At 42.0% G+C, this 276,083-nt stretch overlaps 6 protein-coding genes and 6 non-coding genes across 14 annotated transcripts in view; 5 read left to right on the forward strand and 7 right to left on the reverse strand.

The window, feature by feature from the left end:
- Positions 1-18,026, forward strand: part of LOC133018470 (partitioning defective 3 homolog) — a 237,599-nt gene extending 219,573 nt beyond the window's left edge. Inside the window, exons 24-26 of the mRNA XM_061084838.1 lie at positions 2,522-2,648; positions 9,582-9,775; positions 17,229-18,026. Of these exons, the coding sequence (XP_060940821.1) occupies positions 2,522-2,648; positions 9,582-9,775; positions 17,229-17,625 (718 nt within the window). The 3' untranslated portion in view covers positions 17,626-18,026. The remainder of the gene's footprint in view (positions 1-2,521; positions 2,649-9,581; positions 9,776-17,228) is intronic.
- Positions 18,027-58,611: 40,585 nt separating this feature from the next.
- trnay-gua (transfer RNA tyrosine (anticodon GUA)) lies at positions 58,612-58,699 on the reverse strand. The gene is given in 2 exon segments: positions 58,612-58,647; positions 58,663-58,699. It is a non-coding gene; the product is annotated as a tRNA-Tyr (tRNA).
- A 184-nt stretch (positions 58,700-58,883) lies between these two features.
- Positions 58,884-58,971, reverse strand: trnay-gua (transfer RNA tyrosine (anticodon GUA)). The gene is given in 2 exon segments: positions 58,884-58,919; positions 58,935-58,971. It is a non-coding gene; the product is annotated as a tRNA-Tyr (tRNA).
- Positions 58,972-59,199: 228 nt separating this feature from the next.
- On the reverse strand, positions 59,200-59,287 carry trnay-gua (transfer RNA tyrosine (anticodon GUA)). Its single transcript is given in 2 exon segments — positions 59,200-59,235; positions 59,251-59,287. It is a non-coding gene; the product is annotated as a tRNA-Tyr (tRNA).
- A 240-nt stretch (positions 59,288-59,527) lies between these two features.
- Positions 59,528-59,615, reverse strand: trnay-gua (transfer RNA tyrosine (anticodon GUA)). Its single transcript is given in 2 exon segments — positions 59,528-59,563; positions 59,579-59,615. It is a non-coding gene; the product is annotated as a tRNA-Tyr (tRNA).
- Positions 59,616-60,035: 420 nt separating this feature from the next.
- On the reverse strand, positions 60,036-60,123 carry trnas-gga (transfer RNA serine (anticodon GGA)). Its single transcript is given in 2 exon segments — positions 60,036-60,071; positions 60,087-60,123. It is a non-coding gene; the product is annotated as a tRNA-Ser (tRNA).
- Positions 60,124-60,412: 289 nt separating this feature from the next.
- On the reverse strand, positions 60,413-60,500 carry trnay-gua (transfer RNA tyrosine (anticodon GUA)). Its single transcript is given in 2 exon segments — positions 60,413-60,448; positions 60,464-60,500. It is a non-coding gene; the product is annotated as a tRNA-Tyr (tRNA).
- Positions 60,501-120,266: 59,766 nt separating this feature from the next.
- LOC133017617 (neuropilin-1a-like) lies at positions 120,267-190,752 on the forward strand. Its single transcript, XM_061083737.1, has 18 exons — positions 120,267-120,782; positions 121,652-121,826; positions 142,636-142,817; positions 148,482-148,709; positions 152,360-152,530; positions 156,553-156,719; positions 168,619-168,774; positions 169,893-170,037; positions 172,564-172,739; positions 173,311-173,466; positions 177,508-177,652; positions 181,032-181,214; positions 181,486-181,530; positions 184,261-184,398; positions 185,331-185,626; positions 186,114-186,210; positions 186,314-186,358; positions 187,009-190,752. The coding sequence occupies exons 1-18, from the start codon at positions 120,683-120,685 to the stop codon at positions 187,281-187,283; spliced, it is 2,880 nt and encodes a 959-aa protein (XP_060939720.1). The 5' UTR covers positions 120,267-120,682; the 3' UTR covers positions 187,284-190,752.
- A 3,404-nt stretch (positions 190,753-194,156) lies between these two features.
- Positions 194,157-214,874, forward strand: LOC133017650 (integrin beta-1-like). The gene is made up of 16 exons (XM_061083792.1): positions 194,157-194,465; positions 204,052-204,118; positions 204,817-204,902; positions 206,240-206,459; positions 206,546-206,716; positions 206,795-207,033; positions 207,148-207,303; positions 207,477-207,572; positions 207,677-207,766; positions 207,885-208,025; positions 208,626-208,828; positions 209,104-209,342; positions 210,436-210,658; positions 210,812-211,044; positions 211,150-211,316; positions 213,561-214,874. Exons 2-16 carry the CDS (start codon positions 204,052-204,054, stop codon positions 213,624-213,626), a joined length of 2,397 nt encoding a protein of 798 aa, XP_060939775.1. The 5' UTR covers positions 194,157-194,465; the 3' UTR covers positions 213,627-214,874.
- A 1,235-nt stretch (positions 214,875-216,109) lies between these two features.
- Positions 216,110-241,508, forward strand: LOC133018383 (enhancer of polycomb homolog 1-like). 2 transcript variants are annotated; one of them, XM_061084741.1, is made up of 15 exons: positions 216,110-216,161; positions 217,994-218,083; positions 227,388-227,547; positions 231,174-231,319; positions 231,482-231,688; positions 232,563-232,711; positions 232,855-233,002; positions 233,136-233,300; positions 233,507-233,596; positions 234,683-234,831; positions 235,078-235,529; positions 238,202-238,323; positions 238,415-238,553; positions 239,720-240,092; positions 241,069-241,508. In XM_061084741.1, exons 3-15 carry the CDS (start codon positions 227,448-227,450, stop codon positions 241,139-241,141), a joined length of 2,313 nt encoding a protein of 770 aa, XP_060940724.1. In that variant the 5' UTR covers positions 216,110-216,161; positions 217,994-218,083; positions 227,388-227,447; the 3' UTR covers positions 241,142-241,508. The 2 variants fall into 2 exon arrangements, with proteins under 2 accessions (XP_060940724.1, XP_060940723.1); XM_061084740.1 differs by lacking the exons at positions 216,110-216,161; positions 217,994-218,083 and adding an exon at positions 219,525-220,030.
- Positions 241,509-247,107: 5,599 nt separating this feature from the next.
- On the reverse strand, positions 247,108-261,305 carry LOC133018454 (arylsulfatase I-like). The gene is made up of 11 exons (XM_061084822.1): positions 261,170-261,305; positions 258,901-259,105; positions 258,538-258,677; positions 258,285-258,434; positions 252,318-252,392; positions 252,058-252,232; positions 250,121-250,357; positions 249,294-249,440; positions 248,474-248,621; positions 247,767-248,332; positions 247,108-247,559 (listed from the first exon to the last, which is right to left on the reverse strand). The coding sequence occupies exons 2-11, from the start codon at positions 259,087-259,089 to the stop codon at positions 247,137-247,139; spliced, it is 2,250 nt and encodes a 749-aa protein (XP_060940805.1). The 5' UTR covers positions 259,090-259,105; positions 261,170-261,305; the 3' UTR covers positions 247,108-247,136.
- Positions 261,306-264,359: 3,054 nt separating this feature from the next.
- Positions 264,360-274,261, forward strand: LOC133017835 (ABC transporter F family member 4-like). Of its 2 annotated transcripts, none has more exons than XM_061084049.1 (15): positions 264,360-264,551; positions 265,559-265,614; positions 266,352-266,518; positions 266,650-266,741; positions 267,714-267,848; positions 268,453-268,551; positions 268,751-268,841; positions 270,383-270,447; positions 270,568-270,613; positions 270,958-271,596; positions 271,690-271,834; positions 272,080-272,399; positions 272,568-272,629; positions 272,793-272,837; positions 273,266-274,261. In XM_061084049.1, the coding sequence occupies exons 1-14, from the start codon at positions 264,456-264,458 to the stop codon at positions 272,829-272,831; spliced, it is 2,052 nt and encodes a 683-aa protein (XP_060940032.1). In that variant the 5' UTR covers positions 264,360-264,455; the 3' UTR covers positions 272,832-272,837; positions 273,266-274,261. The 2 variants fall into 2 exon arrangements, with proteins under 2 accessions (XP_060940032.1, XP_060940033.1); XM_061084050.1 differs by having other exon boundaries at positions 270,961-271,596.
- The last annotated feature ends 1,822 nt before the right edge of the window (positions 274,262-276,083 follow it).

Consider the following 276,083-nt stretch of genomic DNA (forward strand, 5'->3'; position numbering starts at 1 on the left):
AGTCTAGATGAACAGATGAACAATCCTCAATCAGCATGCTAATATATTTTCCCAGTAATATCATGGAAACTTACCTGACTAGTCCTTCACTCTACAGCAGGCCTCAATAGCCCTGCTGTAGAGTGAAGGATGCTGGGAGTTATCTGTGCATGTGATGGAAGAATGACCAGTGGAGGGTTGAAACTCAACGTGCAGTGTGTGCTGCATTCCATACATCTTTAAAATAGAGTTTTGAATCATGTTTTTATTGCTCAGCATTTAATTTGCGTATTTTTTTTTTTTTTTTCAAAATTCCCGAGCTTAACTTCCCATGGAAAGTTTCCGGAAAGTTTCCGGAAATTTACCGGAAACTTTCCACCCCTTTGCAACCCTAGTAACAGGCATACGTCCAAACTATGGTTCAGTTTGATCCAGACACTTTTCCATTCAGTATTTTGGTTGAGACTAAACAGAAAGAATCTGAAGGTCCTGACCAAACAAGGCAGCTGCAGCGTTTCAGATCCTCGTATCTTCTTCTTCCTCTAACCTTCACACACATGAGCCTCCAGGTTCAGTCCGGCTTCGAGGCCTTGACCCACAGCCTGAGGGTCACACATGTTCCACACATCGGGTCAGCTGGGATCTGAGGAGGCCAAGTGGCTGTGTTACATTTCACGGAGATTATCAGAATCACATGTGACAGGTTCCTGGTCTTTAATGAGGGCTGAGCGGCTCTGGCTTTTCCATTGTGTGTGTGTCTGTGTGTGTGTGTGTGTGTGTGTGTCTGGAGTCAGGAGCTGCTGGTGCTGCTGTGTTTTAAGGTTAAAACATCATGACCTCACTGTCTGGCTGTTTAGTGACGGATGAAATTAATTCAGGCAGTTATTGTTGTACATTTGCCTTTGATCGTCATCCTATGATCTCATGGAAATTAATTGTTTTCAGTCTATGTTTACTGTTATAACCCAGCAGATTGGAATTATCTGTTGTTTTAATCGTAACACTCCACAAATGTAATTAGGAATTATCTGCTGACCGTAAAGTTTTCTTGTCGGCTTGAAAAAACAGAACTCAAGGGATTTATCAGGCAGGAAACAGTTGCAGGTTTGACCTTTTTACATTTTAGAGATTAGAAAGTCCACAGGAATTTGCTGGCAAAGGGAGAAAGTTGAAAAGTCGAGCTCGGAGTCAACTTATAATAATAATTAACAACAACCCACCTTCCCATCTAAACCTGAGTATTTCTTTTGGGCCCAGACAACAGCAGAAACTTCTGTACGCTGCGTAAGAAATATGCAAGTCAAATAAAACTCATTCAAACGAATACATCTATAATAAAGCCAGATGGTTGACAGCTATAAACAAAACATGTTTATGTATTTTCTGTTGTTAAAACTTTCTCTCTGAAATCCAAGTCACTTCCATTCCCATGTTGTATTAAACTTCAATAAAGCTTCAGTAAACAATAAATATTATTGCTCGCGCTGTCAGGCTTCATAACGTTTTTACCGTCCACGCAGTCAGACATCTTAGTTTCTATCTATCTATCTAGTTAGTATCTGCTGAACTCTGATTTTTCTTGTCGGCTTGAAAAAACAGAACTCAGGCAGGAAACAGTTGCAGGTTTGACCTTTTTACGTTTAGAGATTAAAGCCAAATGGTTGACAGCTATGAAAAAGATTTGATGTATTTTGTGTGGTTAAAACTTTCTCTCTGAAAACCGAGTCTGTTCGATTCCCATGTTGTGTTAAGTGTTAAGTTTCAAAAAAGCTTCAGCAAACAATAAATATTATATATGACTTTGGAGTCAGAAACAGTCAGAGATGATATTTACATTCATTACTTGCGCTGTCAAGCTTCAGCGTAGTCACACTCTGGTCCATAACGTTTTTACTGTCCACGCAGTCAGAGATCGTAGTTTCAGTCGTGGCTTTAAGTAACAACTTGTCTGTTACGTGTGGAAAGTTCCATTTGTGTGTTTCCTCCTCAGATTGACCTGATTCTGTGGGAAACTCTGTGAATCCTCTTTTCACAACAGGAACAATAATCAATAATCAGGAAGGACAAAGATTAACTGAAGTTAAAATTGTAAAACAGGAGCCGATACAAGGCTGAAATGTGGAAAATTTAATTCTTGAGTTTTATTCTTTCTAAACCGATGTAGTAAGAAAACTAATACCAGTCACACAATTTAGTTTAGGTGCTGCTGCTGCTCACCGTTCACCGCTCGTCTTTGTTCATTGTCGTGAATAATACATCAGAGGCAGATTAGTTTGATTCATTCTGCTGCTGGCTGCGCTGTGAGCCCCCCCCCCCCCCCACCCCCCCGCTCTTCCCTCACTTCTCACTCCTTCACCTTCTCTCTGGGTTGAACGTATTTGATCGATTCCTGGACAAAGCTCTTTTGGTCTTTAAAGAACTTGGTCCTTCGGGCCATATCCGCCTGCGCTGATGAAACCAGGTCACTTGTTCACAATGGACCACTCACCATCATCTCTCTCTCCCCCCCTCCCTCCCTCCCTCCTCCCTTTTGTCTCCACAGTAGCCGGTTAGCCCCCAGCAACCACGACCGGATACAGCGGCTGCGTCAGGAGTTCCAGGAGGCGCAGGGCGGCCCGGAGGACCCGGAGGAGGACCGGAGGAGGACCTACAGCTTCGAGCAGCAGTGGGTGAGTGTCTGACCCGAGCGGATCCGAGGAGACCAGGGGACGAGTAGAACTCTTAAAGTCCCGAGACCGAGACCACCTGGTCCCCCTTCAGACTTGACTTCCACCACTAGCCCCAGGACGAGCTGGAGTCCGGTGCTAACCGTCACTAACCACACTACATGAACAAGACTGGTGATAACATCACCCTGCTACCGCTAACACCCCCCCTCACCCCCCCCCCCCATCCACCTGCATGCAGGGGTCTCTGCACGTCCTGATCCGACCGTCACTAACCCCACCCGCCTGTCACCACCCACTGTACTCATCCATCACCCCCCTTCATGTGTGTGTCCTCTCATCCTCATGGACACGCCCCCACCGGCTCATGGACTCTTGTCTCGTCTCATTTTTAAATCCTGTGTTGTTTTTTTCACGGTGCCTTTTTTCTTTTTTTAAAACAGTTTAAATGTCTGAATATTTACATTTTTACAAAAGTTTATTTCAATCAGAGCCTCAGTGGATGAGATCAGCGGTATTTTACATCCTGAGGGAGGGGGGGATTAATAAGCGAACAAAATCTGAACGCCTTCAACGTTTTTTTTAAGGTGATGAAATCGCTTGTGATCTTTTTAGTATTTATTTGAGTCCCGGCTTCACTGCAGCGCATCACAAGTGTTCTTGGTTTTTCATCTTTTTGAAATCACATGAAACCTGTAGAAATGTTTAAAATCATGAATTTGAAGTTTTTACACCTTTTTCCTTATTGATACCATCTGTGTATAATGTGTATTATTTTATTGTGTCACTCACACTTAAGGATGAATCACCAGCATATCGTTGTGTCTGCTTTGAGACTACACACGTTTTATTTGTTGATTTCACACATGTTCTATCACAAGGTTTTTTATAACACAAACATATCATGACACACAACATATTATTCAGCTTTGTTGAGACGCAGCGTGAATGTGTGTTGTTGCACATGAGACATTCAGGTGTGTTATAAATCACATTCTTAATATCGAGTCGAGTGAATCCTCCATGCTCTCTGCACGAGGTTGTTCTACACACACACACACACACTTTGTGTTTTTGTATATTTCTGTATGAACTCTTTTTACTGCTGGTGTCTGCACCGTGTGTTTCCCGCTGTAGCTCTTCGGGAGAATCAGCTCCTGTGATAAAGTGAGAGCGAGCGAACAGAATCCTCTTGTGCTCTCGGCCTTTCTTCTTCTTTTTTTTTTCTAGTTGATGAACTCAATAAAAAAAATGTATAGATTTGTTTTGAATCTGATTTGGCAGCGTTCACCAGAGTGGTGGTGTTTTTAATGGGATCCTCGACCGGGTGCTCACGCTCACATTCCTTCAGCATTGTCGAGCTGAAGCGGGCGAGTGTGGGAAAGAAGAAGGTCACGTCCCCCCCGGTCCCCCTTTGTCTCCGAACAACCGAGCGTGGTCTCGGTTCAGGAGCTCGACAAACCTGCAGCTTTCTGTTTGTTTACATCAACTGTAGCATGTTTGCTATTGTTGACAGTTTCATTTTCCCATGAAATCTCACTATTAGATAATAAACTCTTAACATTCTCTGGCTTCCTCGTGGGAGCTGGTGAACTATTTTTTTTTACGTGATGAATAGAAACGCTCAAATATTTACTAGATCCTTTTATTTTAGGAGTCAGGATCCAGGAAATATTCAAATTAAATAGGAAAACTCAAACGTTATGAGGTAAAACATTTTCCTAACCATGTTTTTAAGTTGATCTTTTTTTCCTGGTTCTTTCAAGAACATTTTAAAGCTTTATTCACTTGTCAATGATCAATTCATGTGTGTTAGTAGGTTTGTTAGTATGGTGTCAACATTCTGCTGTGGACTTATTACGCTTGTGTGGACTGAGATAAAGAAAACTCTTAATTTATAAAACTAAATCATATTTAATAGATGAAGCCTCAGTCTGAAGAACCCTCTTGTTAAACCTGATGTACTTTATCAGAGAGCTGCTCACACCTGTAATGGGAGGACACCAGTCGCCCGTATGGAAAACAGGAGGATGTGTCTCTGAAATTAAATTACCTCCTCTTTGCATATATTACATTTCGTTGCTTCCTCTGAGTGATGTGCTGCAGAACCTCAAGGAGCCGGTGTCCTTTCTCTTAATTCACCTACAACGTCCAGCCTCTGCCAGGAAGAGCTCAGATTCTTATGTTGCTATTTACAAGGCAGGAAAACGCTTGTGATAATCAAATAGAGTTTAACATGTTCGTCCCAGTTGCTTCACCTGGAGCTCGGTCAATATCTGAATGTTTGTGCGCCGGGCTGATATGTAGTTTGTCTCTCAGTTGGTGGAATGTCCTTCTCAGCTTCCATAGATGCAAACCGTTCTTCACCAGTTTCCTTCTGTCGGGGCTGAACACGGTCAGAGACGTGACCGACTTGCTGCTGCATTATGCAAATGTGTTTTCTGTGGTACTTTGCAAACACAAAAAAACCTCTATGACACTCTGGAGGAAAGAAAAACTAAAATAGCTTCATGTGTCTGCTTTAAAAAACACAATAATGAGTTGCAGGCCTCATCCATTCATCCTCTCCTGCTCCTGCTCCTGTTGGTGTCGCACCAATTAGACCAGTGTCTCTGATCGGCCCACATGGAAACACTCACCATGTGGTTGAGCACATTCGGGAATCGGACCCTCGGCCCCCAGCTCACCTCCTCATCTCACACCTGCGTTGGAACCAGAGTTGAATCTGTCACAAGTTGATTCCGTCCCACAATTTGCGTCCCTCTGTGATTCATTTGTCCAATTACCCGGCTCCGGCTCGGACTGTTTTCTTTCAGCCGTCCCCTGTTTAGCGGCGTGTGTAAAGTCAATATCTCCTCTTAGCCATGGGAGCCTGCTCGTTCTCTTTTACCAGAGTTTGGGGAGCAGAGGAGGATTGTGGGTAACGCGGTCTAATTCCATCAGGATGAGTGATGCTCGCTCGCCCCGGCCGCTCCGCTCCGCGCCGAGCTTTATTGCTCTCATTTATACCACTGAGGGAAAAGAGGAGTTCACTCAATTGATGTTGGGCCATAATATTGCCTCTTGTATTTTACTGCAACATTTTAATGCTGCTATTATCTGGATTCCTTCAGGAGGTTTCCCACCGGCGCCGGGTTCAGGCCGACGAGCCGAGATTCCCGGGAAAACTCTCCGGTGAAAGATATTGGGGCTGTAATTTACCCGCGGGCAATTATTAAATCAGATATGGAATAAGCGATGCGTGGGCGCTCCAAACCCGGCCCTACCCCTCCCGCCTCTGTCGGTGTTCTACCAGCCCGTCCTCGTTGTCGGCCGAGCTGCCAGGCATCGCCAATCAATCCCAGAGATGATTGCCTCGGCTTCATCTGGTTTAAAGGGGAGTTTCCTCTTCAGCGCTCTTAATCGTTTTATGGCCTGACGTCCACAGTTCTCTCTCTCTCTCTCCCACCAGTCTCCCAGTACGCTGCACGGCCATAAACGTAATTAGTTTGGCTTTGTGTTACAACTGATCCGCGCACGGTTATTGCACCCACACCGCTAATGAACATCGGGGGGGCGGCGGAGGTAGCTGCGGTGGGAGTGTGGGCTCGATCTTTGAGGTGGTTCTCCGCTGCTGGGAAACATCTGAACTGTCTGTGTGTGAACATCTATCATCTCTGGGTTTGTAACGACCAGATTCTAAAGAGCAGCAAAGAGACAAAACATTTAAAGGGGACATATTATGAAAATTCCACTTTTGTAGTGCATCTACACGTTAGTTTGGGTCTCTAGCATGTCTACTGTCCCAAAAACTCTGGGAAAAAAAACAACTCCCGCGATTTGTTGTGGTTCCTCTCTGTCAGAAACGAAACGCTAGATGGCGTCGAATGGGATTACGAGCAGAATTGATGTCATAGGCTCGCTACACGGCCCAGCTCCACTTGCCTGGTTAGCCGGCCGGTGGAGCTGGTCAGCTCGCGGGCCTGTTTTAAATGATCCTTGTGGTATTTTGACCAAAATATGTTTCAGACATTTCATTAAGACCCCAATGAACCATATCAACTGTGGTAAAATGGACATTAAATGTCACCTTTAAAAGAATCAGATATTCGCCCCTACCCCATCCCTGAATTAACCAATCGTCTGGTTCCTGCACCTTTGTGGTAGCAGCCTTTGAAACCTTCACTTTAGGCAAAGTCACCAAACCTTTTATCCACTGGTTACACTGGGCCTGCAGGTCTTTATTCCCCAGTGACCAGTGAAGGAGCAGGTGTGGCTTCATCCTCTACATTGGAACCTGGTGGTGTTTCCAAGATGGCTGCCAATGGGGAGACTCTCCTGTAAGGACTTTGAGGAGGTGAACTGTTTTTTGGAATATTTTATTTTTCCAAATATTGTCACTTTGCAAAAAAACATGCAGAGCATACAGAACACTCTACATCAAACACTACAGAAAATTGCATACCAAAATTTAAAAAAATACACACATAGATGAAATATAAATAAATAGTAAAAAGTAAATAATTCCCACCACCCAAAGAGGACAAAAAAGAAAAAAGTTGGTGCATAGGATGACACATCACAGAGAAATACTGCAATGACACAGTACATAATGTAATTCAGAGCTCCAAATAGTTACAGTCCTATGGTACCGTTGGTGGTGTATCCATGAATTCCAAATAAGGCTGCCAGATTTTCAAAAATAACTTATATATCTTTCTGAGACGATATGTAATCTTTTCAAGAGGAAAACAACTGTTCATTTCCACAGACCATCGGTCTATGAGAGTCGGGGAATCAGACTTCCAAGTCATTGCTATACATTTCCCGGCCACACGTAAAGCAATTTCTGCAAATTTAATTTGGAGCTTCGTTAGATGAGGTGAACTGTTGAGATGACTGAGGTTTGGGTGAAGGAGTGAAGAGATGTTTGTCAAATTGTTAAACAACATCTCAACGAGGGATTAACGTCCACGTCAGTGACCGGGAGACGGAGCTGATTCATGTGTTCTGGTTTTTGAAATGGAGTTTTAAACTAAAACTATCTCTGTCCACACTAACACACCTGAAAACAATATCACATGACTGTATCTACACTGGGCTTGTGAACAGGAAGCAGCAGAAACAGGAAGTGAACGTTGGGATGGTCACTGGTCATCGTCGTCTCCTTCATTAACTTCCACTAACATCATCACGTCTCATCACTGTAACCCTGCTCTGAGTCTCCAGCATGCCCCCCCCCCCCCCCCCTCACCTGTCTGTGTGTGACTCACCTTCACTCTGACCTGAGAGGAGACGAGCTCAGGCTGCGTCCGCCCCCCCGACTGACGGCTGGTGAGTGTTTGTGGTTTGGACACTGGGGGGGGGGGACTGGGAGGTATCAGGTGACTTCTGTCGGTTTGTATTGGGTCAACTGTCTAAAAAACTGAGGGATCAAGTTTTATTTTCTGTCTTTTTATATGTGATGCTTCTACTTTATCAGTTGTCAAAAATTATATTTAGTCATTTTCCAGGTGGTCAAATCTGTGATGTCACTGGCTTCACTATTTCCTAAGCTAAAATATTCTCTAAAATTTAACATTTACATGATTTAAAGTTTTTTTGAAAATAGTTTTTGCAAAATATATTTCTAATTAGAGTATTGGAGCTTGATTTAACTTGACATTTAAATGCTGCTTTTTAACAACTTGTTTGTAGGTTTATCTATCACCTGTTACTGAATTAGACAAACACACATATTTTTTATGGCCCAGCAACCATAAATGTACAGGATTTTTTTTTTAAATCACCATAACTAGCTGCTGGGAATAAGAAAAATGCTTTTATTTACAATCTAATCTGTATATTTAATCATCAGTGTGTTTTATTAATGTCAGAGTTTGTTTGATGGAATGTGGCTTTCGAATAATAATTATTATAAATGTTACACAGCGCAGGATATATATATTACATATTGAATGTTCTGGAGGATTTATTACACATGAGCGATGGAGTGATTGGTTTAATTCACATGAGATTACACATGTGGGAGCGCTGGCACCTGTAGCTCCTCCCATCAGGCGTTTGTCCTGCGGTAGCGCTTCAGGCACTTCGTGGTTATGAATGTTTAACAGGAACACGGAAGAGTCATCATCAGTATTTATTTAACTATTATTTTATTTATTTAACACATCCTCTGCAGGAGAGAACCACAGAGTAACAGTCTCCAGGACGGTTCCTTGTGCCGGAGATACGGCTTTTAAAGGGGCGCCTTCCTTCACCCATGTGACCTAAAAATACACATTTTCCCTCTTGCCTGCGGTGACATGTAACCACGGCGACAGTTCAGAGCCGTGGTCGATCTCTGCCGCCGCTCCAGTACAATGGAGATGAATGGACTTCTTGTTTGTGGCGCCGTGCACGGTTCATACTGTGGAATCTCCTCCCGGCTCTTTGATGATAATATATTTACACGGCGTTTTCTCAACAGAACAGATTTATGCACTTAACGATTAAAGGAGACTTATGATGCTTGTTAAAAACGTTCGTTTGTGAATGTAAAAAAAAAATTACCAAAGTCGTAAAAAGGGAGATAACACTGAAGCTCCTGAAACACATGTCAGATGTTTAATTAGTTTTATAAGAACGAGCTGCGTTCAGACACATCACAAGAAAACGTTTATTCAAACATATTGATATTAAAGACTCTAAACAAAGATGGACGCCTTCCAGATGTGAAGCCAGAGCATCTGGATCGCCTCCTCCATGTTAGCAGACGGGACTTTGACCAAATTATAAAGTCAAAGAACACATTAAACACAGTCCCTTGTGGATTATTATCAAATTAGACGACAGACAAACACGTAAATTAATATGTCGGGTGATTCCCTTATTGATTGTGTCTGTGCTGATGATGATGATGATGATGCTCACACTGGGAGCGTGAAAATAACCCCGACGCCATCTCGCTGCTTCCAGTCGAACACCAGCGGCAGCAGCAACGGCCCGGGGGGGCACAGCACCCAGCCGGGGGGGTACAGCACCCAGTCGGGGGGGTACAGCAGCCAGCCGGGGCGCCACTCGGTGTCGGTCGAGGTTCAGATGCAGCGGCAGAGGCAGGAGGAGAGAGACTCGTTCGCCCAGGCACAGCGGCAGTACAGCTCCCTTCCAAGGTAAGAGGGAACGAGTGTGTGTCTGTGTGTGTGTGTGTGTCTGTGTGTGTGTGTGAGAGTGTGTGTGTACACGCTCGTTTACTCCTGTCTGATTATGTCAGATTCATTGTTATGGCCTTGTGACAGTAATGATGGCAGATTGTAAATGTGCAACATCTAAGTAAGAAAAAGGGGCAGAGGTGTGTGTGTCAGTTCCAGACCACAAACACCACACACACACAACACACACACACACACACACACACACACAGACACACACAGCCTCAGAGTGGACGGATCATGTTACCCACTCCCACAGATGTGACATGATTGCTTTCCTCTCTCTTAATGTAATTCCCTTTGATCTGCATGATATGACTGCCTGTTGTTCCAGGAAGCGCTGGGACATGTGTGTGTGTGTCTGTGTGTGTGTGTGTGTGTCTGTGTGTGTGTGTGTGTGTGGTTGAGGGTAATGGGTGACATTTCTCTCCTGATAAGTAAGCATTAGATTTTCGACACTTGTGGGAGAGTTGGTTACACAAAGTTCACATCTGACCTTTTAGAGAGAACATTTCAAAAGAGAAACAACATTTATTTAGAAAATCAATAGAAAGACAAAGATACAAGTTGTGTAGTTGTGAAGTAAACGGTCTCGTATAAGTGGTAAATGATTTTATTTAGAGCTTCTCTGGTGTTATTGACCTTTCACAGCCCGTTCACACAGAAGGTCGGCACAATTTGGAGTTTAGTATCTTGTCTGAGGAGCCGGGGATCGAACCACCGACCTTTTACTTAGAGGACAACTTTCTTTATTTCCCAAAGAAAAGCTTTATCATTTATTGTATTTCAGATTAAGATCTCATTACTTCACTTGTAAAACAATATTTAATATTAATTTCTCACTTTGCAGAGTCTATAAGCAACATACAAACTAAAATAATATGTTGTTTTAGCACATGTGTTGGTTTATGCAATAAAGGAAATTAAAGTGTTTAGTAATGCAGAGTATTTATCAACCATAACATTTTTATTATAACCATGTTTTACTTTATTATCCTTCTATCTATCAAACAGCCTGAATACCTCACAGGAGGGATTTTAAACAAATACATTTATAAATAATATGCATTAGCTTGCCATGTTTATGATTATACATTAAATTAATATGTTTATCTTTCTATGAGTCAACAAACTGATACAGACACTTTAGTATCTTGTCTAAGGAGCCGGGATCGAACCTTTTACTTAGTGGACAACTTTCTCTATTCCCAAAGAAAAGCATGCTTTATCATTTATTGTATTTCAGATTAAGATCTCATTAAGTCACTTGTAAAACAATATTTAATATTAACTTCTCACTGTGCAGAGTGAATAAGCAACATACAAACTAAAATAATATGTTTTTTAGCACATTATGTGTAGGTTTATGCATAAAGGCATTTAAAGTTGTATTAATGCAGAGTATTTATCAACTATTACATCTTTATTATAACCATCTTTTACTTTATTATCCTTCTATCTATCAAACAGCAGCTTCCCCCTGGACACCTCACAGGAGGGATTTAAACATAAATAATATGCATTAGCTTGTAATGTTTATTATTATACATTAAATTAATATGTTTATCTGTCTGTGAGTCAACAAACTGATACAGACACTTTAGTATCTTGTCTAAGGAGCTGAGGATCGAACCACCGACCTTTTACTTAGTGCACAACTTTCTCTATTTCCCAAAGAAAAGCATGCTTTATCATTTATTGTATTTCAGATTAAGATCTCATTTCTTCACTTGTAAAACAATATTTAATATTAACTTCTCTGTCTAGAGTGTATAAGCAACATACAAATTAAAATAATAAAGTTTTTTAGCACACCATGTATAGGTTTATGCAATAAAGGAAATTAAAGTGTTTAGTAATGCAGAGTATTTATCAACTATAACATCTTTATAATAACCCTGTTTTACTTTATTATCCTTCTATCTATCAAAAAGCAGCTTCCCTCTGGATACCTCACAGGAGAGATTTTAAACAAATACATTCATAAATAATATAGATTAGCTTGCCATGTTTATTATTATACATTAAATGAATAATTTTATCTGTCTCTGAGTCAACAAACTGATACAGACACTTTAGTATCTTGTCTAAGGAGCCGGGGATCGAACCACCGATCTTTAACTTAGTGGACAACTTTCTCTATTTCCCAAAGAAAAGCATGCTTTATCATTTATTGTATTTCAGATTAAGATCTCATTACTTCACTTGTAAAACAATATTTAATATTAACTTCTTTGTCTAGAGTATATAAGCAACATACAAACTAAAATAATATGTTGTTTAGCACACCATGTGTAGGTTTATGCAATAAAGGAAATTAAAGTTTTATTAATGCAGAGTATTTATCAACTATTACATCTTTATAATAACCATCTTTTACTTTATTATCCTTCTATCTATCAAACAGCAGCTTCCCTCTGGACACCTCACAGGAGGGATTTAAACATAAATTATATGCATTAGCTTACAATGTTTATTATGATACATTAAATGAATATGTTTATCTGTCAACACACAGATTCAGACACTTTTACAGGAGTAATTCTTTATCCTTGATTTATTAAGTCATTAATTTAACCTCAAGACGTTTTAATTACTTCTTCAAATCCTCTCTGAGTCCGAACCCGTCTGACCCGTCTGTGCACATCATCAGCTCCCACTCTCCAGACGTACACAGCATTAAATACATTACGCTCTATTACTTCCCCGTCGCACTCTAATCCACCGTTACCGACATAAATCCCTTCCTTGATAAATATTGCAGGCGGCTCTGCTGAAAGATTAATGAAGCTCCGTCTCGCTCCGGCGGTCGGACGCTACTTCCTGTGGCCACGCCGCTGCTCCTCTCCACTCAGTCCATTAAGAGCCCGTTCTGTTTGGATAAACCCGGCTGCAGCGTCTTGAGAACACGAAGTATTGTTTGACTTAGAGGGAAGCATCGCGTGAGGTCAGAGTTCTGGATGGGACTCGTCTGGTTCCTATGTGGTTCAGGGAGGTTGAAATTCCCGGGATTGTGAAATCTGACCTGATTAATGACAGAAGAATTCCTTGAGAAACAGCTTTTATTTGAGATAAAGGTCGGTTTCATTTATCTAAACAAGAAGCAGCGAGTGGAAATCAAACCTCTGCTGTTTGTGACGGAGGACGAAACCTTGTGGTCATCGCGGAGCGGCTCCTTTGATCTCCGGGCCAAAGTGACGCCATCATAGGAGAGACTCACTGGTGTGTGTCTGTACTGGTGTGTGTCTGTACTGGTGTGTGTCTGCACTGGTGTCTGTCTGCACTGGTGTGTGTCTGCACTGGTGTCTGTCTGCACTGGTGTGTGTCTGCACTGGTGTGTGTCTGCACTGGTGTGTGTCTGTACTGGTGTGTGTCTACACTGGTGTGTGTGTACGCACTGGTGTCTGTCTGCACTGGTGTGTTACTGCACTGGTGTGTGTCTGCACTGGTGTCTGTGTGTACTGGTGTGTGTCTGCACTGGTGTGTTACTGCACTGGTGTGTGTCTGCACTGGTGTCTGTCTGTACTGGTGTGTGTCTGCACTGGTGTGTTACTGCACTGGTGTGTGTCTGCACTGGTGTCTGTCTGTACTGGTGTGTGTCTGTACTGGTGTGTTACTGCACTGGTGTGTGTCTGCACTGGTGTCTGTCTGCACTGGTGTCTGTCTGCACTGGTGTGTTACTGCACTGGTGTGTGTCTGCACTGGTGTCTGTCTGTACTGGTGTGTGTCTGCACTGGTGTGTTACTGCACTGGTGTGTGTCTGCACTGGTGTGTGTCTGCACTGGTGTGTGTATGCACTGGTGTGTGTCTTTACTGGTGTCTGTCTGCACTGGTGTGTGTATGCACTGGTGTGTGTCTTTACTGGTGTCTGTCTGCACTGGTGTGTGTCTGCACTGGTGTGTCTACACTGGTGTGTGTCTGTACTGGTGTGTTACTGTACTGGTGTGTGTCTACACTGGTGTGTTACTGCACTGGTGTGTCTGTCTGCACTGGTGTGTGTCACAACCATAGATATATATATATAAGACTAGATGTCTCGGCCAACTGAGTCGAACGTCCGCACATGGCGCCCATGACACTACATACTTATGAATAATAATGTTATTTTCTAAAATATAGAATAATGTATGCAGTGTCATAACTACATCTCTGACGTTTATTACAAACCAAATCGTTTAAAAATCGGTTGAAAATTGAGCAAGTTATGGTTATTTAAAAAGTACGTACCGCTACATCACAATGTTATCGTGGGCGAGCCGCCTGTAGCAAGATGGCCGCCATGTGCGGACGTTTGACTCCGTTGGCCTTTAACGCGGACGAGACATCTAGTCTTTATATATATATATCTATGGTCACAACCTCCGTGTCGATCTACACATCCCTTTTTCCCTTCAATCTTTTTCTGTCACCTTCCCCCCCCCCCCTTCTTTCTTCTTCTATCAGCTGTCACACTTCACCATGTGAATGTGCACAGAATACAGACGAGTACACATGCTTCTGTATTTACACACATGTACATGCATTCCCCCCCCCCTCAGATTGACACGGGCGATCTGGTTTGCATTTCTCAGCGGGGGGGGGGGGGGGGGGGCAGAGCAGCTTTGGCCTCTTTGTCAACATATGAAATGAAATCAGACGCCGGCGACGCCTGTCTCGGAAAATTGGAATCACTCGACCGTGCGGCAGGATGAACCGAGGCTGTGTTCTCTCTCTCTCTCTCTCTCTCTCTCTCTCTCTCTCTCTCTCTCTCTGTCTCTATCTCGCCCATCGAGCAGCGTATCCATAGCTTTCCCATCTCGGCTGAATGAAAACAAAAGGTCTTTCTATTGTCATTAGAGATTCTTTCTCTTTCTCTCTCTCTCTCTCCGACTCGAAGCCAAACACGGGAATAATACCGGCTCTTCACAGCTGGCTGATAAACCTGCTGATTATGCATGGCTCCCAGTCAGAAGCCCGGTGACGGTTCCTCCGGTGTCATCCTCCTCTTCTTCTTCTTCTCCGTCTCCTCTCTCGCTTTCTGCCTCAGGATAAACGGGTGGAGCTGCCGGGCTCGGGACACTCATGCATATCATATGGACTCACACACACACACACACACACACTCACACTCACACAAAGGCAGGGCTGCCACAAAGAGGCCAACCAAGCAGAAATGAGAGGTGATGTCACACATCTGGACGCCCCCCCCCCCCCCTCTCTTCACCTCCCTGTCTCTCTGGTAAAGGGCAGGACGGACCCACAGAAGCATGACAGCCGACCGGGCCGTTAAGACACTTGTGTCAGATTTCAGATCCATCGAGGACATCTCTTTCTCTCTCTCTCTCTCTCTCTCTCTCTCTCTCTCTCTCTCTGGGTGTGTTTTTGTTTTTTTTTTTATCCGACAGCGATGGGTTCTGCTATCACTTCCTGTCAGATCCACTGGTCGTTGCTGCCTGTCTCCCATTGGGCCTAATGGGCTGGAAGGGGACTTTGACATGGTTAGATCTCCGCTGGATGTTGTTACTCCGGCCTGGTGCGTAGCCAGGGGCAGTTTGCGAGCGTGTAATGGTTTTCCCTCACGATGTGTCCGTTACCATGCCAACGTCGCCATAACACTTTTTACTGGCTGAAGAAATCCACTCGTTGTCTCGAGAGGTAACGAGTTTTCAAGAGAACTCTTTGTTGCCGGTGATGTTTTTCTTCAGCCGACGAGGTCACAGTTTGTGTGTCTGAGAAATGAAGAATGAGAGAGAATGTGTTTCCACGAGCTCGAAGAATCAGAGAAACTAGAAATCTGAGTCATAATTCAGTCTTTAGGGAGGAATAGAAGAATATAACTCATCCTTCATCAGCTACTTGTTGGTCTGAGTTAACATGACATGATTTTGTAAATGCAAATTGGTGTTCGATCGCAGTTTGTGAACTCTTCAAAGACGTGAGTCAATGAGGTTTACCAGCATCTCGTCTCTTCCACTAGGTTTCTAAAAAAGGCTAAATATCAGGAAGAATAAATATCAACTGTGCATTTATGTTTACATTCAAAGCAGCCTTACAAGTAACTACACATGTTTCTCTCTGTGTCTGGAGAGGTAACGAGTTTTCAAGAGAACTCTTTGTTGCCGGTGATGTTTTTCTTCAGCCGACAAGGTCACAGTTTGTGTGTCTGAGAAATGAAGAATGAGAGAGAATGTGTTTCCACGAGCTCGAAGAATCAGAGAAACTAGAAGTCTGACTCATATTCCAGTCTTTAGGGTGAAATTAAATAATAACTCAACCTTAATCAGCTGCATGTTGGTCTGAGTTCACATGTCTTGATATTATAAATGCAAATTGGTGTTCGATCGCCACTCGCTGTGTGAGAACTCTTCAAAGACCTGAGTCAATGGGGTTTGCCGGCCTCCCCTCTCTTCCACTAGGTTTCTAAAAGACAAAATATCAGGAAGAACCAGACTTTCTTGTTTGTCTGGTCATGATTCACCTGTGTATCGATTTTAGCGAAGATCGGTCGATGTGAACACGTTCCGGGGGTCTCAGGGGGGGGAACCGTTGAGCCATTTTGCGACGCCCATTAAAAATTCCTCCAGAATACGTCAATTTTCACCACTTTCTGCAAATTTTGGTAAGAATTTGAGCATGGTAAAGCCCTCAAAAAGCCAATTCATTTGCCTGAATAATAATAACAATCCTTACAATTTCAATAGGGCCTCACCTGTCAGTGCTCAGGTCCTAATAAATATCAAATGTGCATTTATGTTCATATTCCAAGCAGCCTAACAAGTAACTACACACGTTTCTCTCTGTGTCTGGAGAGGTAACGAGTTTTTAAGAGAACTCTTTTTTGCCGGTGATGTTTTCTTCAGCCGACATTAGCAATCTTTAGGGTGAAATGAAATAATATAACTCAACCTTAATCAGCTGCATGTTGGTCTGAGTTTACACAACATGATTTTGTAAATGCAAATTTGTGTTCGATCGCAGTGTGTGAACTCTTCAAAGACGTGATTCAATGGGGTTTGCCAGCATATCCTCTCTTCCACTAGGTTTCTAAAAGACAAAATATCAGGAAGAACTAGACTTTCTTGTTTGTCTGGTCATGATTCACCTGTGTATCGATTTTAGCGAAGATCGGTCAATGTGAACACGTTCTGGGGGTCTCGGGGGGGGAACCGTTGAGCCATTTTGCGACGCCCATTAAAAATTCCTCCAGAATACGTCAATTTTCACCACTTTCTGCAAATTTTGGTAAGAATTTGAGCATGGTAAAGCCCTCAAAAAGCCAATTCATTTGCCTGAATAATAATAATAATCCTTACAATTTCAATAGGACCTCACCTGTCAGTGCTCGGGTCCTAATGAATGTCAAATGTGCATTTATGTTTACATTCCAAGCAGCCTTTACAAGTAACTACACACTTTCTATTTCTCCTTGTTCCAGGCAGCCCAGGAAGAACCCCAGCCTCATCTCCCAGGACTCGTGGGACAAGGCCTACCCCCCCGGAGAGGGCTTCCAGTCGGCCAAGGACAACCCCCGGTACTCCAGCTACCAGGGCTCCAGGAACGGCTACCCGAGCGGCGTGGGCGTGAACGCCAGAGTCCTCCTGGAGGCGCAGGAGCTGCTGAGGCAGGAGCAGCGGCGCCGGGAGCAGGAGGCCAAAGGGAAACTGATGCTGGAGACCACCGGGACCGGGAACTACGACCGGTACTCCACCGCTCGCCTGAAGGACCCGGCGTCGCCCAAAGGTCCCTACCGCCACGACGTGCCACCTTCACCCTCACAGCTGGCGAGGCTGAACAGATTGGGGTCGGAGAAAGGACGGCTTTTTTATTCATGAGGACTCTCGTTGGACTAATGGACTAAAGAGCCGGGCGGAGAACTTTCGGACTCAGGAGCTGAAGAGGATCACGAAGAAGAAGAACCTGGAGACGTGGACGCTTCGAATCCTGAGAAAGGACAAACTCCAGGTCTCAGCTCGGCGATGATCTCAGAGGTAAACGTCTGTGAAGCGAGCGCCGTCTGTGGGCGTGTGTGTTCGATCCCTTGCTGTGCCGATGACCTTATAACCAGTAGCCACGCCCCCCCGACAGACTGGAGACACGCCCAGTGCCTTCTCTGCGTTCACAGACACACGATGCTCGTCCAGGACTCGATCTGGAGCCGTCACGTTCTGACAATCAAACGGGCGAGTGAGAGGTGGTTCCTCTCAGGTACATGTGTCCCCCTCCAGTGCAGGTTTCATGCTTTTTACATGTGGACGACTCTTCACCCCCCCCGCCACCCCCCAACGTTTGTTCTCTAACGTTAAAACTCGGTCTCTGCCGGTTTCTCCGTTCCAGCGTTTTCTCACATGAGTCCTCCTCCCAGGGGAGCAGAGGAAACAAGGCTCAGTGTGTGAAAGAAGCAGGCCACAGTGTGGGTGTGTTATTAATAAAAACTCACCAACCCCCCCAACCCCCGCCCCCCCAGCTCCTCTTCCTCATAAATGATTCATATCATGTGTTATCTCCGTGAGGGGCAGAGAGAGAAGCCAGCTCTGGTCGTCTGCCCGGCCTCCCTGCTCTGCTCTGGGCTCGACACGCTGGCCTGTCTGGAGCTCTGGCATCCGTCCTCCTCTTCCTCCTCCTCCTCCTCCTCCTCCTCTTCCTCATCCTCTTTGTCGTCCTCCTCCTCTTTCTCATCGTTCATTACACTCCTTTCTCCTAACACTCTTCTCCCACCTAGTCTCTTCTCACCCTTCCCCTGTACTCTTCCTCCTTCTACCCAGTACCACCACCACCCTCCTCCTCCTTCTCCTCCTCCTCCTCCTCCTCCTCCTCCTCCTCCTCCTCCTCCTCCTCCTCCTCCTCCTCCTCCTCCTCTTCCTCTTCCTCTTCCTCTTCCTCTTCCTCCTCCTCGGTCACATCATTCATTACACTCCTTTCCTCTACCGCTCTTCTCCCACCTTCTTCTCTTCTCACCGCTTCCCTTCCCCTGTACTCTTCCTCCTTCTATCCACTACCACCACCACCCTCCTCCTCCTCCTCCTCCTCCTCCTCCTCCTCTTCCTCTTCCTCTTCATCCTCCTCCTCCTCCTCCTCCTCCTCGTTCATTACTCTCCTTCTACTGCTCTTCTCCCACCTTCTTCTCTTCTCACCGCTTCCCTTCCCCTGTACTCTTCCTCCTTCTATCCAGTTCCACCACCACCCTCCTCCTCCTCCTCCTCCTCTTCCTCCTCCTCTTCCTCCTCCTCCTCCTTCTCCTGGTTCATTACACTCCTTTCTCCTAACGCTCTTCTCCCACCTAGTCTCTTCTCACTGCTTCCCTTCCCCTGTACTCTTCCTCCTTCTACCCAGTACCACCACCACCCTCCTCCTCCTCCTCCTCCTCCTCCTCCTCCTCCTCCTCTTCCTCGTCTCCAGAGTCAGACTCTGCACTGAATTTTTCATCAGCAGCCACCTGCTGCCTGCCGGAGCCAGAGAGCTCGCTGCCACCAGAGGAAACGACTGAGGCCTCGGCTTCTGACACGAAGAGAGGAACAAAAAGCATTAGAGAAAGAAAGGAGGCAGAATAAAGATGGGTCGAGAGACAGTGTTTCCTTCCCAGTGTGAGATTAGTGGGAGCTTTTCTCCTGGTTTTTAACAAAAGGCAAAATTGTCCTCAGGATTTAATTGCTTTCGATTGCTGTAATTGCTTTCTCTATATTTCTCCCTTCTCTACCTTTTCAAGCGTTTAGCCGACACTCTTCTCCACAGCGGTTTGAAAAGAGGCCTCAGCAGGTAGAGGCGCTCTCTGCCCGGTGATGGAGGAACCGAGCGCTGCTTTCTACAGTCGGCTGAAGCAAAATTCAATAAAGCAGAATTTCTGGCTCGCACATCTCGTAGCTCATGCAGATGGTTGTGGTTTTTATTCGTCCGGGTTTTGAGATGCGATCTCTGGAGTTTACTGATGTTCCTCCTGATACAGTGGAGGCGGATGGAGTTTTGTTTTTCTTTGCCCACAGCTAAGAAAAGTCACACACAGAAATATTGAATACTGAAACATTTGAAAACCAGTTGCGTCACAGCAGTGTAACTAGACAATCTCAATTTTGAAGGCTCCAACTAAAGAGTCCTTCCATCGCTGAGGAACCGATCCCACAGCTTCATGATTACCACAGAGCAGACTCAGGATCTGGATCTAGGATATCTTGGCATTATTTTTGTACGTTTCAAAGACAATGACCTCATAAACTATTAAAAAGCATCAACTTCTATCTCAAAGCCATTTCACCAACAGAGGAAACTCGTATAGAAGCAGAAGATATAATGCAACTGATGAGCTCTAATTATTGTGGAGACAAACAATCTCAAAACCTGAACAAATAAAAACCTGAATTGTCTGCGTGACCGAACGTCACCGGTGGGAAGATGAAGATGGAAGTCTTAAGAATCGTGTTATAATAATAATAATAATAATAATAAAGGTGGCTGAAGTCGGTGGGAACTGAAGTCGGACAAAAAGGGAAATGCAAAGAAATAAAATGAATAAATATGTGTCCGTCATCAAGCTTGTGGAAAACAAACAGGCGGAGGATAATTGCCTTTCACTCCTACACACTCGCCCATTTGTAGAGTGATGCTGCATGAGATGCATTATCTTGGTGCTGGTTAATGAAGATCCACACAGGGGTGGGGGGGTGTATGATGAATGAAAATGTGTAAGATGAAGAAGAAATGACTCTAAATGGATTATTTCAGTGTTTCAACCTGTTCTGTTCACAAGGCTCCTCTGCTTGAAGCTAATTAAAAAACCTCCTGTCTGCGTAATGGATGTACGTGGATGTGACAACACAAACACACACTGGGCACAGTTTGTGTGTTTGTGTGTTCACGCTACGATGGGCTGACGAACCAAACACAATCCGACCTGTGCAGCTGACGCACAAAACAAACGTATCAGGGCCGAGATTTGAAAGAAAGAGAAGAGGAATTGTGTTTGTTTTTCTTTTGCGTTTCAAGAATAAAGTGGAAATGTCGCAAATAAATTTAAACTCCACTGGTTCATCAAATCTCGTCGGAGGATGAAAACACGAAAACATCTCCATCGCCCCCTGGTGGCTGATTCAAGTATAGTTCATAAACCTCCTGCCTCCTCCATGTTAGCATCTCGGACCTGGACCAAACAAAACAAATATTTAAATTACGCACAAAAGAATGTTTTTTATCACGATGTTCATTCAAATGTTCATGTTTCCGATAAGTTTGGATTTGATAATTTATTTGGTCATATAAAAAAGTTACATTTTTACATGTTTCTCGACATTTTGACTTTATTCCCGAAATGCAAAATGCAAAATAAAATCCTCTCCTCATTTTTTGCTCATGCCCGACCACGCCCCCATGTTTTTGTTGAAAGTGTTGAGCCGAGCGGCCGACACTTCCTGCTGTGAACACTTGTGCGTCTCAAAGTGCAGACTCACACATTTTGAAGGATGTTCTTGACACACAAATATCATGTCTTTTTGTTTTTCCTTGCTGATCATGTGACCCAGTTATGGGGTCGAACAGCAACAAGTGCCTGAGATCATATTTTACACAAAGAGGGACACGATGTGATTTGTCTAGTGACACTACAGCACACAAACAACAGTGTGTGTGTTTTTTAACTGTTTTAATATCATATACAAATGTGTCATGTTGGGGGGGGGGACTCCTTCCTTTTTTTTAAATTGTATTTTATTCACCAGAGCCAACACGTACAAGCTGTTGTCAGTGTATTTGTATCCTGTTTGAAATTGCCTTTCGACCATGCTGTGTTTTAAAGTATAAAAAAAGAAATGGAAGCTGATGTGCAATTGTTCATGTTGTGTTGGGTTTTTTTGCCAGAAAACTTTTACATGATATATTAAGAAATGTACACAGCCACTTTTCCTGTACATATCAAATTTAGAATAAAACCGGAAGGCTGTTCCATCCTGTTTACAACCCCCCTCTCCTGTCTCCAGCTTTTCTTTTCCTCTTGGAACCGCGATCAGACGAGTCTTCGATTAGTCAGGAAGTCGTTCTACTGTCGGACGTCAGATCTGTCACGTCTTGTTCTAGATCTAGAATCTGACACTAAAGACACAACTCTCTATGTGAAATGTCATTAATTCCTTTGGGGGAAACGTCAAAGCAGCTGATGCACAGAGAAAAGAAACCAGGGAGGTGAAGTGGAAGTAACATTTGGCTTCTGTGTAAACGATCTGCTGAGCGCTGGGATGTAATCTCCCTGCACACCTCCGTGCTTCCTGTTATTAAGTCCGGACTCGCTCCCATTGTTCCACACTGGGGACCTGTTGAGCTACTGTTTGTGTTCCGAGGGTCAAAGGGCACATCCTAACCAAATACCAGTAAAGGCTACTTGAGCCAGTGGGCTGGATGTGCTGGGAGGAGCGGAGAGAGGAGGTGGAAGTAGCAGAGGAATCCCTTCACCTCCTACTCGGCAGTCTGTTCTTTTTATCACCGACTCCACGGTGTGAGAATCAGAGAGAGAAGAACATGCAGGGAACTGTCATCTCGCCAGATTGAGACCTGAGGATGGTTTTGAATTATAGGACGTCTTTATTACTCCTAATTTGAGCTTTAATTCAAACAATGGAGGAAAACTTCATCGTCAAACTTTAACGTTTTCTTCAAATTCAAAACATTAACTCTAGAAGCTTCTTGAGCCAGTGGGCTGGATGTGCTGGGAGGAACGGAGAGAGGAGGTGGAAGCAGAGGAATCCCTTCACCTCCTCCTCCTCGGCTTTCATCCTTCACCCAAGTCTGTTCTTTTTATCACCGACTCCACGGTGTGAGATTCAGAGAGAGAAGAACATTCAGGGAACTGTCATCTCGCCAGATTCAAATGGTTTTGTATTTATATAGCGCTTTTTCTAGTCTTGATGACCACTCAAAGCGCGAAAAATGTATCCAAAACGTCAATATTATTATTTTTCAAGACATTTTTGAAGAGATCTTGAGTTTGTGATTCAGAACTGAGGAGCTTATTTACTCTTTGAGGTTTTTAATTATCTTAATTATTCCTAATTTGAGCATTAATTTAAACAATGGAGGAAAATTTCATCATCAAACTTTAAAGTTTTCTTCAAATTCAAAACATTAACTCTAGAAGCTTCTTGAGCCAGTGGGCTGGATGTGCTGGGAGAAACGGAGAGAGGAGGTGGAAGCAGAGGAATCCCTTCACCTCCTCCTCCTCGGCTTTCATCCTTCACTGCAGTCTGTTCTTTTTATCACCGACTCCACGGTGTGAGAATCAGAGAGAGAAGAACATTCAGGGAACTGTCATCTCGCCAGATTCAAATGGTTTTGTATTTATATAGCGCTTTTCTAGTCTTGATGACCACTCAAAGCGCGAAAATGTATCCAAAACAAAACCATCATCTGTCAATTTTATTATTTCAGGACATTTTTGAACAGATCTTGAGTTTGTGATTCAGACCTGAGGAGCTTATTTACTCTTTGAGGTTTTTAATTATCTTAATTATTCCTAATTTGAGCATTAATTCAAACAATGGAGGAAAACTTCATCGTCAAACTTTAACGTTTTGTTCAAATTCAAAACATTAACTCTAGAAGCTTCTTGAGCCAGTGGGCTGGATGTGCTGGGAGGAACGGAGAGAGGAGGTGGAAAGAGAAGTGGAATCAGAGGAATCCCTTCACCTCCTCCTCGGCTTTCATCCTTCACCCAAGTCTGTTCTTTTTATCACCGACTCCACGGTGTGAGATTCAGAGAGAGAAGAACATTCAGGGAACTGTCATCTCGCCAGATTCAGATCTTAGGATGATTTTGAATTATAGGACGTCTTTATTACTTCTAATTTGAGCTTTAATTCAAACAATGGAGGAAAACTTCATCGTCAAACTTTGACGTTTTCTTCAAATTCAAAACATTAACTCTAGAAGGTTCTTGAGCCAGTGGGCTGGATGTGCTGGGAGGAACGGAGAGAGGAGGTGGAAGCAGAGGAATCCCTTCACCTCCTCCACGGCAGTCTGTTCTTTTTTATCACCGACTCCACGGTGTGAGAATCAGAGAGAGAAGAACATTCAGGGAACTGTCATCTCGCCAGATTCAAATGGTTTTGTATTTATATAGCACTTTTCTAGTCTTGATGACCACTCAAAGCGCGAAAAATATATCCAAAACAAAACCATCATCTGTCAATTTTATTATTTCAGGACATTTTTGAACAGATCTTGAGTTTGTGATTCAGACCTGAGGAGCTTATTTACTCTTTGAGGTTTTTAATTATCTTAATTATTCCTAATTTGAGCATTAATTCAAACAATGGAGGAAAAGTTCATCGTCAAACTTTAACGTTTTGTTCAAATTCAAAACATTAACTCTAGAAGCAGCAGGAAGTGTGTCAGTTACAATTCGTTGCTTTGTTCTGAGAATGGAGGACGCTCACAATCAAAGACGTCCTGAGGCGAACAATCAGGACATCTGGGGAACATGTGTGGAAGTGTTTTACATTTAAATATCTGTTAGTTAGCTTTACACAAAAAGTACTACTCGGCTTAGCCCGAAACTTGGTTGAAAGACGTAACGTCGGCCAAGAGCGAACTCCTCACATATCGCCCGGGGGCCATTTAATTTGTTTTCACTTTCTTTAAAATTCAGCGAAATCGTTTTTTTTTGACGTTTTCACCAATTTCCCAGCGAGTCCTTCATTGATTTTGATGGAAATAAGTTTATTTATGAGAATGTGAAGCAGCTTCAATTAAATTTAATTGGACTGTTTGGACTTGGTGGAGGTTCATGTTCTACTGACTGACTCGTTTTGTAGGTGGATTTTCAAAGATCCACAGTATTGGGACTCAAAAATCCATTTTCATTTGGTGATTGAGTTCTTTAAATCAACTTTTACATCAACAGTTGAATTACAATCATTAGATTTGTGTCCAAATTCCACGAGATTCCCGTTTACTGTGTAGTGTTGTGAAACCTCTGAGGCCATGGATCAAAAGATTTATGTATTTGTTCCTGCAGCGTGTTATCAACGGCCAGATTTCCTTCTCTTGTTCGGTTTAATGAACCATGAAATAATCAGCGCGTAACATGTTTTTTGGCAAAATCTCCAGAATGAGAACAGAGAAAGTTCCATTAATTACGGAGCCGTTTCTCTTGGAGCTGTTTCTGTGAACAACCTCAGTCCCGTTCTGTTTCACTGGAGTCATTAATATTCCAGTGTTGCTGAGAGGCTGCAGGATTATAAAGAGAACTTCTGATCTGTGCCCGATAGCAACCGACCAACAGGTGATTCCTTTCTACATCTGTCTGGGTCGCTTCTCTGCCAGAAGCTCCATTTAATCACGTCTTTATTAAAGGTAAACACAGGATCACACTTAAGATCCCTGGCCAGGTTTTTATAATATCTGTGGAAAATTATAGATAATCCCCAGGAGTGTGGGTGCTGCTTTTGGCTGCATTAAAAAACACATGTGTGTACAGTCCAAGGTGTCACAGTCAGATTCTAATAGGAGCTGAAACTGAAAATTTGCATTTAAATGACACATAAGTAATTAAAGTTCATTATTATATTTAACCTCTTATTCTGTTTTTTATGTTAAAATACTAATTGAATTTCTGAATGTAATTGCCGCCTCTCAAATTTCGTCACACAATTCATTTGCTTCCTTTATTCGATAGTTTGATTGCTTTCATTTGGAAGATAGAGCTAAAGTCCCGCCCACAGAGCGGCAGCGGGAGCCGTGATTGGCCGGATGTTCCACCGCTGAGGTCGGACCAATCAGAATCAAATTATAATCTCTTGCTATTGTCTCTTTTGTCTAGATTTCTTTTTTAATGCATTAATTAATGCAAATGTAATTAATGTTGTAGCCGTTTGGTAATTAACAGTTTTTTAAATTTCATCAGGCCCTGTACACACACACACACACACACACCGACACACACACACGTCACGTACACAGTCAAACTACAGGATTTGTTGTCGGAACAAAGCATCACTGAAGCCAATGAGGAAGTGGCTGTGAAACCTGTATTCTCACGAATCACCTGCAGGGGGCGACTCTAACCGTTGCAAAAAGATTTCTACAGAAGTCTACCAAAAAATAGTGTCAGCGATTGACAGCTAGTATCGTCCAATGGCTGCAGGTCGCAGGTGACTTCAACTGGACATGTACCAGCCAATCAGACCACGTTAAAATAATCACCCAAGCGCTAACCAATGAAATTCCATTAACGTGAAAGAAGAGGCAGAAGCAGCTGGAAGTTATTTTCAATTTACTTTTCTTAATCGTTATGTATAATGACAATGTTTCCCTGAATTTTTAACGTTAGGCGTCAGGTAGGCTCCACCCCCTGCTCCTCCATATATGGTCACTTCTGGTTTCCAAACAACCGGATGGCCCTGGACACAACGTCAAACTGGAAGTTTCCCAACAGCAGCTCACAAACCAGTAGATTAAAGGCCGCATGCACTTCATTTACTTCTCTTCATCGTTAGTGAAAATGTTTTCCTGAGCGTCAGTCAGGCTCCACCCCCTGCTCCTCCATATATGGTAGCTGCTGGGTTCAAAACAACCAGATGGCGCTGAACTGGAAGCTTCCCAGTAGCAGCTCACAAACCAGTGGATGAAAGGCCGCATGCAGCCAGTCCACTTCCCCTCCTCTGTGTGTGTTTCCTTTCTCCTTCTCCTCTGAGCAACATGTTCATGTGCTTCACATCAGGCCCCGGAGCAATGTCACGGATCATTTCCACCGCGGCCTCTCTGTCAACAGACCGACCAGCGGCTGCTAAACCTTTTACTCCAGAGCCGCCGCCACTGCCGTGTGAGCACCGAGTCGCTGCTAACGAAGCCCATTGTTTAGTTTAATGCCACGCTAACCTCCAGCTCTCTGGGAGGTCGGATAAGGTCCTGTTCAGAGGTGACACCTGTTCCTGCCCCCCCGCCCTGGCCGCCTTCGAGGATCGAGAGTTCACCGATGACAGCATCCCTCTGGAATCCTGGGAGGAAGCTGGAGAAGCTGCAGAAGACACGGGATCGTAAATCAATCGAGAGACAAAAGGAAACGAGCTGAGGAAGTTCTGCAGATTTAACCTCCTGCACAGTTGTCACACATCTGGAGAAACTCTGGACCTCCTGGAAAATAACTGGAGAAGTTCTGAAAGCAAACGCCGCTGCCTCCAGATTTCAAAACGAACGTGCACCAGTTTTCAGATCCATCGTTCACAAGGAACTGAGAACAATAAGGAATTTAAAGCTGGAACATGTGATGCAACACTGAAACACTGTCGAAAAAAAAAAAAATTATCTTTAACACTGACATCAAGGTAGAATATATGTCTGACTATTGCATATCTGCAATTACATTAAGAAAAAATAAATAACATAGAAAGAGACAAACATAAGGAAAACACCCCCCCAGTATGCTTACTGTAGCATGCTTACACCAGAAAGGGGAATGCTTTTCATTCATTGGCTAAACAGAAAGTGGGTTGTACCAATAGGAGTGCTTTGATATTTCACATTTCGATGCAAATGTGACAAAAAGCAAGGATGAAAAAAAAGCGTGAGGAAATTATTAAAGTATCGAACCAATAACAAAACTGCATTCACAAAATTCTTATAAGAACTTTCAGTACCAGACAGGCGACATCTGTCTTTTGATTTAACACATTTTTTAAATGTCACATTTTCATTTTTAGATTTTCTGTTGACATTAATCCATAGCTGTCGTTAATAAATATTTTCATCTGTTTTATTTGAACCAGGTCAAAGGTCAATGAACGCCTGTCATAAATTTGTCTTTACTGAACTTTTCAGTATTTACTGATTCAATATTTTTTTCTGCCAATCAAACATCATACAGCGCTTCAAAACTTCATGAAAAACCTTTTCACTTAGTTTCCACAATTATTTTTCAGTGCAGGGATAAGACATTGATATACAGTATATCCTGAGCTGTGCAGTCCCTGGTTAGGATTTGGTGTTCTCACCGCAGGTTCGATTCCCAGTCAGGGAACTTATTCTTACTGGCTCATCTTCTTCATGGAGCCTTGAACTGAAGCTCTCCTCCCCCCCCCCCTAACACTTATAAACTGTGGCTCAGGAGGTAAAGTGGGTCGTCCACTAACCAATCTGCTAATTACTCTACTTTTGCTTCTGAGCTTTTTCCCTCCTGAGATTCCCGGCACATATGTATAATTTAATAAAAGTCTTTTGCACTTATTTGACGTTTTTATTTTGTTTCACAGCTGTTTTTCCAACTCAGACCTGAAATTAGCCTCTTGTGGAGAATATCATGCAACAGATTATTTCTCACGGGCATCTGTTGTTGGGCAGGTCATTGGAAAGAAGCTCTGTATTTTGGAGACGGAGCAGGATATGTGACGTTAAAGTAGCATCACAAAAAAACAACAACAAAATCATCAATAAAATACATATTAAAGTCATTTAGGTGCGAAACTCAAAAGAATACATTTGTCTCAACACAGAAAAACTGAATTAGACCCAAAAGAAACATCAGAACTCTGATAAACTCAGATCTTCTCTCCTGAACTTGTCGCTTCACGGGAAAAACAACTTCCAGGATCCTCAAATCCTCCGAGCATTGACTCCGATAGGATTCTGTCCAACTTCCCTCCAGCAAATGCTCCATGAAACGACTCCAACACGCCCTGCTCTCCTCCGCTTAGCCCCACTTAGCCATGAACCCCCCACCCCCCCTTCCTGGATTTCATGCCTCCTGACGTCGGACACTGAGCCGTCTGAAGCTGGCAGGTTCCCAAGCCTCCGAGAGGATGAGCAGCTTGTCTTCGGGCTCTCCTGCAGGAACTCTGATCCGAAAAGGAATGAGACGTAAAAACGTGAGTCACATAAATGTTCTGCCTCTCCGTCGGAGGAAGGACTAACCCGGCAGCGGCGTGGGATTTCTCTAACCCGACAGGAAACCACTGAGGTTTACCAGCGATCAGCTGCAGCTCAGAAGACGCTTTGAAAGTCGTCCTGAAAAACATGAATTTTCTTACAGCTTTAAATCTGGTGGGAACCAAACATATGCTGAGAAAAAATATTAGAGACAATTCTCAATGAAAAGGAGCAGAATAAGCATATTTAAATGACCTTGTGAGGCTGCATTGACCTTGTATTGTATTCATGTAAAAATGAAAAAGTGATGCCACCTCCAGCAAAAAAGGATTACAAACTATATTGCTTTCACATGTTGACATATGTTCCATGTTTATTATATTGCTTTTGGTTTCTCTGATGATACAGAATTAGTCTCAGATTAATACAAAAAAATACAACGAGTGAAAAGGAGCAGAGAAGGGATGAAAAATGATCAGAATAACTGACTCGGACATTTCGTGTAAATGTGTCTTATTTTATCTAGGCTTTTGATTTGATTAATTGGAATTTTATTTTATTTATTTGTATTTGTTTTTGTATTTGTTTTATTTACTTTATTATTTATTTACTTCCATGTATTCTTATATTTTTATTTTTATATATGTATATATGTATTTTTATATATGTATTTTTTTTTTATTATTTTATTTAATCTTATTTAAGTTATTTAATTTCTGCCTCTTTTTCTTTACCCTGAATGTTTGATTGTTGGTTGGGGGTGTTCATAACCGTTTGTATGTTTATAAATGTTTGAATGTATGTTTCTTACATGTATAACTGAATTTAATATATTGTTAAAAAAAAAATTAAAAATAAAATGTGTTATTACAGAGACACTGAAATGGAAAAAGTTTGTGGTTTGTAATCTCACCTTGTCCAGATGTTCTCAGGAACATTGTGTTGATGTTGGACTGGAAACCAGCTGACTGCCCCCCCCTCCTAATTTTTCACCGTCCAGTAACAAATGTTAAATAAAGGAAACGACCTCGGGTGGGGGGGCGGGGGTTCACGCCAGAGTTTTATGAGACGGAGACAAGTTTACAGTGATCGCTGGAACCAGATGTTCAGCGATCACAGGACACAGAGACAGGTGGACAGAGGGGGAGGGACCAGCACCTGGAGGGAGGCGCCGCTGAGGGGGGGGGAGAACATCTGGAGAAAGTAACGATCGTGGACCAGAAGTTTGTGTGTTTGTGTGTTTGTGTGAGATTCACAACTTCAGTGTTGCTGTTGGATAAATGAAGTGCTTTAAGGACAGAGACATGGTCATGGATGTTTTTACACGTTGGACTCGAGTTTTCTGTTTTGTATTTTCCTCTTCTTTTAAATACTTCTACCTTCTGATCTTCGGAATCATTTACATTAACACACACAAGTTCAAATTATCTAAACTAAGCTTTAACGCAAATGTTGACTTCAACTTTATGGTATATTTATTCCAAAGAGTGGCTCCTAAACGGTGGAACCAGCTCCCCATCGACATCCGGACATCAGAAAGTTTACACATCTTCCGCCGCAAACTAAAAACATAACTCTTCCGACTATACCTTGAATAAAAAATTAAAAAAAAATTAATAACAATTTTTGAAAAACTAACAATTTAGTAGCACTTAAATGTCACTTACTTATAGCATTTTGTAATTCTGCTTTATTTTTGAAGACATTGTACTTTCTTGATTCTTGTTGTTCTTGGTTTGTTCCCTCGGGGTTGATGCACTTATTGTAAGTCGCTTTGGATAAAAGCGTCAGCTAAATGAAATGTAATGTAATGTAAAGTAATGTAATGTAATGTAATGTAATGTAATGTAATGTAATGTAATGTAATAATGAGTGTGAGAATAATTTAAAAGAATGTCTGAATATATTCAAACTTCTCAAACATCTGTGTGGATTTGCACGGATCTACTTCCTGTCTTCCTCCCACCTGCTGATTTGAAGATGCTGATAGCGGAGGACGACGTGATGACTCATCACTTCTTCTCTGTCCGTCCCCGTCTTTCTCTCCAGGTGAGACACAGCCCGCTGGGGGGGGGGACGTCTTCATCCCGTCAAGTGTAACATCAACGAGTGTCAGTGCGACACTCCTCCTCTTCCAGGTTCACGTTTCTTCTCCTTCGTGGATCAACCCCTAAGCAGCGTGTGATGAATCCCCAGGTGTCATCCTCTCTCTCTTTATCCCATCAGTCATCGGACGCCCGCCGGACGTTCATCACCTCTCTCGTCTCGCCGTGACCTCACAGACGGGTCGCTCCTGGTCAAAGAGCCACAGAGAAACCACACCGCCGGCTGGACGACGCCCCCTGCTTCCTTTGTGTTACTGACAATGAGATGTGTAGATGTTGAGTTGTGTGATGGAGCCAGAGCAGGGATGAAGATTAATGACAGCGCCCGCCCCGTGTCTCCTGGTTAATAATGCTGATTCATCACTGTCGCCGCACGCCGTCGGCCCTGCGCCGCACAAACACACGTACACAACTGAGCGAGTTCCACACACATGCACACAAACACACCTCATAACCACACGGAGAGATTACTTCTCCCACTTCATAACAGTGTGTGTTCAGTCACCTGACACGTGGAGGCCTGTGTGAAGATTTGCATACGAATGCACAGAACAAGCGAAACCGTGAAACCGCAGGAACACGTGGAACTCGTGTAAACATGTTTCTTTTTCCTTTTATACCATTTGAAAGCGAAGGTGCTCGACCAGATGCTTCACCGAGGAGATGAAAGACGGCTCGAAATGAAGAGAAACAACCGAACCAGGGAGAAATAAGGGACCTCTGGCCTCTACTGCTGTGAGAATGAAAGCCATTTTGTCTTCAGCGTGTGTGTGTGTGTGTGTGTGTGTGTGTGTGTGTCTGTGTGTGTGTGTGTGTGTGTGTGTGTGTGTGTGTGTGTGTGTGTGTGTGTGTGTGTGTGTCTCTTTCTCGCTCGGCTTCCACTTTTCTCGCGCAGGCATTTCTCATCGTAATGGAAAATAAAGACTGGCGAGTGGCTGAGATATAGCTGCTGCAAATGAAAAAACATGGAGTCGGTGACCTGAGGCCAACGTCCGTCCGTCCGTCTGTCTCGGCATCAAACCCCCGAACGAGTCCGGGTCCCACCCCCCCGACGTCCACCTGATTCAGAACATACTATAGTTATAAAGCTGTTTGGAAAAAGGTGTTGAATAGTAGAATCGTTTCATTCCAGGTGTAAGACGAATCCAGTCGGGCCTCGGTGTCTAACAGCATCTTCTCCTCCTCATCTCTTTCAATTCTCAACCGTTTCTCTCGTTTTATCTCCCGAGCGAAGTCGCTTTCATCAGTTTACCCAAAGTTTGTTTTTTTTGCATGCAGCCGAGAGATAGGAGCCGAATAAAAAATGACTGCTTCGCCGCTGAGATTTCAATCAATGTGGCTCAGTGCAGGTTGTTGTGAAAACGTTGTGCCGTGGATTTGACAGCCTGATCAATTCCAAGTGTCGCCGGCGAATCTGCAAAACTGATCACAGCTGGAGAGACGATACCTCGGAGCTTCGGAGCTTTAATGTTGTTTTGCAAGTAAGTTCTTAACAGTCAAGGGCGATAAAAACCACTCGGCTGTTTCCTGATAAGACTCATCTGGAGGAGGCGGCTTCCTATAAAGAAATCCACACAAATATCCACATTTCATCAGCTTGTCCTCGTCTCTGCAGCCTCCGGTGTTTTGACAGATTGCCCTCCAAACCCCCCTCCCCCCCCCAAAAAGAAGCTAGCTCGCCCACCGCTGCGCCGCCATTGTCCAGATTTGGCCGCGGCTCCCGGCGTGTAATGGCGGAGCGGGTTAGTCTGTGCTCAGCCCACACACATCCGGCTTATCTCGGACTGCAGAGACCCGAAAACAAAAAGGTTAAATGAGGGATTTGGCGCGATAGCCCGGCCGCGGCAAACCATTCACCCGCTAGGACAGACTCCATTTCCAGATGTTTTTTATTTCCTTATTTCAGTCTCACAGGGTTTAGCTCCAGCGCCGGTGTCCTCATGTGGCTCCAGAGACCGTGATGCACAAGTCGGGTTTGGAGCCTGAAGCACAAGTGTTGGGTTTTAAGGCTTTTGTTTCTCAATGAGGTTTGAAACGGTCAGATTTGAATATGCAGCTTCTGACTCTCTGCTGTGAACAATGGACAGGAAATGGCAATCCATATATATCAATAAAGAAAGTGATATATATGGATTGCCATTTCCTGTCCAATTTCTCAATTAACATGAGAATGAGTTGATTAGATAATGTTAAACTTAAATATATACATTAAACACCATTTATTGAATCAAATCACTCAAGTTATTTGATTTATTCACACCCTTTACATTGAACTTGTGCCATAAATTTACCTGGATATTCAAAATGTCATTGAAATACATGAAGTCAATAATAATGAGTCATACACTTCTAGGAAATTGCTGGGCGACTGCAAGGCTGTTGTACATCTGCGTTTGGGTTTCTAATCTTTAATTGGTTCAAGATCTTTCACATTTTCTTTAAAATAATCTTTAATCTCATAAAGTTATATATTATCACTTTTTTTCTCATTTAATTATGACTTTATTACCTCAATATCTTCTCTATATCTCAGATTAATTTCTTTAACGTGACCTTTACCCTACGTTATACTAACGCAATAATTTGAATTATGCATATTTTACGTTAGGAAATGGCAATGCTACTCTGTGAAGTGATATGGATTCAAATAACATGAGAATGATTTGATTAGATAACGTTAAACTTAAATATATACATTAAACACCATTTATTGAATCAAATCACTCAAGTTATTTGATTTATTCACACCCTTTACATTGAACTTGTGCAATAAATGTACCTGGATATTCAAAATGTCATTGAAATACATAAAGTCAATTATAATTAGTCTAAACGTGACCTTTACCCTCCGTTATACTAACGCACTAATTTGAATTATGCATATTTTACGTTAGGAAATGGCAATGCTACTTTCTGAAGAGATCTATATAGATTTAAACAACATGAGAATGATTTGATTAGATAATGTTAAACTTAAATATATACATTAAACACCATTTATTGAATCAAATCACTCAAGTTATTTGATTTATTCACACCCTTTACATTGAACTTGTGCCATAAATTTACCTGGATATTCAAAATGTCATTGAAATACATAAAGTCAATAATAATGAGTCATACACTTCTAGGAAATTGCTGGGCGACTGCAAGGCCGTTGTACATCTGCGATCTTTCACATTTTCTTTAAAATAATCTTTAATCTCATAATATGATATATTATGACTTAATTTCTCATTTAATTATGACTGTATAACCTTAATATCTTCTCTATATCTCAGATCAGAACGTGACCTTTACCCTCTGTCATACTCACGCACTAATTTGAATTATGCATATTTTACGTTAGGAAATGGCAATGCTACTCTCTGAAGTGATCTATATGGATTCAAATAACATGAGAATGAGTTGATTAGATAACGTTAAACTTAAATATATACATTAAACACCATTTATAGAATCAAATCACTCAAGTTATTTGATTTATTCACACCTTTTACATTAAACTTGTGTAATAAATTTACCTGGATATTCAAAATGTCATTGAAATACATAAAGTAAATTATAATTAGTCTAAACGTGACCTTTACCCTCCGTTATACTAACGCACTAATTTGAATTATGCATATTTTACGTTAGGAAATGGCAATGCTACTTTCTGAAGTGAATATATAGATTCAAACAACATGAGAATGATTTGATTAGATAACGTTAAACTTAAATATATACATTAAACACCATTTATTGAATCAAATCACTCAAGTTATTTTATTTATTCACACCCTTTACATTGAACTTGTGCAATAAATTCACCTGGATATTCAAAATGTCATTGAAATACATAAAGTCAATAATAATGAGTCATAGACTTCTAGGAAATTGCTGGGCGACTGCAAGGCTGTTGTACATCTGCGTTTGGGTTTCTAATCTTTAATTGGTTCAAGATCTTTCACATTTTCTTTAAAATAATCTTTAATCTCATAATATGATATATTATGACTTAATTTCTCATTTAATTATGACTTTATAACCTTAATATCTTCTCTATATCTCAGATTAATTTCTGTAACGTGACCTTTACTCTCCGTTATACTAACCCACTAACTTGAATTATGCATATTTTACGTTAGGAAATGGCAATGCTACTCTCTGAAGTGATCTATATAGATTCAAATAACATGAGAATGAGTTGATTAGATCGTTAAACTTAAATATATACATTTAACAAAATGTATTGAATCAAATCACTCAAGTTATTTGATTTATTCACACCCTTTACATTGAACTTATGTAATAACGTTACATGGATATTCCATATGTCATTGAAATACATAAAGTCAATAACAATGAGTCTATTCTGAAATTGGAAAAAGGAAATTGCTGGAGGACTGAAGGCTGTTGTACATCTGCGTACGAGTCAAAGGGGTTTCTAATTTTCTAATTGGTTCAAGATTTTCTAAAAAATCATCTTTAATCTCATGAAGTTATATATTATCAGTTTTTTTCTCATTTAATTGTGACTTTATAACCTTAATATCTTCTCTATATCTCAGATTAATTTCTTTACATGTACATTAAACAACCTATTGAATCAAATCACTAACGTTTTTGATTTATTCACACCAACACTTCATTGATGTAGCCCTTTACATTGAACTTATGTAATAAAGTTACATGGATATTCCATACGTCATTGAAATACATAAAGTCAATAACAATGAGACTATTCTGAAAGAACCACACAGACTTCCAGGAAATTGCAGGTCGACTGAGTCAAAGGGTTTCTAATATTCTAATCCTAAGAAATCATCTTTAATCTCATAAAGTTATATATTGTGACTTAATTTATCATTTAATTATGACTTTATAACCTTAACATCTTCTCTATATCTCAGTAACATGACCTTTACCCTCCGTTATAAATGCACTAATTTGAATTATGCATATTTTTCGTTAGGAAATGGCAATGCTACTCTCTGAAGTGATATATATAGATTCAAATAACATGAGAATGAGTTGATTAGATCGTTAAACTTAAATATATACATGAACAACTTATTGAATCAAATCACTCACGTTTTTGATTTATTCACACTAACACTTCACTGATGTGGCCCTTTACATTGAACTTATGTAATAAAGTTAGGATATTCCATATGTCATTGAAATACATAAAGTCAATTACAATGAGTCTATTCTGAAAGAACCACACAGACTTCTAGGAAATTGCAGGTCGACTGAGTCAAAGGGTTTATAATATTCTAATCCTAAGAAATCATCTTTAATCTCATAAAGTTATATATTGTGACTTAATTTATCATGTTATTATGGCTTTATAACCTTAATATCTTCTCTATATCTCAGATTAATTTCTTTAACGTGACCTTTACCCTCCGTCATACTCACGCACTAATTTGAATTATGCATATTTTACGTTACATCGTGTTATAGCCGATCAAACACGGTCTCTCCGGCCAGCTGCAGAGACAAAGAGCCAAATGAAACTAACTCCTTCTGCTGCGGCTTTTTAAATTATGTATTTATCATGAAATGTTATATACGGAGATTCAATATATGTGGCAGCGATTATAAAGGAACCCAGTAGTCCTGGTCGGTTTCAGGCCTGAAACTAATCTGTGACACATTTTTACAGCGAGACAAAAATGCTCGCACCGGAACTCGAACCCCCGGGGTTTCAGAGTCTTTTCTATCCAATCAGCACATTATTACATATGCTGAACATCCCTGTTATCACTCCCATCTCATGGAAACTGTAATTACCATCGAGGCTGGAGCTGGAAACCCGCTGCCTACATTTGCATATATGTTAATCGTTGTATAGATTCTTTATTTTATTTTGTGTGTGCATGCGGTGGTAATAGATTTTTCAGTTCAGCCTTTAACCCTCATGTTAACGAAGGAGTGTAACAGATGGGCGTCGGGTCCGTCCCCCCCGACCCGATGTCTGCGCTGTCAGCTGAAGCAATTAGGCTTCATGTGGGCGGAGCCGGTGGAGAAACGGATAATTACACCGTCGGCGTTCGGCTCGGCCAATCGCTGGACAACGAAATTAGTCATCCGGTTCAGTAAAGCTGTCTTGAGGAAATGATTGTGTGTCTGTGTGTGTGTGTGTGTGTGTGTGTGTGTGTGTGTGTGTGTGTGTGTGTGTGTGTCAGCAAGGCTTCATGTTTGGAATCTGAAAGCTTGTTTTGTTATCTCTTGTTTTCATCTCACTTTTGAATTTCATTTCCCAGCACGAGTCTCATAATTCACGACTGTGGGAAACAGTGTTTTTAACTACACACTGTGTTGTGGTCGTCTCTCTCTCTCTCTCTCTCTCTCTCTCTCTCTCTCTCTCTCTCTCTCTCTCTCTCTCTCTCTCTCTCCGTGCTCGTTCTAATAAACAAAGCTGCCAAACACCAAGTCTTTCATATTCTCCCTTTTATGATATTATCATCTCAACCTCTCTGAAACAAGAGAAGGCGAAGGGAAACCACTGCCTCGAATGACGAGTTGTTTATTTTACATTTCTGATTAATGTGGGTGAGATAATATCTCGTGTGATATCATGTTGTGTCTCCTCCGCTGTGATGTCACGTAGTGTTTGCTCTGAACACCGTGATATGTGGAGGGTAAGATGTCTCACACGAACACGTTTATGGAAAACAGGAATGCAAAAACTGTTTCACACATGTGAGAAACATTTATTTTGAAAGTGCAGAAAAGACTGAAACACTGGATTTCACCAAAATGGATAAAGAATGGATTCTGTTAAAAATCTAACAAGTCTGAAAATGAATTGATGTCTCCACACCTTCACAAAGACAGTAGGTGGTTGTGTTATATGTTTAATAAGGTAAAAGAAAGAGCTCCTCTGAATCGGTGAAGACAGAACCTGCAGACGTGTGTGATGGAGCTCTGGAAACCACGCAGCTTGTGACTCCATGTTTCCCTCTGACCTTTCTGTGAGCTCTGGTTAATGACGTGGAGCTCCCGACCTGCTGCGAGCGGATCTCCCTCAACACGTGGATGTTTAGCGATGCTTTGACATTTAACCTTTGCTCACATCTGCTGTGGTCGGCCGGCTGCCAGATCGGATATCATTGATTTTGGTGTCACGTCCACGCTGAGCACGTTAGCTCCTCCTGCTCGTTCAGACGTCCTCCTGAAAAAGATCGGGTTCCCCAGGTTCTCCTGACGTGTGAAGTGGCTCCGGAACTTTAAGCCTTTTATCTTCCTCTGTTCACGGGATAAATAAATAAATAAATCAATCTATCAAATCAATTAATCAGCTCGGCCGTTACACATCTTCATCCCTCTGCTTCTATTTGTTTGTAAAGCAGATTACACAAAATCAACTGTCCTCAAATAACCTTTTTTCCCTTTCATTAATATCACGAGTTAGAGTTTTTCAAGGAAGAAAATGAATGGATCCTGAGGATAATAATCAGGCATATTAAAAGGACTAATATCTATGAGTGGGTGTAATTTGGTGAAGCTTGATTGAATTTAAAGGGAACTGTTGTGTTTCATGTGGGCTGAAAGGAAATGGAACCCAGAGAAAAACCCACACAGGGAGAAATTCACAAGCTGGATTTGAACCTTCTTGCTGTGACCACCATTAGGGTTGCAAAATTCCGGGAATATTCAAAGTTGGAAACTTTCCATGGGAATTAACGGGAATTAACGGGAATAAACTGGAAGTGTTGTGGGTAATTTATACTAACTATATTTACCTTGTCATATACAGACATAAATATAAACATTTTGTTTTGTCATGGGCTGATTTGAGCCCTGAGGAAACTTTGGGCACTTGACTATATGCTTCTGCATCGTTGTGTCATTCTTAACATAGGTCTTTGCACAGTATTTGCAAATGTACACAGCCTTTCCTTCTACATTGGATGAGGTGAAATGTCTCCACACATGAGAGAGTGCACGTGGCATTGTTCTGTAGAATAAGATGAGAAAAAATTTGTAAAAAAACACTAATGCAATGCCAGAGATATTAATAGTTAGCCAAACAATTGGAATAGTCTGTAAAAATATTTTACAATTGATGGATAAATGAATGGAAATAGGCTAGATGAACAGATGAACAATCCTCAATCAGCATGCTAATATGTTTTCTCCAGTAATATCATGGAAACTTACCTGACTAGTCCTTCACTCTACAGCAGGCCTCAATAGCCCTGCTGTAGAGTGAAGCATGCTGGGAGTTATCTGTGCATGTGATGGAAGAATGCACAGTGCCCCTTTGCAACCCTAACCACCATCCATCTTGCTATGTTCAGTTCCAATTAATTTCTCAAATGATAACAGGTCCTTCTTGGGTTGTCTGCCACCTGTCCCCAAAGTTCTGGAGGAATCTGTTTCATATTTTTTTAGTAGAGCTGCTGAGAATCTGTTTTTTGAAAACACAACCTCCCAGTTGGAGGTAATTAGCCACAGAGCACCTGCAGGTAGAGTTCTGAGAAAAGGTCCCTGATGAGTGATGGAAGTTCAAAGATTGGGACTTGAGCTCAGAGCCGCCGGTGTCCCTCTGCAGACGTGAGAGGAATAAATCACACAGTTCTGCTTCCAAAGCTTTTTTTCTCATCTTGAGTTTGTCTGGAATGAGTAAAATCCTTTTTGTCAACATTCAAATCCGTTATATCTACAGGCTGCACCAGCGGCTCGGGCAGTGAAACAAAGGAAACCCGGAAACTGTAGCATTTAAATGTTGGTTTCTGCCCAAAGCATCAGATCAGGAAAATACCTCCTGAATATGCAAACCTCTGCTCGGTCAGAGGGAAAAATCTAATTTACTCTCTGACTGTTTCCCTCAGGTTTTGCATTAAACAAAACAGAATCATGCCAGAGGGGCGGAAATCTAAAATGGTTTAAGCTGTTAGTCGTTTCCAAAGGTCTCATGGAGAATGAATCCAAATAATATCATATCCGTAACATGTAGATTTGTTGCTGTTTGGAATCATGCATTTGTACAAAATAACCCAATTAACATTTGACCAGACTGGAAGCAGATAAATGAAATGTGCATTACTTACATACATATGCAGAAATGTGTTTTTTATTGTTGTTCATCTTCTGTAGCAACTCGTGTTCTCTTCTGCTCACGTCCTCACAGTCACATCCACGTTATCATGTTTGAAACTGGGCTGTTTGTCGTGCATCAGATGATTTTGTCCATTTACACGCTGTCAAAATAAAAGCAAGTCCACAAAGGCTGGTTATGGATATAATGGAGATGGATGTGTCCGCCTCGGTTGTTTGGAGCTGCAGCAATTTTCTGATTCCATCGTGCAAAAGACTTTCAGCGTCTGTGTGTCGGGTTGTTTTCTTCAATATTAAAAATGTTAAGATGCAAAAGTAGCATTTTTAATAAACCATATGATTAGGTATCAGATAATCGGCTTCTATAGAGTTGGTGCAGATCTAGTTACAGTCGGTAAGACCAGAAATGTTGATGATACAACCAGGGTTGCAAAGGGGCGGAAAGTTTCCGGTAAATTTCCGGAAACTTTCCGGAAACTTTCCATGGGAAGTTTAGCTCGAGAATTTTGGGAATTTTGAAAAAAAAAAAAACGCAAATTAAACACTGAGCAATAAAAAGATCATTCAAAACTCTATTTTAAAGATGTATGGAACGTTGAGTTTCAACCCTCCACTGTGCATTCTTCCATCACATGCACAGATAACTCCCAGCATGCTTCACTCTACAGCAGGGCTATTGAGGCCTGCTGTAGAGTGAAGGACTAGTCAGGTAAGTTTCCATGATATTACTGGGGAAAACATATTAGCATGCTGATTGAGGATTGTTCATCTGTTCATCTAGCCTACTTCCATTCATTTATCCATCAATTGTAAAATATTTTGACAGACGATTCTAATTGTTTGGCTAACTATTTATATCTCTGGCATTGCATTAGTGTTTTTTTACAAACTTTTTTCTCATCTTATTCTACAGAACAATGCCACGTGCACTCTCTCATGTGTGGAGACATTTCACCCCATCCAATGTAGAAGGAAAGGCTGTGTACATCTGCAAATACTGTGCAAAGACCTATGTTAAGAATGACACAACGATGCAGAAGCATATAGTCAAGTGCCCAAAGTTTCCTCAGGGCTCAAATCAGCCTATGACAAAACAAAATGTTTATATTTATGTCTGTATATGACAAGGTAAATACAGTTAGTATAAATTACCCACAACATTTACAGTTTATTCCCGTTAATTCCCGTTAATTCCCGTATATTCCCGTTTATTCCCGTTTATTCCCGTTAATTCCCGTATATTCCCGTTAATTCCCGTTAATTCCCATGGAAAGTTTCCAACTTTGAATATTCCCGGAATTTTGCAACCCTAGATACAACCTTGCATTTACACTTTTTGTGAATTAGCCTCTTGACAAACTGAGAATTCCAACAACTCACAACTACCACGAAACGGAGATGGAGAGATAAAGAAGTCTTGTTCTCTTCTCACAGCGCCGGCCCCTGGTGATTGCAGATGGCCTCCGTGGATCCATCACCTCTGTGTTCTCCATCTTCTCCTCTGCCCTCTCTTCTTTCTATTAAATGCTTCAGTGGGAGTTACAAGCCACTCAATCACTTCCCTTCCCCTTTGATCGAAGCCGATGGAGGGAAGAGAAAGTCTCATTGTGCCGGGACTCGCGGGTGAAGAGGCGGGACCCCCGGGGGCTCGCACTGATATTACATCATGTTTATGTAGGAGGAGGGGGGGGGGGGGCCCAGGTTCATCCTCGGCCATGTGTGTGCCAGCGTCCTGCAGGAGGACTTTGATCTTGGCTACCTATCCCCCCCCCCTGCTGCTTCCCCGGGGGTCAGACACAAGTGAAGGCCATAACTTCTCTCAGATTAAAGCTGCTAAACTTTCGCCAGGGGTCAAAGACGCTGCCGGCCGACCTCCGACCTTTGACCTTTTGAAAATAAAGAGTAGAACCCGGCGTTAACTGGTGTTGAGCAGCGACGGCTCTGGGTGATGTTAGCACATCCAGTCAGTTCTGTTTTTATCTCTCTCTCCGTCTCTCCGTCTCTCTCTGACCGTTTCTCGCTGTCAAGGTGATGTTGCCGGGCAACAGCCAAAAGGAAATGGGATTCGGCGAAGCAAGGTCAAGACTGAATGCCTTAAAAATCTTTCACTCGCTCTCACACTCTCACACAGACTCACACAGACACACACACAGACTCACAAGCACACAACTCTGACCGTGAACCTCGAGGTAGATGCTGCAAATCCCCTGAAATCCTCCTTGACTTCCTCCGGCCACTTGTTGGAAAAAGGAAAAGGCCGGGGGTTGGAGGAGTGGGATGTGAAGAGGAAGCCGACTTAATGCGCCGGGAGACCGTCTCGCTTTTCACCGGCCCGGCTGCCGACCTTCACCGAAGAAGAGTCACAGGGACGATGGCTCCCTAACCAGCTGTGCTTCCATGGCGATGGAACAGAAACACAGGATCTCTTCCATGAATCACGGAGAAGTTCAGAGAATCTCAAGTCCAGACTTAAAGATCTAATGGATCTCAGGATGAGGAAGAGGAGCAAGAAGAAGACTCCAACAAAGACGTCAACTTGGAAAGACGAGGGAGGGTGGAGATGATCTGTCAACAAAAACATGTGGAATAATCACAGCATTTGATTTTTCAGGCCTTGTCTCCTCTCTATATTGATTGAGATATTTGTAATATTTATTTAATCTCAGTTTCTGGTCCATCTCGAGTTGGAAACGTTACACACACGCCCACTCACTTGTCTTCGTACATGATGGAAACTCTTCAAGCGTCCGGAGCAACTGACTCTGACTTTATTTGTTCTCACACTCAGACCCTCCAGGGAAACTTCTGGACAATGTCTGGACTTCACTGAAGGTCAGAAAACAGCTTTAGAGACAAATCTGAGACAAACATTGTTAGTCTAGAAGTAATTAATCATCTAATGAAATCTGGCAACCTGTTGTGAGATCCCTTCAGTGTTTACACTGTTGTCTAATACATTCTCCTCCTAGTTTATTCTAACTTCTCCTCTTCTCCTGCAGCTTCCTGTTTCTTTGACTCATTTTCTGTCCTTTTACTGAATAAACTCAACATAAAACACGTTCCAGTAACAAATGGATCCAGAGGAAATCGTCAGCAGCATCTGCTCCGGTCGTCGTTAACTCTTCTTCCTCATCAGGCGCCGCTGAATCGTCTCACTTCCTCAGTTTCTTCTTCTTCTTCTTCTTCTTCATCCTGTGAACTTTTCCCGTCTGGATTTGAACGATTAGCAAAGACGTTGAAAAACAAAAAAACGCCATCAATTTTAAATTCTATTAAAATGCTCCAAAACATAATTTTTCCTCGTGTCATACTCGCAGCCAACCGGGCAGCAGCTAATTTAAAACCTGTATTGATGGATCCTGTGCCGGTGCATGCGACACCATTTCCTTTAAGGGCTTCTCAGTTCTCAGATATTAAAAGCAACTACATTTACTTCTTTGAACGAGTAAAACTCTGGGTTACTAATGTCAGCTTTGATGATCCTGACAAATCACACCTGAGGTCGCAGCTCTGATTCAAAGCAGCTCGTCCTTTTGCCCTAAAAATTTACTTTTACTCCACTTTCTCCAGTTTCCTCATTAATCATCCAGAGCGAGTTGTGGCCGGTGAAGCAGATCTGCAGCTCAGGTTTATGCAAAGAAAACAAAAAGAATGCAGAGCTGCAGAGGAGAAGAGTCTGGGACGTTTCAGCCTTCACTCGCTGACACTCGATGCTGTGGGGATTTTTTTAGTTTTGTTTTTGTGGTGCAGGTATTTAATTTGTGTGGCAGGTATGAAGAGAGCAGGAGGGGAGCAGGAGGGAGCAGGAGGGAGCAGGAGGAAGCAGGAGGGAGCAGGAGGAAGCAGGAGGGAGCAGGAGGGAGCAGGAGGGAGCAGGAGGGAGCAGGAGGGAGCAGGAGGGAGCAGGAGGGGGCAGGAGGGGGCAGGAGGGAGCAGGAGGGAGCAGGAGGGAGCAGGAGGAAGCAGGAGGGAGCAGGAGGAAGCAGGAGGGAGCAGGAGGGAGCAGGAGGGAGCAGGAGGGAGCAGGAGGGAGCAGGAGGGGGCAGGAGGGGGCAGGAGGGAGCAGGAGGGAGCAGGAGGAGCAGGAGGGAGCAGGAGGAGGCAGGAGGGAACAGGAGGGAGCAGGAGGAACAGGAGGGAGCAGGAGGGAGCAGGAGGGGGCAGGAGGGAACAGGAGGGAGCAGGAGGGAGCAGGAGGGAGCAGGAGGAGCAGGAGGGAGCAGGAGGGAACAGGAGGGAGCAGGAGGGAGCAGGAGGGAGGAGGAGGGAGCAGGAGGGAGCAGGAGGGAGCAGGAGGGAACAGGAGGAGGCAGGAGGGAGCAGGAGGAGCAGGAGGGAGCAGGAGGGGAACAGGAGGGAGCAGGAGGGAGCAGGAGGGAGCAGGAGGGGAGCAGGAGGGGAGCAGGAGGGAGCAGGAGGGAGCAGGAGGGAGCAGGAGGGAGCAGGAGGGGAGCAGGAGGGAGCAGGAGGGAGCAGGAGGCCTCATGGGCATCAGGCAGGAGGGTAAACAAGCTTCAAAGCTCCAGCAGAAGCCTCAGACTTGACCCCTGACAACTCATTAGTTCCACGCCAGGCAGCATCTGGAGGAATCATGACTGTGTCACTGTGAGCTCCACACACAACCACAGGGATCTGCAACCAGGGCGTTCTGTGAAATGGATAGAAAACCATAATCATACTTCTTTAATCCGGGAGGTGATTCTTCTGGACAGAGAAATGTGTTGAATTCCCTTTCTATCTGCAGGATCTCACTCGGGTGAATGAGGTCACAGGGACTTTCCCCTTCTCCTGCAAAACGACAACACAGCGTTTCTGCAAGGTTCATATTTTAAATGAGATTTTTTTTTTTTGTCCCGCGCCGCGATACATTCCAGCTCCCATGGATCAGATAAACCTGATTGTACAGTGTATCCCAGGCACTTGCATGGAAATCCATCCGCTCGTTCTCTTATCATCTCAGGAAATCATTGATTTATTACAGGCGGAGGATACTGTACTCGTCGAAGAGCCGCAGCCCGGCGTGTTATCGGTCCTGATCGTGTAATGACAGAATCCGGTGATGAGAAGCTCACACGGCGTCGCGGCGTCTCCGCCTCCCGTCCGCCGACGGATCCTCTGGTCCTCCCGTGATGGATAACTGCAGGGCAGATGTTTCAGGAAGTAGCCCATTGATAACGCTCCCGATTGGAGAGCATCACCTCCCCCCCCGGTGCCCCACCAGCCCATCCATCACTGGCTGAACTGGGAGGCAGCCCTCGGGTGTCAGGGACCAAGTGGTGATGGAGGAGGTGCTGATGAGACGCTCTGATTTGATTTGAGGGCTGCGTGGCGTCCTGAGCTCCTGTGGTAAGAGGGGGGGTGCACATTCAGGATGTAATGAGACGCACATGTAGCAGTTGTGTGTTGTTGTTCTGTATTATGAACAGGGTGGAATAAATAAAGGAAATTGCAACACAGATCGAAATGCAGTGTCACGGTTTGTTGAAGGAGAGATGGAGCCAGGATGCAGAGGAATAAACAGAAAGAGTATTTAATACAACAAGAGTCTTTTAACCAGAGGTGTAAAAAGTACTGAAATATTGTACTCAAGTAAAAGTACCTTTACTTTGATGAAATTTTACTTAAGTACAAGTAAAAGTTCCCATCTAAAAATCTACTCAAGTAAAAGTAAAAAGCAGTTCATTTAAAATGTACTTCAAGTAAAAGTTACTTAGTTACTTCCAACAACTTGATGGGGGCCGCTCCTATACAGTGCAAAAATGGACAAGGGGTCATATATCCAATCCATAAACAGTTATTTTTAATTAAAGGAGAGCTTTACAAATACGCACCATTTAAGAACTTTTGGGAGGACATGTCAAGTTCAGTTCATTTCATAGTTTTAAGGTGGAAAATGAGAATGAAAGGCTTAACTTATTTTTTGGAGAAAACTTTATCCATCCATATGTATCAATCATGTTTTTTTTTTTAATTGTATTATTGCTAATTTTGCGTGTTTATTTATTAATACTCTGCACACAAAATGCACAACAAATCAAAGTTTTGATACATTTATTTTGCCTTGAACTATGTTTTTTTTTTTACTCAGTAACGGATGTAATTTCCAATGTAGCGAAGTACAATACTTCAGTCAAAATCTACTTAAGTAAAATTACCCATTTCAAAAACTACTCAAAAAATTACAAAGTACACAAAAAAACTACTCAATTACAGTAACTTGAGTAAATGTAATTCGTTACTTTACACCTCTGCTTTTAACAAGACAAAAACTAAACATAAACACTAACGGGGAACACTGGAGGGAACAAGAACACGAGGAGCAGAATCCAAAGGGCAACACGAAGGCTTCTAAAGAGACACAGGGAATGGAAGGGGGGGTAATTAGCCACAGGTGCAACACATGAGGATTGGGAAAGACAGGAAGTGAAACACCCGAGAAGCTGGAACAACACACAAGGAAAGCGAGACTACAAAATAAAACAGGAAACAGAAAACACAAAGAGACTGCAATTAACAAACTAAAATTAACAGAACATCACACGTAGACTTTTATTTTGAAATATGCAGATTCCGCTTTTGTGTTCATTTTGTGTCTTAACTACTGTTGAAGTCTTGTTAGTAGTGATTCTTCGTCTGTTGCACGATGGGATGTGCTGGACATGGATGAAGAAAGTCAAGCAAGGACCCAAGCTTCTCTGGACCTTTAGGTTTGGAGAAGGTTGAGCATATCTCTTGGGTTTGTAGAGTTGCATCAATAACAACATCAGCAGCTCTTTGAACAAATAAGGAACATCTCACCAAACCCTTTGAGGAAACTAAAAAGCACAACAGAGTCTTTCCAGGTCGCCAGCGTTGTCGTTCCAGACGGAAATAAGCAGATTACCACTTCCGCTGTTGTGTTTATTTTGTGTCTTAACTTCTGTTGAAGTCTTGCAAGCTTCTCTGGACCTTTCATTGGCACAAACACAGTTAAGAAGGAGATGGTTGAGCATCTTTATCTGCTGCAATATGTTAAAACAAAGCTTTTATAGAGATGTATCGATAATAACAGCATCAACCATGTGACTCATTGGTCCAACAGCAGCTTAAAGCTCGGGTTGGTAATCCTGGAAAAACTAGCATGAGCAGGCTACACTTTGGAAATGTGCAACCGATCACCAAACCACATGAACGTGCTTTGCCTGACAACCGCTGGAAGACGCCTTTTCTCCGACTTGCTCGCTAACTTCTAGCTCTCGTGGTATCGTCTCTCTGGCTGAAGTCTCCGTCCTGGTTGATCGGTCGATGACGAATGAAACCAGGCCCACCGACAACTTTATTTACTGATGCTCTTTCAGAAAATAAGGAACATCTCACCAAACCCTTTGAGGAAACTAAAAACCACAACAGACTCTCTCCAGGTCGCAGACGTTGTCGTTCCAATCGGACAAAGAGATCCGTCCCTCGTGTTCCTCTGCTGCTGTTTCCTCTGAGGCTGTCGGGGGGGTGCAGAAAGCATTCAGCTCTGAAGGATTTTGAGAAACAGTGCAATCGTTCCTGAATTTAAATAGGTTCAGGCCCCGGCGTGCAGATGGCGGCGTCCACAGGCAGATACGGCGTTCAGCGGTTCAGAGCCGACTCTCCTCTCCCTCTAATCACACCCTCTCTCTTTCTCATTGCTGTCTTTTTTTTTTACAGCCTCTTTATCATTCGTGCACCTTGCACACAAACACGCTTTCAAAAGCACACGGTGTTTTACTCTTTTTCATTCTCTTCCTGTCTCTCTCTCTCTCTCTCTCTCTCTCCGTCTAACATCCCCCTTTTCTCCCCTCTCTCATCTCTTTCTATTTCCCAGTACCGAGGAACGAGATAAAGACATGTTTTTTCTTTCACCACCAATCAAGTCGGGACAATTACACAAACCAGCAAAGACTTCCTCTCTCTTTGTGTCTCCCTAACGTGCCGTCTTTTATTCCTCCCTTCATCCTCCTCCTCCTCCTCCTCCTCCTCCTCCTCCTCCTCCTCCTCCTCCTCCTCCTCCTCCTCCTCCTCTTCCTCCTCCTCCTCTGTATTTCCAAACACGAAGAAATTAAATGAAGAAATCACTTTTGGTGGCAGGTGCAATGGCACAAAGTGGTGAGAACACACCTTGAACTCTTTCATTCCCCAAACACACACACACACACACACACACACACACACACACACACACACACACACACACACACACACACACACACACACCTGTGTACACTCCCTCAAACATTTATTTCCTTTGCTTCTCTCCAGTTGCACCAACTCAAACTGTGCAGATAAGACTTTGCTTCGCAGACTTTCACGTTTGGCTGAACACACTCTGACACAATGAGGGAGCGGTGTTGCCTCCGCGCCACCGAGTGATAGATTAACACCAAAGCACCAGATTAAAACAAATGGGGACCGGCGACGGCTTCCAGACATCTCACATCTCATCTGATGTAACAGTCCCGGGGAAGATGAAATGTGCTGCGAAGGGGCAATTCCACCATGTCATGCATGCTAAGTTGTGTTACTCTCTGTCACCGTGATGGTCTCAGAACTTCAGACGCTGCCGGGAAGAGGCAGAAACCGGCTTCATGCATTCAACTCTGCAGGAGGATTTCACAAGTTTAATACAGCGCCACAAAACTGAAGGCTTAAACATCGAATTTTAATTTAAATCTGTAGTGGAAGAGTGTTTCTAAGGGCTTCTGTTTTTCACTGATTCTAAATATATATACATAAATATATATGTCGAGAGGCGGTGGACTAGTGGCAGAAACTTGGACTATGGGCAGAAAAGGTCTCTGGTTCAACTCCACGGAGAAACAACAAAAAGACGAACCTGTATTGATCTGTCCAAAATCCAAGAGGATTCTCCCTACCCTGTCTAGTGCCCCTGAGCAAGGCACCTTACTCCCCTATCTCACCAGGTGCCGTACATGGCTGCTCACTGCTCTGTGTGTCCTGCACCAGATGGGTTAAAAGCAGAGGTTAAATTTCCCTCCTTGCATGAGTGTGCTTGTGCATGTCTGTGCATGTGTTTGGGACAAATAAATGTATCTTAATCTAATCTTAAATATATTGGACATTTCACTGGGTGAAAGTGTGAAATCTGTCTGTGGTCATCGGCACTGATTTGTTACGACCAGTAGATGCAGAGATGAAATGTGCATTACTTGCATACATATGCAGAAATATGTGTTTTATTGTTGTACATGCATGAAGTCTTCTGTAGGAACTCATGTTCACTTCTGCTCACATCCTCACAGTCACATTCACGTTATCATGTTCCTTACCGGACTTGGATCATTGAGGATGTCATATATTAGTAGCACTTTTCTATTTAAGCTTCATTAGCTCGTAGCCTATGTGGCACAATGTTAGCGGCTCAGGAAACTCACACAACAATACGACACATCGTAAATCATCTCTTGTGATGCCATTCAGCCAATTAACCAATTAAACAATTGACAGTGTTTGGTGAAAATGAATGAACAAAACCAAGAAACTTGATTCCAACTTTTTTTATTTTTAAGATGCAGTTTAAACAAACAAACTAAAGACTACCGGACCATTGAGGATCATATCATCATATCATATATCAGCAGCACGTTTCTATTTAAGCTTCTTTAGCTCGTAGCCTGTGTGGCACAATGCTAGCAGCTCAGGAAACTCACAGAACAATACCACACATTGTAAATCATCTCTTGTGACGCCATTCAGCCAATTAACCAATTAACATGTTGACACCGTTTGGTGAAAATGAATCAACAAAACCAAGAAACTTGATTCCCACTTTTTTATTTTTAAGATGCACAGTTTTTATACTGTTTATAATCCATCCAGTTCATCATGCAAAACTGACGATAAATATTATTGCATTATACATTAGATTTGACTTGACAACACCCAGAGGTTGATACTTTATTGTTTGGCGACAGATCATAATGCTTGGGAAACGTTATGAAAACAATAATTAAGTCCATGTTTGTGTATATATTCTGTTAGTTTTTATGCCATTTTAGTTTTGTGTCATAGATTTATATAATTTTCAATTGATTTGCTTCTAAACAGCAGGAAGAATATATAAGATCATTTTTTCAACTTTTAATAACTGAGTGAAACGTGGAGTTAATCCCAGTGTCCAGTCATAAAGTGAAAAAAATGTAAATCTATAAATGTAAATGACCTTTGCTTGAGGAAAGTTTCTCTGTCCTGGACTTCCTGAATCCTCCACTCGCCAAAATAAAACTTAGACAGAAACACAAAGTTGCTGCTGATGGATTAGTTGCTCAGGCTCGTGCAGGAAGGGACGATTTATTATTTCAAACTTTTGCTTGAGTCATTCGTGTGGCGGTATTGATGGTGGGCTCGTGCACGTGTTTGCATCCTGCCTGGCGTGAAGAGAAGACACTTAATCCAAACAAGTTAATTAGCGAGGAGATAGCATCGGCTCGAAGGAGGCTGATGAAATAAACACTGTCCCAAAAGAAGAGATTTAGCAATTAAGCTATTGGAGCGCAGAGTCGTTTATGTTCCATTGTGCTGTCGTCTCTTTAAGTGTGGCACAGTGATGAATACGGCTCCTGTCTTGTATAACTTTGTGTGTCTGTGTGTGTTGAGTAATAACAACCCTCCCTGCTGTTTGTTTACCAGCCTTTGTGTACTGAAGGACAGTATGGCTGTCGTCTGTCTTACAGCAACAACACTGACAACTATTCTACACTTCCTGTGCATGAGATCATGTGTTTGTATTAAACAGCGAGAGTTGTGAGGATCTTATTGAGTTCATTGTCGCGTTGTTGTGAAATGTGTGTGTTTGACTTATTGAAAGTGTATAAGTGTGTTTATACAATACTGTATATTTACCTCTGCACACATTTGTGTCCTCTTACATGCAAGAGTGTGGAATTCCTGTGCTTTCACTGTATATATACAATACATCCGTTCCTTTGCAAACTTAAGTTCAAGTTCAAGTGTCCTCCATTCTCTCACACACACACACACACAGACACACAACCGGCTCTCTGCTGCGGTGTGGTCCTATTGTTGCTGATGAATGGCGAGCAGCGGCCTCGACAGCGACCACGACACTCGGCGACGCCCCCTCGACTCTATCGGCTCGGTCCTCACATCAATCTGTTTGTGCAGCAGCAGCCAGAGGAGTCATTAACCTGCAGCTCCTCTGGGCTCCTGGAGGTTCTCACTGCTCCGGTGTGTGTGACGTCCTCGTGTTCGGCACCTGTCGCTGTGAAGGAGGAGCCTGATTGTTCATCAGCACCTGAAACCGTCTTTTCTATAAGCGTGGGAGATGCATTTTTATATATATACACATCTTATCTGCGTTTATTTGCTCTGTAAAGTTCCTGTCGTACAGAGAGGGAAGCTCATATCAGACCATGTCTATCAACCAATTGATCAGGCTCTATTGAGACTGTTGTTTCCATATTGAGGCTTGAACTTTTCTCTTAAATGCCCTTTTTATCCTTTTATTCTTTTAAGATTAAGGCTTATTAGACGATGAATCAGATTCAAATCTGTTGTTAAAATACGAAGCTACAACCACTTAGTAAACTTTGTGTTTTTTGTCTTGGTGACTGTACGAACTTTACCCTTTATATTCTTTCCAGTCACTTTTGGTGCAAACAACCAAGTGACCTTTAGCACAAACATGTTTAAACATTGAATTTTAATCCATAAAGCTCGTTGTGTGGCATTAATGGAATGAAAAGTACAATACAAACACAAAGTCTGAATCTGATGTGGCTGAACACCTGAATGATACCAAGAGCCGTGGGTTACTCAAATAACTTATTTAAAGAAAAATAACTTGAGCTTAGGGAAACATGGTTTTGGTTAAATAAGGAAAAACATGTCTTATACTTCAAGATGTTTTTGATACTTAACCAAGAACCCTATGGGAGGGACAAACCTCTTTAGATACAGTCTGTGGGACAAACGCAGGACATGTGTTGATAGTGAATGTCTCACAAACACATTCACGGTACTGTTAATATATTTAAATCCATATCTTCAATTCAAACATTGTTAATTTCAAAATAATTCAGTCCAGCATATCAAATTCGTTGTGCTTCAGTGTTGTGGAAACCGGTGTTTCAGTGGCTGTGTGTGTGAGTCCAGTATCTGTCTCTGTCTCATTCACTGACGTCTCACTTTGTTTTATCTCGAGCATTAAACCCGACTGTGTCTTTTATTTCACAGCCAAAGCACATTAATAAACATTCAAATTAAAAAAGAAGAAAATCACTTTGTAGCTCGACGATTAGAATCATCCATTATGTCACCGTGTGTTTGTTGTTGTTGCCTTTATAAAGAACATGCTGCCTGTACACGTGTGTGTGTGTGTGTGTGTGTGTGTGTTTGTGTGTGTGTAGTTAGTGCGTCTCCGTCCAGCCGCTCGTTCCGTGTACGCGTGTGAATTCAGGTGAACGTAAACCTCGGAGACAGATGCTCCTGCACGAGTCATCTCTCATGTCCTCCTCCTGAACAATGGCCCATTGTGGCACCTCGGCAGACTGACAGATCCAATATAGCCGCGGCAATAGAAAGCAGATTAAGTCGCTGCATCATTGCTTACGGCTCCGTTTTAGATGCCATTAATTGCCTTGATCATTGGCAGCCATTCTCTGGCTCCGAGTAAAGAGGTTTAAGAAAAATGAAGGCGGGGACGGATATCGCCATTTCAGAAGAGGAGGCAGCGGTGTGTGTGTGTGTGTGTGTGTGTGTGTGTGTGTGTGTGTGTGTGTGTGTGTGTGTGTGTGTGTGTGTGTGTGTGGAACATGGAGGCCGAGCACAGACGTTATAAAAGCTTCATAACCAGCAGCGCATCAAGATGGCAGCCAGAGATTTCATCATGACACATTTATAATAATAATAAACCTGCTCCTTGTCTTTAGCTCCAGACCCAACAACCTCAATGAAATCTTTATTTGTATTAAAAGTCCTGATACACACACACAAACACACACACACAGACACACAAAGAGTCTCTTAAACTGACCCTATCTACTGGCCTCTATTCACTTTGAGTAACAGGACGTAAAAAGGTTCAGACATTGATTCACTTTCAAACTAGAAACAGGAACCAGGAAACCCAGATTCTACATATCCCCACATGCAGGATCTGTTTATAGAGATTACACACTGATAATAAAATCTTTGTTTGTATTAAAAGTCCTGATACACACACACACACACAGACACACACACTATCTCTAAAACTGACCCTATCTACCGGCCAGACAGGGATTCACTTTCAAACTAGAAACAGGAACCAGGAAACCCAGATTCTACATATCCACATGCAGAATCTGTTTATAGAGATTACACACTGATAATAAAATATTTTACTGCTGGAACTGTGGAATATTTCTGTCTGGCTGAGTCACCTTTTCTCAACACTACGTACTTTGTGACGAGCGAGAAGTGGAGCTGAGTGAATCGCGGCCAGAGAGAGGGAATAATCAGAGAAGATAGAAGCTCCGAGCTGATGTCTGTGGTTCAGAGACTTCTTTAAGATTACAGCAGAACAGCCTCCGGCCTTTTCTCACGCTCATCTTCTTCTCTGTTTCTGAACATCTCCCACGAGCCTCAGCAGCAAGACGATTCCACTGCATGAATATTTCTCTGCAAACTTTTCTTTCTTTTCCTTTCAAGAGTAAATTGGAAGCCTCGGCCATCAGCACTCAGCAGCACTTTGTGATGAATGGCTCTACTCTGGGAGGAGCTCGGTGGAGTAAATAACCTCAGCAGCAGAGACGAAGGCCTGAAACCAGCAGCAACAACTGAACTGAAGCAGCTGGAGGGAGACAAGACATGTTTCTTAATATTTATTATTGCAGGGACGGAGGGACAGAGGAGTATTCATGCAACGCCCTGCAGCCGTGGGTTAACGGCTGAAAGGCAACTGAAGAATTTAAACTCTAAAAAGTGCCAGAAAAGTTTCACTTCTCCCTCCGCTGGCGTCCAAGGAGCTGGTTTTTATTCCATTCCTCCTCGTACATTTAATTTGCTTGGCACTTGGTTTGTTTTGTTCCAGGATTTCAACCAAATCCATTTTACAGAAGTCTACGTTTCTCATTGGACTTTAATCGATGCCGTTTGATCACAGGAGCAGGATTTTTACATAAAAAAATCCCTAAACTTGGGGAGAGAGAGAGAGAGCAGCGAGAGTTTGTAGCTCGCTGTCAAATGTCTGAGCTTCTTCGGCATCTTAAGCAGAGGTGTGGAGCTGTTTTTGAAGTGCACATGTGAAGCGTGCACGAGGAGAGGTTGTATAAGCCATGTTGATTTTAGACGGTTACCTACCACACAACTTTGTAAATAGTTGCATCGTGATGATAATGTTTGATTGTGCTGCTGAATATCCAGCAAGTATAAGACGATACCGTGGATTTAGAAGGTTTTACTTCTTATATTTACTTGCCCTGTAGTTACCAAATTGCCAAAATTCAGACGTCTGCCTGGAACAATATTATTTGGACCTAACCGCTCTTCTCTGGTATTTTGACAGATTGTTAAGCTTGTCTGTGTTTTTGTGATCTCGCCTGGACGGAGATATTTGGTAAAACATGAAGCGGAAAGTTTTTGTTCAAAGAAATATCCACTGAAGAGTGAAAAGCTGTTTTCGTCTTTACTAGCTAACGTCAGCTGAGAAAGAAAGTGTAATTAACTCACTTAAAACAAACAACAATTGGCGATTTAATGTTTTCTTGCATCTAACTCAATGAAAGACTTTTCCTTATTTCCCAAAACAACTCTTATCTTTATTTGTTAAAGGCTTAGTTGTACGGCAAATTTAAATATATAGTTTAAAGCTTTTAATCCGAATTTCAAATCTGTTGTTAAAATACAAAGCTACAACCAGGAAGTAAACTTTGTGTTTATTGTGCAAAGTTTTTTGTCTTGGCGACTGTACGAACTTCACAGATGTGAGCTGCAAGCTAGCACCAGAGTGTGTTCAACTCCGTCCTCTGACTGAACTCAAAACTCAAGAAAAGATTTCAGCAGTTATTTCCATCTCCGCTCGTCTCTGTATATTTCAGGAGCAGATTCATAAAGTTTAGCATATGCTCTCGTGTTTAAACTCTTCCAGCAGCTCGCTCCAGACATGTCGCCCGCGGCAACAAATTCACATCTCACAGCGTCTCCACATTGTCTGTGTGTAATTGCTCTGCCTCTCAAATTTCTACTTCAATATTCCGTCCAAACACGGAGCTGGAGATGCTGGTGGGTGGATTTGTTACGTTTTTTGAAAAGAGACAGAAATTTGTAATTCCCGGTTACAAGTCTCTGTAAACAGAACTAATGGCTGTAACTTTAATATTTATGGTGCGGATACAGTTCTCTGTGCAAGAAACTTCAAAACTGTCAAATGAATTCTTCAGCGGCTCAGATTGTTTGTCTTCGTCGAGGCTCACGCTGAATTTATCTATTTATTTCCAACGTTTCCTTGTCTGTACTTTAAGTTTATGTCTGATCCGAAGTAGTTTCTGTGTTTTGTTCCGTTTCGTCCTCTGGTTGTTTTCCTCTCTCAGTCGGTCGGTACCAAGATTAATCTGATAGTAATCTGGCTCCGGCTCCTTTTGCTTGAAGTGCAGAAATATCCATTTGGCAACGGCTGCAAGGACTTCTGGAAGTTTGCTGAGATTCCTCCGTTGAGAGCAGAGCCAAGATACTTTCACTAAACTAAACTCCGTCCAGGTTGAAACTCTTCTTGTTTTCTCACCTCTGGAGAGAAGAGAGCGAGAGATGTGGAGGAACTTAACGGCTGCTGTCTCTCTCACTTCTCAGAGATGCCAGTTGAATGACAAAGAGACGTCCTGGGCTGTGGACCGAGCCTCCGGTAAGTGAGTGGTGTTAGTGAGAGTCAGTGGGAAGCTCTGCACTCGTTCTTCTTCATCCTTTTACAATGAAATGAAACTCTCGACACCTGCGGCTCAGAAGAAGTCGACCGGTGAAAACAACTTGAAACAATGAGCCGCTCGGAATTGGCCTCCGACATCAGAACAGGTGGATTCTGTCATTTTAGCGTCTTTACTGCAGAAAACTGTCTGGAATCAGATGGAATCAATAATTCATCTCTATTTTAAGTTGCTGCTCTCTGATTATTCTTTGAGTTTTGCCTAAAAGTTCCCTTAACTAAGTAACCCTCAAGGTTTTTTTCCCCCAATTCGAGGCCATTTTAATTTTAAATTCCAGGAATGGGACATTAATTCTTTCAGAAGCCCCTGAATTGGGTAGATAGTGAATCATAAAACCCTAAAATATTCATGATGTCATCCATTTATCTTCCCATAATTTTACCTTAATTAAAAAATGATGGGTCCTATATTCAAGATTTTAAGGGAAACTTGTTTCATAATTAAACCTAATAAAATCCCTAATGGTTAATTTAATTGATTTAAATATTGATTTTGCAGCCTAAAATATACACAGTATTAGATGCTCTTTTTAATTAAAATTAAATGACTTTAAAAAATACTTAAACTAAATAACCCTTGAAATCGACCTATATTGTCACTGGTTTATCAAACTGAGATGTTTTACCAAAACATTTCACCTTTTAGATTAAATTGAGAAGTTGAAGCGTCTCTAACATATGAAAAACAATTTGATTCACGATTATTGGTTCAGGAGTGTTTTTGATTCAAGGGGATTTTCACACTTTCACACTTAAACATTCTGAAGTAGCTCCATCTCTCGACAAATATATAAAAAGCTCGCAATTTCTTCCACCTTGATTAAATTTAGTCGCAGATCACATATGCGAGCAGACTTGTGTTACCTTGGCAACTCTTGATCCCATTTCAAGCCTTTTATTATTCTCATAGAGCCGCTGACTTATTTACACTATCCCAGTTTGAGGTGAGAATATTACGAACACTATTGTTTATCCCTGATGAATGAAGGCAGAGACTGTGGTTGATTGACAGTGAAGTTCTTTCTATTCGGAGCATCTGTAGTAATTTCCCTGTTATATTGGCTCAATACACTTGTGGCTTGAAAACCATTTCTAGGGTTTCAGTGAGAATTACCAGTGATGATATTCAGAGCTTGTCAACATGCAGGATTTTAGCATGACTTCCACTTTTCAGGTGATTTGCTAAACTCACAGTAGATTTGAAATATGACAGTTTTCTTTGGCTACCAGTCCATCCTATTTTGACTTTCTTGTCCTGTCCGACTGCAGCTCTGTTGCTAGGCGACAGCGGTTAGGGCAGGACACTCATTTTGGTTCGACCTTCGCGATCTATACGCGGATTTGGGACACAGCTACAGTATTTAAAAATAGATTTATAACATGTCTGGTGGGTCTGATGTCTGTATTTAACAGTTTGATCTACTGAATAATAATCCTTCATCGTGTCTCTCTACATTCAGACGTCCCCGTCCCTTTGTCCCTCGAGACGATCACTCAGATCAGATAATCACGTTCCCGGTGATTTCATGTCAAGTGACTCGCTGAGACGATGGAGCAGGAGCAGAAGAGACCAAACAAAACCAACACTCGCTGGTCTCGGCCTCAACAGGCTTCTCACCCACAGACTCTGAGTCTCATGAGTCATCACGTCTCAAACCCTTGATCACCCAGTCGTCCCTTCGTCTGTCGGATCCGTCCTCGGAGTTTGATCCCGTGTTTAAAGACTCGTTTGGACGCCGCTGCTCCTCAGTCTGTGTTTGTGCTTCAGGAGATGAGAGAAGCTCCGGATCAAACGTCTCCTAATTGATGCTCCTCTTCCTGATCTCAGCATATGGCAGCTGACACACTGGGTAATGTGGCTTCCCAGGCAAGAGAGAAGCCTGGTGATTCACACACACACACACACACACACACACACACACACACACACACACACACACACACACACACACACACACGGGCTAATGAACATGTTCAACAGTAGATTGTAGCGAGAGTCTCTGTAGACAAATCAAGGGAGACTCTTAAATTGGAAAGTAGAATCATGCATGTGCACGCTTGTTTAATCCCCAGGGTTTGTTCCTGCACACACACACACACACACACACACACACACACACAGACACACACACACATGCCAGATACCATCAAGCTCTCTCATCTAGGACGAGTGTGCTGTGCTTTGTTCTTCCTGGTGTTTGTTCCCAGAAGAGGTTGGACGGTAAATGTGCGACTAAAGCGCTGCGCTCTGCTCATTAGCATAAAAGACGGAAGCAACACGAGGGATGAATCAGGCGGAGGACGGATATACTCATCCTGGTGTTTAATAAGGTATCTGATGGTTCGGGGGGGGGGCTGTGGAATCAAAGCAGGCGTGTGCACGTTCGGCAACAAGTGTGCGTGCACGTAGGTGGGAGAGCGGAAGATGTTTACCGCGCCGCACAGCAGGGGGGGGGGTTTGTCGGTCCAACGTGTAAAGTCTCCTCCTCGTCTTTTGATCAGCGACAAATCAAAGCTGCTCAAACTTTTTCATTTCTCCTCCGACAGGAACAAGAAGGATCAGAGAGAGGATTCCTGAGCTTCTGCAAACAAGCTCTGCTGCTGTTCGGAGAGGAAGGTGCAGAGAGTCGCTGAGTCACAGAGACAAGCTGCTGGCTTGGGTTTAATCTTTTGTTTTGTTGTTTTTTTTAACTCCCAACACAAAACCGACGACTCATCTCACTGGATTCCATTCGGAGGCACAGCCGGGACGTAGCCAAGTGAAGAAACACTGTCCCGTCCTCAGCTCGCTCTGTGGAGGCCGTAGCTTCCTGAGCGGATTCACACCAATATGTTTTGAGTCGTTAAGCCTCAAACGCAAATTTCCAGCTGTAAAAGTCTCCTCCTTCGAGCCGGAGTTGAACCAGCGACCTAAGGATGTCCACATATGTAACCTACAGTCCTCCGCTCTACCAACTGAGCTATCGAAGGGATACACTCATGCTTTATATGTTGTTTTTGAAAATGTCAATATCCTGGTCAGAAAACAGGAAACATTTGACATGTCTTCAGAGACTATATGCTCATTGAGGTATCCTGATATAGGTGTGAACGAACGCTCATATCTTTTGAGTCGTTAAGCCTCCAATGCAAATTTCCAGCTGTAAAAGTCTCCTCCTTCGAGCCGGAGTTGAACCAGCGACCTAAGGATGTCAACATATGTAACCTACAGTCCTCCGCTCTACCAACTGAGCTATCGAAGGGATGAACCAAGCATAATAGCGATGATTTCTTTACAAAATGTTCGTATCCTGGTTAGAAAATGGGAACGTTTCAACTTACCGTCAAAGTCCCTTTGCTAAACAAACATTCATGTCATTGACAGCCCCTCCCTTGTGTTCATTGAGGTACCCTGATAAAGGTGTGAACGGCTGATGATATCTTGGGACTCGTACGGCCTCAGATGCAGATTTCCAGTTGTAAAAGACTCCTCCTTCGAGCCGGATTTGAACCAGCGACCTAAGGATGTCAACATATGTAACCTACAGTCCTCCGCTCTACCAACTGAGCTATCGAAGGGATACACCTGACATATTAGTGACATTTTTTTTCGAAAATGTTAATATCCTGGTAAGAAAATGGGAACATCTGAACTTGCCGAGGGAGACCCTTTGCTAAACATTCAGGTCATTGACTGCCCCTCCCTCTTGACTTGCCTCTGGTTCATTGAGGTACCCTGATAAAGGTGGGAACGAACGCTCATATCTTTTGAGTCGTTAAGCCTCCAATGCAAATTTCCAGCTGTAAAAGTCCTCCTTCTCCTTCGAGCCGGAGTTGAACCAGCGACCTAAGGATGTCAACATATATAACCTACAGTCCTCCGCTCTACCAACTGAGCTATCGAAGGGATGAACCTAGCATAATAGCGATGAATTTTTTACAAAATGTTCGTATCCTGGTTAGAAAATGATCTAAGGTGGTGATAGAGGTGTGAACGAACGCTCATATCTTTTGAGTCGTTAAGCCTCCATTGCAAATTTCCAGCTGTAAAAGTCCTCCGCAGCTGTAAAAGTCCTCCGCTCTACCAACTGAGCTATCGAAGGGATACACCTGACATATTAGTGATATTTTTTTTCGAAAATGTTAATATCCTGGTAAGAAAATGGGAACATGTGAACTTGCCGAGGGAGTCCCTTTGCTAAACATTCATGTCATTGACAGCCCCTCCCTTGTGTTCATTGAGGTACCCTGATAGAGGTGGGAACGACACTTTGAATCTTGGAAGTTGATAAACCTCAGATGCAGATTTCCATCTGTAAAAGTCTCCTCCTTCGAGCCGGAGTTGAACCAGCGACCTAAGGATGTCAACATATGTAACCTCCAGTCCTCCGCTCTACCAACTGAGCTATCGAAGGGGTAAACCTAGCATAATAGCGATGATTTTTTTTTTTTCAGAAAAGGCAAATATCCTGATTAGAAAATGGGACCATGTAAACTTTCCGTCAAAGGCCCTTTGCTTAACATTCAGGACATTGACTGCCCCTCCCCTTCTACTGGCCTTTGGTTCATTGAGGTATCCTGATAGAGGTGTGAACGACAGTTTGAATCTTGGGAGTTGAAGTACCCTGATAAAGGTGTGAACAGCTGATGATATCTTGGGACTCGTTAGGCCTCTGATGCAGATTTCCAGCTGTAAAAGTCTCCTCCTTCGAGCCGGAGTTGAACCAGCGACCTAAGGATGTCAACATGTGTAACCTACAGTCCTCCGCTCTACCAAGTGAGCTATCGAAGGGATGCATGGTGTTAAACAGTGTAGCATTCTTAGAGAAAATGTCCATATTCTGGTTTGAAAATGGAAAAAATGTTCATCCACCTTCAGAGTCCCTTTGCTAAACATTCCGGTCATTGACCGCCCGGCCCTCTCTACCTCTCTCTGGTTCATTGAGGTACCCTGTTAAAGGTCATGTGGGTAATTTCCAGTTGGGCCAAGTGGACATTTGCTCAGGGAGAGTGACTCCAGTGCAGTGTTGTTAACACCGGCATCGACTTGTTACTGCAGTGGGGATGGAACTCCTTGTTTCTGCTGTTTCTAGAGTTGAAATAGTTTAGAAACTGATAGAACATTATCGACCTCCTCTGATTGGGCGAGTGCTTTGTCGACCTGAAACTGTGATTGTCTCTGCACCAGCTTCAGGATGTGGACCATAAGGAACAAGATGGTGAAGAGGCGCAGGAGGTCAGACAGGTACTGGGACACCAGGGCATTGAGTTTAAAGGAGGAAGAGGAGGATTTGGTGGAAGATGAAGGACAGTTGTGGACATTCAGGAGCCTGTGATTGGTCCAGAGCCGAGGAGACAAAGATGTGGACGAGTCTCTGACTCCGATCAGAGAGGTGGACTTAATGGTGATGGATCATGGGGGTGAAGTCCTTGAAGTTCACGTATACCTCTCCTCTTATTCCCACACATACGTACATGGAAATGAAATATTGCTCATGGACCACAATGCAACATCCAAACAATAGATGCATGGGTCGAACGGCTGTTTAACCCCGCCCACACAGTGTGGTTAACCCCGCCCACTTGTCCCTCCATGTGTATTAAACATGTCGGATCTGCGTCCACTCCTCATCTCACATGTCTGCTGCTCACGCCATAGATGCTGACGTATTGATTCATATCCAGCAGGTTGAAATGCATGTAGTGGGATGTTTTTTTTCCCATGATGCCCTGCTGCGCGATCAATAGATTCGTGACATTTGATGTTTTTACAGTCTGTGTGTGTTTGTTTGTGTGTTTGTGTGTGTGTTATTACGAGTTAGCACTGCACAGTTTCATTGTTCTCTTTCTAAATGCGTTACTCCACACGAGGAGTAGACGTTTACCATCCAGCACTTTATGCAAATGTGTCGTAACTTAAAAGCGGCGAGCGAGACGAGAGCTGCGTCGAGGTCAGAGTTCACGGAGAGAGACTCATTTATACAGAGCAGTGAAAATAAATGTTCTGTCTGCAGAGAGGATGTTCGCTTGTCTTTTGCTTTCATGATGTAATAATTTGCTATAATGTGATTTTCACTGTCGAATATAAAAGAAGACGCATCATCCGACATCCAGACACGAGCTTTAGATGTCGTCTGGGGCTGGAAATGTTTATTTTCATTTGAAATGTCCCGGAACACAAAGTGTGGCGGCTTCTCTGCGGCTGGCTCACATAAATATTTGACATAAATCACTTTCCCTCTTCAAACCACCAAGGAAGTGAAGTGAACTGGGTGACATGGAGCTAATGGATGGCTTCTGGCTGCCTGGAGCCTCCTGCTCCTCGTGACTAATCATAGTGACTAATCTGCTTGTAAATGATAGAACCGTCGTCCTTGTCTTCAGAATGTTCTCCACACGTCCTATTTCTGTTCTGTGGCAACCACACGGCTGCTGGGGAGTGATACGGCTTCATTTATTTAACTGTATGGGGTAAAAATAAGTGGAACTAAAGGAAACACATGTCTGTTTTTCTACTGTTACAGTAAAATGTTCTTTTATAACCTGCTCTTTAGATGTTAGATGCTTTAACATATTTAAACATATGATGACAGTGTCTGGTTGTGAACTTCTCCTACAACCAACAAACCAATAATTCGTTTTTATCCAGAAAATAATCTAGAGAATTCCATGGAACTTGGTGGAATGGGCCTTAATATATTTATTTGCAGATCTGCACCAGAAATCTTTCTTTCAGTGTTTTTTAACATTTCAAGATGAGATTTATTGAGATTTTAATCCCAGGGAGTGATTCATGGCTCTTGAAGGAAATCAGGCATATTGAGGGGACTGATAATTATGTCTCTGAGCAATTGGGTGCACATCCAAATTAAAAATCTAGAGTAGAAGAGCAGTTTTTGTGAAATCCTGCTGACAAGGAGACAAACAGGGGTAAACATCACTCCCCTGGCTGAAGAGATTCCACTCAAAAAACTGAATTATAACCAAACACCAACTATACCTTAACATTCCCTTCTCTTATGAACCAGTAAAGTCCGATAACCTTTCCAGTTTTCATGACGGGCGTCAGTTCCCTGATTGATTCAGCAGAAGATGGAATTTAATAACTCGACCCTCCTCTCTGAGCGACTGCCGGCTCAAATCCCTGGAAACCCCCCCGTTAATGAAGCTTTAAGTGACGAGCGGAATAACACACAAGCTCGGTCGCGTCTCATTATTGAGGCTTTAACAGAGAGTTAGCGGCTCCTCGGTAAGATTAGATATCAAAGAGTTGAAAACTCAAGAGTCCTGTCGAAGAGGAAAGTGAGGAGGTGAAGATAATAGATAAAGTTTTCACTCCCATCGTATAAAAACCTTGATTTTCATACGACTATAGAAGATGGACGACATGTCAGCGCCGCAAAATGAAACCAAATCATCTCGACAGCCCCCTGGTGGCAGGCTGCAGTATAGCGGTCATGTTAGCAACACAAAGTCAAAATGCACGTTTACATTTTCCTCAAAGAAGGATTCTGTCATTTATGGTTGTTGTCACATCGATGTTTGTTTCTGTTAAGTGTAAATATGATTTGCTATAAAAACAAGGTGAAACGTTGTGATTGACAGATGAGACTGACTCGTGATTGGTCGAGAGCATGTATTGAATGTACATAACGTCAAAAGCACAAGATGGCGGCGCTTGTATTCAGTTTCCATGTGTTTCCAATATCTTCCCATGTATACAACAGGAGCTGGTGCTGCATTGTGATATCAGTGTCTTCTGCATGTGTCTCTCAGTAGATTTCAGATCTATTTTATATCTGATCCTCTCCGTCGTGCACTTTCTTTTATCACGGCTTGTTTTTAAAGTGAAAAGCAATTTCATGGCAGGTTGCTGAGGCTCCATCGTGTCTGTATTTGCAGGCAGATGCTCTCGGTAGAAAATAAAAAGCCCTGCCTCTCCTTCTGCGTATGAGAGAGGAGCAGAGACGATTAGTGCTGCACGAGCCCGACGTCCACTCACAGCCCGTTTCAGTCCCTCTCATTAGATTGCATTCCTGCAATTTCAGCTTGTTCCTCTCCAGTGAAGTGGTGTTCAACAACAAACTGCTCGTCTTTCAGCAGGAAACCTGCACAATGTTATTCAAGAGAGAGGATTTTTTAAAGGAGACGTGTAAAACTCAGGTTTATTCCTTTCATTTGTGTTATTACCTGAAAAGGTTTTCATGCTTCAATGTTCAGAAAACACGTCTCTGTTCCTTCTTGCATAAACATCCATCATGAGGGAAAATCTGCCCTTTTTTAGGGTTTTAAGTTTTTAACGTAACATCAAATTCATATTTTGTGATGAGATGTTTATCCAGCTGCTTTATTTCCTGACCAAACTAAACACTAATGCTTTCATTTGGGATCTGTCATATAATGAATCTATCAGGGCTGCAACAGGGACGTTACAGTTCTGAGGGACCAACACACGACTGAACCCAGTCGTCTGCCTGGTGTGTTACAGGAACCACTTTGTAAAAAGGTACAACACTCCCGGTGCCATCCAGAGCAGAACTGAGACGTTTCAGTTTGGAGCAGATTTGTGATGAAGTGTGTTCGGATGAATCTGAGCTAAAGATGAATCTGAGCTCAGGATGAATCTGAGCTCAGGATGAATCTGAGCTAAAGATGAATCTGAGCTCAGGATGAATCTGAGCGGCGGCGTGAGCGCGAACAACATCGATCACAATACATGAGCAGACACGTGAACTGAAGGACACGCAGCTGCAGGAGCTAATCTGAGCTGTCACGCTATCACACACAGAAACACACACTGTGCACACACACACACACATGGTTACAGTCTTGTCACAGCAAGAACATTGAGTGCACTGGGGTATTCAGTCAGTTCATTTGTCTTTATAAACCTGTGGCACATAGTGTGAAACCCCCGAGATGTAATTTTCATTTTATTTTATTATTGAATTCATGTGGAGACAGTTTCCAGTGATGAATTCTGGGAAAAGTATGATTCAGTAAAAAAAACAAGTTGTTTTAGGTTGGACTTTTTCTTATTGTATTTCTTCTATTGTCTTTTTCTTGAAATTGTCTTTTTCTCCTTTTCTTCATGAAGGTTCGGGTAAGGTTTGAGTCTTGTGACTAGTTCGGTTTTTCTGATCACATTTAATATTCAAGACAACTTCAGGATTTTTAGTTAGCCACGTGTTGGCGACGCCCTCTTTTAAGTGACGCACAGTTGGGTATTTGTTGACATATTTCGTCGCAGAATAAACGTGAACAAACGTCTCGATCTCGTGTTAACCACAGACTCTACAACACATCGACTGTTTAGGTCGTAGTGATGTAGAGAGATACCACTTTGTGTAACGTAGATTTTTTTTTTTTTAACAATATATTTATTGAGTTTTACATATAAGAAACATACATTCAAACATTTATAAACATACAAACGTTTATGAACACCCCCCAACCCACAATCAAACACTCAGGGTAAAGAAAAAGAGGCAGAAATCAAATAACTTAAAATAAGATTAAATAAAATAATAATAAAAAAAATACATATATAAAATATAAGAATAAATGGAAGTAAATAAAGACATAATTATACAAATACAAATAAATAAAATTAAATTCCAATCAATCAAATAAAAAGCCTAGATAAAATAACGTTCTCTTATTCATAATATTAGTTAGTTACAAATAATATATATAGTATTAGGGGTAACGTAGATTTTCATCGGCAACTCCCATAATCCCGTGCTGCCTCATGACATCATCCAATATGGCCCTTTGTTATTGTTTTAATTCAAAGACCCAAAGTTATTATACGTTTACCTGATCAAACACGAACCATTTTAATAGAAAATGCGACATTTCATCCATTAGCTTCCTGTTATGTTTAATAGTTTATTTGGTATAAATCAACAAGACGTACCAGATTGACCCCTTGAAGCTCGGGGGGGCGGTGGCCCGACCTCGGCCGCCCCTTCCTGTCGACCCCCCCTCTTTCACCAGGCTCTAACTGGAGGAGGTACAGACGCACTCTATTACCTCTGGAATGGCGGTGGAATTGAATTAGCCCCGGGTGGCTTCAGCATGTGGGCTGGTGTGAACCTGTTAGCCGGGGGTGCAAGTGCATCATCTCTCACAATCAGCCGGCTGTGTGCGATGTCCCCGGGACCACGAGGCCGCTGCGGCGCTGCAGATGGAGCGGCGCCTGGTCGCTGGTGAAAATCTATTCACTGGCTCGTCCTCCTCGTCTCCTGGTGGTGAGAGACCCTGGTGGCGTCTGGACCTGAGGGGAAGAGAGGGAGAGATGGGGGGGGGAATAGAGAGCTGATCTCTGATTCCTGTCAGAATTACACAAAATCTTGTGACACTAGATGATGATGTACTGTACATAAATGTGCAGTATTCTATTACATGGTTTGCAGTTTTGGATATATCAGTGTTTTATATCATGAAAAAGGTAAAACTGCATAACCACCACCAAGTTAATTTTTGATATCTGTAATATAAAATTGTATGATCATTATTTAAATGTATTTTAACTTTTGTTATTTGTAATATAACGTATGTTTTAAATGTTTGATATCTGAATGTATGTCTTAAATGTGGACCCCACTAAAAGTAGCTCTGTCTTAGGGCGGAGCTAATGGGGATCCTTCTAAATAAACAAATAAACATATAAACAAATAAACATGCTCTGAAATGTGAAATTGTGATAAAAATCCAGACTTCTTACAGTTTTAAAGTATAAAATCTGTGAAAGACATTAAACTACATGAGTGGGTGGACCGATATAAAGTCAGTGTAAAGGCAACAGTTACAGGCAGGAATAGAAATTCACCAAATAAGGGATGAGACGGCACAATCATGCAAATTAAAACATTTTAACAATCTGCATTTTATTCCCTACGAGCCAAATTGTGATTTGTGAAACTGCTCTATCCAATTAATTGATGATTTTGTAGGAAGTATGTTTAAATATAGTACAAAACAACTTGTAAATCACTGGATTATAGGTTAGTTTGTGTTTCCTGCTTCCTGAGAGTTCAGTGACTCACAAAGAACGTCAAGGAAGGAACTATAGCATTGATTGTCCCGATGTGTGTTTGTTTTCTGAGCTTTTACCTTCGTTTATAGACTATTGTGTCTGACGCCGCTGACAAACAGCCGTGAGAAGCCTTTCGTCTTCACACATCTTTCTCTCTGTGTGTGTTTTCTTTGCTGAATTTCTCGGGCAGGCTGCTGGAGGAGGAAGCTCGGTGACAATGTTATCACAAGGGAACACCAGGAAACACGAGCCTCGGGTTCGGGCAGTAAACAGCTCAGCCACGGCTCCGTCTCTCTGTTCCCATACGAGCGTATCGATGGTTTGGTTATATGGTCGTTATATAGACTTCATAACAAAACGTTCTCAGAATCAGCTTAAAGGAAATCTCTCACGTGTGAAATCTTATGACTAAATCTCTCGTCTACGTCTAAAAATGTAGGATTTCAAAAATGCTGTTGCATATTTAGAAGAGAAAAAGGCTCGATATAAGAATAACATTAACGTTACTCTAAAATCTAATAGAAAGAAGTAAGATTTTGTCAATGATAGATTACATTTGCATCTAACTACTCTCTTATAAATACCGTGCGCCTTTTAACTGCATACTTTGTTGTATCCTCTTTCTTGAGTACTTAATATGTTGTGTCCTTACATGTTCTGTCCGTCTCTGTCCTGTGAATACGGCAGAATGGACAATAAAGTTGACTTTGACTTAATGTTATATTTGCAAAAAAATGCTATATCACTTTCGTAGGAATATTAACTTTGATGTTTCATCTCTGCATTTTGTTCAGATGAAGTTTCCAGCAGTAATGTTCACTGGTTTTACGACATATTGCCACAATAGCTGCTTTCACCTAATCTCCGTGGACTTTTAAAGGCCACTGGGCTTTAACCCTTTTCTGATCTGTTGAACTTGAGTTTACATGTTTGCAGGAGTGAACAAACATCCTTCTGTTCCTGAGACACATTCTCTATAAGACTCATAGTTCATATAATTGGTGTAATTTCATTTAAATTACCGCAAATGTATGAGTGTTGTTGAAACCTGTAAATTCAGATCATCAACATCCCTTATTTCTTTAGTTTACAATGCTTCTACTCTTTTCTTAACTAAAACCATATCCTCAGACCTCTTTGTCACTATTGAAATATAAAATTTTCTTTCCTATGAAACTTAGTAAAAAAAATGTATTAATAGAATAAGTCACACACACAACCTACTTTTGAAATTAAGAGATTTTATAACCTTTTTCTTAAAATGTAAATCTTGGTTGTGCAGCCACAGGCGCTGCAGTATTTATATCACATTATAAACATATATCGCTTATCACGCTGTTCACTGAGCGTCATGTCCCGGCTTTCATCCCCGTCACCGAGGAGCCCCCCCGCCTGCAGTAGCTTCTCATCCACTCGTCATGTGGCCGCGTGTAAACAAAGCACAACTTGAGTTTGACGATGTGGAAAAAGCTCCACACATGGTCGCTCGGTGGAAGCAGCAGGAGCAGCTCTGGAGAGCGAGAGCTGCCGACTCCTCCCGTCACGTTGATGGATCAATCAGCCGCTGGCGCTGGTCCCAGTGGCCCCCCCGGCTTTGTGCTGGGACCTTATTGTTTGAGATCCAGCACCAGGAATCTTAATCCCTCTCCGGGTGCCAAACCACCTACTGACAACTTTAATTAGCACCTCAAACTTTCCATTGGAGCGGTTTCTGAAGCTCCGTCGTATGAAGGTGGCCCAGGTCAACGACAGCAGGTTTTATTGTGGAGTTGGAATAGTTTCAGCAGGAAGAGGACATGGTCTGATGTGTTGAGGGGGAAACACCAAGTTGACGTTGGATGAGAAGGTTGGTTTAATTCATGGGGAACCGTCAAACAAACAAGAGCCATGAGACCGTTTATGAAACCCCACAGGACTGGTTCTTTCCTCCGGTCAACAGGAAAACCCCAGTTCTGAGTCTGGGGTCTTGATATAATCTTCATTCAGGAAACACTTCTCTATCTGACGTCCCCAGACTCCTCACGTCTTCCTCCTTCATCTCCTCTCGGGACCAGAACCAGTCAACTTGATCTGATCGCCACACAAACGATCCTCCCTCTTATTCGTTGTTGGGTTTAAATAAACAATGTCCCACAGTCCCGCTGGTCCCCAGTCTGTGATAAGGCTTCACTGCAGATCTTTGATCTTAAAGACTGTTTCCTGTCCCGAGAAGGCAAACACAGGAAGTGCTGGACTTAAGGCTGAGACACAATAAGACCAGGGTTAACCAATGTGGGGACAAAAGCCATTAAAAAGGCCCACGGGAAACTTTCATATCTGCACTAAGGAAACAAATATGTGCAGGTAAAAAGTATCACTATAATCCAAGTATATACTTAATACACAGAACAATACCACATTAATAAATCAGAGTAACAATGTTACTACAGGGAATCAGCTATGGACACAAAGACATTAACGCTGGTATTTGTGATTCTGTGACTAATTGTCCGATCACACAAACACTGGTAGAGGATAATGACGCCTTTAGGATTATTGTTATTTAAGTGTGATGGGATCAGCGTTAAATGAGGAATTCTTTAATCCGCTCTTGTTGTGACAAGTAATCCAGCAGCTGTCACTCCGATGGAACCCAGCAACAGCTCGACTGACACGTCCATCTGGAAATACACAGGTGTGTGGAGTGTGTACTGTACATTCACTTAACATCTGTTCATGATTACAGACAGAATACTGAATTAAACACTTATTACGAGGATTATTTATTTTAATATTGCTGAGATATATGTGTGTGTATACAGTATATGTGTTTATATATGCAGTATGTGTGTATATATGTATATTTTTGATTCAATCTGATGTTCCAACTACTACTGCAACGTTTATACATATCAATATAATGTAACATTGTTGTTATTTATAATATTTATATAAAAAAAATAGAGGCAATTAATTAAAAATCAAGCAATTCACCCTGCATGGTTGCATGGTTTCAGTCAGATTGTCTTATTCAGCATATGTAGAATTTAATGTGCATATATGCAATTGTCCTTTTTGGAACTGTTTTGTTGATAAGGTCCAATCTGAACACAAATAATTAGAAAAATTAATTAATTATATTGTTTTATTCAGGGAGCATTGCTGTACAATCATTATTATCATGTTAAATATTCATTATTAATCTCTTTTTATTTATTTTAATATTGCTGAGATATTATATTTCTGTGCAGTATGTGTTTATATGTATATTTTTGATTCAATCTGATGTTTCAACTACTACTGCAACGTTTATACATATCAATATAATGTAACATTTTTGTTAATTATAATATTTACACAAAAAAAATATGGCAAGTAACTAAAAATCAAGCAATTCACCCTGCATGGTTGATTTCAGTGAGATTCTCTTATTCAGTATATGTAGAATTTAAGGTAATCTGTTCCTTTTTGGTACTGTTTTGTTGATAAGGTCCAATCTGAACACAAATAATTTAAAAAATATATTAATTATATTGTTTTATTCAGGGAGCATTGCTGTACAAACATTATTATTATGTTAAATATTCATTATTAATCTCTTTTTATTTATTTTAATATTGCTGAGATATTATATTTCTGTGCAGTATGTGTTTATATGTATATTTTTGATTCAATCTGATGTTCCAACTACTACTGCAACGTTTATACATATCAATATAATGTAACATTGTTGTTAATTATAATATTTATATAAAAAAAATAGAGGCAATTAATTAAAAATTAAGCAATTCACCCTGCATGGTTGATTTCAGTGAGATTCTCTTATTCAGTATATGTAGAATTTAAGGTAATCTGTTCCTTTTTGGTACTGTTTTGTTGATAAGGTCCAATCTGAACACAAATAATTTAAAAAATATATTAATTATATTGTTTTATTCAGGGAGCATTGCAGTACAATCATTATTATTATGTTTAATATTCATTATTCATCTATTTTTAAGGACATGGGAATCACAGCAGGTCGAACCCAGGACCCTGTGCTGGTGTTTGGATGCAATCGACCTCAGAGACGACCTCCACTGTCGTCTGAACCTTTTTACATTTCTACAGATACCAGGCTGCTCAGAGTCAAGAGATTATGAAAACAGGGCCGTGATCTCAAGGTCGCACATGACACGACACAATAAACGGATTGTACACACGATACATCGGTTTGGTTTAGTGATAACAGATCCACCAGCAAACAGAGCTGTGCTGAAACCAATCGTTTCCTTCCATTAAAGCGTCTGTAATCTAGAACTAAAGCTCTGACGTTCTCGGGGCTGAGTTGACTCGTCCAGTTCCTCAGCACAGGACCGAAGCAAGCAGGCGAATAAATGAGACTTCAGTTGATGCACGCACCGTCTTGAATACGAGATTAGGATCAGACTTCTCAGAGACACTAGGTTGCATTCAGGAAACCTTACATGATTTCCCGTTCATGACTGAAACGTCTAAAGCACAAACAGAGGTCTTGTTTACGAACGCCACGCCATGACACACAACGCCGCCCGAGTCCCAAGGCGTCTCGAGCCGAGGCCGACAGGCGACTAATGACTGGACGAGGGCTCCTTGCTTGCGGCCTCATGAATTAGTTATCGCCTTCCCCTTGACCTGTGAGCGCTGATACAATCTCAGGCAGCGCCCGCCGCCTCCCGAGGGCGCCGGGGGGTTACGTGAGTTAAGAGATAAGCAGACTGAGTGGAAAGGACGCAGAGCGAGCTCGCGTCTCGCCGGCAGAATCCTGATTGATGGCGGCGATCCGTCGTTAGCGTTCAGGTCACGTTGCTTTGTTATGATATTTGATAAACTGGGAAGTGAAGTGAACAGAAATGCAGATCTTTGTGTTTGCAGGATTTACCAGCGAGTAAAGATGTATTTTATGAGCCACTACACTTTACTATTTACTTTGTAAAACTGTGAAAACTAATAATACTGATCATTATTACTCATATACTCATGTGTAGGCAGCACCTAATACTGTGTCATGTCAAGGAGCTAATTATTTGTATTTTTATAACTATTTCATCAGCTAGTCACATATTCAGTATATTAATCTGAAAGGCTTCTTAGCATATAATGGAGTAAAACCCACCATGTGCCCCTGGAAGCAAAGTGAAGTAGATATATTTGTTGCATTATGTACAAATACTTCAGGTATCAGAGTTATTTCCCACCACTGTTCACTGGATCTCAGATAACTGGACAAAATCCTTTTAAAAGTGACTTTTTCAGTTCTCTGCAAGTGTCAATATTAGTATTTTCGTGACGTATAAAGATGATTGAGTTGAAAACCCAACAGGTAAATCATCTGAATTCCATCGTGTATCCAAACATCACTCAAGTTGCCGACTGAATCTGTGCAAACTCTTGCAATTAGCTTTAATTTCATTCCATCAATCTGACGAGTTCAGCGTATTTGTCATTTTGGCGTCTAATGTTGGTGAACAGATTTATTTCCTCACTTGCTTTATAAATATGAGAGTTCTTCCACATCTTTAAACTCAATCACTAACACATTATGCCGCGCTAATGGAAAAATACTCACTAATTCAGTGCCCGCTTGTGTTTTATGATGCCTGCAATAATGACTGCACATAATAATGTTACCGAAGGGCCCTAACGAGCGGAGTCTGATGTAAAGGGGTCCGCAGAGCACAACATGAAGTGTAATTACCATGTCATACAGTGAAAAACGACGCTCCGGGAAACAAGATGGCTAACGGGGTCACGCCTTCACCACACAAAGACCGACCTGACTTTAAATCAATGGAGTTACGTCCCCGGTGCTTCAGAAATAAAGGACTTTATAAACATGTTTACTCCTGTTGCTGATCTGCTGCTGAACACAGTGGGTGAACAGATGCTAACGCAAGAATGTCAGAGTGTTTTCATATCAACGATGTATTGTGAGTATTTAAATATGAAAGTGGTTCTTCATCGAGTCATAGATATAGCTCATTGTTGATTCTTTTGCAAATGTACTTCAGGGTTTGGTGTTGATGCTCTGTTAAATTCTCAGCGGTAGATAGTTTTTAGAAATAGATAAGAACAAATAGACCGACTGATACAACGACATATGGGAAGTGGAAACTCGAAAATGTATATGTATATATCTCGAATAGTCTCTGCACTCTCAGGTTGATACAACAAAGTATTAAGTCCATTTTAAAGAAAACTAATTTAGCGTTTTTGAGAATAAAGTCGGAATTAACAAAGTCGTAATGTTAGCTGTAATTTGATGAGAAAATAAATATTATTTCAAATAATCAAACTTGAATGAGTCTTATTTTGAGAGATAAAAAAGGAAATACCCATCAAATAGAAGTATTTCTTATTCATTATACCAGAACTGAAATATAACTTTACAAGATGCTCCACATTCCTCATTTTAACTCAGGTAACAAGCTGATCTCCTGATTTCCTGCCTCTAAAATGACACGTAGCCTAAAATGATTAGATTATTTTCTTTATATTATGACTTTATCATATTTTTCAGTTCATCTGTCATTGACCATAATACTCTGTTGTACCTTCATGTACTTTAAACATCAACCAAAGACGCTTTTTGGTTTTAAAAGCCTGAAAAGAAAAATGGTGGACCGGTCACTTGTGGTCACAGCCGTGTCACGACTTCCAATCAGAGCGTGAAGTGCATGTCCTGACTGCAAAGTGGGTAAAACCGTGACACATTTATCACAGATTGTGCGAAACCCAACTGAGCATTCACACACTCGCCCTGTTCTCACATCTCGAGCGGGTCACACGGGACGTCGGAGCGCTGAGGCCGGACGGAGCATCGCGGCCCGCTGTGCCCGCGATGTCACGCAAGAGTCACAATCTGTGCCGCTTCTGCTTCACGAGCCGTCGGGGGGGGGGCCCGGGCAGATGGGATAGAGAGAGCGGCGTCATCTGGTCACGTCGCGGCGGGGAGGGCGCCGGGGCGACCTCAGAGTAATTAGAGGGGCGGTCCCTGCAGGTCGTCCGCTGAGCCGACACGGAAACCTGTGGCTGAGGGACAGACAGAGATCAGGTGGGATTCAAAACCCTGTGAGACTCATGGTAGAATAATGTTTCACCATGGAGGAATTTCCAAATAGAAAATGATGGGAATATATACAGAATATCAAATGAATCTTTTTAGGGGGAATTCAATTCTTGATATGAATGAATACTTGAATGTATAATGCCAGAGGCTGCAGACATCAATCAAAGAAGGACTCGTATATCAAACACTTGAGACACTTACAACATAATTAACTGATCATTATTATGCAATAATTTATGAATAACCAAGCAGAGCATCTGTTCATTTATTACAGAGTGAAATGATCAACTGCTTTAAAAAGCCGGAGATGCAAAATACAAATATTGATTTCACTTAAAACTCAATGCCACATATTTACTGTGACAAAGAGATTAAGGTTTTTACAAAAATCCTCTTTTCTCATGATTTCTCCGAAAACGTTTGACTTCACCTTGATGATTCCTGAGCTCAGATACTTCAGAATTCATTCTCTCATTACAGAGACAGATGTTTAATTCAAACTTCAACCCTGTTTAGAAACCTCAAGACTATTTAGGGAGCTGTGGCTCAGTGGGTACAAAGGGTCGGGTTAGGGTTAGGGTTAGGGTTAGGGTTAGGGTTAGGGTTAGGGTTAGGGTTAGCCTTATATGCCTTATGCCTTATATATCTATACTGGTAGTGTATGAATGTGTGTGTGAATGCGTGGATACGACTTGTTTCTGTAAAGTGCTTTGCGTGGTCGATACCACAGGAAAAGCTCCATATAAACACATTTATCCTCTATATCCTCTCCGCAATATAACTGAATCTGTCTATATAATCAAATACAAAACAGTAAATAACTGACATGTTGTAACGTTATCGTCGGAAACATGAACGTACAAACCCCCCCCGAGTTAAATCATTCACCACAGACTTTATTTTATTTATCCATATTCGTCTTGGACTTGAACAACCTACATTTTTTCGGTCACACGTGAACTTTAACGTGAACTCTTCTCCTTCTTCATTCTGTCGTCTTCTACTTTCTTTTCTTTGGGGTAGTTGCTGGGGGGGGGGGCACGGAGAAGATAGGACCCCCAGGGATGTGATCAGACCAGATGGGCTGGATGACTGCAGCGTGTGGGAGTGAGCAAAGAAACAGCATCAGATTGAATAGATGGACAGAGGGGAACGTGTGGATGAGGGTGAAGCCGCTGCATTATGCATCGTGGATCCTCCGCCCGGGTGGCGTGTGTTTATGGGGTTCGTGTCGAGGGCGCCGCTCCTGCTTCACGCTGTGTAGTGATGGACCTGTTGCCATGGCAGCAGCAAATCAACTCATTAGCAAATATGACTCTCGGTCCATAAAGAGGGGGAGGAGGAGGTGGGGCGCTGACTTTGACGGACAGCAGACGTTGAAAAATGGGTTTAATTTTGAGTCGATATATGAAAAACCGAGAAGATGGTTATTAGACGTGTGCATGAGAAGTGATTGGATGAAGCTCTGCTCATCGGGATCCGTCCACCTCTCGCTCCACTGCACCGAGACTGGAGAATATATTAGAAAATCCAGATGGTCATTTTGAAAGATAAATAACTTAGGTTCATCGCATTTCTTTTCTTATTTTTAAAATTCAAAATTGGTGTCAGGAGCCGCCCTTTGCCACAGAGCTGAGACATGATCATCATAAGAGTGTGGATGACGCTGAGTGGGGGGGGTTCTTCAGCAAACACAAAAACTAAGTCACTCAATGATTCATTGAGTGACTTTTAGAAAAGTCTAAAAATAATAAAATACAACTAAATATAATAATGTTCCTCCACAATATATGACGTGAAAATAAATAATTTTGAAGCATACGTGTGTGTTTCTTTTTTAAATTTTTAATTAATACTCTTTTTATTGTTTTCTAACCATTTTATGAGTGCAAACATTAGAAAAACAAAACAGACAACACAAAAAAGTCCCACCCCAAACTAACAATGAGCACTGCAATATATATCCTTACACATATATATATACATACATACACATATACATCCAATGTATACACAAACATACATACATACACAATCAGCAGGATGACAGGCAAGGGAATAGCGTGTATAAAATAAATAGAATGAAACAAAATAAAATAAAAAGGCAGTCGGGCCTCCCCTTCCAGAAAAAGATACATGTGTGTTTCTAAGTCGTCTTTATTGCACAGTGTGTTGTGTGTCTCTCTGGAAATGAGCAAACTGCCTTTTACTGCATTTTCCAGGTAGGAAGATAAATAAAAACACAACAACTTTTTTTCTTGCAGCTTTTGAGCAGATTCCAAAATGTCCAGAGTTCAGTGAAGTTAACCAACGCGTCCGCTTGGGAATCAGAAATATCTAAGTTGCATCGTTCTCCTTCTTCGGCGCCAATGGATCTTCAATAACATCTGATCACCTGCTCAGCAAACAACATCAAAAACAGCGAGCGCCAGAACCGCCGTCCTCTCCTCGCCTTGAGCTCACACTCGGGTCCTGAGCGACTCCAGGAGAAGCTTGGCCTCGGGGGTGTGATCCCTCTAAAGGGAAAACGGTGTACAATAGAGACTGGAGCTGGAGAGCTAATGAAAAGGTGGCGAGGTGACATTTCCAGAGTGACGTCTGGAGTGGGATGACATTTGCAGAGAAGGAGCCCCAAAGACAGGATTTCAGAAAGGGTCTCTGTGTAGTGTATGGCAGCAGCAGAGGAGCCGGGGACGTGGAGCTGATGAGGACACGACTCAGACTCCTTCCTGTCTCCAGGTAACTTCACTCAGTGGAATCGTCTCGTTCACAGATGGAGGACGGACGTCGTGGTCACTGTTCAACGTGAACGATTCTCTCCAAATGTCAGACGTTCATATCTAACGTCTTTTAGACACGGCTGTACATTTTGTCAAGCTGGCATCATTATGTCGCCATGGAGACGGCTTAATGCAATGGGAGCCGGGGTTTATATGATCTAATAAATCCAGGAGGGCTGTCGCTTCAATCAAAAATTATTTTCTCTGTGTTATCGACTTCAATCATAGGAGGATTAAATGAATATGGAAGATGATTATGACTTAATTTTGGTTTTCCACAGGTTTCAATCACCTCATCCATGTCAACGCATGATCTTAACATCTGTGTGAGGTAAGTTAAAGACATTTGAATCATGGAGCCCACTGGTAATAAACCACTGGTTATCCATTGGGGGGAACAGACAGTATTTTGGTGTGACCGGTGTAGACGCCCGATATCTGGGCCTAGATTCTCTCTTCTGTTCTTTTCATCCCTCCATTGGCTCCTGGTCCATTTAAGACTCTATTTTAAGATTTCACTGATAACATCCAAAGCAAACCGGGGTCTGGCCCCAAGCTACATCCTATAGAATCCTTCTGTTCCCAGCCCTGGATCCTCAGGTGGATCCGAGCTGGCTGTTCCAAAGTCGAGGCTGGAAACTGAAGGTGACCTTGATTTTGCCATCAGGATCCTCGGCTTTGGTACGACCTTCATGAGGAGGTGAGGCTGTGACTTCTTCTTCTTTAAACCATTTCAGTCACTTCCTCATTCGATCTCCACACGGACTGTTTACCTGAAGGCAACCAATAGTCTGCTCCGTTGGTCAAACTGGAAATGAGAACCAGAAGCGTCCAGCACCGTCAATAGTGTCACTCACCATTTTGAAAAAATATTTAGGAAAACTAGAACTTGATTTCACTGGGCTCATATAGACGTCCGATAGTTTCCTGCTTAGTACCGATCATTATAGTAAATTATGTCACAATTACATTTGCAAGGTTCCAAGCAGCAATGGGATTCTTCAGAGCGACTGAATATCATCTCAAAATCCAACAATAAATCTCTGTAGAGAGAACAATAACACATATATATTGCATTTATTGAAAAGGTCACACACTTTCATCATCTCCCTTGCGACTGTTCTTTACTCCGACATCTCCCGTCAGGAGTTTGACATTTTATAGGAACACATTCGTAGCCATCTTACTATTTTTTGAAGGTCACATCAAGAGCGACCAACATATAGTCAAAAAAGCTCTAATTTCCCGCTCGCCATTTTTGCAGAAATGAATCAAATGCAACTAAAACACGTGGAATCTTCACAAGCCGGTTTCTCCCGCAGAGGGAACGAGTCCACGGAGAGAGAATCAGGTCAGCGAGCGACGCAGATCAAGGAGGAGAGAACGTGTCCCGGCCTCGTGGGGACGGAATCAGGACGTCTTTGTGCAGCGACTGTGATCCGTCTCTGGAGAGCGGGTTCGAACCTTTGATGTCCGTGCCAATGGGCCGTCCGTGCGTGCTCCCTGGTGATGAATGTGTTAAGAAGCGTGTAATGGAACTGGCCTGACAGTGGGAAACACGACAGATGTTTCCTCAATTCTTTATTTGCCATAGTGGGATTATTGGGGACGCAGGCCAAGAACGTGGAGGAAAACTGGGGCGGAAGTTCTCATCGGGTGGGGGGTGGGAAGTCAGTGTCGTCATGTGACCAGAGAAAATGTGTATTTACAGAGAAAATACTCAAATACTGAGTATTAACAAACACATTAAACCCACGCAGCTATTTTATAGTGTAATATCGACCTTTATATGTATTTATATGCTCATAAACTGAAGACTTGTCAGTGTCTCTCATTTTATTTGAGCCTTATGCATCATAAAAACTGCTTTAAAATGAAAAATGTGATATTTTATTTAAACTAAATAAGTAAATAAGAGATTTCAAGTCTCTTTGATTTAATACTTTTGTTTTATGTCTTTAATGTGTCTCTGTTTGCAAGAGAATGGATCTAAATGTGTTTCTCTTGGATTTCCTTCAGATTTAAGGTTGATTAGGTTCAAGGTTTAGGTTTAGGTTTTGTTAAGGGACTGCATTTTGTCAGTGTGTCCTCACAAAGATAGAAGAACAACGAGTGAGAATTAAATGTGGATGAGCAGGTGAATCCTCAGAGTCTCAGTTAGAAGTTTCCCTCTTCTTCAGATCATCTTTGTCTTCCAGTCTGAGACAACATATGAGTTTTAGTAAGAACAACAAGTGTCTTCACGTCCTGAACATCTAAGAGTCTCTCTGTTTACCACCGTCCACGGTTGAGTCATCTCCGATCCCTTCGTAGAACAATCAAAGTATTGTCTTGTGTCTCCGCATCAATAACAGGCCCACGTTATTGCTTCTGGAAAAACAGACAATGTGACATTTACTTTGAACGATGGCGCTCGGTGTTTGTGCGTCTCTGTTGCACTCACACGTTCTGACGGATGGGACGAGTGCTGCGGTCGGAGTGTCTCTCTCTCTCCTGAGTCATCGAGCTTCTGAAGGACTCTCTCTCCATCGCTCTGCTGGGTTCAGGCTCCAGTTTAACAACATTCAGAGATAGATGTGTTTCTATCTATCTGTGAGTGTTGATGAGAGAACAGCTGCTCTTTCTGTGGCTTTCCACCCTCTGTTGTTCAATTTGTCTAAAAATCCATTTGTGTAAATATCATCTTTGAGTTGAGAAAAACATGAATATGCACGTTAACATTTAGATTTAGAAGTGTTGTTCCTTTCTTGTGTCAGAGAGTTTCCTGTTTACCTGAAAACATGAGAACTCCATCCTTCTCTTTAACCTTTCTCTCTCTCTCTCTCTCTCTCTCTCTCTGGATGAAGACGAGTGGATCCACAGAGCCGCTGACGAAGAAGAGAAATACATACATGACATGTTCACTGTCAAGATGCAGGATTTATTTTGTCAAGATGTTTTGTGTATTACTTGTTTTCAATTGTTTTTGTTTGTTAGTTCGCACAAATACGCAAAAAACGACTAAACACATTCCCGTGATATTTTATTGACGGGTGGAACACAACCCATAAGTTATTTTTTTTGTGTTGATTTCTTCCTGGATCAAGAACAAAATATGGAACTTGATGAAAAATACCAGGTTTATTTATATTTTATTCCTATTTATATCCAAATAAATATGAGGAGACTGTTGGGCCTTGGTGGAGTTGTGAGCTCTACTGGGTGACGTTTTACTTTTAAAAGGGAATATTTCAGAAATAAGAAAGTATACAAATAATAAGGAGATGTTTTAAAACCTCGGAACATTAAGATAAATAATAGCCTGAAGATAATACGATGTTGTACTTGTTTTAGTCCGGTTTTCCTCACGTTATTCAAAGTGAGAAATCTCTGTTGGACGGATGCAGCAGGTTATGAAGTGTGTCACATGCAGCCTGTTCCTTTAAGTGCATCTCGAGCCGCACAAAAGGCACAAAGTGTTTCATCAAAGTGCATCGCGTCCCGAGTGTTGCAAATTAATATGTTAATGATATGGTAATTATATTATAATTACTACCCTTTCAGTTTCTTCATTTGGTTTGCAAGGAATCCATTACATCCCGTGGAAAGCCTTGCTCGGTGCCCCGTGGTGTATTATGAACTCCGTGCCATGAAATATAAATTTTTTTGTGTGTTGGGGTACATTTGTGCGTGAAATGCAGCGTGAGCCATTTGGGGATTTGAACATTACAGCAAGGAGACTTCGATCTGAGCAGAGCAGCGAGGACACGATCACTTTATGGGAAAGAGAGAGAGTTCTGTGTTGTGTTTGTGAAACACTGTCGCCACAGTTCAGCGACCACATCACCACCACGAGTTCTAACAAAGAGTCGTTATGTGACACGTCCACGGAGAGTTGAATGTCCCTGCTTCACGGAGACTCGTCTCCTCGGTCGCCGCCTCAACCGAGTTCTTTGTCGTTTAGTTTCCAGTGAGATTTGTGTCTTTGCTTCGCCAGAGGCAGTCGTACATTAGCAGTTTGAACAATGAGCCGACCGTGCTTTACTGTGATCATAAGGTTTGTCCCTCTCTTAAATGAGACCGTTGTCAAGGCTTTAACTTCATGGAAGAGATTCTCAAAACAAAGATTTGAGCTGATTCTGTAACAACTGAAGATAATATCATTAAAAGTGAAACGCTATGTAAAGATCTCCGTTTATATTTAGACCATTTATAATTCACAACAGAAGAATCAGGGTTCAAGGGCACTCACAATTTTAAAGTATGAATTATACTAAAGATCACTTTACTTTAACTGTTTTTACCAAATAGTTGTAGTTTATGGTGCAGAAAACACCAGGACATGAATCCAAACTGGCTTCAAATGCACTTAACCGGCTCGTTCAGGTTCATTATGATCATTTATATGTTGTTTTATTTTAACGACTCAGTGTCTTGTTGTGCGGTTGTGGATTCTTGTAAACACGATATTTACAGACCAACTTCAGTGACTTTCTTCAAATTGGGAATAAACGCGTTCACTTGGAAAAACGAGGTCATTGTCAAATCCATTTTTTTTGTGGCCTCTCAAATCTGCCTCGAGGGAATTCTGTCCAATTTTAACCAAGATGAAGTAATTCTGTTCCAGGGGTCAAAGGTCACGACGACCTCATGAATCTGGAAATAACAAGACACTGCTTATTGGTGTAGGCAAAAAGGTGCAATTGAAATAATACTCAATATCACAAAATGTTATAATTATTATTTCATACTCAAGAGTTATTGTTTTGGGCCGAACATTTTGATCACGTCCTCAATTTCTTCAACATTTTAAGAGGATAAACTTGTTGAGTGTCAATTTTCAGAATCATATCCAAACTGTATCTTTCTGTAAAGTAGTTTCATCTTTGTGTTATTAAAGAATCTAATGTGCAACCTGTTGGTGCACATTGTTAAATGATCAATAAAGTCTAAAGCCATCAGACATAATTTTGTCTGTAGTGATGATCGCATCCATAATTTATTAAATTGCCTCAAAAGGTTTTTAAATCATGAAAGAAACCTCCATCCATCCACAGCCTGTTATATCGACCTTTATATGTATTTATATGCTCATAAACTGAAGACTTGTCAGTGTCTCTCATTTCATTTAATAAGTAAATAAGAAATTTCAAGTCTCTATAATTCAATACTTATGTTTTATGTCTCTAATGTGTCTGTAGTGATGATCACATCCATAATTTATTAAATTGCCTCAAAATGTTTTTGAAATCATGAAAGAAACCTCCATCCATCCACAGCCTCAGTGACAAAGACTCTAAGGAAACACACGGAGAGTCTCAGCTTCTCAGAACAAGTGATTCCAGCCCGTTTGAAATCTGGAGAAAACAAACCTCAGCTACTCAGGATCTGTTTCTCCTCAAACTCACTCTGATGAATTCTTAATATCCTCTTCTGTTTATCTCCACCGTTGACGTGCGTTATTTTGTGGCAGACAGTTTTTGGCTCGGAGGTGCGTTGCTACACACATTGTGTTACAGGAGCCACGCACCCCCCCCCCGGGATGTCATTACTTTAAACCCTCCTGCAATCCATCAATTTCTAATTAACATTTGCATACTAGATTGTGGTGGAGGGGACGGGAGAGGTGGTGGTGGGAGGGGTGGGGGGGGCCTCATACACATATATTTATGCTAATTAATTGAAATAAAATGAGCCCGGAGCTGGTGATGGGGCGGAGCAATGGAATGCTTCAACACCCAATGGGAGGGGCAGGGGGGGATGCTCGAGCGCTGCCGGCGACGCCCACTGCATCAAGAAGAACCGGGGTCTCTGGAGACCACCTGCACCAACGGGTGGAGGGAGTGGACGGGGTTTGTGTGTCTGTGTGTTGTCATATGTCCTACATGGTTTACACACACACACACACACACACACACACACACACACATCAGACAGTTGCATTCATGTAAAACTGATCTGGAAACAGATATTTCCTCCAGAGGACGAATTCAACATCAGACGAAAGCAGCTGGGCCCCAAGATTGGAAGGAAACTAGGAGGGGCCAATATGTACTTTGGCGTAAATGTATATTTGTGTGTTTATATATGTGTGTGTTTGTGTTTGTGTTGTTTGCAGACCATGACACGCGAGATACAGTGAGGAACACAAACCGTCATTTAAAGGAGAATCTGAGACGAGCGCTCACGCGTCCGTCCGCGATTTCTTCATTAAAATCCAATCAGCCGCATTCAGTTGATAAAGAGAGAGAGTGATAATAATCCATAAATCCATAATCCCCCACCCCCCACCCCCCCATAGTTTCATCTCGGGTAACAATTGTCCACCAGAGCAGTGAGATAACTGAGACTGATATTTTCCTTAAATAAACTCGGGAGGATTAGATGTATAGCATGTGTGTGTTTTTGTGTCTGTGTGTGTCTGTGTGTGTGTGTGTCTGTGTGTGTTTGTGTGTGTGTGTGTGTGTGTGTGTGTGTGTGTGTGTGTCTGTGAGTGTCGGAGGAGACAAAGAGACGAGTGAGGTGCAGCGACTTCGCTCTAAGCCCAAAGGTTCGACGTCTTCTCGTGTTGTTGCCTCATCCGAGTGGAAATTGGAGTTCGGAGCACGGCCCTTTTCTACTTTGTATGCAGATGCTGTAATTTCTAAGTCAAGATTTGCTCTCAGGGCAACAAAGTCTGATGCTGTTTGGTTTATGAAGTGATGGATTATGAAAAAACAAGTCAGACTCCTTCTCGAACGACAACAGCAGCGAATCATCAGGTTATTTATTCAACTGTATAAATGGTCAAAAGGAGAAAAGACGTACGGGTGCGATCACACTGACCGCTAGTTTCCTTTGGCCCAAACTACGGTGCTAGATCCTGCTTGGTGTTACATTTATTTATTATTTTCTCTCTCACTCAAATATTAGACGAACAACTGACTCACTGTGGAAACTGATTTTTGGTAACAGGCCATTAAGCAGGTTTGACAACTTGTCAGCGAGATGTGACTAACTTTCTGAACATGATTAACTCTGTAACTCTGTGTGTAAGTGTGTTCAAGCTGTCCGAGCACGAGGATCTGATTGCTCTGTTGTATATTTTTAAAGCCGCACTAATCAGTGTTAAGGCAACAAAAGGTCAAATGACTAACGTGACGTGTCAGAGATTATATTTAACTGTGTTTCAACTGTTTCAGCTCATTGGTTTGATTTCATGGTCCAAAGCTTTGTGGCTTTGACCGAGTCGCACTGTTTCAAGTACAAGCACATGGTACAAGTACAAGCACATAGAACAAGTACAAGCACATGGTACAAGTACAAGCACATAGAACAAGTACAAGCACATGGTACAAGTACAAGCACATAGTACAAGTACAAGCACATGGTACAAGTACAAGCACATGGTACAAGTACAAGCACATAGTACAAGTACAATCACAAAGTACAAGTACAAGCACATAGTACAAGTACAAGCACATGGTACAAGTACAAGCACATAGTACAAGTACAAGCACATAGTACAAGTACAAGTTCAAGCACATAATACTAATAAATAATAAAAGTACAATGAAACGCTCCGATCGATGTTCCTGACCCAGCATCAGAGAGGAGACAGAGGATTCGTCCATACTAGTACATTGAGTATGAAAAACTGTTTTGAAAAATGAGCGTTTTAATTACTGTATATTATATGTTATATATTATGATGTTATACAAGTTTAATGGCTTTAAGGAATCACAGATATATCCTGATTATTTTAATGTCTAGTTCAGTGTTGGAACTTTATTCACAGTGGGAAAATAACAGGGAAATAACAGTAAATAATCACTTAATATAGTCGTTTTATAATATATGACACCAGGAGAAATAAATGTTAACATGTCATAAGCTGCTGTTTATTTGCGTGAACACATTCAAGCAGTGGGTGGGGGGGGGGGGGGGTTCTTTGAGGGAGTTGATGTGTAACAACAGCTGAAAACATCATGTGTGGCCTGGTGTGAACAGGAAGCTGATCTACTCTGCATCTGGTTGGATGAGAATAAGAAACTACGATGGTGAAAAGTCGTATTTCCTTGGACCAATAACAAGATGGAACGGTGACTGACCAGTGAGTGTTAGCTCGCTTTATATTCACCGCTAGCAGTAGAGTCACGACTGATCAGAACCAATCAGGAAGCAGTGACACAGTGGGAGACGCCTGAAAGGTATTCTGTGTATATCGTCCGAAACCAGACCCATGAGCAGTTAGGTTGATCTGGTTATGGATCCCAATAAACACTTGGATCCTCAATGTGTCTTGGATGTTCTCACACCTGAACAGACCAGTTGTGATCAGATCCCGATGACAGATGTTAATAATGGTTCTGATCAGTGTCCTCATGACATTTATGCCGAGTTCCTCTGCTCCACATTAGAATAATCCCCTGATTGTCAGCGGCCTCTTTGCGCGGCTGAATACCATCAATCACTCTAACCAGTCACCCACATCCAGGGTCAAGATAATAACATTATTATTAAGCCATTATTGTCAGCTCGCCACGTTTAAGGTCACGTTCAACGAGCTCAATAAATTCAGAAGAATACTCGAGGTGACGCCGCCACATCAGCTTCCCTTTGTTCCGCGGTTCAAGGACGACGGGACCTTTTCCTAATAACGCTCCTAAAACTGATTCACCCCCTTGTAGCGTGATGAATCTACTCTCCCATTGGGATGAAATTACATGTTGCGTGTCAAGCTGCGGCGGAGTAATACGCTCCGGTTATCAAGCAATGCACCGAATCTCCAAACCATCTCCGAGGAATGCTAATCACTCCTCTATTGGATTCTTTCTGTGACGCCTGCCATTAATCCTCAGCGTGGTCTGGTGTGATGAAAGCGCCGCTCTCTTCTGAACGTAATTAACTCCCATGATCGCTTTTGAACCTCGCTGCATTGAGTGCCGCGATGGAGAGAAATTACACCGGGCTATTGCGAGTGTTTAATGGACCCACGAGTGTCAATTAATGAAGAGAAGATTTTCCACTGCGCCTTCTTTTCATGTCCACTGGCCCAGGTTTTATTAAAATGCACTTATCCTCAGCCTTTGGAAATGAACAGCCTTCCAAGGTATTACAGTAACCCACGTCCTGTTGTGATTGGCCCGAGGGAGTCGGACCTCCATCACTCTGACTCCGGTTTAACATCAGTGCTTCAGGCAAGGATTCGGTAGAAGAGAACAAACTGTACACTTCCATCATGTTGGATCGCTTCCCGAACAAACATGAAGGTGAAGAAATACCTTGTTGACATTTCTCTTATATCTTTAGGTGCTGAAGCAGCTCCAGGTCTGAGGTAAGCATGGTTAGTCCAACCTCTGACTTTGGATTTCATCTCATTTTAAACCACGTATAATTAATAACAACAAGATAAATCTTTGTCTTTGTTGAAACTGATCAGACTCTGATTTCAAGCTATTCACAGGCACTAATGTGAATATAGAAAAACAACAAATAGAAAAACATCTGTTTGGCTTAAGAGAGGGAGGTTGAACATTCCATCAACCTGGAGGCGAAGGTTGAAACGACCACAAACAACCAGAGTAACCAAAAAATGGAAACATTACTGAATTGATTTCATACCCAAAAAGATTATTGTACGACCATGACATTGGTTAACTTTTTTATTTGTCCATGTGTAGCACATTAGCTGGGTTAGGTTTTGTATCGGGCTAGCTTATTGTCTTTCATTTTTCTACGTTGAAGTCTCGTGATCTGTGCCTCTGTCATTAAGGCTATATAGTAAGTAAAGAGTTCATAATAAATAAACACATATGAACACACACTTGTAGACAAAGAAAACATTTCAATCCCTAAACATTCCTCAAGGCAACAATACCACTTCACTGAAGTACATATTTGCTGTTCCGACGCTGTACAGGTTGTTCTGAAACTGTTCTGCTTAATCTCTTAATCTCAGTCTATGTGATCGCTGCTAATGAATGGAGGTTGAGGGAAAAGAGAAGAACCAGATTCGGTAGAAGAGAACAAACTGTACACTTCCATCATGTTGGATCGCTTCCCGAACAAACATGAATGTGAAGAAATAACTTGTTGACATTTCTCTTATATCTTTAGGTGCTGAAGCGTCTGCAGGTCTGAGGTAAGCATGGTTAGTCCAACCTCTGATTTTGGATTTCATCACATTTTAAACCACGTATAATTAATAACAACAAGATAAATCTTTGTCTTTGTTGAAACTGATCACACTCTGATTTCAAGCTATTCACAGGCACCGATGTGAATATAGAAAAACATCTGTTTGGCTTAAGAGAGGGAGGTTGAACATTCCATCAACCTGGAGGCAAAGGTTGAAATGACCACAACACAACCAGAGAAACCAAAAAATTGAAACGTTACTGAATTTATTTCATACCCTAAAAGATTATTGTACGACCTGACATTGGTTAACTTTTCAATTTGGCTCTAAATGTCCATGTTTAGCACATTAGCTGGGTTAGGTTTTGTATCGGGCTAGATCATTGTCTGGATTTAGTTTTCAAGTCTCTGGATCTGTGCCTCTGTCAATAAGGTTATATAGTAAATAAATAATTCATAATAACAGAACACATATAAACAAAACATTTTAATCCCTAAACATTCCTCAAGGCAACAACACCACTTCACTGAAGTATATATTTGCTGTTCCGACGCCGTACAGGTTGTTCTGAGCTGTTTGAATCTGCCTCAGTTCTGCTAAATCTCTTCATCTCAGTCTATTTGATCTCTGCTAATGAAGTGAGGTCGATGGAAAAGAGAAGAACCGGCGCCCTGCATCAGGTCCACTCATTAACCTCACTGTGATAATCCTCTGCAGCGAACCCAGAGTCGAGACACTTCACGTGTGCAAACCTGCTGTCAAGCTCCTGTAAAGTGTCTGCTGTTATTTATGGCTCCGGTGATGAGCCCTGACATCACAGCATCTGGATGAACAATTATTCCCGCGGTCCCCAGAGGAGAATGAGATTATGTCTCCTCCCTCCTCGAGCTCTGTGGCTCACAGCTCTCTAATTCAGCGTCTCCAGAGGGATCCAGCAGATTGAGCTAAATGACAGATTGTTAGATGCTGAACATGAAAGTTACGAAGCTGATCTTTGCTTTCCACCAGTGCAAAATCCATGCAGTCAGAGCTGTATATGCATGGATACCTATAGATAGATATGGATATTGGTAGATATAGAGACAGATGGAGGTGTAGGAAGATATAAGATGTGTTTTAGTTCCTTCAGAGGAGCAACAGATGTGTTCTTTCATCGCTGAGAAACAAAGACTCCAGCTCCCGTCTCGGAGCTTCGGTGACAAACCGGGTTTCAAAGAGAAGCTGGAGTCTGATGTGTGGGTGTCACCACCAGACAGCAAACAGTACAGATGTTAGAGAAACAAGGGGCAATACAACTTTCTTGTCATGTCCAACTTCAGCTTTGTTGCCAGGCAACAGCAATAAGGGAGGTGGGGGGACCTCATTTCGGTTCAGCCTCCTCCGTGGCCCTGGTAGACCGTGTCCTCTGAAGGAAGCAGCCCTGGAACTGTTTTCAAGATCACTCTTTGGTTCGGGTCTTGTGATTTTCTCCTCAGCACATCTGGAATCGTCTCTGTGAATCGATCAGAATGGATTTGGTTCGTCTCACAGCTGCAGCTGCTCTCTGTTGGGATCTCACCTCCAATGACCACACTGTCACCGGGCAGATCTAAACGATTGGGGGTGAAAGTGTTAATTCAGGTGATGCTGAGGAGCAATGAGGAGGCAGATGTCACCAGGAGGAGAGACTTTGACTTTTGTTTTGTTTCCTCCAGATCCCTTCAACTCCGCTGTGTGTAACCATAGTGTTGAATGCACCAGATAAAACCTGTTGTGATGACTAAAGTCGACCAACATGGATCTTTGGGAGCTGATATAAATATTATGGAGTAAAACATTCTTATATTGGATTTTGGCCAATATATACTGTTGTTATCAAACTTGAACTACCTTTATTTACAGTTTAACTATTACCTTTATTATAAACTAGTGAGGCTCTAACACAGTCTCCTCATGAAACCACTTTTAAATTGAATAAATCTGTTTTATTTGGATCTGCACCAAATTGCACAAACTCGTAAATATCTGTCATGTAAACACACTGGTTTTCTTCATCAAGATCCATAAAAAAAAAATTAGATAAAGAAAATGTCTTGGATCCAACCATCATCTGGATCCACACCAAGATGTATTTGGTTCTTCCAAAATCCTTCCACCGATTGTTCGTGGTAATCCGACAAGTAGTTTACGAGTAATCCTGCAAATTAACAAACTCAAATGAAAACATAAACTCCTTGGCAGTAGGAAATGAAAAGAAAACACAAATGCAACTAAATATGTAGTTTAAATACATCTTTTATGCACTGTTTATTCTCCGGCATGAATTTTCATATCCGCAAATATAACAGCAGATGTCTGTGAAGGTCTCATATTGACCGACGGATCCTCGGGGCTCCGGTGAGGTCTGCTGCCCACTTTCACTCTTGGCACTTGGACTTGAAAAGATTTCAGCCAATGAAAAGTTTGTGAGCCATATTCAGTGAAGCAAATTAAACATATTCAGATTTACAGCCAAGCTGCTGTGACGGATTATTAATCAGAGGAAAAATGTTGTCAATAAAAATCCAATCAGAGATGGTAAATCGTGGTGAGGGGCGTGTTCCAGTATCACTGTCACCAAGCAGGTTTTCTAAGGATCTAATGTATGAGATCGACCTTCAGGGTGAAACACAAACAGAAGTTAGATTATGATAATCCAGGTTCTCTGGAGATTAGATTCTGGAACATTGCCAGAGGTGCAAGTCTGTGAAATTCATGAAATGGAGATTTTCTGAATATTCAAGTCGCTTCAGCACCAAACCCAACAGGGGAAAATCTTGATTTATGAATTTGTGCCACAGCCAAGAAATCTGAAGTTAAACATTGAAACAATCTGGATTAGTCGGCTTCTGCTTCTGTAGACCCTGATTCGGTCGGATGCGTTCTGGGGTTCTGATGTGTTGGGTTGGGGTGGGAGTGGGGGGGGGCAGAACTGGCAAGCGTTTAACAGATAATTGTTAAATATTCAACAAATCACTCTTCCGGAGTTTGCCCAGCCGCTAATCAAAAAGCGTGGTGGGCATCTCGAGCAACTGATGCATAGCTAATGAGTCGGTGATTAATCGCCTGGCGCCCGACTCGCATAAATGTTGCTGATCCAAAGATGAGAAGGGGGGGGGAGGGAGGGGGGGAGTGAGGGTGAGGGAGGGTGACAACAAAGACCCCGGCCATGTTCTGTGACGGGTCCGAGGCCACGGTAACACTGTGGAGCCATCGCTCTTATAGAAGCCGTCTAATTAGAGAAGAAAAGCTCAGTGTGTTAATAAGTGATGGGTGTTAATGAGGTTTGTCCAGGCATATGGAGATCTGCTCTCTGGATTAGGAGTGATGACAAAGGGGGAGGGGCCTGGCGGGTCTGGTTCTGCTGGCTGTGATGGTCTGTGGTCGGTGAGTTTGCATGAAGACGATTCGGTGAAACCTCCTGGTTCTGCAAAGGTCACAGATTTGCTTCTCTTGCTAGTTGGGATGACTGCATCTGACCGATTCCACCGCCCCCCCCCCGCTCAACAAGTGGAAAAGACACAAATTACCGACAGCCCCCCCCGGTCGCACTCATCCCGCCCTTATTCAAATGAGGGTCGACACTTCTTTTCTCATCAGTATGCAAACCACACAAGAACATCTTTTAAACACCAAGAATTCTTCCTGCATCTGAGCGTCGTCCCCCTGATGTGCACAAGAGGACATTCCCCCCCGCTGTGAGCCTAACTGAGACAGATGGACCCAAGGGACGGGAGAGACATCGCCACCGACCACCGCCCCCCCACCCCCTCTCCCCTAAGAGGCTCCTGGAGGAGGAGGCACCGGGCTAATATTAGCCACAGATAAGGACAGAGAGCGAGGACATTTGGCTCCAGCCAGAGATGGAGGGAAACCTTCAGTCCCAGCTAAATATAGCCTGGAGCGACTAGAGGAGGAGGAGCCCGCCCCCCCCCGCTGGCTGTGTTAGGCTCCACGCCGCTTTGCAGCTCTGAGAAACGAGTCCAAGTGCATGTGATTCAATTGTCGCCGACCCAGGTTCAGGATTTAACTCTGTTTGTTTCCTACAAATATACAAATACTTCTCAAATCTACCACAGCGGCAGAATTTGCATGTTTGTTCTGTGCATTACTTCATTTTAAACCAAATTAAATACATTAAGAGACATCATTTTTATTTTCAGAGATACTCCACCTTTGAATTGGACTTATTCCTGGGTCAGTGATGTTCTAACTCAAAATATATACTACTACATTATTGAACACGTCACTGTCAAGACACAATTGTTGAGACCTTCTGCAAATACTGGTTTTCTTATATTTAGACAGTATTTACTGATCATTAAAGGGATGAAATATAACGATAAACAACAACGATAAATGTACTTATTGCTCCGTTATGGTGTTAATAGTGTTCACAAGGTGGAGGAGGGACTTTAGGAAGTTTCTCTTTGAGCATCTTGGCTGATACTTAATGTTAATGTGCTGCAGAACGATATTATTCTGATTCATTAAATGCTCGTAATGAGCAGTTCATACAAATTGGATCTGCTCAGTGGATTAAGTTGACAGACCAGCAGGTAAGAAGGCAAATCTCCCAGAGCGGATATAATGGGTTTCACATTATCGCTATTTTAAATGTTGTTTTTCATAAAACTGACACTAACTCTGCTTTAAAGTGAGTGACTCAAGTGAAAGGATGTAATCAGCAGGAAAATAACCCTGATCTCAATATAGTTTCCCATTAAGACTGTGTTGAGCTGTTGATATTAAAGCTGAGACCCTGATAATTATAACTCATGCCCCTGCATGTTTTTTTATAATTGTGGCTACGTTGCTCAGCGAGTAGTCAACATGTCGGGGCTTCGTTCCAATTATGCTGAATATGTCGACTCTCTTCAGACATCTCAGCAAACAGCTTCTCGTCATGTAGGTCTGTTGATTTGAGCCCATTAACACAGTGTATTTTAGTTTTTATAATATTTAACTAATTTGTTTTGCATCTTATTTAATAGCAGATGAAATGACGCACGGTTTTGACCTGCAACTGAATTTAAAATATCAAATTGGACGATGATACAATATCAGAGGAAAGTAAAAGATCATAATATTATGAGAAGAAAGTTGGAATATTACAGATGAGTCGTAATATTACAAGTATAAAGTCCAAATATCATGAAAAAAAATCATAATAATACAAGAGGAAAGGCTGAATAATACAAGTATAAATTGTGATGTTATGAGAAAAAATCATAATATTGCAAGAAGAAAGACATCATTTAATAAACAAGAAGAGGTACAACATTTTGAAATATCAAAGGAGAACCCGAGTTCCACTTGTTCTGGATCCAGAATCTGGAATATCGTTGTTCCCTCAGATATTAATACTCCACCTATGCGTTGCACGTTTTCCAGTGTTTGAAATGTAAAGGTAGAGAAACATAAAAAAGACGGAGCATCTCCACTTGTCAGCTGTAATCAGATCTTTATGATGATATCAGACGCTTCACACACAAGCAATTATGAAGCTTCATATTTCCCTCTGCCTGTGTAGAACCTGTCAATCTCACACTTCTCCTCCAGCGTGTGATTAACGTGTGTTCGTCTCTAAACATCGTTCACACACCTGAGGAGTGTGTTGAAAAGGTGTTTACCCTCGGTGTCGACTCGATAGAGGAAATGTTTGCGTTGCAATAAAGGGGCCGACGATCAAGATTAGAGTTTAGGATTAAATTGTTATCAAATACAGACGGTAGCTTTAGGCTCGACATCTAAAGCTCAAAGTTTAGTCTATAACTCACTGTTTATATATAATTCAGCCCTTTGGTGATGAGGTTGAAAGTCAGAAGTGAATTCACATTTCAAAGGAACGCTCACTTGAAAGCTTCAGTATTAAACATTTACTGTGTTAAGGTTTAGCTGTGAAATGGTTTTCGGCATGAATGTACATTAGATGTGGATTCTCACCATGTCCCAATTTCTTAGCACAATTAAAATGAATTAAAAAAAAATGACATCTACAGACATTTATCCCACGGTTTTCATTCAGAGGACGATTTGTCAAAACATATTTATTCTTTCCATCACATGAGCCCTGAGGGTTTGTGTGGTTCTGTCACGTTGATGTGGAGAATCTATACAAGACAAATAAAGATGGACGACATGAAAACTGCCAAAAAGTGAATCCAGATCATCGTGATCGCCCTCTGCTGGGTGACTGCGGTATCGGTCATTAACTAATGTTAGGCAGAGTTAACGGAACCTTTCAAAATAAACCTAGTTATGTGTGTAAGCTAGCTGCTAGCACGGTGGTTACCTTTTACTTGAACATACATCAATGTGATAAGAACTAGCAGAAATAACGTAACATATGATTTCTTTGTTTGGTTCGTGTCCCATCTGTAAACAAAAAGGAGGCGGGGTTTATCGCCTGTAGTGCAGCCAGCCACCAGGGGGCAATACAGATGTTTCGACTTCAGTTTCATGGTTATTACCATGACAAATTGCAGCAAGTTGAATGTAATAAGTGAAATTTAAATGAGGCTCACTTTCCCGATAAGCTGAAAGTCGGATCATTAATGCTAAACCACGTCTAAGTGCTTTAGCATCGTGTTGGTTCAGATCTTGTTTGACGCTTGGCTGTGGTTCACGTGTCTGCGGAGGCCTGCACGTCGTCTGCTGGACTCGTCTTCACCACGCACTCCTACACACACACACACACACACACACACGCCGTCTGCTCACCGGCTGCTATCATCTGCTGGCAGCATCACGCACCAGCCTGCGGCCTCCGGGGTTCTGGAGGCTGGTGGGTGGGAGGGCAGGTTTCCTGGCAGCGCCCCGGGCTCTTCACCCAGAACACCGGCCTGTCTCTCCTCAGACTCCCCTCCTGTCACTTGGAGGACTCTTCTATCGGGTGAGTCTGCCACCGCTGCCCCCTGTCTGTCTCCGCGGATAGCGAACACATGTCCAAGTGCGGGTCTCTGAGTGACATGCCTTCACGGAGAGAGGGGGGGCGGGACCGTGCGGCGTGTAACAGGATTACAAGTGAGATGCTAGCTGCTGTGCGCCGCTGAAGAACACAGCGGCCTCCTGGGATTACCGATGATGAGCCTGTCACTGCTCTGGAGTCAGATCTGCACTGACGGCCTTTCAGGAAGAACCGGGATTTACCTAAAGTGAAGCTAATACCTGTTTGTAAAGGGAATCACAAACCCGATGGCTGCTTGTCTCCGCCCCCTCATGTGTTTATGACCTTACACCTTGATTTGCATAATGCTAATGTAGTGTATTTAGCTAGTAGCTGATGGATCTTTTGAGCATGGTTGTGAAGTGCAATGACATGTTGGTGTCCTGGGGCGCCTTGAATCTTATATCTAGACTTTTAAGAGCTATTCTAGATGCGCTCTGCCCAATTCCTCCTACTCTGAACGTTATTTGAACCGTGCAGTGTATTATAAAATATGCAAACAGGTTCTGCAAGGAAGGTTCACCTGCTATCACACCTACAGTTGAATTTTGTGGTTTTCAATCTACAGACAGGTGTTCAAACGTTTCTTTTGAACACAGAGCCGACGAAACTTCACTCCAGGATTTACATGAAGATAGTGTCTCGAGGTCTCAAAGGTTTACTTGTCCCCTCACGTTCACCTCTACCATTGGAGGACTCAAACCTTCCCTCCTCTCAGCTTGCACCCAGTTCTGTCTATAAATGTCGTTGTCTTGCAGAAGGCAAGTCAGACTTTCACTATTGGCTTTGATGTCTCCGAGTCTCTAGAGCTCATCCTGACCTGTGAAACTTCTTGTAATAAACATTATACTTGTAAGTTCTGGGTCTGCGGTCTCCTCTCTTCAAACACCAACTTCGACAAGACACTGCTGCTAGAAAGACACGACCCTAACTTATCGGCTGGCCTTAAAGAGACAGGAGCTGAAAGTGTTTCAGACAGAGGCTGAAGAGAGGAGCTGCAGCAACGGACAGTGTGAGGATGTGACCTTTTCTAGTAATGACACATATTAAAATGATAAACCACAATATGAGCTGAATGTGTCTCCTTTCAAAGATAAGAAATTGTTTTCCATAATTGGGTTGATGGTTGTTCGTGAGTCCTCGGCTCCGTCAGTGCTGTCGGGTCAATTCTTATTAAGGACAAGTCTAATCTCACTTTTTCCCCTGGAGAATGAATGTTTTTTTTAAATGGATGTTTGTTTATGCGGCCTGACATCAGCTTTTTTATTCTGATAAGGAAAAGAGTTTCAACATTTTCCCAATTTAATTAACTTCGCTGTTAGAACGAAATCAGAGGGAAACTGAACACTTCACTCAGGCGTTCATGAAATGTGAAAGGGAAGTTTTTAATGACATACCAACAGGAAAGAATATATATATTTATATATATATATGGTCTAAATATCTGGACCATGACAGGAAGTAGATGTTAACTTTGTGTAAAAGAAGGCAAGATAAGAAGGTATAGTTTTTTTCAGTAATTTTTAAGTTTTATTATCGACAATGAAGGTTTGAAGATGGAATAAAAGTTGAGAGAATTTCTTCAAATTAGACAGATTATATACAACATAGTTCTCTGAATCATTTGTCTACATCCCTCAGTTCTTTGTTTTTCTAATACCAATCTGATAATTTCCTACGTTTCCTCAGATCAAAAACATACAAACCTAGAGAGTGGAGAGCAGGAAGAGATTCCCCTCAGTGGATATAAGATCTGTTTTCTCTGGGTGAAAAGGTGAAGAAACTGCAAATCTACAGAGAAAGAGACAGAATGAACAAATCTGTTGTTCTTCTTGTGTATATTAGCTTTTTCCTGCTGTGGATGGAAATATGCATCACTCCTGTGAAACACATCTGGAACGTTCTCCACAGATGTTTTTATTCTAAACATCACTGTCAGATGTAAACAGTCTCATCTATGAACAGTCTGCTCGTGAGCGTCTTTAAGTTTCCTGAGTTATCAATCATTCCTCTTTCTGGATATTAACTCAAATGTGAGATCAAAATGTTTTGTCATTGTTGTCTCTGGTTCGGAGGCTTTTTCTTTTTTAACTGGTTTTGACACTCACGCTTTTTTATCATCATTATGTTGATAATCCTCTTGGAACCTGTAATTATGAGTTGAATGGATCTTCACCCCCACCAGGGAAATCAATTAAATCTCAAAGGCTTTTTGGTTTAATTCATGAGATCTTAATTCCAGCGGCAAATGAAAACTAATAAAAACTTCCATTCACATTTCAGTCATAGATCAGCATATCAATCGTACTGATGTGCAGCATTTTATTACATTAACCAGCCTCATTGAGAGAAGATGTCACTAAGTGTTGATGCATCACGGCTCACTCATCAAATATCACAATCCAGCTTGTCACCACATTTACATTCCAGGCGTCTAAACCTCACTGTGAACGTGAGAGGAAGTAGATTCTGATTAGGGTTGCAAAGGGGCGGAAAGTTTCGGGTAAATTTCCGGAAACTTTCCGGAAACTTTCCACAGGAATATTAAGCTCGGGAATTTTGAAAAAAAAACATCTATGCAAATTAAATGCTGAGCAATAAAAACATCATTCAAAACTCTATTTTAAAGATGTATGGAACGTTGAGTTTCAACCCTCCACTGTGCATTCTTCCATCACATGCACAGATAACTCCCAGCATCCTTCACTCTACAGCAGGGCTATTGAGGCCTGCTGTAGTGTGCAGGACTAGTCAGGTAAGTTTCCATGATATTACTGGGGTAAATATATTAGCATGCTGATTGAGGATTGTTCATCTGTTCATCTAGACTATTTCCATTCATTTATCCATCAATTGTAAAATATTTTTTACAGACGATTCCAATTGTTTGGCTAACTATTTATATCTCTGGCATTGCATTAGTGTTTTTTTACAAACTTTTTTCTCATCTTATTCTACAGAACAATGCCACGTGCACTATCTCATGTGTGGAGACATTTCACCCCATCCAATGTAGAAGGAAAGGCTGTGTACATTTACAAATACTGTGCAAAGACCTATGTTAAGAATGACACAACGATGCAGAAGCATATAGTCAAGTGCCCAAAGTTTCCTCAGGGCTCAAATCAGCCTATGACACAACAAAATGTTTATATTTATGTCTGTATATGACAAGGTAAATACAGTTAGTATAAATTACCCACAACATTTCCAGTTTATTCCCGTTAATTCCCGTTAATTCCCATGGAAAGTTTCCAACTTTGAATATTCCCGGAATTTTGCAACCCTATTCTGATTCTTGATGTTGTTGATGGGAGCGTGTTGCGGTTGCAGGGGTTGAACTCTGCAGGTCGCCGGGTCGCCCTCTAACCACGAGGCGTGTTTCCGAGCAGCCGATGATCTGCAACAAGTGGAACTCGCCGGTCGGTGTCGCGGCGTCTCGCTCCATTAATCCCAGGACCTGACGCGGCGCCTTGTCGATGACTGGAGCCGCTTGAATGAAACGTTGAATGAACTCCCATCGCTCAGTGCAGGTGGGAGTGAATTCTAATCCGGCCTCGGTGGAGTGCGGTTTACTAATCAGTTACTCGGTGTGCAGGGCGCCGAGCACGCCCCCCCCCCCCCCCCCCCCCGCCTGCTGCAGCGAACAGTGAATAAAGACCAGGATCAAGGCTAAAGTTTGAATCCAGACTCGGAGGTTCTGACCTTGAGGTTGCAAACTCTGTGTGTTGCACTCGGCAGGAATAGTAATAACCAGCGTGTATATGTGTGTGTGTGTGTGTGTGTGTGTGTGTGTGTGTGTGTGTGTGTAGGTTTCACTACCACGACTCTGTTCTACACTTAAATACAACAACTACTGCTTGTTTGAGTAGAAATAATTGGTCTCATCGCTTCAAAAGCCCAGAATCCAATTGATTCGTATGCTCTGAAGATGTCAGAGCCATTTTATACCAATTAAGAACAAGACACATAGATCAAGTGTTACGGCAAAACAGTGGTTTTAAAATTGGGTGACTTAATTGTATTTGATCCAATGGAATAGGCTGCCGGGACATGAGGGAGAGAGAGAGAGAGAGAGAAAGGGACTGGATTACACGTTTTACATTTTAACACTTTAGAACCTTAAGAGTTGTTATTGGAGAGTTGGCTCTCGGGTCGAGCAGCAGCAGGAAGGAAATCACGTCACATGTTTCTGTTTATATCTCATCAACAATAGTGTCGGCTCTTATCTACAAAAAGCTCTCGAACCTCATTGTCCTTCCAGGTTTATCTTCATCGGGGTGGCTCCTCTTCCTCACCCTGAGATGTTTGTGTTCCTCCAGTTTTCCACATGGACTCACTCAGACTTTGATCAAGCAGCGATCTGTTAAAGAGAGAGGACAATACTCCGAATGGTGCAGGGAATACTCGCTACTGCTGGATATTTGGAGCATCTCAATAAATTGTGAACATGCAAATTGCGGAGAGTTCGCGTCAGGTCAAGATTCAGCTTCATCTTCCTCTCTCTCATATCTCTCAGCACTTCAGAGCTCAGCTGTCAGTCTGCGGTGTTTCATGAAGCACTGTCTCGTGGTGAAATCATCTATTAGTCAACAGTGTGGTAAACAGGAAATAAGCTGAAGCAATTTATTCCTGTTCAAGTGTTTTATGGTCGTAGTTTTCACATATTTCTACAAACCCAAAGATGCCAGACAGGATTTACGTTTCCAGTATATACAACACTTACTACTCAGTCATATTCCTTCCTTCCATCAATCTATCAATTCAATAGGGGAACATCCTTTCATTGAAAGTCTTAGAAACGTCTTCAACACACCCACTCGCTCGCTGTGACATCCTCTGGACATTTTCCTCCTGTTATTTCACATATCTTTTTCTTTTTGCTCATTGTTGTTTTTTGTTTCTTACTTTGTTGTTTTGCTCTTTCGTTTGTTCTTGTTGCACTGTGCCTGCGCTGCTGATGTAAAACCCTCAAATTTCCCCACTGTGGGACTAATAAAGGATTCTATCTATCTATCTATCTATCTATCTATCTATCTATCTATCTATCTATCTATGGTCATTCTCATATACAGAAATTCCGGAAAACTTCAGAATGTCCAGACCTCTTTGCTCTAGAAACAAACAAACCCCGGTTAAACTGACCTGCGTGTATTTGGGATGAAGAAGCCGGAGAAAACCCAGGAACATTCTAACGTCCTCCACAGTAAGAAGCTCCGGATCATAAACCAGTTAAAAATACCTTTTCTTCTAGAAACAATAAACCTTTCAGTACAGATTCCATTAGAAACACATACGTGTTGTGTGCGCCTGCAGAGTAAATGTATTTGTCTCTATATTTACACTGTTGAGCAAAGAAACATATCTCATAAGAAATGTGTGTGTTTTGATAAAACCCGTGACATTTACTTGGCATTTTGAATTCACCTCCACACGTTTCTCCTGCAGACGAACACGAATCAGATTAGACATTTATATTGGATTTAAATCCCCGGATCTGAATTTCCCTCTTAAAACACCTTCGAGTTGAATTCCCATTGACATTTACGTCCGATTGCTATTTCAGATAAGGCGGCGTGTTATTCAGATGTCATTTGGATAGCAGGCGCTTCCACTTCCCTCAAAGATCGCTGATGATTATTTTCCCAGCGTCTCTTCAGATGAAAGTGTGATCGCCTGTGAAGCCGACATGTCCAATACACGTCGTGATGTGACAGGTTGTGAGATTAGATCATGTATGTGTATCTAGTAAGATGCAGATAGTGATCACATGCTCTCAGTATGTGTGTGTGTGTCTTTGTGGTGTTTGCAGATTTTCTAACGCGTCTTTATCTGTTTATGTGTCACAAGAAATCGTTATAAAAACATGATGCGTTCACACGTCACAGTCTGACGGATGAACGACAGGTAACAAAACGCCTCTCGGGTTTTACTAAAGACTAATCTTGTGCAGTCATTTATCACCGTAACTTCTAAATACTAGATTTATATTTGACTAATTTTATTTGCAGAATGATCTTTGGAGAGGAAACTCCAAACGATTTTAAGTTATTGACTGTTGACATGATTATAAAAGACAGTGATAAAGAAACTTAAATATATGAAATATGTCAGTTTATTGAGTTAAAGAGACGATAAACATGAATGAACATATAATAACAATATATTTTCTGGGGTTCGGAATTTACTTGCACTTTGCCCTCGGTTCATGTGTATGTAGTGCGATTCAGATAGTGATCACATGCTCTCAGTATGTGTGTGTGTGTGTGTCTTTGTGTTTCCGTGGTGTTTGCAGATGTTCTTACGCGTCTTTATCTGTTTATGTGTCACAACAAGTCGTTATAAAAACAAGCTGCGTTCACATGTCACAGTCTGACGGATGAACGACAGGTAACAAAACGCCTCTCGGGTTTTACTTGTTTTAAGACAAATCTTATGCAGTTCGTCATTAGGGCCCGAGCACTGACATCAAAGGTCAGGTGAGGCCCTATTGAAATTGTAAGGATTATTATTATTATTATTATTATTATTATTATTCAGGCAAATGAATTGGCTTTTTGAGGGCTTTATCATGCTCAAATTCTCACCAAAATTTGCAGAAAGTTAGAAAGTGGTGAAAATTGACGTATTCTGAAGGAATTTTCAATGGGCGTCGCAAAATGGCTCAACGGTGCCCCCCCCCCGAGACCCCTGGAACGTGTTCACATTGACCGGTCTTCACAAAAAACGATATACAGGTGTATCATGACCAGACAAACAAAAAAGTCTTTATTTATTACTGTAACTTCTAAATACTGGATTTTATATTTGACTAATTTTATTTGCAGAATGATCTTTGGAGAGGAAAACACTTTATTACAAAAAACCTTTATCAGGACTAGGGTTGCAAAGGGGCGGAAAGTTTCCATGGGAAGTTAAGCTCGGGAATTTGGGGAATTTTGAAAAAAAAAAAAAAATACGCAAATTAAACGCTGAGCAATAAAAACATCATTCAAAACTCTATTTTAAAGATGTATGGAACGTTGAGTTTCAACCCTCCACTGGTCATTCTTCCATCACATGCACAGATAACTCCCAGCATCCTTCACTCTACAGCAGGGCTATTGAGGCCTGCTGTAGAGTGAAGGACTAGTCAGGTACGTTTCCATGATATTACTGGGAAAATATATTAGCATGCTGATTGAGGATTGTTCATCTGTTCATCTAGACTATTTCCATTCATTTATCCATCAATTGTAAAATATGTTTACAGACGATTCCAATTGTTTGGCTAACTATTTATATCTCTGGCATTGCATTAGCGTTTTTTTACAAACTTTTTTCTCATCTTATTCTACAGAACAATGCCACGTGCACTCTCTCATGTGTGGAGACATTTCACCCCATCCAATGTAGAAGGAAAGGCTGTGTACATTTGCAAATACTGTGCAAAGACCTACGTTAAGAATGACACAACGATGCAGAAGCATATAGTCAAGTGCCCAAAGTTTCCTCAGGACTCAAATGAGCCTATGACAAAACAAAATGTTTATATTTATGTCTGTATATGACAAGGTAAATACAGTTAGTATAAATTACCCACAACATTTCCAGTTTATTCCCGTTAATTCCCGTATATTCCCGTATATTCCCGTTAGTTCCCATGGAAAGTTTCCAACTTTGAATATTCCCGGAATTTTGCAACCCTAATCAGGACATCAAGTTATTTACTGTTGATGTGATTATAATATCTGAATCAACTTCTCAAAGTCATGTGTTCATGGTAACTTTTAGTTTCAAACTCTCCTCGGTCACACACCGAGGACGTTTAACCGTCTCTTTCATAAACATCAAGTTGTCCAGTTTGAGAATCAGCAGCTTCACAGCTTATCTCGACTCCGACCAGTGATGGACGAGCTCCCAGGGGACAAACCCAATAAATTAGCGGCGCCGCAGCCTAATCATGTTAGCGATAGCCGCGGACATCTGGTAAACACTTCAGCTGGAACCATGCAAACGAACTCTGGCATAACGGACGGCCAATTATGGATTTGACGGATGGGGCGAGCAGACGAGGAGTTTGGTGCAGTTCTGTGTCTGGATTCTTTATTAAAAGAAAACATGCTGTGATGCTTTTATGTTTGTGTTTGTGGGGGTTGTTCATCCATGTGAAGTGGAGTCCAGAGGTCGGAGTGAATGGGAAAAAGGACGGCACTGTTTGTTTACATATACATAAACACTCTTACTGTACATGCATTGTGTGCTTGTGCATGTACACAAAGGATGTGTGTGTGTGTGTGCGTCTTCATTTCTGTGCACAACCACATTTATATTCATATATGAATCTTTGCTGCTGCAGACGATTCTGTGTTTTTTCCATGTGCATTCACATTTCTCACATGTATGTCAGAATTTATGCAAATGTCCGCGCTTATGTATATTTAATGTGTTTATCCACACGTTTATTTGCCTGTATACATGTGCACAGAGGTCTTTGTGTGTGTGTGTGTGTGTGTGTGTGTGTGTGTGTGTGTGTGTGTGTGTGTGTGTGTGTGTGTGTGCGTGCACTCCCCTGTGGCCTCCTCATCTGTGCGTGACAGCGTGACAGATTTACATTACAGAGCTCACCTGTTGAAAGATAACTATCGATATTGCCATGGTAACCGCCTCCCTGCTGTTCCCGGAGATCCACGGTGCCACAATCCAACGGTGTGTGTGTGTGTGTGTGTGTGTGTGTGTGTCTGTGTGTGTGAAGGGGGGGTGCTGCTGTTGCTCGTGGGGGTTGGATGTTCTCTTCCAGAGGTAGAGGCGGTGACATGGCGAGTAGGTGACAGGGATTACAGCCTCAGCCGGGGGTGAATAACACGGCCATGCTGTTCGTCCCTGAGCACAGAAGCCTTTTATATTTCCCGAGTTGTTGCCTAGGAAACTAGAGAAGCAGAGAGTGGCCCTAATTCCGTGTTGGACTCCCTGAGACAAACGTGTCGAGCTCTACATGTATGTGCTGGATAAACATACATGGAATATGCATGTATGTTTTAATCCTGAATTAACTCTTTGTCTGTCTTCTGTCCGCAGCTTCCCACAGAGAAGGTCAGAGGTCAGAGGTCAGCGGGCTGATTCAGCTGGATGGAAGATTGCCAATTACACTCGTGGTGGTTTCTCCCTCCTCGCCGCAGTCTGCTGCTCCGGAGACTTCATTCTGATTTTTTAATCATTTCTGGTTTTCACACCAGATGATTTTTGGCTTCTGACCAAAATCCTGTTTACATGAGAATCAGTTTGAACTGAATTAACTCAATAACGTGCAGATTTTTGTTTTGCCTGAGGAAGGTACGATTTCAGTCCAATAAGATTTTCTTTGACTGACTAAACATTTATCACATTTTTGTCCAAAATAAGTTAAAAGAAAATCCTAATTTAATAACATAATTTAATTTTCAGACGAGTCAATCTGTTTCCCAGTGTCTGATCCTCCATATTCAATAATTCCTCTGCTGTACACTCATGAACAAACGACCTTGGAGTTGTGGAAGTTACTCTCATCACATGACTTTCCAAACTGGTTTACTTTCACCACGACCAGATTAAATAAACGATTCTAACCCCAAGTTGTTGGTCAACTCTATATTTTGCCTTGAAAACAACAAACATGTCAGCAAACTGAATTAACCTCGAACTAACACAACATGCATATTTTTGTTTTGCCTGAGGAAGGTACAGTTTCTGTCCAATAAGATTTTCCTTGACTGACTAAACAATGATCAAATTTTTGTCCAAAATAAGTTTAAAAAAAATCCGGACGGAAACATGACGGCGTTATTAAATTGTTACAATCTGTTTCCCAGTGTCTGATTCTCCATATTCAGTCATTCATCTGCTGTACACTCATGAACAAACGACCTTGGAGTTGTGGAAGTTATTCTCATCACATGACTTTCCAAACTGGTTTGTTTTCACCACGACCAGATTAAATAAACGATTCTAACCCCAAGTTGTTGGTCAACTCTATATTAGACCGTGACAACAACAACAAACATGTCAGCAAACTTAATAAAAACCTTTCCCTCTCTCTCTTCCTCCCTCGTTCTCTCAGGCTCGGTGTCTTTCTGTCCCTCGTCCTGCGTCTTCCTCTCGCCCCCCCCCCCCCCTCTGTCATGCGGTGGACAATAAATCAATAGTGTATCATTGAAGGAGACGTCTGTGGGAAAGTGAGGGAATAGGAGACATCATGGATGAGAGAGAAGAGAGAGAGAAGAGAGAGAGAGAGAATGAAGTCTGTCGCTCTCTCTTTCTCCCACGAGGTTTCTTTGTCTATATATATATGTATGTGTGTGTGTGTGTGTGTGTGTGTGTGTGTGTGTGTGTGTGTGTGTGTGTGTGTGTGTGTGTGTGTGTGTGTGTGTCTCTCTGGGAGGGTGAACCATAAACAGCCACAATAGAGAAAGATGAGATACTTTTTTTTTTAGTGCTGTGTGTGCATGTGTTGTCACTGTGTGTGTGTGTGACTCTGTTATGATGTGAGCCCAAACTGTCAAACTGAGAGATGAGTTAAATATTTCACTGTGTGTGTGTCTGTGTGTGTGTGTGTGTGTGTGTGTGACGCCAGGATAAAAAGAGAGTACTGTCACACGCTGCACACACATGACTCCGTGTTTTGTCGATATCTCAGTCTCTGTTGTTGTGTCTCTTTGATGGAAGGTGCACTTCATTCATAATGTATCGTGAAGGCGAGTGCGTATAAAACATCAACCATCAAATTCCAGACATTACAGATCCTGGCATCGGTCCCACTAGCACCGCCCGGGGCAGCTACACACACCCACACACACACACACACACACACACACACACACACACACACACACGTATGCACACATGCATGTGAGCACAACCACATGGGATTAAACCAAAGCACTTGTATTCAAATATTGATCTGCAGGCTTCTGTTTCCAATTCAGACACACTTATGAAATTCACTTAGAAATGTACTTCAAAGACGGCCAGTGTCCAAGGGTGACTGTCTGCAGCCTGCTGGGTGTGTGTGTGTGTGTGTGTGTGTGTGTGTGTACTTGTGTGTGCTATTAAGGGTAATTTATGATGCCTTCACTTTATTCTTTCTTCTTTATTCCCTTGATAAGAGATTATAGATCATTTACGATGTAACGTCACAGGCCCCATGTGAAAAGTCTGGACACTTTGGCCACACCCACTTTCTGAGACACCAGATGAGATCAAATAAGATAAGAAACTCGACATAACTACAAGTCTCTGAGATATTTACGTGGGATTTCTGAAACATTGTCTGTTTTTGTCATAGGTTAAAGCCTCGGACATATTTTATGCTATTATTATTTATTTCAGGGAATCAATGTGTATTTCACCCTTTAAAATACCAATTTCTAACATTTGTTTCCACTTATTAACACAATGCTTTGTCTATTCCTGCTCTGGCCGTTCGTGCATTGCCCTCAAATCACATAGTACTTGGTTTTAGGGTTTTCGTTAGGATTAGGTTTAGGTTTTCGTTCTGGTTCTGGTTGAGATATTTAACTGTGACCCTAAAGATGTTAAAAATCCATTAATCTGCATTGATCTGCTTTAAGTGAAGACGTGAGCTTCAGCATGCTCAGCTAAATATAACACAACCAGGTCATGTGATTAACAGAATCATTAGCTGAGGCTCAAGGTTCAAAACATCTTTACAGCAACAATAGAATTTCAAGTTCTGCTGGTTTTTAGGTTTGAGGGAAATTTACATTCTTTACAACTGCAGCCAGACCTGCTCATTATTCCTGATCCTGAAATCCCTCTCTCTCGTAAAAGGGAAAAATATATAAAAAAACAATGCTAATAAAGAATACGTCTAATCTCTGTGTCGCTTTAAACCCCTCCGAGGGTTGTTATAGGGAATGTAGTTTTATTTAAAACAGAGAAACAAGATCCATCCCAGGACGTGCAGCTCAAGCCTCAAACTTTTGAAACATCAGTTTTGTTTCGGGACCATGTTCATGTTTTAAAACTTCTCACTAGATCCTTATTGGAAGCAAACATTAAAAAACTGGAACCGGAGACAGAGTTTACAACCGACTCCGGGAGTTTTAAATTAGCTAAGTGCTGACAACAGTAGACGTCTGCTCTTGTTTACCTACACGCGATGTTCACGACCCAATTTTTCAAAAAGCAAAGTGCAGATTCTAACAGTAAATCTGCAGCTGTTGTTACTGTAAACTAAAAGTGCAATGAACAAACTGAAAGCTCTGCAGACGTTGTTCCTCTGACTGGGATTTAACCATAAATGGTTTCAAGTCAAAGTTTTATTTACAACATCATAAACTTTTATATATCATCCATCAACTATTTTTTATAGTTGCGGTGGGGTAATGGCCTCCTGAGCAGAGAATGAGGTCATACACGCCGTAATCCGAGTTTCTCTGTTAATAGTTTTTGTAGCTCGTCCAATCTCACGTTTACGTTAGTGCATGAGCTCGTTAGTGCACGTGAGTCCCGACTCGTGCACATAAAGCAAGATGGCAGTGATGTGAGCTGGCACGTTCTCCCAGTGTCTGAACTGGTTTCCTTCAGTCCAAAGACATTCAGAGCTGGATTCTGGAAACTCTTGCTGTCTCTCAATGTCCCTGCGATTGGCTGCAGACCTGTTTCGCCGGGATTGGCTCCACCCCCTGCCCCCCCCCCCCCCACGACTCTCAAAAAGGATAAACGGCACAGATAATGGATGGATAATGACAACATCTGCTCTCTGAGTGGGTTTTAAACTCACGCACTCGCTCCAGGACATTGTTTTCTGCACAGTTCCTACCAACCAGCGCTCTGACACTCATGCTCCAGCAAACACACACAAAATTCCTCCTGCCTACAATAGATCCTCTGTTGAATCAATACTGCCAGGCAACGAGTGAACAGGCAACAAGAACAACAGCTTAACAAATATTAAGTCAGACAACCGACATTCAGCAACACGAATTGAAGACAACTGTACCGAGAGTTGTAAAAGACATCTGGTTCAATTTGTCCGAAGGGAATTTAAAGAATCCGTTTGCATGAATTCAGTCCAGATCAACAACTTCCAATAAATAAGAAGTTTAAACTGAGCAGTTATCAGATTAAAGATCAGGTTGAGAGACGGGAGTGGTGTAAACTTTAGCTCTAGATGAGGCAGATTTCCATATATGGTGCTAAGCTGCTTATCTCATAGTAACACATGCTTTAAAATGTTGGTATGTTTTGAGCATGTGGTGAACATGTGTTTTTCTGTATGTTCCCTCCCACTCACAAGCTGACCTGTTTGCAAACGATGCATTGACGTATAGATCCACTTCCTAAACTCCCTCACTGAAGAGAGTGAACGGCTGCTTGTGTGTGTGTGTGTCTGTGTGTGTGTGTGTGTGTGTGATTACCATTTACACTTACTGATTGGCCTGTAAACAGTCGTCTGGCCCGACCAAATAATCCATATGATGGAGTGACTTCTACTTTCTGAACGAGTCAATGTGACTGAAGAGGTTTCATCAAAGACAGATCTGACCTGGACAACCTCATGCTGCAAAATATCATTTGTTATTTATTATGCGCAGCTTATTACGTGCTAACATGCTAAAATTAAGACGGTGAACACGGTAGATAATATTATTTAGTAGGGATCTTATTATTTGGCGTCTTGAACTGAAGAAGAACTGAAAATGTTTTGATTTCAGTGGTTTATTTTAAGGTTTTTCTATTTTTAAAAAACATCATGACCCCTGTGTCTTTGTAAACTTCCAATAAAGTGATGCAGGAATAAACAAGTGAATATCTGTTCTCTTCTTTTGTTGTTGCAACGTCATTTTTAATAACCTTCTGGCTAAAGTTGGAGTCTCTTCAAAGGACGTCTGGATCTGTTGATAGTTTCCTAGAGTTGTTGGTGCTTTCTAAGAACCTCCTCCTCCTCTTCCTCCTCCTCCTCCTCCTCCTCTTCCTCCTCTTCCTCCTCTTCCTCCTCCTCCTCCTCCCTGTGCTGCTGCCTTCAGATTCCTTTCACACCGAGGTGTCACACGATTGATAGAATTCTCCGTCCACCCCCCACGAGCCTCACCTCAGTTTTCCATCACCAGGGCGTTTGGTTTCTCCGATCCCTTTTTAATTAGAAAGCGTAGAAACAAGACTCTAACGCAAACCAGCTTGTTCTCCTGAAGGTATTAAAACCGGCTGTAGTGGTGAAATGATCCACAATGTGTCTCAGTTTGTTTCTAATTCCTTCTATTTCCAGTGTGAGTTCATGTTTAAATGACCTGGTGGAGTGATTGTTTGTGTTGGAAGTAAATCTGCTGGAAAAAAAAATCTGTATTTCCATACATTTTGTGGGACAAATATAAACGCTCGCAGATTAAACGACTTGTTGAGATGGATTTCTTTTCTCCTGCCGTGTGGTGGCGAGCTGATTCCAGAGCCCGGCTCCTGGAGGAGAACAAATCGGCTCCTTCATGGCCCAGTGAACCATCGACTCGGTAACCAGCAGAGTCCGTCAGATAGAAAAGACGCATGGCGCTTTGAGCCATTGCAGGGAACCCCCCCTTCCCCCCCACCATCCCTTTGCTTTTCCATTCCTCCTGCTCGGGCTCGCAAACCGCTGCTCCATGACACCGGGCAGCGCACACAGAATAAAAATGAGGTGAGGCGGCTGGGAAATTGAACATGTTGTCAGGCCGCAATTGCTGTTTTCGGTGATTTAGGAACCGTGGGTCGCTCTCGATTAGGGTCATTTATTTTTGGGTAATGTAAATACAGTGATCGTGGGGTTGGTCATGTGGAGAAGGGGAATGTTTGCTGAGGTTACTGGTAATGGGAGTGTTACCATGAGCTATTATGGTCAGTGGGGTTTTCTGTATATGCACACAGGGAGGAGTATTACTCTATAGAACATTGATATATCACCATACATACAGGTGATAAATAACGTTCACATCTGACATTTTGTGAGTAAATCATGAAGTTTATTACCAGTAATCGTATCTGTTATTTTTTAGTTTCTACTTGGCGCAGTAAAGTACAGATAGTTTATACTCTGAGTTCTACCACATCCCGGAGGTTCTGCTGGATTCAGCTCCGGTGACTGGGCAGGTCCAGAGTCTGTTTATAAAGATAGATAAACAACAAAAAGAGAAGCCAAAATGTTCTGATGCTATAAAAAAATGATATAATTAACCTGCATCCTCCAGTCCAACATGTAAATGAGCCAGATTGAACCACACAGGCTTGTTTTCATCTGCAGCTCCCAGCAGGTTGATGGTTCAAATCTCTGAATAAAAAGGCTATGATTGGCAAAATGGCCACGCCCCTATCTGGGACATTTTGGCTTCACCTCTGGACGGTTGGAGGAAGTGGCGCCGCGTCATCCATCTTTATATAAGAGGGATGAAGAGGTCACTGAACTCACATCCATGAAACCAGCCCTCGACGACTCACTGCTTTGTGACATGAAGCTTCATCCTGCTGGAAGCGACCATTAGAAGATTGTAAACTGATTGATTGGTATTAACTGAAGTCTGCCAGATTCTGTCCCTGCCATCTGCCTGCCGAGCCAGCGACTCATCAGACCAGGACACGTTCCTCCACTCCTCAGCTCGCCAGTTTGGGTGAGTCTGTGCCGAGTGGAGAGCGACCTGGTCGTCTGCTGTTGGGTTTGACGTGTTGTGCATCCAGAGATTCCTCTTCACCTCGTTTATAAACAGTGGTCATCTGAGTAAGTGGTGTTTCTCTCCACCCCGACCAGGCTGCTCGCTCTCCTCTGACCACTCTCATCACGGCTCATCCAGGGAACTGCAGCAGAATCTATCAGCGTGGTTTTATCCACGGCTCTGCTGCCACGTGATTCGTTGATTGGTCGATTAAGCCAATCAGCAGGTGCACGTGTCTCTCTACTTACACAGGAGTCACATCTTTCCTTATTCACTACCTCTGTACAGAATAAGTCTGGCGTATAAAGGTGCAGGAGGAATATCAGCCCCTTCATCTGCCGAGCTGCTTTTCTTCCCCTGCAGCTCTGCCACAAATGAAAACAAATATCGGGAGATTATCTTAATACGATGGCTGGAATGCGAGCGGCTTACACGCAATCTTTGATCTCTGCTTTGTGTCGTCGCCGCGGTTTAACAGGAGAAAATAAATGACTGTTCAAAAGCCAGTTTCCAGTTTCCAGATACAAGGACTCAAACCGGGGAGGCTGGGGATTCACATCCAGCATGTGGGCTCGATACAGACGTGGAAAATCACATGATTTCCACCAGTTTGATGCCAAATGTCACTGAATCAGATTCTTACTATATAGAAGTCACAATGTTATTGATAATTAGTCAAATAAGGTCATATATGTCATATTATTCAGTCACAGAAGTGATGACAAGAAGAGGTTTCCAGTGGCTGCTAAAAATGCTAAGCTAATGTCAACCAACAGCAAGGGAAATCATAACTTCTATGGTGAAGGTAACAAAATACCTAAGTGAGTGTGTGTGTGTGTGTGTGTGTGTGTGTGTGTGTGTGTGTGTGTGTGTGTGTGTGTGTGTGTGTGTGTGTGTGTGTGTGTGAATGTCTCTGTTTGAGGTAAATCATCTGGACACACCAGGAGGTAACGCTCTGTAGGAATGTGTAATAAAACTCGCTCTCTTACTCACTAATTAACTTCTCAGGTCGTGAGAAGTCAGCCGAGGCGAACTCGCCGCTCCGAGTCGACCTTTGACCTCTCCGATGGCCGGCCGCGCTGTAATTGCTGCGTCAGCTTCTCGGGGCCGGTAGGAACACGTTTGAAAAAAAGGGAAAAGGTGATGTTTTATCTGTCCAGCACCTTTTTCTCACACTCTCTCTCACACCTTACACTGCAATTACGCTTTAACACACACACACACACACACACACACACACACACACACACACACCAGAGTTTACTATTCATTTACACCCTGGGCTATGTAAAATTATGTTTTTATTATAATTATTAATACTGTATATACTGGAGCCACTTTTTATATAAATAGTTTTATCAGTTTTGAGAAAAAAGGTTGACAACTTTAAAAAATAAACTGATTGTTGCATCATCTTTTTGCAGCTCGTCTACATCCACTTCAAAATAGTGAGAACATCTAAAATTTGGGATTGAAGTTTTGGTTTTTATGTTAGATTCTATTACTCAAACTAACAAAAAAGTCAATTGCTATAAAACACACTGTGGAGTCATAGCTTATTAGGTAATTTGAGAAAGAAAACAATCATAGAAGTATTGTTTGTCCTTAAAACGACAAGTTGATAAATTGGTAACTTCAGGCTTTCTCTCTTTCTTTAAGTAAGAGTGTAAATTACTATATTAGTATTTTCATTGTCTCAGTAAATGTGTTGTATATCGTATTGTAAGGTTCCATTTCATAAAAAACAATACACGAGCAACACTTCATTGTGTCACCTCTCTCTCACACACACGCACACACACACACACACACACACACACACACACACACACACACACGCACACGCACACACAGAGTCTACTATTCATTTACAGGCGGGGATATGTAAAATTATGATTATATTTTACTGATTAATACTGTATTTACTGGAGTCACTTTTTATATAAGTCGTTTTATCAGTTTTAAGAAACAAGGTTGACAACTTAACTTTTGTTTTTATGTTGGAATCTATTGCTCAAACTAAAATAAAGTAAATTGGTAGAAAACAAACTATGAAGTAGTAGCTTATTATGTTATTACAGAAAGTTATTACAGTCATAGAAGTATTGTTTGTCGTATAAAAGACAAGTTGATAAATTGGTAACTTCAGGCTTTCCCTCTTTCTCTGTTTGTATTGTCACAGATAGTTTTAAGTAAGAGTGTAAATTACTATATTACTATTTTCATTGTCCCAGTAAATGTGTTGTATATCGTATTGTAAGGTTCCATTTCCCAAAAAACAATACACAAGCAACACTTCATTGTGCCACCTCTCTCTCTCACACACACACACACACACACACACACACACACACACACACACACACACACACACACACACACACACACACACACACACACACGTCTCCCCTGACGAGCAGCTCTTCGTATCACTTGACAAAGTATCAGGGTTTTCTAGGAGTGTCAGATTTTGGCTCTTGCACTTAAGCCTTCCCGCGGAGCCGCTCAGTGCCAAGCAAGGGCTTAGGCTAAAGAGGACGGTGCCAAGAGAGAGAGAGAGAGAGAGAGAGAGAGAAAGAGATAGAGAGAGAGGGGGAACCGGGGGAGATCTCAAGCTTCTGTCCCTAAAAATACGCAGTGGAAAACCTCGATCTGTGCAGAAACGTGTGAAGAGTGCGACTGGTGTTATTTTACATTTAAGAGCCTGATCTGGAAACTGTAAGAGGATCAAAATCTCAGCCAAGGACTTTGTAAAGGACAACTTTGCATGCCAGTATTAAAAAATAAAGTTTTGTGGAATATAGTCCGTATTTTTACACTTTTAAACACTTTAATATAAAAATATATATATATATCTGCTGAAGGAATGTATGGATGGAGGCACTGTTATATCTCTTCAACACCTCAAATTGTGTTTATATACTCAGGAATAGTGGTGGGATGTACATTACTGTACATTTTTCTTTCATCTGTACTTTACTTAAGTAGTTTTATCTTCGGGTACCTTTCACTTTGACCTTAACACTTCATTTTTACGATGCATTTGCACGTAATTGTGAAAAGGTGCAGGAACAAATAGTTCATATCAGGTCATGTTTGACTTATTTTTAGTGAATGTACAGGATGTAAATGCCTTTAGCCGAGTGTCTTTGCATTGAACCTGCTTTTGCTGACTCTGTTAAATGTACTTCACTTTAGAATATAGTCCGTATTTTTACACTTTTAACACTTTAACATAAAAATATATATATCTGCTGAAGAAATGTATGGATGGAGGCACTTGAATAACTCTTCAACACCTCAAATGGTATTAATATACTCAGGAATAGTGGTGGAATGTACATTACTGTGTATTTTTCTTGCATCTGTACTTTACTTAAGTAGTTTTATTTTCACTTTGACTCTAACACTAAATTTTTACGATGCATTTGCACGTAATTGTGAAAAGGTGCAGCAACAAATAGTTAATATCAGGTCTTGTTTGACTTATTTTTAGTGAATGCAAAGGATGTAAATGCCTTTAGCTGAGTTTCTGTGCGTTGAACCTGCTTTTGCTGACTCTGTAAAATGTACTTAACTTTAGAATATAGTCCGTATTTTTACACTTTTAACACTTTAATATAAAAATATATATATATCTGCTGAAGCAATGGATGGATGGAGGCACTTGAATAACTCTTCAACACCTCAAATGGTATTAATATACTTAGGAATAGTGGTGGGATGTAACAAAGTACATTTACTTAGTAACTGTACATTTTTCTTGGATCTGTACTTTACTTAAGTAGTTTTATATTCCGGTACCTTTCACTTTTACCCTAACACTTCATTTTCACGATGCATTTGCACGTAATTGTGAAAAGGTTTTGGAACAAATAGTTCATATCAGGTCATGTTTGACTTATTTTTAGTGAATGTACAGGATGTAAATGCCTTTAGCCGAGTGTCTGTGCGTTGAACCTGCTTTTGCTGACTCTGTTAAATGTACTTCACTTTAGAATATAGTCCGTATTTTTATACTTTTAACACTTTAATATAAAAATATATATATCTGCTGAAGCAATGCATGGATGGAGGCACTTGAATAACTCTTCAACACCTCAAATGGTATTAATATACTCAGGAATAGTGGTGGGATGTAACAAAGTACATTTACTTAGTAACTGTACATATTTCTTGGATCTGTACTTTACTTAAACAGTTTGTTTTCAGGAACCTTTCACTTTGACTGTGACGCTTAATTTTTACCATTGCGTTCAATTTTTTTGTACATAATTGTGAAAAGGTGTCGGAAGAAATAGTTTAAATCAGGTCATGTTTGACCTATTTTAAATAAATGCCTTTAGCTGAGTGTCTGTGCGTTGAACCTGCTTTATGCTGACTCTGTTGAATGTACTTCACTACTCGACATGATCTGATAACTTCTGACTCACTGTTGCTGTTGTTGGACGGAATCATCGAACATGTGGAGCGACTGACTAATGAAGCTTGAATCCTCCCGACAGGCAGAGAAGTGTTTGACTCCCGGCCGTCAGATATGACTCAGCAGCTAATGTTACTGATCTCGAGATATGACTCAACTTGATAAAAATCAGATTTTTTAAATACAGCCTTGAAATTCCATCATTTATTCTGCATGGGGGGGAAGTCGATGGTTCTCAGTGGGTCAAAGACCTTTAGAAATGATTCTAATACTCAGTGTTAGAACTGGATATAAAACTGAAACGTACAGAGGAACACAGCAGCAGCTTGGATGCAAAAGTTCACGTCATTTATTCACAAAAAGCAGAGAAAAGGGGCAAAATATGTAAATAAAAAGCAAACATCTTGTGCAGGGAGTCAGTGAAGCTGTGTTCTGAGTCATTGCTGAATTGTTCAGGCTTCATTTGATGACCACTTGGGTCAAAGCAGCAGAGCTAGCCCACCCCATCTCGAAGGCTCCTTCAAAAAATGCGTCATTTCATTCTTGATTAATGAAGGATTAAGCGGAGGGGTCAACATTTCCCAGGATTCATTGCATGTTGGTACTGACGCTAACTGAGCTATTTCTGCGGCGCTAGCACAGCTGATCAACAATAAATAAATGCAACAGTAAACCAGCTGACAGGCTCCTCCCTGTTCTTCACTCTTGTATGTATTCAGGTTATTAATCACTGTTATACGCTTCTTCTAGTTCATGAATAATATATTTTTCTACTTTTTAGTTTGTTTTCAGGAAGAAACGTAACCACATGAAAAGTCAAACCACTTACAAATGTGAGCCCGGGAGTACTTTGTCATTATTATAAAACCATTTTAAAGAAATTAAACATTATGATTGACAGTCAGTGGTTTATGAGAATAATGTTTCCTAAAACGTTTTTCAAAATGACTGTTGCACATTTTTAGTTTTCTAACATTTATTTAAAAATGATGACTATTTCCCAGGCAATAGAAACTGTGTGTGTATGTATATGTCCAGAACATTTCTTTGCTATTATGGTTAAAGGATCATTGAATGAACTATCAAAGATGTTCAGTTCAGAGCTCCTAATGTTCATTAATAATATATTTTTCTACTTTTTAGTTTGTTTTCAGGAAGAAACTTAACCACATTAAAAGTTAAACCAAATTACAAATGTGAGCCCGGAAGTATTTGTAGCTTTGTCATTATTATAAAAAACATTTTAAAGAAATGAAACATTATGGTTTACAGTCAGTGGTTTACGAGAATAATGTTTTTCAAAATTACTGTTGCACATTATTAGTTTTATATACAGTTAACATTTATTTAAAATGATGACTATTTCCCAGTCAATAGAAACTGTATGTGTGAATATGTCCTGAATATTTCTTTGCTATTATGTATAAAGGATAATTTAATGAACTATCAAAGATGTTCAGTGACAGAGGATGTGACACCTGAAACTTTTTCTGTCTCCTAATGAGCAAATTGAAAAACACCTTCCTGTTGAAATATTCAGTGGCGACACCACATGGTTGAATATGACATGTGACTTCTCAGGAATATGACTGATGATTAAACTTATTGTTATTTCCATCAATCTAAATAAAAAACGATTGGGCCATATACCCATGATGCACCAGCCGGGACGAGCGGGCGGGGGGGTTCCTCATTACCTCCACAGCTGGACCGTGATTATTACATTGTCCTCGAATCTCCGCCTCGATAATGATAATAACAGCAATTATCACAATTCAAGGCATTTTGGCCACGGTTGTTCATTTCAATAGAAGCTCGTCATTAGGCCCAATGGGACGAGGACATAACAAAGACCCTGCAGAGCCAGACTGTGTGTGTGTCTGTGTGTGTGTGTGTGTGTGTGTGTGTGTGTGTTTGGGGAGATCCTATCACTTATACCATGACCTAGTGTTGAGTTGCAATATGTTTTCAGAAAGTGTGAATTTCGTTTGTGCTTTTGCAGGAATCTACATATATGAGTGTGTGTGTGTGTGTGTGTGTGTGTGTGTGTGTGTGTGTGTGTGTGTGTATGTGAATGTGTGTGTGTGTGTGTGTGTAGGGGAGCTTAGAAACAGCTGAATGGAACAGGATTCATATTAATGTGATTGTGATGATGTGATCTTTGTGATGTTGTGTTTATTCATGCATGTGTGTCTCTACACCAGTCGTGGCATGTGTGTTGTTCTTTGTGTCAATATAGTTTTGTTTGTTTGCATTGTAGAGTCTTGAGGTTTGTGTGGATCTGAAATAAGATGATTCTATAAGCATTGTAAGGTACGTGTGGACGAGCTACCTTGAAACAGGTTGACTATATTATTAGATTTCTTGGAAAGTTACGATAATGTAATAGGTTGAATCATTGATTGTGTTGTTTTCAATAAAGATACAAAAAAGATTGAAGTAGAGTAGGTAAGTAAGTGAAAAGATTAGCAAATATCACCTGTCAGAGTCCATCATTGTAGATTCCCAGGCTAATGGTCACTAACACTATTTCATGTTGAATGCTTCTATTACTGCAGAGAGTGGAAGAGACACAGAACATCACCGGGAAACAGTCGTCCAGTCGTCCAGGACATTTACCACAAGCTGTGTCTGCAGAAGACACACAACATCATCAAGGACCACAACACACAACCATCAAGGAGAACAAGCATCCAGCAGGCAGACTGTTCCCTGTGTTACCATCGACTGCACCGGCCTGAAGAACAGTTTCTATCTTCAGATTCCTAAACTCACAGCGAACTCTCGACTCACAACCTCTGACATCTGGTTTCCTGCCTGTTTGCACTTTATTTGGAAATAACTGATACACACACACACAGTTAAAGTAGTTACTTCATTTGCACCTTGCACATACTAACAGGCTGTAAACCCAGAGTTAGCCGGTAGCTGCTGCTGCTCTCAGCCCACCTCACCTCAGCAGGCTAATGGATCACTGTCACGCCTCCTGTAATTACTGTGATATGACTGTGTCATTACAGAAACACCGCCCCTCCTCCATCATTCCACAGCCATTAGATGCAAGCGTGTGCACGTGAGGGGGCGTGTGCTGCTCCAGCGTGCACGTATGTAGTGGAGGTGCGTTTTGTTATTACTGTTGTTAGATTAATTCAAACCTCTCAGATAGATAGATAGATAGATAGATAGATAGATAGATAGATAGATAGATAGATAGATAGATAGATAGATAGATAGATAGATAGATAGATAGATAGATAGATAGATAGATAGATAGATAGATAGATAGATAGATAGATAGATAGATAGATAGATAGATAGATAGATAGATAGATAGATAGATAGATAGATAGATAGATAGATAGATAGATAGATAGATAGATAGATAGATAGATAGATAGATAGATAGATAGATAGATAGATAGATAGATAGATAGATAGATAGATAGATAGATAGATAGATAGATAGATAGATAGATAGATAGATAGATAGATAGATAGATAGATAGAGTACTTTATTCATCCCCAAAGGGAAATTAAGTTGTCATAGCAGCCGGAATATTTGAATACAATAAAATACAATACAATACAATACAATAAAATTAAAAATAAAAGGTAGAAAGAATAAAAAAACAGAAGCACAAGATAAAAATACAATAAAAAAGGTAGATAAGGTGCATTGGCAAGATGATGGTAAAAGTACTGATGATATGATGGTAATGGTATTGTTAGACAGTATATAAGAATAGTACAGTATATATAGTATATAATATAACATAATATATATTTATATATGATAGTAATTATACCAATATAAAAGCAGTATATGGTAATAATGGCAGCAACAGTATATATAATAATAATAGTAATGGTGATATAATAATAGTAATTATAACATGTACACATAAATAAATATGTGTATATAGACTTATGTAATCAAGAATATACAGATCGCCCCCTAGTGGCTGGCTGCAGTGCAGATCTCCTCCTTGTGATTCTGAATCTTGTTCTAGCTGCACTTGCTAATTGGATTTTCCCATTTAAGGCTGGTTTGGTTTCCTGTTTCCTGTTGAATTCTCACTCGTTTATTCACAGGACCTCTCTCTGCTAACCAGGTATTTTCTCACAAGGCTCCTCAACCTTTTGTTCTGATGATTCAAAGAGAAGAAGTGGAAGCGTTTCCACTGACGCTCACGTAACATTGTTTACGAGGAAATCGTTGTGTTCCGGTTTGTGTTACTGGCATGTTGCAGATATGATAAAGATCTTGGTGCTATTTATGAAAAACACAACCTTTAAAAAAAAACCTCAGCACATTGAGAATTCAATACATCTCAGAATTTGCCTCAACGCAAACACACTCCCTATAATTAATGGACACAATCTGGCAATAGAGTGATTTATTGGGCTGTTATTGCCCGTTTTATTAAATCCTGATTAATGGCCTTTAATTAAAAGCACTTTGCATGAAAATAGAAAAATAGACAAATATCAGCAGCGTTGATACAGAAGAAAACGGTTCAGATCCGTTATCAGAACACAAACACACACCAGGTTCTGTTCTCGCTCCACAATTTGCGTCACCAGCGTGTACTTTGCCACCGAGGCTATTTCCGTCATGCTTGGCAGTGTTATGAGTTTGTTGTGCTGCCAAAGATCTTGTGTGTTTCTTTTTTCATTGTCTCCCCTCATATACGAGCGCAGGAGAGAATCTGAAGATCAAATCTAGAATCTCAATGAGAAAAGTCTCATTTGAAGACTGAGTGGAAACTTGAGAGTGTGTTATCATCCCTGGATTTTGAAACACAAACTGTTTGTGATGTTGGCGTGTGTGTCTCCGCGCTCGCTGCTCATTTGCTGATCTCTTTCTGTTTCCGTGTCACTCCATCACGCCGGCTTTGCCTCATCCTCCGTGTTTACAATCCCGATCTCACACACGTCGTATTTGTCTTCCTCTCAGCGTGCGATCCCTTCCCTTTGTGTGCTTGTGTTCCAGCAGATTAATGCAGCTCAGCGTTTCCCAATATGTTACAGAATCTCACAGATTAAAGCCATTTGTCAGGCTTTGATTCAAGCCGAACCTACAGTAAGAGCTTGATTTTCTCACGAAGGAGGCGATGGATTCAAACAGCGGCTCGGTGCGTTGGAGGAGCTTCAGTAGGTTCATGATGACGTCGGAAAATTCCAGTGGAGTTAACTTTTATGGAGCAGCTGCTGACCTGTCAGTTTGTGACCGCTCCTGTTCCTGAGCTTCTGTTGGACTTTGGTATTTTCCCTTTTAGTTTGCTCCAAGTCCCATCCACTTACATGGAGGAGGAGGAGGGGCTTATTACCCACACTGCAGCGAGCCACTAGAGGGCGATCAAGTGGATTTGGCTTCACTTGGACCTGTCGTTTAATCGATATTTAAATCCAGTCTGTGGTTTGCCCTCAAAAGGAAGAGACATCTACAGCAGCGCTTGTTTATTTGCATTTATTTTCGATTATAGTTTTAAATTAGTTTAGTTACTTTAAAATCTGCGCAGCTGAATGTGGGTTTTATAGCATTTTAGCATATAGCACTTAATCTGTATTATTTTCTTTTCTGTATTGTATGTGTCAGATTTAATCTGTTGCATTGATTGAACTGACGCCAGCAGCTGGAATTCACTCAAACTAAATGTTTAAGAGCAGAACACAACCAGAGTTCAGTTAAAGCGAATGCAGCTGTAATGAATTACTTCGCATCAGCAGCTCCTACAAGTGTCTGATAATCACATTTATATCTTCATTTATCCAGAGAAGGGGAACGAGCGAGTTAATTACAGACTTTAACCTGAGAGTTGCCGAGTTCTGCTGTTTCATCCAGTGAACTCAGGGTTTAATACAGTGACAGGACAGATGCATTTCAGGAACAAATATGATTTGAAGCCCTCTGCCCCACCCCTAGGTCCGCCCATGTAAATACACTAAACATCCCAGTCTGATTCATGGTTCTGACACTTGAAGGATTACAACAATATAATAATGAGGAATAATATTACATGTCATCCTCCAGTCAGCTGATCAGCTTCTATCAACGTCATCCTGCATCAAGATGACTGAGAGAAATATCGATCCTCTGTTAAAGTTCAAATGAGGAAAAGAAACAAAATCAATTTTTCAGGGATCCTTCATTTTCATTTTGGGATCAAATCAGATTTTCTCTTAATATGATGAAGAAAGACGCGTAATTTATATGTTTGAGTTCGATTTTGATTTGAAATTGATATTGATGAGTTTATTAACGGGATCAAACAGACAGAAGCATTAATGCTGCTGCTTGTGTCTTCAATGGGACGAACACACACACACACACACACACACACACACACACACACACACACACACTGAATGTGAGCAGGAATTTGGGGGGAGTGGAAATTCCGCTTGTTCCTCTCTCACTGCTCGCGTCGTGTTCTTGACACACACAGAGAGAGAGTGAGAGAGGGAGGGGAGAGAGAGAGAGAGAGAGAGAGAGAGAGAGAGAGAGAGAGAGAGAGAGCTGAGCTGAGATGTTCCTCCTCTCCGCTGGTTCCCAGTGATTCCTCCTCTCTTCTCCCACTTGGAACTACGTGCTTCGCCGCCGCTTGGCACCAGGAGCTTCGGGCTTGGATGAAGAATCGAGGGCGAGCTGTTGCCACTTTTGGCGACGAGAGGATTTCTCCCTTTTGATTTTTCTCCTCCTCCTCTGAATCTGGATTATTTCTTCATTATTCCTCGTTTTAATATTCGTCCTCCTCTCCAGGAGATGGCAAGTTGTTGCCCGAGCGACGCAGGGATCCGCCGCTGAGAGAGATCGGAAGGATGAAGCTGGATCTGTTACTTTGAGACAATCTCAGCTCGTTTGGATAAAAACCTCCTGGACGTTATTTCTCTCGCCTCGTCGCGTCTTTTATTTTATTGTTTGTTTTTTTAATTTTCGCAGAATGTCTGTGTTGTACAATCACACAAGGATGCTCGGTGGATTGCTATTGTTCCTCCTGCTCACCCAGGTCTTCTCCTCGGTCGCCTCGCTGACACAGACCGGTAGGTTCTCTGCTCCGTGTGAATCACTGGCGCTCGACTCACATTGATACATTTTGCAACATTTTGCATCATTTTGCATCATTTTGCATCATTTTGCTACATTGTTGCCTCTCACCTGTTATTCCTCCGCTTTCCCTCGGAGAGCTCGTCTGCAGGGATTCAACTTAGACCAGCTCCACACTTCACAGGAATAAAGAACGAGGGATATTACGCTAAATTCACCAGAACACATGATTAATTCAGGCGTTTCACTCATTTTTAAATATCTACAAAGTGCATTACAGTCACTTCAAACTTAAATGTTTAAATCATATTCGCACAGGAAGCTGCTGCGTTGTGTTGTCCTCATTAAAATAGAAATATTACGCATTTTACGCGCTTCATCAGCCAAAAGGCGCATTCGTGCTCCGGCGCTTGTTGCCACTGGAGCTCGATGCAAACCATTTAATAAATGAAATGAAGAAATTAATCTTTGATAAAATACAATGTGCTGGTGTGTGTATCAGCAGCAGCAGCAGACACACCTCAGCTCCATGGGCGGAATCTCACTTTATGACAGGGAGGAGAATTACGCACGGCACTTTATCTGCGATCTGAGTGAATCACCTGTTCCTGGGCTGGTGGAGAATAAGCAGCATGTGGGTTTGTCGTGGTGACGTGTGGATTGTGTGTTTGGCATTGGGACACATACATGTTGGCATGTTCTAGATCCACTGGTGGCATGTTCTGGTTCCACTGGTGGATGTTTGGATTCATGAGGCTCCACAGCTGGAGGTCTGAGTTCTCCTCACTCCATCCCTTCATGTTCCCCAAGTGTTTCCCTCAAACTCAGATGTGTCTCCACTAACCGAACCACTTCTGTGCTGCAGATAAATGCGGAGGGACTATAGAGATCGACGTGGCGGACTACCTGACCTCCCCGGGCTACCCTGGCGCCTACCCCCCCTCCCAGGCCTGCGTGTGGGTGATCACTGCCCCGGAGCCTGGTCAGAAGATCCTCATCAACTTCAACCCCCATTTTGATCTGGAGGACAGAGACTGCAAGTAAGAGTTCAACCCTCAACCCTCTCTCTCTCCTCTCTCTCCTCCTCCTCCTCCTCCTCCTCCCACCCTCCTCTGTTCACCCCCCTTTCAATCCTGCCTGGATACAGCAGGAAACTCTGCCCCCTATTGGTCAAGGTGGTGCACATCTGCTCCCAGGAGTGTGGAGGTGCAAGTTTGAGATATGGAACCGAGGCTTCTGGCAATTACTTCAGAGGAAATGGGTTCTGATGAGTTTTGTAATTCCTGTTTGATAAGGAAGGGATTTTCCTTCAGGAGAAATAAGTGCACGGCGGCTTTTTATTGATGTGGTTGAGTAAATAAGGAATAAAGAAACTATCTTTACTTTTCATTTTGGAGGCAAAGTGAGCCTGCATGTGTTCGGAGGAGGAAAAGCGTTTGTGTGGATTTGTGTTAAACAGGATCAGAAGCTGAAGGATCTGATTTCATTTTACAAACTGTATTAAGTGCTGTCAGGTATTGAAACAAATATAAGCTGGTGTGTTTGTCTGAAGCTGGTTTATGTTTATGTTTTCTCACCATGAGCCTCTTTCACCGACTGTGAGAAGCAACTGTTGAAAAGATGCGTCCTTTTCCAGGGCCAGAATTTTGATATTTAACTAGTTTCAGCCATTTCTCGAACTAAAAAGCCCCAAATCCTCATTTTCCATCATGTTCAATCTTGTAAATATAAAGATTTGCTGCTCTTTGCTGTTTTATAGGATGGGAAAATGCATTTATCTGGTTTTAGAACTGTTGGTCTGACTAAACAAGCGATTTGACGAGAGGAACTTGGACTGTGAGAACTTGTGATGGAAGTTTTTAAACTATTTATGCCATTTAATCGCACAAATGATGAATGACTAAGCAGGAAGCCGGTCTGTAAATGAGTGACACTGAATGAAGATGAACGAGAAAGCGTTTCTCATCGATGTCTCTGCACACGTCAGTCAGGAGGAAGTTTGGCTTTTTAAGATTTTGTCGCATAATGTGCATCATAAACATTCCAGTGTGACGCTGCCTTCATGTGTACGACCCTGCAAATCTGTAAACAAGCACCATGTCGTCACACACACACACACACAGACACACACACCCTCTCTTTGACACAGAAACACACATTCGATTGTGTGCATCCACACAACCACCCCTGTGTTGCTCCTCTCCATAAATAAGCCGGCTTTTATGTCGGCTCCTCTGTCTTTTTTAAAAGCTCCATAAACGGCTCCTGTGTAAATCAGCCGAGCGGCCGGCGCAGATGGGGTCCTCCCAATACTCTGGGATCAGGTTGCACCACCAGGGGACTAATAAACCATTAGCAGCCCGGACAGATAGTGGATATTGTGTTGTTCAGTGGATTACACACCTCCATCAGTGTTGGGACCGACGTGCTGCTGCAGGACGGAACTCTGCAGTGACCTTATTTCCTTATGATAACCCAGGGAGCCATATAACCAGGCAATCAAGCTGTTTAAGTATTTAATGAAATGTAATAAATCGCGGTGATAAAATGTATTTTGGGCGGATGAGTGGCTGGCACTGTACCACCAACAGAGTGTTGTCTGCTTGAAGGACGTTTCCATCAGTTAATGTGCTGGAAAAAGGCAGTAAAATCAAATTTAACATGAACTAATTGTTTTGTTTATTTAAAGAAAGAGCAGATAGGGCTCTTCTGTGTGATGGAGAACAAGAGGCGTGTCTTCAGGTGTAGAAACAATCACTTTTATCATTATTTCATATTCAGAATTGGACTGATAGGAGCACATACCCTCACTAAGGCCAATCAGTCTCCTCATATTCAATCTGTGCATCAATCTGCACAGAACTGTAGATATCAGTCCACTTAATCTGCCTGATGCATGAACTGTTCCCTGGGAAAAAATATGAAAATGTTAAAACAATGTTCCAGAAAAACCCAAATTCCAGGATCTGCCCTTGGATCTGGATCTGCACTAAACTGTACTGGGTTCCTCCCTGACCCAGAATGCATCCCTCCACCAAATGTTGTGGGAAACCATCTGGTAGTTTTTTGTGTAATCCTGCAAACAATGAAAACATAACCTCCGTGGCAGAGGTGGAAAAGTGTGAATAATGAAAAGACGTCTTGTGAGTTCTTTCCATGCGTCTGAGGAGCCTCCTTTCTTCTTCTCAGCTCGTCCAGACACAACGATTCCACGTCTCGGTCAAGAGAGCAAACATTTCCAACACTCGGTCTGTGCTGCAGGAATCAAACCTGTGACGCTTCACCTCCCGCCCCCCCCTACAGCCACCTGATCGGCTGCTTTCTTTGGGGGACTCTGTTCTTTTGCTCGATGGGTTTCCTGATTTGTTGTGTGCGTTTGTGTTGGATGGTGACGTAGGGTGTGTAACTCATCTCATCTCTCTCTGGCTTGGCAGGAGCACTGTTGTTTTTGGGGCAGAGTCAAATGTTCGAAATATGCCCATTGAAGGGGCCTTAAGCTTTTGGCAAGACCGCAGCCCCACTTAAAAATTTTCCCTGAGATGATACTTAAGAGTTTTATTTCTCCGTTTGATGCCGCGGGTCTCGACGCCAGAATGTGATCCCGCCGCCGTCTGCGAGGCCGTGAGTGGAAACAGCAGCAGAACGAAATCATGCATGTGTGAATCTGAGTTGTTGAACGTTGTGTGTTTGCCTTCCGCTGCCTTTCACACTGAGCAAGAGACAGAATCCTGATCACTTCCAAATCTGACCACGCAAACATTTTGAAATATTTTGGTTTTTAAAGCCAAAATCATGGAGTTTCAGTGTCTCGAATGTGAAGATTCTCTGTGCTTCTCTTGTTTTTTAAAAAGCTTTTTTAACCTGGCTATCTGGGAGTGTCCTCCTGATTGAAATGCATTGTTGGAGTGCCCCCCCCACCCTCCTCCTCCTCCTCCTCCCTCCATCAGATAGCATGTCACCGCTCGCTCCCATTTCTTCCAGTCCCATAATTTAATTACTGGACCAAAATGGAGCAAACATGTTCCAGTGCAGTGAAACATGGCTCCAGTTACGAGCCAACCCAAGAGAAACCAAAGCAAACGCCAGCTACGCTCCTGACATCTGTGGTGGAAAATATAAACCCTGCCCCCCCTCCCTCCCCCCCCCCCATGACCCAGGGTTAGTAATTATGATCCCTAATTACATATTTGCCAGCAGGGGAAATGTTTTCTACAAGGCTGATTCACGAAGTCAGTTATTTACTAAACTTAGATCATCTACCAGTTTGGAAATAATGACACTTTTAACCAAAAAGACAATTTAAAAGAGACAAATCGTTACCTTGACAACACTAGAAAGATGACAATGTTTATATTTCATGATAAACACATTCATTTGTTGTTCGCAAAGTCTTTGTAAGCTCGTGTGAAACGGTCCATCTGGGCGATGATCTTTTACTTCCACAAACTCTCGAGTGCTCAGCGAACAGACGTTTGGGTTTAGACGAGAACCGGTAACACGTTTGTTCAGACGCACCGAGATCCGTGGACTCGACTCCGGACCCGGAGCCAAACTGGAGCGGCACCAGATCCGGGCCGAGTCTCACGTCCACGTCGGAAATAGCGCCGGCGACAAAGTGAATCCCTGCGGAGCGCGGCAAAACAGAGCCGAGGCGCGGGTGAGGAACATGCGTCGGTGGCAGGATAATTTGGGACTTGTTTTTAAGGAGTTGGCTGAACTGTTGCCTCCTACACAAAGCTGCACTGGCACACAACACACACACACACAGACACACACACACACAGGCAGCACAAACTTCCTGTCACTTACAGTATGCTTCACGTGCACACAGCTACAATATGCACACTCTGCAGAATTCTACAAGACACATTCCAGTTCAGACAACAGATCCAGACTTCTCACCTTCGTTCGGTCAGTTTCTCTGTCTTTTGTGTGAATGAATCCAGATGATACATAAACACAAGCAGCACACAGAAGAATGAACATCATCTTTCATCTATAAACATAAATATAAACTTTCTAAACTTCAAACAGGTTGAGTTTATTGAGGGTTCTTTGGATTAGAGTGATTGTTTTTGATAAATTCTGGAAACTGAGTGTAAAACCCAGAAAGTCCAAACCTGTTGAATCCAAGCTGAAACAGAGGAACATGAGGCAGGTTCAGAAAAGTGGGGAAAGAATATTAACTTGAGAGGAATTTTCCAACGTACAATATTTCAAATTTACAACCTGGCATTCCAGGGACATGAACAACAATTTCTTCCAGCTAAAGAACAAAGAGTGAAGGAGTGAGAGAGAAAAACAAGAAAAATAATTCAAAGAAATCACACAAGCTGTCAACATGTTGATATTCTGACCCATGAGTCCTGTTACTAAATCATTAAAAACAAATAATCATGATTCATAACTGTATCTTGTCACAAAGCTATCACATTGACAAAGTCGTCCAAAAAACTAAAACATCTGCCAAAGTATTCAAACTTACTTCTTCTTCCTACACTAGATGTGTCCAGGACCATATTTTTTGCAACGATGACACACACTCATGCACAAACACACAAAGAACACACAGTTTACAGAGGTGAAAACAATCCCAGACACAAAGTCACGGCCTGTAAATAGAGGGAGATGCTGTAAATTCCCCCTGAAGGACCTGAGGCCAAGAGTTCCATGATGTGACAGAACGGTCACAGGACCAGCGTCCCAGCGCCGGGAGGTATCACATGAGGGTGGGATCACGTGTGTGTCTGTGTGTGTGTGTCTGTAATTTGTCTACTTCTCTTTTGGCAATGAGATGGACGGATGGATTCATGGTAACGGCCAGGATGAGGTATCAAGGTATTTCTGGACGAGAGAAGAATGGGGAGAGTTGATGAAGAATTAAAGATAAACGGAAAAGTTAATAGATCTGTTGGATTGGACGACGGATGGATGGATGGATGATGTAATTATAGATTGATAAATGGGTGATCGGATGGAATGATAAATTAGGTAATCGTTCGACAGAAGGAAGGATGGAGGGACACGAGTGAAACAATGGATGAGTCAATGAGCCGCAGATGGAAGATTAGATGGATAAATTGAAGACCACATGATAACGGATGGAGGGATGATAGTGACAAGACTGAGAATGGATGGAAGGAGGGATGTGCTGCTGATATGTGAAAGAAAGGAGGATGAATAAAAGATGAATGACAAAGACAAACAAATAGATGGATATGAATGAATCAGTGGATGAAGGAGGGATGACTGATCAGGTAATCAACCGGCCGATGAAAGGAAGGCAGGATGTGAATGGATAGATTCATGTGTGGATGATTGACAGAAGAACGGATGGATGAAAGGATAGATGGATGAAAGGATGGATGGATACACAACCGCACAAACAGTTGTTCTTGTGAAAACACAAAGCGTTAGTCAGCGACTCGGCTGCCAGTTGTTTAGTCTTGTGTTTGCTCCTCATGACAAACGCTCTCCTTCTCTCCCGGCTCTTCTCATGTGGCTTCAGGCCGAGCTGTTCCACCAGCCATCCTGTGTTCAGCCTTCAGCTCTGACGCCAGATTCAAAGAACAGGGAACAAAAAAATAAAAAAGCGCTCCCATTCCAGATGGTTGTGTTTTCCAGTCCCACGGCGGCCACAGCAAACGGCGTGGACCGACTGTGCTGCTGTCGCGGAGCAGTTAGCCCGTGGCGTCCGTCCAAGGAGAGCTGAGGCCGGAGCCTTTCGGATGATTGTTCTGAGGAAACAGATTCTTCTGTTTGTTAAATTAGGTCAATGAACGATGACTGTACTTATTTCTTTGGTTTACCGTTTGTTGTATAAATGAGCCGTTCTCTTTTCTCATGTAAAATCAATCCCTGTATTTCACAGATGTTTTAAATCTGATTTAAAAAGTCAGGATAGAAGCGTTTAATGATTCGAAAATACATGAACATCACGTGTTCTGTCATATCTTTGCTTTCCAAACTACATTTCCCACATTGCACTGGGTTTCCCTCTTGGCTAAATGAAAGTGTCCAAACATACGACAGTACTGGAATCAGTAGATAGATAGATAGATAGATAGATAGATAGATAGATAGATAGATAGATAGAAAGATAGATAGATAGATAGATAGATAGATAGATAGATAGATAGATAGATAGATAGATAGATAGATAGATAGATAGATAGATAGATAGATAGATAGATAGATAGATAGATAGATAGATAGATAGATAGATAGATAGATAGATAGATAGATAGATAGATAGATACTTAGATAGATAGATAGATAGATAGATAGATAGATAGATAGATAGATAGATAGATAGATAGATAGATAGATAGATAGATAGATAGATAGATAGATAGATAGATAGATAGATAGATAGATAGATAGATAGATAGATAGATAGATAGATAGATAGATAGATAGATAGATAGATAGATAGATAGATAGATAGATAGATAGATAGATAGATAGATAGAACAGATAGATAGATAGATAGATAGATAGATAGATAGATAGATAGATAGATAGATAGATAGATAGATAGATAGATAGATAGATAGATAGATAGATAGATAGATAGATAGATAGATAGATAGATAGATAGATAGATAGATAGATAGATAGATAGATAGATAGATAGATAGATAGATAGATAGATAGATAGATAGATAGATAGATAGATAGATAGATAGATTGATAGATAGATTACTTTATTCATCCGCGAAGGGAAATTAAGTCGTCATAGCAGCCGGTATATTTGAATACAATAAAATACAATACAATAGAATAAAGTAAAAAATATTGAGGTAGAAAGAATAAAAACAGAAAGTAAATCCCTCCTGGTGTATTTAGTGTCCTCCGCTCAGAAGTGAAAATATTACCGGAGTGAGAGAACCAAAGATAGAGAGACAGAGACAGAGATCTCCTGGAGAGACGCTGTGATCTGTGGGATTCAGAGTCAGCGAAGCCACGTGTCGAGAGAAGAGAGGAAACGAGGGATGAAGTCAGAGGAGCACAGACGCACTCGGAGAGACAGAAGCCTTCAGGCCGGTCGGTGGGATCCTGACCCTGTGACAGACCTCTCACTATCTCTCCTCCTCCTCGTCCTACTCGTCCTCCAGCCTCAGGCGTTCTTCTCCTCTCACTTCTTCACCTCCTGCTCCGTCACTTTCTCTCTCTCTCCGTCTCTCTCTGTAGCTGCTTTCCTGAACTCGGGACATTTTCTTTAAATTTACCAGAATCGCCGAATGTGAGAACACAAATATCAGAGTTGGGTTTTAGCGAATTTAAATACTCATCTATAATTAACCGAATGTTTATCCTGGTTGATTTATTTGCTAATAGCCTGTCGTCAAATCGATATTTGCCCTTTTGAAAGAGACGATATCATGTTCCCACTTGACCCCATGACCTCACGTGTCGCTCGCCCGGCTCAGTTCCCTCTTCTCTCTCTCTCTCTCTCTCTCTCTTGTCTTACACCTCCGCCTGTTTTGCAGAACTGGAAACTGCCGACGGGGCAAAGTTTTCTGTAGCTGTCAGCGATGATCTGATTCTTGACACTGTGACAATGTGCATGTGACAGGAGTGTGATGAAACCCAGTGAGGAACCTCGAAGGTTCACACGACTCGAAACGGAAACACTGAACGATGAATGTTAGTTTCACAGTCGAACAGAAAAAAAAAAATACAGAAACGTATCTTTTATTTTAGATTAGGGCTGGGCAAGTTAACTCGTTTCAATCGAGTTAAAACTCAAGTGATGAGTTAACTCGATTCATTATTTTATCTCGCATTAACTCAGGTTTGATTATTTATTGTTTTATTGTGAAAGTCAGGCTTTTATTTTGTGAAAGTCTGTTGCTGACTGCTGCAGAACAGGGAAAAAGAAAATAATTGGCGGATAAACAATCGAGTTAACTCATCACTTGAGTTAACTCGATTAAAAACGAGTTAACTTGCCCAGCCCTATTTTAGATAGAAGTTTATTTTAAAATACCCGGCAGTTATTTCCACTGCTTTTCCTCGTGTGTAATTATACTTGTTGGCAGCTTGGTGCCTGGAATTTTTTTGGCCTAATGTTGATTATGGAGAACGCCAGGAAAGGCAGGAGACAGAGATATTTATACCTGGACTCCAGATATATGGTACAAGCTTAACCAGGTGATATTAACCAGTTCAGATTTGAATTGCCTCCATAGAAACAGCAGATGAGATAAACACCGGTGGAGAAACAGACTTTCACCAGATGCCTCTCTTCCCTCAGCAGCACATGTTTGTGCAGTGGAAGCACGAGAGTGAACTTTGGATCCGGCTTTTGTTTCTCTTACGCTAAATCCACATTGTTTGGATTTTGCTTTTTCCAAACAATTACGGACACAAACTCCGGATCCGGTCTGAACCGGCTTCACATGGACGGAACACACAAGAGGCCGAAGAGACTGACACACATGTGCACGAGCTCATATAGGAAACACACACACAAAAACAAACGATGTAAACAAAGAACAATTGTGGATTTACCAATTCATCAGTGAACACACACACACACACGTACACACACTTTCACACACAAATGAAAACACATGTCAGATTAGATCCTTAACGAGCAGATTAACGAGGAGAGAGTGCAGGAGTGGGAGAGACGGGGGGGAACCCCAGGCAGCGGCACACACACACACACACACACAGGGCTGCAATCCGAGGATTTACACAACCCTCTCTCGCTGATACACTCCAGATGTTCCGGAGAGAAACGCAAACACTCCCCTGCACGACAGTGGGCCGTGAATCAATGGAAACAGCTGGATTCCACCACGGTGACGACACAGCTTGTTTTCTCTCTGCTGTTATTTAATCTTGAATTATGGCTTATTCCACTTAACACGGGGATGTACAGTGAGCGGGACCACGACAGATGCTTTGTGGATGAACGAGCCTCGGAGATCCCTGGACGGGTCGGTTGGAATACATCTGGAGAATCTGTCCAGTGAGGAGTCGGTGCAGGAATCAGATTTGAATGTTTATCCTCCTCTTCGACCACACGTCTGTTTTCCACACACAAGGATTCTTCACAGACTTGGAATCACTACCGACATTCTTCCACTAAAGTGTGCGTCATCGTCATGTCCCATCAAAAACACACAGTTTCTTTATGAACTCAGATAATGCTTCTTTTATTTCGCTGACACGTTGGGTCCTGATATGACTTAAAAACAAAGAGAATGAGTGTCTTCCTGGTGAAGATGATGTGGTAACGAAGAGGAACTTTGAAAGGAGGAACTAGAAGAGCAACCACTTCCCCAGATGTGTATTTATAGTGCGAAGCTCGTTCTATATCAGAAATAACACTGATGTGACAGCTGTGATGAAACCCAGATGGCCTGGGACAGAGACACAGTAAATGATCTGTGTTTCTAAAGCAATTTAATCTTGATGACCACTCACCAAATTATAGCAAAATCTACAGTAAAGATTAATAAACCCTGCCTCCTCCATGTTAGGAGACTGGACTTGGAACAAAAGTCTCGTAATTCTTATCTCAAAGATAGATTCTGTCAGTTTACACTATTTATTCCAGTTGAATAAGTTATTTGTTGCATGAAGGGACTCGTGATTGGTCGGGCCCTTGTTTCTTTCCATAGATTTATATATAAAGACTAGATGTCTTGTCTGCGTTGCGGCCAACGGAGACGAACGTCTGCACATGGCGGCCATCTTGCTAGGGGGCAGCTCTCCCAACCATAACATTGTGTTGATAGTCGTAAATAACCATAACTTGCTCAATTTTTACCGATTTTTAAACGGTTTGGTTTGTTATAAACGTCAGAGATGTAGATATGACACTGCATACTTATGAATAATTATGTTATTTTCTAAAAAAAATTAATAATATTAGTAGTCATAACTAAATTTCTGAACATAACAAACCAGATCGTTTAAAAATCGGTTGAAATTTGAGCAAGTTATGGTTATTTACCACTACCAACACAATGTTATGGGTGAGCGAGCTGCCCCGTAGCAAGATGGCCGCCATGTGCGGACGTGCGGCTCCGTCGAACGAGACATCTAGACTTTATATATAAATCTATGTTTCTATCCACGATATTTTGAGGAGACGTGTCGTCCATCTTTTATTTCCAGTGATGGTCGTTGAATCCACTGGAATCTTCTCTCTCGACTGTTTTCCTGTTTCTCCAGATTGAGTTTAAGAAATGTAGAATATACTTCGTCACAATGTAGAATTCAAAACAATAACGATAACTCTACTGTTCTGTGCTTGAGTTCCAGAATCAGAACACATGGTTTTGGTTAGATTCTGTTTTTACTCTCAACCTTTTGACTACTACGCCCGTTTCCTTCGAACCTTTTCCTTTAGTCAGCAGCCGCCTGATTCAAAATAACTCACAGCTCATGGCACAGATGAGACGTGATGAGTGTGAGTGTGAGTGTGTGAGTGTGTGAGTGTGTGAGTGTGTGTCTGCTACCTCAGTTTCTCAATGGGAGGTCGCCCTGAGGCGTTTTCTACCCAGACAGAAACGACACATTCCTCTACAAGCTGAGAAAGAAAGAGACTTTATTGTCCAGGCAGCCAGTGACCGGCCGTCGGAGTCACACACGTTTAGAAAGGAACAAAGCCTCCGGGGACGTCTGTCCTCCTCAGACACAGTTTGACCTTCTGACCCTCGCACCCCGACACTGACCCGTCCCCGAGTGTGACATCGAGTCTTCACGGGTTCCGAGCGGAGCAGACACATCACATGAACACAGTTAGAGTTGAATCAAGGGTCTTGTGACTTTCAGGCTCATGAGCAGAAGGTCAGTTTTAAATTTAGACGTTTGACATGGAGAGAGGTGAGTCATGGGTTTCTGCATCAGTCGGATTTATCTTTTATATCCAAAGATTCTGCCAAGTTCCTACATTTCTTAAAAGCATTACAATCTATTCAGAGGTAATTATCAGGTTTAAGTTCATGTAAGTCCATTTAACAATCGAGTTAAAGGGAAAGTTTATTCTGACACAAGGCTTCTTGTTAGAAAGCTCCTTCACAGTTAGAAGCAACAAGAGCAACTCCTGCAGTAGATTTGCTCTTATGATCTTTATTGTAAGAAATATTATATTTATATATTTAAATATTTATGTTTCACCTGATTCTTGCATTCATCCAACCTGGTTTATCTGCATGAAGCCGTTGTGCATCTGTGATCTGTGATAACTGCTTACGTGTGTGGTTTATATATAAGTTTTAATTATTTCATTTTTCATATACTGCTCTCGGCTATTTCAGAGACTCAAGCTCACAGCTTTTCAAAACAAAAGCCTTTGTAATTCCGCTCATTATTAAGCATTACAGCGACAGAACAAACAATGTGCTTTTACTTTGTAGAAGAATTGCTAAAGAGGAAGTGGTCTTATGAATCTTGTTGCCATGACGCAGATCAGACAGTCCGACATACAAAGAATAATCGAATTATCTAAATGTTTGATCATATTTTATTAACAGTGAATATATTGTGTATGCGTTTCACATACAGACAAATAGAAAGACAGTTACGCAGGTTTATAAATATATTATAAGTGATGTTTTGATATTTGAAGTAGCTGATATCCACAGCTCATGTGTAAATGTTGCAGTAAATTGTCTTTTCATGTAAAGTATAAACCTCAGATCTGTGCTTCACGCATCGTTCTATCCTTCCCTCCACTCCATTTAAATCATAGTAACTGATCCTCCAGCAATAAAAAGTAATGTGATGATTTTATGTTATTGCTTCTACATTCAATAACGCTAACGTGAAGTGAAATACGACTCGATAACACAGATGTCTCCGGCTCTGGTCGACACCTTCGCTATTTTCCCTGAAACAGATTATTTGGCCATAAAACACAATATTCCTTCATGAAAGACGAGTTCCCTGTGATAAGGTTTTTTCTCTTCAGGCCGACACTCGTCCCTCGGAGGCGAGAGCACGGACAGGAAGCAGCGATTCTGGTTTTTATGTTTTCATAACTGGAAAGCCAATTAAGCAAATGGGCTAATCTCCATTTAACTTTCTCCATTTACCCCCAGAATGCTTCTCGTTAAGTCACGACACCGGGAGGCATTATTGCTCAATAGCATCACAACTTGCGACTGTTGTAATTCTTTATCTCTCGATCTCTCCCTCCCTCCTCCATCCATCCGTCTCTCTGTCTGTCAGCGACTCACTCCCACAGCCGTCCCAGGTGGGGTTTCTATACGAGTGCTTGAGAAGCACTAAGTAATTAATGTCACATGTTTCCCGGTGCATGCAGATGAACTTGTGGAGGTTGAACACATGTCAGGCAGCAGTGAAAGTGACTCGCTGTTTATTGCTTTGCCCCCGAAGTCGCCGGAGAAAGAGAGAGAGAGAGGTGTGGACGGAGCGTCGGGTGACAAAGAGCCTTCTTCCTCTCGGGTCTCTCAGGTGCAGACGGAGGCGTTCGGATTCCCAGACGCAGGAAAACGCCCTTTTCTCATGTTTTCTTAAGTGTTAAAGTTCAGGACGTACGGCGACAACTTTCTCAGGACAATCTTACAACTTTAAGCTCAGCTCGATTTCCACGAAAGAACAAAAACACGTTGACCCTCTTTTTCAGCTTCTCCAACGTTTGAAATCGCATTCACACCCAAATCTGCTCTCATCCTTCAGGGTCTCCAGAACAGTCTGTGTAAGAGAAAGGGAAAAAAGATGGGTGTTATCCTCTCCTCCCCCCCCCCACCCTCTGTCGGATTAAAGCTTCTTAAATGAGAACAAATTCCACCTCCTCCACGTCTGCGTTTTAATTTCCCAGCAGGATTGTGCTGCCGCAGCTTTGTATCTGCACGGCCGAGGTGAAGGATGAGGATATTCACACTCGCTGCTTGGCCCAATTTATTTTTTAGCCGCTCTGTGTGTGTGTCTGTGTGTGTGTGTGTGTGTGTGTGTGCGTTTGAGATCCCTCTGGTTTTAATGGGATTTGCTTAAATACTTATTCTCAGTTTTTGGGACGTGTTATTCACTCCAGGCTTCTCGAAGCAACTCTCCAAGTTCGGCTCGTTGTGTTTATTTTAGGTCGATAGTATCTGATTAACCGTTGTGTCGTGTGTGTGGGAGAATCCGTGGCAAATGATCACTTCTACAAATATGTAGAGTGTGTGTGTGTGTTGTGTGAGTGTGTGTTGTGAGTCGACTTAAAGTGTGCGAGGGTCTGGAGTCTGGTGAGCGCTCGGAGGTCTGATGAGTAATCCTGCAAACATTGACAAGTGTGTGTGTCTGTGTGTGTGTGTGTGTGTGTGTGTGTGTGTGTGTGTGTGTGTGTGTGTGTGTGTGTGTGTGTGTGTGTGTGTGTGTGTGTGTGTGTGTGTGAGTAACATTCAGAGAGATAATGTAGGTTTTTTCGATGAACACGGAGGAGGTGAGAATCAGTGACGGGTGGACTGGTGGGTGTGTGTGTGTGTGTTTGTGTTTGTGTGACAGGTGGCATTGTAGTGTGTTTGCTGTCCACTGACTGAAGTACACACACACACACACACGCACACGCACCATCTGCAGCCTCCCATCGAAGCTCAACCCGACTGGTCACACGAGTTCATCATCTCAGAAACACAGAAACCACCCGTGTGTCACAAAATCTGAACATCGGAGCCTCCAGCCTCGTGTGTGTCTGTGTGTGTGTGTGTGTGTGTGTGTGTGTGTAGTATTACTCACTTTGTCAGGACATTAATCTGCCCCACATTTTTTGGGACTTATCTTCCAACTGGGAGCAAAACCTTGTTCCTGACAAACTGAATAATTCACTTTAACGGCTCAGACCTGCGGGTGTTGCTGAAGGTTGAGGTTTGGAACGCAGCCTCGTGGTTCAGGTTTTTGGTTTATTACATAAATCAAGGTTATGTCTTCTCATTAAAGGACGAGTGTCTCTCTTAAAGCGGCTTTATGCATGTTTTGCTTTGGTCAGGGACCTTAAAGTTTATTTTTTATCCATATAGTATAACTTTAAGCATCTTATATAATGTAATTTATTGCATTAGTTCACATTTTCTCTGTTTTAAAGTGAGACTTGAACTTTACTCGTACTAAAGTGATTTAAATCCCCCTAAAAGGCCTGATTGGACAACGATGCATTTCACACTTGCTCTTAAAGCTCCTGAATCTCGTCGTCTTTCCAAGTTGACGTCTTCACCTTCGTCTTTTCCTCGTCTCTTTCATCCTGAGAGACTTGTTTGCTTTTTGGAGTTTGGTGTCTGAACGCAGCTTCTGTCTGACGCCGAGTGCAGCAACTTCTCATATTTGTCTCCCATAACATTGTGAAGTTTTGTTCTTGGCTCTGAGAGAAAGAAACCACCACATTGAGGCGCAGCAGCAAATGAGCCCACATGCCAGAAACTTTATTGCAGCACTTGATCATATTCTAACCTCTGAAAATGTGAAAATTTGGTTTTGGCTGCGGCAGAAGTAGGAATATATCTCCCTTTTTAAAAAGCCACATCCATGGTTTATAGAGACGTGCCGAGCTCTGGAAGAATCGTTTCATGTCTGGAGAGGAAGGTGGAGAGCAGACAGTGTGTTTGCACAGATGAAGGGAAAAGAAAAGAGAGGTGGATGGAAGAAGTGATGGAAGAAGTGATGGAAGGAACGCTGAGTCACTCCAAGCTTCTCTGTGCAGACGGCGAATTTCACAAGCGCTCGAACTTCGGCCCGTTAACGCTCCTGTGATTTCAAATTCCAGATGTGTGTTACAAAGTTCGCTGTGGGGGGGTGGGGACGCAACACAAGCAACACAACTCAACGCTGTCAGCATGTTAATGAGCTGTAGTGTGGGGGGGGTGCAGAGCTGAGGCCTGGGAAGAACTGTGGGAAGGAATGAGGAATTCAGAGCTGTGTGAAAATTCCCCTTCTGTGTCTGGACCTGGTTTGTTTCAAGTCGTCATCCGTCTCTTCTTCGTTGGTTTTGAATCCTCCCGCTGCCTCAGAGGTCGCCGATCAAACCGAGCTCAGTCATGTGACGGCGCTATTTATAGATTCTGATTTTCGTTTTGTTCTGGTGCTGTTTTTCTTTGTCTGATCCGGCATTATGGAAATTTAGTTTTTCCGGCCCAACGTTGGAGAATGATTTCGGAGGATTTGGGTTCTGATTCCGACGTTCTGTCAATCAAACACATCTTCTGGTCACATGATCCAACATTACAAACGTCCACCTCCATGTTAGCTTCTATTCAAAAGTCTCATTGGATCACGTTGGAGTTTCTGTGAGTTCCTTTGTCTCGACTGGATTGTCTCGTGTGTGCTTCTCAGGATTTATGATAAAACGTTATTTCTGCTGCATGAATGTTCGTTTTTATTCTCGAATCCTCTTGATCTCAAGTCACGTCTCTAAAGTCTTCATCATAATATCTCACCTCTGTGAGCACTTCAGGACTTTATTCACATATTTATTGGCTTAAAATTTTATTTGTTTCATTTATAAGCCCTTTTCTTTCACCTCGCAAATAAGAAATGATGATAAAATTGGTTGATGTGCTTCCATAATAACAAGCACAATAGAGATAATAGATGAGTTTCTGATTTATTAAAGCTATAACTCTGTATGAGGGTTGATATTTAATTTTGACCTGTATACATATAAATAGATACAGATAATAAAGCTCAGGCCCAGAGCAGTAATGAGGAAATGAGGGCGACCGACATGATTATAATTGCATCTACTTAGTGAGTAAATAAAACTTGTTACTTAAAACTTGATACAGTAAAAGGGACAAAACTTACATTTTGATAATTGAGCAGCTTATTTGCACATTTGATTTTGTGTTACCGGACATAACCCAGTATTTTGAAATAGTATTCCTGATAATAATAATATGCTTGGGTCAAAAAACTCAAAGCCTGTCGAGTTCGGACAGAAAGTCGCCCTTGCCCCCCCGATGGATGATGATAGAAGAATATCATCTTAATCTCATTTCTCAACTTTAAACCTTCACGAGACACGTTAACCGATTTCTTTTCACCTCAGTTTGAGAAGTTGCTCGACCCGATTTGTTGTTTTTCATTTAAAAACTTTCAATTAAACGGTTCCCGACCCGATGTAGGAATGTTTCTGAACTTTCTCTGAACTTCCTGCTCCTGGTTTCTCATTAAGCATCTGACATTAAGTCCACTCGCCCTCTCTCTCTCTCTCTCTCTCTCTCTCTCTCTCTCTCTCTCTCTCTCTCTCTCTCTCTCTCTCTCTCTCTCTCTCTCTCTCTCTCTCTCTCTCTCTCTCTCTCTCTCCTGGTCATCGCCCCGGGAACCAACACCGGTTAATAGCATGAAATTATAATTTCAAAACATCTGCCGCGGGGCACTCATATGGAATGGCGACCGCTTCGCCCTTGAGCAAGGCATTTGCTATGGACAGCTGCACAGGGTTGGGGGGGGGGGGGGAATGAATAGCTGGTGTGGTTAATGAGTGATGTGAGGGGACGGAGAGGAGGGGGTGGGGGGGGGCAGACTGAGAGACTCTCTCCTTAACTAGAGTGTGAAGAGAAAGAGCCACTTCATTAAATGGCCTCAGTCTCTGTAAACACAGACTGCCTCCAGGACGGAGTGAGAGAGCAGCCATCTGCACACACACACACACACACACACAGACACACACAGACACACAGACACACACACACACACACACACACACACACACACCTCTCTCTCCCCACGGCTCTTCTCTTTTATGAGCTATGAATAAAAACGCCATCACCCGAGCATCAGTGTCGACACTGAGACTTTTACAGCTCAGCAGCGTGAGTCCGGTTCCTCGGCCGCCTGCGAGCACGTGGAGAAGAAGACGGAGACACAAACAAAGTCAGAAACAGATTCTGTGTTTCACCTCCGGCTGAAATAACTCAATTTAAACACTGAAATGTTGTTTGTGCCGTCAGCTGCAGAGGCTTCATGAGCGTAAACAGCCCGAGAGAAACTGGATGTATGTAGAATTGTGAGGAATAGTTGTTTTTCTGTATAACTGCAGAGTTTGTTTGTTATTCTAATTGGATGTTCTTGTTTTGAGGCGATGATATTGCAGTAATATGCATATTTGTTATGTTTTATGTTTACAGCAGAATGCACAGACAGTCAGAGCACTGAAATTTGAAGGCTCCTGACTAAACGTCTTTGGCTGAATTTGTATTTATTGTTTAGAGCTGAACATCGTTATTGTATTTAATCATATTGTACATTTTAAAGATGTATTTTAAATCTGAGGTAGATCATTTTGAATGAATGGTTCTTCATTTTACGACAAGTCAGACGTATTTGAAGGACCGATATTTGTGCGTATGTGCCATTTGGTCCAGATCCAAATTAAAACCTGGATCTAGTGAATTAGAATGTCTGGTTTCATAAGGTCACTGGAAGTATTCGCTCTAGATTGATATTCTGGTTGAAATCCTTTTTATCGCTCAGATCATTAATGATAAATATATGTTCACCTTTTCTATCAGATTCTGCTTCTTTGATAAAGTCTTTCTCATCTTACTGCTGGTGTCCGGTGAAACCTCATTTTACTCTCTAGTGTTTAAAAACAATAAAATGTCCTCGGTTGGACTCGGGCCTTCGGACATTTGCTGCTTCTTATGATTTCTAGTAAAAACTCTCTAAAGAACCCAAACTTCCAAGAAACATCTTTAAAAAGCATTTTACATATTTAGAAATGCTGTTTATCTGGATGGAACCTTTCCAATTCAGGCTTTCAGAGGCTTTATGCTAATTACCTCCACTAAGAAAGCATTTTGATTTCCAGGAACAGCCTCCGGTAAATCCAGATAATACTCAGACACATGTCTGCTCAGAGTAAATCACCGTCGCTCTGTGTGTCGAGCTGCTGAACGTCTGATGTCTGTGTGAGATTGTGCAGAAAAACCTGTTCCCATGTTAATCTCATGAAGAGATTCTTTGACAGCTTCCACCTGACGAGCTGTAACGTTGTTAGAGATCAGGAAACTCACCCGAGCGTCTGGCTGCAGCGTCTGTGTGGGAACGCCACAGGTGTTTGTGTCTGTTCTGGATCTGATGTGAGAAAAGAAGCTGGGTTGTCGACTTCGTGTTGTTGATTGTGTAACGAAGGGTCTCGTTAGTGGAACATTCCACAGATTCTCACCTGAGAGCGTCGACTGCTGGTCGGGGAGCTGAGGGAAACCTTCTGCTCTCTGGGCGGAGAGGTCAGAGGTCAGAGCAGAAGCTGGGATGGACTAGCATCTTGCTCAAAGACTGAGGACAGAGGACACTGGATTGATGAAATGTTCAAATTTTCTCAGATTATAATGTCCAGAGTTAACAATATCTAAGGATAAGAGTTAGATGAGATACCACTTATCTGTACTCAGCACTAAGACTGGAAGCAGAGGGGTTTTCAGGTTGTTATCTGAGCTCCTTTTTGTATCTTTTGGAGATTTTCCCCAAATGTAAATGTCGCCTTTACAGAGAAAACTCTGACGAGCCTAAAAATGATGGCAATGAAAAGGAATTTAAAAACAAATTGTGCAGAGGTAGCAGCTAATCTGTAGGACTACATGCCACAGTTCAATTAGAGTCAGAATGAGTCAACTTCTCTCTGCTTTAGTTCCACTTCAACTTTTTCAGCCTTTTTTAGAAACTTGCCAGTTGTTTTCCCAGCTGGAGGAAGAGGAAGAAGCTCCTTAGTTCATTAGATCACTTTAAGTTCTGCTTTATTTGTGGAGCACTTATCAAAACAGAGACAAAGATCTTTGACAGGAAACACAGATGTCAGCGTTGAGCAACTTTTTAAAGTTTGTGCAAATGTTTCGAATTAGACGTGATGTTGATGTGAAGGTTTTTCTACCTGAGTTGTCTCCATGTCTGAAGCTCGAAGGATCATTTTCACTCGGCTTTCACTTCCTCACAGTCAGAAACCAGGGAAATCTGAGGCCGGGGTCGGAGCTGATGGTCATCTCAGATTATTTTTCACGCTCTGATGTTGGCGTGATAACATCCGACACACGTCTGACAGGCAGAGAAGGGGACGAGTCACGCTGAGAGTCAACAGAACACGGACCAGCAGCAAGTAGAGAACTCATGAGGGGATTTTATTTGAACCTCCTTTGCTTTTCTGGGTTCATGTTGTTAAACGGTTTTTAAAATCATTTTTGCAACTTGTGATTTGAAGTTTCATTTTGATAACATTTCATCATGATAAACCGTATCTATCACTGAGCCTTTACACTTCCTGTACATGCTCATATACACAAAAACACACACTTACACTTCAATCAATCAATCAAATATTATTTGTCAGCCCATATTCACAAATCAAAACTTGTCTCATAGGGTTTAATGAGACAAACATCCTCTGTTCTTAACCCTCAACAAGAGGAACATGGAATAACTACATATATAATCCATCGTTGAGTCGTATTCTCACTCTGAGGCTGTGAGGGGACAGGGGGGGGGGCAACGGGGGGGCAGACGGGTGTCGGCTGGTGAAGGACGAGGTGCAGCAGCGGCGGCAGTGGGACGTCCACACAGACAGCAGAGACTGATGGAGTCTTCCAGTTCAGCTCAGTGGGATCCACAGAGGCTCCCAGTGCCTGGTGGTCATATTCCTCTCATCACAGCCTCTCTCTCTCTCTCTCTGTCTGAGCCGATCTCACCGGGAGTCGTCCGGTCTCTTTCAATCCACCTCGTTCATGTTCCTCTGCTCACGTTCTCCTGACAGAACTGGTAAAGACATCACTTCTCTTTAGATCCAGACCTGTGGGTGAACAGAGATCCAGATATTTGTGGTTCTCACAGTCTGGAGACAAACCCTGACCTGATATAGATATCTTGATTCTGATATTAAATATATATTAAACCCTGGGCTTCCCATTCAGCTGAGATAATGACTGTAAACATGGATCTTGTTCCCGTGCAGAGGAAGAGGAACCTGCAGATGTTCAACATGCAGCAAGTCTCCTTTTGCTTTACAGCTGCTGGATGAGAGATTTGTTTTTCCTGTGAAAACGGAGCAGACAAACCTGATCGACTTTGTGATATTTGTCAGAAAAACTTGAATTCTGCCAAAATCTAGAAGCAAAACATGACTTGTTTTGACTTCATTGGTATAAATATGAAAATGTGCACCTGTTTCCTGCTGGTGTTCTCGAGTCCCTGGTCCAGAGAAGTGTTTCAAACTAGGTGTGGTTGTCACCGGTCGTGGGAAAGTAGTGTTGTGTCCATTATCTGTGATTTTCTTCTTCTCCACTATTACAATTTGGAACCTTCTATCTTCTGCGTTATGTTCTTTAAATAAATCACAAGAAAACAAATGTCTGATACTCTTTTGTCATATTTGACTTTTAGCAAAATCAATGCTTCATCCTGAACTTTCCCACATTTCAACGCGTCTAGCTGTAAATTGGATTTGTGGGTGATTTACTCATGTTTACACTTTTCTTATTAAAAAAGTTAATTAGATTTTCACTTCCTGAACCGAGCTGTTGATCTCTCTAACACTCAGTCTGTCCTGGTCTCTCCATCTTTCTCTTCCCATCGGGCAGCTTTCTGTTAAACGTCTGAAGTCTCGTAAAATTGACGTTTCACATGTGAAAATTAGCGAAGTGGCTCTTTTAAATCGCGTTAGCACTAATCAAGTCTTGATCGCCCCCAGGAGCAGATTGAAACGAGGCTCAGACACAACAATTACTCGTGCGTATGTTCAGCAGCTGTGTGCGTTGGAGTGAAGACTCAATAAAGCGTCACAGGAGGAAACCAGCCGCTCGATAATCCTCTGGGGAGAAAAATCAATTATGAGCTCAGCTTCTTCCAAACTTCACACGAACTTAACTCAACCTAAACCTGTGTGTCCTCTCTCTCCTCCCTCAGGTACGACTATGTGGAGGTTTACAACGGCGGCGACGAGCTCTCGCCCATGTTGGGGAAGTTCTGTGGGAAGATCGCTCCGTCCCCCATCGTCTCCAGCGGCAGCCAGCTCCTCATCAAGTTCGTCTCCGACTACGAGACCCACGGCGCCGGGTTCTCTGTTCGCTACGAGGTCTTCAAGACAGGTGAGCGTCCTCCGGTTCCATCGACTCACCACACGACCTCTGAGGAAGCGTCCTCGAGTTGCAGCGTCGGCTCGAAAGCTCAAACGCCGCTGAGATGGCTCGGCTGTTCTCTGCTCGGAAAGTGATGAGTCGCCCGATGGAAAACAGCCCGTTGAGATCCAGCTGTAGTGAAGCCAGGTTCCCACACGGCTCCGGTTTGTCCTGCAGCTTCTGGATCAGTGTTGCACATCATCGCTCTGCACCTGAGGAAGAATAATCTGCAATAAACACGCCAGTAAAACAACTAGTTTACATATTTCAGCAGTGGCAGCTGAGGGGCAGGAAACAGGAACAGATGAATCACACAACATGGTTTACTGCGCTAGTTCTATTGTTTCATTCTCGTGAAGAATAACACAAACTGCTGAGATCTGGGAACACGAGTCCGACATGAAACTTTTCACTAATTGGCCTGGAAAGTTTCCAGAATAAAGGACTTTGTGAGTATTTATGTGAATTGTACCTCCGGTCATAAAGATAAAGGAAACTCAGCAGGTGGAGAATTAGATGGTTTTACTATCACAGGTTTGGTTTAATGAACTTTTATCATGCTGGTACTGAGTGAGTATATTCACACGCTGTGGTTAGAGGACGACTCTATCAGGTATTTGAACTAGTCCATAAATTAACTTCTAAAACTCAAGTAAAACCACTGCTGCTCTTTGTTTGTAGTATTTTCTGTAACCAAACAACCTTCAGAGTTAATGATCTACTTCATGTTTACACAAGTGTACCTGAACTTAGATTTTCAGAGCTGGTTTTAGTTTTAAATCATCTTTTACTTACTTACTACCACTTTAAGATTATGACGTGTTATCAGGTTGTTTCGTTTAACCTGTAAATGTAGATTTAATATAAATTTGGTTATAAATGTGTTGTTAAAACCTGCTTTTATAATCAGAGAACAGTCATAGTATTCAGTTTACGGCTCATAAAACACGTGTAAATGAGCAGAGTCTCTTTAAAAGTAGAGACAATCAGTATTTCTGTACCAGTCAGGTAACACAACAGGAACAAAGTGTTTAAATTCTGGTTCCTAACATTGTCCAAGGTCGTCCACACAGCTCGATATAAACCTGTGGGACAGTGACCTCTACGCCTCAGGCCAAACAAACTCAAAGACCCACAATGCCACTGGAGCGGGACGGACTTACATAAACACGGCCTGTCGAGGAAGGGGAACCTTGCTCCCGTGTCCTACATTTCTATTTGCTCTTCCCTCTCGGGTCCACTTGAGTCGCTGCCAGAGCGCCGAGTCCCCGGTGACCACTTCGGTTTCCACCAATGGGGACGGGAGATAAATCAGATAAAAAAAAAAAAAGGGGAGAGAACATAGCGTTTACGTTAGATTTCTCTTCTGTTTGCGCCCCGGAGAGCGATAACCTTTCATGGAATCCTCACAGGATCCAGGAATAACAATCCCCGGGTGGAGCCATGTTGAAGAGTCCTGTTATATGCACAATGAGAAATGAAGAGGATGAAGTGTTCTCTGGTGCTTCAGTGAGGATTCAGGGTGAGAGACGTCGGGTGAGAGACGTCGGGTGGGGGGGTGAGAGACCTCGGACTCGCTCTCCAAACTCCCTCTGATTCCACAACTTTAAAGTCTGCTCCTCTCGGCCTGTGATCCAGCTCGGAGCCGTGACTGATGAATGACAGGACGTTATTAGAAAGTCAGTGTAATAAATCTTTAAAGTAGGTCAGCACCAGCTCACAGACATTTTTCATTTAGGGTTTTTTTCTTTTTATAGCTCCCAGGAAGATTTCTGACGATTCATATTTAATCTTTGATCTATAATAAAACCTGTATGATTGGGATTCATGGAGTGCCGTAGTGTTCGGGTCACCTTGTCATTTACTTATATGTGATCATCCACCTCAGGTTTGGTTGATATCTTACTATCATACTAATCATATTATTGGTCATAATATGAAGAGATTAAAGTCATAATTCATCTAGTTTCACTCCTGGATCCAAACCTCATGAACCAACTTCTTCTTATGTCTTGAAAAATCTCTCTGAACTGATTTCCTGATGTTGTTGCTGCTACATATTCTCAGAAGATAACCTGTGCCCAGGTCTTTTGTTTGTTTCTGTGTTGCCATGTGCGTACATCTGTCTCCAGTGCCTTTGTGTGTGTCTGTGTGTGTGTCTGTGTGTGTCTGTGTGTGTGTCTGTGTGTGTGTGTGTGTGTGTCTGTGTGTGTGCGACAGACAGGTGCACAGGGACCCCCGGCTCATTTAGCTAATGGGCTGTTTGTCCTTGGAGGCAACAGGAGTGACCTGCAGATGAGATGGATGCTCTGGCAAACAGCAGAGGGGCTCTGAAACTAGGGCAGCTTGTGTGTGTGTGTGTGTGTGTCTTTGTGTGTGTGTGTGTGTGTGTGTGTGTGTGTGTGTGTTGGCCTCAATACGGGTCCTCTCCTCTCTAACAAGTTAGAAACAGCCCTCGTGCTCACTCAGGTAATCCCCTTGCCTTCCCTCTCGCCACATTTAAAATCCATTACAGTCGGAGCCGCTTTTTGGAACTTGCTGCTGAATTAACCCTCTGTGTTTTCATTTCTATCTGGTGTTGTCTTGTGATATATCAGAGCAACACAATCTGAAAGAAAACGCACAATTTCTGATTCGTTTCCTCGGCCAAGGAAGGTTTCTTTGTTTGTGAGCAAGATTTCACGGAAACAACCGGACGGATTACGACGCAAATTGGAAGAGGAACTTAAAACACCAGTTAAAGACTTAATAGATAAAATAAGTTACAAGTTCTTTCTTCTACCAACAGTTATAACAATAACACGTTTACAGAAAATATAACTTGAGAGACACTGACTAAGACTGATTCATTTAATTCTAATTATTAGTGTTGTCGTTTTCAGGAATGGAATTTGACCTCTTGAGCTCTTTCTTTCACGTCTGTCATTTACTGAAAGAGAAAACCTCAAACCTCCGCCACAGAAAACCGCGGCTCTCGCTCAGAGGACGAGCTGATGGCGCTCGGCAGCGGCGGGTGAATCTCAGGCCTAACGAGCGCCGGGTTGAAACACTCGGGCACATCCGTCTCTTATAACCGTGACCACCGCGGCCGTAGCTCCGCCCTCTCTGCCGACCACATAATACACATCGTTTATAAACCTAGAGGCCTCGCCGCTCTCCTGGAACTATATTTGAACCAACGCTCTCGTTTTTTATTGCAGGTTTTCAAACCAGGAACACATGTCGCAGCGGTGAGGTCGTACCAGAAGGGGGGGGGGTGGGGGGGGTGGGGACTCTTCTACAGCAGTTGATTGAAGGGCTGTTGATAAAAAAAGATGAAAGAAGCAAACAAGACGGATGGACAGAGGATCAGCCAATGAGAGACGAGAACAATGTACAGGGATGTTAGAGGAGTGACACAACACATGTGGTTCAATGCACAATTTATACATGGACACACACACACACACACACACACAGAGGCTCATATACGGCATCGAACAAACACACAAACACACTCAATCTATTTCACAAGGGTTTCTTGTCTGGTGTGATCCTTTTTGAGACACTTACATAAAAAACTTGAGCCACATTTAGTTTCTTCACATGTTTGAAGTGGAGCTAATTTAAAATCAGTTTAGTAGTTTTTGCGTAAAGCTGAAAACAAATAAAACAAACAAATAAACAAACAAACAAAGCAACGAGCAGACACGCGGGTGGAAACATAACCTCCCTGTCAGAGGTGATTCTTTATGATTGAAATTGATTTCTGACCTTGACAGACAAACAGCTTCTAACATTCCTCATCCCAGATTACAGCAACCCATCTGCACACTGCACACACACACACACACACACACACACACACACACTCACACACAGAGAGAGAAAGTGTGCCAGCTGAGCAGCATCGACACGTCTCATCCCTCGCTGCTCATCCTTCTACATCATTCATCATGTCGCCCTTTAATGACACCACCTGTGTCAACAGGGAGGGGTCCACCGCAGCGTGTGTGTGTGTGAGTGTGTGTGTGTGTGTGTGTGTGTGTGTGTACTCTTATTTACAGGCACGCTCAGAAAACATGCAGGTCACATCTGGGCTCACAACATGTGAAGCCTTCACCACAACACACACACACACACACACACACACGTCTCTCGGTGCCTTGCAGGCATGTTTGACCCTCGTCCACGCCTCTCCTCCTCCTCCTCCACCTCCTCCTCCTCCTCCTCCTCCTCCTCCTCCTCCTCCTCCTCCTCCTCCTCCTCCTCCTCCTCCTCCTCCTCGGTCGTGTCACTTTAGCAGCAGCGAGGTGTGAAGAGGCCGAGCCGACTGACGTGAGCACTTGTTGTTTTGCAGAGTTTAATATTAACCAGATTAAAACAATAATCTGAATCAGACGCTGTCGTGTAAGCATCACGTTCTGATGACCTGAACCTGAATAAGGTCAAACTCACAATAATCACATTAAGACATCATTCTGACCTATTACTTTTAAATCACATTATAGAGTCCGACTGGAATCCACGTTAACACAGAACGGTGACTGCATGATGTAATAATCTGAAACTCTCCTCGTTCAAAAGAGAGAAAAACGACTTTACCCTTTCTAATAGTCTCGACCTTTTCACCACAGGCTGATGTTGCATAGCTCTGATCCTAATGTAACACAATGACATCACAATACTACACAACAACATTAGAATGAATATTAAATAACGCAGTAACAGTATATAAACACAACGCAGCTCTCTGGAAGGTGTTGTGCATGAATGAAAGTGTGATAATAAATTACCTCACATGGTCAGGAGGTGTAACACAACAGCACACAATGTTTGGGATGTTTGTGCATGAAGAAGTAAAATCAAACTATTTATATTTAAACAGAAAAACACGAGAGAGAGAGAGAACAAATCAGAGCGAGAGAGAGTGTGTCTCAAGTAAAATATCTCTCAGAAACAAAAGGTCTTATACATGAGGACATATAAATAAGAGCCTGTATGTGGGTAACACAATTTCCAGACAACACAGATATTCGACTGTACACTGCAAACACACTGAGGCTGTGGTCCACTGGGTATGTAGGCTACATGTGTGTTTGTGTGTCTGTGTCTGTGTTGTTTGTTGTCTGCGATCAACACAGACACAACACAGACACAACACAGACACAAGCGGCTCCGACTGGGGAGGCGACCAATCACAACACAGATGTTTTCTCAATAAAACAAAGGGTGTGTTGTGTGAAGCAGTTTTTTTTTCTACACACATTTAGCTGCTTTATTCTCGATCCTGTGAAGTGAAGTTACTATGAATTCTTCTGACTGATTAGATGTTAACATCATTTGGAAAACAAGGAATTTCTTTCTGTCCAATTTCCTTTAAATGTACACAATAAAGTTGCAGCAGCTTTGAATAGTTAAAGGCTTTTATTTTGAAATATTGTATTTTAACCTTTCAACCAACCCCCGGATGTCTCATTTAGTAAAAACCCCTTAAAAAACAGAAATGTAAAAAGAAAGTCGTCCCCAACGAGGCAGTAATGTGAGAACAGGTTGTGACCTCTGACCTCTGAGGGCCCTCACCTCTGTCCAAGTGAGAATTCGTCACTTTGTCCAAACACGTCCTGACACTTCCTGTGTCTTCTCCCCTCGCAGGTCCAGAATGCTCCAGGAACTTCACGGCTCCCCGGGGCGTCATCAAGACGCCGGGGTTCCCGGAGAAGTATCCCAACAACCTGGACTGCACCTTCATGATCGTGGCGCCCAAGATGTCGGAGATCGTGGTGGAGTTCGACAGCTTCGACATGGAGCCTGACACCACGCCGCCGCCGGGCGCCGTCTGCAGATACGACTGGCTGGAGATCTGGGACGGGTTCCCTGCAGGTGAGGAGGAGAGGATGATGAGGAGGAAGATGTGGGAGGGGTTAGAGCATGATATCAGGCTGATGAAGGAAATATTTCTTGCGTCTTAAATCGTAAAATAACATTTGTCCCTGTTGATCGGCTGGATGTTCAAGTGGTTTGAATGTGAGTGATATTTTGGCGCTGCGAGCGATTGGCGAGCTGTCCAGGATTAACTCCGCCTCTTGTCCTATGTCAACTGTGATTGGCTCCGGTCTTCTGCAATCGTCATAATGATAAGTGATGTAGATAATGGATGATAAAGTGGTTTTAAGTGTTGAGAAGAAACTTTCCAGTCACATCAATCTGATCAGAATTGGCTTTACAAGATCCTGACTTTCAAAATAAAACTCCAGATAATCAGGGTGTTAACTCCTTGGAGACGTCTGTGATTTTGTGTTGAAATAACAAATTTAAAAGGGTTTTCACCAAATGTGGTTTGACTTTATAAAATCATAAGTAAAAGGATTCAATTGTTTATTTTGTTCTTGTGTTTCCAAACTGAAACTTGCAGATTCTCTCTAGTTTTACAAAATTAAATCTTCAAAGTCTTGAGAAAAAGTTGTAAAATACAAAGAGGAGTCTCTGCTTCACTGTGGTTTTTATTATAATTAATCAGATGATTTACATAGTGACTTCTTTGTGACGTTGAACATGAAAAGACGATGGAAAAAGAGTTGCCACCTATTTTAAAAAACCTGCGTATAACTTCTAATTTAGTTTTAAAAGATAGTTCCTTTCATTTTCTGTAGCTCTTGACTTTCCAAAGCATATTTCCACAAAACGATTTATTAATAATATGTATTTTGCAGCAGGTGTGAGTCATTAAGTGCTACAGCTCAGTTGTGTTGAGGTTGTGCAGAGAGACAAACGATGGAGACACAACCTGCTCCACATCACAGAGCAGCTCATCGTCTCTCGGCTTCCATTGTTGTCTAATTAGCCGTAAAGTGTGCGAAATACCCCCCCGCCTGAGCCGGCTGCCAGGATGCCCACAATACTCACCGCTGTGCCCGAAGCTTTGCCTGACCAGTGCCAGGATGAATGGGGGGGGGGGCTGGCATGGGAACATGAGGGACACAAAGACTGGCTCAGGTAGACAAACAGCGACACACACTTTAAAGATGTGCCAGCATACATCACATGCCAGGGCTGTTCCTGTCCAGTGATCTGTGTGTGTGTGTGTGTGTCTGTTTGCATCATGTCTGTGTGTGTGTGTGTGTTTGTGTGTGTGTCGGGGCATGTTGTGTGCAGAGCCAACGTGTGCGTCGGTGCAGATAACAAAACGTCTCTGTGGCCGGGTGAAGACCAGGATGTTCGTCTTTCATTCCCATCAAAGTCTTTCGCAGCATCTACGCGAACATGAAAATGTTTTCCCAGCATGCATTGCGGTTTTATGTTCCTGAGGGAGCGGTTCACTTTGAGGACAAGAGCAAATATCAGAGGCTTTTTAGAATTTCATTTTTCAGCAGAAGCAGAATCAAATCTTTTATTCGATATTTTAAAAGTATAGTTTTTTAAATTGGTCTAATATTTGGATAAAGATGTATAAAGATAAATTAGGCAAACTATGAATTTTGACTCAAACATATTTATCACAAGCTCCAGATCCGGAGCTTTAAACAGATAAAACAGTTTGTTATGTGCACGATGTGGATGAAAGCTCCAGACAATAATTCATGGAACCTTTGATGAGAATGTTTGAGAAATGAATTTTAATCTGCAGTTTTCCTTTTTTTTGATAAATGACCAAACTGGAGCCACATTTCTCTCTCGGCCCCCGGAGTCCTCGGCGCTCTGCAGCTCAGAGAAAACAATACAAGTCTTGTAAATATCATAATTGGATTATTTTCACTTCTGCAGAAAACATCTTTTATCATTTAAAAAAAAAAAAAGCTGAACACTCATCACAAGCTCCACATCTCGTGTGGATGAAAGCTCTGGAAACCAAATCACAAATCACAAATCTTACTTTGATATCATTTATTATCACGTTAAAAACAGAGGAATTTAATTTTAATCAGCAATTTCCTGTTTCCTAATTTACTATAACTGTGGCCACATTTATCTTCTCCCCCCCTCCGGAGAACTCAAAGCTGCGCAGATTAAAGAAAACACATGACGCAATGTTTGCAACACAACACAACTGAACAACACAAACGAAACACACAATCTCCCGGGGCCACTGTACGAAGCTGAGAGAATTTCACACCCCCCCCCCCAGACGAGGCTGGAAACATGTAAAACATAATCCGTCACAGATTGTCGACGACACGCTTTAAACTGAACCGATAAATATAATCCAGCAGATTCACTGACGCTCAGAATTCCAACGCCATCGTGGTTGTGTTGCGTTTTCTGATTATTTGCCCCCGAGGTCTGAAGGAGCACGTTGGAGAAATGTGATACGTGTGATTTCATTTCTGGACTGAACGTTCGGCTCCAGATTCTGTATCTGTGCCGAACAGGAGGTGGGGGGGGGGGGGGGGTCTGGTATTGTTTCTCCCAGCTGATAAGAACAGGATGGAACGGGCAGCGAGCTCTGGGCAGGAGGCGGCGTCGGTGCTCAGAGTCTGTTGCCGTGAAGTCGTGTTGTTCCAGGAGATCCCAGATCCACTTTGTGCCTTAGATTACATTACATTAGATTAAACTTTATTGTGTCATTGCACCGTACAAGTATTTATACAAAGAAATGCAGTTTAGCATCGAACCAGAAGTGCAATAAAAGGCAGTAAAAGTGCAGAGTATTGTACATATTAAAGTGAAAATGTAAATAAACAAGATCTGTACAGTAAGAAATATATATTGAATATTACAGTATTAAGAGGAATTGTAAGATATAAGAACGATGAATACACTATGAGCAGGATAAATGTATAAATATATATAAATATGAATACACTATAGGAGGGATAATACAGTAGTAAAAAAAGTAACAGTCAATGCAAATGTTCAAATGTTCAGCTCGTCTCGTTTCTTAAATAAATTCCTCCACAGAATCTGAGGTTTACTGTAGAATAACCAATCTCTACGTTACCTTAATTTGTCTGTTGTGAAAGTCCAGCACTATTTTTATTATCATTATAAGGGAAAGTGTTATAATTTAGGTCTTTCTAAAAGTCTTTGAGGTTGTTTTAAACCAACCTCAGGATTTGTCTTTATTAAAAAGTCATATTTACGCCTGAGACTCAAATACAGAGATAACATGATGTTTAATAAACTGGTCGTCTTGTTTCTTTAGCTCCAAAGCAACTCAGAGTCACAAACTACAGACTGAATATTAATATAACAACGAATAAAACAAGTAATTCCTCCAATCTGATGGGTGGAGTTTGAGTGAAGGTGATTCCTTCGTCGTTTTTGAGACATGAAACGTGTTTGTTCATATCTTTGCAATGATACAGTTGTGTTTGAACACAAGTGCACGTGTGTGTTTATGACGTGTGTCCAGTCTGAGGGTCAATATCGACTCTCAAGCTTTGAATGTTTTTTTGCCTGAAGTCACGAAACGTTTCCCGCGGCGCCGACGGCAGCGAAGGCCAAAGTGAGTTGTGATGAATGATAAACGCTGTGAGTGATGAAGCTGACGTTCTCCTCCTCTTCCTCTTCCTCTTCTCTCCTTCAAACCCCAGTTGGTCCCCACATCGGCCGATACTGTGGCCCGACGTCCCCGGGCCGCGTGATCTCCTACACCGGCATCCTGTCCATGACCATCACCACGGACAACGCCATCGCCAAGGAGGGATTCTCCGCCAACTACACCATCCGCGAGAGGAGCCCCCCCCCGGGGCACGAGGACGAGGGTGAGCATCTGGATTCATGTGTTTGTGTTGTATAAGAATACAGATCATAGTCTCACCTGTTGGTTGTAGACCGACTGGTATCATTGAATTTGCCTCAGTATCCTTGAGCAAGACGCTGACTTCCTTCCAGCATCAAAGAAGCTGGTTTATGTGCGACCTTTGACCCCTGACCTCCATGTCGGAGGGAAGACGAGCAGAAAGACAATTCGTCCTTTCAGGGGAAAGGAAATCCGACTTGTTTTACGACTGTGGCAACATGTGGTTGTTGCATGTTTTCAAACCTGCTTCCAACGTTAATTAACTTAATCTATAACAAATGTATTAGAGAAAATAGGAGAATTTTAACGCAATTAAGCTATTTTCGGAAAATATAGACGAGACAAATTCAACGCTAAACTTCCTTTAGCCTTATACGACACACAAGAAAAGTGTGAAGCTGATAAGATGAATATATGAGACACATACATACACAGATCTGGAATCAGTAGATGGTAGCTGATAAGTTTGAATTAAATGTTCAAAGTCAATGTTTAATGTGAAATTATTCAATCTTATCAACCGATTTCTTATCTTGCAGCTCAAACTCTAAATCTAAAACGTGATCCAGATCTGATAAAGACAGTTTGACTTCCTTCTCGTCTCCTGTTGAAACAAACAGCTGCTTCTGTCCCAGTAAAGCTTCAGTCTTAGCTCTTCTCCTTGTTCTGGTCGTGTCCACATGGTCTTTAACATTCTTGAAAGCCGTTCGTCTGCCCTGGTTGACCCTGTGACCTCTGACGAGTCTGTAGAGGTTTGAGTTATGCTGGTCCCGTATGGCTCCTCCATACACTCCGGTGACCTCCACCTCAGTAAACCTCTGCTGCAGGAATGTGACCGAGCACAGAGGTGAGTTTACGTAACGTCCTCTGCTGACTACAGGAGCGCTCTGAACATTAAAGATCCAACCTGAACGCTCTGAACATGTTCCTGTTGTTGTGAACGAGTCAAAATCTCCAGCTGCTTCTTTATATGTGAAAGACAAACTCCAGAGAATGTCAAGATCCAATTTTCTGGACTTTTTCTGGCTTTTATGTAAGAAAACGTCGCTGCAGCTCGTTGTAAAGAATCGTTTTTTAATCTTTAACGTGAAAAATGTGCCATAATTTGAATATAACAGTGAAACCAATGCACCATTTTACCACTGTATCACTACGAGTCTTTATAAATCACTGTGAGTCTCACGTGCTTGTTGGATGCAGGAGAATCATCCACAGGGTCAGACTCATTATCTGCACTTTGTTTCCTTTCTCGTTCGGTTTTTGCCTCAGGGCAGAAGACGTGTCATTGGGTTTTTATACACGTGTGTGTGTGTCTGTGTGTGTGTGTGTGTGTGTGTGTGTGTGTGTGTGTGTGTGTGTGTGTGTGATGGTGACTGTTCTTGACAAGGTGATAATATATAGATGTAGCCTTCATGTATCAAACATGTCTGCGTGCTGCGTCTGAGATGAGAGCAGAGCTGCAGCGGTGTTAGACAGAGCTCCAATTATCTTAGCCTAAGTAACAGACACACACACACACACACACACACACACACACACACACACACACACACACACACACACACACACACATACAGAGACAATGACTCTTGCCTTCAGACCCCCAGCTAAGCTCAGCAGATTGAATTAGAGCCTCTCAGACCAAAGCACAGTGTCTTTTCTCCACTTTTTTACGACTGACGCTATAAACCAGAGATTCACAGGATTCACAGGATTCACAGCACCAGAGGAGACTCCACCCCCTGTGGAGCTGCGGCCGTTTCTGTTCGGTTCGAGGGAAAAAATGCAGATGAAAGAGCTCCGTCGACTAATTGGAACAATGTGAATTCACGTCTTGATTGAATTAGAGAATGTCCACTTTGATTCAGCCGTGAAACGACTATCAGAGACAAACAGGCTTCCGAGTTAAAAGTAGAAATGAGAAGTTTGATGTTTAAAGTTGAGTCGTGTTCTCGTCTCTGATCTCAGTCGCCCCCTGGAGGCTGGCTGCAGTACAAGTCGTAAACCCCATTAACTTAAATATTGCTTTTGAATCGTTTTTCAAAGAACTTTTTCTATCTATTCAATTTAAACCATCTGGAACACGACCGTTGCCAGTTGAAGCTCGAGCTCTGACTGGACAGCGAGACGCCATCTGACACAACCAGCTGTAAACAACGTTTATCCTCTATTCATTCTGATCTCTGCACCGGTTTTGTGTTTTCGCCCTCTTAAGAATTTCCAGAAAGAAGTTTCTATTCTGGCAGGAGCTTCTCTGACAGCGGGTTTCAGATCTCCAGCTGAGACTTTAGGGTTTTCTCTCACTCCGTCCTGCCACCACCCACAGAAACAGCGTCCAGACGGGTCTTTGATCAGCTGAACCAGCGGCGGGGGGGGGCAGGTTTACGCCCTGTCTTTCCTTTTGGGCGGAGAGACGGACGGACGGGGCTGAAGTTCGTCCCTCTCTCCTGCTGTGAGGGGGACAGGGAGGGCAGGGCGTAAAGAAAAATAAGAAAAAGGGTGAATGAGAAGTTTGTGGAGGTGGAGGACGAGAAGAAGGACAGAAAAGTAGAAGCTTTTTTACTGTCTCATTGTCTCAAAGGATTTTAGGACATTTCAAAATGTCTCTTCAGAGATGCAGACGTGTGCTGTGAGAAGAGAACTTTGTCCTGCAGGTCAAGGTTATTATATTAGAAACAAGAGAAAGAGAATATCTCTAAAATACACAACTTTTTGAATAATTATTTGAAGAAAAAATATCAATCCTAAAACCACATTGGGCTCCGAGGGACTTTTAATAATCTAGAGTTTAAATAATTAATGGAATAAATGAAAAAAGCAATTGAAGAAAATCATTGGATGCAGCCATATTTACAACATTCTGGACAATTTGCATATATTCAGCCGTTTGGAGACTTTTATATTATTTTTGATTATTTTTGATTCCATACAGCATGTTCAGGTGAATAAAGTGAAATTAAACAAGAGAAAAATAAAGTAAAAGACACAAACTCAAAAGGTTTAAAGAGACGAGTGTCAAACAATCCCGGTTGTTTGAGAAATCTAAAGTTTTCATTTAGTTCCAGTAAAACTCTTCACTTTAGAATATAAATATCATAGAGAGGTGCCAGGTTGTGTTATTGTGTTGTGGTTGACGCTGCCAGCACAGCAGCCGCCCCCCCCCCGGACCGGCCTCTCGGCGGGGGGGCAGGGACGGACTCTTTACAGCGTCTGGCCGCCGCTCTCTCTCTCTCTCTCTCTCTCTCTCTCTCTCTTCACACTGCTCGCTTGTTGTTCTGCTCGAATCAGAAACAACAAGGAGCCGTTTTCCCTCCGATGTTTTTACGACTTTAACTTGAACTGCTTCTTTCAGGCTCTGGAGAGGATGAATGATTTATTTCAGCCATTAGCAGCAGTTCTCAGTCCCTTCAGTTCACTGTGTGTGAAGTCACCTTTGAAAACTGGTTCGTGTGTTAACAAAGAAACACAAACTTCTCTTTACGAGTCGAGTTCATGTGCAGTGAAATGATGCAGCTCTTAAACAGGGAACCAGCTCCTCATTGGTTGATACTGTGGACTGAGAAAGTATAGAAATAAAGTTGTATTATTATTATTGTTGTTAGTATTATTTTTACTGACAGACTTATGACTTCATGGTTTTGGATCCCGAGAACATCTGTTTACATCAGGCAACGAATGTTTTGCGAGAACGGCTTCAAACTCTTTAACCATTTTACAAGTACTTTCTTACAAAAACCAGAATGACTAAATGATGCAATGCTTTTTATTTATATTATTTATATGGGTCTGGTTTATTCGTTTGTTCTCTTTTTGCCCGAGGCCCTCGAAGTCCCTGTGGTCGAACACAGTCATTACATCAGCTCACAGAGAGAAATCCATGTTCATTGATTCAAATGATCTTAAATAAAATAATATTATTCACACTTGTATACGACCCTCAGGCCTGATGATGCTTTTCTAATGAGTTTTCTGTGTCTTGGGCAGATTTCGCTTGCATGGAGCCGCTGGGCATGGAGTCGGGGGAGGTGACCTCGGAGCAGATCAGCGCCTCGTCCCAGTACAACCCCAACTGGTCCCCGGAGCGCTCGCGCCTCAACTACCAGGAGAACGGCTGGACGCCATCAGACGACACCGTCAGGGAGTGGATCCAGGTCAGTTAGTGTCTCCATCCCTCCATCCATCCGTCTGTCTGTCTGTCTGTCCGTCCGTCCGTCCGTCCGTCCGTCCGTCTGTCTGTCTGTCTTTCTGTCTGTCTGTCTGTCTGTCTATCTATCTATCTATCTATCTATCTATCTATCTATCTATCTATCTATCTATCTATCTATCTATCTATCTATCTATCTATCTATCTATCTATCTATCTATCTATCTATCTATCTATCTATCTATCTATCTATCTATCTATCTATCTATCTATCTATCTATCTATCTATCTATCTATCTATCTATCTATCTATCTATCTATCTATCTATCTATCTATCTATCTATCTATCTATCTATCTATCTATCTATCTATCTATCTATCTATCTATCTATCTATCTATCTATCTATCTATCTATCTATCTATCTATCTATCTATCTATCTATCTATCTATCTATCTATCTATCTATCTATCTATCTATCTATCTATCTATCTATCTATCTATCTATCTATCTATCTATCTATCTATCTATCTATCTATCTATCTATCTATATATATATATATCTATCTATCTATCTATCTACCTATCTTTCTATCTGTCTGTCTGTTTGTCAGCATCAAAACCTACAGAGCAAAGTTTATTGAAACTTGGTGGAGGGGCGGAGTTTCAGCCAGGAAGGAACTCAGTAGCTTTTGGATGCTGAACTGATTTACTGTCCTGGGAAGAAGAAGTAATTATTCATTTTAAAAGGGCGTTTTTCTGTGTTTTCGTAAATTTTTCATTTCCATGATATTCTTACTGTTGGGCCTTGTTCTCGCTCTATTTACATTGGTTGAACTAGAAATGGAAATCCTACAGATTTTGTATCTTCACACAAGGAATCTGAGATAACACCACATTGCAATGATATAACGAAGAGATGAGATGAAGATGCTCCAGCTCCAGAACATCTGAAACGGCTCCACTTGAACTCTTGAAGTAATCGAGACAAAAACAAACGCTAGCTCTCAGTTTTGAGTCTGATCTCAGAGTGGATGAAGAGTATTTGTTGGTTCACTCACAGAGAAACAACGTCGCCGGAGTCTGAACTCGTCTGTTCCGCTGAGATCTTCTGCTCACATCTGGTCTGAATATTGTTCACTCATTTGTACCCACTTCTCTGCATGTTGTATGGAAACGGGATAAAAGAGGAAAGTCGGGATGCATTATTTAGTGGAGTCTGCCGCTTCTGCACAGTTGACATTCTGTCATTTTCATTGTGAAATCTGACGTCGGAGCCTGAAGTCGCTGAACCGCTTACAGAGCAGCTCAGTGCTCGAATGGGTTTTAATGGATTTACTCCTTTATCTGGTCGAGGACAAGTTTAAATCCACGAATCAGGGACAGGAATCTGTTTCATCCTTGAACCAAAGAAAACATTTATTATTACTGTGGTTGTTATTTCCTCATTGTGGTTAAACTGCTGAACATACAAGCTGTGATGAGGTTGTCTGTGCACTTTCTTCTCTTGTCGTAACCACGATCATACAAGATTATGCTTATTTACAATCTTGGGTTTGCTTTTAAAATGTGGTTTAGCTTCTGTAGCCTGTGGATTTCTCTGATTTCCTCTCGGTGCCAGAATCCTACGACCTGGCAGGAGGAGAACAGGTCACTGGAACTCCAGATCCGTAGGAGTCCTGGTTCACTTGGAACTGGGCTTTGTTTTCCTCAATAAGAAAACAGTAAGGTGCGGCCGCGGAGCTGCAGGAGGAGCGTCCCATTGTCCGGGACAGGAACTCATACAGGAAGTCTCACAATGCCCCTCGCAGCTAGAACAGGCCGTCGCTTCCTTCCTGAGGGGGGGTGCAACAGGAAGCAGACAGCAAGACGGCCTCAGCGCTGGATTAGTCCGAGTGCCTCTCTATTGTCTGTCTGGGGACTTCTTCCAGCTACTGGGCAGCAGCTGAGTCCTGTGGGACATCAGGATATATGAAGGACAGCGTTTTAATGGAGGTGAATGGGTGAGAGGAGGATGAAGGCCTGGATTTACCTGAAGGTCGTTTACATGAATCAAACAAATGTGGGATCAATGCTCCCTTCCTTCTGTCTATAGCAAGATTTATAATTTAAGAAATTAATAGAGACTCTGGATGTTTTAATAGCATCAAATAACAAATTAAAACACCAGGTGGGGGTACAGATGCCTTGGCTTCACTTTTGGAAGCCGTCATGTCGTCCATCTTTATATCTTATGAACGCTCATATCTGTCACTCGTCCAAAATTAACCAAATTCACGACTGGACTTCGTTTATCTCCCAATAAAACACCCACCATTTTGTAGAACAGCACTGGAGATTATTAATAACTAAATACACAAATACAGACGGACAGAGAATCCTTGAATTAGCTGTAACACAAGGATCCAAACGTCAGGTAAAGACGACTTCATGCTTTCAATTACATCTTCAGCTTGTAGCCCTGCGAAACGAGACTTGATTAGCAACCAGGCCGAGTGCCGGCCCGAAGCACCGGGGACGCCTGGGGCCCCGGGTTCACTCAGCGGCAGTGAGTGCTCAGTAATGTGATTAATAATAGATAATGTTCCAGCACAGGAACACTGGTTTGTGTCTCAGCCTCCGGGCAAAGTGTTACCAAACTGGCACGTGAAGCGAATCCGCAGCGTGCACTCTACCTGCAGAAAACTTCATTATACGACAGGACACGTGTACAATGCACCGGCGGTGGGAGGAGCCAGGGGGCGCACGTTTGGTTTACACCTTTATTTATATTGTTGTATGACGTCTACAGAGCGAGATGCTGTTTGCTGGGGTCAGGGCAGGAGGAAGGAGGAAGTAAAACCATCTCTGTAAGATTTTAATTGTATATTTTATAACATTGTTCAAGAAGCTACTCTTTTTTAACGAGGCCAGTTTAACCTCTTATTCCAAACAGCTCTCTGTCGACTCGGTATCTTGATTATTTCTCATTTAAAACACCATGTTCGCATAATTCAGTTATTTTGTGGTGATTTGATTAAACAGCGTCAGGAAGATATCGCATGAGGAAGCAAAAAGCAGCAGGTTTCAGCTCCTCTCTGAGGGTCAGAGGTGATTTTCCTGCAGCTGATGGAGCGAGTGGAATCCAGACGTGAGAAACGATGACTCAGCGCGGAGCCAGTGTTGCATTCAGGAGAAAAAACCTGAGACAGATGAAGAAATGCACATGTCCTCACCTCTGATGATGTAATGTTTGAACCACGAGGACGTGAACTTTCCTGGTAGACATAATAACATAATGATATTAGAGTCGCGACAGCATTAACAAAATGAACCCGTTTGCTCATTGTCTCGATTTAAATGGGAAAAACTACTTTAAAAGTTAACAAACACAATAAGGAACTGACAACAGGACCAGCAGATGAGGAAACTAAATTCTTTAGTGATTATAATGTGCAACCAAATCTAACTGGATCAAATATAAACAATGGAACAAACATACGAAGCCTGGTTCTGATTTTCAGGTTTTTTTAAGAAAAGCCCGATACAAAGAAAGCTTATTATTATTATTAATAATATAAAGCATATAAATGGGCAGTTTATGAAACAGTGAAACTGTAAACATGTTCTTAATGACCCCTGGAAAACTGGAGTCGTGACTTTTTGAACTGTTAGTTAACAGAACCAACCACAGCATGAGGAATAATTGACCTGCTCCTCGACGAGTCCCTTCGGTGCTAAATCTGAATCCAGACGTTTTCCTCATAATGTTTTTATTTCAACTATTTCACGTTTGATCCCAACAGTTACAGTGAGAGTGAAAGCTCATTGCTTATCGTATAAAGCACCTGCTGCAGTTTTCTGAGCACGTATCTGCAGAGCCTCCACCCGCTGACCTCTGACCTGCCCGGGTGTTTTCCTCCCGCTCGCTGTAGTTGCGGCGGGAGGTGAGGCCGCTCCTCGCTCCGCTCGCCGACCGTGAGATTTGCAGCGCCGACCTCTCAGTCTCTCCCCCCCCCAGCTTTCTATGTGAGGACAGTTTCTCTGTTCCTCTGGCACCGACCCTCCTCCTGCCACGGTGATTCACGGCCTCAGACTCGGAGCTGCCGCTCGCCCTCGACTCTCCGAGCCATCTGACTTACGACTGCTGGTTTTTTTGTGAGGAGAATATCCCACTTTATTTGATTAAGTGTGATGCGTGGCCAGCTCCACACACGGCGTGCTCTGCCTCGCGGCGTCCCATTCATCTCAGTTGAAAAGAAAATTATGACTTGGTTAATTCTTGCATGTCGGCCTCCTCCTCCTCTGCAAACACCTCTATTATTCATTTAAAGGCATTTATATTTTATTGATACTATTTTCAGGTCGCTATTCATAATGTTGTCGGGTGATGTTACCCTTGGCAATTTGGATGGCGGCAGACAGTGAGCTCATTATCTTTCTTTATGATGAATCTGTAATCATATTTTTCACTGCAGTGACTCATTTCGTCAGCGTGCTGGTGTGTGTGTGTGTGTGCAGTGAAATGGAAATCCTGCATTTCATTGCAAACATCCACATTTTATTGATGTGAGGTTTGACAGCCGACTCGATGCTCATGAAGAAAATATTTCAATTTTACTTATGCAGCAGGAACATAAAAGAAAAGTGGAAATGAGCTTTGAACTAACTTTTAATGTGGAAATTAGAGATGAATCCATATTTACAATATTAAAGATCGTTAAAGTTGGGTTTTAAATACTTCTTAAGCACAGATGTGCAGTGGTGTATAAAGTACTTGAAAGCCATACTTGAGTAAAAGTACAGATATCTGACCTGAAAGTGACTTCGGTAAAAGTAGAAGTCACCCGTCAGAAAATGACTTGAGTAAAAGTCTTAAAGTAGCTCATATTAAAAGTACTTAAGTATCAAAAGTATCTGGTGTTGAAATGTACTTAAGTATCAAAAGTAAAAGTACAAGTACCAAAATTAAAAATGCAAAGTGCTTTTTATAGTAGGTCTATGCAGACACAAAACAACCCAAAATGTTTCTCCTCAAGATTTATCTCAACTGACTGAAAAATTATGACAACAATATGAATATAATGTATATAATGTATAATTTTACAAATTATTTTGAACCCTAGATGAGAGAGAGAGAGAGAGAGAGAGAGAGAGAGAGAGAGAGAGAGAGAGAGAGAACTGCGCCAACCTCCGCTGCTCAAGTAACGAGCCAGTTTGATAATGTAAGAAGTAGAAAGTATACATATTTTTGTTCAAATGTAACGAGTAAAAGTAAAAAGTCGTCAGGAAAAGAAGTACTCAAGTAAAGTACAGATATGAGAAAAAATCTACTTAAGTACAGTAACAAAGTATTTCTACTTTGTTACTTCCCACCACTGCAGATGTGTGAGATTACTGTCTTGAAAAAAGCTTTAAAAAGGATAAATACTCCACATGTGTGATTGTCCCTCCCTGGTCAGCGGGTGCATCTGACCAGTGGCAGTAAAGTGACTTGTTATTGAACTCATGACGTCGGCCCAGGAAACGCTTCCTTCCCTCCTGACTTCAGGTATTTATAGACGCCCTGCTGTTTGTCTTCAGGACGGCACCAGGAAGAGCTTCAGCTTGTCGAGCATCTGGAGAACACATTTGGGTTGGTGGGGGGGTTGGGGGGGGACTGCATCACAAAGGATCCCACAGGGGGAGTCTGAGGGTCTCGTGATCCAGAGCAGACCTCTGGAGAAGAGCCACAGTGATCTTATGAACCGAGGGGAACCTGCACTGTGTCTGAGCTCATCATGAATCTAATGTTTTATTCAATAAGGGGGAGGAGAAAAAAAGAGTAATTTAATTTATCACATGAAAACAAAGACTTAGATCTAATGAGCTTCGGTCTAATTTGGGATTAAAATCTCGAGGCTGCTAAACGGAACAGTTTCAGAAATGATTCCTTGTTTTCATTAATGCCAAATCATCTTAAGATTCTGTAAACGTCAGTAATCAGATTAACATAATCACGTTAAAGTTCTAAATAAAAACATCAGCATATGATTTCTCAGAAGGGATTAAAGGAGGAATTAAATCAGATCAGACGCTATGAATACAGAGTACTCAAGTAATGTTGTAGTAATGACTACTCAGTACTCAGGTAATAATGTAGTAATGACAAATGTAGTAATGACAAATTAATACTTTTATTAATACAATAATGAGGAATCAGGTAATAATGTATTATTGACTTATATAGTAGTAACTATAGTAATCAGGTATGAATGTAGTAATAACTGCTGAATACCTAAGTAATACTTAAATATAGTAATGGCCACTCAGTAATAACTATTTGGTACTCAAGTTATAATGTAGTATTGACCAATTAATACTAATGTACTGATGTAGTAATGACTACTAAGTACTGAGGTAATAATGTAGTAATGACTGCTGAGTTCTCAAGTGACAATGTATGAATGACAAATGTAGTAATGACTATTAATACTTTTATTAATACAGTAATGGGGACTCAGGTAATAATGTATTATTGACTTATATAGTAGTAACTATAGTAATCAGGTAATTACTGAGTAATAACTGCTGAATACCTAAGTACAACTTAAATATAGTAATGGCCACTCAGTAATAGCTATTAGGTACTCAAGTTATAATGTAGTGTTGACAAATTAATACTGATGTACTGATGTAGTAATGACTACTAAGTACTGAGGTAATAATGTAGTTATGACTGCTGAGTTCTCAAGTGATAATGTATGAATGAAAAATGTAGTAATGACTATTAATACTTTTATTAATACAGTAATGGGGACTCAGGTAATAATGTATTATTGACCTATATAGTAGTAACTATAGTAATCAGGTAATTACTGAGTAATAACTGCTGAATACCTAAGTACAACTTAAATATAGTAATGGCCACTCAGTAATAGCTATTAGGTACTCAAGTTATAATGTAGTGTTGACAAATTAATACTGATGTACTGATGTAGTAATGACTACTCGGCACAGCAATAATTAAGAATATACTTCCGCATATGTAGTTTTCTTGTGTTTCTAATTAAAGAAACTTGTGCATGCAGTGAAAATCTGTTTTTCTTCCTCTGCTCTGGATCCTCGGGGGACGACACTTCCTTGAGTCTCCACTGAACCCTGAGAAATAACTGACTCATTCTTCACGTTCTTCACTATCACTGTTGGTGCAGTGTCCTGTTCTGGCAGGAAGTAGCGGTGTTTTTGTTCAATCTGCTTTAGACACACTCAGACTGAATTATGTCTCCTTCCTGCGTTTTGTTCGCTTCATTAAAAAAAGCCCGAAGTGAGACTGTTTTCTGTGGCGGAGATGGAGGCTCTGCCAAGTGTTGAGCAATTAGAAGATGGAAGAGCAATTAGCTTTAGTCGTCGGGAGGAGGAAGTCCGGAGAATGGAGCTTTGAGCGGCTGCTATAGAAAACATGTCCTGACAATAGATGACTGTCTTCACCAGCTTTACTCCATTCAGACCGAGGGGAAGCGTCTGTGAGCTCATTTCACTCCAGCAGCACATTTATTAAACCTTATTTATCTGGATTTAATATAAGAAATAGATTTAGTTAAATGTTACTGCTCAAATTTAAAGGCCGTAAACAGTCTCACTCCATAAATACCTCTGTGAGTTATGGACCTGGTGTTTGCCCACTCGGCCCCTCGTAAGCCCGGGCACAGCGGGCGAACGAGGGAGACCAGGCGTTCACTGTTCGATCCCCACAGCTCTCAGCTTACTGAACACACAGAAATCATCTTTAAAGATTCAGAAATACGCTTCAGAAATATTTGACTCAATTATATTTATACTGTTTTATTAGTTAGATTTTAAATCCACTGTCCAATGTTGTTTTTCTCCTGTCTAGTTTGATTTATTTTCTCCTGTTTTGTAAATAAATGGTAAAAAAACATGTTATTAAATTAAGATATGTATGTATTTTAAGACCCTTATATATTAAGGTTGCCGTAAACAAGACCCTTCATTATTCATACTTGGCTTGTTCACACTAAAACAAACAAAGTCTGACACATGCGACTTAAAGGAGACATATTCTCATAGTCAGGTTCAGTTGTGTTATTATCAGAAAAGGTTTATAAACCCTTATGCTTAGAAAACACTTTCCTCAAACTGTCCAATGCTGCAGCTCCTCTCTTCAGCCTCCGTCTGAAACACGTGGTTCAGGTGCGTCAGACGAGCTGATAGGCGCAATACGCAAATATAATATATCATATAGACTTTGGGCATAAGTTTTAGCTCCACATAAAACCTCTATAGTGCACTAGAAGAAAGAAGATGTCTCTGGAACCAACGAGGAACATGAAACATCTGGATGAAGCTCTCAAAACAAACTGTCGTTATTGTGTTTCCAAAACTGGAAACATGGACGTTGTGTAATTTTAAAGGATTATTAATGATTATAAACCACTAACTCTCAGTTTTCTACATGACGTCTTCACTTTGTAACTCAACTCTCGATGCTGAGATCAACAGAAGTCAGCTTGTTTCACATGCATGTTATAATTGTCACATACAGCAACGTGTGGTGTTGGTGTGTGTGTGTGTGGGGGGGGACATCTCGTGGGAATTTAGATCCGGATGCAGCCGGGGGAATGACGAGTTCTGAACAATCCCACAAAGCCTTGTTTCCCAGGGGTCTCCCTGTCAGTCACAGAATCTATTTTCCACTTTCCTCCTGAAGACGCTTCAGTGGTAGAAAGTTCACGGCCTCTGGTTCCTTCCCATGTACAGTTTCATAATTACACACCGTATATTACCCAGCATCCCACACACTGAAGGCTCGGGTGGATTCCGGTCGCAACCGATGATTCTCAAACTCAACAAACAAGCAATTTAGTTTAGTTTGAGTGGAGTGGAATGGAAACGACCTTGTTTAATACCCGGTTATGAGAATAAATCGATTTCACTTGGTGCTTTGATTCAGTTTTGATGTGATAACTATATACAGAGCCGCAGCCTCGGTGAAGTCATCTTCATTTCAGATAAGCTTTAGTATTTGTGGACTGATTTAAACAGAAACCCGACTGTAGAGCTCGGTGTTATCGCTGCTCTGCTCTTTGATGATTATGATCTTTCTTCTTTTTTCAAGCACATTGAACGGCCTTGTGTCCCGACGCCGCTCGGCAGCAGGGAGATTAAAATGCCTCGGTCGATTCAAAAAAAAGACTTGTTATCTGTCGTTTGGCTCGGAGATGATAATTTGGGGAAAGAAAGTGTCGTCACGAGATGAGAGGATGTCGCTGTGATTTCATTTTCAGAGAATTGTTTGAAGGATTTCTGTGAAATAAGGAAAATCACATGTTATTCCAATCGCTCTTTGAGCAAAACCAGAATTAAATCACTTCCCCAATAAAAGGAGTTTTTTTAAGGTTAAATTCTTATTCATTTTTAGGACGTCTGCGGAAACAAGGTTTGAGTTTGTTCGCTGTTCTGGGAAATTAGTTTATTCAGTTTATAGTCGTACAATCAAACCGGTGATTGAGAAGATGTGACAGGTCATCAAATATTTCAGCAGATATCAGTCAAGGTCTGTGGAGTTTTTACAGTTTGAAAATCCTCATTTATCAACAACCACATCCTCAACATGGAAGTTGAGTGATTAGATCCCAACTTGAAGTCACTTTATCCACTCCGGAGGAAACTGAAAACATGAAGATGAAATATATCTCTATTGAATCTGGTCAGGATGTAAGTTTGGGAGATCAAATTAAAGTTAAAAACACAAGTTAGGTCAGCACATGTGTTCCCTGAGGGTCAGAACCACAGGAAGTGACCCTGATGGCTGCTCGGTAAAAGTTCATTAAGTGATTTAAACGAGTGTATCAGTGTTTTTATCAACTGCTCTTGTCTGGTTTCTGGACTGTGGGACAGCACAATTTAAAAAACGTCTAGAGACTATATTTATATTTACATGTAGATCCACACTCAGACCCCACAGGTCACACACGAGTCATTAGTGATGTGGGTGGACAAGCGTAAAATTGATCCTGAGCTGGTTCCCACCACACACACACACACACACACACACACACACACACACACACACACACACACACACACACACACACACACACACACACACACACACACACACACACACACACACACACACACTGGACCTCCAGGACTCAACTGGTTTGAATTAAACCTAAACGCAAAACACATTCAGCTTCATCCGCTTCTAGAAAAAGAATAAGTTGAAAAGAGCAACAAGGGACCAAAGAGGAAATATCTATTCCGTACCCACTGTGTTAAAGACCAAGATTCATGGTTTATTAAACTGGGAATTGTGTTTTTTTAGTGTCTATTTCCACAATCAAAATGAGTGAGAGGATTTTTAAAAAGCTATTAAATCTGTCGGCGCCTCATTGCATCAGGTGTAAGTGGCTATTTGAGGAGTAAAATGATGGAGGAGTACTCATTACTTCCAATACTTGTCAGCAGTTTAGTAGTGAAGCATAGAGACGGTGTAATGTCTCCTCAGAGGTTCTGTCTCTCCTGCGTCCTGCTCTGAATCTTCACCGTCTGCTTATGGACGGATCACGGTATAATTAATGAGATCCGAGGGACACGGGTACGAGCCAGTTTGTCTCTTTACGTGTTAGTGGGCACTAAGTAGAACGTTTTAACTCACAAATTACAGCTCGTAATGTAAAGAGGAAATCTCTGAAGAAGGCTCCTCTTCTTTTTTGACATGTGAAGATCCGCTCAGAACAAACACAAACCTTGTGCTTCAGCAGACTCGGGTTTAATTAATCTTCCACAGTCAGAAAAGTTTTGCACCTTCGGGCTCTCGTTTCCTCTAAGTGTTTCTTTTATTTGAAGGGAGCTGGTGAAAGCTTCTCGTTCCCTTTGGATGTTCCAGCACGAATCCACTTCTCCCTCATGAGCCTCAGATGAACTCCAGTCACTGACAGAACTTTGTCTGTATATTCTAGACAAGTATTCACATTTAGCCATATATGTCCTCCATTATCTGTTACTTTCAAATATATATTTCAAGCAATATTCATTACTAATATATATATACTGTTTATTTAAACCATAGTCCTTCATTTTCAGATATGTATTGAAACAATAATGTATTACTTTTCAATATATTGCAATAATTACTTTTCGATCTTTCTCAACCATTTATTCGTTACTTTTTTAAAACATATTTTGACCATTTATCTATGATATTATTCCTACCTATATATTTTGCACTTTTAACTTTGTATTTTGACCATTTATCCATATTTTTTTTTAGGTTTCACAATGTTTTACCCTGTTCAACCAATGCACTCGTTAACTTTGTTTTTCGCTGTGTTAAAACAAAAACATTCATAATTTCGATATAATATTTCACATAATACTAGAATGAAGAGAGATAAGCAATTCCAGCTATTTTATGTGCATATACTGTTCAAGATTTGAAGCTGTGTTGTCTGTACATACTGAATGTCCCCGTTACAAAACAAGAAAATATATATTGTTGACCTATATATGGAAGATACAATAATTTAACTGGCTACGCAGAAATGTTATGTGATGGCTATAAAAGTGTTGTTGTATTTATATCTTATAAATAATGTTTTTTAATTTTGAAATACTGTAATATTTTAATAGATTGTTGAGTTCTTGACAATGTGAAATGGTCAAGCAGATTGAAGTTTGAATAAGGTTTGAATTAGGATTTTAACAATAACTTTAACTATTTCAACTTCCACCACGTCGGCCTGACTCACTCCATCACTGTTACAGCTGAGCAAACATGTTGATGTTTCTCTTTTAAATCTAGTTTCTTATAGACTAGCAGCTCCGAGTGCCCCCCCCCCTGTTCTCCCTGGGGTCTCTTCCTGTTGATCCTGCAGCTTTTCCACCGCCTCACCCTCGTCCTTCTCTGTGTGTTTCCAGGTGGACTTGGGATTCCTCCGGTTCATCACGGCCATCGGGACGCAGGGCGCCATCTCCAAAGAGACCAAGAAGCATTACTTTGTCCGGGCGTACAAAGTGGACCTGAGCTCCAACGGAGAGGACTGGGTCACGGTGAAGGAGGGCTCCAAGCAGAAGGTGAGCAAGTGAAACACCATGTGAACGACCCTTGTTTGTATAACGAGTAGGGCTGGGCAAGTTAACTCGTTTTAATCGAGTTAACTCAAGTGATGAGTTAACTCGATTGTTTATCCGCCAATTATTTTCTTTTTTCCTGTTCTGCAGCAGTCAGCAACAGACTTTCACAAAATAAAAGCCTGACTTTCACAATAAAACAATAAATAATCAAACCTGAGTTAATGCGAGATAAAATAATGAATCGAGTTAACTCATCACTTGAGTTAACTCGAGTAAAACGAGTTAACTTGCCCAGCCCTAATAACGAGTAATGAAGGACTCGTTCTAATCGATGGGGGGGGGGTGTGGACGACTGAATCAATGTTTCCTGAAGCCGCCGGCGTTTGGCAGCGCGCCGAAAACCAAACGTCTGCTTTACATCTTCACGTCGCTCATCGCTATCGGAATCAATTTCCACGGAGCAGCAGCAGGAAGTTCCTCTGACTGACGCCGCAGAAGAAGAACAGACGAGTTTCTCACTGAGCAACATTTAGATCGACAGGCTACAAGAGCAAAAACTTCACAAGTTCAAAGATAGAGGTTTATAGCTGTATATATATATATATATTTAGATATATACATTTTATTTTCTATTTTAAATTTTTGATATTCTATTTTATTCTATTTTATACTATTTCTATTTTATTTTTTTGGTTGTAATTATTGAGCATTGCTAGAAGAGAGCCTGTGACTCAAGCTTTTCATTGCCAGCGACTGCTTAATGTTATTGTTGTGCATTAGATAATAAAAATCTAAATGTTTTGAATCTTGAATCTTGAATCTCAGCCACTGTTAAATGAAGTCAAGGAGAGAAACGTGTGGTGCCTCAGGTTTCAGCGCCAATAGAGAGAAAGGCTGAGACGTTAAGTGAAGTATATTTAGTCACAGGTCAGAGGTCAAACCAGGTTTCACTCAAACCGCGACACGCCAGGAAACAGAAGCAGCAGGAGAAGTTTCCACAGGAGAAGTTGTTTCTCTCATAGCCCTGGTGTATAAATAGATTGAACATATTCAGTGACACTAACCCGAAGCGAATATCAGTCGTAAAAACTACTAACCTGTGTTTTTCTGGTCTTCAGATCTTTCAGGGGAACCACAACGCGGTGGCCGAGGCTCAAGCGTTTCTTCCCAAACAGACTCTGGCTCGATACGTCCGAGTCCGCCCCATGACCTGGGAGCAAGGCATCTGCATGCGCTTCGAGGTCTACGGCTGCAGGACGTCAGGTAACCAACTCTCACGTGAACTCCTCATGAGCCGATTCACCGCGGACATTTTTCTTTTTGCACTTTTCATTCAAATGACATTTCACAGATTCTCCTTCTTCTTAATTCCCCTTCTCCTTCCCCACAGGGATCATTAAAGTTTAATGTCTTCTGAAGTTTATCTAGTCCAACACACACATGTACATTTTCCGCTCACAGCCACATTCTGCTGTTTATCTTCTAAAAAATTGAATTATCTCCAGAAATGTTAATATGGGTCAAATTCATCCGTTTAAACAACTGATTAGTTTTCCTTTTTAAATAGAAATGTAAGTTTTACAAGAGTTAAACTCATTTTCTAAACCTTCACTTTCACACTGGAGACAGAGACACAGACGAGAACGGATTTACAGGAGCCTGATATTAATTTGTACGAATTCTTGATTTTTTTAACATTATTTCTTCTTACTTTGACCTATTTTTATTTAACCTGATTTATTAATAGATTTATTAAATAGATGTAGAAACCTATGAGGGGCTTTCACACATGCAACATGGTTTTTAGACATTGGAGACAGTTACACAGACATGAACTGATTTCCAGGAGCCTGTTATTAATTTGTACCAATTCTTGATTTTTTATTTCTTCTTACTTTAACCTCTTTTTATTTAACCTGATCCATTTTAAATAGATGTAGAAACCTATGATGTGCTTTCACACATTCAACATGTTTTTGAGACATAAGAGACAGTTATACAAAGAAAAACATTTTCTCTAATGGACAGAAACCTTTTATTAATTTGTATAAATGCTTAATGCACCTTATTGAAGACACATTGAAAAGGCTTTTACTCTGGAGGAGTCTGACCTGCTCTCGGCTGCAGGTCGACGTCTCTTTTCAAACCGTGTCCTCTCCCTTTATATTTCCATTTTCTCACTCTTGCACATCGTGAATCAAGCGAACATCTTTCTGGCTGCGGGACCAGAACCTCCTGCTGCTATCTGTTGATTTAGAATAATCGCCAGCGTTCCAAGGCGAGTGCAGACTCCCACAGAAGGACAGCGTTATTCATTACAGAGGAGCAGCAGAAAACCGCGCCGCCTCATTACTCATCCTCCAACATTATATAAACCTGGGTCCTTGATGTGCTACAAGCCACTCGCGCTAGGAAGCTTCATAAAGTAGAGATTAGACTCTTATTCATGAGAGAACAGGCGGCAGAGAGCGAGACACGAGATTCAGGAGATATAATGACACAACTGGGGAAGTGTGTGTGTGTGTGTGGTGTGTATTTGTACATGAACCACTATTAGTACTATTCACTCCTGAGCCAAGTTTAAACTAGATCCTTATTTAATCTAAATTTAAAGGAGATATAGAAGGTTTCTGTTATAGCTATAGAGGGTTTTATGAATCTAACAGTTCTGCAAAGTTCAAAAGTCTGTGATAAGAGGAGAAAACACTGAAGCTCCTGAAACACTTTGAGGTTGACCAATCACAACAGATGTGGTTTATCAGGAGGGGGGTGGGTCTTAAAGAGACAGGAGATAAAACCAAGTGTTGAGACAGAGGCTGAAAAGAGGAGCTGCAGCAATGGACACTCATTACAATGATTAACATTATTTTGAGCAGAATATATCTTGTATTAATGTTATTTCTACATGCTATTTAATGAAAAGCCTTAAAGTTTTAGACGTGATACATCCCACCATCTGGAATCGACCTTCTCCTCGAAGCTACGCCCCCAAAGCGCTAGAACGTGAACTGACCGACAATGACTAGTAATCTGCTTTTTAAAATCTCACATTAAACCCATGTTTTTGGTTCTTTGAGACACACGAACACACACAGACAGTCCTGTGGGGCGTTTCCATAAAGAGCATTATAAGTTTACATTGTGTAGGAGCTAACATCGTCGGTAGCTGTCGTTAAGATCCAGACACGACTCTGGAACCATCGGACAAACACAAATATCCCACTGAGACAAAGACTGGTTCAGGCAGGATATTAGATTATTGTGGATAATGGATTGTTCTTGGCTCAGGACGACCAGACCATTGTGTCCAAACATTTTAGAAATTTCATTAAGTTTGCTTATTCTGGGAAAACCACAAAAAAAACCTCACAAGCTGACTTCTCTCAATTATTCAGTAATTATCCCCGTTTATTTCCGGATGCTTGACCGACGGCAGCAGACGGATCCAGTTGTGGGACAGATTGTTTCAGATTGATTGGGCGCTCAGTGTCACGTACCCACGAGACGTTAAACCTCTGTTGAAGTTTGTATCTCGACCTGCATCATCCGGCTTCATCTTCAAAAAAAAAAGCCCCATCCCAGAGAAGATGAATGGATCTGTGGTGTTTCTCCTCTGGAGTTTGAACTGAATATAAAAAGGTTTAAAACACCAGAGGGTATCAAGCAAAACCGCTGAGTACAGAAGTGTCGAGATAAGGACATCAGTGGTCGCCCTTATCGCTCTGTGCGCCTTTTAAAAAGTCTCTTATCCCGCGCTCTCTCTCCTCCTCTCTCTCGCCCCCCGTGCAGACTACCCGTGCTCGGGGATGCTGGGGATGGTGTCGGGTCAGATCTCCGACGCCCAGATCAGCGCCTCCTCCTACGCCGACCGCGGCTGGGTCGCAGAGAACTCCCGCCTGCTGACGGGCAGGTCGGGCTGGACCGGGCAGCAAACCAAGCAGCCCTTCAGGAACGAGTGGCTGCAGGTGGGTTCAGGGGTCAGAGGTCGTGGTTTGAGGAGTTTAGTGTTCGACAGGAAAGTTACTGAGCTGTAGAGAGGTTTGCAGCCCTCAGGTTAGGAAGCACAGATGTAGACAATAGCTCTGGATAATTTCAGGAAAATCAATCAATCAATCAAATTTTATTTGTATAGCCCATATTCACAAATCACAATTCGTCTCATAGGGCTTTAACATGGTGAGACATCCTCTGTCCTTAACCCTCAACAAGAGTCAGGACAAACTACTAAAAACCCTTTTAACAGGTAAAACTACGTAGAAACCTCAGAGAGACACATGTGAGGATCCGTCTCCCAGGACGGACACAAGTGAAATAGATGTCAAGTGTAGGAAAACATCATCAGGATTAAAGTTTTTAGCAGCATCGATGAGGGTCAACATTTTGAAGGATAACTTCAATACTATATGTCAAGCAGTCCTGCTGCAATCAAAGTCTATGGTCAGCAGCAAGATCATGATCCAGCATCAAGATGGGATCCACAGTCAAAAAGCAGTTGGGTCAGTTTCTTTCTTTCTCTCTCGTCCCCCCCCCCTTCAGGTGGATCTGGGCCAGGACAAGATGCTGAGCGGCGTGGTGCTCCAGGGCGGGAAACACCGCGACAGGAACGTCTTCATGAAGAGGTTCAAAGTGGGCGTCAGTGTGGACGGAGAGGAGTGGAACTACGTGAAGGAGGAAAACACCACCAGGCCGAAGGTTGGTTCATCTACAACCTTCTGGGAATCTATTAAATGTTGTTTAAATGTCAGAACGTCAGTTACATAATCAACCTGAAGAGACGTGTCTTTTCATCTTTGTGACCTATGAGTGTTTAGCAGTATGTGGTCCACGTTGCAGCCGGGCTGAGAGAAGGCTCTGATGACAGGGGTGGACCCTGTAAAGATCAGCTGCCACTCACATCCAAGTACAAATACCACAAAGTAAAAATACTCCATTACTTATATATCAAAATCCTGCTTGAGCAAAATGTACTTAAAATATCAACGATTATTTCAGGCAGGACTTCTGGAGTCAGAGGATTTAAAGAGAAACAAAGGAGATTAAGAAATTGAATTTATTATGAATGGAAGGAATAGACTTTGGCGCAGGAAGTAGAGCATCACAGGAAGTAGAACATCACAGGAAGTAGAACATCACAGGAAGTAGAACATCACAGGAAGTAGAACATCACAGGAAGTGCTCATTTGAATTAGGTGACACTTCCTCCGGAGGTTAGAAGCTGCTGCTGATGAAGAGGAGTGGAGCGAAGGGCTTCTGATCGGGAACTCTCTCTTCTATAAACTGCTCCACAGAAAAAACGCTATTACTACTTCTTCATCCAGTTCTTTCCTCCCCCTCCTCTTTTCTTTATCTTATAATTTCCACGCTCTCTGCCGGGTTCGGGCGGCGGCGGCGGCGTGTCGATGCGAGCGAAACGCAGACGAACAGAAAGTAAATTACAAGAAAGCCAGATAAATAAAAGCTCCTCTGGCTGTAATCTGTAATTCCTGAAAGACGTCGTTCATACGAACGCTCGACTGCAACTGGAACGAAATGTTTAGTCAAATTACTGATATTCATATGATTCATATGAAGTCTGAAACGCTGCTGCCTGACGTTCCTCCACTAAACCAACGATATATGGAAAAATAAAGCTCAAGGGGAATTAATGTTGTTGTCAGGGCAAATAATATCGAGACGCAACAAATGAATAAGAAGCCAGAAGACGAAGAGGACCACGAGGTTCCACACGAGAGCAGAGCCGGGGATTTAATGAAAATCAAGAAGTCAGGTCGCGGCGTCGATTTGTTCAAAGTGTTTATTTATTCCTTCACTCGCAGAAAGATTTGTTCTCTCACTCGTTCGCCCGACACCCGATCGGAGGTCCCGTGATCCTCCGGTGGCGTCATTAACTTCTGCTCCTCCGCCGCTGCTGCTGCAAGGACGTTATGGAAATCAACCTGCTGACGGGGATAAAACATGCGACTCCCCTGTGATTCCTTTATCAACAAAGTTCCTTTAATACAAAACCTCATTATTTATACAGCAGCGGAATTCAAGTCTGTGCCTGAACTGAATAAAAATAAATTATGAGAACACAAAATTAAAGTCTAGAAAACACACGAAGGGATTTCCCACCAAACTTGGTGTCAATGTTCCTCGAGAGTTTATCTGTAAATCAGCTGATTGGTCAAAGGTCAAAGGTCAAGGTCGATAATGATTATGATTATTAGAATTTGCATTTTTCCTGGTCATTTTAAGGATGTCAGGGCGGCGCAGTGGAACAGCGGTTCGCCTGCGTGTTCTCCTCATGTGAGCTTGGATGGTTGTTTGTCTCTATATAGATATCGACCCTGTGATTGACAGGCAAACTTCCCGCCCTTTGCCAAAGCTGAGCTGTGATTGGCTCCTTACCCTCCGTCCTCCTTCAGAACCCGATGATCATGTGTTATGATCAAAAAGCCTCAGAACCACCAGTTCATGGTCCCGGCAGTGAGATGATACGATATTTATGACATGTGTTGGTGTCGGCTCAGCAGTTCTGGTTTGTTCAGAATCAACCGTCTGACTCACGATGACCCAGCAGATGAAGAGACACACCCACCACCAGAAGTCAGCGCTGACAGGAAGTGTGAGGTGACATCAGAGTTCTGAGGACGACCACTAGGGGGACGTTAAAGACACTGACTCACAGTTTCTAACCCTTCGTCCGTTCGTCCAAGTGATTCTCGTCCCCGAGAGGAGATTCATGTCCCTGCTTTAAAGACACCTCCTCCTCTGCTTGCCGGGCGCCGTTGGTGGGTTGTCCTCCTCCTCTGTGTCCAGATGGCGAGCGCAGGACGAGGTGAGACTCCTGCTGACTTACTGCAGACGGAGAGGTGGATGCTCCTCTGTCGCTCCTCGGCCTCTACGCTCTGTTTCCTGTGTCTTTCTTTTATAAAAACCTCTTCAAAAGACGAGGAAGGAAGGAAGGATCAGTGAAGCCCCGGCTGCTCCTCATGGATTTAACACACACACACACACACACACACACACACACACACACACACACACACACACACACACACACACACACTGTACATAATGTATGTGCTCATGCATAAAGATGAGTCAATGTTTGGAGTGAGACCATCCACAGGGTAGAAGCCCTGGAAGAGGTTCTGTTAGAAAGATGTTGATTAAGCTCAAGATTTCAATTGAAGGTTAAAGAAAATATAATTAACGTTGTAAGAAAGACGGATGCTCTTTAAGGAATCAAATGTCTAATTGTGCTATGGTATGATAGAGTTATTAATACCAATAATGTGATGGCCTTTCTTAGAAATATCCAGTGGTGGGAAGTAACGAAGTAGAAATACTTTGTTACTGTACTTAAGTCGATTTTTCACACATCTGTACTTTACTTGAGTATTTATTTTCCTGACGACTTTTTACTTTTACTTGTTACATTTGAACAAAAATATGTGTACTTTCTACTTCTTACATTCTCAAACTGGCTCGTTACTTGAGCGGCAAAGGTTGACGCAGCTCTCTCTCTCTCTCTCTCTCTCTCTCTCTCTCTCTCTCGCTCTCTCTCTCTCTCTCTCTCTCTCTCATCTAAGGTTCAAAATTTGTAAAATCATACATTAAATACATTATATTCATATTGTTGTTATAATTTTTCAGTCAGTTGAGATAAATCTTGAGGAGAAACATTTTGGATTGTTTTGTGTCTGTATAGGACTACTATAAAAAGCACTTTGCATTTTTAATTTTGGTACTTGTACTTTTACTTTTGATACTTAAGTACATTTCAACACCAGATACTTTTGATACTTAAGTACTTTTAATATGAGCAACTCTAAGACTTTTACTCAAGTCATTTTCTGACGGGTGACTTCCACTTTTACCGAAGTCACTTTCAGGTAAGATATCTGTACTTTTACTCAAGTATGGCTTTCAAGTACTTTATACACCACTGGAAATATCATATTAATGTAGAATTAGCTGGAGCTCGATTCCACGGCTCCACAAAACGACCACGTCTGTGCAGATTTATATTTCTGTTATATTTTGAACCGTGGGAGGAAGATGAAAACAGTGGATGATATAAACAGTTTTCTTTTTTCAAAACACATGTTTTTCTCATTCAACTGGAACCAGACGCTGTGATGTCACATACCTGCTGTTAGATAATAAAGATAAGTGTGATAGCGTCGCCACTGAGGGGCAATTTAAAGTATTTTTATCCACAGCCTCTGCCGCTCTGCAGCTTTTTAGTAAATCACACTCGGGAAAGTTTCCAGCTCAGACAGTGAGTGTGTTCGCTGTCGACCGCTCGGCTCCCGGAGCGACGACAGTAAACGGTTTCATCTGTGCTGCTCCGCGTTGGGATGATGAAAGGATGAACTCTGGTTCTGATTTCCTGCCGTTTGCTTTGGTTTCCTCCTTTCGTTCGGTTTCAGCTTCTTATCAAAGCTCCTGATCAGAAGCAGAGTCGGATCTGAACAGTTATTGATCGTTTCATTCACATCCGGCTCAGGAGCGATGACTTCTAGACTCGGTTCGAACGAAAATAGAAAACGATGAAGAGGAGTCGGATTTCTTTCCCAAATCCGTCGAACAGATCATGTTCCTTCATTATTCATCGTTCTAACTTTCATAAGAAAACTCTGAACTCCACTTTAATGAGTTTTGCAGGTACCTCAACCGAACATGTAAGAACATCTAAACTCACCTGATCCCTGACGAGTTCTGTGTGTCTTTGTTTCCCTGCAGATCTTCACTGGGAACCAGAACCACGACACTCCGGAGCTGAGGTCCATGGGTCCGTTCCTCACCCGCTTCGTCAGGATCTACCCGGAGAGGGCGACCACCGAGGGCCTGGGCCTGCGCCTGGAGCTGCTGGGCTGTGAACTGGAAGGTCAGTCCACATCAGAGCTTTTCTGTTCTGTCTCTTTTTCAAACTTTCTAACTTCTATATTCACAAAAAACCTTTATTACACACAAAATACAATTTGTCTCCTTTTAAAATCTGCTTAACACTCGAATACACATCTGTTAAAAAGATAAACTAATTATCTTTACACTTAAATAGATGAATCCTGGTGTAAACTGGAAGTTGGAGTGAATACAAAGGTCCAAAGTAGAAACTGTACACGAGTAAAACTTGGTATGATAGAGTTATTAATACCAATAATGTGATGGCCTTTCTTAGAAATATCATATTAATGTAGAATCAGCTTCTACATTCACAAAAAACCTTCATAACACACAAAATATAATTTGTCCCCTTTTAAAATCAGCTTAACACTGGGATACACATCTGTTAAAAAGATAAACTAATTATCTTTACACTTAAATCGATGAATCCTGGTGTAAACTGGAAGTTGGAGTGAATACAAAGGTCCAAAGTAGAAACTGTACACGAGTAAAACTTTGCATTTCTGTAGAAACAGTTTAAACTGGCTCCGATTACCGGCTGGAAACTCGACTGTCGCCCCCCCGAAGGCGATTTGTCTCAGCACATTATGTTTTTAATATCACTTTGTCAGACCTGGGTTTGAAATGCAAGCAGAACGCTCCTGTGGTTTCTGGCCTCGGCCGAGTTGCTCTCGGTGCAGAGCGGCGCTCGGCTTTCACAAACGATAACCATAACCAGGAGCAGAGCAGAGCAGCCGGGTTACAGTCAGTGACGCTTCGCCCGGGATGGTGGAGACGACTCCGGGAAGATGGCGGTTACAGCTGCTGCGTTTGAGTTTATATCGTTTATGTGCTGCAACTCAGAGGAGAGAGAAAAACAATACTTATCTGAAGACAGACAGAAAGGATGGAAACCCACTGTGGTGTCAGCCGCTGCCAATTACAAGTTTAGACTCACAATCTTTTCTTCCAGATCTAAACTCCTCAGATTTTATAACACAAAAATACAACAGTTAATAAATGAAATGACCATTTTTAAATTCAACTGGGAAATCTGTCACTATGTTCACTCCCAGTCTGACACTGGTTTAACATCTCAACCAGGCTTCACACCTCTTAAAATCACTTTAATGGACTTAAGTTCATGGACGGAAAACAGACTCTGTGTGTTTTATTCTAATGCACTGAGAGAAACAGCAGAGAGCCATGAAGGTGTAAAGCACAAACACACATACACACACACACAGCATCCTGAACAATGGAGACTGTGCCTCCATAAAGAAACCACCCTGTCGTTATGTTTTATTGTCGACTGACCTCGAGTCGACGTGTGAGACGACGTCAGAGCTTTTAACTCGAAGCCGTAAAACAACATCTTTACGTTCGAGTGACAAAGTGACTGTGACGGGAACAAAGGAGGAAGTGAGGTCATAGAAATGAACGGACGGACTAAACATGTGACTTTGGGCCGAGACAGTGTTAAGATGGTGATATTAGGAAGTAACACAATTCAGATAACAACACATTGACTGATATGTGTGTTAAATAAATTACAATTATTGTCATCATGAAAACCTTACGACCAAAAAATGTAATTGAGGCTTTGAGCACAAACTTTATTTTCATTTACTTAAGAAATCACAAATACCACAAATATATTGAACTTGAATCAAGAAAATTAACTTGTTTTTTATGTAAAATGTAAAACTTAATATTTTCTGTGTTGCTTGTTTTATAAAATATATTGAACTTTTTTATGTAAAATGTAAAACTTAATCTTTTCTGCATTGCTTATTCTATAAAATATAATATATTGGTTAATATAAATGCTTTGAAAGCCTCATATCGGCAAATTGTTTATGGGCCAACTGATAAATCTCTAATCAAGAGTTAATGTTATTAATAGTTGTTACTGTTTTCTTTACATTGGTTTTTAGGGTAAAATTCACAGTAACTAACATTTTGGGAAATTCGGAGCAGATATTAACATCAGCTAGAAATCCGACAGTCATGTGACACCACTGCTGACGACCACGCACTTAGACTCCTCCCCCTCAGGGATTTCCCCGTGACGCCGGCGACTGGATGGCGCCGCAGATCTGTGGAGAGAAATCGAGTCTGTAATTCAGATTTCTGTAGAAACCATAAGTCTTTCTGTGAGTCCGTCCAGATGATGAGGTCGGTGTGGATCTCGTTCCACGACTCAAAACATCTGAGCGGCTCCTCCTCCGTTCATCTGAGTTACAAGAGACAAGATGTCAGAGGAGAAGCAGAAGAAATGATTGTTACTGAGTATTTTTGTTTTTGTAATGAGGGAGAGAGAGAGAGAGAGAGAGAGAGAGAGAGAGAGAGAGAGAGAGAGAGAGAGAGAGAGAGAGAGAGAGAGAGAGAGAGAGAGAGAGAGAGAGAGAGAGAGAGAGAGAGAGAGAGAGAGAGAGAGAGAGAGAGAAGCTGAAGAGCTTTATCTCTACTACTGCAGTGGTCAGAGAGGGAGGCGGGGAGGAAGAGAGGAGGGGGAGGCTGCTGATAAGAATAAGGGGAGATAGCAACTCTGTGTGTGTGTCTGTGTGTGTGTGTGTGTGTGTGTGTGTGTGTGTGTGTGTGTGTGTGTGTGTGTGTGTGTGTGTGTGTAAGAGTGTGTGTGTGTGTGTGTGTGTGTGTGTGTGTGTGTGTGTGTGTGTGTGTGTGTAAGAGAGTGTGTGTGTGTAAGAGAGTGTGTGTGTGTGTGTGTGTGTGTGTGTGTGTGTGTGTGTGTGTGTGTGTGTGTGTGTGTGTGTGTGTGTGTGTGTGTGTGTGTGTGTGTGCATGTAACTCCTATACATCTTTGCAAAATGCTCAGAATCGCTCCGCAGTCATATGTATTTTACACCCTCACTCAAAAAGAAGTAAAAGAAATTCTCAAAGACACAGGGATAATACTTTGATAAGTGTTTTTTAAATGTGTGTCATTATTTGGGCCGCACAGGATGTTGTGTTGTGTTGTGTTGTTGTAAACATGTTTGTGAGCAGATTAAAAGTCTGACGGAAAGTCTCACAAACAGAGAGAGATTAGGAGTGTGTGTCTGCATATAGAGGAGGAAGAGGAGGAGGGGGGGTAAAGAAGAGAAAAGAGGAGTATGGTGGTATGTGGTGTGTGTGTCTGTGTGTGTGTGTGTGTGTGTGTCTGTCCAAGATTAATAGTTTGACTTCAAAAGGAAAGAACAAAGACGACACACACACACACGTGACATGACACAGACTGTATGTACACACTCAGATGTACCCAATGTGTTCACTGTAAAGGACTAACAGATGTACACACACACACACGCACACACACACACACACTCACAGACACACACACACACACACTCCCTCTGACACGTCTCTTCTCCTTTCAGAAATCACCACGACAGCGCCCCCTACCACGCCCGTAGCCTCAACGCTTCTCACGACCACGTTCGATGCCACCACCAGGGGGCCGGCCCCCCCGCTGAGCACCACCCACGGCCCTCTATGTGAGGGGGGGCAAGCGGACTGCGGCGGCGAGACGGAGGCGCCCGACGACTACGACTTGGCGACAGGTAAATCACCAAAAACTGCTTTTTAAAACCCAATTGGGAAAAGGTAAAAAGATCTGAATGTAAATAATAAATATTTGAAAATATATAAATGTTTGGATTCGAATTATTTATAAGGATTTGGAAACTTCATAAGTTTTCAATCGTCTTTTGACTATAAAGCAGATCAAATTGATTTCTCCTCAAGTGAGATGATCGAGTGTCGGTATCTGTGTGGGTGGGACACGCCCCCTTTGACCTCTGACCTCACTTCCACTGTCCCATCTGTCTGTAGCAGGAGGCGCCGCAGTGTCCGACCCGATGGTGGACTTCATGCCAGGTGAGGATGTCCAGCGCCATCTGCTTCCGTGTTTACTCCTCTCATCTTTAATTCATCCCTCTCTTCTCTGCTCGCCCTTCTTTCCTTTCTCATTTTCTCTCTTTGTCTTTCTTTCATCTTCTCTTCTGTTATCGAAACTGTAGAGAAACGCTAAAGTCAAAGTAGACAAACGTATTAATGCAGAAGATTAGTGGGTCAGTTTATTTGTGTTACTGTCCACACACTGTAAATAAACATGGACGACATCCTTTGATCGCCCCCTGGTGGCTGGCTGCAGTCAAAAATCCTGCCTCCTCCATGTTAACAAAAAGGACATGGACCAAACTAAAAAATAAAATGCATATTTCTCAAAGATCGATTTCATTTAAGGTAGTTCAGGTTTAGGTGCTCATACATATAACCTGTTTTCAGACGTGAAACTGGAAGAAACACAAATATCTCAGGATGAAGAAGAGGAGAAGACGAGGAGATTCCAGAGCTTTAGGAGTTTATATCGGTTTGTTTTTCTGCATTAACGTCTTAGCATCATTTCAGTTCATTCTCCCTTTAAAGACACTAAACTGCCAGACAGAGAGAGAGAGAGGGATGAAGAGACAGAAAGCTGGATATAAGCGGTCACAGTGACAGAGAGAAGCAAAGAAAGTCAGTTTATTAGGACATGGACCAAACTAAAAAGTCATATACATATTTCTCAAAGATCGATGTCAGTTCAGGTAGTTCGGGTTTAGGTGCTCGTGCACATAACTTGTTTTCAGACGTGAAACTGGAAGAACACAAATATCTCAGGATGAAGAAGAGGAGAAGACGAGTACACGTAGAGGACGAGGAGATTCCAGAGCTTTAGGAGTTTATATCGGTTTGTTTCTCTGCATTAACGTCTTAGTATCATTTCAGTTTATTCTCCCAGTAAAGACACTAAACTGCCAGACAGAGAGAAAGAGAGAGAGCGAGAGAGAGAGAGGGATGAATAGACAGAACGGTGGAATAAACGGTCACAGTGACAGAGAGAAGCAAAGAAAGTCAGTTTATAAGGACATGGACCAAACTAAAAAGTCATATACATATTTCTCAAAGATCGATGTCAGTTCAGGTAGTTCGGGATGTCCTTTTAGATAATTCGGGTTTAGGTGCTCGTGCACAAAACCTGTTTTCAGACGTGAAACTGGAAGAAACACAAATATCTCAGGATGAAGAAGAGGAGAAGACGAGTACACGTAGAGGACGAGGAGATTCCAGAGCTTTAGGAGTTTATATCGATTTGTTTTTCTGCATTTAAGTCTTAGTATCATCCCAGTAAAGACAGTAAACTGCCAGACAGAGAGAAAGAGAGAGCGAGGGAGAGAGAGAGAGAGGGATGAAGAGACAGAACGGTGGAAATAAGCGGTCGCAGTGACAGAGAGAAGCAAAGAAAGCAAAGAGAGAGGAAGTGCCTGCAGGAGGAATGAATAGAGATGAGCCGGGTGAGAGGAGGTAGAGGTAAAAAGAGAGGAACTGGACGGAGGTGTAGCGAGAGAATAAAGGCCTCTCGGGGCTCAATTAGAGCCGAAGCCCGGCGTGAAGACAGCTCGGGGTGGGGGGGGGCTGCAGCTAGTCCCTGCATCCGATTGGCTGCTCAGAAACAACATGTCCAGTGTGTGAGAGACTGGTGCATTCGACCGGGAGCCGTGGTGAACCACAGCCGCTGGTCCACCGCTGGCACAGGCTGAGAAACAGGGAGGGAGATGCAGTTTTCTTTTTTATGTTTGGGTTTTTTTTTTCGGCAGGGGCCACATCCGCATATTGGTGGCACCACACCCCTCTCTGTTCCTCTCCCTCTCTCCCTCCTCTCCCTCTCTCTCTCTCCCTCTCTTGATGTCCTGATCCCAAACATATGTTGGTGTTGTCCCTGTTTTCGATCAGCGGTCACGTCTCGGTTCCTGTGTTTCAGGAAAATGCACAAACCCAACCCGGCGTCTTTCTCATTCCGTCGCTACAAGCCTTTTTGTTTCGTGCAATATGTTTTCCCACAATTTACACCGAGTGTACGATACAGCAGGAACAGCTTTGTAATATCGATGTTACAAGGAATCGCTTTTATTTCTTAGAGCCGTCTCACCCTCCTCCTCCAGCTAAGTCTGAATCTTACAGGATCCTAGTGTCTGACTTTGCTTTGTGCAGCTTGGAAGCTTGATGTGGTTCTCTGGAGGTTTTTATAATCAGCATGTTGGATGTAAAGAATGTAAAGATGTTATTTATTAGAGTTTTCCATCTATAACAAGTCCAACAGAACTTAAATACATGAGTTACACAACTTTCCCTCATCCACCACCACCACCACCTCTTCTTTCTGCCCCATCTCTCACGTCTGTGGAGTTACACACAGTGTCACACAAATGTCAAATCTAAAATGATCGCCCTGTGGTCGTATATAACCGTCCACAAGTGTTGGTTTATTTTACAAACGTCTTTTTATGAGGTCATTGTGACCTTTGACCACTGAATTGGAATCAGTTGGTTTGTGAGTCCAACTGAACGTATGTACCAAATTTGAAGAAATTAAAAAGAGTCGGCTGCACAGCAAAATAAACAATAGAAAATAATAGTAAATGACAGATATTGTTCTGTCCCAACAGGAAATACAATGGGTCATCATTGACAGAAAACTCAAAATTAGTGTAGTATAAAATTCTAAATGTCACTCAGTTTGTCGTTTCCTGCTCTTAACAAACATTGTTTTCCTCTTTCTTGCAGCGTACGTGTGGTTCGCCTGTAACTTTGAGTTCTCGTCGTTCTGCGGCTGGTCCAGAGAAACAGGAAACGGCGCCGAGTGGCTCATCCAGACGACCGGCGCTCCCGCCATCCACCGAGGACCGACACACGACCACATAGGTACGAGCCGAGCGCCTGATGCTCTGGGAGAAGTCGGTGTAGAAAGGCTTGTCTGACTCTCTTTCTCTAGAAGTCAATAATGAATTACAGATGTAATATATCACAAAACGTGCCTCTAAATCAGAATAACACAGAAGATCAGTTCCCAAATCATGAATACAACATCAAATAGAGATTTAACTGTAGAAACAAAGTAAAAAGGGCATTAAAGTAATGATTATTAAAGTGCACTGACTCTGTTAAATAAATCAACAACTGAAACACAACCCCCTGGAAACATCAGCAGCGTTTCAGAGTTAGAACTCTGATGGAAGCCCAAGAACTCCAAGACGCTCTGAGGCCTAAAATAATTGAAAATGAACGAACGGCCGTGAAACGCTGGAGATCTGCAGCTCAGAGATTCATCAACACGCCTCAGCTCCGCGTCCTTCTCTCCATCCAACGCACCTCTGATGGATTTCTTTCTTCTTTATGCTGCGGCGGCTCTGGAATGAACGATTTCACCTTGATTTCTTGACTCAAGCAGAGAAGACGAGTCCTCTGTGATGTGGAGTCCGATGTTTTCCTGCAGCGACGCTTATTGAGTCGAGTGTTGTCAGAAAACACAGAAACCTTGAATCTGTTTCGTGCCTCCAGGAGGAAATATGAACAGTTACACAGACTTTTATTCCGTTAAAGACAGAGAGTTATACATTATGCAAACAAGCGATTGGAATAAAGTGAATGTGTAATGAACTCTGGGAGTTTTTGAAACCTTGTGTTCGTATATAATCCGAATAAATCAGCATCAGAGTCTCCGTTACATTCCTAAATGGTGTTATATTTAATTTATGGTCAAAATGATGATTTAAAGTGTTTAATAATTTGCAGTTGTGTGTTTCAAAAGCCGCCGGGAGTCTGTTTCTTACCTTGTCTTGTGCTGCCCCCTGCAGGCAGACCAGGGAACTTCATCTACATGCAGCTGATGGACACAGAGGCGTACAGCAAGACGGGCGAGGACGAGGCGGAGAAGGGGGCGAGGTTGGCGAGCCTGCCCATCACGGCGCCGGACGCTGACCTCTGCATGTCCTTCTGGTATCACATGTCCGGCGACCACGTGGGGGCGCTGCACATCAGGCAGAGGAAGGAGGCCGAGGGCGAGCAGATGCTGTGGACGCTCGGGGGACATCAGGACAAACGCTGGAGGGAGGGACGGGTCCTGCTGCCGCACTCCAGCGTCCAGTATCAGGTACGGAAACAAAGAAGTAGAATCTAACAGTTTTGTGTTTGTGTTGTGTTTTGTTTGTGTTTTGTTTGTTTGTGTTGTACCCCAAACCGATTTAAGTTGGGCAGAAGATTCTCGTCTTTTTAGTTCAGTTTCACCGGAACACCAGGATATAAAAAGGCATTTGGGAAGGAAATATATAATAATCAATTTAGATTTATTTCACATGGGATTTTAGCAAACAGAATCAAATTGGGCAAAAAATTATCCTCTTTTATCTGATCATGTCTGATGCAAGTTTAGTTTCACCTGAACACGCTAACAACAAGGCATTTGGGAAGAAAGTAAATGAAAAAATAACTAATTTATTGTTATTTTGCTGGATTTTAACATGTGACACATTTATAAATACAGTTAAAGTTAAGATTTATATTTAGCTGAAGATAATCTGATTTATATCTTCAGCTCCTGGTTGATTGTGACTAACTGGTTTTCTTTGTGGTTCCCCCAGGTGGTGGTGGAGGGAGTTGCAGACCGACACAGCTCAGGTCACACCGCTGTGGACAACATCCAGATCCTGGATGGACTCAATGCTGAGGACTGCAAGGGTGCGTTTAACACAGACCAGACTTATAAAACCTACTTCCTCCAGTCATGTGCTGGTAGATAAAAGTATTGAATTATAATATTTATTACTTTTCTTTCTTCCAGATCCAGAAGTTCCTACGTCTCCACCGACTGACATCTTCATCCTACGTAAGTTGACGTGTCTGTGTTTTCATTTTGGCAGCGTTTTCTCTTCAGCTCAGTCAGAACTCTTTGTCCTGGTTGTTCAGATCAGTAGAATTATTCTTGTACTTCATATTTATTACTATAAATGTATTACTATGAAGTTAATAAAAGTGCAATATTTGCCTCTGAAATGTAGAAGTATAGAGAAGCAGAAATATTGTATTTAAGCACATTTCTTGAATAAATATACTTAGTTACTTTCCGCTGCTGCCTGTTATATTTATTACAATAATAATAATAATATATTTCATTCATATACTGCTTGGTTAAAAACAAAGAAGAGCAGATAAAGTAGCGATGTGAGATAAACCATCATGAACCAGTTCAACTTCCTCCTTCACTTTGTGCTGGCACCAGTTCTGCTGTGGTGCGTTCACAGACAATCTGACGTCCGAGATTTAAGAGTCAACTTTCACGAGCTCGAGAACCGGGCTGAAATAAAACCAGACAAACATGGAAGTCGTGACAGGGAGAAGCTGAACCTGTCATTTTAGGTTTATGGTGCAGAACTTGTAAAACCACCGGTCGGCTCGTTGACACAAGTAATGACAGGTTTTGTTTTTTATTTGAATGGAACAAAACTATATTTCTCTCTCTCTCTCTCTCTCTTGCAGCGATCGACTCTCTCTCACAGGACAACAGCGAGCTCGGCGGCCCGGGCAACATGCTGAAGACCCTGGACCCCATCCTCATCACCATCATCGCCATGTCGGCACTGGGCGTCTTCCTGGGCGCCATCTGCGGCGTGGTGCTCTACTGCGCCTGCTCGCAGGGCAGCATGACGGACAGGAACTTATCCGCCCTGGAGAACTATAACTTTGAGCTGGTGGACGGCGTGAAGCTAAAGAAGGACAAGATGAACGGACAGACTAACTACTCAGAGGCGTGAGGGCGGGGCCGAGAGACGGAGCCGAGGACGCTCCGCGTGGACACATGATGCAGCCAATCAAGCGAGAGGAGCCTGGGGGTCCGCGGCCTCCGACGGGACAGCAGGGTGGGCTGAGCGGGAGCCGATGTAATTTTATTTCTCAGGAGCGGCGGTGGAAGGGACCGACCTGTAGGGGGCACTGTGTATAAAGAATCTGTACAGCAAAAAAAAGAAGATGAAAAAGAAGACAACTAAGGATTCTATTTGTTTTTTTCTCGACGTGCTTTGTTGATTTGTCGTCATCACTCGCTGGTGTCGAGACCGACGCAGACGGAAGAGTCGTTTGTGTACTTTTATGGAAAGAAAAGATCTGTTTGTTTATTGGTTTTGATTTCAGACGTCATCGTTTGAACAGGGCAGAATGTGTGTGTGTGTGTGTGTGTGTGTGTGGTCCTTACACTCATGTTTTACTCTTAAGTCATGAACACATATTTCTCTCTCTCCCTCTGTGTGTGTGTGTGTGTGTGTGTGTGTGTGTGTGTGTGTGCTTGTGTGTGTGTGAGAATATGCGTGCATGTGAGTGTGTGCATGCAATTGTGTGTGTGGTCATTACACAAAGGTTTATCCATATCCATGAACATATATTTCTCTCTATCAGTGTGAGTGTGTGTGAGGGTCTGTGTGTGTAAGAATTGTGTGTGTGCGTGTGTGTGTGTGAGAACATGCGTGCGTGTGAGAGTGTGCATGCAATTGTGTGTGTGGTCATTACACAAAGGTTTATCCATATCCATGAACATATATTTCTCTCTATCCGTGTGTGTGTCTGTGTGTGTGAGAACATGCGTGTGTGTGTGTGTGCGTGTGTGTGTGTGTGTGTGTGTGTGTGTGCGTGTGTGTGCACGGCGGGTTCCATCCTGACCCGTTGACCTGTGTCTGGTTCCGACAGTGCCTTTTATTTCTTCCAGTTTTTCCGTTGCCTTGTTTTCTCATCAGCTGGTTCTGTCCGGGGTTCCCACACAAACATGAGCGGGAGAAAGTCCAGAGAATGAATCTTGAACTTTGTCCAGATTGTGATCATCACACTTCAGTGTCTTCAGGGTCGTCTCTCGTGTTGGACTCGATCTGCAGATCCTCTCGACGGCTACAGACTCAAAATGTTCAAATCCAAGTCCAACAGTCACGTTTTCCGACGATGTGCAGGAGCCCTGAACGCCTCGTTGTCATGGCACACGACACATCCAACATATTGTACAAAGGTTTTAATATATTTGAGCGCCCCTTCTTTTTTTTATATATAAATATATATAGAAAAAGACACGAGTGCCGCAGTATCCTTTCCACGTTGAAATCAAACTCAACTTCATCTTCAAAAAATTAAGAAAATGTACAAAAGTCTTGATTTGATTTGAACGGACAGAGACAGAATCCTGTTGTTTGTGTTTGTTTTGAAAATATGATCAAGTCGTGAGTTGTGTTGCTGTGTCCTGGGAACACGACGTTTTTTAACAATGAGGAAACGTGGATTTATGATTGTTGAGGAATGCCTCGTGGGAAGTGAGGGTTTGTGTACAGGGTAAAACGGACGAACTGGGAGACGGATCGTTGGAGCGAACGTTTCTCCCGACAAACAAAACGACTGTTGAGCGTTTGAGCTGAAACGTGTCCGGCGTCAGAAAGACTTCCCCAGAGAGCGCCTCTCTTCTCCGACAGGAAGTGGAAGGCTCTGACCCGGGATCAACGTTTGCTGTGACAATGCTGTGTGTGTCTGTGTGTCTCCAGTGCTGACTATCAGAGGAAGGATGTATACATGAACTTTTATCAGAGTCACCAGGCGACGAAAAGCAGCAACAACCATCATCACGTCCTGGAAACAGAATCAAGTCTTTAAGAACCAAGATGAGTTCATCAGAGCAGAGATCCAACAGGAAAACCCAGTCAACCATTCAATTCAATACTTTTTATTATGTCAAAATACAAATTTATATTTCTTTTCACTATTTAAAACAGGTGAAAGTTGGATTTGCAGTTAAAATGCTGTGGTTTGATTCTCTCCTGTTTGTGTTATTCACAGTGAACGACCCTGACCAGTGTTCTTCTATAAATTCTGTTTCTTTTCATCATTTACATCAGGTTGTAAAAATGTAATTTGCCGTTAAAACACTGATTTGTTTCTTTGCTTTTTACCTGAAGGAATCTGCTTCATAAACTCCACTAATTTGAATTTAATCTGCATTTTAAATCCAGGAGCATGTTGGTATAACTGTCAACATTTCAGAATGGTGCAAAAGGGTTTTATTCACCGTGTCATCTTGAAAATTGGATTTTATAAACGTTACATGCAGGTTTCTTTGCTCCATAATCAGCGTCTAGTATTAAGTTAACGGTGAAAATGGCAAAAGGCATAAAATCGAATTAAACTGACTTGTTCTTACTTTAAATTGTTCAGTGAACGTTGGTTTTAAAAAACTAAAAACAATAACCTTTGATTTAATATTCCTGCTTTGTTCTGTTTTAGCTTCCATCAAACCTTTCATGTGTTCTCTGCACAGTCACAAGTTTAAAAAGTTGTGACTTATTTCTGCACACAAACCTGTTTTCAAACAACACGACTCAAAATGTGAAGCGAGACGGTGGCTCAGCGGTTCGTTGTGAATCGATTCTCGGGCCCATTTTTAGGTTTTTCTGTTTTGCCGTAAATGAGACTTCCTCAGTTGATGGATTTGAATCAGATCCTCGTCTGGTTTCAGTTAATGAACTCGTCACATCAAACGAAGCTGCTCTGGATGTTGAGAGTTTCCTGATTCAGTCGTTTTCTTTTGTGTTTTCGAGTCTGACGGGAACTTGTGTGTGAGTGTGTGAGTCGGTCACGTGTTGATAAAACTCTTCCTCCTGAGCAAGAAAGGATTCTGCAGCACTCGACGTGAAAACAAATGTTGCACTGATATATTTAAAAAAAAATCTATGTGTTTATGATGTTGATTTAAAAAGAGAGAAGGAAAGTAGAAGAGTGTTATTGTTGCTTCTTTCTAACAGTTTCAGAGGACAGTGTTATGATTCTGAAATGTACAATTTACAGAGATGTTTTTCATTCTGGAAAAAGCTTATATCGTCTCTTTGAAACGTAACAACTTTATTTACTTGGTATAATATCACTTTGTCCTTTTGTACCGTCACTGATGTACGTGCCATTGTTTCTTTATTTTCATTTTATTTTTTTCCCCCTTGTATGACAAGAAAAAAAAGTTTTATTTTCAATACTGCTTCTGTAATTTTTGCTGTCTCAGATCCAGAAAAAAAAACAAGAAAGGAAATAAGAAAGTTTTAAAAAAGATAATTATGGGGAAAAAGTGAGGCCTTAAGTGACTAAAAGTATTGTTTGTACTTTGACTTTCTGGTCAGCACCCACACTCGTCCGTCCCTGTCGTCTCAGACTCTCATCATGGACTATTACATTCCAAAGAATTGGATCAAATAAATGTTTTAAATAAAAGATGCTCGACTGTTTCTTTCCAGCTCCAAAGAGAATGGTTTGTTTTAAAGGGTCAAACTGCTCAAATTATAAACTTAACAGACTGTTTATAAAGATCATAGACTGTTAATAAAAATGGACGACGCATCTCCCAGTATTCAAAAATTCAAACAAATTAATCCGGACAATAAACAATGACATCTTCACAATCTGCAGATTATCAGCTAGTGGGTGATTTACACAATATTAATAAATGTTTGTTATTTATAACATAATCACAACAGCCCTAATACCAACGTATTGAGAGGGAAATATTTGTTTGAGATATTCTATTTGTTACCAGTTTACTATTGTTTTTTATGTTAGTTTACAAGAAACAAGAAACTTTATATATTTACAGGAAATGACACTTAAGCTTCATTGAGGGAAAGAAAAATGCTTTTTTAAAGATTTAATACCATTTAATATTGTTTTAGGTGTCCTACACAAACACACACACACACACACACTGTTTGTTTTATTGCTTTTCACTGCTCCTTTATTTCCTCTGTGTACAGGACTGTGGATCGATGGTGAACATCAACAGGAGGAGGATCAATAATGTACATCAACAGCTCACTCACAACTCAAGAGGATTCAATGCACATTAAAGAAAACACGTGCAACCTAGTCGAGCACTTTGAGTTGTGGTTCAAATGTGCGATACAAATAAAGTTGTCTATATAGCCTGACTCACTGCTGAAGTGTGGTTCAAATATTCTGTCTTGATGAACCAGTAATAATGTTCCTGGCCTGGTTGCCATGTCGTGCTTCCACCACAGGGGGGCAGTATTGCCTATAGAAACATTCAGATTCACACACTGAAGAGTTTGTCTTTGTTATAAAACAGTTTTAAGTTTCATGACCCACATTAACTCACAACTTTCTCCTCAGCTCAGTGACGATCACATGCACAATGATGTTTCCTGCTCAAGATGGTGCCACAATGTCAATATGTATGATAAACCCATATTTTATAATAGGATTATTATTGTTGTTGATCCACATACATGTCTGCAGTGTGTTCATTAATTTGCATGCAAATATTAATATGTTATTTTAACATACAAACATGCAACATATCTGATTAAATCATAGGCATGGGTTTTTATAACTGTAATAAGTTACTTTCCTTTTGCACGGCTAACACACAAAGTACAACATGTCCCTGTAGGTGAAGACAGTATAAAGTATCTAATACACTTGTACTTGTATTAATTCTGCTGAATATGTTAAAGCAGTGGTGATCACAGTAGATTTAAGTTGTGTTGTCTCGGTGATGAATGTGTGTTGAGCTGAAACTCAGCCGACTAATGATGTGAGGCCTGTGCTGCTGGGATGAGTGTGTGGTGATGTGTAGATGTGTAATGGAGACGGTGACTTCATGCGTTTTGTTTGACCAGCTGCTGCGTTCTCATCACACATTACACACAGATTACTGAGACTAACTGGTGGAAGCTCATCTTTGTTCCCTCACTCTGAAACAGGGAAGAGGCTTTTTCAACATGTATGATAACGTTTTGGTTAATGTTTCTCCTTCTATATTTATTTATTTCCACCAAACTGTTGAAGGAACATTTGATTTAAGAATTATTTTGCTTAAACGCTTGTTTTTCTCAGGTTATATTGTCATAATGTTAAATTTAAAGCAACACTATGTAACTGTTACTGAGCAACAGCGCCCTCTGCAGCAACACATGAGGATCAATTCAGATGTGCTTTATCTGATGTGTTAGGTTATTACTGACCCATAGGGCTGGGATATGACAGGAAGTGGTAAATGTTAGTGGGAAACCAGTGGTTCACCACCAGGAAATATGACTAGACTCCAGAGTATCAACAAATGGAACCAAAACAGAAGTGGTAAATGTCATCAGACGCTTTTTGGGAAGCGAAAGCTGAGTCTGAGCTGTAACGGGCCCAGGGAGAGTTTATATCTGGTATTATCCTTTCTGGGTTTGAATAAGATGTTTGTCTCCTGCAGTAACTTCTCTGTTTTTATTTCTATCTGTGTTTCCTCCTTGTCCGTTTGTTTGTTTTTGTGACAGATCCCACAAAACGGATTTCAACGAAACCTGATGGAGGGATATGGTGCAGGTCAGGGAAGATCCTGCACATTTTCACCATCTTTTCAAACAAATCATCATGGATCTTGATGAAAACACAACTGGGCCACTTCAGGCTCTGGTGCATTTCGTCCGGGCCACAAAAAGGCCAGAAATGCTGCATCATCATCGGAAGTGGCCCACATCCATATGCCGTCTGAGTGACATTATATGTGTAGTGATTATATGTTTCTACTAAACACTTAAATCTGAAATACTCAATTAAAGTACCTGAAAACTTCTCTTAAATACGAGTAAATGTTAAGCTCAGGTTAATTTAAAACTAAAACTAACTACAACTATAGTAAAGCTGCCTGGTGAATGTGTCAGAGTTTATTTGTGTAACACGTGTGTGTGTATATGTGTGGAACCTTCTCTACTTTGTGTGTTCTTTATACTTAAAGCTAACTCTTTTGGGTGGTTGCCTAATTGTCTAAAAGTATGATCAATGATTTCAAAATCCTAAATCCAGAAGATATGTGTAGTGATTATATGTTTCCAATAAACACTTAAATCTCAAATACTCATTTAAAGCACCTGAAAACTTCTCTTAAACATAAGTTATTGTTAAGCTTAAGTTAATTTAAAACTAAAACTATATTAAAGCTGCCTGGTGAATGTGACACAGTTTATTTGTGTAAACACGTGTGTGTATATGTGTTGAACCCATAGACTGTATATATTGAACCTTCTATACTTTGTGTGTTCTTTATACTTAAAGTTAACTCTTGGGGTGGTTGCCTTATTGTCTAAAAGTATGACGAATGATTTCAAAATCCTAAATCCCGAAGATATGTGTAGTGATAAACAGTTAAATCTCAAATATTCAATTAAAGTAACTGAAAACTTTTCTTCAATATGAGTACATTTTAAGCTTAAGTTCATTTCCTGCAGGCACCAAAACTAACAACTGTATTAGACAAAATCCTAAATCCTGAAGATATGTGTAGTGATTATATAATGTTTCTAATAAACACTTACATCTCAAATATTCAATTAAAGTACCTGAAAACTTCTGTTAAATATAAGTAAATGTTAAGCTCAAGTTCATTTCCTGCAGGCACCAAAACTAACAACTGTATTAAAGCTGCCTGGTGAATGTGTCACAGAGTTTATTTGTGTAGACAGGTGTGTGTAGTTGTGTTGAACCTTCTCTTTGTGTGTCGTTGTTTGATCTGTGGCTTGTCGCCACATCCGAGGTAACAGTGAGGTCACCTCTCGGCGGTGTGCTGGTTCCTTCGCCCCCTGCGCGCCGCGGCTCCTCCTGCAGGGGCGGGGTTAACCGGAGAACAGGGGTTTGCTGAAGCGGGGCTTCTAACGGGAGAAGGAACCCAGCGAAAGGAGCCGACAAGGACCGAGACTGTCTGGCCCTTATCTCACTTTGAGCATAGCCCACTTGTACCCGGGTTAACTCCCAGCCCACCCGTGTGTCCACCGGCCGGCTCCTCGCGGCGGGGCGGTCTCTAGCGGAAACAAAGCGGACCCTCTCCCCGCTAGTCCTCGGCTCTCCTCCCCGCTGAAGAAGACACTTTTCTGGGGCTAATGTTGCTCTGAACCGTCGAGGAAACCACGTTAAAACGTCTACACAAGGTGGGTGACGGTGTTCTAACCCGGGCTAACATGTTTTACCCGAGTTAAGTCGATGTAAAAGAGGGGGGGGGAGAAGCTGCCGTGCCACCTCCTCGGGGGCTAAACTTTGGGTGTGGGTTAACCAGGACTAGCTAACGGGCTAACAGCTAGCTTAGGCTCTTCCCGTGACGTCACATGGGTCGGTTTTTAACAACATATAAAGTTAAATGTTGGTTTATAATCAAACTAGTCCTCGTCCGGTGGGTCGGGTTTAGGGCTTCTGAGGAGGAACTAGGCCCCGGTGGTCGCTTTGTAAGACCGGAGAGGCCATGAGAGGATATAACATGTGATTTATCACTAGTTCAACTCGTTAACTATATACTAAACTATAACCCTAATCTATAACATAACCCTAATCTATAACCATAAACTTCACACGTTAGGGTTAGGACTAAACTTTGAATGCAGCTAAATCAAAAACTTGGTGAGACTTTTTTCAGACTGGCTTTGATTCAAAGGAACTTTTCTTGAGGGAGGAAAAAAAATGATGCTTTTCTTTGTCACGCGTTAGAATTGAGTGAAAAATCTTCAAATCACGTTGAGATTCTGAGAATTCGATAAAAAAAACATTGAATCTTTAAAAACAGTGGAAGGAGAAAGTGTTTGGTTGACTTGTCGATAACGGAAATAAAAGTCCCATCCTGATATTCTGTCAAGGATCTTAAGGTGTTTTCTATTGTGTTGTTGTCCTTATTTATACTTAAAGGTAGTTCTTGGGGTTGTTGGCTTATTGTCCAAAAGTATGACGAATGATTTCAAAACCAGTAATCACAGATTTTTTGACTTGTCTGGACGAGCTTGAGAAACTTTTGGGTCCATTTGTCAAAGACAACTCTTTCAGCCTAGGTTTTACATCTGAAAGTTGGACTAAGTATAACTTGTGAAGATTCGTACCATGAGGGATATAACATGTGATTTATCACTAGTTCAACTCGTTAACTATAAACTAATCTATAACCCTAACCCTAACTTTCACACGTCTGAAGTTAAAACTAAACTATGAATGCAGCTAAAACCAAACTTGATGATACTTTTCAGACTGGCTTTGATTCAAAGGAACTTTTTCTTGGAGGAAAAAAAATGATGCTTTTCTTTGTCACGCGTGAGAATTAAGTGAAAACTTCACGTTGAGATGATGAGAATTCAAATAAAAAAAACGACTTGGAGAAGTTGAATCTGTAAAAACAGTGGAAGGAGAAACAATTTGGTTGACTTGTCGATAACGGAAATAATCCCAAGTTCCATCCTTTGATTCTGTTAATGATTTTAAGGTGTTTTTTATTATGTTGGTAACTTTATTTATACTTAAAGTTACCTCTTGGGGTTCTTGCCTCATTGTCCAAAAGTGTGACGAATGATTTCAAAACCATTAATCACGAATTGTTTGACTTGTCTGGACGCGCTTGAGAAAACTTTTGGGTCCATTTGCCAAAGACGACTCTTCCAGCCTAGACTTTACATCTGAAAGTTGGACTAAGTATAACTTGTGAAGACTCCTACCTCCTGGACAGATTATACACAAGGGAAAGAAAACCTCAGCCGTAAACACTCGAGTGCAGTCAGACATGTAACGGACATCCTGGGACAGACCACAGCTTGGACCCCAGTCTGGTCAGATACATTGTGGACTGTGTAAACTGCGGCTGGAGACACAGACGCACTAAGGCGTCTTTAAGCCGCCCGGCTCGGTTAACCAGAGTCGAAAGCCTCTTGTTCAGCCTCGCCCGCCCGCAGCTCTCATCCACGACTGTTGACTCCGCGGCAGTCGGACAAGATTGGTCTCGCCTGCCTCGTTGACTTCCTGTAGAGGAATTGTAGCCTGGGGGGGTAGTTTTCTCTCTCTCCTCCCTGGTGAGACTCGGGACGGAGTTTAACTTGTAATCTTTGCCTTCCGACTTCTTGCTGCAAGACCTTATTTAGTGACATGGGAATAAAACATGTTTTGGGGGTAATTATGGGCCTGGTTTTCAGACAGCAGCGTAATGACATAGCAACAGCCCGGTGTCAAGGTGTTAAAACCATGTGTTTCTGATCTTACACAGCATGCACACATAACATAGATACAGACAATATACACCAGGCCTGGGAGTTTACTTTAGAACCGACGTGTCTGTAGGCTAGAGCAGCTCCCTGTAGTTCACTGAGTCACTTCCCTTAGTTTCATTGTTGTGTTTAAACACAGCGAGTCGTGCTTGTCCAGGAGCAAGGAGTGTCTAGGGCAGCTTGAAGGGTCATTCTGCGTTACTCAACACCAGGCCTTTACCCCCCCGCTCGCCAGAAATGAGTCAGGGCTGACGACTCCTCCAGGGATAGTCGGATGGAGCTTGTGGGAGTGGAGCATGTTTGCAGGGTATGTGATCATACTTTTAAAATAATTGTCACCATATTCCTTGTTTGGAGGTCTGAGTCAGTGGTGTCCCATGTCACGGCAAAATGTTGAGAAGTCACGGAAGAGACTTAGGAAGTTTGAAACTGCCTGAGAGGATAATTCACAACATAGATTTAAACCTGCAAACTTATTATTATTATTGCCTCCAGCTAGGAGGTTGTGTTATTGCCCAAGTCAGGACATGGCCCAAGAAAGAACTTAAACCTCTTATTTAACATTGTGAGATATGGTGTTTTTAGACCAATATCTCAGGGAGTTATTCATTGACTAACTGATGTTTCATAACCATCTCCTGAGGTAAAGATTCATCTGTTGAGCTGCTAAAAGCTACAGCTACTTTCTTCTCTCTGATGCTGAGCAGATGCTGAACAGTGGCTTTTTTTAGTTTACATCAAACTGACCTTGTAAACTCAAGTTCAAGTCAGAGAAGTGGAAGAAAAGCACCAAATATTTCGCTGACGTCGTTTTTCCACGACATCTTACGGAGCTAGTGAAGCTGGAATGCATGATCTCATCTCTCCGAGGAGGCCTGGAGGATCAGGATCTCCTCCATGTGATCCTCAAACTCCAAACAGGTCTCTCCGTTCATTCAACAAATACATCAGACTGGATTTAACTCTTCCTTCTCAGCTGTGGAACCCCCTGCTAGGAGTCATCTTAACTTTGTTTTATTATAAATTCTATTGTTTTGGTTGAAGTACATTGCAGTTTTGGTTTCCTAAAGGTGCTTTATTAATGCCAGACGCTCAAACTGTCAACCAGATTGAACACATTCCTTTGTCTCAAAACCCCAAAGACTTCACCTGTTAAAACTCCTCTAGCTCGACAGGCCTTCAGAATAAAGCCGCCTGGCAGATGTTGGTCTGGATGAATGAAGTGTTCCTGTTTGTACGTTGTGTTTCCAGTTGTCATGCTCTGCTTGCTGTAGGACAAGTGAGATCTTCCTCCTGATCCTTCAGCTGGGGGAGACAAGTGATGCCTGGGTGGGGTCTAATCAACAAAATGGCTGCGGAGTCGTGCTGAGTTGTTTGGGCACTTAATGGACTGAGAGCCGACTGTGACTTCCAGCAGCAGGTGGGGGGGCCGGCTGGTCGACCGGGTGGGCAAACAGAGCTGGGTGTGAGGGGGGGATGGGCACCTCACTTTGGACTAACGGATGACCCACCCCAGCATGAACAATGCTGACTTGTGTTGCTCTCCACCTTTCACTTCTTCACGTTTCTCACAAACATTCTAGACTTGACAAAGTTGTGCAACATTTATAATTTGAAAGTGACAGACATAGAACATAAATTTGACGAAATGTCTTGAGCTCATCTCGCTGTTAGATCATTAGAATAAGATATTGCACTTCTGAGGTTTGCATTGTGATTTGAGTCATTATATAGTTTGAACAGGGTTTCTACACAGGTTTAAAAAGTCTCAAATTCAATAATCACAAGATTTTATAGATCAATACCTCTGTGCTTTGTCAAAACAATGTTTAAAATGTCAATTCTTTAAAGACATCTGACCTTTTAGAACCAAACCTACATGTTTTTATGACATCTACACATAAACCATAAACTCATATCGTCCACAATCTAAACGTGGACTTTGATCAACTAAACATTCACAGATGTGCTCCGCTCCACCTTTAGACAAAACTTTTTAAAACCTCTGATTTACAGCAACACGCCACAGAGGAAAAACTCTGCAGAGCTTATAAACATATTTGACTCTTATTCAGATATTTCAAAATATTTCTCTTGAGTGACATTAACTGCATCTACACCCACAGACCACCAGTTAATGACAGCTAGTTTCTTTGCCACTCCCAGTTGATAGCAGTTCTGTGGTAGAATAAATCTAACTGACATAAAAACCCTATAGACCTTATTGAGCTGATAACACAATGCTGAATGCTGGCCCCAACCAAAAGGAAGTCTCCTGAGCCAGACTTTGCACAGACAGTTTCCCTGGTAGATATCGGCCGATAAGGCACTGTAACACCATTAGTGAACAGAGGAGGAGGTAAACAAGGAAGCAGTGGTTACACACTGATGAAGGGTCTGACTCAAACCCCTCATGCTCACTTCCTGTTGTTCAGTTTGACTCAAGCTGATTCTGTGACTTGGGAAAAAGCCAGAAAGAATAAACATGACTTTGTACGCAGCAGATCACACAAAGGACCTAAGGCTAAAGAGCATATGTCTTTAAAGGAACCCCAGTCTATTTTCATGTATGTATGTATGTATCTATGTATGTATATATATTTATGTCTCTATAGTAAGTAGTTATATCGCTGAACTCTTACTCAAAAATTCTCCTTTATACACATTGTTATGTGTAAATCTACCTGTGATGTGGATGCTAATACCCTGACAACATCGTATTTTTTATCAGAAGTTATGTTTGTCATGTGTCTCTCGTTCACCACAGTGTTTCCAGTGTGGCGTCTGCAGAGCTCTCGTGCACGGTGTAGATTCTCTGTAGGACAGAGCTGAAGAATGCTGTCTGTGCATTTACATAACACAGCGTGACTGTGGCCCCTGAGGCGAGTGCTCAGGCTGCAGATTGAATCAAAGTCCCTCTGACCTGACCTGTCTGAGTCTGAAGGCAGCGCTGAGCGGAGCTGAGTTACACTCGGCTTCTCCACAGCAGCTGTTGGAAGAGATTCTTTAGAAAACACTCATCAGGGACTGAGCATAACTCCCACTGCCTATGTGGAAAACTTGGCTGTTGTATCAGTGTGTATATATAGCTTGGTTTGCAGACACATACAAACCATCTTAAATGCAAAATTAACAGCAAAAGACCTGACAGATGATCACTATTCAACGAGGGAATGATTAGCTAAAGTTGGCATCATGTTCATTTTGGTAAAGACAAAGAAGATTTTGAATTTGTCCTCTGTTTTTACCCTTTGCCCAATCTGCATGGGCTGGATAACACAGTCCAATATGGTGGCTCCTTCCTTAAGAGCTGAACTTTATTCAATCAGGCAGCAGTTTTCTGTTGGAGGTTGAAGCTAACCGAGCCCGACCCGAACCCAACATGCATTTGTGTTTTTTGTGTCTGCACCAGACGCAATGTTTTCCATGATTACAGACACATGCAGTATAAAACATCAAGTAGACGACCCAGCCGACGGGACTGATTCCAGCCCAAACTCATTTTAAATCATTTGTACGAATCCCTCTAACCGCTAACTCCAATAACTTTGCCGGCCAAGCTCATTCCTGTACGTCAAATTCAGATTTCCAAACCACGCCACAAGGACTGATTGGACGAGTCTGGAAGTCTCCAGAGGAAACACAGTCTCATCCACCAGGACTTTGCTCTGTGTTCCTATATAATCACACTTCCATGCTCGAGAAACGCCTGGAAACGTCTCGGTTACTGTACTTGCATCGGAACGAGCTGCTCTGGTTACTGTCAACAGAGGTTGGACTGTGAATGAAAAACCGTGGCGTTAATATCCATCACCAGGAGCACAAAGCATGTGCTGGCTCCGTCTTCTACTGTCTGACCATACAAAGTCATGAATCGATAGTTTACTCCCGGTAATCTAAATATTAAGCTCTCGGGTTTGTCATGGCAAAGACTCACAGTCCATAGTTTCTGCTTGACGATATAATAGGGGGGTTGAAAATGTGGATGAGTGGAGTTTGTTAACACATCTTCTCACCTACACTTAGTGGTCCAGTATCATCTGCTACTTGCGCTGCTTTCAGACATGTACAGGAGGAGTCTGGACCTATTTCTGAAAAGGGTCCGAGCCATTTGCTCCGGAGAGTTCCTTCAGGAATTTTCTATCCAGTTGATTAGAAACACTTGAGTTTGTGTTAAACATAGTTAACTACGCTTTTTAACTGGGTCAAACTTTCTCTGAATTCCCCACACACACACACACGTTAGACCTTACTGTATCCTGTGTCACATTCATAAGGAGCGGTACTACCACAGTGCATTATGATTCAGTGTCTCACTGCTCAGCTCTTATCAGCTGGGACCATTTCCGTTGACACAGTGACGCCTTCTCCAACAGTCAGACTCTCGTTTATAGCTCTGAGTTGCTGTTGAGGCAGCGACAATTTCAGTTTGACTCGTCATGAGATGTACAGATGATATGAATGCAGTTAGTATTAGAGCCTGACAGATATGGATTTATTGGGACTGTTATATCGGCTGCTGTGTATTTGAAAAAAATAAAAGCTCCTAAGATATCATTATTGAACCCTTGTGACAAAGAAATGTAGTAGAGGTTTCATATTGTAGTTTATCCATATTATTATATATAAATATAAAGAAGACATACAAATAACTGAATATATAGAAGTTGAATTAAGACAATAAAGTTTATTTGACATACAATGAAAACAATCCTTTCTGCAATGTTTATACAGTAAAATAAGAATATTCATATCAGCAAGCAGATACCAGCATGTCTGTGAAAGTCTCATGTCGACCAACAGATAAATCAGTCGAGCTCTTGTTAAAACACTTCATGGTTTCAAATGTGGTTTCCTCCGGGGTAGACGCTCTCTTTGTGTCTTTCAAGTTCTTCTTAAATTTGTGCCATCAACAAAGGAGGAGATGTAGATATCTAAATACAATGGATTAAATCTTAAGACAGTCACTTTGTGAGCAAGCACAACAAGTAAACGTCTTTTCAAAGTTATCGTGCACTAGGATCTCTACCAGAAATGCCAGGGCCTCCGCCTAATGTCATTATGGAGACTCCTAACACCCGTCCATCTGTCAGCTAGCTGCAGTTTGCAGCTCGGTGCAGGACGAGCCCGGCAGCAGTAAACAATGCTGGACTCCAGGAATGTGGGGGGGGGGGAGCCTTCGTTGGGTAGAAAAGTCTTTCCAGTCGGTTTTGGTTTGAGTTTTATTAACCGTCTTGCTCGGTATGTTGTGTGTTGTCGCCACAAGTTCTTGTCTGTTTCCGTTTTTTTAAATTAGGAAGTATTTTTATATGTGGGGCTGTGTCTATTCATCAACAGACATGGTGATTTAAAAGTGAATTAAATTTAATGTCCCTGGCCAAACATAAACAATGTGCTGTTTCTGTGTTAGGTGTATTTCTTCTGCCCCCCCCACTACTCTCTGGATCGTCCAGTCTGGCATATATAGTGTTGATCAAAGTGTTTGTCTCTGAGGTTTCCACACAGATATATGATAACTATCGCTAAACCACTTCTAGGAAGCTAAGTGGGTCATTGGGCCTCATCTCACAGGAAGTGGGTGTTTGATGCCTGTGCTCTCCGACCCACACTGCACTGCAGCAAACATCTTGCACCTTCTCACCACAAACATCTACTGAAAACCCACTGGTTTCACTTCTGCGACAGATAATTAACCCTCAAAATATCCCTCTCTTGTGTTCATATTTAAATATCCTGCAGGAATAGACGGTTTCTTTGACTTAGCTGCTGTCAACACTGCCTGGTTTCCTCTTTGCATCTTACTGGGGCAAATACTGAGAGAGTTGCTCTTGAGTCTCCACGGTTGAGGTCTGGGCAGACAGACAAGGAAGTGTGTCACTGGAGCTCAGGGGAATGGCAGCGTTTCAGGAGGAGACTGGAGGCAGCCTGACCAAATATGGGAACACACACATTCACAGGAAACACACCTACTTTACCTCTCCTCTGCCCATGGAGCTGTGGCCTCGGCTCCAGGTTTTCACTGCACGCAAACCGTTTGAAAAGTCTTTCCAAGCTGTTGTCACACACCAACAATCTGCTCTTTTGGTTTGTGATTTTTGAAGCTCTGTTGTCTTATGTTACGTCTGGGTTGTTAATCCTCAGCAGCTCAGCTCAGTGTGGTGAAGAGGTATCGACTGACTGCTCAGTGAACCACAGTTATTCCTCCCTGGTTATTAAATTCCATACCATTAAATCAAAGCTGCTCCTGCTGCTCTGTTAAAATCATTACATGTTTGCTGTTAGACTCATTATGAGTAATGCTGGTTCAGACTAAACACCTCAAGGGTAAATTGACTGTGGTCTTCATTGCGCAACATTTTTATTCTCCAGTCTCTGTTCCCTTCCCTTCTTATCGATTATTCACTGATAAGCCTTGTTGAGATAATGAGCAACATTCTACATCAGCCTGCAGGAAACAATGGTGAGAAAGCAAGTATGGAGTTAGTGTAGTTGTTGGTAGAGGTGTTGATGAACGGCCGGATGATGCAAATAATTCCACCACATGTGGAATACATCTCCACCACACTGCTGTGGTAACTGGGTCATTTCAGCTCCGTGAGAAATCGTTTTTTTGAGACATTCCAAACCGTGAGAACTTTTTAAGAGGGAATGGTTGTGTTAATTGTATACTTTGAAAACACAGCCTCACAAACTAACTTAGTGTGACCAACCTAAAGGGCATATTTCTATTCCCAAGAAACATTTAAGTACTGGATCGAAACCTAGTTTGAAAAGATGGTTTTAAAACAACTCTGTAACTTTTACTTAGCAACAGCGCCCTCTGCAGCCTCGTGTGGTTATTATTCTGTTAGGCTCAGTGTCTGAGCGATTAAGTGGTTTTCATGTTGAGAGAAAACCAAGGCGATCAGTGGATATTACCCATCATCCTCTGCTTCCTGAACCAGAAGAGCTGCTGCTGTAACAAATCCACCAAACTCTGTTTAGAATTCCTCATATTTTACAATTTTCCTGCTGAATATTAGAGATAAACACTGGTTTTTAATAACTTCTCAGTCTTTTTAACTGATCTAAAGTTCAGCTTCACTCTTCAAATTGCTGCACCTGATTCTGACAGTCGAAGCTGTGACTCAGTTCTTCTCACAGGAGATTGAACCTCAACCTACTCGTTCAAGGAATGAAAGAGGAAACATTCTCGGTATTCACACCTTATATATACAGTCTATGATTCACACTCGCTCAACCATCAAACTCATTTTAATCAAGCTGCTGCTTTAAACAAGTTACAAAGTGTTGCTCTAAATTAGGTGAAGAGCATAAACAAACCTTCTCTTCTCTGTTTGCACACACGTTGGTTGTGTGACCACATTATCCTGCAACAACAACAAAATGCCTGTGATTGTTACACAATCTGTACCACATTATCTTTGCAGACATTTTTCTAAACACACATGTGCCTTTTTGAAAACGTGTCAAGCTTTATATCTTTATGTTTTTCTCATTACAGATGGATTTGCGGTTACTGTTAATAGCGTCTTTATCGGCCCTCCTCTGCAGCAGCTGGGCACAGCAAGGTAAGAAGAACACACACATTAATTTGTTATTATTATTGTTATTATTCTTAAATATTAGATGTAAGCAAATCCATACAGTAGCATCTTTCAACTCTGAGTGCAATACACTAACTGTACTATTATTTGTTAAACTGTGCTGATTCAGCATGCCTTGGTTTTATTCTTTAGATATTTGACACTTGTCTGTGGTTTTAAGAATAAAATGCAAAACAGTGATAAAAACTGAAACTTGCTTTCTTCTTATTTTGTATTCTTTAAATGTTACATTTCTTTATTCATGGTTTTAAGACTGTGGGACCAATGGGTTAATGGTGGGAGTTATTTTTATTTATTTATTTTTTACGAGGTGAAGTTTTATTCTTTAGATATTTGACACTTGTCTGTGGTTTTAAGAATAAAATGCAAAACAGTGATAAAAACTGAAACTTGCTTTCTTCTTATTTTGTATTCTTCAAATGTTACATTTCTTTATTCATGGTTTTAAGACTGTGGCCCCAGTGGGTTAATGGTGGGAGTCCTTTTTATTTATTTATTTTTTACGAGGTGAAGTCATCTGCTGGTGAGCTGCCTCGAGCTTTTCTCAGCACGACTCTTCGCTGGAAAGAGTTTGTGTTTAGTTGCCAAAAAACCCGTGGCTGGTTTTGTTCGGTGAACTAATGGAACTTCTCTGTTTTGTCATCTTGTGCCGTCTCTTGCAGAGGGAAGCATATGCATCAAAGCAAACGCCCAGTCATGTGGGGAATGCATCCAGGTGGCCGAGATGTGTGGATGGTGCTCGGATGAAGTGAGTTCAATCCCTGAAGCTGCCTCTCAACTATTTTATCTCATGAATGACAAATTATCTTTCAGATCTTAAACAATGAATGTTGCACTGTCGGTTTCCTCTGTGGTTTGTTTGGAAGCAGTGTCACATGCACAGCTGGTGCTTAAGGCAAACAAAGTTCAATAAATAACACTTATACGTTTCATCTGGTTTTTAAAATACGACAGAATAGTCACAGTTTGATTGATTTTAAACAATTAATCCAAAGATAATATGATTGTTTAACCTCTGTGCAGGTGTCAGCCATGGCTTGTTGTTATTTTGGGTGTTTGTCCTGAACATGATCTCAAACTGTTTCCTCCCGAAAATGTCCAGAATATTGTGTGTGGACATTCTTCAGACCCCAAATTATTTAAAAGGAGAAAGAAAACGTCTGCAAGAGTGTAAACAAGACCTTGGAACAGTCGCACTAATCTGACTCATCTGTCTGTATGTCCCCTAATGTTATCTACATTATTAACTCCCCCTGTGAACTCTGTGTTCCTCAGAACAATGACTCTTCTCTTTCTGGTTTCTGGCTTTCAAAGTTTTATATAAATCTGAGCTGATGTTTTCTGTCAGTTTGTAGGGTTGATCAAAAACAGCCTTGTGAATCATGTGGTTTTGAAAGAACTGGGTCAAAGAATCGTTCTAGTTTTGACTGAGTTCATTGTCTCTAGTTCTCCTCCACTTTGCCTTGTGGGATATCATGTGCATCTAATCTATATTCTTATTCAGGCCTGGCAGTCATCTGTTCCTCCTTATCTCCCCGGCTTACAAACAACGGCCTAAAGAACAGACTGTTCAGAACAGAATATGTCAAATTGATCGGTTTGCAGGGGCCTTGTTGAAAAAGATCCTCAGTCATGTTAAAGATCCTGTCAACTTGTATCTGTGGAAACGATGAATCTGTGGAAACGATTAACTTTCACAAAAGAAGAGCATCAAGATCTTTTGTTTTACTTCAAAGTCTTGATTTAGTGAGTCTGTAAAAGAACAAATTATTGTTTTATGGAAAGTTGTGTTCTTCCTTTTCACATGTTCTCAGTTACTGTGCAACCCGTCAACAAGTTTCTTCATGTCCGCCCAACCAAGACAAATTCCACAGAAACGATCCAGATGTTTCTGAACATGCGTCACACGTGGAAATGACTAATTATTATATATGTTTGTGCTTGTGAGATTTTGATCAGTTGTTGAAGACGATTGTGAAAATGCTCTCCTTAACAAAGCTTGAGAAATATATATGTATTAAATTAGTTTTAGTATAAATTTTACTTGAAACAATCCTCACAATGACATCTTTTACTCTTCTGCAGAGCTTCCTCACTCAGGGCGAATCCAAGTCGGCCCGCTGCGATGACCTGGACTCGCTGAAGAAGAGAAGTTGCAACGTGGCCACAATCGAGAACCCACGCGGAAGCATCGACATCAACACCGACAGGCCGGTCACCAACCGCAAGGACTCGGCCGTGAAACTGACGCCTGAGCAGATCACCCAGATCCAGCCACAGAAGCTCACACTGACACTCAGATCCGGTAAATGTTCAACAAGAACTCACTCAGATATTTGCATTCTCATATGTGTCCCCTCCAAATGAATTACCATCTTCTGTTTTCTCAAGGTGAGCCTCAGACCTTTGACCTGAAGTTCAAGCGTGCAGAGGACTACCCCATCGACCTGTACTACCTTATGGACCTTTCATTCTCCATGAAAGACGATTTGGAAAACGTCAAGAACCTCGGCACCGACCTGATGAGGGAAATGAAGGAGATCACCACAGACTTCAAGATTGGTGATTAAAAGCTCGACTCACTTGAGGGATAATAAACAAAGAGAAAAGTAGCTGAGAGAAATTCTCCTCCCTTTTTAGGTTTCGGCTCCTTTGTGGAGAAGACGGTCATGCCTTACATCAGCACCACGCCAGCCCGGCTCATCAACCCCTGCACAGGGAACCAGAACTGCACCAGCCCCTTCAGCTACAAGAACGTCCTGAGCCTGACGAGCGACGGAGACGAGTTCAACCGGCTGGTCGGTCAGCAGCAGATCTCAGGGAACCTGGACTCTCCCGAGGGAGGCTTCGACGCCATCATGCAGGTGGCGGTCTGTGGGGTAAGTCGTGGCGAGGCCTGATGGGTGTTCTAGCGCTTGCATCAAGGCTCAGCAATCAGTATATAGTAACGTGAATGAGTAAAACTAATGCGACTCTTGTCTTCATGTTACCAGGCGCACATCGGCTGGAGGAACGTGACTCGTCTGCTGGTGTTTTCCACCGACGCTGGTTTCCACTTCGCTGGAGACGGCAAACTGGGCGGCATCGTCCTCCCCAACGACGGGAAGTGTCACCTGGAGAACAACATGTACACCATGAGCCACTACTACGTATGTAGTTTATCATTTATTCAACACGCATAATGTTTCATCCTCGTACTAATGGTCCCACTTTATTATTGATGTTAGGATTTGACTCTTGCCAGGGGCAAAAATATGAATAAAAGAAGAACTGCCTGGTCTAATGTGTCTGGTCTGTGTGTGTCTGTTTGTGTGTTTTTCAGGACTACCCCTCCATCGCACATTTGGTCCAGAAACTGAGCGACCACAACATTCAGACCATCTTTGCCGTCACCAACGAATTCCAGCCTGTTTACAAGGTAAACTTTGTTTGAATCTACACTGGACTGAAAAACCTTCTTTTTGATTTATGTTATAATAAGTGATTATTTGTTCATTGTGATTTCACCTTTGACACCTACAGGAGTTGAAAAACCTGATTCCCAAATCAGCCGTCGGAACGCTGTCCTCCAACTCCAGCAACGTGATCAAACTCATTATTGATGCTTACAATGTGAGTCACGACCTTTTCAGACATGACTTGTGGTTTCAATCTGAATTTTTTGCTTCCCTATGTTTGTAATTCATGCACATTCACCACTGGATCTTTGTCTCTCTTGTCTTCGGGACAGGCTCTGTCATCTGAGGTCATTCTGGAGAACGGCCGGCTGCCAGAGGGAGTGTCCATCACCTACAAGTCCATCTGTAAGAACGGCGTGGAGGGGACGGGAGAGAACGGCAGGAAGTGCTCGAACATATCCATCGGAGACGAGGTAAATGCATACAATATCGTTTTTGGCTGCAGTTTGTGTACACGCGTGAAAATTATACAAATGGCAAAAAGTGAAATAAGACTTCTGAAGGATCTCGGGTCAAGTGGAACCCAGGTAGCACAGGGGAGGCTTATTGGTTTCTCCCACTGGTTGAGGGAAACTTATAGAGCTCAACCATTATGGTGTTTCAGTGCAGGGAAATATTATGATACCAATAAATCGGCTTATGAAATCAAAGCTTGAGAGGTTCCGAGGATGTGGAGGCTTGGGACTTTACAGAGTTACATAGATATTGAATATTTTTTTAATCAAAAATCCAATCCTGAATTTACATCTTTTCTGCATTCTTTATTCTGTAAAAAAAAGTTTTCATATCAGCAAACGGAACCTTCGACTTGGATATTATCAGTCAGGCCCTAGAACCTACTGTTTCAATTTGAGAGCAAACGGGGCGAAAACACCGATTTAAAAAAGTTGAAGGAATGAGAAACACTTTACAAGCTAATAAGTTGATTCATGTCTGGAAAACAGAACAGTAAACTTCAAAGCAATCCTCTTCGTCAGCTTTAACGAACCCATAAACTCTCCTCTGGTTTCCAGGTGTCTTTCAAGATTTCCATCGAATCCCAGAAGTGTCCGCTGACGAGCCGTCGTGAGGTCATCAAAATCAAACCGCAGGGCTTCACCGAGGAGGTGGAGGTGGTTCTGAACTTCATCTGCGACTGCGAGTGCGCCGCGAAAGGAGAACCGAAAAGTGACAAGTGCCACGAGGGCAACGGGACCTTCGAGTGTGGAGCCTGCAAGTAAGTCTGGAGGCAGGAACTGGTATGACGGAGATTTGAGTTTCCAGCCACAACTGAACATCTTTTAAAATCTGAAGTGATGCTTTGAATGTTTTTTGAGTATATGATTTAGGAAAGGAAATGACATTCTGTTTTGTTACAGACCAGCGTTATTACCTTGAAGTTGTTGTTACCCAGACATTAAATATTTTTTTCCTATTAATTTATTCTCTTCTCATATTGCTCGTGGTCGGTGTTGCACGTTATGGACTGAAAACTTCTGTCCTCTGTCTCAGGTGTATCGATGGACGTATCGGGCGTGAGTGTGAGTGCAGCAAAGACGAAGTGCGGACAGAGGACCTGGACGCCAACTGCCGCAAAGACAACGGCACCGACATCTGCAGCAACAACGGCGACTGTGTCTGCGGAACCTGCGAGTGCAAGACGCGGGAAAACCCAGCCGAGGTTTACAGCGGGAAATACTGCGAGTGCGACAACTTCAACTGCGATCGCTCCAACAACAAGCTCTGTGGAGGTGAGGGTTGTTTAACTTGTACCATCTGACACCGGTTGTATTGAAGCTCTGTAAAAATCGATGACCAAAATAGTCGCCGACGAATTTACTAGTCGATGAATCGTTGGTGACATCATAGCGCGTGTTTCTCGTGCCGCGCAGCGGAACTAAACTGCTTTTTACCGGAGGTGCTGATGGAAGTACCTGAGGAGTGAGCCATCTCGCTCCCTTCCTATCTCTGAAAGTCGCGCATGTGCAATAGCGTCAAAACACGGACCGATGTCGGCGTCCGCTGCCGCGCGCAGTCGCACACCAGGAAGTAAAAAGTTCGGGAGAACTTCACTCTTAACAGCCCGAAAAAAACGACCTGCAGTATCTGTACAGAGGACCTGCTCTCCAGGGCGGCAGGACACGCACATTTGAGGTCACGTGTGACTTCGTAACGGAGACGATGCGGACTCGCCTCTGTCAGATGTTACATATACACGTTTATACCTGCGTGCAGGATTCTAGCATCCATTACAAAAATATGGTTTAAACTTTTTTTTAACGAGTTTAAAAGCGAAATATTATCCTATTGCCTGACAAACGTCTTGTTTTAATCAAAATGATTTAGTCCGAAGAAGACTGTAGTTTCGTTTATTGATGTTTTTATTAATGTTATTTTCCCTGTCCTTTTTTGTTAACACGAAAAATGGATACTTGAATTTTAATTTATTTTTAGTACCAGCACTTGGCCTGTTTTTGGTTCACAGTAAAAAGGGAAACTTAAATTTAAATTAATATTTTTTATTAGCACTGTCATTGCCTGTCCTTGGTTTTAAATGGACAAAAACTTGATTTTTCTTTTGCTTTTGTGTCAACAGTACCCTTATATGCAGCAAAGTATCAATCTTTATTGTCTTTATTTTCAGTCATCACATGCCTTGAACAACCTCAAGCTAAATTTAAAAGCTGCTTGCTAAATAATAGCAATTGAGAATTTGTGTCATTCATAATCCGATTAGTCGATTAATCGTTTCAATAATCGGTGACTAATCGACTATCAGAATAGTCGTTAGTTGCAGCCCTAATTGAAGCTCTGTGGTGGTAACCTCTTCCCGTGCTCTACCAGGACATGGACGCTGTGAGTGCAGGAAGTGCATCTGCGACGCCAACTACACGGGCAGTGCCTGCGACTGCTCCCTGGAGACCTCCACCTGCCTGGCCAAGAACGGGCAGATCTGTAACGGCCGCGGCACCTGTGAATGTGGAATCTGCAAATGCACCAATCCCAAGTTCCAGGGTCCGACCTGCGAGATCTGTCCCACCTGCCCCGGGGTCTGCGCCGAGCACAAGTGAGTCAGGCAGCTTCACACGTGGAAAATTAAGATTGGGAAATGTCAAAGCGTTTGATATCTTTGGTATTAAGACTTAAGTTGTTTTGAAAATCTCTGGTACGGTTCTGCCAGTTCAGAGAGTTAATCCATCCTCTGTGCACGATTCTCCAGAGACTGTGTGCAGTGCAAAGCCTTTAAGGCCGGTGAGAAGAAGGACACGTGTGAGCGGGACTGCAGCTACTTCCAGCTGCTGAAGGTGAAGGACCGCGACAAGCTGCCCCAGCCCACCGACCAGAGCTACCCTCTGACTCACTGCAAAGAGCGAGATGCCAACGACTGCTGGTTCTACTACACCTACGCCATCAGGAACGACACCAAGGAGGTCTTCGTGGTGGAGAACTTGGGTATGATCAGGATTTTTTGTTCATGTCTCAGGAAATAACGTTTATCTTGTCGATTTGTTATCTGAGCTTCTGTTTTTAACATTTAATTTTCATCTCGTTTTTCAGAGTGCCCATCGGGACCTGACATCATCCCCATCGTGGCCGGCGTGGTCGCGGGCATCGTGCTGATCGGCCTCGCCCTGCTGCTCATCTGGAAGCTGCTCATGATCATCCACGACCGCCGGGAGTTCGCCAAGTTTGAGAAGGAGAAGATGAACGCCAAGTGGGACACGGTGAGTCAGTCGCACCCGAAGTTCCTCTCCTTCCTGTGCAGGATTCACTCTTTTTCAGTGTTTGAATCTTTTCTTCTTCACTGGTGTTATTTCGGCCGCTGGAAATTATACTTTGGCTCTTCTCTGGGTTTAAAAGGATTGAATTAGAATTATTTTTAGACTTTCCAGTTCTTCACTGAGCTCCACAGTGTTGGTTTTTATCGCCGGTTAAAAGTAAATCATCTAGAAAGTTGTGGAAACCGAACAGACAGAGTCTCCAGCTCTCTGTCCTCGACCAACCTGAGCTCCTTGCTGCTGTGTTTAGTCTCGTCTCGCTGAGGGAGGAGCGGCCTTCCCTCGGCCGACTGTGCTGCCTCTCGCTGTCCACACAACACAACTACACAACCATAAAAGGCAATGAAGCCGAGACAGAGCAGTGCCGCTGGGGGACGACTGGAGGAAGCTGCACTGCTGCTGTTTCAGTCACAGGAGCCGAGGTTAAGGTTGATTTTAGGAAGCAGGTAGCGTTAGTTGGAAGTACTTATAGACTTTACTATTTAAATCGATATTAGCAGCTACTTCCCCACGTTTATCTCTTGTTTATCTACATAAACACAGACATATGGTTTATGATGGAATGGATCTTTCTTTTTTTTAACAATATATTTATTGAGTTTTACATATAAGAAACATACATTCAAACATTTATAAACACACAAATGTTTATGAACACCCCCAACCCACAATCAAACACTCAGGGTAAAGAAAAAGAGGCAGAAATTAAATAACTTAAATAAGATTAAATAAAATAAAAATACATATATAAAAAAATATAAGAATAAATGGAAGTAAATAAAGACATAATTATACAAATACAAATAAATTAAATTCCAATCAATCAAATCAAAAGCCTAGATCAAATGGAATGGATCTTTTTAGTTGTCATACATGTAGTTCTATTTTTTATAGGACGATTATGGAAATGATTTTGTTTTATAAATGAAAATGAAACGTAAAGATTCAGTTCACAGGAAATACAGAACAACACAATATTTACAACAGAACATGTCATTATTGGCATGTTGTAGAAATTACACAGGTAAATAAGGACTTTAACAGAATTTCTTTTCAATCTTTCCTGCTGTTCTGAGCATTTCTCCTCAGGCTTTTACTCCTGTCCTTTCCACTGCTCATGTCAAATTCATCTGTTTTTCCTTTCACCTTCCCTCTTTCTTTCCCTCTTTCTTTATTTCTCCACATTAGCAAGGAAACCCCATTTACAAGAGTCCTATTAACCAGTTCCAGAATCCCAGCTATGGGAATAAATCAGCTGCTCTTTAAGTCAAAGTTTGTATCACCTGTCAGATGCATGAACTTCCTCCGTGTGGTTTTGAACCTTTTGGTTGACGTGACGACAGCATGTTGTGAAACTAGCACATTTAACCAGAGGTGGCGTTGTTTGCCTTATTTTTCTTGACATTTTCTTCACAAGGAATTTGTTTTATTAATTGTACATTAAGCACATCTAACATGTCTCAATGACAAAATTGTTGCTTCAAGCCAATAGTGAGAAAGTTAAACTGTGAAACTGCTCAAGCTTATCTGCTTTGAAATTCTTCTTTGGTGACGCCACCAACCTGAGGCCGGTGCTACTGTACAGGTTCAACATACCAGACATATCTTCTCATTATCTGGCTTCACTGAGCATTCAGAGAGTTTCTATTTCTGTTATTCTGTTATTATTTATGTTGTTCTGAGGTGTGAAGACGGAACAAAAGAGTAAAAGCATGTATATGTATTTAGGGTTGATAAACTGAAGTCACATGAAAAGTGGAAAAGCAAACAGATCCAACTAATCTACAAAAATATCTGTTGCTATGTGTTATTTGTCTCTTCAGTTTAAACAGTTTTGTCCTCGTCAGGATCCTGTAGAACACTGACTCTGGTTTCCAGTAATCTGATTGGTCAGTGGTTAGGCTGGTGATAGGTTTTTAATCTTCATCTGGAACTATTATTCCATTCAAACTGTTATTTATCATTGTATTTTCTGTAACTAAGCAACCAGATGTAGAGAAGACAATCTGCTGCTATATTCGTGTGGATGAAGCGTTACCATGGTGATTTACCCTGATTGAGTTGCCTCATTAACTCCTGCTTCTTAGCTCAGGCTCCTGAGACACTAAGGTTTGACGAGTGCTGTGGTTTGTTTCTCTGATTCCTCAAAACGGTTTCTAACTCCCTCACTTGTGTTTCTCTCTTCCTCAGGGCGAGAACCCGATCTACAAAAGTGCCGTAACAACTGTCGTCAATCCAAAGTACGAGGGCAAGTGATGGAGCTTTGCCGTGGCTGTGTCAACACTGTATGGAGAAGAAGCATGGGTCCGGGTGGAGGGAGGGAGGGAGGGGGGGGTTTTATAACGCTCTCACTGTTTGTCTGTTTTTGTTTGTTTTGTATGTTGTAGTCGCCACAATGATAGCAATGCAGTCTGCCACTATTTCAGTGTGTTTTTACTAACTTGGTTTATTTTCTATGCATCGTATGACATGTGTACAGTCTGTGTAAATGTGGGGTTTTTATATTTGATGTTGTGCCTCCTGCAGAACTCGAGAGAAAGTGTTGTGAACAGATTTCCTTCTCTGCCACGGGACTGGCAAGGTAACGAAACGCCCAACTGTGCCTTTTTTTTAGAGAACCGTCAAGCCATCAGTGTTTCGTTGAGGGTCTAATTGGACGTTGATGATGGGCAACAAATGAAGTGTTCCTTTCCAAATTATCATGCATGCGTGTCGAGTTGGCGGCGATCAGTCGAGCAAAGGTTTTATTGTGTCTCTAATCATTTTAACAACCGAGTAGATATCACACTTTCTTTATTAACCGTCTCTTTGGATTGAACTCTTCAAATGTAGCGCCAGTCGGGCGGATGTGTGGCAGCAATGAATTGTGTACAGTATGTGTTTGGGTTCTGTGTAAAGCCATATATGTATTCACAGAACCAGGGTTGGAGGCGTTAGTGACTTATTCCATCTGAACAATCAATTGAATCGTGTCTTTATCTACAAAAGATATTTTCTCGCGTTGCCTTTCTGGCTGAAAGGACGTCGGTGTACAGTCGTGTTTCTGTTTGGCTCCAGGTTTTTATTTACTCAAGTTAAAAGCCAACTCAGGTCCTGAATTCTTCACAGCAATGCCAAATACGCAAACCTGCCTTATTATTTGCTAACTTTACTTAGCTTATATTGAATTGCCTTGTTTTTATTTGTAGAGAATAAACTGGGTAATGGCCCCAGTTTCTCTTTTTTTTTAAACATGTGAGTAGTTCCACTCGGCCATTTGTCGGTGCCTCGATCAAACAATTTTTTATTGAACAGAAATGCGAATGGATAAAAAAAAAAGTCACGTAGTGTTAAAGATCACAGATGAGAGGATGATCCCCCGATCTTTGTTTTTGTAAAGATAAAAAAAAAAGGTTGCACCAGTCACCGTTGTTTTTAAAGTGCCTTTTTTTAGTTTCTACCACACATTCACATTTGCAACTCTGTATTTCTGAAAATTATTTATTGAATAAACATTCAAAACAATTTGTCCCGACATTAAGTTGTTATTGTGCAGTTACTGTTTTGTGTGTTGTTGTGCTTATAGGCCTGTTATTGATGTGACATTACAGTACATGTGATTCAAAGCAACTTCCAATCCGTGCTTTCAACATCTTTGAGGGGCCACTGGGTTCTGCATCTTGCCCAAGGGCACTTCCACATGAGCTGGGATTCGAACCACCGACCTTCTACCGCTCAGCCACAGCCGCCAGGTCTATGATGTGCAGGAATATAATGGAGAAACAAGCTTAATATCTGCTGTGGTCCCAAAACACAACACAAGACAGAGGAGGAAGTGGTCAGAGAACGATACCTTATCAACAATAATCCTGACAGACTGAGCTTGTTGAAATGAGTCGAGCAGATGAAATGTCACAAGTCTTACGTTTTACCCAACTTTAAATACTTGGTGACAATACATAAGTATAAATTGGACTTTTGTTCGACTGATGAATGGATTTCTATTGATGAAAATCACCTGCGATGTTTATATTGTTTTCTCATCCAGACCCAATATTTACCAGAAGAATAAAAACCACAATGCTTATTTATTTTGCAGCTTGACGTCCAGTCATGTAGAAGTAAACTTCTGACCCTGATGTTCACATGGAATCAGTCTGAGATCACATGAAGGAAACTCTGATACATAATATCACAATAAAGATCTTTGGAGTTTTTATGACAACTGAAGGCTGCAACATGCACCTTCACCACTAGATGTCACTAGATCCTACACACTCAACCTTTAATATATGTTTATATTGATATGATTGGCTTGAAGATAATGCATAGTATGATTTGGCGTTTAAATTAAATTGATTTATAAAAAAGTAGAGCCTCGTTAGGACATGGTTAGGACGTAGAAACCCCTCAGCCAATCACAGGGGCGGACAGAGCCGTCACATGTCCTGGGAGAAGGGGTGGGGGCTCTCCACAGGTGATTGGTCCCCGCCGCTGGCCAATCACAGGCCGTGTTTCACAGTAAAGTTGTTAACCCCCAACAGTGGCACTTTGGTTTCCAGCGATTCCAGTTTCACATCGGCAGCAAAACACCGACTTTCCCCGGAAAGAAACGAGTCTTTAGCGGGCAGGATGCGAACCGGAACGCGGGTCCGAGCACCGGGAGCACCGGGCCACCGAGGGGAGACAAGCGGGGAAGTGGCCGCCGGTCGTCGGGCTCCTCCCGGGCTGAAGCTGCGTCGTGTTGATGGAGCTCCGGGTTTTTTTTTTAAACTTCCAGAAATGTCCTCTGAATCCCGGAGGATCTTCCCGGTGAGTAGCTCTCCTCCTCCGGTTCGATGGATCCGTTTAGACCCGAACCAGACCCGAACCAGGCCCGGGGGAGGAAAGTGTTTCCTGGCGTCAGATGATTTCATCCACGCAATCAGATTCCTGGCCGGTCAGCTGGAGGAGATCCAGCCGCTGGAGGCACCGGTTCCCCCGGGGCACCTGGTCCTCCGAGGGCCCGGGGTGTGGAGCCCTGAGACCCGGGGGAAGAGGTTCTCATTTCAGACCCAAGAACCGTCGAGTTGTGTAGTTGTGTAGTTGTGTAGTTGTGACATTATCGAGGAGTCAGAAACCTGATCCGTATCCCCCGCTAGAGGAAACATCTCAGTCGATGACAGTTTTCACGTAATTCCACATCTGAAGGTTTATGGTAATTTATTTATCTTTCCACCATCTTATCATTTGAAATGTAATAATCTCTGGATGTAAAAGGTGTGAGGCTGAACAGCGCCATTCAGCTGCTGTGGTCGGACAGGGAACTGCTTGGCCCTGGTCTGCATGGGTCTGCATGGGTCTGGATCCCTCACGTTACCCCCCCTACACCCCCCTCGACCATACAAGGACTCAAACAGGGGGGGTCAGCAGTAGACCTGCACCCAGCCTGGATTAGATCTGCCTCATAATGACCAGCAGCAGCATTAATAGTTAATAATTCGTTATTAAAGCCTGTTTACTGCAGCTGGTCGGTTCTATATCAAGTGAAATGAGGTTTAATTCACTAAAAACAGACGTGTGGGTGTTGGGTGATAAAGTATGTGTCGTGAAGATACTCTGGGTCGGAAACATGAAAGTGGAGAAAAGCAGAACGAGCAAAAGTTTTATCATTTAGGCACAATCACAGGAACCACAGGCCCGGACTCTACTTGCATTTTATAGTAAAATACATAGGCTGGTGATTCAGTGATGCCAACTAATATTATTGCAGCTGAAGAGAAACTATACTTCTGAAATATGAATGTCATTTTTTAATATTTATATCTATGTAGTGCCTCCAATTCTTCATTATTTTAATATATCAAACAGCAGTAATGTCAGTTAGCTGTGCATCACAACTCTTCTGACCCTGTGGTGATCATGCTTCACAAGTATAACTAAATAGAAATGTGTAACCTGTGGTTTCATGTGAGCTTTTTATCTCAATTCTGCTTTGCATAACAGATCTTGTTCTAGGTTAAACTATGAATTTGTTTAGATTTAATTCTCACTATATGAGAAGGTTTATCTCTAGTAGATGTGGAGATATGTTGCTGGATAATAAAATGTACTTACTCATTATGCTTGCTAATGGAAGAATGGCTAAACTCCAAATTATCTTATGGAGAACTTACACATATTTGTCCCAGTAATCATGGCAGTCTATTCAAAAGTAGTTGAAATATTTCACACGCAACATTTTAACCTCATGGTGGCGCTATGGAAAAGGTCAGGTGACCACTGAAGTCATGAGGATTCATCTGCTGAGGAGCATGAATATCTGTAGATGTTTTTCAACATAACAGCGGGAGGAAGGTGAAATGCTTTTCACACCTATAACAGTGGTTAGTTTGCTTTATATACAAATTCAGTAAATTAATTCATCCTTTTGAGAGGAATTCAGTATAAATTGGCTCAACCTGTGAACTCTGCCAGGTGTGGTTGCTAGACAATCGTGATCAGGTGGTGGACGAATGTTTCATCAACAAATAAAAGGCATTGGTTAGCTTTACATTTTTATCTCACCTGGAGGTTTTATTTCTTTCCTGTAGCTGATTTGTCATGTGTGTTTTTTTGTGTTGTCAGAGTTTTAACTAATGTCCCACATTGCTCTTGTCTCTCAGGTCCTTACGATGGCGTCAGTGGATTTAATGAGGATAGGACCACCTCTCTTCACCTGGGTGGACCCTGGATAGACACAATGTCATCAACAGGTAAGGTATTTTATTCTGAAATACTCCTTGTGTGGCTGCCTTTGGCTCTGGTTGTGTGGCAGACTAAGTAAACACACCTCTCTTCAGGGCTTTGGATTTAAAATATTCACAGAATGTGTGTTTGTACTGGAGTGGAATCACATGATGGTGTCCTGACCTGAAAGTCCAGGTCCTTTGCCTGTGAGACCAGACGAGGGCGACAGTGTTCACCAGGGGAACGTGCTGCCATGAAGCACTTCACCTGGAACAAACAATTCTTTAATCAGTAGCTGTTCTGGGATCGATGCAGCTTGATAAGGTTCAGTGGATGGGAGTCGTTCTCTCAGGTCAGATTGCAGGAGCTTATTGTTCTGGAAGGTTCGAGGTGTTGGCTTGTAAATATTTTAGTCCTCTGGTTTTGAACTAACGCATAAAACAAAGAACCAGATAAGACTTCTTCAGAGTTTAGTATTTGATTTAATACAACTTGCAACCCTGATTAATAAAAGTATGTGTGTGTACATATCTATATACACACACATACTTATCTATATTTATATATATATCCAGATACGAGTGAAGTATCTGAGGCATTTTTACAAATATTTCGAGTATTTTATGGCATGTACACAGTTTGAGGGTAGCCGTTGTAATTAAACCAGGCAAGACTCCGATATAACATTGATAATCAATTAAGCATAATATATAATATCAATGCATCATTAAATGGAAGTTATAAAAAAAGAATAAGCTTAGTTGAGCGTTGAGATGATTTGAGAGTTCTTGTAAAAACAAAATTGGATATATTATCTACTAAATATTTAATGACTGCACGGTAATAAATTCGCAACAAAGCCTTTTATCACTATTGCAAAATATAAAAAACTTTTGGCGGTCATTGTACATAAACACTGCAAATGATATACAACATTGTGACTTTGTGAATTTCATAACATTTTATGACATATATATTTTTACTTCTGCAAATTATATCATATTTTATGACATTAAGAATATCGGATCACTTCTGCAAATGATATAGCATTTTTTTTAAATCAAGAATATATTATCACTTTTCAAAATAATACCATTTTATGATATCAAAATTTGTATAACTTCTGCAATTATAATATTATAACGTTAGCAATATCTTTTATCATTTCTGCAAATAATATAAAATGTCTTTACTGTACAAACGTGTTTATATATTTTTCTCGATTTATAATTTTAATTGATATATCAATTTGGTGACTTCCAATAATTGAATATATAAGTTAGTTGAACCTTTTCCAATGTAACGTTTAATTCCCTTTTTAATTAATAAAAGTCATTAATAAATCATATTTTACTTATTAATGCACATGTCTGCGGCGCCTAATGTTTATCTCAATCATGTATGAGTTAACGAACCGAGCCCCTTCCCCCCCACACCCCGCACCGCGCAAGCGCCGGGGCCGCTGCGGGAATGGTCGCCTGTCGGCGTGGGGGTTGGACCGCTGCGAGCCAAACAGCGCAAAACACTTTTAAATGTCCGCCATGTTGTCCATGGACTTACTGAAGCACCGGTAGGGAGCGGAGCGTCGGAGGAGAGCAGTCCGACAGAGAGCGACCGAGACCCGGGCCTCCTTCCCCCCCTCCTCCGTGTGTGGCGACGCCCTGAAAAAAAATCACCCAGCGAGCACCACCCCTCCGCCCGCTAAGCGCCGCGCCGCCGCCCGCCCCAGCAGCTCCATGAGAGCTCCATGAGAGGCTCCGGCTCCAGGGCCTCTTCACGCAGATCGAACCCGGCTCCGCTGCGACTCCACCGGGGAAGAGATGAGCAAACTGTCGTTCCGGGCGCGGGCGCTGGACGCCGCCAAGCCGCTGCCCGTGTTCCGCTGCGTGGACCTGCCCGACCTGCACGAATACGCGTCCATCAACCGGGCGGTGCCGCAGATGCCCACGGGCATGGAGAAGGAGGAGGAATCGGTAGGATTCACGATAAATGTGGAGATAATACACTGGAGGGTTTTTATTATTTTATTTATTCTCCTTCCACCATCACAGGCGTCCATCTTTTTTTCTTCTTCTTCTTCTCTCTGCGCAAGCTTTCACAAAATGGCCGCCGGGGTTTTTTTTCCGAGAAGAAACTTGACGTATTGCGGCCGCGGAGCTCCGGTGTGCGGGGTCCGGAGCACCGTGCGGGGCAGGCGGGGAACCGGGGGGGTGTTAACCGGGGAGAATCTGCGGGTTTGGTCGGTTTATTTGTGCGTGAGGCGAGTTTCTGAGCACAAAGGAGTCATGTGACTTCTGCTATTCCGACATTTTGTCTCGCCTGTCAGTGAGCGGGCGGGTGCAGTGGCGCTGGGCCGCAGCCAGGGGGAGCCCGCGGCCCCAGAGCCTCCCTGTCAGGCAGATGTCAACACGCTGCAGATGTTTACCGAACATCTGTGGACACACGTTCCACCTGGTTGTTGTTATACCCGAACACATTAGCATGTAGCTTGTTGTGTGTGTGTGTCTGTGTTGTGTCTCAGCTCTTCCGGCGGTGACACTATAATGCAGCTGTTGTCATTATTATTATTGCAACATCTGCAGCAGTTGTTTGACCGGTGTGTGTGTGTGTGTTTGTGCAGCTCCAGGACGGTTGTGTTATTGAACACACCTTTCTCTTGGTCTCTCGCTTTGCTATCAGCTGTTGTAGCCGTTAGCCACATCCGTTTCTCAGTGTTTACATTGGATTTGCAGGATAAACACATCTTATTTAGCTCATTTTGACCGATATTCATATTCCATCAGAGTAGATTGAAGAAGAAAAGTGAACATGAGTGAAGGTTCAGAGAAGCTCCGACCACTGAAGCAGGTAAACAAACACACTCTGCTTCTCTCTGGGTTGTGTAGCACAGCCCAGGGGTGTTGTTGTTATCTTATTGTTATCTATGCATCTCTTAGGAGCTTCACTGTTTATTGATGTTGTGTTGCTGCCATTTGTCGTACAACGTTGTCTCCACACGCTGTGTATAGACTTCTCCGATGGTGCAGCCCAGCAGGTTTGACTCATGTTTAAATGTAAAGGGCAAATACATGAGGGGAATCTCACTGCTGCTCAGTGTGAAGCTGCTGCAGCCGCCCGGCCCCCCTGCTCCCCTGGAGGGTTCGGTGTCGGGGGTTCAGTGTGTCAGATGGCACAGCGGGCCGGCACACCAGCGGCATGTGGCGCCCAGGAGGAGGTCAGGGCAGCAGGAGGGAAGAGGGGGGGTGCTGCTGTCACTTTAGAGTCTGCACTCTGCTCAGCTGGAGAGTTTGCTTATGTAACAGTGATATTATCATAAGAGGTAGAACCAGGCCGCTCAGCGTTCGGAGCAATCTGCTGTGAGTTTCTATGTCAGAGTTTTAGATCTATGACCTTTTTAACCAGTCGCTCATCAGATTTCAGTGTCCAGCATTTCTGTGTTTGATATCAAGCAGCAAAGATCTTAAATTTCCTGCACGTGTTTCTAAGAAAGCATCAGTTTTGCACGTGTCTCTCTCCACCACCTCCACCGCACTGTCTCCCCTCTCTCTCTCTCCTGTGGTCCACAGGGTGACTGCGGTGTCCCTACACTTCCTGACTCAGCTACTTGAAAGCTTTTAATAGTGAGTCTATAGATCCGAGCCTTTCTTTACTCGGCCCTGCTCGTTTCAAACATCTAACTGAACACAACGCTACAGGCTTACTCTCTCTCTGCACGCTCTTTGAAAGTCGTATCTCCGCCTGGTATTTGTGGTTTCGGTAATTCTCCGGCAGAGCGGTTGGATGTGAAGAGCTGTCATCGCTGAGATTCCCTCAGCACGTGCGGCCTGTTTGTTTTGGGCCAGGCACTTTGTCCTGTGTTTACGTTTGGGTGAAAGTGAGGTCAATATCCGCGGCCGTGGTGGGAACCCACAGGCATCTGCTGTGTGTGAGCCTCTCTGCCAGAACAGTGCTTGTACTCGCACTTTCTCAGAAACACACACACACACACAATCCGATCCTGGCATGCCACCACTTTGTCACTGTCTGACCTTGTTGTTTTGGAATTTGGAGCATGTCACCTGTCCAAAGTCTTTGCCTCCTTCCTGCTGTGAAAGTGAAAGTTGCTGGTGTCAGCTGTTCCTCTTGCTCTCACTGTTGACAGTTGTGTGTTGACGTGCACGTGGGCAGCGTGGGAAACTCACAGCAGCCTCAGGCCAGGTTCTTGAATCAAACTCCACAGACAGTTTGCCAGATTGGAAAAGCTCAGCTGGAACCTGTCCTGAGACTGACCTGTGAATTCAGGAATTCTCCAGTCGCTGATCCATGAATGAAAGAGTACTCTGTGTCCACTGCCTGTTTGTAATAATTGCTTTCACTTTATTATTATTAGGGTTGCAAAATTCCGGGAATATTCAAAGTTGGAAACTTTCCATGGGAATTAACGGGAATTAACAGGAATAAACTGGAAATGTTGTGGGTAATTTATACTAACTGTATTTACCTTGTCATATACAGACATAAATATAAACATTTTGTTTTGTCATAGGCTGATTTGAGCCCTGAGGAAACTTTGGGAACTTGACTATATGCTTCTGCATCGTTGTGTCATTCTTAACATAGGTCTTTGCACAGTATTTGCAAATGTACACAGCCTTTCCTTCTACATTGGATGGGGTGAAATGTCTCCACACATGAGAGAGTGCACGTGGCATTGTTCTGTAGAATGAGATGAGAAAAAAGTTTGTAAAAACACACTAATGCAATGCCAGAGATATAAATAGTTAGCCAAACAATTGCAATTGTCTGTAAACATATTTTACAATTGATGGATAAATGAATGGAAATAGGCTAGATGAACAGATGAACAATCCTCAATCAGCATGCTAATATATTTTCCCAGTAATATCATTGAAACTTACCTGACTAGTCCTGCACACTTCAGCAGGCCTCAGTAGCGTGTGCTGCATTCCATACATCTTTAAAATAGAGTTTTGAATGATGTTTTTATTGCTCAGCGTTTAATTTGCGTAGTTTTTTTTTTTCAAAATTCCCGAGCTAAACTTCCCATGGAAAGTTTCCGGAAATTTACCGGAAACGTTCCGCCCCTTTGCAACCCTAATTATTATACAGTAGTGGAATCATGGTTAAATCGGATAAACATATCTTGTTGGCTCGGCCTCGGTCTTTTCGTAGCCACCGATTTTTGAGGGAATGGAAAGTTTCTGTTATTTTGCAAATTGCTTCGCTGCCAAAAAACGCAGTCTGATGGCCGCCATTAATTTCCCTCCCGGCTCAGACTGGATGTTAAAAACCATCCTCTCCCACGCAGTGCATAACCTGCACTTTGTACTGTAGCCGTGCGTCCCTCGACAGCTCCACTCGACCGTTCCCCGTGGCTGTCCATCACGTTAAGAGGCATTTACAGTGTCTGGGACAGTAACTGTCACAGGGGAGACCGGAGAAGCTGGAGGCGGCTCTGGCTGCCTCAGCAGACTTGACAGTGATCGATCTGGTCATTTTAGAAAGGCTATTTCTGGACTCCAGTCTGTGTGTGTGTGAGAGAAAACGCCAGATCAAGAGGAAAAAGTTGTATGTGTGAGAGCACCAGCCAACGCTCTGTATTTGTGACTCTTCACCTCAATCTGAGTCCATTTACTCTCCGGCAAAAAGCCAGGTCTGGGAACGTAAACAAACACGTTGCTTGATTAGTTTTGGCAGCTGACGTGATTCTGCCCACGGCCGTTTGATTTATGAGTTTTTTTCTCATAGTGGAGATGCCAGAGGAAGTTGATCCGGAGGTTTAGGTGTTTGCCAGGGGAATGTAGGGATCAGGTGGGAACATGAAGGTTATGCAAGCTACGTCCTCGGAACAGATCGTCGGAGCACATGGCGCCATAAATATAAAGTACGATCACTCGCCTCGGGTATAACAGACTGTAGAATATTGCTCGTTCCGAAAGTCCAAATGGTGTTGATGAACACCGGGCTCCAGGAGGCAGTAAATCAGATTTTACTGCAGTACTAAATCAGAAACTGAAACGACATGATGGGACTCAAGGTCACACCAGAAAGTTAACTTTCCAAATATCCTCTTTTAGTTTTAACCATGAAATACGGGTTATTTTTTTACAAGAAGCCGGTATATTTGATGATGTAATTTGTATGTTATGGGCATTACCTTAATGTTCAACTTGCTATAGATCATTTGTCGTGTTAATTCATCTTTTGTTGTCCTGGCCTTTTAGATTGACGATGGACAGCTCTGTCGTTTGAAAGATAATGTTATGTTCTCAGGGTAATTTTCAACTAGGATACTACGAGTAATTCTCAGACCCTGATAGTATCGTGTCTGCCATATTTGACATAGATCTTAAATTTCATCAAACTATATTTTTAAAGATGAAATGGAATAGCACATCCTGTACTGAACACAGTAGAACAGCACGTTGTGTCCTCAAGGTGTTGGTGGAAGCGTCGAGGACCATTTGTTTTTATTGCCTCAAAGACCATTCATCCAGTTCTCTGCTCGGAGCGTCAATGAGTCTAAAAAACGACGAGCTCTCTGTACGCTTAGACCGATGCAGTGTTTCCACTTTGAGAACCATCTGTTTAAATATGGGGAAGCTCTGACTTGCTCACCTTTTGGTCCTTTTTTTATAAAAAGACTCATTGATCCGAGCCTTGCAGTGTTTTTTTATCGTCTTCTGTTTCCCTGGAGGTGTTTCTGAGCAGCAGCAGCACACGTAGCCTGATTTAACCCAGTGAAAACAGTTTAGCCTCCCTGTGTTTCTCCTCCTTAAGCCCTTTTCTTCTGGCTTTCATGCGTTGCCAGAGGCAGACTTAGTTTAGAACAATATCCAGATGATACGAGCCCATAAAGACCGGCTCACATACTGATGGTGAAAATACCAGGTTGGGTCATCTGAGGATCTACCTGTCCTCCATCAGTTCAGTTTAATGATGCTAATTATAACAGTGCTGCTGTTGGGCCTTTATGTTACATTTGGAATAAATGTAGAGGAGTCGTTGATGTATAATAGGTCGTTGCCGGATCATTACCCTCTTTCTTAATGCTGCATAGCAAAAAAAACAGTTGGGGACTAAAAAACAAGACGGTGCAGTTGTAGCATGTGAGTAGTTTCGCAGATGAGTGGGTAAATAGAAATGTTTTATACCAAAGTGTAGAATGTTTTTGTTGTATAAGCCCCTCGGTAGATGCCAGAAACACTGAAGATCTGACATTTCTCAATGTAAACATACTTTATCATGATATTAAATCCCAGTTTTTATAGTTTATTTTTAAAGTACATGTCTGAAAGCAGCTGAAGAAGCAGGGACTTTGAGTTAATCGGAGCAGCATAAGGTTGACGATTTAAAATTCATACAATTCATCTCTTTAGGAAAGTTGACTGCATAGATGGAGTTTGTATGAGTCTGTGTCATACACTCTAATGCAGTATTTCCTTTACTTAACGCTGGCAGATGTATTCTCCAGCAGCTGATGTGATGGGGCTGCTTTGTCATTAGCCTTCCATGGAACCATCCAACCGTAACGGGCCATTTGCATTTACAGTAGCACACTTTCACATTCAGCTCTGCACGCACACTCACTTAATGTGACCCATTCATTCAATCTGTCATCTTCCTAGAACACACACACACACACACTCCACCCCCCCCTCGCCAGCCGCAGGGCAAACAATAAACACACACCTTGTCCCCAGAGAGAGGTTGTACGAGGTACGCTTCCTTGTTGACAGACCGCCTGGCCCCTGGCTCTGTGCCCGGCTCTGGGCCAAAAGCTCTTCTTCTACTACTACGACTGACTTGGTGACTCCTCAGACAAGCAGGCCGCCAGCAAACCAGTTCATCAGCCACCAGGCCTGTCTGCCTTCCTTCCGGCCCATCGCCCTCAGCGGGCTTGGCAGCAGCAGGCTCTCCTCACACTGGCGGCGGGTAGATAAGGACAACTCACTGAGAGTTGGAGACAAAAAACGGTTTCAAGTTTCTGTCTGTGTTTGTCTTGAGAGCGATTGGATGGAGGGCAGGTTTAGGTTTGTCCTTCTCCTCTTGGCCCAATCAGGAATTTCCCTCCACATATGAAGACTTAAATGCTTGACTGACGGTTTGAGTGCAGACTTAGCACCAGATGTTTTAATGTTTCCGTGTCTCCTGGCAGTTCTATTTGTTCCCTGAACGGAGATTATCATAAGGTCTGGATGCCAAAGGTTTCTCAATTGTGAAACTGGATAATCGTTAGTTTCCTTCTTAGCGGATGCACTCTCAGCCGGTATCTGCATGAGTCAGTGTGTTTACCTCAAAGAAAGAATGAAAGATGTTTTTTTCATTTGGGGAATCTCTAGTTTCTACAGCACAGTTTTAGATCTGTGAATACAGCTGTTATTTTGAAAGTGAAGTCATATTTATTTAGGCAGTTATTTTAAAGCGTCAATATTACAGGAAAATCTGATACTGATTTGCTGAATGATACGTTTTGCTGGTTATAAACGACCAATCTTGATTGATTCTTTCGTTCAATTGGTTTGCTTCTTTTTTAAAATGTATATATATTTCTCATTGGGACCAAAATGCATAATATTCCGGACGTGAAACATAACTGGGCAAAACTGTTATCTAGATTCCATGTACAACACTCCGCTCCATATACGGTACTGGAACACTTACTAGTCATACTCACTTATCATATGTGATATGTGTTAATATAAACCATACTGATATTATATATCATTTTATACAATAATATTGTCTTTTGCACACTCTGTCTACATATTCTTACACTCATAGTATATTATATTATCTATTGTATAGTCAAATACTTATATTTATACCTCTACTATATATCATATATTATATCATACTCTCTGTATATTCTTTGTATATATAAGTCTATATACACATATTTATACATGTGAACATGTTATAATTATTATATTATTACTATTATTATATATACTGTTGCTGCCATTATTACTATATACTGCTATTATATTGGTATAATTACTATCATATATAAATATATATTATATACTATATATACTGTACTATTTTTATATACTGTCTAACAATAACATTACCATCATATCATCAGTACTATTACCATCATCTTGCCACTGCACATTATCTACCTATTTATATTGTGTTTCTGTTTTTTATTCTTTCTACCTCAATATTTTTTATTGTATTTTATTGTATTCAAATATACCGGCTGCTATGACAACTTAATTTCCCTTTGGGGATGAATAAAGTAATATATCTATCTATGTCACCTGGTATTTCTGTATTGGAATGTCTCTGTGATCCTGTGTCTCACCTCTATCTGTCTCTCTGTAGGAACACCATCTCCAGCGGGCCATCTCCGCACACCAGGTTTATGGCGAGAAACGGGACAGCATGGTCATCCCGGTCCCCGAGGCGGAGAGCGACATCACCTACTACGACTCCCTCTACCCGGGAGAGTACAAGATGCCAAAGCAGCTAATTCACATACAGCGTGAGTGGGCTTCTCTAATGGCAAAATGTGTGATGCAGAATGCAGTGCCGACGGGGTTTGTTGTTGCAGTTTAGGCGCCTCGGTTGTTTCATTTGGTGATAATTGTGTTTTCCTCTATTATGTGTGACGTGTTAAGTGACACTTGGGGACTGCAGATCAAATTAATGAGCAGAATAGTCCCCATTAGTGTAATCTAAGGAGGGTTTTTCACTCGTAAATCATCACTTGAGACCTGTGTTGTTTCATTGAATTGACTTTTGGACTATAAAGAGGCTTATAGAGAGTTTTCCCGGAACAGTTTTAACCCAATGAAAAGGTGACTTCTAAACCCATAGCGTTAAAAAAAAGGGAAATTGTCAGTGAAGAGGTTTGCTGGCTGCAGAGCTTGAGCTGCAGAATGGCTGGTAAAATGTTGGTTCCTTTCAATGAAGGCTCTCGGGCATGATCTCTGGAAAATGTCTGGAAACTTGGGTTTGGACATTTCCTGGAATGTGTCTCTCACGTATGAAGACTGTCTAAATTCTGCGGTGGAAAGTGCGATGGTTTTGTTTACAGCACAACGTCTGCGTCTTCTACGTATATGGCACGTCTTTTTCATCCTGAGATATTTGTATCCAGTGCGTGTTGGAAACGTTATCAACTCACCCCATCACTCGCTGACTTTTCCAGATATGTTCTGCTAATGACTCCCAGGCCGAGGCACTAGGTCCGTTCTTTCTGACAATCATTTAAATGGCCTCAGGCATTTGTTTTATAAACGTTTTTAATGAGTTGTCAAATTGCACGTCAAACAAAATGAGTTTGCCTGATTGCTCGGCTCAGTCAGCCTGTCTGTGTCACAAGTGGCTGCCACGATTGCTCCTCAAAGGCAATTTGCCGTTACCCTAAACCGAGACGCCGCTATCAGTCGAACGCTGAAATGATAAAATGTTTTGGTCTGTCAAGCGGCTGTCGAACAAATTTCAGCTCTCTGAAATGTGAAGAAAATCCTGTTGAGGTTATTTTCAGGCCATGAAAGTTTAATATTTTGTACAAAAACATCTCAAGCTCCACGTACCGGTTGTCTCCTGCTCCATTCATGTGAGAAACGTACTCGTCTGCAGATCTACTTCACAAACGAACCTCGTCAATAACCGTGCATCTCATCCGTCATACTCCGTTGCAACGATTGCTGCTGAAGATGAAAATCATTTGCTCTAATTAAGTTTTGACTGTGGTTATCATTTTAGAGCTGAAACAGCAGATTATCCGGCCTGCGTATTGTTTGCTCTACATTTGTCAGTGTGGTGACGGTGCAGACTCGACAGAAGACAGTTCAATTTGATTTGAGCAGATTTGTGTTCTTGCAGTGAGACAAACCACCGCTGAATTAACACAAATTCAAACAGCTGATGCGAGTTGTGAGACTCGGATGTGGATTGATCTGAATTAGTCTGAGGTTTGACGGGACTCAATGTTCACTGAGGAAAAGCTCTGCTGTATTAAATGATTCACTTTTATATTTCTCTGTCTCTCAAGTCGTAAAATATGCTCACATCAGACATTAGGAAAAGGGCAGAGTCACATTTTATCCCTCAACTAAAATTATAGTAATGCACCTCTGACCTTTTACAAATATTCAGTCTGTCCCTTTTTTTTAATTTTAGTTTTAATATATGCATTAATGCCGACTCCATTAAACTGTTGGTAATGTTGGGTCAATCTGTGAGTTACTTGGTCGGGTGAGATTTAATGTATTTACACTAAATAACAGACAGATAATCTTAACTGTCTATTTGACAGTCCTGTTCCATGTGTCTGAAAAGGGGGGGGGGGGCTAACTCTGTGTGTTTGCTGTTGTGAGGAGTACAACAGTTGTGTCGTACCTTTGTTCGTTGCTTCCACACGTTGACTCGGATGCACGAATCACTCAGGGCAGCTTGCTCGGAAGTGTTAGACTTTATATATTTTGCATTTAAACAGGTCATCACAGTCCACTTCTCCCTGTAATTTGAATTACAAATAAGAAGTGACAGACCTACGGGTTAGCATTTGCAACGGTTGTGGGAGTAAACTTTTATTTTATGCTTGAACTTATTGATATGTTGCAGTGAGTTTAAGTTTTGTAAATGTGGCTCTTTTGATCTTTTTGAGATTCTGAAAACCTTGTCATCTAAACTCTTGCTCATTAAATAATGGATTCTAAGTGACTTCTGTGGAGGTAGCAACCTTGCTTTCATGTTGAAGTATATGTGTATTTGTACAATGGATATATGACAATATTGCCCTGATTGATACCAGAAACATATTAAATGTTGGTCATTTTAAACCAGGCACTTAATTCTAGTTTTTTTTATGCTTCTGGCTGGAAAACTGGTTATTTTGGATAATTATGAGACCTGCTGCCCAACTGATGGAACTCTTCTCTCCTTTATAAACTGAAGCTTTCTGCATTATAGTCCAGGCAAAGTAGCCCATTTTGGAGACAAAAATAGAAGTAATTGTAAAAGAATTTTTTTCATCATAGATTATTTCTATGAGGTGTCCAGAACAACATACTAAAAGTCCTAAGAAATCCTAGTTGAGGAAATATGTTTACTTCTCATCAATGTGTGCCAATAAGGCCAGGTAACAATACACCCCAAAAGGGCTATTTTTTTCGTTCAAAGAAACTTGTAATACAAAAAATGTTAGGTTTCATGGTTACTTTCATTGTGTAAAGTTTTATTTTGATAGGAGTAAACGAAAAAAATAGCCCTTTTGGGGTGTTTTGTTGCCGGGCCTTATTGGCTAACATTGATGAGAATTAAACATATTTCCTCAACTAGGATTTCTTAGGACTTTTAGTATGTTGTTCTGGACACCTCATAGAAATGATCTGTGCTGAAAAAAAATCTTTTACAATTAGTTGGTCGGAAAACGCTACTTTGCCTGGACTATTACTTTGAATGATTTGAGTGAGTTTTAGTTTTCTTTGCTGCATCTCAAACAATAACATAATGTCGTCAGGGTTCATAGAAAATCATTTATTTCAGAGCCAGTTTTGAGAACTTGGCTGTAAAATTACTTGATGACGTAAGTTCGGTAATGTTGCATTTCCTGTCCGTTAGTATCAGTTGTTGTCCTTGTTTCAGGACTTTGTGAAATACAGACGAGTGAGGTTGTAACAACCTTCCTTCCTTTGGCTACTTTCTGTTAAAGTGGTTGAGTTTTGTTGTTACTTCCAGAGTTGTTGATCGTTACCAGGATAAGTTTGCTTTGAAATTTTCTGACTCTGCAGAGCTGAACCATTTCCACATCGCTGAAGAGTTATTTTTGGCAGCTGCTTGTGATTTTCCGTTCTGCTCTCTTGCGTTGAATTGCTTTGAAAATATGAAAAAGATGTGATATATAATTTCACCAATCGGCTCAACCATCTATTACACATGATTAGGTTACTGATTATTATTCTGCCCTCTTATGAACACCGCCCTTCTTATATCTACAAACTCTGAATTTTCTGAAAGCTCAGTTGCGTCGCATTTGCTGAAGTTGAAAATTGTGAAGTTTCCCCAATACTGACATTTTTCTTCCATCAATCACAAACCTGCAGTTTATCGTTCCATGGACTCGTATCTAAAGTGTGTTTCCTCTCTCTCTCCCGGCAGCTTTCAGCTTGGACACAGAGCAGCCGGACTATGACCTGGACTCGGACGATGAGGCGTTCCTCATCAAGCTGAAGAAGAAGATGGAGATCAGCTTCCTGCAGTTTGAGGAGATGATTGACCGGCTGGAGAAAGGCAGCGGACAGCAGGTTGGCAACTGTTTGAGTTTCCATCTTCACCCAAAAACATCTGGCTGGAAAGAAGGCTCTATAAAATACCTGCAGACCAGTGCACGATGAGTCTGCCCTGGTCTTTCTGGTATGTCCGCTATGGTAGATCAACTATTAAACCCCTAATTTCTTATCTTTTAGGCAGTGAGTCTTCCCGAGGCCAAACTGCTGCTGAAGGAGGACGACGAGCTCATCAAGGAGGTCTTCGACTACTGGAGCCGGAAGAGGAAAAACAGCAAGGCCAACTCGCTCATCCACTACGTCAGGCAGGAGAGGCGAGACGGCTCCAGCACCAGCGACCCCTACGTGGCCTTCCGCCGGCGCACGGAGAAGATGCAAACTAGGAAGGTCGGTTGACCCAAAGCTTTATTTCACTTAATATGATTCTGTGATTGAAAGATTTCTAGATCCGTCCCTTGTGATAGTCTTTGTTGAAACATCTGAGTAATCTTGCACTGTTAAACTGAAATGTACATTGAGGACATAAAGACTTAATTGGTTCTTTTGCTTATTTGATAATTCTCAGGTAGAATTCAATTTCCATGTAATTGCTGTCACACAAACTTTAGGTTTTATTCTGAAGAGAGATTATATGTGATCCATGACTCTGCTCGTCGGTTCCATTTCTGATGACAACCTAAGTCCTTGTTTTCCAATGAGGCTGCTGTTTACCATAAATGAAAATGTATTTTCTGATTCTGCTCCAAAAGTAAATATAAATGCCAGGTTGTGAGATGCACTCTGCGTTTTAATTGATCTGTTTGTTTGATAAAAAGCCGAGCTACTTTGTGTAATGGTGTTTGTGGCATAGGCAAGTTTTAATATGGAAAGAAGCTACGAGACTCGAGGCCCGTCACTGTATAAACTTTTTATTGATAAAAGAATTCAGAACCTCATTAGATTAAAACAGATTTTACCTTCACCTCTGCCCCCTTTCTTAATTTTGTTATTTGACACTTTCCTCTCAACAATCTTGTAAATGATGTACGCCACCAAGTGGACATTTCAAGAATTTTTAATTATCTTGATAACTTGCTTGCCTTTGTCATAGTAGTTATGGATTTAATCTTTACATTTTTCTAAACCTAACTCGACCTGTTGAAGTTGTAACTAATGTTTATAAAACTGATTAATTTCCTTGACCAATTCGCTTTTGAAGCTTAAATTGTGTTTTAGTCTACAGCCCAAGTAATTTGAACGTTTTCTTCTCTCTATCCTTCAGAATCGTAAGAATGACGAGGCGTCGTACGAGAAGATGCTGAAGTTGCGCAGGGATCTAAGTCGAGCCGTCACCATCCTGGAGATGATCAAGAGGAGGGAGAAGAGCAAGAGGGAGCTGCTGCACCTCACGCTGGAGATCTTCGAGAAGAGGTGAGGCTCCTGCATTAATGCTTTAATACAGAAATAAAGTTTCATTGACGTAAAGGGGACCAGACTAACCACTGTGCTATATCAAGTGGTTTGATCTGTCTAAGACTCTGATTGGCTAACCCTTTGTTCCCTGTCCTCTCCAGAAACGTCATGTCGGACTACAGTGGTGAGGTGATGGCAGAAGTTCTGGCTGAACGGGCGCTGGTGAGGCCGCAGATCATTCCTCTGGTCCCTCTCACCAACCAGTACAGACACCAGGACCACATGGACCTCAAGGACTACAAGTCCAAGGTGAGGCCCACTGTTCCATTCATGAGTCTGGATCCTTCATGGAAGCTGGGAGAAGAAGAGGGTACTTTGTGTGTGTTTGCCCCTGGGCAGCAGTGACTAAAGTCTCATGACTCATCTCTTGTTTCCCCTCTAGCCCGAGAAGATGGAAGCTCCCCGGCAGAAGAGGAAATATGAGAAGAAGCAGAAGGCTCTGCCTCTGTCGTCGGGCGCCCCCCACCACCCTGGTCCTGCCGTCTTCAACGCCAAGGACCTCAACCAGTATGACTTCCCCAGTTCAGACGACGAGACCTTCTCCCAGGTACACATGCTTCAAAACAAACAAATCAAATCACAGCCAGTCAGAGAAAGTTTGTGGGAGCTGTTTAACTTTCTGTGTCTTTTCTGCACTTTGTCTTCTAATAAAACCATGATAGTGTGGGAAACTTAGTCAAACCAGGATCTCTTGCTTCAGCTTTAATTAATGGTGTTCTGCTTGTGACCTCTGCCTGACCTCTGTGTCCACAGCTGCACTCGGGCTCATCGGAAGCGGAGGAGGAGAACGACCCAGACGGAGGCTACGCCTTTCGCAGGAAGGCCGGCTGCCAGTACCACGCTGTAAGTTACATCATCTCTACATCTCCAGAGTGTAAAATGAGAAGCTCCTCGGAGGTTCATGTGTTGTAGTTAATGAAGTAAATCATCTCCAGACCGGTGGGATAATGAAACATTGATCCTTGAGGTCGATGTGAATGTCCACAACGTAAAACACTGCTCCGCCAAACGAGTTCGCTGCTGTTAGTTCAAGGTCACAGGGTAAATTTAATGATCTTTTCATTCTGGTGGAAACGAGAACAATTAACCTTGTTGAGTTGATATGATTTACTGCCCTGTTAAACGTGAACCTAATAGATAATTAACACGTTTAAATGCAGAGTGGCTGAAATAAAGTTTTCAGCAGTTATAGAAAAGCATTTCTCAGTTATTTTTCTAGTAGAGGACAGACGTGCACATTTTAAAGATTTTTGTATTATTCTTGTGCCAATTACAGCACCAGCAATACAACAATGACAACAATCCTAACTTCTATCCAGCGTTAGTAACACACAACTGTTAAAATGTTATATTTTTTTATGCACTGGTATCAGATAGGTTCTTGGTATCAGCCAAAAAGTCCAGGCATCATTTCAGGAAGGGAAAAATGGTTTCAGAACATCTCTAGTCTCATTGTCGGACTTAATCTTTGATGGCATTGTTGAATAACCTTTTAATAAAAACTCTTGACCATGACAATTTCTCATTGAGGTCACAGTAGGTCGTCTAGAACTTGAGTTGTACTTTTACCAGTAAGAACAAGTTATTCAGTGATAATCCTCCAGTTATTCAGGATCTACAGTATTAACTCCAACACAACAGTGAAAATACCTTTCTGGGTCTGAGTAACTTATTGTTTTACAACACTTCACTGAGTAAAGAATTACCATTTGCCACCAAGATCTTCGAAGGTTTTGTGGGAATCAGACATATTTTGTATTGTTGGAATCGCTGGGGGTCCTGTCTGTATTGTGATTTTATTTTTTTAGAATCCATTGCCAAAAAAATTCTTGTGTTTTAATAAAAACACCACAAACACTTGAAAGCAAAGATGTCTGCTGCAAATGTCTGAGGCATTGATCCGTGCGTTCTCTCTCTCTCTCTCTCCAGGCTCGTCAGGAGCGTGTGGGCAGCTGGCCGTGGTGCGACCGCTGGGACGGCGGTTTGGCCGAAGCTCGCTTCCGCTACAGTCTCACTACGCTCACCGTGCCGCGGCGCTGCCTGGGCGTGGCTCGCCGGCGCCAGGGACGAGGCGGCAGGTCAGTTCACCTCCATCCAGCAGATAGGATTCTATACCGCTCTTTCAGTGAAACGTTCAATATCAGACCACATCATTTACTGGCTAAACATGTAAACTCTTGCATCATATTGTCCTTTTCTCCTAGATTACTTGATATCAGAAGTTATTGATGTATCTGATACTTCGATATATTGATTTCGCTCTGTTAATCTTAGTAGAGATCAGTGTCACAGCAGAGTATCTGACCCGCCTCTCCTCTCCTCAGGGTGCTGCTGGACCGGGCGCACACGGGCCACGACAACGTTTTCCACGGCCTGGATCCAGAAACGCTCGACCTGCCTCTCCCCCCGTCCCCCCCTCCTCCCCCCACAGCTACGTCACGCTCGTCAGCCACCGACAAGTTCGCCAGTACCTCAGAAACAAATACCTCAGACAGAAGCTCCTCCTCCTCCTCCATCAACTCCTCCTCTTCCTCTCTTTCCTCGTCCTGCCCCTCTTCCACGGACCTCAGTCAGATACTGTTGAATATAAAGACGTGCCGATGGAGGCACTTTAGACCACGGACACTACCACTACACGAGCTGGACAACGCCCACCCCCTGTTCAGGAGGTTGAGTCGAGGCTTGAAGCGCCCGGGCTCCGCCTCCGCAGCGGGGGGGCAGCCCTTTGGCTCCCAGCGCCTGGCGAGGGTTGTCCCGGCTCCCTCACCCATTGCTGGTAAGAGGCTTGGCTGCCTTCAGACTGCCTTCACATTGGTGTTTCCCTGTCCTGCTCTCACGGCAGCTTGAGACCCACGATCTCTGCCGTGATATCCAGTGACTTAATTATGAAAATATATTTCATCGGAAGCAGTATATTTATATATTCACACACCAGCTCCTCCCTTACAATGACGGTGAAATAAAAATTTGTGCTGAGAAACATCTTGTAATTCATGAAATTATTAAGGCTGCTGAAAACTTGAATACATTTTTCTTGAAACTTGGTGGAAGGGTGAGATATGGACCAAAGAACAACAACTTTTATTAGATTGGATTAGATTAAGGGGGAAGATCCAGAATATATATATTTTTTAACTTTAAGGGCACGGTTACACACTCAAATGTCGAAGATCAAAACTCACCAAAGTAGAACTTCACAGGAGGTCGAGCTGTGGATTTGCAAATGCTTTATTGGCCTCTTGTCAGCACAGATTGGAAGTGAACAGGAGGCGAAAGTTTGCCACTGCTACTTTTACTTATCGTTGACAGTATCTGAACTTTATGAGAGAAGGTATTTTGGAATTTATGAAAAAGACATGTGGTCATATATACGAACTAGTTTTGTCTTTATTTCCATTTGTGTGTTGGTAGTGTTTAGTCCCAGTTGTCTGCTCCTTCCTGCAGCTGCGTTGAGAGAGTTGATGTTTGGCTTCACTTTGCATTCATACTGCATCACCCCCCCCCCTGCCCCCCCACACCCAGTCCACAAGGTGTCAATTAAAACTGGGTTTGATGAATTCATGAGATGCACAGGATTTGTCGGGGTGTGTGGACACAGGTGTGGAGAGTTGAATGCAAACTAAAGGCCACACGTCCCCGGTGGCGTTCCAGCGAGGGCAGTCGGGCGGGGGGGTGTCCTGATGTCGCTACAAGCAGCTTACTAGAGTTGTGCATGTTTTGATTGGTATGAAAAACCCACTGCATTGATTTCTTCTTGGAATGCGCTGGAGGATAGAATGAGCAAGAGTAGTTACTATCTGAGCTGAGTAACTACAGTCAGTGGTTGAATCTACAGAGAGAAGTGGTTAAAGAAGGTTTGAAGAAGTATTTTGATTAAATAAAATAAGCATGAAGTCTCAGTGGAAGCGGTTCCAGAGGAGGAGTTGTGACTTTGAGATGCAGACAGTGATGAATCCTGTTTCCTGTGAAGTGTGGAGCTGAGTGGCTCACAGGGGGAATAAGTAAATCAATATTGCATTGAGGCGTACAGCCACGTAATACTTTGCAATGTGGGAGTTGGACTTTTTAATCATTAGAAAGCCAGTGAAGAAAGACTTGGGATAATATTTACAGGTTCAATTGTTCGGGACCACGTGGAAGCTTTTCAAAATGCAGAGAAGGAAGTGTAGGAGAGAAATCAGGTTGGACCAGATAATTGGAGCTCGTGTTTATTGGAGTATCAGATTTCTTTCATACGAATCTGTAAACCAGGGCTGGAATATCAAGTGTACGACAAAAGCCAACTGAAGGAAGCTAACTTGTTTTAAATAGTAGGTCATAGTGCTGTTGTTGGGAAGTTTGGTCAAACACCAGGCGTCTTTCTGGTAAACCAAACACAGATTCAGTCTCATGTTATGACACAGCATCATAAAGGCCTCTGATTCTGATGAAAACACTGCATTGGATATTGATATCTTGATCTGATGCCACATATTTTAAATGTTGGTAGTAGTAGTAGTACTGTAGTAAAAGTTTTCCTGAGCGGTGAAGAAGTGATTTCCAGTAGTGTAGCGTTGGCTCGAGCTAAAATGTCTCGTTAACAACACTAATGTTGCCAATTACAGCACCAGCAATACAACAATGACAACAATCCTAACTTCTATCCAGCGTTAGTAACATACAACTGTGAAATTGTTAGTTTATGTGATGGTATCAGATCAGTTCTCTGGACAAAAAGTCCAGGCATCATTTCAAGAAGGCAAAATGGTCTTAGAACATCTCTAGTCTCTAGCATTGTTGTATAACCTTTTAATAGAAACTGTTGACTGGAACAATTTTCATCCTCAGGTTGGGTCACAGTAGGTCGTCTAGAGCTTAAGTTGTACTTTTACCAGTAAGAATGAGTTCTTCAGTGTTAAGTTCCAGTTATCCATCATCAGGATAGACAGTATTAACTCCTACTCATGAGTGAAAAGACCTTTATGGGTCAGTCATTCACAGTGTGTTACAATATCGTGATGGTTAACTGCAAGAATTACCATTTGCCATTTGGGAATTGGAACAGTTGACTAAACAAAAATGTGTACATATTTTGTAATGTTAAAAAGCACCTTAGTGTTGTTGAAGTTTTGTGTAGGAAAGACAAATGAAGAGTGAAACTGAGAATTCAAACGGCTTCATGAATCAGTGATGAGATTTTTTTTTATGGATTAAAAGTTTGCAATTGAAGCCACTGAATGTGTGTGTGGGATTTTAGAATCCGTTGCCAACAAAACATTTTTCATGTCAGATATGTGTTTTAAAGAATGATCTCCTGCGTCTTCTTTTCCGTGAGATCAGTATTTAATAGATCTGAAGCGTCTGTGTGAATCTTCCTGGAGTAAACCTGTCATTTCCACAGACAGACAAAACCCTGTTGAATGATGATGTGCGTCTCCAGATTTGTAACGAACCCTTTGTCCCTCTCAGCTCTCACAGCCGAACAGTACCAGCAGCATCAGGAGCAGCTGGCCCTGATGCAGAAGCAGCAGCTGGAGCAGATCCAGCTGCAGCAGAAAGCCAACAGCACCAACACTGCCAACAGCACACTGGTCAGTATCTCCTGTGGTCGAGCGGTCGTGGTCACGTCTCTCTCTGTCGTTTCCTCTCTAACCTCCATCTTCTCCTCCTCTCTCCTCTCAGGGCTCAGCCAACACGTTGGACCAGGCCGGCGCTCAGTTCGCCGCCTCGGCCCTCGTCACCGCCGACCAGGTGCTGGCCCTGAAAACCAAGGAGGAGCTGGGCCCGGGAGGCGGAGTCAACGGCGTCCTCTCCCCCTCAGGTACCACATACACCCCCAAACATCCTCCAGTAGATCATTATCCACTGAAAGATCCTTATTCTTAACTGTTACCTGTAAGTAAATGTTTATTCTTAAGGATTAAAACTTCAGGGTTATGAAAACTAAAAGCCGTCCAGATTTAAAGTGCAAGAGCCAAACTGGGACGATAAACAGACAAAGCAAACAATGAGGGTGAAGTAATTACCGTCTAAAACCCACAATGGAGTCACGGCAAAGGAGCAGATAACGGAACAAAACCCGCGGCGCTCTCCCCCGGCTCGGGCGACAGCGTGTCAGGCTGCAGACAATCAAGAGAAGTGAGGAAACAGAATCTAATTTGAGATCCTTCAGCGACGATCCGTCCTTCACAGATAAAAGGAGCGAAAACCAAAAAGTCAGATAATCAACAGCGGGTAAATCTTTATTGATGCGGAGGAATAAATCTAATTAGTGACCTCTTGACCTCGCAGCAGAAATATGAAACAAGGTTTTACAGACGAGTGTAGAGTTGTTATGACAGGATTTATCTGTTGGTGTGAAGGATAAGGAATCAAGCTGCTGGGCAACTTTCTGTTTACTTGAATGGATTATTATATATTTGAACAGTTTTTACATCACAGTTTAAGCTCCAGTTATTCCTCATCAGGATCTACAGTGTTAATTCCAACACAACAGTGAAAAGATCTTTCTGGGTCTGAGTCATTTACAGTGTTTACAACTGCAAAAATTACCATTTCACGCCAAGAATCTCTGAGGTTTGGTTTTAATCAGAACAGTTAACGAATTTTGTACTGTTAATAAACACCTGAGAGTTGTTAAGGTTTTGTGTAGGAAAGACAAATGAAGAGGGAAACTGAGAATTCAAAACGCTTCATGAATCAGTAATGAGATTTTGTTTTGTGGAGTAAAACTTTGCGATGGAAGCCACTGAAGGTGTGTGTCTGTGTGTGTGTGGGGGGGGTTTCTGTCTATTTTGATTATTTTTTTTTTAGAATCCATTGCCAACTAAACATTTTTCATGTCAGAAATGTTTTTAAAAAAGTTTTTACATCACAGAGAAGATTCTGTTATGAGTTTCAATATAAATAATAATTCATAATTCAGAGTTGCAAAATTCTAATCCCCTGTCCTCCCCCACCTCCTCCTCCCCCTCTCTCGACCCTCAGGTGTCTACAAGGGCTTGCACCTCTCCAGCACCGTGTCCCCATCCCCCGCCGCCCCGGCTCCTCCCACCACTTCCTCTACACCTGCCCTGCTCCACCCTTGCACCACCACCACCAGCTCCACCTCCGCCACCAGTAACAACAACGGCACCGCCCACCCCCCCGCCGCCACCGCCAACTCTGCCGCCACCACCACCACTCAGGTCCTGCTGGGAAACAACAGCCTCCGTCTGGGTGCTCCCAGCGGGAAGCGTGTCCACGCCGTGCGGACGCTGAGCTCCACCATGTCCACATCCGCCTTAAAGTTCACCCACGCTACCGGCAACTGTCAGAAACCCAAGGTCACCACGACCTCGCCGCTGGACATAGTGCCCAGGTGAGAACAACAACAACACAACAGCTGGGGGGGGGAACATGTCAGTGGAATCAGTCACATTTCCTGTTAGAAACGGCTCATATATCAGATTGTGACGAGATTCAAGATTTTTATTTTTATTGTCCAATGCACAGACAACATGAAGCAGTCGCTGGCAATGCTCAAGTTATTACAACCAAAAAATAAAATAAAAATAGAAATAGTATAAAATAGAATATCAAAAATTTAAAATAGAAAATAAAATATATATAACTCAATATATATCTTTACAGATGAAGAGAGAAATAAAACAACAATAGTGCAGTAGTGCAAATATTCAAATATGCCAAGCTGCTTGGAATTAATAACATAACTGCATTTAATAACTCAAGTGAGGCTCCATCAGCCAATGTCACAAGACTAAAGACGATGATACTATAGATAGATAGATGGATAGATGGATAGATAGATGGATAGATGGATAGATGGATAGATAGATAGATTACTTTATTCATCCCCGAAGGGAAATTAAGTCGTCATAGCAGCCGGTATATTTGAATACAATAAAATACAATACAATAAAATTCAAAATATTGAGGTAGAAAGAATAAAAAACAGAAACACAAGATAAATAGGTAGATAAGGTGCAGTGGCAAGATGATGGTAATAGTACTGATCATATGATGGTAATGTTATTGTTAGACAGTATATAAAAATAGTACAGTATATATAGTATATAATATAACATAATATATATTTATATATGATAGTAATTATACCAATATAATAGCGGTATATAGTAATAATGGCAGCAACAGTATGCCATTTACTCGTATCAGAAAAATTCCACCAGAAGAGAAACCTTGAGTTTAAACCATAAACTATAAATAAAGGTGTATTTTATTTTGTATATTTCTGAATCTGATTTGAATGCCACCCTGTGTGTCTGCGTCTCACTGTCCTCTTGTGTGTCTTTGTGTGTCTTTGTCGTCCTCAGGGAGAACCACGAGCAGGACAAGCCAGCACTGAACAGTCTCTCAGAGAACACAGTGGCCATGGAGGTGACGTAGCCTCTCGCTCGCTGCACCAGAGGAAGAGGAAGAGGAAGAGCCACCACTCCTTTCTCCTTTCTGTTATCCTTTCATTTTTTTTAGTTGTTTTTTTTTGGTGCTATGCATCATTTGTAAGTCATGAATGCAAGTGGTGTTGGCGCAATGAGCAAGGCTGGGTTTCCACGGCAACGATTTTGGGACTTAATTGCAATGCTCATCTCGTACAAAAAAAAATCATTTCTTTCTCCCTGCCCCCCCCCACCCCCAACCCCCCAATTTCCTTATTTGTTACTGTTAATAAGAGATCGTCTGTAAATTCTTAATATGGCAATTATATGTACAGTACTGCATATTTGTAATACCCCCCCCCCTTCCTACACACACACACACCCCCCCTACCCACCCATCCTCCCTGTTCTTGTATATAACATTACTTGAATACAGAAATTGTTCATTTGTGATGTTTTGCACTCGAGATATAAAAAAGAAAAAAAGAAAAATCTAAATTAAAAAAAGAGAGAAAACGACAAACTGGTGCGAGTGTGAAGGTTGTGCGACAGAAACGATGCGTCGTCACGGAAACCTGCTGTCCGATCTATTTATTGTGCCGTGTTTACAAAAAGGGTTTTTTGATTTTTCTTTCCTCCAAACCTTTATTTTTTTAATACACTGTACCCCCCCCCAACCCCAAACCCCCCCTCTTCCACCACCGGTTCCCTGTGCTGTCATCAGTGTTTAGCTCGATTTACACAACTCTTGTCTTTTGTTTTATTTTTGTTTGTTGGATGTCGTGAACACGGCCACGAGTTCGCCCGTCTCTGTCCCCCTCCCCCCAACGATGGTCCAATGACCCCCGTTGACTCCAGGGGGCGCTCTCAGTGGCGCGGGACAGTGGCGGGTGTGACGTTGTTTGTTGTCGGCATCAGTTTGTCAGTTGTTGTGTTGATCAGTTTCCACAGAGCTCTTCCACACGTTTATTATTCCTGAGACAAGTAACAAAACCATGGGGATGGAGAATCTGTCCCAGAAGCCTTTGCTGCTTCTGACTCATCTCAGCACTATATGATTTTTAGGAATTGATTTCGATGCTGCTTTTGTATGATTTGATCGTCCGATTGGAATCAGGTGAATTTATTTCCCTTTTTTGTTTTTCTCACAAAGATAACACCCCCCCCCTTCACCACCTCCTCCCCTTATTTTTTAGAATATTTTTGTACCACCCATTTTTTTTAATTTAAATTGTTCCTATCACAGAAAAACTTCATTCTTTTGTTACTTGTTGATCTAAAAAAAACAAAAAACAATAAGGGAGTTTAAAAGATGCAGTAACTGACATTTATATCATTCCAGCTTCTACATAATAAGGAAGACGACAATGTATTAATTGAAAAAAAAATGAAAAAAATAAACGTTTTCTCTACTTTTTAAAAAACTCCAGAAGGCTGAAGAAGCCATGAACTACAAGTTATCGGGTGCCTTCATTTGGGAAATAAAGAAAAAACCTCAAAACAAAAAGATAAATCTCTCTTCTGTGAAGAGTCTGGTACTGAACAAGGCTTCTTGTAGTTTGTCTTTGTCGGTGCCACAGATCCCAGTGCCCACTCCACTGGCCCAGCTGATTCATGAGTTTTATTTTTATGGTCTCTTCCACCAAACACACACACACACACACTCTCTCTCTCTCTATCATGGGAAAGACTAAGAATCCTCTTGAATTGTCACAAAATGAAATAAAAATCCAGGGCATTATGTGTTTGGATCTTCACGTCTCATTTATTGTCGTCTTTGTCCTTCAGTGTATCATCGAGGTTTGTGTGTGTCTGTGTTTGTGTGAGTAATGTTCTGAGCCTACAACCTATAAGGTGAAGGTACAGGCATGTCTGTGGTGGGAAATTAACTCTGCCACAGCTTTTGTTTGTGTGTTCAGTTTGTCGTCTGCAGAATCATTTTTAAAGGATTCATAACTTATTGGTGAGAATAGGAACATTCAGTGTGGATGAGTCCGGTAAATTTGACTCTACAGAACCAACAGAAACCAAATTTCATTATTGAATCTCTAAAAATGCTCAAAAAGAAGTTGACTATAGAAAAGAATGCCTCACAGCTGTATGTAGCTCTTTTATGACTCATTACAGTTTGATAATAAACAAATGAGTCACATTTTACCCATTGCTGACATGAGTCTCAGATCACCTCGTCCGCTGTGGAAACCATGACGACAGATATACCAGATTACCAGAGAACTTGTTGTCCAGACTTGGTGTGAGTCGGGAAAGAAGCTTTTTAAACTTTGGTGTGGAACCAGAAACCAGAGCAATGTGATTAGAATCAGTCTATCGATGATTCCACCGTGTTCCTGCCTCTCGCTGTGTGAGCTGCTGCGTCTGATGCTTTGGGCAAAGTTAATTTCTGCAGAATCCAATCAGACTCTGACTATCTCCCACTCACCTTTTTGTACCATCGTCTGCAGTCGCTGCCTCCAGGTACCAGGGGGCGCCGTGCTGAGCAGCCTATAAACACTCATTAAAGGCCGATGAGTCAGGAGGCCAACTGGGACGACCAAGGTTGTCTGGTTTCTGAGCCCACTCAGTCTGGAGCGTCTCACTTTGTTCTCCGGTGTGAAAGTGGAGTCTCCATTGTTTCTCCAGTAATGTTTCACTCAGGGTCTGAAAAATTAAGAAACTAATTCTTCAATATGATAACCTGAGTCCTATCTGTGTTTACACTTATTTAACACTTAAAAATTAGTGTTTTTTACAGAGAAAATCTAAGTTTGCTCTTAGATTTTTCTCTTTGTTGTGGTTCAAATGTTCTGGACATTTTTCCGGAGATCATCTTTCACACATGAAGAACTCTGCTGTAGATTATTCAGGTCAGAGTCGAGAACTCTCAGGTCTCTGGTGGAGTTTGTAGAGCAGCAGGAGTCAGGACACGATGTTCAAATCCTGCTGCAGAAACAACGATTTTTATTTACATCACAACTCTAAAAGCTCTTGAATCTTATCGCCTTTCCAAGTTAACATCTTCACCTTCATCTTCTACCTGTCTGACTCCTCTTCCTCAGCATGAGATGTGTGCTCTTCCAGTTTTCCATCTGTCTCATGTCAGCCTGACCTGACTTGGACCTTACACCTGCTCCTTGTGTCCTGCTGTGAAGTTTCCTTTCTCCACATGAGACCATCTGAAAGCCTCCTGGTCCAGTGAGTGACACCAGGAACATTCTGCACCTTTCCTTCGGTGCTGGTGTTCTTGTGTCACTGCGACCAGAACAAAACTCAATTATGAGGTTTTTGATGGTGTTGGCAGAAATCTCCCAGAAAGCAGCGCTGCCATGTTGAGAGAATCCTGATTTCACAGCCGCCCACGTGCTCCACTTGTGTGGATATTGATGAGAAGATGAGAAGAGAGGTTTTTAATTCAAACTGTTCATTTGAGGTCAGAGACATGAATAGTGTGTGTGTGTGTGTTAGAGCTGGAAATGCTTTTACTTTTAAGTGATTATCATATTTCTCTGTTGGATACAAACACACACAGTCTATAAATCAGGTCTGACACAGTAACTATGTAGTAATAAAGTTAGTGATGATGATTATAAAACCTCAGTGATCAGTGCAGGAAAGTTCAGGATCCTGATGTTCAACCTGAAACCAGCAGCTTGAGTTAAACGACCTTGACGGTTCCTGGAAACCAGAGAGAACGTTTCCTCCTCCATTTCCCTGAGGATCAGTTACAAAGACACGTGACGTGAGTGACGTGCTCAGAGACACTTTGACGTCTCACCAGCAGAACCAGCAGAACCAGCAGAACCAGCAGAACCAGCAGCTTCCTGAGGCTGAGGATGAGACTCTCAGGTTTGTTCTGTTCAAGATGCTCTGGAGACAAACTGCAGGGATTTATTAATATCTGGTTCCACCTAGTGGCCAAACTGTGTTTCTCATGTGCAGCATGTGAAGAAGTTTACATTTGAAGTAGTTTTATTTTGAAAAAGGACTCAAATTAAGAGCATTTGGACGGATTTGGAAATAACAGTTAAACCATCTCCATGTATTTATAAATGAGCACTGTTTAAATATACAGACAATCTGAATAATACTTATATGTTTAGAAGCTTTATTTCTTTATTTAATCTACACAATGAATAACTAGTCTGAGATCAGACTTACAGACTCCAGATTTAGGTCAAACAACATTCAAGCCTAAATTTCGAGCTTTGACCTTTGACCTGAAGCTGACAGTGGAGTCTTTCATTGAGCTGCACTCAGGTTCAGTGAGGAGGCCTTTGTGCAGAGAGAACATCTCACACATGTAAAACACTTACAAACACGTTCCTCTACAATCCCAGCTGAGGCCGGTGGACGTGAACTGAAGAGACCCGGTCGCTGTTGATCTAATTTGACCTTTATTTGCTCAGGGCGGAGGAACGTGTCCAGTGTTTCTCTGGAACTCGGCGCTCACACTGACGCGTTCTGTTGCAGAACAGCCACGAGTGTGGTTTGTTAATGTGGAGCAAACACAGCCAAATATTTAGAGGCGAGACGAAAAAACTTCCAACTTCAAAGATGTGGCTCAGGAAGCTTCAACCTCTTTTGAACCTGTTTCTGGAATGTGGGAGGTTTGATTGGAAAAATAAAAATCATAAAAGTCTTTACATCTGTGGTTCATTGCACTTGTTTGTCCGCAGAATAACTTGAAAACTACAAAACCTCTTTTATTGAAACTAAGTCATTAAAATGTTGGTGCAGACCCAGGAAAAAACATTTACTTTCTGCAACATTGCATGATGGAGCTGTTTATTTCATTTTTAAAATTCATAGATCTAGCTCCACTGATTTGCATTCTGGTTTAGTGTGTTTTCACTGGGCTGAATAGATTATTTAATGTCTCAAGGAAAAGTAAAAACAGAGCAGTCACAGTTTTATTTACCTGTTGGTTTATTTCACTGGGTTCAGACATCTTCTGATAATCCCTTCAAACAAATAAAAACCCCAGTCACTCAACTTGACCCCTAAAACTGTTTGAATTTCAAAATCTAAATATGAAATATGAAAATGTAATATATACTTTAAAATGGCAGTTTCTGCTGTTCACAGTGGGATGTGTTGAAGTCAAAGTCAGAAAAAGGCTCATCAACAACGACACATTCAAACAATCACATGATCTGAAGGCCTGTGTCACACATAGAAAACCATCACTTTATAATAACTGAAAATAAAAAGTAGAAAAACATCTGAAGCCACTGGAAATAAAGTGAAAACGTGAAAAATATATAAACTCCTCTGTGTTCTTTTCTTGTTTATGACCAAAGAAAAACAACCATAGTGATTTAACATCATCAGGATCATGCACTGTCACTGTGAACATCTGGATTTGTAGATCTATGGAACTTACAGTAAACCTCAAATCACAATATCACTTTAATGATTCTTTCTGTTTCACACATTTTAGTCGTTTACAGTGTAAATTAACATTTTACAATCGCACAAAGTCGGTTCTTGTTTCAAGAACTCCGTCAGTTTATAAACGATAAAATTGAAATGTAAAAAAAAATCTCAGATGACATATTCAACGACAACATCTGGATTTGTCTCATAGATTCTACATGACGGCTCCTCAAAGTGAAGCCAAATCATCTGGATCGCCTCCTGGTGGCCGGCTGCGGTAAAGGTCGTACAACTGATAGCTACAACAAGTTGTTCCACTTCAGTCCACCAGGTGGCAGTGATGCAGCGAGTCTTGGCTTCACTTTTACGCAGTGAGAACCAGCGGATCAGCCATCTTTGTTAATAGTCAATGATTTTCCTACAATTAAAATGATGTAATTTAGAGAATTTAAAAGAAGGAACAAGTGACAGATTGACGCCAGTGAACGGACAAGTTTGATAAAGTTCTTGAAAGACGTCAACTGAATGCAGTGGAATTCACTCACCTGGTTACCACGGTTACCACTTTCTTAGAGTTAACGAGACAAAAAGTTCAAAGTGCTGAAGTCAGGTTCCTGGCGTGAGGAGAAGCCTCAGATCCGGTTGGACATCATCCCGGTGTTCAGCTTCAGGAAGAAGGACTTCAGCTTGCACAGCCGGCACCTCGTCTTCTTCCTCTTCTTCTTGCTGCTCTTCCCTTTCTTGTAAACCCCCTGATACTTCCCCTCCTCTTCCTCGTCCTCGTCCACCCAGGGCACCCAGGCGCCGCCGTGCTGACCGGGGTTTGCTCGAGGGTCGTCGGGCGGGAAGTAAACCGGCACGGCCGTCTGGTTGTAGTAGGCCAGCCGGGCCAGCAGCTGTTGGACCACATCTGGCCTCTGGTCCGCCACGTCCTGCCGCTCGTACGGGTCGCCGCTGATGTTGAACAGCCAGATGTTTTTGTGGGCGGAGGATTTGTGGAGGGACGGGAAGGTGCGTTCGAGGTTCCACCAGCGACCAGGGAGGGTGGAGAGAACCTGAGGATGAGAAACGGGTTGAAACGGACGAATAAAAGAATCCTGTCCTAACGCCACGTTAAAGAAAGTTATCAAATCTCCTGGATCTGTCTCTTTATCAGAAATGTAAATCTGTTGACTAGTTTTAGCGTAATCCCGCTGCTTAACAAAACTAAAACAGTAACACAGATGAAAAGACAACCTCCTGATTCTAAACCTGTCAGATACCTGAGGCGGGACCCAGTCTCCGTGACCTGGGTCTCCCGTCAGCAGCTTCCAGTCCCCGACCCGGATGGCAGCCTGGACCGACGAGTCCCAAACCGTCTGCCAGGGCTCAGGGGTGAACTGGACTGTGGGGGGGGACGTCCCAGTCTGGGACTGGTTCAGGTGCTGGGACACCGTCCTCCTGGACTTGGACTTTAAGTGTAATTTGAGCTGAGTCTTGGATTTTGGCTGAATGGAACCCGAGTTCTGCTTCTGGGATGTGGTCCGTCTGGACTTGGGGGTTAAAGTTGACCGGACCCGAGGCTGAGACTTGGGGTCAGATGTTCCCGACGCGGGTGGAAGACGGGCGGAGCGGGACTTGAACCTGTGATCGGACTGAAGCTGAGCGTAGTCCTTGGTCGGAGGTTTGGGTTTGGGCTTCTTTTTTGGGAGCGGTTTAACTTTGAGTTTGGACTTTGGTTTCTTTGTTCTCTTGACCTTAAACGCTGACTTCTGCTTCTGTTTCATCTTCAGAATCTTCTTCTTCTTCTTCTTGGGCTTCTTGAATGTCTGAGTTTTCGATGAGCGTCCTGACGAATCAGAGAAAACACAAATGAGACAAAGAGAAATTGCTTTATTTTCTACAAGGAACACTAACTTCATCTTCCATTCATCCCTTCTTTCTATGGGTCCTTTCTATTGTTCTTTCCTTCTGGAACCGTGTCAGTCACCTGAGTCTCCGTCGGTGTCGTCGTCCCACTTCATGGTTTGAGCCGGCGCTCTGTGCAGCGGGTCGATGTTGTGAAGGATCTCCTGACGAGGCGACTCCGTCCCCTCACTGATGGTCGACCACACGTCGAAACCGTCCAGGCCTCGACTCTGAGAAGGAGAAGCAGAGTTTGCCTTTAGAATATGAAGAACGCAGTAGGAGATTATTGGGTCAGACTCGAACTGCAGGAGCCTCCTCAGGGATTATTCAGATCTGTGTAACTACGACAGTTTCCTTCTTCTTCTGCGTTGGCGACAGAAATCTATTTGAACATCGAGCCAACAAAGCTTTTTGGAAACTGCACTGATTTGCCAATGAAATAAAACACAAAGTCACAAAAGGTCAAGAGCAGATTTATCAGTTTTACAGAAGCACTGTAACCAGAAGCTTAATAGCCTGAATCTATGTGAAGAAAAAGTAGAGCCAAAGTGTCTCTATTGCCCCCTTATGGTGGGCTCCAGTAGTCCTCATGAAACCTGTCTTCTCCATGTTACTGGATGGGACATGGACCAAACTAAAAGTGTTTCATGTCTGAGATACTTCCTGTTTGGGTCGTGGCATGAAGTGTAACATCGTCCATCTTTATTTACGGCCTCTGGTTTTACAACACAATAAAAAAGTCGACAGTATCTGATCTTTCTCTTTATCAGCCGTCACTGACGAGGTCGGCTTGAAACATCTGTGACTTCAAACCATGAAAAGCGGTGAGACGGTAAAAAGAAATGCAACAAAGATCCAACACACACACACGTTGTCATCAGGTTGTGTTGAGCTTCACTGACCTGGCTGATGTTTCCTCCAGCCAGACCCACCAGGGTGGGGAACCAGTCTGTGATGTGGAGCAGAGCTTTGGAGACTCGTCTCCTGCGTCTCAGCAGAGGACTGTGCACGAAGGCCACGCCGCGGACCCCCCCCTCCCAGTACGTGCCCTGAACACACAAATACAACCACGTACATAACACTTCAATAACGAAAGTCAATCAATCAATCAATCAAGTTTTATTTGTATAGCCCATATTCACAAATCTCAATTCGTCTCACAGGGCTTTAACATGGTGTGACATCCTCTGTCCTTAACCCTCAACAAGAGTCAGGAAAAACTACAAAAAACCCTTTTCACAGGTAAAAATATGTAGAAACCTCAGAGAGACACATGTGAGGATCCGTCTCCCAGGACGAACACAAGTGCAATAGATGTTAAGTGTAGGAAAACATCATCAGGATTAAAGTTTTTTTAGCAGCATCGATGAGGGTAAACATTTTGAAGGATAACTTCAATACGATATGTCAAGCAGTTCTGCTGCAATCATAGTCTCTGGTCAGAAACCAGCAGGATCATGATCCACCATGACTTGAAATAAGCTGCAGTGTAATGGAAGGAGTCTGTTGTATGATTAGAAAACATGTGAAAAAGTAAATAGGGTTTTCCACCACCAAGAAAGTGAAGATAACTGTTTTTGCGTAAAGATAAGTGGACTTTAAAAAACCATTCCACTATATTCAGAACAACTAATTGGCGTCTCTCTGACATTTGCCACAACTTGGCTTTTCAATTTATCTCGAACTAATTCAAACTCTGGCTCGAACCCAGTCCTGGATGTGAAGTTACCTTGCGGCCCCTCAGCGGCCAGTTGCTTCCTCCGGTGAACGGCTGGGCCCCGTTGTCCGTGGAGTAGATGATGACGCTGTTCTTGTAGTAGCCGTACTTCCTGAGAGCGTAGGTGAGGTTCCGGACCGACTCGTCCACCGTGGACACCATGGCGGCGTATTTCCTCCTGGCCACGTTGGCCATGTCCCTGTAGGGGTAGATGTAGGACTTGGGAGGCTGGAGGGGGGTGTGGACGGCCTGGAGGGAAGCAATCATCTCTCAATAACATTTTTCAAGACCCACTGTGGCTTTAAAGGAAACTTTTTTAAAAGATTTTTTTAAGTATTTTAAGTATGTTAACCCACTTTCCTCAACCTCCTTGCTTCAGTTATTGATTTTCCTAGTTTCTCCCTCCCCCCAAACATCAGTAAATCAAACACAACAGCTCTTTATTTTTCTTCTCCTCGTGATGACATCATCTAGATTTTCTCCATATCCAAAACTTCCAATCAAACGCACTCAGCTGCCATAAAAACTAAATCCATAATAAACAGCCCTCTCTGTCTTTTGAGGTGAAATACTTCTGACATCAGGTTACATTTTCTGTGAGGCGTGTTTTTAATGAAAAAGGTTTTCTAGTTCAGAAGAGCCAGTTTCTAAATAAGTTCCTGATGCTCATCGTGGATCGTCAGACAAATAAAGACTTGAACGTGAACTCTGTGTTCTTCCAACTTCTGCAACTTCTCAGAATCCAGACACAAACTAACGCAGCATCGAAACTAGGGTTGCAAAGGGGCGGAAAGTTTCCAGTAAATTTCCGGAAACTTTCCATGGTAGGTTTGGCTCGGGAATTTTGAAAAATAAATAAATACGCAAATTAAACGCTGAGCAATAAAAACATCATTCAAAACTCTATTTTAAAGATGGATGGAACGTTGAGTTTCAACCCTCCACTGTGCATTCTTCCATCACATGCACAGATAACTCCCAGCATCCTTCACTCTACAGCAGGGCTACTGAGGCCTGCTGTAGAGTGCAGGACTAGTCAGGTAAGTTTCCATGATATTACTGGGAAAATATATTAGCATGCTGATTGAGGATTGTTCATCTGTTCATCTAGCCTATTTCCATTAATTTATCCATCAATTGTAAAATATGTTTACAGACGATTCCAATGGTTTGGCTAACTATTTATATCTCTGGCATTGCATTAGTGTTTTTTTACAAACTTTTTTCTCATCTTATTCTACAGAACAATGCCACGTGCACTCTCTCATGTGTGGAGACATTTCACCCCATCCAATGTAGAAGGAAAGGCTGTGTACATCTGCAAATACTGTGCAAAGACCTATGTTAAGAATGACACAACGATGCAGAAGCATATAGTCAAGTGCCCAAAGTTTCCTCAGGACTCAAATCAGCCTATGACACAACTAAATGTTTATATTTATGTCTGTATATGACAAGGTAAATACAGTTAGTATAAATGACCCACAACATTTCCAGTTTATTCCCGTTAATTCCCGTATATTCCCGTTTATTCCCGTTAATTCCCATGGAAAGTTTCCAACTTTGAATATTCCCGGAATTTTGAAACCCTAATCGAAACACATCAGCTTGATTTGGTTTGACCTGTTTTCTGAATTTATTAGAGAATAATACAAATATCTGCGTGTATAATTGGAGAAGTAGAATTACAGCTCTGCGACTGTTTAAATCCGGGCGTTCCCGACATTATTCACGATAACATGAGGTCACTGTAACTTTCCATCTAATCAGTGAACGTTTGACTCTGGTAGAAATTGAAGAAATACGCTAGAGGTTTGTTGTACGAGCCCAACGTGACCTTGACCCTTAACCACCAAAATCGAACCAGTTCCTCCTCGGTTCAAATGAACGTTTGTCTTCTAAGGATGAAGTCATTACATTTCTGATCCAATCAAACGTCGGCGTGATACCTGCAGGGAGAGCAGCAGGAAGAGTGGCCTGCCCGCCGGGTCGTGGCTCTCCAGGATCTTTCGGGCTTTCTGCGTGAACAGCGTGGTGGAGTACCTCCCCTCGTGACCCCAGGCCACGCCCTCGTCCTCGTGGAGGTCGTACCCGCACAGTCCCGGGCCGTCGCACGACCCGTAACTGGAGGCCGGTGGAGAAATGTGAGTTGCACAGATATCTGTTTATTCACTGTGAGTATCGAAGAGTATTTAAACTCGTAAAGTACCTGTAGTAATCCACACTTCCTGTTAAAGAACCGAAGAAGCTGTCGAAACCCTTTCTGGTCGGCAGACACGCTTTCCTGCAGGAGATGTGAAAGATGGAGAAAAGTGAGCATCAGATTTCCATCGTGTTGTTTTACATCAGAACTCTACAGAAGTGTTAAAGGTTCCCTGCGGAGTTTCACACTGAAATGTGTCCTTGAGGTCTTAGAAAAGCAATGGATGCTTTTTAGTTTTTGAATCTGCAACCTCTTTACCTCGGTGTTAGCGAGTTCGATAAGCTTCTCTTCCTTCCTGTGTTTCTTGGCGTGTGAGAGTCAGTGATCATTGGGAGAAAGTGAAATCATTTGCAGCTGCAGAACAGAAACGGCACAGCCAGTGTCCTCGTGCTTACTAACAAACCAGTGGAGTCCTGCTCTGCGTCCTGAGTCAGTCATGGATCCTGATTTAAATCAGACATGTTTATGGGACTGATATTTATGAGTATGTGAAATTTGCTGCAGATCCAAATAAAAATCTGGATCCAGTGAATTTAAATCTGGTTTCATTGGGGAACTGTTGAGTCTTGGTGGAGGAATTTACTCGACTTACTGTCCTTCTACTTTTAAATATTTACCTCCTGTGTATTCTTTACCTAATAAAGCAGCATTAGGTTCCCTGGAAGGTGCTGTAGAAATCCAAATATATAAGTTATTAGTAGTAGCAGTATTACGGGGCTGCTAGTAGCTGAAAATGTAAAAAGAACAAAATGAATACTGTGGTTTAGCTCTTTCTCTTTATTACCTGCTATGTAACAGAGCTGCTTCATGAAGCTCTGCTTGTTTTGATTGGACTTTAACACTCGTGTGCTGGTTTTCCAACAGAATTATAATAAATGAGATTATTTATGATCATTAGAGTCTTTTGCTGGAGGTGCACATGAAGATATTTATTACTTGGCTGAGCTGCCACGCGGCTGAGAAGGTATAGAGATACCACATGTTCTGAGGGTTGGATTCTGGACACACTGTTCTTTAGGAAAATGGCCCCAGTTCCTAACATAGTGAGAGTTATCGATTCATATATTCATATTCATGTAACACAGGAGGACTTTTACTTTGTTATTCCTGTGTCACATAAACAGCAGAATTTATCACCTGATGATTAACATGTTTGTAAAGACGTCCGTAGCTCCGGCAGTAAAAGTTCTGCATAGTTGCAACATCCCACCTGTGAGACTGTGATAACAGGCGTGAAGACCCAGAATGAACCTGAGATGTGGACACACACACACACACACACACACACACACACACACACACACACACACACACACACACACACACACACACACACACACACACACACACACACACACACACACACACACACACACACACACACACACACACACACACACACACACACACCTTCACGACATCAGATTAACACAACTTTGATTTTCTCTTTCCACTGTTCACACACACGTGTTCCTGTCGCTCTGTGTGCGAACATCCAAGTTCAACACCATGAGGAGAGAGCGTCTGAACGTGTGCAGTTATCCACATGTTTGAACAATTACCCCCCCCACCCCCACCCTTCATTTCACCCCCACCGTCATGTGTGGCCGCACGGTTCGACTATAAATACCTTCGCCTTCACGTGTGGACACACAACCCATCAGACAGACTCATTTAGAGGATGACAACGTCTGTGTGTGTAGGATTTAGTGGTGATGATTGTCACTGACCTGATATAAAGAGCTCATTGTGACGTAATAGCAATACTTAATTTCAGGAGATAAACTAAAAAACATTAATATTTAGGGCCCGAGCACCGAACTCGGCGGGAGGCCCGATTGTATTTCGAAGGATTGTATTTCCCTTTTGGGCTTTTTCAGGTCCTAGACAGGCTCAAATTCTAACCAAAGTTTGCAGGGAATTCAAAACCCTAAAAAGTAATTGTATTCTGGAGTAATTTGAAATGGGCGTGGCTAAATGGCTCAACAGTGCCATCTAAGGAAAAGCCCCTCAGTTAGCTTTCAGTGATCTTCACAAAAATCGTAGCCCAGGTGAATCATAACTAGTCAAAAAAAAAGTCTAAAGGTGGAATGGGAAAAACCTGACAGGAGGCTCGCCATTTTGGATTTAATGGCAATTTTGTCTGTTATCTAAATTTTTTATTTGACGTACTTGTCCCAGGGTTTTCATCGGATCAACTTCATCTGGACATGAGCGTCATCACAACAAGATGGAGATATTAACTACCTCGAATTTCAAGTTTTCATCAGACGGTGTGATCGTGGCTAGGCGTAAAAGTTTGATTACACGCCATCAAAACACGATGTTCTGTATCTCAGACATACATGGTGCAATCGAGCCCAAACTACACATGTAAAACAGGACTCACGGCCTGATGACATCTACACAGAAATTATTAATTAAAATCACAGCGCCCCCTGGTGGCAACAGGAAATGTCTTGTTTTTGGAACATCTTACACTTGGAAGTATTCCTCCTCATCACTGACTGCAACCATGTCAAACTGTGTCAAAAGTAGCTCAAGACATTGATAATGGCATAAGATTACTGTGACTTTTTCTCAAACACCATATTAGTGGCTTGGCGTCAAGGTTCATCAATACGCCGTTAAACAGGAAATGCTGTAACTTCAGTGTTCATGCCTCAGTCTCCCTGAAAATACATTTGTGTAACAACAGCACCCCCCTGAAGATATATATATGGTGACAAAATAACTGACTAGCGCCCCCTAAAGTGAAGCCCGAGCACTAAGATTGGTCGACATGTACAAAAATCGATAGGGACATTTCTCTTTTCATGACAAACAAATAAGTCTGATGAACTTGTCCTTGGGCTTTCATTAGATCAACTTCATGTTCTGTGAATGTCATCTCAACAAGATGGAGATATACCTCGGTATGATTTCATCACACGGTATGACCGTGACATTTTGATGATTCGCCAAAAAAAAGTGATTTATTATAACTCCTCTGCGTATTGTTCTTTCAGCCTCAAACCTCATTCACCCATTCACAGTCCCGCCCTGATAAGATCCATATCAATATTGACTCATCATTTCAGCGCCACCTGCTGGCTACAAGAAGTCACATGTTTTAAACTTTGATGAAGTACTCTTGGCTGCTTTACAATATACAGCTCAAATGAGCTGTATATATAAAAGAACACTTCAAAGGATTCATTAAGCAAATCATCCTTTGTTGTCAGTTTGCTTTAATGTCACAGTGTCAGTGGTGTTAGAATCCTAACACCAATGACAATGAAGATGTTCTACCGCACTGATCAGCAGTGTATCTGTTCTCTCTGCTCTGTGGAGGAACATAAAGACCACGACACAGTGTCAGCTGCAGCAGAAAGGACTGAGAGGCAGAGAGAGCTCGGGCTGAGGAGACAAACAATCCAGCAGAGAGTCCAGGACACAGAGAAAGACGTGAAGCTGCTTCAACAGGAGGAGGAGGCCGTCAATGGCTCTGCTGATAAAGCAGTGGAGGACAGTGAGGAGATCTTCACTGAGATGATCCGTCTGCTGGAGAAAAGAAGCTCTGATGGGGAGCAGCAGATCAGATCCCAGCAGGAAACTGAGGTGAGTCGAGTCAGAGAGCTTCAGGAGAGACTGGAGCAGGAGATCACTGAGCTGAAGAGGAAAGACCATGAACTGAAGCAACTCTCAGACACAACCAGGGATCACAACCAGTTTCTACACAACTACCCCTCACTGTCACCACTCAGTGAATCTACACACTCATCCAGCATCAGGTTCCGTCCTCTGAGGAACTTTGAGGACGTGACAGCAGCTGTGTCACAGGTCAGAGGTCAACTACAGGACATTCTGAGTGACACAGAGACAGAGATTTTACAGATTGTGTCTCAAGTGGATGTTTTACTGCGACAACCAGAGACCAGAGCTGACTTCTTAAAATATTCACAGGAAATCACACTGGATCCAAACACAGCACACAAAAATCTGTTATTATCTGAGGGAAACAGAAAAGTAACATGTATGAGTGGAGAACAGTTTCATACTGATCCCCCAGACAGATTCAAATGGCCTCAGGTCCTGAGTAGAGAGAGTCTGACTGGACGTTGTTACTGGGAGGTGGAGATGGAGGTGTGGGTGATAGGAGGAGTTGAAGTAGCCGTCACATACAAGAATATCAGCAGAGCAGGAGGTGAATCTTTATTTGGATCAATTGATAAATCTTGGTCATTATATTGTTATGGATACAAATATGACTTTTATTACAACAGCATCTGGACTCGAGTGTCTGGTCCTGTGTCCTCCAGAGTAGGAGTGTACCTGGATCACAGGGCAGGTGTTCTGTCCTTCTACAGCGTCTCTGACACCATGACTCTCCTCCACAGAGTCCAGACCACATTCACTCAGCCTCTCTATGCTGGAGTTACGGTTTGTCATCATGGATACACAGCTGAGTTCTGTAAACTCAAATAGACTCAAGTCATTAAAAGCAGTGATTTAGATTCTGTGTGTAAATCTTTAACTTCTTTTGTCTCCATGTTTGTTGATCAAAGTTCGTCGAAGTGACGTTTCTGCTCCGCACAGAGATCGGCTGTCAATCAAACACTGACCTTCCTTTATCACACATATTTAGTTCTCACTTTGTAAAGACAGAAATCTATAATAACACTGACATGAATATGTTTGAAAGAACCCGAGCACCGAGCGGTGGGGGGCCCTATTGTATTTCGAAGGACTTGCATTTCCATTTCGGGCCTTTATCAGGGCGAATGTTGTAACTTCGGTGTTCGAGGTTCAACTTCCCTCAAACTACATGTGTGTAGCAACAGCCCCCCCCCACCCCACCCCCTGCAGACATTCAGATGGTTTTAAGGAATGGGCGTGGCAAAATAACTGACTAGTGCCCACTAAAGGGCAGCCCAGGCACTACAATTGGCCTACATCTACAAAAATCGATAGGGACATGTGTCTTTTCATGAAAAAGAAATAAGCCTCTTGGATACATATGCTAGACCAAACAGGAAGCCCGCCATTTTAGATTTGGTGGCCATTTTGGCCATTTTCTACATTTTTACTCTGATGAACTTGTCGTAGGGCTTTCATCAGATCAACTTCAACTTCTGGGAATGTCATCTAAACAAGATGGAGATATACACTCACTGGGCATATTCGATTTCATCACACTGTGTGACCGTGGCCTGGCGTCAAAGTTTGATTACACGCCATCAAAACACAAGCTTCTGTATTTCAGACATATTTGGTTCAATCAAGTCCAAACTAGGCATGTGAGACAAGATGACATCTACAAAGTAGGGCTGAACGATTAATTGCATTTGCGATAAAATCGCGATATGACACAACGTGATTTCCTAATCGCAACGTGAGCTATTATAACGTGCGAACGAGAGTAGGGCACCGGGCTGCTGTCCTCACCCGCAGACAGAATGCCGCGGGACAACAAAACTCCGCTGATCCAGAAGATAGCAAAGCAGGCTTGAGTCACCTACAGGGGCCTCAACCTGCCTTGGTCGACCGAAAAAAGATCGCATATTAAATCGCAATCGCAATATTGGGGGTAAAAATCGCAATTAGATTATTTCCCCAAATCGTTCAGCCCTACTACAAATCATGACTTAAAATCACAGCGCCACCTGCTGGCTACAGGAAGTGAGGCGTTTATCGTTGCCGCAGTGCGCAAACGCATGCAACGCGGAGACGAGCGCTTGGTCATCGATCGCTCTCTCTTCACTGACCTTGAAATTGCCTGTGCTCGAGCCGTTAGTGCTACAACGTAGCTCTAGTTCATTATGTTCTTTTCATTAGATCATCCACAGGTTGGCTTTTTAATGATAAAATATTAAGTTTCAAACGTAAGTAGCTGGAACTCCCAGGAATGTGTTTATATTTAGTGTTTGAGTAAATAATAAATGATCAATGCAGATGATATTAATCCATGAGTACTTCTGGCTCAGTCCTCACCTGTAGAAGCCCAGGTGCCACTTGCCGACCATGTGTGTGGTGTAGCCGGCCTCCCGGAGCCGCTCGGGCAGCGTGTCCATGTGCGAGGGCAGACAGCTCGGCTGGCGTGGCCGGATGATGGAGTGCTGCAGTCCTGTGTGGATCTGATACCTGAACACAAGAGGACTGGTTAATGCTCGACTGGGATCTACTGGTCCACTGCTCTCTGGTAAATGTCCCCAGTGTTCCCAGCAGGCCAGTAAAGAGTCCACACCTGCCCGTGAGGAGCTGGCTGCGTGACGGCGTGCAGATGGGCTGGACGTAGTAATTCTCCAGCGTCACTCCCTCCGCCGCCAGTTTGTCCAGAGTGGGCGTCTTGATGGTGGGGTTGTGGTAGCCGATGTCATTGAAGCCCTGTCACCGAGTCACAAACACATTCAAGAGGTCAGTGACATGTTTTATTGTTTATATTATTTACATTAACGTTTGGCTGATTGGAAACTCCCTCAGTGGTTTTCAGTGCGTATAATCTGAATATGTCCTTTATGTGCAGGAGCTGATTTCAACTCTACATTTGTGAATTAAGAAAACACACTCTTGCTGGCTCTGTCACACACACACACACACACACACACACCTGGTCGTCTGTGAGGATGAAGATGATGTGCGGCTGCTTCTTCTTCTTCTGCTCTGGTTCGGTCTCATTGTTGTGAGTGTGTCCGTCCTCGTGGTTCTGTGTGTTGGGTTTGGACCGCTGGGCACTGAGGCCGTCCAGGGTGAAGAGGACAGTCAGAGCCAGAGCAGCAGCAGCAGCAGCAGTCTGCATCTTTACCACAGCCGCCCTGCAGAGACAATACAAATATAAAACACAGAACAATACAACGAGGAACGTCGACTAACCGCGGAACTGGAGCTGGAAAATGTTTGAGTCGGCACAAAGTCCCACACGCGTGCGATCGCTGCAGGAGAAACTGCACATTGTAAAACCACATTGAGACGGACCTGCCAACTGGGCCAGGAGTGGGATCTGAAACACATTCATCTGGAGTGGGATCTGAAACACATTCATCTGGACGAGAGCTGAAACTCAGAGGAAGATGTTTTTAACTGTTTACCATCTTTGTAACTGGATAAGACAAATAAAACATGATGGGAATGTGTGTAGAGCTCAAACAGGGACTGAGCAGGATGCAGGACACAGGGAGAACTACACTGTGATCATTAGATGCTTGTGTTTGATAGAGAATCACATATAACACAATGTGCAACATTAATAAAACCCTTATTACTCTTTGACTATATAGTGAAATTGTGTTTTTTATAATATATTTGAGGATCAGTTTATGTTTAACATAACCAGACAGATTTCAAATTAAGAGTCAGATCAAGATGCTATTTTTTGACTTTATGAAAGTGAGTAAGTTAATGATATTAGTACTTAAGTATGAAGTGTATATATAGAATAAAGTATACTTAAGTATGATTTAAGGTACCTATTAATGTAGTCAATGAATGTGAAAAACTTAAACTGGATTTTGAGGCCAATGTGGATTTTATTATTAACTAATGTTCTTTATATTCAAAATAAATGTAGGTTGTTCGTTTTTGGAGTTTTATTGTTTCTGGGCTGAGGATCAGGGGAGATTATATCTGCTTTATATTCTGTCACAAATAAGAAACATCAACCAAACTCAATACATCTGTGATATCGACTGATAAAATCCTAACCATCTATCGGGCGTCTTCCAAATTCTTTTCCCCCTTTTTGCTTGAACAAACATTTAGATAAAGTCGGTTTAGATGTTCAATTTACAGGAATCAGACAAAAAGCAAACAAAAACTAAATCTGGTCTCATCTGAGACGATGGAACCAGACGATGTTTTCAATAAACTTTTAATCAATTGTTTTTGATGAGTCATCGACATCAGTTACATGAAACTCAACACAACAACATGGTGTGACCGACGTGTTTGGGTGTGAAGGGAATCTGAACGTGAAGCTTCTCACGTTGGATTTTCTCTGTGGTTTTTATTGAGTCAGAGTTTCATGAGAAGCTTTGTGTTCCGGGAACAAAAGTTTAAAAGCTGCGACATGTTTATAAACTTTAGATCCGAGAGGACGATGTCGGACTTTATCTGTGAAGACTGAGTGAACGCAGCTGTTTCCCTGTTAGTGCTGATGACTGGACTGGTGTCTCATCAGGTGAGACACTGGTGGTCATGGTAACGGCTTAGGACACACACATCTTTCCCTCTGTGTGTGTCTGTGTATGTGTGTGTGTAATTCCTACAGACACATTATGAGGAATTGTCTTCCTTCGGTCCACATAATTAGGTTATAGGTTTAAGTTAAGCTTAGGTTTAGGCGAAGTTTACGTTAGGTTTCAGTTAAAGTTAGGTTAGTTAAATTAAGGTTAAGTTTTAGAGTTTCCAGGAAATCAATGTGAGACAATGTAATGTCCTCTGAAGTCGTGTGTGTGTGTGTGTGTGTGTGTGTGTGTGTGTGTGTGTGTGTGTGTGTGTGTGTGTGTGTGTGTGTGTGTGTGTGTGTGTGTGTGTGTGTGTGTGTGTGTGTGTTGTCCAGGTATTGCTCATGTTGTGGGGACCTACATCTGTTTACACTCTCACATTATTGTTTTCCTTATGAGGACAAAAACCCGTATAAGGTAACTCATGACATTTAAAGTGTGTGTGTCTCTGTGTGTCTCTCTGTGTGTGTTTGTGTGTGTGTGTGTGTGTCTGCAGTGTGTTAGATTCTCTACATGCACAGACTCGCTCACACATTTTGTTTTGCTTCCTGAATCAACTTGACAATGAACCAGAACCTTCGTCCTGATATGAAATCAGTTTTATCTGTAATCAGCTCAGATTAGTTATTATCATAAATTCAGGCCTTGGATCAATACCTCGGTGCAGGATCAATGGGAGTGAACGGCTCTCCTCCTCCTCCTCCTCTTCCTCCTCTTCTTCCTCTTCACTTCATTCTTCCTCCTCTCTTCCCTCGAGGTCTTTGTTCAGCTCGGAGTGAAGTGACTTTCGGGTGAAGTTTGCAGGAGACGCCGCATGTCCTCCGGTTTCCACAGTTTCCACAGATCCTTCTTCCTCCGGAGCGTCTCGGTGAGAGAGAGAGAGACACAGAGAGACAGAGAGAGAGAGAGAGGCATCCACATGAGGAGACTTCTGCTCTGCGCCTTCACAATAAAACACATCAGAGCCAAATCATAGTGAAAATTATCTCCAGGCACTTTATCTACCTTCAAAATTATAGAAAAACCCAACAGTGCACACAATTCACATACACACTTATATATATATATAAACATATGTCAAAGGTTCAGTGTGTAGAATTCAGCGACATCTAGTGGTGGAGTGTGATATTGCACCTGGACACCTCACCTGTCTGTTGTCATAAAAACTCAAAAGATGTTTAGTTTGTCAAGTTTGACCGACTATAAATAACATAGCGGCCTCCGGATGTAAATATAACGTATTTATATATAAGGTTTCAATATGAAGGGGCAAATTCCAGGGGCAAGAAAACAACAGCTCGTACAATTTAGATGAAGATTTTTTTGTATTACGAAATTAATGTTCATTGTCATTCTGGTCAATAAATGAATGCAAATCAGTAAAAAAAGCAAAATTGTAATATGTTTATATTCAGCTTCTGATATTGGCATTAAATGTTAAGTACTTCACAGCTGTTTATATCAATAATTCTTTATAGCATTTTATCATGTATAATTAATGACAATTTCAACATTAGGGCCAATTATCGTGATTAATTGATGACCAGATTAACTAATGAAAGATTAACTAAGCTTTTGTTAGAACTGACCATTGAGCCGAGGAGCCAATGATCAAAAGTAATAATGATATATAACAACAATACACAACTCTAATAATCTATATTCTGACTTTTAGTTTACAAACGTATAACCATTTGTAAATTCAATTTAGGATTTGAAAATAATTTGATTCAAAGCTTTGAAAAACCTTTAATTTTCACAGAAACAAAAAGTATTATGTTTGGTTATAATTGGAGCAGTCTGGGCACTTTTATTTTGAAGGCCAAGGTACTAAACATCCGCTGTTCTTGCTTATTTTCATGCAACTTGAAAACGGTGAAAGCCTCAGGTCGTTAAAAATATTCAAAGTTGTGAATTTGTGTCTCAGCTGATTATTGTCATCATCTGGCTCGTGGTTGTGAGACCTTGTGAAGAGCATCAGCTGACCCGGGTTCTGTGACCTCAGGCCGGACTGGTCTCAGGCCGAGCAGGAAACTGGTTCTCCAGACAACCAGGAACCAGTGTCTTCACTGGACACATGTCAAACTGCATCAAGTCCCAAATATCATCTGCAGGAGACAGGAAACAAGTCTCATTAATTAGGAAATAAAAGCTCCAGTTATCCCTCCTGGGAAATGCAGCAGTAAAAAAATCATCAGGATGAAGATGAAGATGAAGATGAGCATTTTCTTTAGAAATCAATCAAACCTTATTCATACAACACCTGTCAGCAGCTTACTGGAGGTCAAAGTGCTTCATAAATGACTGATGAGCTCAAACTAACACAAAACAATAAAATATGCTGAGAAATACTGTCAAATAGATTTAAAAACTGTAAGAATAATTTTAACAATTACAGACAGGCAAAATGGAATTTAATTTATAATACAGATGAAATTAAATAAGTGAATAAACTAAAAATAAAACCACACTTCTTTCTATAAGGACCCGTAATGTTGTTTATGTTCACATTTCAAACTCTCTTTGATTAATCCCTATTTTTTATAGTTACTGGAGCAAAACAATTATCTCAGCATTTATACTTTTACTTATTAATAATTCTATTTTCATGTGTAGACGAGTACAGTTGCCTCTTGGTCAGAGCTCCACAAAGGCTTTGAGTAAAAAATGAGTGTCTTCACTCCGTGCCTTTATTTTGAAGGTTATGAGAAGAGGACCTAATTAAGATGATGGAGGAATGGGTGAACTGGTGGAATGTGACTGGCAGACGTTATTTAAAACACCTCGACGTAAATTAGGCAGAAGGAATGAAGGGAATCTTGTCTCAGTGGAAAGACTCCATCCAACACTAACTCTAAAGTCCAGTTTGTCTCTTCTTCTTCTGTCATTGCCTCTTTCGTCTCTATTTAAGAAACCAAGTGGTTCCAGGCAGTGGTGACTCGTCCTCTGTCCCAGAAAGACTTCATGTCTCACTCTGAGTTTCCAGCCAAGTAGTGATAGAGGTCGTGTGTGATTTATCAGCAGCTTATTCGCTGGCACTGAGGAAGACACGTGGGAGCGTCGTGGAGGAGAAACATCTGCTCACTTTAAATACACACAAGTTCTTCAATGCTCTTTATTCCTCTATTTAAAGAAAATCAAGGGTCCAGGCTTTTAATGGTTATTATTACAGGTCCGTAGATTGATTAATGGAGCTTGACGAAGCCCATTTGTGCAGGAATAAAGAAACATGTGAAAATGGAAGGTTTACTGATGATAAATAGAAATAAAGTTTATATGAGATGGTGGAAATCACAGCAGGTCATCAACCTTACAGATGTGCAGCAGCAGAGGTTAAATCTTCAATTTAAATATAGTTTAATTGGCCCAGTTGAATTTTGCTTAGTTAGGGAAGATCATTCAATTTGCAGAAGGAAAGTCGGAATAAATATTTTGAAAGAATTTAATAAATTAATGATGTTATATATATGTTATATTTTAATAGGTAATAAAAGTAAATATAAAGTAAATATAAATGCATTTTATAATAAAGAGGGGATTACAACAACAACAACATAAAATAGGCAATACGTTTAACATTTAAAAATACATATTGAATTAATTAATTAACTGCAAATTTGAAAATCTATTCGAAAATACATGTGAAACTAACATATTATAATTTCCTTGCAAAATTTTCAAAACGTGTAATATTAACTCTAAAGTTGGTTTTAGGTCCACTTTACTTTTCAAAGTTAAATCTCAGAAGACACTTCCGCCCTTAGAGCTTCCGCTCAGGCAAGAGGACTCCAGCTCCCATGCTGCATTGCGAGGGGGGCGGGGTGTAGCTCACACGTGTGCAGCCAGAATATCGAGCATGTACTGAAGCGACTGTAACTCGTCAATAATAACCCGCTGGTCCACCGTGTCTGTGCGTGTCTGTGACTCGGTCCCGTCGGTGAACATGGAGGACGAAGCTCTGCTGGTTCTGATCTACCAGCACCTGAAGGTCAACGGCTTCAAGAAAGCGGCCAAAGTGCTGGAGAAACACGTCAATCAGGTGAGAAAGGTTCGATTCCCACACGTTCTCATGTGGACTCTGCAGAACCGAGGATGCTGGTCCGGGTTCGGGTCCGATTCTCCTGAAAGGTTCCTGTCTGAATCCAGGGCGAACATGTGCAGGTTATATAAGACGTTAAATATACATGAGATTAAAGTGTGTGTGTGTCTGTGTGAGTCTGTGTGTGTCTGTGTGTATGTGTATGTGTGTGTGTGTGGTGAGGCCTCATGCAGAAAAGAACATGATGTTTCAGAAGCTGCTCGGTTGTGTCAACACACTCCGATCAAAACCTGCTTCACGTTTTATTCCATTTAATGATCACAGCTGTTTATTATTACCTACGTGCACCGGAAATGCATCGATTAATCAATTAATCAATTAATTCTGCATCAGAAAATTATTCGGTAATAATTGTATTAATCAAATAATCTGTTAGTAATCTGAGCTAAATATTAGTTTCTAAAATGGGAGAATTTGCTGACTTGCGTTGTAGTTAATTGTTGTTGTGATGTTCTAGAGACCAAATAATACATGATGTACGTTAGTGACACAGTAATAAACAATAAATAATTATAAGTCACAATTCAAACACACACACTCTTATATAATCTCTTACGAGTTCTCAGTAGAAATGTGTTGTAAAGTTAATAATATGAAGTATTAGGGCCACTTGAAGTCGATCATATTTTAATTGATAAAAAGGTTGATTATGGTTAAAAGTTGCTGCTTCACATTGATTTGTGAGCAACCAGAGCAACATTCTGGACTCTGCTGTTACTTTTCTTGCATGGATTCATATCCGGGATCATGTGGCATCAAAGCGATTCTGAACCACAGGAAATTAGCTTTTTCCTAAGTTGAGTCGTCCGGCCACTTGATGAAAACGTGGTTTCAAGAGGAATTTGGTTGGAAACTGAGACAGTTTTATGATTAAACTCATGTGATGGTGTTTTAATGGTTTCATTGTGTTTATATTTGTTTATTTAATTGTGTGTTTGTTGTTGTAGGTGGAATCTTCGGAGCAGAACTCCAACCTGCACGATATCTACACAGGCTGGGTGAAGTAAGTCCGAAAAGTCACGGAGCCTTTTCACAATCACTGAGTTATAAAGAAACTTTTATTAATCTGTGTCCCAACTTCATAATATCCTGGATTCGAGAGCAGCCATCTTGAGCTTTTGACTTAATTTGCAGCTGCGTTGTTGACGTTAATAATAAGATTTACCAAAAGGACAGAAAAACATCTTTGAGGAACATTTATTTAATGTGCGCTTTAATTATTTAGTCTGGTCCCTGTCTGTTAACATGGAGGAGGCAGGGTTTATAACATGTGATGCTGCGAGCCACCAGGGGGCGACTGCTTAATGTTATTGTTGTGCATTTGATAATAAACTCTTGAATCTTGAATCAAGGTGGTTTGGCTTCAAGCGAAAATGTGTCTTTGAATCAACTGAAAACTAAACGATTCATTATATAAATTAAGTCAAATGCAGAGAATATATTTCTGTGAATTTGTGATGACTCAGCACTTTATGGTTTTTAATTCACTCAAACTGATTCATTTTCTTTAATTAAGTGGATTGTATGAATCTGTAGACTCCAAAACAGTTTATTTATTCTTTATTTATTTTTTTAGCCATAATGAAAATGTAACAGAAAGGCATTTCCTGTCCTTCCCAGTCAGACGTTAAGGACTTACACCAAATAAAAATATCATTAAATATAAAATAGTTTTCAAAAGCATCTTCTGTTTCCAAACTAAATGACGAATAAAATAAATGTGTGTGTTGTGTTGTGTAGACTGTGCTCTTTAGCCCAAGATGCTAAACAAGAGACAGAAGACGTGACCGCTCTGAAGAAGAAGAGCATTAAAGCAGAACCTGCCATCAGCGAAGAGGAAGAGGGCGCCGACGCCAAACTCTCCAACGGCGCCGAGGAAAATAATGTGGATTCAAAGCCTCCAGCTGGTAAAACTACATATTTATATATATATATATATATATTAACATTTATAGGCGTGAACCTCCTGATCTTTATAACGGCAGATAATGGTTTAGGGAACATTTCAGAGTCTAATCTAAAACGTATTGTCATTCAGAGCCCGTGTCGAATGGCGTGGAGTCGTCCGGTTCAGAGGGGAAAGACGATGAAGAGGAGGAGAACAAGGAGGAGGAGCTAACAGAACCAGAGGTGAGCAGAGACGAGCCCCTCAGACATGAAAGCATCGTCTTCAGCTCCGGGACACCACGAAGGCCAGCTACTGTTTTCTGACTTTGACGTTGATTAATCAGGAAAGGTTCAGTGATCCGAGGGGGAGCCACACCCGAGTCCGTGCGCTTGAACGCAGCTCGAACACCGGAATCGACATTAATCTCCTCTTCATCATTAACGTGACGAAGTGCAGCTCAGCACGACTTCGGCTTCAGAACAAAATATATCTACAGGAAACTTAGGGTTAAGAAATCTGACGGCAAAATGTTAAAAAAAACTAAACTGACATGATTTGACCTAGATTGAAACGACAGGAAACTAATGTCATCATGATCACACACACAGACACACAACACAACACAGACACACAGACAGACACACACAACACACAGACATAACTCTTGTCCAGTCACTGAGATAATGTCCTGATAGATTAACAGTAGCCGCAGTGTTGTTTTATGCTCGTGAGATACACACACATTACATGTCCGCTGTGTGCGTGTGTGTCTGTGTTGTGTCTGTGTTGTGTGTGTGCGTGTGTGTCTATGTGAGAGAGAGAGTGAATATCAAAGACTCGTCCTTGTTCTTTATATTTGCTCAGTGATGCAGTGGATGATGCTGTTTGGACAGAAACTGTGTGTGACAGACAGATAATCTTCTGAGACTTTGTGTGTCTGTGCGTGTGTGTGTGTGCGTGTGATTGTGTGTGTGTGTGTGTGTGTGTGCACTCTGTATTACTCATGCTGTGGGGACAGATTCTGTTTCCCTCATCACATTGTCAGGACTCGTCTTCCTCAGGGAGACAAAAAAGCAACTCGCCATAAAATAAATCACTGAGTTTTAATGTGAAATGTTAACGAGGCTGTTTCCTGTTAAACACCGTGGCTTCCTGTCGGCGTCTAATTGGCTCCAACACAGTTTCATAATGATCAGAATTATTTTCTTACTCAGGCGGCTCCAGGTGAATCATCTGTCCCGGTCACTAACGGCTCCTCTGAGTTGGAGGAAGAAGCCGAATCCCACAAAGCTGCCGTGGATCCGACCGGGGATGAAGCTCCGGCCTCGGGCGCCAATGAGCCCAAGCAGGTTGGTGACCTGAGGCTGAATCTGAAGAATGTCGTTTTTCACTTTCCAGGAACATCTCCTCCAGCACAAAACAAACCTTCTGATTGGACGTTTTCTCTCGTCCCCAAACGGCTTCTCCCATCTGCTCGTTGTGTTTTCACCGAACTGACGGAGGAGAAACGAGCTGAGCTGCTGATTCGTTCTCATCACGGCTCATAAAACCTGGAGAAGCTGTTGATTCTTCTGCTGATCCCACGTTTCCTCAGCTCAGATGTTTGAGCTGTGTTTATTCAGTGTGTTGTTCTTCTATCAGACACTCAGTTCAGCTGTCTGGGGCAATTAGTGCTTCTGTGTCTTGCCCAAGGACACGGGGGATTGAACCATCGGTGGGTGGACGACCCGCTCTCCCTCCTGAGCCACAGGAACCTATTTTGAAATGAACGTTATCAGAGCTGTTGTTGGCAGGAAAGAAGATGTTTGACACGATTATCCATAAGATTAATTTGCAAATATCGATGATCAGGGCGACACCTTCACTGATCCGATGAAATATTTCAGCGTGTCACAGATTAATTTGTGCAAATGACATTCAGGCTAAATGGTTTCTCTACCTCTTTGTCCCCAGGAGTCAGAAGCCGCCGAGTCCGAGGAGACAGCTGTCAGTCAAACAGAGGCCACGCCTCCCTGCGCTGAGGAGGAGCCTGAGGAAGACGACACCGTGAAGGTGCAGTGTTCGATCTTATTGATCTTATTTGTTTGGAGCACAGAACCTACGTCCTGTTCATTTTCAGGTCCAAACTGTTTAAGTGATAATTGACAAAACTGCAACTCCAGAAAAAGATCAAACCAAATAAAGTAAATGAAATAGAAGTAACTCAGAATGAAGACGTCCCTGTCGTTGACCTCATGATTCTTCACTACAGACTTCCGGCGAGGCCGAGCCTACCAGCTCTGACCCGGCAGCTGAGGAGACCAATGACGAGCCGGCGGAGAGCGAAGCCACGCCCCCTGCAGGTATGAACAACCAATAGCTGTTTGACGAGCAGGCGTCACGTGTGGCGTCTCCTCTGTGTGTTTCTCACTGAGCCGAGAAACATCACGAGCTGTTGTGACGAAACCAAGCGGCTTCGATGTTTCCTTCATCACAGCTTTTGAAAATGATGATCTGCTGCTGCACCAACAGGAAAATTTGTTTCTATTAACAAGATTCGCACCAAATTCTTCGTAATTCTGCTAAACAAGCAAACGCAGATGAAAACATCAGCATCACAAGTTGAGCTGTTTCCAACAATTTTATTTAGAGGGAATATGAAGTGATATTTTCCTTTTTGTCTCTGTAGCTGTGTGAGTGCAGAAACGTTTTATTTGCAGAAAATAAAGTAAGACGAAAAGTCGAAGATTTTACCTTGAGGTTTTGGGATTCGCCTACAAAACCTGTAAAGATCTTTGAACGTTTCCACGATGTCACTCCCTCCTCAGAGGGCTCGTGTCAGACAAGCTGGAGCGACTCTGAGAATCACAGTCACCTGAAACACAGACATCCTGTTTACCGACGTATTTAAACAGTTTCCACAGGATTTGACTCGTCAGACTCAGATTAGAATGATTGATTGCTGGATTACGTTGCAGCAGTTGTTGGGAAAGTGTCATCATTAAATAGTTTGACAAGTTAAAAGATGAAAAAGTTCCAAGAGGTGGATTCAGATCGGAGCAATAAAATAAATCAGTTCTCTGAAGGTGAACGATAACTAAAGGTTAACAAAATTTCTTTTAAACAACTTTAAACAAACCAGTGAAAACTCGAGATGTAAATCAAATATTCATATGTAAATATTCGCTTGTTCTCAAATAGTTTGTTTAATTACAACTAATCTAGTTTCCTCACTATTGTTTCTGTATTGTAGTAGTTTGAGGTTTTTATGCAGTCAATCTCTAAATTCCAAAAAATCAAACTATTGACATTTCACCTAAACTACTTAGTATTGACATTAAAGTCAACAAAATGCAATTATTCCTTGATTTTACTGTGAACACTTTCGGTACCAAACACTGATCATTTCAGTCGAAGAAATCCTCCAAGAGAGAAATTCTACCCATGTTATTAAGTCGACATTAATCTAGAGTGTCTAAGAAATCCTCTGCATGTAATCAGTCCTCCCAGACCTGGTGGATGGAGAAATAAATACTTAAAATGCTTGTGGTGTCTTAACAAGTGACCCTATGCCCAGGGGCTCTCCAACACACAGCCAGGGACGGAATGCTTCCTTTTTAACATATTTATTCTCACCACACACGTGATCAACAACATAAAGTTAAATCACTCACAGTAAGCTCTGCAGCTTCACTCCAGCTTCACTCCGGCTCCTCTCCGGCTCCTCTCAGGCTCCTCCTTCTCTAAGTCTCTGCCTTTTAAAGTGTGAGGACCAATCAGCTAACAGCTCTCACCTGCGCTGATTGACCCTCTGTGGTGCAGCTGAGGGTTTCTCTCTCAGCCGCCTCACCTCCACAACAAGCTACAGACGATATGAAGGCAGCTGTGTTTCCTTCTGTTCTAGAACTTGACAATGATGCTGAAAACCCAAAAGAGGACGAGACAGTCGAGGAAGAGGAGAAATCCGAGGTAAAAAAACAACCTTTTTGAATTATTTTAGGGGCTTGATAAGAATAATGTCATCAAATATTTCCAGGAGCAGAGAGAAGATGAGAATCTAATAAAATCAACGGTGTTTTGTTTCCTCAGGACCTAACAGCCGTTGACGCCGCTGAACTTCCTGTTACTGAAGCTGGTAACAGAGACTTTTAACTGAATTGTGGTCATGTTTAAATCATTTTGTAAACACTTTGTCTTCTAGTTTCAAAGGGTCTCTTAGTTTTCCAAGAAACATCAGATCGGTTCAAGATTTTCAGAAAATATAACATTTTGTGTTGTTATTCTTATTCTACTTATATTATGACTTTTTATTTCTAACCATTAAATTAAGACTTTATTCTCGAAATGTCTTATTTTTCCCCATCTCTAGCAGATTTAGTACTGTAAACTTAGTTTGCAATTTTTATTTTGACTTTTACTTTCTTCTTTTTCATTATTGTGACTTATTGTCCTTTATTCCCATGTGTCCTGTTCTCTCAGCAGCAGGCGACTGCATCGTCCTCAACATTCAGGTCGAAGACGGTGAAGCAGCCGAGCAAGAAACAGCCCAAGAGGTAAAAACTCCCAAGAAGAAAATGAAGAAGAGTCAAAAGGAAACGGCTGAAACCGTCAGCGAGTCTCCTCTCTCCACCAGGTCGGCCAAAAAGAAGAAGCTCAACAAAAAGAAGGAAGAGGAGGAGAAGCTGGAGGAGGTTGTGGAGGAGAAGGTTGAGGAGGTAGAGGAGGAGAAGCCAGAGGTGGTGGTAGAGGTGGTGGAGGAGAAGCCGGAGGAGGTGGTAGAGGTGGTGGAGGAGGTGGAAGTGGAGGAGGCACCTCAGGTAACTTCTGAAAAGAAGAAGGCTAAGAAGAGGAAAATGGAGAAAGCCGAAGTGGAGGAGGAGAGCGTGGAAACTCCTGTCACCCCTTCGAAAAACAAAAAGAAAAAGAAGACTGTTAAAGCTGTGGAGGAGGAAGAGGAGGAGGGAGGAGAAGAGGTGGAGGATCCTGTGACTCCAGCAGAATCAACGGAGAAGAAGAAGAAGAAGAGGAAAAAGGCCAAAGGACAGAAGGAGGTGGTGCAGTCTGACGAATCAGCAGCAGGGGGCGACAAAGACTCAGAAAAGGAACTGGATACAACAGGTAAATAAAATCTGTCTGTTGAATCCACATGAAGCAGCTTTAACACTTTGAGCTTCAGCTGAACGAGGATTTGCACGTTTTCTCTTCCTCCAGCGGAAGGAAACTCGTCTCTGCTCTCGTCCTCAAAGAAGAAGCAGCGGATCAGGAAGAAGCTGAGTCTGAAGAAGAGACTGAGGCTGCACAAGCAGGAGGAGCAGCTGGAGAAGAAGAAGAAGAAGAAGAGCACACCCGGGGAGAAGTCTGTAAACTTTATTTCTCTTATGTTGAATGTTACTGCTCATCCGTCATTTTAGATTCTTGAGATTTTAACTCGGTTAACGTGAAGATTTTCATGTGAGATGATGTTTTTCTTCAGGTAGTTTAACTGTAAAAGTGAGAAATATTGCAATGGGGAAGGATCTTTACATGTATTTTTAAGAATTTCTAATCTACGTTTACCTTCATCATAAAAACTGGTCACTTTATAACATCTTGTTCTCACAGAGCGGTCCCAGAGGCAGCGGAGGAGACACCTCAGCCCAAATCAGCCAAAAAGCCCAAACGTGCGGCCCCCCAGGACCAGAGCACCCCGAGGAAGAACGCCGAGCAGGAAGAGAACTCCGCCAAGGAAAACAAACCTCCAAAGATGAAGAAGCAGAAGAAGGGAAAGGTGGTGGAGGCGGATGAGAGCGGCGAGATGGTCGACCTGACCGCCGAGTCCCTGGACTCGTCAATGTGCTCGAGCGAAGGCACGAAGAAGAAGAAGAGGAAGAAGATGGAGGCCGATCAGGTCGAGAAAAATCCCGTCTCTGCAAAGAAGAAGAGTAAGAGACTTGTCGGTTGTTATAAATTGTTCATACTTTTCACAAGAGCTCCAGCTGGTAGTTTTAGTTAGTTGTGTTAATTTGTACGAGAACATTGAACAAATAATAATAATTTATGCATCAGAAACGAAACCTTCAGCCTGATGTTCACGTGTTGATGTTTTACAGAGAAGAACGGACTGAAGCAGAAAGTGGAGACAGAAGCTTCTCCAGAAACACCTGCTTCCACGGTACGACTAACACACACACACACACACTCACACAGACACACACACACTAACAACACTAACATCAGGAGTTTGACGTACAGTATATTATGATTTCCACTCTAGAAACTGACCAACGAAAAAGTTTATCCACAAAATAATTTGCTTGTTTTTTCCATATTTCCAGAAAAAGAAATCTAACAAAAAGAAGATCAAAGCTGATTAAATCTGGGTAAGTGGATAAAACTCAAGGTTTTTATTAAGAGTTGTTTCACACTCAGACTCAAAGTAAAACTGATCGGATTTCAAAGGTCAGGCTGTGTCTTAAGAAAAATGTTGCTTTTAATTAATGATTTATTTCTTCGCCTCTGTTGCATTCTCACATTTCAGACCCGTTTTAATTGGCGTTGCTCTGGAGTTATAGTCTGATATTAATAACATGTTATTCCTGCTTGTTCTGACTTGAGAGCTGATGATCACGGGTCATCGCACCTACAATTTAAAATCTGTTCCCTTCAGCTATCGGAGTTTCCTCAGGGACTGATGCAAATTAAGAAAACAAAAGTAAAACACATCGACAGCCCCTGAAGCGTCGCTGTTCCCTCGCGGTGACGTGTTGTGTTCGAGTGACGACTAACGAGCTCTGTGTTTATTCCCCAGCGACTCCTCCGATGTGAGCGGGGGGGAAGATGATTGGACCTGAAAGACAATCTGCAGAACGTCGGTGCCTTTACTCCTGATTCTTCAGGCTGAGATCAGAGGAGTTTCTCTCACACGCAGGAAACATCAGTGTTTTTCAGTCAAGTTTGACTTTGTTATTTCTCCCAAACTGTGAAAACTACACAAACTCTCATGTAACTCAGATCCGTATCGAATAGTTAACATGTATAATAATAATAACAATAAGGTTTAAAATGCAACCCGACTCAAACTACCTTCGACAGATGTTTGTATTATTGAAGTAACTCTGTGTAAAAGTTACTTTTTTCAAACCTAATGCTACAGAATTGCTTCTGGAGTTTCTCCGGAGTTTTGGTTTGTTTTGTTTGATTTTGTTTCTTGTTACAAACGTCTCCTTCAGATATTCTGCTGAGAAAGTCTGGAGTCTCTCTCTCTGGACATTCTGAGGTTCTCTGGAGGTCGGTGTTTTGTCTGAAAGCAGCTTTGAATCTGCATCTCTCTCTCTCTTACGATGAGAACCTCAACCTGCTGCTCTCCTGCTGTGACGCTTGTGACAGACGAGCTTTGCGTTGGTTTTCGGGAACAAGCTGTGAAACTCTCCCGTTAGATCGATAAACTCCTGAGGATTGTGAACAGTAGATAACGTGATATTCATTTTGCTGTAGTGACTTAAGTTTCATTGTGACACTAAACTTCCGTTTTGTGTGTTTTTTTTCAGTCAACAAAAGCTGTGAGTTATCTTTTTTTTGTAGGAAATGGTTTGTTTACAATGTTGTTTTCACCGTGAACTCTTAACTATGCACCTGATCAAATGCTTTTCTTAGAAGTGGAATACTTACAAGTTCAACAGATTCTAGTTTTCTCCTCCTGATGAACATGTTTTATACTGTTAGTCTTTTTCTGTTTGAGCCGGAAAGGTCAACTACCTACGTCTGACTTGTACTTAAAAAATAAAAGTGTGTCAAACAAAGCCAACTGACGACTCTGGAGTTTATTTTTAAACTTAATGTACCATAACTTCTTCCTATCGATGTGCCAGTGACGGCCAATCCGTCCGTCTCGTTCTTGTTAACACGATATCTCAACTTAGCCCTGGGAACACTCTCTCTACAAACGACTCCACAGAATCTTTTTTAATTTGGCAAAAAAGAAATGTCTGCAGATTGAAAGGTTAGCGGAGGCGTATGACTCACGACTATTATAATATATTTAATGCCTGTAATAACCTAATATGTATCAGAGGACAATGTTTTAATTTTAGAAGCAAAGAAATAAACTTGAGTTACTTGGAAATTATGAAACTCTGAGGAAAGTCGTGATAGATCTTGTCTGTTTATCTTAATCACGTCTTGTGTAACAGTTATAAACAGCACGAAGTTTGAGTGGCTGTCAGGAAAAGTTGAGGTGAAGCTGTAAAAAGAATAAAAGTTCATGATCATCATGAAGCAAATAACCACAGACACAGAGTCCAACATAATTTCTCTCTGATGTCGGAACACAGGATGTTCTCGGCTGTGATTATATATAATTACAGAACTGATGCAGCAGCAGTTAAGTGACGATAATGGCATCAGGGGTGTATTCCATTTCTTTTACTGAGAGAAAAGTTTACTTCAGAGCTGCTTCAACGTTTTCTTCTCTTGTTCCAGCCTCTCAAACTTAAAACAGGTCATTTAACTTCACCTACGTTTTTTAGAAGATGTTAGGACTCTTTTAGACGAATGGGTTTGTTGAAAAATCAAATGATAATGAAGGTCCTGATTATTGGCAATTTTAGAATACATGTCTTAGTTTATATTTGGTCAAAGCAAAGTTAAAAGCATTTTAGCAATAAAACGAATATGAAAATGAAAAGGTTTTAAAATGACTGGAAGTGGTGAAGATGTAATAAAAAAATTACAAATATAAATTTGGTTATTCCAGTGTAAAGATGAATTTACTTTCAGAATATTCTTTCTCATAAACTTAGAACATTATTCTTTTAATATTGAGACCTTTTCTCTGGAAATTAGTAGTAGAAGTAATTCTTGTAATATTAGTATAACTTTTTTCACGTAATATCACAAATTCATTCAAATAAAATCCTGACTTTAATCTTTAAAAATAACATTCAATGAATAAAGTTGAGGTGAATCACGTCAATACCATAAAGCTCAACCTGGGTTTTACCAACTTTGCAGAATCAAAAAATCTTTCTCCTCTCATTTATCTTTTCTTATTCATCGCACTCATCCTTCTCTGAACCGTAGCAGTTCACGAGAAATTGCGATAAATGTGATAAATTCCTTTTAGAATCAGATTTAAAAGCAGTGACAATTAAATTGAGCTTTAATAACGAGTCCATCGTGTTCCTCTCAGAGAACTCGAGGCTGATTACGGCTCAAAGAGAGATCAATCATCAGTTTGAAGCGAATATTCACTCAACTTTTAATACATGAGACATTTATTCCGCCCCCACACCTCAAGGATGTGTTAAATTAACACATGTTATATTATATCATATTATACTGCATTACGTTGCATATTGCAATTTGACACTGTTCACTGTTTTGCATTTTGCATTTCACTTTTTACTTCACTTTTTATATCTTTTATATATTTTTATATAGATATGTTTATGTCTAAATAAATGTTACTTTGTATAAATATTAGAAAAAGTGAGTAAATAAGAAGTAAATAGTGAGTAAATATATTTCGTTTTTTATTGTTTTTCTTATTTCTGGTGCATTTATTGTGTTTTTATGTTTCTATGTTCATTGTATGCACCAATAACCAGAGCAAATTCCAGGTAGGTGTA

Source organism: Limanda limanda, chromosome 13 (genome assembly GCF_963576545.1).
Source record: "Limanda limanda chromosome 13, fLimLim1.1, whole genome shotgun sequence".
NCBI lineage: Eukaryota > Metazoa > Chordata > Actinopteri > Pleuronectiformes > Pleuronectidae > Limanda > Limanda limanda.

Coding starts and splice junctions, on each gene's coding strand:
- LOC133017835 (XM_061084049.1), top strand. CDS start 264,456: ATGGAGGACGAAGCTCTGCTGGTTCTGATCTACCAGCACCTGAAGGTC. Junction 264,552..265,558: donor TGGAGAAACACGTCAATCAG/GTGAGAAAGGTT, acceptor TTGTTGTTGTAG/GTGGAATCTTCGGAGCAGAA. Junction 271,835..272,079: donor AAGAGCACACCCGGGGAGAA/GTCTGTAAACTT, acceptor TTGTTCTCACAG/AGCGGTCCCAGAGGCAGCGG.
- LOC133018454 (XM_061084822.1), bottom strand. CDS start 259,089: ATGCAGACTGCTGCTGCTGCTGCTGCTCTGGCTCTGACTGTCCTCTTC. Junction 252,233..252,317: donor GGAAGTGTGGATTACTACAG/GTACTTTACGAG, acceptor ACCGGCCTCCAG/TTACGGGTCGTGCGACGGCC. Junction 249,441..250,120: donor GGCCGCTGAGGGGCCGCAAG/GTAACTTCACAT, acceptor TTGTGTGTTCAG/GGCACGTACTGGGAGGGGGG.
- LOC133018383 (XM_061084740.1), top strand. CDS start 219,878: ATGAGCAAACTGTCGTTCCGGGCGCGGGCGCTGGACGCCGCCAAGCCG. Junction 220,031..227,387: donor TGGAGAAGGAGGAGGAATCG/GTAGGATTCACG, acceptor GTCTCTCTGTAG/GAACACCATCTCCAGCGGGC. Junction 235,530..238,201: donor GGCTCCCTCACCCATTGCTG/GTAAGAGGCTTG, acceptor TGTCCCTCTCAG/CTCTCACAGCCGAACAGTAC.
- LOC133017650 (XM_061083792.1), top strand. CDS start 204,052: ATGGATTTGCGGTTACTGTTAATAGCGTCTTTATCGGCCCTCCTCTGC. Junction 207,304..207,476: donor ACACCATGAGCCACTACTAC/GTATGTAGTTTA, acceptor TGTGTTTTTCAG/GACTACCCCTCCATCGCACA. Junction 211,317..213,560: donor TGAACGCCAAGTGGGACACG/GTGAGTCAGTCG, acceptor TCTCTTCCTCAG/GGCGAGAACCCGATCTACAA.
- LOC133017617 (XM_061083737.1), top strand. CDS start 120,683: ATGTCTGTGTTGTACAATCACACAAGGATGCTCGGTGGATTGCTATTG. Junction 173,467..177,507: donor AAAACACCACCAGGCCGAAG/GTTGGTTCATCT, acceptor GTTTCCCTGCAG/ATCTTCACTGGGAACCAGAA. Junction 181,531..184,260: donor GATGGTGGACTTCATGCCAG/GTGAGGATGTCC, acceptor TCTTTCTTGCAG/CGTACGTGTGGTTCGCCTGT.